General features: G+C 38.3%; 2 protein-coding genes and 1 long non-coding RNA gene across 4 annotated transcripts; 1 reads left to right on the top strand and 2 right to left on the bottom strand.

The window, feature by feature from the left end:
- Positions 1–9,912: 9,912 nt before the first annotated feature.
- On the top strand, positions 9,913–23,316 carry LOC135712507 (transmembrane protein 208). The gene is made up of 2 exons (XM_065235454.1): positions 9,913–10,074; positions 22,911–23,316. Exons 1-2 carry the CDS (start codon positions 9,941–9,943, stop codon positions 23,122–23,124), a joined length of 348 nt encoding a protein of 115 aa, XP_065091526.1. The 5' UTR covers positions 9,913–9,940; the 3' UTR covers positions 23,125–23,316.
- Positions 23,317–63,650: 40,334 nt separating this feature from the next.
- Positions 63,651–204,410, bottom strand: LOC135712506 (muscle M-line assembly protein unc-89-like). Of its 2 annotated transcripts, XM_065235452.1 has the most exons (8): positions 204,387–204,410; positions 202,956–204,310; positions 181,475–182,257; positions 140,523–141,449; positions 139,788–139,944; positions 115,890–116,674; positions 85,070–87,670; positions 63,651–65,426 (listed from the first exon to the last, which is right to left on the bottom strand). In XM_065235452.1, the coding sequence occupies exons 2-8, from the start codon at positions 204,214–204,216 to the stop codon at positions 64,954–64,956; spliced, it is 6,987 nt and encodes a 2,328-aa protein (XP_065091524.1). In that variant the 5' UTR covers positions 204,217–204,310; positions 204,387–204,410; the 3' UTR covers positions 63,651–64,953. The 2 variants fall into 2 exon arrangements, with proteins under 2 accessions (XP_065091524.1, XP_065091525.1); XM_065235453.1 differs by lacking the exons at positions 202,956–204,310; positions 204,387–204,410 and adding an exon at positions 183,316–183,573.
- A 10,221-nt stretch (positions 204,411–214,631) lies between these two features.
- LOC135712505 (uncharacterized) lies at positions 214,632–228,903 on the bottom strand. Its single transcript, XR_010518645.1, has 3 exons — positions 228,830–228,903; positions 215,156–215,362; positions 214,632–215,091 (listed from the first exon to the last, which is right to left on the bottom strand). It is a non-coding gene; the product is annotated as an uncharacterized LOC135712505 (long non-coding RNA).
- Between the last annotated feature and the right edge of the window lie 10,138 nt (positions 228,904–239,041).

The raw sequence follows: 239,041 nt of genomic DNA, 5'->3' as shown, positions 1-239,041 counted from the left end.
AATTTAGAATAACTAAAATGTCGGAAATGCAACTGACGACATTTAAAAATATTGTGTAATAAATTCAGATTATTCTATTAGGCTATCAGAATATTTGTAGCGCATTGCTGGTTTGTGGAGTAGTATTAAGATTAAATAAGTCTTGTTCAGTCCTTATATCAGCTAGCTTACTGAGGTTGAATTATGGGGATACAATTTGCTTCATTGCTCTGTGTGATGGCAAATAGTGTAGTTCAATTTGTTGTGCAGTGAAAAAAATTATTTTTAATTACGTGTGAAATTGTGTTGTGTGCCGCGATTGATTAATTGCAACGCGTGCCCAATTGTATTTCATAACAGGATAAGTAGGAGAACAGGTTACAAAAGTAGCCGTTCTCGTAAAATTTTGCTTATTCTTCGATCCCCCCGGCGCACTGAAAGGAAGCAATTGCTTTCCTATAGTAGCTGCGGCGGTGAAATCGATATTTAATTGTCTCTTCTGTACCCTGTGTATTGTTGCATGCAGCGTCTGTTGACTGTGTTTAGGTAGAAATGGAATGTCCAAAATGCGAGTCGGGGGTAATGGCAAGCGATCTGCCGTTAACCTGTAGTGGTAAGTGTTCTCGTGTGTTCCACATGAGATGCACTACACTTACAAGGAGTACGGCAAAGGTTGTCATGGAGAATGTTAATCTCCTATACAAGTGTGACGATTGTCTGTCTAGTTGTGACGAGCCGAGTGATTCGATCTCGCATGTTAGAAATATTGAGGAAGAAGTGAAGAGAATATCTTCTATTTCGGCTTCGATCACAAACATGCGAGATTAGATTGCTGCTCAAATTGATAACGCGTTGAAGACCGGTATGGAAGCTATCCGTTTAAATGTAAATGGTACCCTGAAGGAAGCCGTTGGCGGACTTGAAATATTATTAAATGAAAAATTGGAAAATATGACTAGTTCATTTTCGAGAATTATTGCGGACAAAAATTTAGTTGCAATGAATAAAAGCAGTGGATCTGAGCCGATTCCCTCTGAAGCGGGTCAAATCCCCGATGGTAATAGTAATAGTCATGACGAAGAGAATTCTACTAATGATAAAGTTAAATGTAGTTTCGCGGATGCTTTGAAAAACGGACAAGGGGACGGTAAAAGTAAGAATATCAGTAAAAATAAAGTTGAAAATGATAAAAGTAAGTTTGAAAGTAAAAAACTGAACAACCGTAAGGCTCGCCCGGTCATTGTGATTAAACCTAAAGAGTCCAAACAAGATTGCGAGGAAACTCGCAAGTTTTTGAAAACAAACCTGGATCCAAAAACACACAAAATTAGTAACTTTAGAAACGGGAAAGATGGCTCCATTATTGTTGAGTGTGCAACAGGATACAATGTAAATGAGGTGAAAAAGGACATTGAAAGCAATTTGGGTGGAAACTACAACGCTGTTGTTCCCACATCGGTGCCAATGTTAAAAGTGGTGGGCATGAGCGATCAGTATTCCTCCGATGTCTTCATTGACTTCTTAAAAAGTCAAAATGAAGACATCGCAATTAATGATGTAAAAGTAGTTAACATGTTTGAAAATCCACGCTTCACTTACAACAAGTTTAGTGTTGTGATTGAAGTCGATATCGAGACGTATAAATGTTTGTTATGTGCGAAAAAAGTAAATGTAGGGTTTGATCGGTGCTCGATAGTTCCCGCGATTAATGTTTTGCGATGCTTCAGATGTGGAGAATTTGGGCACAAGAGCACGGATTGCAAAAATTGCGAACGATGCTCTAGATGCAGCAAACAACATAGCACCTCTAAGTGTACGTCAACTGTATTGAAATGCGTTAATTGTTTAAAAACTAATAAAGAGCGTAAATTAAATCTGGACGTCAACCACGCAGCATTTAGTTCTAATTGTTTTGTGTATAAAAAACTATATGATCAGAAAAAAAGCAGCTTACATTTCAATAAATAGCAACCAAGTTCCAGTAGTAATGTGAGTAAATTAGAGATTTTGTATTTGAATATTGCGGGGTTATCTACAAACTACGTAACATTACGTCAGATTGTAGAAGATAATCGTCCCCTTTTGGTTTTGTTAGCAGAAACACATATTGTAGAAATTGAATCTTTTGATCAGTATAGCATTCCGGGATATAAAGCTGCTGCTTGTTTGTCACATTCAAGGCACACTGGCGGTGTTGCTATTTATGTCAAAGAATCAGTTCAATTCAATCTTCGCCAAAACGAAGTTATTGATGGCAATTGGTTCTTAGGCATTACAGTTGAACGTGGCATGAAGATGGGTAATTATGGTGTTTTGTATCATTCTCCCAGTTCAAGTAATCAGCGTTTTATTGAAATTTTAGAGAACTGGTTCGAGACATTTTTAGATTCTAGTAAATTAAATATACTTGCGGGTGATTTTAACATTAATTGGCATGATACTAGCAATTCGAACCATTTGAAGCAATTAGCTGATTTCTTTAATTTAAAACAATTAGTAAGTGAATGTACGCGTATTTCCCGGCACAGTAGAACTTTGATTGACCATGTTTATTCTAATTTTGATTCTGTCAGTTCAGTTACTCAAGCTGATTTGAAAATAACCGATCATGAAACTTTAGTAATTAATGTTTTAGACAGTGTTAACGATAACGATAATTTTGTAAAATTGAAGTGCTGGAGGAAATATTCGAAGCAAGCTGTTTCGAATCTTGTTGAGAGAAGCGTGGATTTTCCATTAGTTACCGGAACTTTAGATGAAGATGCAGCTGTTCTTACTAACGTTTTGAAAACTTGTACCAATAAATTAGTTGAACAAAAGTTTGTTTCTTTGAAAAACTCGAACAGCTGGTACAATTTGGATCTTTTGCGTCTTAAACGTAAGAGGGACAAATGGTACAAAAAGTTTTGTAGATCTAATAGTGATAATCATTGGAATAGGTACACGGTCGCGCGTAATAAATATTCACAATCAATTAAGAAAACTCGATGTGAATATATTCAGAGGAAAATTGATCAGCATCAAAACAACAGCAAAGAGTTATGGAAAATTTTGAAATCTTTGATGAAGCCTAGTAATTGTAAATCGCGGACCATAACTTTTGATGGCATATTAGAACAGTCAGAACCAGTAATTGCTTCTAAGTTCAATGACTATTTCGTTGAGAGCGTTTCACTGATCAATCAATCTATTGAACTGATCAATGAACCGGACGAAATAAAACAGCCGATTAATAGTAATTGTAGATTTAATGGTTTTCACCCAATTACATTAGATGAACTTAAAAATATTTGCTTTTCATTAGGAAAAACGGCTGGAGTAGATAATGTTAATGCTAGAGTTATTCAAGATTGCTTTCATGTCATTCGACACACTCTGCGGGACCTTATTAATCAATCATTGCAATCTGGGCACGTGCCGCATATTTGGAAAGAATCTTTAGTTGTTCCTATACAAAAAGTTGCTGGGACGATTAAAGCCGAAGAGTTTCGTCCCATCAACATGTTGCACACATTAGAGAAAATTTTAGAACTTGTTGTAAAAGGCCAGCTGTTAGAATATTTAAATAGTAACTGTTTGTTGATACCGGAACAATCGGGATACCGGGAAGGCCATTCTTGTGAAACCGCGTTAAACTTAGTGTTAGCTAAATGGAAAGAAAATTTGGAGCATAAAGATACGATTGTTGCTGTGTTTTTGGATCTAAAACGCGCTTTTGAGACAATTTCTAGGCCCTTATTGTTGAGAACAATCAAGCGCTTTGGAATTTCGGGTTCTGCATACAAATGGTTTGAAAGCTATTTATCTGACAGAACACAAAGGACTGTTTTTAATGATTTTGTATCTTGTCCCGTTGACAATGACCTTGGAGTGCCTCAGGGAAGTGTATTAGGGCCCCTTTTATTTATTATGTATATTAATGACATGCGACGAGTTTTACGGTTTTGTGATATTAATCTTTTTGCTGACGATACTGTGTTATTCATTGCAGCTAAAGATTTAGAAGAAGCCGTTTCACGCTTGAATGAAGATTTGCGTTCTCTAAGTAGATGGTTGAAGTATAAACAATTGAAATTGAATATAAGTAAAACTAAATTCATGGTAATTTCGCGGAATCGTGTAGATGATGATGTCTCTGTTGTTATTGATGATGAGACACTTGATCGCGTTCAGGAAATTAAATATCTTGGCGTGATTATTGATGACAAACTCAAGTTCAATTCTCATATTGACAATGTCATCAAGAAAATTGCCAAGAAGTATGGAATCCTATGTCGCTTGAAAAACGATTTAACTATTGGTAGTAAAATACAGTTATACAAATCAATCATCTCCCCTCATCTAGACTTTTGCCCTTCCATTTTATTTTTGGCCAATGAAACACAAATATCGAGATTACAGCGCTTGCAGAATAAAGTAATGCGTTTGATTTTAAGATGTAATAGATTCACTTCCTCAACTTTTATGCTGGACGCTTTGCAATGGCTGTCAGTGAAGCAAAGAATTGTGTTTTTGACTATGGTGTTCATTTTTAAAGTAGTTAACGGTTTGCTGCCTCGATATTTGTGTGATCGGATTGAAAGAGGAAGTGATTTTCATAGATATAACACTAGAAACGCGGATGAAGTAAGAACACCACATCTTTTGAATAATGCTTCACAAAATTCATTATTTTTCAAAGGTATAAATGTTTTCAATTCGATGCCTAGACACATCAAGCGTGCAACTACACTTACAGAATTCAAGAGACGCTGCATTTCACATGTAAAAGCTGTTTATTGAGCAGTTAATTTTTTATGAATGGATAAATCATGTATCTTGACAAAGTTATCACTAACGGATTAGTTTGTATGGAGACTGTCATCAAGACATTTTAGTAATTTGTGTAGCATATACAAAAAACTACATTGTTTGCCTCGATGGTGATGATGGATTTTTAGTTTTTTTGATTTTGTAGTAGTAATAGTAAAAATAGCTTTGAGTAGTCTACAATGGTTTGAGCCTCGCGCGCGGAATACAGGTATAAATGACTAATACGTGGAAATTGTGGCAAAAGCCTTAAATTAGTAAAGGATTGGCTGGAAGTCGTTTCCTTGGATATAGTCCTGGCACTGCGGAAGCTTAAACGTGTAAATCCCAGGTCACGTGTAAATGGAAGTATTGTCGAGGACTATACTTGGACTTTTGATAACTAGCTACACCTTTGAATGTTTTTGGTTGATGCCTATAGCATATTTAACAGGACATTTATATCTGTAATTGTAACCAGCTCGATTTTGTTTGCAAACCTGGTTAAAATGTTTATATTTAATTATCTTAAAGATAACTCGTCCAGCTCAAACCTTTGTAGGGGTAAGAGGTGGGACCATCATCATCATCATCATCATCATCATTCATGCACTACTAATCAATTGTATATTCAGCTTGGTGTTAATCAGCTTCGTACACCTTAAATCAACCAATAATCAACTTCTGTTCTTACAATTCAGCTTGAATTGTTACTTGGGTATCTTCAACCGCTGCAGTTTCTCGCGCTGCACCCGGTACGATTGATGGTTCACCAATCAGTCAACCGTACAACTCATTCTATCGACTGAACGATCTCAGATATTCGATTGAATGTGGAGCCTGATGGAGTCAGTGGATCCCGTATTATCGGTTAGCAGTATCTCTACGCTCTTTTGTAACTGAGTGTTTGTTCCACCGACGGCAACGGCAACACTAAGAAAGATTCTGCTAATATAATTGTAATGATAACCACACCGGAAGAAACTGATCCAATCCGAATCGCGGTATTATTGAACTTGCAGCAGTTTCAGGGAGATTAATATGCGATAACATCAAGCAACAACAAGCAGGAGGTAGTCATCAAACGGCTGCAACCAGTATCGAGATCCTGGAACGACATTTGGATGCTGTTGGAAATTATTTGATGGAAGATGTGGATAAATGCATTAAAAGTAAGAAGTTGAGAACCAGGAAAAGAAGAAGATCAACATAATTTAATTTGTTACCGTAAATGACCAATCGCAGTGCTTTCCTGGGTTTCCTGTTTATTTATTGAGGTGTTCAAATGTTCTAAATTATGGACGAAGTTCCAATTTGAAGAGGAAAAGGCCTGTTAGACGAATTTAATAACCAACCACGACTGCTGACACTAGCAGGGCATGCATCCAACCGGGAAATCTGGGAAAAAACGGGAATTCGGATTTGCCGGGGGGAAAACCGAAAAATGCGGGAAATCCCAAATCGCACGGGGAACGATCAAATATACTCATCCCTAGTAAAATTAAGGCTATAATTTGTTCTTGAAGAATCATTTAAAAGTTTAAACTTGCAATATTACTTGCATAAATCATTATAATCATTACTCGCATTAATCATAATAATCATCTGTTTACAACTTTCATATATATATATATCTATATATATATGAAACTTGTAAACAGATGATTATAATGATTTATGCAAGTAATATTGCAAGTTTAAGTTGCCATATATATAGGGCTGAAAGTCTCCTTAATAAAGATGTAAAAAAAACTTTCATATTATGTCTTCCACTGTGGTAAAGTATCAAACATCCTCAACAATAACTCTTTTACTTTTCTTTCACTCGCAATCTGTTCGCGCACGGGGCAAACGGCGATTTTTCCGTTGTTCCTAGCACGAAAGCTTACAGAGTAAATTTTAAGAATTTATTTTGGTGTCATTGGAAGAAAAGTGTTTGTATTCTTTTGCCATTTTTTCCGAGTGAAGTAGTTCCAGTATAAAGCCTCAGCGAGACATATCCTGTTACGAAGCCACTTGAAGATAGAGAAGTATTTCGGTTCGACACCGGACACAATCAACGAACTAAACAAAAATCTGTAAAACATTACATAAAACATACAGTCTGTGCTTAGTTTGTAAAACATAAACATCTGAATCCTTACTTCTCACGCCAAAGTATTGAGTTCAAATCTCACTCGGATATGGTACGAATGATCCAAGAGTGTTGAAGTGACTATAATAAAAAAATCATCGGATCTCTATAAATTTTGGAAAACCTAATAAACCAAACCAATTATATTATGTGGATTCATGAAGGTTTAATCATTTTATCATCACGTCGAATCCTATACGCCTTGTTGAGTCTGCAGAACATGATTTGGATAGTCCAACAATGTTATTTTTAAACACAATTTATCATTTTAAATTATGTTATGATGTCCGTGATGCACAAAATGCTCAAAAATTCTGAGTGGACATCGTACAATATTTCGATTAGCCTGTAAAATACCTCCAGGAAAATTTAAAGAATGATACATATTTTGGCAACATATCTTTGACTTCCACAAAATGTTATATGGCTTATAGAACTTCAAAATCTAAACTCCAGTAAGATTTGAAGGTCTTTTGATACTGCGTTTCTCCTGCTCAGGTCTCTTGTATTGATATATGCTTTTTTTTCCGTCATACCAAAACAATATTTAGGCTCTTTTTTGAAGTGAGCTTTTTTGTTTTTATAATTCTTGATTCCATGAGCTTTTCGAGATCTAGATCACTCATTTCATATTTTGATATTACATTTCGATAGACATTACGAACCCGCTAAAATAAATATTTTTCTAATTTTTCTGTAATAAAACTTTTGAAAAATGTACAAATGATAATCGAGTACCACTTGGTTGCACATCGCTCTGAAAAGATATAAAACAGCACTACTGTCGCGCTTCTGCTCATTATCGCTTCGGACGGCGTGGCGTTTGGTCCTGCAGTAAGCAGGAGCAAGTCAGTGGTTAAAGGTGACTTGGGTCCCGTTCAACTAAGGGGCTGTTCATTAACTACGGAGGCGGGGAGAGGCAAGAAAGAATCTCAAAAAATTGTCTACGCAGTTAATGAACAACCCCTTATACGAAACGCGGAAATGTTATTTATGAAAAACAAACACCCCCCGCTCCCCTATAACGACAAACTGAAAAAAAAATGTACTTCCGGGAAATAATTGTTAAGCAAACTACAATGTAGTAAAAAAAAAAAGTTTAATTCCGTTAATTTTTTTTAACCCACCTACTGCCCAGAGAGCTTCGAATTTGAGAAAAATCGCTCACAATATTTTGATGCTATTCTGTGGGTGATTTACCACCAACTGACTGTAAAACATATCTGGTACCTCTATATATGCAATTAGATAAACATCTAAAGTCCATCCTTTTTTACATATTCTGCACAAAAGATACTTTCTGCCACGCCCCATTCATAAAAAAATCCTGTCAGGGGCGGGGCTTAGAAAGTATTTTTTGTGCAGAATATGTAAAGAAGGAGGGGCGTCGGATGTTAACTCAAATTCAAATACCGTGCATCTTAGAGAAAAAAAGCTCTATCTACTGTTTCCAATTAGGTTATTTAAGGGTATTAAGGTAAAGGCATATAAATCTACATTAAACATGGAACCGAAATCCGAAATTTGATCAAAATTGTAGCACTGGAACTATTTTAAATAAGTGTGATTACATTAGCAAATATCACCATCTTAGCGCCCCTCAGTGGGACTTTGTATGGGAGCGAGCTGTCAATTTGTTAGTTTAGTGTCAAACAGTGGAGTTAATATTTTGCTTTAAACTTTGATTAAAAAATCGAGATGAAAGTCTACGGTTTCGAAAAATATAAAGTTGTGCTCAAAAAACGAAGCTCTTTCAGATGATGTGTACAAATCAACACACTTTTTTTTTAAATTAAAGAACCCAGTTAGCGCAATTACTCAGGAATTCTTGTGTGATTACGAACCCGCGTTTCAATAAAATCCTGGAACATTGTTCATTTTTTAGTATTATTAGGTCCAACCAAAATCCATTACCCTATACCGGGGCAAGTAGAAACGCGTGGGGAAGTTGAAACGGTAGATGTAGCTCTTAGCGTAAGTGAATAATCAATGAGATTATTTCTAATATTGTTTGCGGTAGTACACAATGCCTCTCAAAAATAATTACAGTGAATATTCACTTCCACTAAGAGATACACGTACTGTTTCAACTTACACCGGTGTACCTTAACTATGATGTTTACTATCAAAACATTAAACAGGTGGAGAACCTGTATACGAGCTTTTGCTCTGACTTTGAAATTCAATAGCTGAATCCCCTTATTTTCAATTAATGTTGTACTAAGCACCTAGTTATTGGAAACCAAACGTTTAATTTGAGAAATATCACAGTATTCTATTTTGCAATCATTCTACGAACACACTGTGCAGTACATAATGATGATGTACGGTAATTTTATGTTAGGGTTTTCCTCCAAATTTTTAGAACAAAGAGGTGCTATCTCCGTATGATCTTTATACTCCTTCCTCCCCTACTTCGTTGACATGTGAACCAACATTTTGTTCAATATTTAAAGTACCGTCTTCTGCCTGTTGCGTTATCATAAAATGCAATCTTCATTTTCTTCTCTGCTTCAGGAACCTAATTTAAAACCAATGATTGTGCTACTGAAAAAATGGGGCTTAGTAGTGGGCCATCATCATCAACTAATACATGTAAGGGATGGTGCTTTTTGTGCTGATCAATTTTTTAAAGTCTAAATTATGAAAAAGAAAATAAAAAAAAAATATTTTGATATATTCAGCCAAGGTGTCCACCCCTGGCTATTTACCTAAATTAATGTTACAGATTCTGATTTGATTTTAGGAAGACAAAATTAACTGCGTGTAGGAATGCTGGAAAAGCAAACCATTAGTTGGGTTACATTGCGCCTTTTGATGTTAACAAACATAACGAGATGTACTAACCAAAGAGCTAAAAATCTCGCTAATAAAGTCTTTAAAAAATGTTAACTCACATAAAAATAAATAAATTAAGTAGATATCCCTGTTTTCCCGTAACCCATTTTGCCCCGCCTTACTCTATATATTTTCTTCAATACCATCCTCAACTTCTTCAAGCCTATATGTATTTGATATTCATATTTATTTTTACAGGTAATGCTAATTTCAACCGCAGCTATGCATTTCGGTAGCTATTATTTCATGGCAATGATGAGCAAACCTCAATACTCCGATACGGGAAGCCTTTTAGATTCTGGAAATGATTTGAACATAGAAGGAGGTATAGCAGAGTAAGTACATTTTACATACAATGAGTTTTATTGATGTTTGGTGAAAGTATATTGTTTGCATTTTTATGTTTACTGTATGCTTGATAAAGACACAGATAAGCAGAAATAAAACTCGCATGCCGTTCATAGAACACGCATTTAACGGTAAATTCAATTTTTTATTAGTTGGTAGTAATAGTTAATTTTCTTGCGTTTGACGTTTACACACTGGCGCCATCTGTTAAGCACATTGCCCATGACAGTGTAAACAAACGGATGGTGGTAGTGTTTTAGCGACGATGTTTAACTGTCAAAAATATTCAATGTGTTATGTCTGTTTGTTTTTTATGGTTTAAAGATAAAGTTTAGCTTTAAAACCTATTGTTATTTTTTACCGAACATGTTTTGCATTTAGAGATTATTTTAGCATTAGACAGGTTTGAGCCAACGGGTCTCAGTAATACGGATAATGTCCCTAATTGTCGACCTAAGTGTTCATACTATTGGGTCCATACATACATTATGAAGGACAGCATTTTTAGACATTGCTTCACTTGGCAATGGGGATGCGAATTTTACAGCTTCGACCACCTGTAGTATCCTGCTTTACATTATCGATCAGTTCGTGCCAAAAAAAACTCAGTCGTAAGCCTGCCAAACCCACTTGGTCGAACTCCGTACTCAAACGTTTGAAACGGCTAAAAAATGGCCGCTCTGAGTAAACATCACACGGATTTTACGAAAGCAAATTACGAACGTGCTAACAAAGACTACAAACGGTTCAATATAAGCTTATACAATACCCATCAGTCTCAATTGCAAAGTCGACTCAAAGCGAATCCTAAGGATTTCTGGCGCTTTGTGAACGAGCATTGGAAAGAAACGGAATTGCCTTCTAGTATAACCGACGGCGTTACGGATGCCAACTCTGTTGTCGATATCGCCAACTTGTTTCGTACGCAATTCAGCAGCGTTTTTTCAGACGAAATTCTTAATGCACAGGATACCCGAGCAAAGTCTGAGATCAAATTGAAATCTAAATTTGATGTTGTGATTTCGCTGATAATGATTGCTCAGGTTGCTGTTGTTTTGGTCGTTTTAACGGTTAAAATATCAAAATTGAGAGCAAAAAAATCTTCCTGTGACATCACATTGAAAACTATTTCTGCTATCAGTGAGAGCAAACTGAAAACTCAATTTGATATCAATTTTTCCTGTTGATAACAAAACAAGTAATCAATTTGATTTTATGCTACGGCAATGAAAACAAACCCGCAACAAAATATTTTTGAAGAGCAAATGTACAGCAAAATGAAAACGAAATTTATCAATTGCATAAACTGAAATCAAATTAGGATTTCAGTTTGATGTTGATATCAAAACTTGATTTCAATTTGCTGTCATGTTGATGCTGGCCTTTGCTCGGGAAACCATTCGACTCGACCCATTGGTCTAGACGAAAAAGAATCATTTTCTCCAACAATTTCCGTATACAGGACAGCATCGCGATGGGACGGTACGAGTTATAATCCGACGCGGGTTTACCGGGTTTTCGAATGACGATAACTCTTACTTGCCTCCAGTCATCCGGAACAATGTTGTGCTCCAGAAATTGATTGAATAAGTTCAACAAGCGTCTCTTCGCGACGTCTGGGAGATTTTTAAGCAAGTTGAACTTGATTCTATCCATTCCTGGAGCTGAGTTGTTTCATGAAAGGAGAGCAAGTGAGAATTCCACCATCGAAAAGGGGAGTCTATTTCGTTATTACTCGACGGACGATCACGAACGTTGGTTTGAACCGACACCGAATCCGGGCAAACTTTCAGCGCGAAACTGAATATCGAATAATATCGGTGATGACGCGTTTTGCATTCTTCTGCCGACATTCCAGAGTGTTCTCATGGAAGCCTCTCGCGACAAACCATCGACGAACCGACGCCAGTAACCGCGTTTTTTGGTTTTAGTCAAGTTTTCTCGAGGTCGGTGTACCGCTCGGAATCCTCGACCTTACCGTGTTTGCGGAAGCGTTCAAACGCGGCGGACTTCTCGCTGTTCGTGTCGGTGCATTCCTTATCCCACCACGGGGTGGGAGGTCGCTTGCGAACGGAAACATCCGGAACACGTTTCGTCTGTGCTCGCAGCGCACAATCGATGATGACACGCGCGAGAAAGGAGTACTCGTCCAGCGGAGGAAGTACGTCAACCGATTGATTGGCATCAAGAACCGCGGTCGCGAATTTTCGCCAGTCAATGTTTTTCGTAAGATCGTACGCGATGTCAACCGAGCGAGTAGAAGATGAACCATTGGTAATAGAAATTTTGATTGGCAAATGGTAACTACCGTAGGGATCTTGAATTACTTTTCACGAGCAATCCAATGATAGTGAACTCGAGCAAAGTGAGAGGTCTAATCTGCTTATTTTTGCTTGAGGTTTGGCTACTCGTGTTACTTCCCCGGTGTTTAGAATTGTCATTTTGAAGAAGTCGCACATGTCGTATATCAAGGTTGAGCGGTTGTCGTCGTACAGTTCCCCCCAGCCTCTACCGTGAGAGTTAATATCTCCCAAGACCAACCGTGGCTCCGGCATAGCCGTGCAGATATCTGAAACAAATTGAACGAGAAATCGCAGTTCTCGGTGGAAGATATACCGAGGCAATACTGAGGCATTTACCTCGAATGTTAACCTGACATGCAACAACTTCAATGCCTGTCACCGAAGGCAGATCGATTCTGTAGAAGGAATGGAGCTTGTTGATCCCCATAAGCACCCCTCCGAATCTGCGCGGTCAAGGCGAATAATGTTGAAATCGTGGAAAGCAAGATCGTTGTCTGAAGAGAGCCATGTTTTACAAAGGGCAAATGCATCAGAAAGTGAGTTGTTAACTAAAAATTTAAATGTGTCAAGTTTTGGCATAAGACTTCTACAGTTCCACTGAAGAACAGAGATCATATCCCCGACCTCATTCGGAGAATTATCCATCAACAGGATATGATCGATGCAAGGAAGGACCACCTAGAAGCTAGTTGCTTCAAAAGAATTTTCACCATTGGCAGCACTAAATTAATAATGCTCCTCGTTGAGTCTTCTTCTTCTTCTTCTTCTTCTTCGCATTTCAAGCTTATTGCTTATCGCATTTTAGCTTATTGCGTGCTCTCAACTTAGTGTTCTAGATGCACTTCCACAGTTATTAATTGAGAGCTTTCGATGCCTGTACCATTTTTGCATTAGTATAATTGTGTGGCAAGTACAATCATACTCTATGCCCAGGGAAGTCGAGAAATTTTTCAACCCGAAAAATTCCTAGACCGGACCGGGAATCGAACCCAGCCACCTCCAGCATGGTCTTACTTTGTAGCTGCGCCTTTACTGACTGAGGCGTTGAGTCAGAGATATTGAATATACTGAAAAAGCTATCCACAATACCAGAAAACGTGAACATGGGGGCATGTTCTTGCTGATTATTCAGCTGCTTTTCTGGCCGATAAACTGGGACATCTGGGGTTTTAGATGATCCTGGAAGTGACGGAAAGTTCTTGTCATAATTACAAGGTTTAAAACCCGGTGGAATGGGTTTCGGTGCATTTCCGTTACCTCTTGATTTTTCCAAGGTGGAAGGGTGGTCCGAACGAGTGGCCTTACGAGGCTTTTCGGTTGTCTGTTTTTTTGCTCGTTTTCTCGTATTGCCTTTAAAGACACCGACCTCTCAGTCAGAGTCTAGATCATCAACTGGCAAAATGAAGAACGTGTTACTGTTTTTTTGGTGTGGTCTGAGAAGATGAAGCGGTATTCTTCAAGAGTTCTGCTATTGGAGCGAGCTTGCAGAGACCGCTTAATTTTGTCTCCCTGCTGTTTATACCTCGGGCAGTCAGTCAGGGTATGCAGGCTCTCCTTGCAGTACACGCATTTTGGAGGAGCACCGCAAGGGCCCTCTTGATGCTGCTCGCCACACTGTTCGCAGCGTGGTTTGTTCGAGCAGTAGTCCGATGTGTGACCAAGTTGTTTACATTTCGAGCAGTTCATCACCCGAGGTAAAAACAGACGTACAGGCAGCCGAACCTTGCCAATAGCGACGTAGTGAGGTAACGCTGAACCCGAAAAGGTCACACGAAACTAGTTTGACAAGGAATAAGGTTTTTTGGAGCCTACTACGGATACTGACTGCATTTGAAGGCAGTCCAATATCTTCACCTTCGGCAGAGCACGGTTTTTAAAGATTCCGAAGGAATCGGGACCCAAGAAATCATCACTAGTCAAGCTCGCTTCGGTGACCACTCCTTCAATTTCTACCTCACTACTGGGTATGTAGACTCGGTATTCCAATGAAAAAAGCTCGCACGCAACAATTTGGTTAGCCTGCTTCCGGTCATCAACGGTAACGCGCAGTTTTATTTGTGTTACCTTGAAAATATCGGTAACGACCGAAAAATGTGTTGTTAGATCCTTAGATATCCTCGGAATGTTCAAAGGTTTTTGTTTGGGCCGGAAAAAACAACCCATGGGCCTTTCGAGGCTTCTGGGTAAGCCTTTAGGCGGGAGAGCGCAGAGGTTTTCGGGGGCAATGGGATATGCTCCAGTATTCTTGCTGGAGAGCGAGTCAACTGGAACGTCAAGGGTTTCCATTTCCACGACTTCCTCGAGACTTTCGTGTGAGGTGGAATTAAGAGTTTCGTCGTCTGAGATGGAAAGCGACCATCCCCTCCCCCTTTATCATTTTCATCCATTGCGGTTAAATATCGCCGCAATGGTATTTTTGATAAATATTTTACAAATAATTACAGTAATTTCAAATAGTATCAAAAATAAAAAATTAAAAAAATGCTAAAAAAAATAAAAACAAAAATAAATTGTATAGTTTTACGAAAAAAAACAAGAAAAAAAATATATATATATTAAAAAAAATGGATCACCCTAACTGCTCTACTTAAAAATAGTACGAGAAAAAAATCAAGAAAAAAAATTATAGATATATTCTTTTTACAAAATTTTGGATCACCCTAATTATGACCCAACCTAATCTAATATTGGATCATGCGGGGAGATGCGATACTGGTGAAAACAAAGCGACACGATATACCTATTGCACTGAGGCGGCAGAGACTGGTGAGATGCTATTGTTTGCCCCAACGGCTGTTGGGTCAATAACCTGATGGCTGGTATGCCTCGGTCGCTTCGATAGGCAATTTTACGTGGTTTCGTTGTTGCTATCATGTGATGGGATGATGTGATGATGCGATGATGATGATTAAAACTGGACCGTAATCAAAGCGCTCGGCGTATGGTTAACGGCTTCCTCACTCGCGCACTAGTTGTCTTAACACTATGCCAACTAACTTTGGAGAGAAAAAACCCTCGCGTGGGGAAAAACTCAAAAACTCAAATACTAGTGTCGTACAATGAGACCGATGCGACTTGACCGGCTCAGCGTGCGAGACGGAATGAAAAGAAAGGTGCAATCAAGTTAGAGATTTAGGTGTTATACTAGATTCAAAGTTAAGCTTTGTTCACACAAAATCACGGCCTCCCTGTTCGGTAATTTTTTACTGGGTTTTTGAACAGCTGAAAAAGTCAGTAAACTTAAAAAAATTGTAAAAAAATGTATAAAAGTGATTTTTTCTTGAAATTTATACAGACTGTGTTCTTATTACATTTATTTAATGATAAAAATAAAATATGTTAAAATTGTTCGTTGCATTACGTGTGACCGTTATTTTCAGTTTACTGACTTTTTCAGCTGTTTGAAAACCCAGTAAAAAATTACTGACCCCAGTAAAATAATCTCTGTGTGTTGAACATTATAATAACATTATCTGCAAGGCAAGCAACATGCTAGGGTTTATTAAAAGGTTTAGCTTTCATTTCAATGATCCATACACAATCAAAACATTATATGTTGCATATGTTAGGCCCCTCCTTGAGTACTGTCTGGGCTCCATATCAAGATACTCATATAAACCGCATTGAATCAGTTCAAAAACAGTTTCTATTATTTGCTTAAAAAAGTTAGGCTGGACGAGTTTACCCTTACCATCTTATGAGTTTCGATGTATGTTGATCAATTTGGATGCCCTTGAAAAGCGAAGGCAGTTTGCAATGATAGCTTTTATAAACGATGTTGTAGCACAAAGAGTCAATGCCACAGAGATTTTAGAAAATCTAAATTTTTATGCTCCCACTCGTTCCTTAAGAAACAAAAATATGTTTTATATAAACAACCAAAGAACAAACTATGCCAGGAACGCGCTTTTAAATAGAATGATGTCTTGTTATAATGAACATTATGAAACAATTGATTTGACAATGCACAAAAATGCTCTTAAAAAAACGTTTCTTTTCGAGGTAAGTCAGATATTGAAAATTAAAATATATGTTAAGTGTTTTGTAAATTAAACTGGTCTATATTTGATTGACGACGAATAAATGAATATACACAGTTGAAAACAAGGTTAATGTGCTTTTAAACAGCTAAATTAATCGGTGGATTTAGTTTGATGGGGACAAATTGATTTTCTATGCTAATTATAACTCGACCTCTTTTCTTTGATAAAAATAATAGTTTTAACTTTTAGAAATACAGTTTTTTTTAAAGGCGCTTATCGCCTTTTTCTTTACTATCCTTCAACATATTGAAGCGTGTAGTGGTAAGCTTGATTACTTCTCACCCCAGCAGGCCTGGGTTCAATCCCAGTCGGCACCACCGGGATGTTCTGAGGCATAACATCTCTGATCAGGGAAGTAAAGCTGTTGGTCCCCGGTTCATGAGTTGATGGGTCGATAGGTAGGGTCTAGGTATGGGAGCTGCCTTCCTGGCGTCGGTAGCATTGGTGCTCAGCACGGGAAACAAGATCGACGGAAAAGCAGTGAATATCATGTATTGCAAAAATTCTCTTAAGCATTATTTAGTTCTTTATATTCGCAACCTACATGATAACTTTGAAAAAATACCCTTAAACAGTGATTTAAGAAATTGATAAAATAATCTGGAAATGTCACTAATCGGGGCAAAATGCACCCATGTTAGGGTAAAATTCACTACAACCATAATGATGAGGCAAAATGCACCCCAACCATGGAGCAAAATGCACTACAATAATGGTGCGGACCATTTCTGAAGAAAGAATAGAACGTAAACAATGCTTTTTTACTAAAGGATCATTTTGCCCCGAACTTAGGAATGCATTTAGCCCCGAATGAATAAAGAAAATGTTTTGATCGGAAAATAAAAATACATATTAAATTTACAGGTATTTTATCAGAAAGATGTAGCGTTTAATAATGTTTGAATCGCATAAAAATCTTAACAATGCGGAATTGCGGAGGACAAAATTACGCTATATCCAATGCAAACGGGTTTTTGTTTTAATTTAAATTATCTGATAACACAGGGGTGTGTGTGTGCCCCGTAACGTGGGTAGATCAAATTTTCGTGGTACGTTATGGGATGTAAGATCTACCACCGATTCCTAGTCATGACTATTTCAAACTTAGGGAACAGGATTTTTCAGCAATCAAAGGAACACATCTTAGTCCTTGATACTTTTTATGCCTTGTTGATAGTGATAAGACTCGGCTTTATCCACCGAGGATGACCTTGAAACAAGGAAAAATTAGTTAGTTAGTCTTCATCTATGTGGTTCCTAATCTTCTATTCGTTGTTCTCTAGTTTTAAGTGGTTAAGACTAGGGTTAAGTTAAGTTAAGTTTTCTTTATTATGGAGGCCTGAAGCTTGTTCGCCTCCGGAGACTAGGGTTCTGATGCATGGTCATTAGAGTGATGCAAATTTTGAAATTTTCGCTCCACAATACTTAAACGATTCCAAATCGGATCCTGACTAACCTCTCAAAATTTGAACCCATTTGGTGAGAAACTGAGATGGCACAAACCATTTGAAATTTGTATGGGAATTACTATGGTAAAACCAAGATTTTTGTTCATGTCTACCTAATAATTCACCATATAAGTCTGCTTCAAAAATTTTCAACTGTGCTTGTAGGAAATTTTCCCAGCTACAACTTTGCTGAAGACCACATTTTGGTTAAATACAAGGATCGAAAGTTATCAATGGTTCAATGCGCTGATGTCTTATGATCATGCTCAATCAACTGCTCAGCAGGCAACATTGGTGTTTCTGGGGCGTTGAATAGGACACAAAAATCATGGCTACTATGTCACACTGCAAAATACAGTGTTGCCTACAGAGCAGCTGCTTGATCATGTCATAAGTTTACCAACCTCTTAAATAATTAATAACTTTTTCCTGTCTCGTTTTACATAGAAACGATCTCCAGCAAAGTTGTAGCTGAGAAAATTGTTCATAAGAATGGCTATCGAACTGTTTCGTAGCTCAATATGGAAAAAGACTAGAAGGCAATCAACAGAAAGTTGAGATTTCCCATAGTAATTTACATGTAAACTTCAAATGACTTGTGCGAAGTCTGTTTCTAACCAAATGAGTTGTAACTTTGGGAGGCAAATCAGGACCCGATTTGAAACCATTTAAGCACTGTGGAGCGAAAAAGTGAAATTTTGCATCAGTCTAATGGGGGTGTTTCAACACTCCGAATGGTATAAATAGCGGGACCTTTCAATTAGAGTCGGATCATTGCGATAAATGAAAAATTGACTACTGTAAAAAAAATCGTATTCTTCATCATTTCTCAATAGTGATGGAGTAATACGATATGCACTAAACTAAGGACACGGGATATACTACAATAGATCAAATTACTGGTCGCAGTGGTGTTAGGTCCCGAACAGAGGAAAAAAACACAGAGGTGCCCAATTGATACAGGGTCCAAAGCAAACATAGATTTAACTTTTAACTTGTAACTTCTTGTTGTAAAAATGTATTTTAGACTTTAAAAATAGGAAGTGCATGTTGCCCCAACGGTGCATGTTACCCCAGGTACCCCTACTGAAAATGGGAATGGAATATCCACCATTTCAACGGTTTGCCCCATAATGCGTAAAAATGTGAGGTGAGAGCTGCCTCCCGGCGTCGGTAGCATTGGTAAACAGTGCGGAAAACCAGATCGACGAAAAACAACTGAAGGGAAAAAACAAATTTAACAACAACAAACCGGTGAGTTTAGTTTCCGGTCTCAGCTTATAGTACGTTCAGACTACAGAGTTATAACATGTTATAGCGCTATCTTGATGGTGGTTTCTGTGTTGCAATTATTTGACAAGCGTTATAACATGTTATAACTCTCCAGTCTGTACAGCGTTTTACCATATTTGAGATTGAGGGTCTCTTGGTTTGAGAACTTTAATGGTAATGGTTATGGTAGTCAGTAAGGTCCATGTATGGTTTGAATTATCGGTCATATATCGGAATATATCTTGAATTGGGGGAGGTAGCTCATCGATTCTTCCGGTTCGCCTCCTAGCATCGTGCTATAAGGTACCAGGTGATAACCAGGGTAGTTGATCGATAGCTCGATGACGTCATTTCGTTGGCGTCTGCAATGGGAAATTCTCATAGCAGGCGTTGACGATGGGACGTTGTCGAGTTGTTGAATAGCAACTATCGTGGTAACTCACCTGTCGATCTGCCAAATTTGGAAAGACGTCTGCATTGAATTGTCTCATATAATAATATTCCGCCCCTATATCACAAGAAATTGCGAGTAGCTGAGTGGAATGGAGATAAGTTAAGCATTGGGTACAGGACCAAGTCTCCCCTGGGTGGTGCCAGAAGATGAGCGCAATAGAATCATCAAGTTGCCATAAGGCACGGAATGAGACTATTGCATGGCTGGGTAGTCAAAGTCTTCCATTCGTTAGTCATTTCAGGTGGATTAGAACAGGTTTAGGTTTAGGGTGGGCGTTGGCCAGATTTGGATTTTTCAGATATAATCCTAAATAGGACCTAGGTTATTTAATACACTAGTAACCTCAACCTCTGTCACAATGTTTCATTGTGATTAATCAACACAAATGGGTATCAAATTTGCGGTAAATTTGAAAAAAAGGTAACTTGGAGTGTAGAGCGGGCAGTGGACGATTCTGAAGCCTGGCCAAGTGAGTGGGTTACGGGTTTATTTGATTGTACGTCATTTCCAAGTTATATATAGATACATTCATACCATTGGCATTTTGTATTTGAGATAAGACAGAGATAGGATGCGGAGGGCCCGCTTAGGGGGAGCGTAACCCATGTTATGGCTTCCATTTATTAAATAGTTCAGATAGGCTGGAAATGATAGGTTCATGGTGAGAAAATGTACCATATGGTGCCTGTTCACTGATCAAAATTAGATTCAAATCGTCAGGCCCTGCCCTGGTATAAGGGGATTAAAAGTTTCATTTTGCATTTGCATATAATTGTAAGTTTAAGTTTGCTTTTGTAATTGTAAGATAGATAGTTTGCCTCAATTGAAACATTGATTTGTATAAACTTGACGAATCATACCTCTAAAATAGTAGTAGTTAAAGTGCCGCATGATCTAACAACCACTGCCTGCAACTAATGCTGAAGGGGCCGGCAGGGCTGATTACGGATCAAAACTAACATAACTCTAACACTGAAATGATCCCGAAATTAACGCTCATTCATTGCAGTTTGAGTCATAAAGTAGTTTTATTTATTTTCCTACTAATCTATCTACACACTTAGTTTTTTCTATCGAGCTCGGCTGTGCGGGTCTCGGCGGGGAGGGTTTCGCTGAGATCTCGGCGGGAGTGACATTTGATTGCTGAGTCTCGGATAATGCCTTTTCTAATAATCGTTTCTATTCTTTGTTATCTACTTTATCCCCTTTTTATTTTCTGCTCTTCTTTCCTCTTCTCTTCTTTTGTTTTGTTTGTTTACATATAACTAATACTAATACCTCCTTGTTTTCTCTCTAATTTGTCTACTATGTCCCACCATCACGATGATAGATGGGCTACCGTACATGGTACACGCTCATATACACTCCCAAAATAGTATGCCGCAAGTAAGTATATCACAGAGGCAACTAAAGATCCAGAAAAAAACCGATGGCGCTGAAGATAATGAGGTAACTACTACACTGTATTGTAATTTATACAATAATACTCACATTACTTATTATTAATTATATACTTTATTATATATATATTTATATTTAGCTGTGGTGATTTATATGACTATATAGTATTATTTATTTATACTAACCTAAACACAACGTGGGGTGACCCAAATCCAAACGATCACTAACCAAAATAAAAGACTTATCTTTTTCAGCAGGTGTAATTTCGTTTAGTTCTGTTTCTCTCTTTTCAGCAAAACAGCAACAAAAAAACCTCTATAACTCTTCTCCATTCTTTTAATCTCCTACTATCCCCTATAAATGTATCGGAAACTAGTGGGACTGTCTGTGCAAACAGAAACAGGCCTGCTAGTGGAAGAAGGTCGTTATGCTATACGGTCTAGCATAGGCCTACGGCCAGGTTTCACTAGGTACACACTCGCTTAACGGCAGATTGGTTTACAGTGGTCGACCAGGGTGTGTGCTGATAAATTAAAAATTACAATTACAATTATATCGGAATAGGGTAGAGAACTACTTCGGTCTAACCGCCCATTTTGGGCCTATCGAGCAGAAAACTACAAATAAATCCATGATTTAAGAGTTAGCAAGTCAATTATGCGTTTGGTACTATACTTTAGTTAATAAGCTACTGAACGAAGTCAATTAGAACGCGTGAAATGAAGGTTTGCACTCATAATTCACAAACACAAAAGAAGCGCTCCGACCGAATCAATTGTTATCGTCATCCGATAGGCCGAAGTGAATTCATTGGCGTTTCAATGGCGTTTCAATGCGTTAGGCTGAATTTAGAATCCGTAGGCCGAGTTTGGCGTCAAGAAGCAGTGTTAGACTTTTGACAATATCTCAACGATTGATTTCTCTTTATCAAATATTACGGTACGTACGGAAAGGTAAATAAATTTGGAAACCATCAGTAATAATAACATTCCGTTTGGTGCTAAACTGCGCTCGATTAAGAAAGACTAAGTGCGGGTTGTGCTTAATAGGCCGGAAATGGGGTAGTTAACCCTATATCGTGAATTGGTAATCTTTAATTTACAGGCAACCAATTCGCGATATATTCCACATAAAGTTGATCGATGTTACAAAACCATCCATGGACCTTACTGACTACCATAACCATTACCATTAAAGTTCTCAAACCATAAGTAAAAGGTTCTAATATAGTTCTCTTTCCGAAAATGTATGGAGAAAACAACTTTTTGAATGGTAATGGTTCTTATGGTCCACTTCCAAAAAACCATAATATATAAGGTTAAAACTTTATACACAAACGTTCATGTAAAGTTCCATAACCAGTTCAGTTTAAGTTTAGCAGGGATTATAAACAATTTTTAACCATTTTTGGTAAGGTCAAGTAGCGGTTCCCATTTATGCGGGCAGGCCGGTTTCAACGTATAAACAAATACACTGTTTGAACCCGAAGTGCTTGAAGAACCGTACTAGTAGGCTAATAAATTACTGTTCTGAAGTTCAATGTCTCGATGTAGGGATATGGAAAGTCTCTCAATATAGAGATATGGAAGTATTAGTACACTAGATTTGAAGAATAGAATTAAGTATTTTTAAACAGTCTGAGGGGCTGTTCTGCCAAAGATGGCGAACAAATAAATAAATAAATAATTCACATTTCGCTGCGCCAGATCGTTTATCATAGCATTCTAAATCGGAATTACGTAGTATTACGGAGATAATTTAAATTAAGGTCAGAACTCGTAGCAGGAAAAGGATATGGGGTGCAGTTTGATTATACTTCAATATAATGTGAATGTGATTTCAGTTCAGTACACTTTGTTCTACAAAATAATAATCATATGTTTTATGTTTATCTATTTTCAGACATGTTAAGGATGCCATAATTCTTACAACAGGAGCTCAGTTGCTATCGTTATTTTCAAACTATTTCTGGTTACTATTGCTTCTAGGGCCACTGCGCGCATTGTGGCTTTTATGGAATTCTGTCATCAAACCATGGTTACTTCAAAAGGGAGAGGAGGAAGCACAGGTTATCGATAAAAAGAGACCTGAACGAAAAGTAAAGCGTGTCAGATAAAAATAAGTTGCTTGTATTGATGATAATTTTTGCTGATTGATTTTACTGCAGCTATACGCATGGATACCTCTATGAGACGTTATTTCATTTCGGAAATTATTTATTATCATGAGCCAGGTATGCGTATAGAAGCAGTTAGGTGCATGGTTTGAAAATTATTTACATATTTTGTGACCAAAATAAACTATTGGAAATAGCAGACGTTTTAAAATTATGTCTTCTTTATTGTCGTAATCATCGAGATTTTCACAGGCCAGAAGTAGATTTATCTTCCGTTGAATGAGTTTTGAAATTATTTTCTTCTTCTTTTTTTCCTTTATTTTACGTCGGTCTTTATTCCGCAATCTAGTGACATCGATTGTCAACCATTGACGGCAATAGACTGTGCAAGGAAGGCAGCTTCCACACATGGGTAGGATATCGCACTCATTCAACACACATGGGCCGGGACCAACGGCTTTACATCCCATCCGAAGGAAGACGTGACCAGAGATTTTTATGATTCAGAAAAATCCCACCAACCTCGACTGGGATTGAAACCAGGCCTATTGGGGTGAGAAAGCAGAAACGCTTATCACTACACCACCGGTGCCGGCCAAAAGATATTTTCGGAGTGATTTGAGATTTGGGCGTAATTGCTTTTGTAAACAAACACGCCAATTACTGATTTCTCTTGAATAAAAGCTCAATCTCACAAACAAACTATATCAAATGATAGAAGAATCATTCCTCTACCTCATAGTGTTATTATTTTTCTAGATTGAGCTTTTATTCGCGAGAAATCGGTGATTGACGTGTTTTTTACAAATGCAATTACGCCTAAATGTCAAATCAAATCAAATCTCCGGATTTTCTGGTGGATAAGGATCTGAGAATTGCTTTGACTTTAAGGAGTAACCTGTTGGGTGAGTGAGTTTTATTGAGCGTGTCTAGTAAAAAGCTCAAGAACGACGATTTCAGGTCTCTGTACATTTGTGTGCCTGCCACGGTGTTTCGTGAAAACCCATTATTTAATGGGTAAAAAATACCCATTGTCAAACCATGTATGCAGCTGTCAAAAAATGGGGGAATTTCGAAATCATAAAATGGCTGAAAAAATACCCATTTAAAGAACGATTGCAAAATGGGTTTATTTTTCACCCACTAATGGGTGGAAAAACACTTCGAAATTTTATCGTCTCATTTCCGTCACCGACTCTTATGGCGGTAAGCTCCATCCGGTATTATCCTCGGATTAAATCCCGATCAAGAATGTCCGGCTGCTTTGATGTTGACACGACTGTAAGCAAACACTTTGCAGATCATCCAAACAGGGACGGTATTAAAAGTTAATCCGAGTTGGAGCTTACCACCATTAGGGACTGCAAACAGTTACTGTCCGCAGTTTTTTTTTTAGCGAAAATGGACGAGCTCCGGAGAAGGTTAGAATCCGAAACGTTGGAGAGACTCACGGATAAGTAAAAACAATTTTATCTAATATGGTATTATAATATTTCGTGTAATAAAATTTGATCGGAACACCTGCATTTATTTTCAATGTTGTATTAGAATTTTTTATATCAACGAAGACAAATAACCAAGCACCTGCATCCTCCATTTGAAAAAAAAATGTTTTTTTTTACCATTTACCGGTAAAGACAATTTAAGAAAATGGGTAAAATACACCCATTTATTGACAGACCTCCGATTTACCCATTAATGAGTAAACCATAGTTTACCCATTAAAGCCTGGTACACAGCTGAAAAGTAATGACGTTTTTACGTGCTACGGGACAGGACACGGAATGCTAAAGAAATTACTTTTCCTTAACATTTCTTGACCCAGTACGCAGTTCAAAAGAAATCGGTGAAGGAATGATCGATTGCATTAGTATCGTGATCAACATGAAGGTGACGTATTCTGAATGCAATTTCACTTTCCTTACGGAATATTGGTCTGATCAATTATTCCGTTAGATAAATTTAAAGCTTTTTGTAAAAATTATGTTTTGGATGCATTTAACAACATAAAAACTGATAATTGTTGAGATTAAAATTTAACGGCGCCGGTGGTGTAGTGGTAAGCGTGATTACCTCTCACCCCAGTAGGCCTGGGTTCAATCCCAGTCGGCGCCGCCGGGATGTTCTGAGGCATAACATCTCTGATCACGCCTTCCTTCGGATGGGAAGTAAAGCCGTTGGTCCCCGGTTCATGAGTTGATGGGTCGATAGGTAGGGTCCAGGTGTGGGAGCTGCCTTCCTGGCACGTCGGTAGCATTGGTGCTCAGCACGGAAAACAAGATCGACGGAAAAAACAAACAAAAGGAAAAAAAAAAGAGATTAAAATTAGACGACACCCCTGTATGATCTCAAAATTTAGCAAAAGACACCTCCCTATAGCTGTCAAATTTACTTTTGGGAATTTTCCTTAAACATTACTCTCTCCAGGCTTAAATGAGGAGGGGTACTTTTAGCGGAAATTGGGTTTTCGCGAAACACCGTATGGTGTGCTCTGGTGGGATTTGCGTTAGTGTTAGAGACTTTTGTCTCTTATGCCAGCATACTGGCGTGCTCGTGGGAAGAGGAAGAGGAGACAACTGGCTTCTTACCCTTTAAATCTCTATCTAATCCTATCTTACGCACTTCAAATCGGCCTATCACGAGCTGGTTCGCATTTGACCGAAAAGTGGTTTGTTTTCGCCCCCGTATTATCTCCTCTTAGGTGTGGACAGTATAGTTGGTATCTACTACCAATAACGTTTATATAAGTTCTAGGCCAAAAGGCAGCTTGCTGGTATTAGAAGCAAAAATATTGTAAACATTGCTCAGCACTCAAGTAACGACGTCACTCTAGCCAACATTACATACATCACTGCCATCGGCTGTTTCGTGTAAAAAAATAAGTATTGCAATGAAATATGAACACCACTAAACATTTGCACATTTCACTAACACCAATACAGTGTTCACTCGGCTGTCGACAAAAGCAGGCCACTCTCGATGTGTGCTACGCGATCGTCTGTTTTCTCGGCAGCAACCATTGTGTGGTCCTCCTCATTGTTCTTCATCAGCAGTTCTTTCGGGCGATGCGTCGTCGACTTTGGAAATCAACCGTTTCGTGATGAGTGTGTGAGTACTGACCACGTTTTGCGTCCATTGCTGCAATGGACGCGCTCTGACCCTCGTTGGCGTACAACAATTTGCCATACAATGAAACTACTAGAAGCGGCTCCAGTTCTGATCGAGGAGGCTTTTTGGATAGCGGAAGATAAAGTGTTTATTGTGTTGTACCTTTTGACCATAGTTTTAAGATGTATTGTATAGTGACCAAGAATCCTCGGCTCTGTAAAGTTAATTCGGTTGAGCCTTATCAAATAAATTAATAAACAAACAAAAAACTAACACCAATAAGTCCTTTGGCTCAAACCTTGTATACACTCCAACAATTGATCACATATCTAATGGATGAAATCCATGTTGATTTCACATAGCTTTCCTGTGATCACATAGCAGCAAATCCCACCTCGAATCCCACCACAAAATCACATGAATATTATGAGGCCGATGAAATTCATATGATTACATATGATACATATGATTCAAATAAAATTAATTGATTATTGTTTATTGTTTATTGAAAAATTCAACTGACAATTATTGTCTAAATGAATGAAACTTAAACTAAATCGTTACGGCCAACGGTACGGAAAAGGCCAAGTAGCCGATGACGAAACACGTCAGCTGATACATTGAAGTCGAACATAAAAAAAAGTTGTTGAATTGCCGGCTGATTGCTCAAATTGGCTCCAAATAATGGTTCCAAAAACAGAAAGTCGCGTTGACGAAGAGACCTCTCAGAGGCATACATATTTAACTGTGACAGCAGTGTTGGACAGTCAATGTCACCCGTAAGCAGCTTTCCAACGAACATAGCTTGAGCGACCGTCCGTCTCACCTCTAATGGCCCGATTCCCAGGCAACGCTCCTCGTACGGTGGCAAGTTCGTTGGGTCACGCCAGTTGAGGAAACGAAGAGCATATCTCACAAACTTGCGTTGACGGATTCAATTCTAGTGATCCAGCTAGTATGGAAAGGGCACCAAACAACTGAACTTGACTCCAATAAGGATCGCACAAGACCAATTCCACGCCAAATCGGTCAGTCACCAAACTTGACTATCTTCGATCTGGATGATACTTGGCACTTATTTTCAGTATGATAGACCAAGTATTTTCCGCAGGAGAGGAGACCCTTTTGACTTAAGAGTAATTTTTCAAAAGGGCCTATGTGTTTTTGCAGATGCTTCAAATGTGGAGAATTTGGGCACAAGAGCATGGATTGCAAAAATTGTGAGAAATGCTCTAGGTGCAGCCAACAACACAAAACGTCGGAGTGTGCGTCAACTGTATTGAAATGTCTTAATTGCTTGAAAACCAATAAAGAACGTAAAATAAACTTGGATGTCAATCATTCCGCATTTAGCTCTGAATGTTTGCTCTTTTTTGATCAGAAAAAAGCAGCTTGCGTTTCAATAAATAGCAGCCAAATTCCAGGAATGTGAATCAATTCGATTTTTTGTGTTTCAATATTGCGGGGTTGTCAACAAACTACGTAGTATTACCAACAATCAATACGAAACTAACGATTTTAAATTGGCTCACCACTTTAGTAGCCTATTGGTCCCAAGCAAACGATTAACGTACCCTATTCTAGTTGAAATTCTATTACTACACTATGTTTGTTTTGATTCGCTATGAAAGTTTGACAGATAACATCAGGGGTGTGTGGATTCATGCAGAACATGCAGGGGTGAGTGAAATAGCTTGGGACTGCTTGGCCCGCATAAACGCGAACCATAAATTGACCTTACCTAAAATGGTTAAAAATTGTTTATAATCCCTGCTAAACTTTAACTGAAATGGTTATGGAACTTTACATGAACGTTTAATGATAAAGTTTCAACCTTATGTATTATGGTTTTTTAGAACTGGACCTTACAAATAATGGGTTGTTAAGAACCATTACCGTTCCAAATTCTTGTTTTCTCCATACATTTTCGGAAAGAGAACTATATTAGAACCTTTTAACTTATGGTTTGAGAACTTTAATGGTAATGGTTATGGTAGTCAGTAAGGTCTACGAATGGTTTTGTAACATCGATCAACTTTATGTGGAATATATCGCGAATTGGTTGCCTGTAATTTACTGATTACCAATTCACGATATATTCCACGTAAAGTTGAGCGATAATACAAAACCATGAATGGACCTTACTGACTACCATAACCATTACCATTAATGTTCTCAAATCATAAGTAAAAACGTTCTTATATAGTTCTCTTTCTGAAAATGTATGGAGAAAACAAGAATTTGGAATGGTAATGGTTCTTAACAACCCATTATTTGTAAGGTCCAGTTCCAAAAAACCATAATACATAAGGTTGAAACTTTATCATTAAACGTTCATGTAAAGTTCCATAACTATTTCAGTTAAAGTTTAGCAGGGATTATAAACAATTTTTAACCATTTTAGGTAAGGTCAATTTATGGTTCGTGTTTATGCGGGGGGACCGTTGTTCTGGTACTGAGTGAGCCAAAAATAATAATGATTTTCTTCGGGACCCAGTGGTCTTAGAGTTACCTCTATGGTATTACGTCAGATTGTTGGGGAAAAACGTTCTCTTTTAGTTTTATTATCTGAAACTCATATTGTAGAAACTGAAGCTTTTGATCAGTATAGTATTCTGGGATGCATTGTTGTTGCTTGTTTATCACATTCTGGACACACTGGCGGTGTTGCTATTTATGTCAAAGAATCAGTAATTCAACCATTGTACCAACGAAGTTATTGATGGCAACTGGTTCTTGGGCATTACAGTTGTACGTGCTGCCGGAGATGAACCAGCCTGCGGCTGAAAATCTCCTAAATAGAGATAATAATAATAATAATAATAATAATAATAATAATAATAATACAGTTGTACGTTGCATGAAGATGGGTAATTATGGTGTTTTGAATCATTCTCCCAGTTCTAGTGACCAGCGTTTTGTTGAAGTTTTAGAGAACTGGCTCGAGACTTTCCTTGATTCTAGTTGATTAAGTACCACATGGCAACACTTCTACTGGATTGTACTAGCATTTTCAACAAATGTATTAGAATGTTTTGGTTCTATCTCTTTCACTCTACTCAAAACTGAAATGCATAAAAAAATGACAAAATGATACACTCTTTGCACTCTGTCAAAGTATCATTGTACACAAAATCAACTATGTTCAAATCAAAACAATAAAACTAACCCATCTGGTGGATGATGGCACAGCTTCCAAGAAAATTCTATTACAGTGAACCACATTATTTTAATGGATTTCTTCGCCAGTAAGTCGTCTGTCACTTTGTTTGTGGTCTTGCTTTATAGCTGCGCCTTTACCGACTGAGCTAAGGAAGGCCTTTACTCAACACTCACCATACTATAAAATGGTGCTCAATGGTTTATAAAGTAGTAGCAAAATGACAAACCATCTTTATTTTGAGTAATTGAGCAATTTACTTCTGTTTACATCACATGTACGATGCAGCATTGATGGAGCTGTGAAATTAAATTAATCTAGAAAGTACATCTGGAAAAGTCAAAAATGCACATCAGTCTGATCGTGAAAACATTTTCTTCTTCAATTCGAATGTTATATTGGAAGGATTTTACGCAGGCTTGATGAAAATTATGATTTAATGCTAAATTTCACGAATTTTATATGAAGTCTGTCAACATTATCATCATTATGCAGTGGCGACATCTGCGTCGAGCATTTACGGCAATCTCCCAATACAGAAGCAGCGTAGATGCACACTTCTCCATCGAAACAGCACCGCAGCTGAGCTGCGAGTGCTATGAAATAAAAGGGACATCGACTCAGAGATGCCAGATTTTTTTCTATGCAATTCCGCAGACTTATTCAAATCTAAGGATTTCTACGGATTTTTTTTAGTCGAGGGTGATATTTTTTTTTAGTTCTAAGGTGTTATTTTACGTTAAATGATAAATCGATGAAAGAACTTTTGAAAAACTACTAGGGACAGCCCTCTGGTGTTGTACGCAATGGTAACGTCGGACTATGTGGTCTTATATAATAAATGTTATTTGTTAACTCCAGCAGGACTTGTGTTATGTGTAGGAATAGGAATTTGAGCGGGGTTCTCTCTGTTTATACTCTTTAGTATGACTATGATTGCCCTGAAAAGAAGCTTTTGATATAAATTTTAGTTGGGACATGTTCAGAAATTTAACTCTTTTGGAAAATCTTGGTGGCCCTGAAAAGGGCCGATGGTAGTACAGACATGAATACCATGATACTGTTGCACCTGTAGTTTTTGGCATACTTTAACTGATTGCTTCCCGGGGATCCTTGTTAAGCCATAGCAAGATGTGCGCGTGAGGACTTCTACGGTGCTGAAATTCAATCATGTCAACCAGCTTGATGAAGTACACACAGCACGTGACTGGATCATCATTGACCTGAGTTGCAGTCAATTCCTGGATTGGATCTGTTAAGTCATTGCCATTGTGGCCTTCTGACAATCGATGTAGGAGATTCAACAAATGAAGCCACTTCATCTCATTTGCACTGAGTGTGAGAAACATCGTAGGCTCTCCCAATTAATTATATGATTTGAGTAGTAGCTATACTGAAGATCCGAGATATGTCGCCCCTTCAGTGATAGGAAAATCATTTTTGCAGTATGGAGAATATCAGAAAATCCACGATTTGTGACTAAATATGCTTTCACAGAAGGAAACAAATAAACGAGTGTTTGCCTTATCACCATAGTAATGTACTCGTGCAATTTTCATGCACCTAAAACTGCCCATAAAGACGATAATGAATAAAAACTGAAAATTTTCATGCATTTCAAAATGGTTTCCTACCATTCCCATACACGGAAACAAATCCGATTCCATTTTCATGAATAAAAAATCATGAAATGAAAAAACTTGTCATCCCATGAAATCGTAACAATGATTCATGATTTTGTCATGGAAATTCATGATTTCATAATGCAGTGGAATCAAGACCGCTACAAGCGTTACACGTACTTGGCAAACCGTGTTCATAAACCACACTACATAGGTATCTGTTACACACCTTTTGTCTTCCATTTTATACAAGTACTGATAGTCTAGTGGTCAAAGTATGGGTTTAATGATCTCAAGGTTCTTGGTTCGAATCCATTCTGACGCTTTATTTTATTCTTTTTACAATTTTTGGTTAAAAGTTAAACCCATGAATTAGCTCATGATTTCAACTCGGATGATTCATGATTTTGGGAATGTTTGCTGCGTTACGGAAAAGTTGCTCATGATATCATGAATATTATTCATGGTGTATTTTCATAACATAAAAATACGCTGTGTTCATGAAATCATGAGTCATTTGTCTCATTTCGGAGATCAGATTTTTTCCCGTGTACATTCGAAAGTGACTGGCCCTCTGAATGTGGATGATGTCAAAGACAACAAAACATGATTCCTTTGTTGCCAATACTGTACTGAATTCGATATTGATTTGAGGAAGGATAGATTTCGCTCAATGCACTGCTCCGTGAATAAGGCGGTCCTTAATGTTGACACGTGTGATGTTTACGGTCCCCGGGAACTTAAGAATGCATTGCAAGCCTTCGGAAACTCTAAGGAGAAGAACTTTCATTGCCATATACAGCATATGTTGTGGTTTGGCCACACGCCTGTCTTGACGACGAGTTTTACTGGATGCAATCATGAAATATGTCACGCCGTGCTCGTCATATATTATGACAGAGGAACCCTGTTTGCGCGGGAGCGATCTCCAGGCAATGAGGTAAAGACAAGGTGAGGAGCAACGCATATTGCCATTGTGTTAGTAGGGAAACAAATCAAAAACAAGTTGAGGCCAGGTTTGGTGACGTCACTATTTGAAACTGGAAATTCAGTTGTTGTGAAGGATATTGTGTTTGCTGGTAGTTATTCAATTCAATGTGGTTGAGTATCACTCAAAATGTTGCAATGGTTCGAGAGCAGCGATTATCAAATAAACCATTTGTGGGATAGTTCTACCATCGGGGTTGCCGCTCGTTTATGATACCTATTTGTTTATTAGGGTACGTGTTCACCCACGTGAAAGTGCTAAGAATCTGTCATAGAAACCTATTTTTAAAAAGTAATAAAAATGTCAGATCACACAATTGGTGAATAAATTCAGGTTTTTAAATGATTTCGAAGTGCTTACTACCTATGACGTTACCTAATTTGGATTTGAAGGACACATTTTTCCAAAAGGTTGTACATGTGATCCTTTTGCCCCATACTGATATTTTTACCACGTAAGTAAAAAAAAATATAATTTTGTTGTGAATTTACGTTTAATTTTTAAACGTATTATTATACTGCCTGTGGAAGTATAATTGTTCCATGTGTATATGGAATCACATAGCACATGGGACAATTATGCTTCCACCGGTAGTATAGTTCAAACCCTTAAAACTCAGTAGGATTATATAATTAGTTTTACGTCGATATTATGGAATTTTATTCGACTTACGTTAGGGTGGTCATCTTGCCCCCCTTTTCTATTTGCAACAGCGAATAATGTTGTATTTAATGTAAATTTCTTTTTTTTTCAATTCTGATTGTAATTATATTGATTTGTCATGGATATATGCAAAAGGTTTATTCAAATAAGCATCGTTTAGTCGTTTACATTTATGATAACAAATTATAAACTAGTTACAAAAATGCTCCGGCCTGTTTGAATTCTTACTCACTAATGCACTTCTTTGATCCACGTTTGTGGCACTATTTATTTGCATCATTTTAATTTACTTCACGGTTTCATTTTTGTGATTTGAGCCGTTTTTAGTTTGAGTACATCTTCTGGCAACTGCGGAAATTGATTTTTAAGTTTTCGCAAAGTCCTTTAACTAACATTTTTTTTTTCTTTTTAAAGCCAATTTCACTTCCTTCTGGTCCAGTGTTATGCATCCAGTTGAAACAAGAATCGAGTTGCTCTCCAACTTCAAACCATTCCTGAGATGACATCACCTACCGAAATATCCTGAACGTAGTTTTTCTTATTCATTCCTGAATCGTTTCCAACTTTTAGTTGGTACGTGAATGATCCTAAATTGGGATGATCCTTAGTTTGCGATTTGGCTGTGTTACCCATGGCATATTCAAAGCCGTCAGCTTCCTCGATATTCCGTAATTTGGACTCATGAACAAATGGATTTACTAGTATGTTTCGTGCCTTGCTTGCCCAGCAGGTAAAGCACTCGTTTGAAAAATGCTGCGAGCAAATATACAGGGTATTTCCCGGGTCACTGTTGAGTACACAAAATTTGATCCATTGGAACCGTGCTTTACCGTCCTTCGGAAACACATGGAAGCTCACGGTTCCTTCACTTATTTCAGCATCCATATAGAAGAAACCAAGCACACGTTCACTGCACACTTCGGCATTATTAACGCGAGATTCAACGGCTAAAACGATTTAAACATATAACTTCCACCGAGCGGCGATGGAAAAACTGGTAGTATCAAAACGTAAATACAAATGGTGACGTAGGCAACGCGAGAGGAAAAAATAAATAACACTAATCAGCTGTTCGGTCTGTGTGTATTAGTGAGGATTTCCTCACCTTTGTATAGAGCTCATTGATCTCCAGGCATTTGTCCTCATTCCAGAGGAGCGTTTCCTGTTGCCCAAGCAGCAATTCTGTCTCATTATCCACGGCAATGGTTTCCAGCTCAATTTGAGGATCCACTGCAGGGGTTTCAAGACCATTTTTGGCGATCTGATCAATTGTGATCCCGTAGCGGTGGTACAGTGGTATCGTAATCTAATAAGAAAGCCACGCTTTAACCGTAGTTTCCTTTTAAAGCCAGACAAGTACGACGACTTATGGATTACGTGCTTTTTGATGAACACGTTGAAGGCCTGATCATCATCGAGCTGACGGGGAAGAGAGCGTCGTCTCTCTTACATAACGCAAACGGTTGAACAACATTCGAGCAAAAAGAAAATTATCAAATAACTATCATATGACATATGTGATTTCGTTCTAATTCCTAAATTTGGTTTAAATTAAACCATTTCTGATCTGACCATAATAACTAGGACATCGTTGCTTGCTATTTTCAGAATTCACACGAGCAAAACATTAGCAGCTCTTATTATGAGAAAAACTAAAATACATACAGAGCCTGTCGTATGACATTTTAGTTTGGTACTGTAATTTGAAAGCTTGTTTTGCAAGTGTCGGAAGCAAAGGCAGTCAATTATCACAGAAAATGTGTCGACTACGGTGACCGCTTACAAGACTGGTCTCGACACGACTTTTATTTGCCTTCACACGGCACCGTCGAAAACATTTCTCTTCAAGCAAAGATTGACAGTATATTATAGGAACTTTCGGTGGAGTGAAGAGAGGCCATGTTTCACGCACAGTCTGACGGGATATTTCATAGGAGGGAAGAGCTACAGAGTCGCCGTCAACGCCAAATTATTCTATCAAAAAGCGGATAAGTGAGCAAGAAAACGGTTGACAAGTTGCAGGGGTATATTTTACTTTATGCTTTTTTCCCTTCAGAATCAGATTATACTCTAGATTGTAAAATTCGATTCTGAAGGGAGACGTACACTGAAGAAAAAAAATCCGTAGAAACTGTACCGAATTTCGTAGATTTTGCCTACGGATCCGTATTTCCGCAAAAATTTGTAAAATCCGTAGATCTACGGAGATTTCCGTATACGATCTATAGATCTGGCATCTCTGCACTCAAAAATATTAAAAAACGAATATAGATTAAATTTTATGCATTTTATGCTTTTTCAAAATTTATACATTGGTTCGATTAAAATTTTCGTCAAAATTATACTAAGACCGAATAACGGAGTGGAATTCGATCAGTGTTTACTAAAATGACAGGAAAAAGAACATCTGGATTCCCTTCGGAGCTTCGTGCTGGTGAAGAGCTTCCCTAATAAAATTTGTATGGTTATTTTGCTTAACGACGTGTTTAGGGTATCATCCCAACCATTTGTGGAATAGTTCAATAATTTGGGTTATGGTTCGGGTATGGTGTTTTTTTATTAGGGTTTGTCCCGGCGGATTTCTACTGCGCCTGTGATCTGCTGGGCAGCATCGAAATTGTAAGTATTTTTTTTAAATAATATTCATTAAAAATAAACTAATTAAAAAAGCTTCCTGAGACAATTTTTATTTCTATTTGAAAACAATAATATTTACCATAAATAAAATAAAGAAGCGAAAAATACATTCTCTCGAATAAACCGTACCTATGCATTGTAAGTATATTTCGATATTATACTATGGCACGCATAAACCATTTTTATACTAAGTTTGCATTCTCTCCCTTTATACCGACCTTTGCGTCGGTACGGAGAGTTGCGATTTAGCGTAACTTTTATACTATTTAGAGCAACCGTAACGGTACGCTGCTAAACTCATGTTAGCAGCCCTCATCATAGCGCAGCTACCGTATCGGGGGTTGCCATTCGAGTAACTAAAATAGCAGTCGGCTTCTCGGTGAGAAGCGCGCTACCAAATTTAGCAGCGCGGGAGAAAGGTTGCTATCGTCAAAATGCTCACTACCGGTACGGACAAAGGCGAGTAAATTGATAACCGCGATAGCAGCAACTCCCCGGCAAGGTGACAGATAATCTTAGTTTCACGTACCCACTTGCAAATAGTAGATGTCGCCACACAACGTAAACAAAGGGACTGCCCTTCACCGCCGCAATGGTATTTCTCTATGGGAAGGCAACTTTTTGTTTCACCATGTGTGGATGTCAAACAACAAGCAAGAATGCCATGTGAAAAGAGCGATTTATGATTTTCGTGGTGAAATGAAATAAATCCAAACAAATTGGAACAGATTGATGGAAGTTTTTCTTATATAATCAAATAGAAATAAAAACACATTGGTTGATTCTATTATATTTTGCTCTTGAATATTATCAGTCTTAAGAATAATGTTTCTGAGCATACTTGTGCGGTGAAGACTTGCAATAAAAAGCCGTATCATTAAAAACAGTTTACTTCCCCATCTTTCTATTGAGGGGTGTAAGAGATGAACTAGCCTCAGGCTAAAAATCTCTAAAATAAAGATTTAAAAAAAAAAAAAAAAAAAAAAATATTGAGGGGTGAAAAAAAATACAAAATTGATTCTTATTCGCGGTGAGTAGCAGGTTTGCTGTGTGAACACTAACATTTCGTATATTCATTCAAACATGAAGAAATAAATAAATTAAATTAAAATAAGCGTCTCTCAACAAAAGATATTCATAATGAGCTTCTAAAACGAATAAATTTCAGTGATTGTCTTTTGTTACACCCGTCCGTTTAATTAACATTGTTCCCCACCAACTTGAAGTTTCAAGAAACAGATGAGGCTATCTGTTTTTATGTTCAGTATTTTATTTACTTTATTTACATATCTGCATTCACCCTATTCAGATAACACTTCTGAAATTTGTGAGTTTGACAGAACCACCAGCACCAAATTTTCGGAGTACACTGGAAATGTACTGGACTTGTCAAGTTGCCCCCGGGTTGGATAGCAGCGACCGGTGTGGAGAAGAGTGACTAAACTAAAATGAGAGCGCTGTGCGCTGTTAAAATAGTCGCGCAAATGACAACGACCGCTACGGTTGCTCTTAGATTTCAATATTTTTTGAGTGTGCATCGACTTATTACACTCAAAAAATATTGAAATCTAAATAGTATAAAAGTTACGCTAAATCGCAACTCTCCGTACCGACGTAAAGCGCTCCGTCTGTCACTTCGTTTGTGGTTTATGCGTGTCATAGTATAAAATCGAAATATACTTACAATGCATAGATACGGTTTATTCAAGAGAATTTATTTTTCGCTTTTTTATTTGATTTATGGTAAATATTATTGCTTTCAAATAAAAATAAAAATTGTCTCAGGACGCTTTTTTAATTAGTTTATTTTTTATGAATTTTATTTAAAAAAAAGGTCCCGAAATAACTTGCTCAACTTTTTGGCTCAGCTCTGGTACTCTCTTCGGTCCCAAGCTAATCGATTCACCCCTTGAAACATAGGAAAAACCAATAACCCCTCATTTTATCTGTCAAACTTTCATAGCGAATCAAAACAAACATTGCGTAGTACTAGAATTTCGACTAGAATGGGGTACGTTAATCGTTTGCTTGGGACCAATAGGCTAGTCAAGTAGTGAGCCAATTTAAAATCGTTAGTTTAGTATTGATTGTTGGTAGAAATCCTCAGGGACAAAGCTCTTCACCAGCACGAAGCTCCGAAGGGAAGCCAGATGTTCTGTTTCCTATCATTTCAGTAAACACTGATCGAATTCCACTCCGTTATTCGGACTTAGTATAATCATAGAGGTAACTCAAAGACCACTGGGTCCCGAAGAAAATCATTGTTATTTTTGGCTCACTCAGTACCAGAACAACGGTCCCGAGCAGTCCCAAGCTATTTCACTCACCCCTGCATGTTCTGCATGAATCCACACACCCCTGATGTTATCTGTCAAACTTTCATAGCGAATCAAAACAAACATAGTGTAGTAATAGAATTGCAACTAGAATAGGGTACGTTAATCGTTTGCTTGGGACCAATAGGCTACTAAAGTGGTGAGCCAATTTAAAATCGTTAGTTTCGTATTGATTGTTGGTATAATTCTGACGAAAATTTTAATCGAACCAATGTATAAACTTTGAAAAACCATAAAATGCATAAAATTTAATCTATACTCGTTTTGTAATATTTTTGAGTGTACCACTACCTACCCCACATATCGTTGTGCTTTCTGCTGAGACTGAGCAATATTCGATACCGCGAAACATCTCCGCAGTTATGTTTTCTTTCGGCGCAGGAGATGTGCGGTAATCGAAAGTTAAGAATGTAGCTCAACATTTACAATAACATTCCACCAAACTTTCATGTGCGTAGTCCACTGCAACAGCCGAACGTACTAACGAATAGGGTGACCATAGCGCATTTTAAGAAAACGTCACAAGTTTTTATGGCTGTTTTAAATCAATAATATACTGGGGTGCAAATCAAAAAATATGTGTGGTGAAGGAGTGTTAGGTTTTGAACGCTTGTAACTTTTTCATTTATAGATGAAATTTAAATCCAAATACGCCAATCGATAGGATATTACATTACTAAATAAATATTTATCCAATTTTTCTGTAATTAAACTTTTGAAAATGTACAAATGGTAATTTTATCACTGTTTTCATGAAGTAAGTCTTTTTCCCAAACCCAGTCATCATAAACGAATACCACTTGGTTGCACATCATTCTGCCTGAACCTGAAAAGTTATAAATCAGCGCTGCTCTCCTGCCTGTGCTCATTACCGCTTCGGACGGCGTGGCACTAGGTCCTGCAGCAAGCAGGACCAAGTCAGCTGCCAAAGGTGGATCACGGCGTGTCCACAATGAGGAATGAGACTTGAAAAAACGTGCATGTAAAACCACCCTCCCCCCCCCCCCCCTTAACATAACCCGAAAAAGACATGGACTTTGACGATCATTTTTTCCGGGAAATAAATTCTAAGCAAACCACAATTATGTATAAACAATTAATTTTTTACATGCAGAGTCAACATTTTCAAAAACAAAATTGCTTAACAGGAGACATACACTCGATGAATTACCAACAACTGACTGTAAAACATATCTGGTACCTCGATATATGCAATCATACTAACATCCAAAGTCCATCCTTTTTTACATATTCTTCACAAAAGAAACTTTTTGCTCCGCCCCATTCATAAAAAACTGCGGGAAATCCTGTCAGGTGCGGTTGCACATCGTTCTGCTTGAACCTGAAAAGATATAAAAGAGCGCTGCTGTCGTGCTTTTGCTCATTGTCGCCTCGGATGGCGTGGCACATGGTCCTGCAGCAAGCAGGACCAAGTCAGTGGCAAAAGGTGGATCACGGCGTGACCACAATGAAGAATGCGACACAATGAGGAAAAGAAAAGATATAAATCAGCGCTGCTCTCCTGCCTCTGCTCATTACCGCTTCGGACGGCGTGGCACTAGGTCCTGCAGCAAACAGGACCAAGTCAGCTGCCAAAGGTGGATCACGGCGTGTCCACAATGAGGAATGAGACTTGAAAAAACGTGCATGTAAAACCCCCTCCCCCTCCCCCCTTAACATAACCCGAAAAAGACATGGACTTTGACGATCATTTTTTTCCGGGAAATAAATTTTAAGCAAACCACAATTATGTATAAACAATTAATTTTTTACATGCAGAGTCAACATTTTCAAAAACAAAATTGCTTAACAGGAGACATACACTCGATGAATTACCAACAACTGACTGTAAAACATATCTGGTACCTCGATATATGCAATTATACTAACATCCAAAGTCCATCCTTTTTTACATATTCTGCACAAAAGAAACTTTTTGCTCCGCCCCATTCATAAAAAAAACTGCGGGAAATCCTGTCAGGTGCGGTTGCACATCGTTCTGCTTGAACCTGAAAAGATATAAAAGAGCGCTGCTGTCGTGCTTTTGCTCATTGTCGCCTCGGACGGCGTGGCACTTGGTCCTGCAGCAAGCAGGACCAAGTCAGTGGCAAAAGGTGGATCACGGCGTGACCACAATGAAGAATGCGACACAATGAGGAAAAGGAATGTATGTAAACCCCCTCCCCCCTTCACAACCTCTCCCCCCCTCAACAATAACCCGAAAAAGACATGGACTTTGACGATCACTTTTTTCCGGGAAATAAATTTTAAACAAACCACAATTATTAGGGCCCATGCATTAATTATGTCACGCTAAATCAAGTAAAAAATTACACCCTCCTCCCCATATCGTGACGTTTTCCCTATACCTAATGCATTGCTTGTCACACAATCTTATAACCTCCCCACCTCCCCCCTTAGAGCGTGACATAATATATCAACCCTTAGTAAAAATAGAAGTTTTTCCTTTAATTTCTTCCTGCACCAAAACTTTCAAATTTGAGAAAACAAAATTGCTTGAAAGACATATTCGATTATATTATGTTGGTGAATTACACACAACTGACTGTAAAACATATCTGGTACCTACACATGAAATTATATTAACATCCAAAGTCCATCCTTTTTTCCATATTCTGCACAAAAGAAACGTTTTGCAACGCCCCCCCCCCCCCCATTCTTAATAAAATGGCGGGAAATCCTGTCAGTTGTGGAGCTTAGAAAGTATGTTTTGTGCAGAATATGTAAAAAAGGAGGGACTGGGATGTATTTTTTCTGCAAAATATGTAAAAAAGGAGGGACGTCGGATGCATAGCAATATTAAGAACTGCAGGAAATGTTGCAGTTGACGTATTCTACAATGTGCAGTTGACGTATTCTACAATGTGTTGCTTGAAATAATACTTGAAGAAGTGCCAACTAAAAGAAGAAGACGTCAGAGTCATGCAAAATATCCAGTTTGGTACAACAGGGAACTGAAAAATTTAAAAAATCGAAAGCAAAAAGCGCACAAATTTTATAAAAAATATAATAGTGAAGAAAATTTGGCATACTATTTAGACATTTGCGATCAGTTAAATTTGGCCGTGAATATGGCATTTGAGGAGTATAATTTAAAAACTGAACTTGAAATAAAATCTTGTCCTAGAAACTTCTTCAATTATGTGAAAACCAAATTAAAATCTGATAATTTTCCCTCAAAGATGCATTTGGACGATAGGATAGGTGAGAACTCGGATGATATATGCAATTTGTTTGCATATTTCTTCCAAGAAATATATACTACGTTTTCAGAAGAGGACCGTGATCGTGAATATTTTGAATCATATCCAGAATTTTCAAGTGACATCAGCGTAAGTCAAATCAAGGTTCATGATATCTTAAAGGGTTTAAACAATTTAGATGCATCTAAAGGTCCTGGCCCTGACGGTGTTCCGCCAGTTTTTATGAAAACTTTAGCAATTGAACTTACTGCTCCATTATTTTGGATTTTCAATATGTCACTGGAATCCGGAAACTTCCCTAAAATATGGAAAAACTCGTTTTTAGTGCCTATCTTTAAATTGGGTAAAAAATCCGACATCCGTAATTATCGTGGTATAGCTATTATCTCTTGCATTCCGAAACTTTTCGAGGCGATTGTAAATGAAAAACTCTTTCTTCAAATTAAAAACAGAATAACTACTATGCAGCATGGCTTCTTTAAAGGCCGTTCAACAACTACGAATTTGCTCGAATTAATTAATTATTCCTTGAATGCAATGGATAACGGAAACCATGTAGAAGTGTTGTATACAGATTTCAGCAAAGCGTTTGATCGAATTGACATACCCATGCTTCTTTTTAAACTTCAAAAAATGGGAATTCATTACGCACTCCTCAAGTGGCTTGAATCATATTTAACTGACCGTCATCAAATAGTAAAATACAAAGGAAAGATATCAAATCCCGTTGACGTCACTTCAGGAGTTCATCAAGGCTCCCATTTAGGACCACTTTTATTTATTCTCTTCGTCAATGACATATCTTTCATTATTGAGAAATTGAAAGTTTTAATATATGCTGACGACATTAAACTTTTTTTGGAAATAAAAGATGCCAAAGACATCATCACATTCAAAGAGGAAATTCAAATATTCCATACTTGGTGTCAAAAAGCCTGCTACAATTAAATATAAAAAAAATGTATCTCCATTACCATTAGTAGAAAACAAAAGCTACCCGATATAACAGTCACTTTAGGAAACCAGATCGTAGAAAAGTGTGATAGAGTCAGGGATCTAGGTGTTATTTTGGACTCAAAACTTACTTTCACCGATCATTATAACACAATTATTAACAGAGCTAACAACATGCTTGGTTTCATAAAACGTTTCTGCTATAACTTTCACGATCCGTATACGATTAAAACATTGTACATAGCTTATGTAAGATCGATATTAGAATATAGCAGCATAGTTTGGTCACCTTTTTCAATCACACACGAAGAAAGAATAGAGTCCGTTCAAAAGCAGTTTCTATTGTATGCACTCCGCAAGTTAGGTTGGACTGTATTTCCTCTGCCATCTTACACAGCTCGGTGTATGCTCATAAATATCCAAACATTAAAAAAGCGTCGTGAATTTGCTATGATTTCTTTCGTAAACGATATCGTATCACATCGAATTGATTCAATAGAACTATTGTCATCCTTAAATTTATATACACCATCTAGGCATTTACGAAATAGAAATATATTTGCTACAAATCGTCATCGTACGAATTATGCCAAATGTGGATCCTTGAACCAAATGATGGATACATATAATAAGCACTGCGATAACTTTGACTTTACAATGACAAAAACCAAATTAAAGCAATATATTAATTCGTCGCATAACGTCAACTAGAAGTAATGTTTTAACTTGTTCTTAAGACATATTATAAAAATATAAACAAAGACAAAATTGTAAAAATAGCACCTAAGACAACAATTGTAAAACGGTCTACACTGATTGACGACAAATAAATAAATAATAAAATAAGCATATATCATGCATCATATCACATAACATATGTGGAACTCGATCATAAAAAGTCGACCCCATTTCAGTGACTTCAAGTGGTATAGTAGGACATCGATCTGTCAAACTGATTATACCAGCTGTAAAATAAGAAAGGAAATCAAGGGGGTAGTCAATTCTAATAAAATATTTCTAACGTGGTTCTATGCCTTCTTACTGCTCTTGAACTCATGTCTTTGTATTGCCATAATAACTTACGTTCTTTATTTATAATCATATAGCTTTATTTTTAATTATAAATTATCGTTTGCATAAAAAGGAAACATTTTTCGAAGATGTTTTCAGCGATCACCTGCCACCTATAAAACGTAATTTTAAGCTGCCATGTGTTATCTGTTGACAATTCAATTTTGAATGCGTTACGTATTGCTTTTCTGTAATTGTGATCAAAAATTTGAGAAACTCCAAGCGAATACTTGTGTATTTCTTTAAATTTGCGTGGGTATTTTTATTTTCCATTTGCTTTCTCAATGATAAACTTAGATAACAAATGTATGCACCATTTTTTCCATATATTTTTTTGTGGGAACCAATTACATCAAACTTTGAATTCATTTCATAACGTAGGAAAAAAAAATACGACCGCGCAAATTAGGTGTTTGATGCATAGAATTTCAAGCAGCAACATTTTACAACAAGTGTCCTGGTTTATATAGGTATATACTAGGGGCAAGACAGCTGTACTCAGAGTAAATATATTTGCAGCGAGTAAATTTGAGCTACTCATATTTACTCAAAAATAATCAAAGTAATCTCGATTTTCTGAACAAAAAAAAAATATCGTCTGACAGCATATTTGGTTTTCTATATAAACACAGTTTTCAAGCATTAAAAGATAGAAGGCAGACCAGGGATTTATTGGTTAAAGCTGTAAATATTCAAAGAATCACGTGAATATATATGCAGCCATTGCGCATTACTGCTGGGAAATCACTCGACACAGAAATACCGCAAAATAGGACTTACCTTTCCTGGAAGTATTTGGCAATCCTGAAGATAAACCCTACGATTCTGGAGGCTTTTTTGAAGGCATACGAGATGTGAATGAAAGAGAATGAGTACGAGCTCTCGTACACTGAAACAAAGATAATAGTTAGGAATACTATTTTGCAGAAAACACTTATTTTCAGTATAACTACGCTTAATACCGTTAAATCTACCATGATTTCAGTATAGTTGACTATAAATATAATCAAATTTACTACCATTCTGTCAAAACTACTATGCTGACTCAAACGGCATAGTAGTTTTGAAAGAAAAAATAGTCAAATAAACGAATTTCGTTTCTGCACAAATCTATTGGTGGGAGTATTTAATTTAAACCATCAATATAGTATTTTTGCCAATGGATTTTGTTTCTGTGTAGCCACATCCAATGGGCCGTGATGCCAGTATTCAACATTAGTCGTACCAACATTATATGACAGTGACACAAACACTGTCATAAGTGAGGGAAAGAAATCTGTGAATATTAAGTCCCATATTTATGTACCTCACAAAACTGTTGTCGTTGAAGATGTTTGATGATGTGGTGGTGTTATTTCATGACTATACATGTTGATACTCAACTAGAGATTCAAGAAGTTTCAGCCCTGTGAACATAAATACACAGACAAACAGACATAACACATTGAATATTTCTCACTGTAAAACCATAGAGGTAACTCTAAGACCACTGGGTCCCGAAGAAAATCATTATTATTTTTGGCTCACTCAGTACCAGAACAACGGTCCCAAGCAGTCCCAAGCTATTTCACTCACCCCTGCATGTTCTGCATGAATCCACACACCCCTGATGTTATCTGTCAAACTTTCATAGCGAATCAAAACAATCATAGTGTAGTAATAGAATTTCAACTAGAATGGGATACGCCATAGAAGCAACAATCAATACGAAACTAACGATTTTAAATTGGCTCACCACTTTAGTAGCCTATTGGTCCCAAGCAAACGATTAACGTACCCTATTCTAGTTGAAATTCTATTACTACACTATGTTTGTTTTGATTCGCTATGAAAGTTTGACAGATAACATCAGGGGTGTGTGGATTCATGCAGAACATGCAGGGGCGAGTGAAATAGCTTGGGACTGCTTGGGACCGTTGTTCTGGTACTGAGTGAGCCAAAAATAATAATGATTTTCTTCGGGACCCAGTGGTCTTAGAGTTACCTCTATGATAGAAGTACTTGGGACCAATAGGCTACTCAAGCAGTGAATCAATTTAAAATCGTTAGTTTCCACCCCCTGGTAAAACATCGTCGCTAAAACATTACCGCCATCTATTGAGTACACTGTGGTGGGTAGTACGCTGAACAGATGGCGGTAGTGTGTAAACGTCAAACGCAAGGGAATTAACTATGCGTGCCACAGGTGGCGGTCCTACCAACTACGATACTTTTAAATTGACCGTTAAATGCTTGTTCGATGAACAACTTGCGAGTGTTATGTCTGTTTGTCTGTGATAAATAGATTATCTCGCACAGCCTGTAAAAGATCCCTCTCATCTTGTTGAACTAATTTGAGACATGGAGAAATCCAACATTAATATTAAGGTATATCGTGACAAGTACAACTAGAACCCAGGCAGTAGGCTCTGCCCGCGAACGGTTGGTTTTGTTTTCGCTGGCGCTGATTTCATCTGTTTTTCGCATATTTTTTAATTGTACCAAATCAAACAAATATTAGTTTTCGCGAGTGGATAAGTGTAAATAAAGACCTATCACGTCTTAAGAAGTTTTTTTAGTGATATTGTACACTGAACGAATTTGACATATTATATATATATAATATATGTGTCATAAATCAATCGAAGTAAAGTTTATGTGAAAATAACATGAAATTTACTTCTTCTTTTGACACATATATTTAATCGATTTCTAAAAATAAATTCGAAAAATAAACATCAGGCAGTGGGAGCTTTCACAGTTGTGCCTTCTTTTTTATTGTAGCTGATTTGGGATTCGATCAAGATCTGTTGAGGTGTGATGCTTTCGGTGTCTGTGCTCGATTCCACTGGGCCACGGCTGACTTCAAGATTGAGCTCGTTCAAATAGCATGAAGTAAGAACAGCTCTCCCGACATGGAATGTAGTGCAACTTTATGCTCGTTTTGCTAGAGTGAAGACAAATAGCACTGACAAATTTATGTTCCGTTTCGGTGGTGTGGTTTGTTCAAATCTTTCTTAATGCACCTGTGTGCAATAAATCAACGACTAAATTATATGATTTGATAGAACTGGCTCATGAAGTTCGAATACTACTTAGGGCTGGAATCTGAATTAGCCGTGTAGAAGGCTTACAATTAGAATCATAGCAAAGTAAATATTACAGTAGAATCATTTTTTTTTTCAATCTCAATACATTCTTTTCTGGAACCAATTATCATATGAAACAATAACAAACAAAGATTATTCAATACAGTATCATTGTTGTTAGTAGTATTTAGTTCAACTAATCATTTTAATGAGTGTACGTTAACATCGTTGACAATTGTTTCAATAATTTATAAAGAACAATCATGTAAGATGTATTTTATTGGGAGCGATATTCATCCCAGAAAAACATGCAAAAACAAATGCTTGCTGTTGGATTTCTTAAAAGGCATTTCTATATGACTATTTAATGATTGGGATAGATCTGTTTACAATCTTTAAACGTCAAAAATCAAAGCAAGCTATTACAATGAGATATACATGTTTTCCTATACTGCAAAGTTAAATGACAGTCCAATAGTTTCTACATGTCTATTTACACGCGACATATCAACAAACGTCAAAAATCAGTAAAAGCAACTCCAATAAAATATACATGATTATCTTATAAGATATATATTTTAGTGAGCAATATTCATCATGAAAACAGGTATATTTTACTGAATTTTCTCATAGTGCAAACTTATATGATTTTCCATTAGTTTCTAGATGTCTGTTCCCACCCATGACATATCAACAGTTTTTCACCATGAAATATATCAGACAATATTCATATACTTCTTACCTTCGCTAACCACGTTCGAAGCAAAGTATTATCAAGTACTAAGTATGTGAAATTACGATAGAAATCATTCCATATTGCAGTCATAGTTTTTAAGTGATAATCCAATGGAATCTATCAATTATCACATAGAATGAATAAATCTGCTGACATTGCTATGTTATAAGATGGATCCAATAAACGGTACATGTCGATTTGTTTCAGTGTAATTAACGTGAAAAATCTGGGACAAAAATTTGTTTCGAGTAGCTGTGTTGCTGTGGTGTCTCGTCGCTCGGTTTTTCATTTCGCTTGTTTATGGTGCTTTGCCTCCCTCCCAAGAAGAGTTTTACCGGGTATTTTTTTTCTTTTCTTGGTGCTGGCGTTCTGCCTTCTGGAGGAGGCAAGCAAATAAGGTGTCAAGGAAAAATTCGGTGCAAATGAAAAACTTCGAATGTGATTCAAAATGTCGTGTTGGGTTGTAAAAACAACGCGGAAGATTTTTTCGATAACCACGAGTGAACAAACCGGTCCTTTTTTGGAGGCAGAATTTGGTGAGATCCATCTGATTTATAATCAATCATAAATGCATATTTCCATACATTACTAAATACGCGCCAGATTTCGAAACATCACATTTCGAAATCTGGAAGTGTGTTTGCAGCAGGGATCGGGTGCTACTCAATTTTTTGCGAGTAAAACACACGCTGTTGCGAGACTGCACTTTCATTTCCAAAGAGACGTGAAAGAGCAGTTTAAATCGTGCAGCACATTTCATTCTTCTTGTGTTGGAGAGCTGCCGCTCCAACGGTGTTAAGTCTCTTTCTCTCTCTCTTTGTTTCTCCGACAGTGTACTTTCTCTATAACTGTAGCGTTATAGGATAGCTAGCATCAGTGCTGTTAATTTTCATATCATTTGATTGAAGATGAACCAATACAACTATTAAATCGATTCAGAGAAAAAAATCTCTCGTGCCCATCATTTGAAGAGCCCCTTTCTCATTCGAAGCTCATTGTCACTGTCAATTGAGTCCCCCACTATCATTTGATATACGACAGTGGAGTGTGGAAGAAACCCAGCAAAATGGTCCCGAACAGACAAGTCAGCCCGATGTCGGATCAATGTAAGGTTAATTTAGGGTCGATGTCGACCCAATGTCGTGTTGTTGTTTGATCAATTTGGGGTTTATGTCGGGTCAATGTCAGGTCAACATCGGGTTGGGGTTTGCTTGAAGTCAGGTTGGTGTCGGGTTGGCTTAGATTTTTCGCCGGAATGTCGACCCTTGTGAAGAAAATTACACGTCGATCTTAAAAACATCTCTTGAGGAAAAGCATAAAAATTTGCATTTTCCTACGCTTCTGAATACCATACAGTCACTGCAACATATATTATATGAGTGTAAAAATATTCTGCACCCAGCCTAAAATAAGCAGCCATTCTTGTAAATCTCTAAGCCACGTCTCTCCCGATTGAAAAGTGCTACTCCCGTCATAACACCGTGCACTACTCGATTGTGCTATACGCGAGTAGCACCCAACCCGGGGGCAACTTGACAATTCCAGTACTTTTCCAGTGTACCCCGAAAATTTGGTGCTGGTGGTTCTGTCAAACTTACAAATTTCAGAAGTGTTATCTGAATAGGGCGAATGCGGAAATGACATACAGTAAATTAAAAGTATTTTTAAAGATAATCTTATTGCATATACATAATCAGTTTATTAATCTTTTTTTGTGAAGCCGCGTATGTCTTTGAGCAGAACAAAACCAAAAGCTTAAACATATGATTTGTAAAACGAAAATAAGTGATTGCCATCGAATGAATCGAAACAAATGAGAATTGAGCGTGGATACTTTCGATGTTTTCGACGCTATTGCTATTGTCGTCGATGATGAACAAAGAAAGAATGGTTTTGCAGCGAGAAAGAGCGTACTAATTAAATGCATTTAGTACTGCATAATATACAATTTGAGGTAATAGCTTAAAAGAGTACAATGTTAGTACAATCAACCGTATGAAACTAACGATTTTAAATTGGCTCACTACTTGACTAGCCTATCGGTCCCAAGTACATCTAAAAACGTACCCCATTCTAGTCGAAGTTCAAGTACTACACTATGTTAGTGCATGGATATACGAAATGTTAGTTTTCACACAGCAAACCTGTTACTCACCGCGAATAAGAATCAATTTTGTATTTTTTTAACCCCGCAATATAAGTATGGGGAAGTAAATTCTTTTTATTGATACGGCTTTTATCTTCATCGCACAGCTATGCTCAGAAACATTATTCTCAAGGCTGATAATATTCAAGAGCAAAATATAATAGAAGTGACCAAAGTATATTTATTTCCATTTGATTATATAAGGAAGACCTCCTTCAATCTGGTTCGATTTGTTTGGATTTATTTCATTTCACCACGAAAATCATAAATTCGCTCTTTTCATATGTCATTGTTGCTTGTTGTTTGACATCCATACATGGTGAAACAAAAAGTTGGTTTCCCATAGAGAAATACCGTTGCGGCGGTGAAGGGCAGTCTCTTTGTTTACGTTGTGTGGCGACATCTACTATTTGCAAGTGGGTACGTGAAACTAAGGTTATCTGTCACGTTGCCGGGGACTTGGTAGCACCTGAGCTTTCCAACTGCTCTCTCCTAAATATGAAATCTCTCTCTCCTTAGTCTCTTTCTCCTTCCAAATATAAGGGACGTGCTCCCTTATTTTAGGCTGTGAACCATTTGCCGAGTTAAATTTAACTCGTGGTTAAAAGTGACATTTCGAAAGTTATTTTCTATGTTCGAAAATCCCCGTGCTGTCGATCGACCGGTTTTCGAGCCACGGTTGTCAAACTTTAACTTCTTGTCTGTCAGAAATAACCATGCTCGGATAGCAGGGTTAATCGATAACTTTTCATCTGTCAAATTTTAACCAAAAGTTAAAATAATCCACCAAATGGTTCAGAGCCTTAGAGAAGCACCAGTATTTTTTGCACCACTCTGAGTTTTTAGTCGATCCCTGTACACTGTAACTGGAAAGTACCCATTAATGGGTGAAAAAGTGCCCATTTCGCGGTAAAGTAGGTAAACTCATAAAATGGGTAAAACGTCTTTACTCACTAATGGGTAAAGAGCTTATACGTCAAATCATGGGGTACTTTTTACCCATTTCCAGAACGCATTGTTTTCCGTAACTGGGTAAAAAAGTGCCCATTTTTTAAAATGTATTTATGGGACTCAAATTTGTGGAATGAAACAAATATGCTTTTAACAACGTTATAAGCTAAGAAATCATTCAAATCATATAGTATTTCTTACCTTGAAGCTTTTTGAAGCTATCACCATTCTTTAAACTATTCATATATACAAGTATGTCAGCAACGTTATGGTGCAACAAAGATATTTTTCACCCAATAATGGGTAAATATGTACCCATTTTTGATCCCTGAACAGGTTTCGGAAATGGGTGAAAAAGTACCCACTATTTGAAATTTTCATTTACGCATTTTTTGACAGGTTCATACACTACCACAAAATGGGTACTTTTTCACCCATTAATGGGTACTCACCAGTTACAGTGTATAGGAGTAAAGAGTTAAAAAGCCACCGTCAGCACGCTAACTCGAAGGTACCCATTAAATGAGTATCTTGTACTCTTTTTTTGAAGTTATTCATACCTGTCAAAAAATGGGTATTTTCAAAAAACGAAAAGTGGGTACTTTTTCCCCATTTGAGAAAATGTCTTCTGCAATCAAAAATGGGTAAAAATATGCTTTCAATCAATGTCAACACATCTCTGACGAACTGAAGACCCAGAGTGTTAACTTTTTTTTAACAAGTGAGTGTTGTGATCATTCGAGAAACGAGTATTGTCTGTTTGATTGTAGACAAAACGAACCCATTGCAAAAATCTTTGCCATAGGAATTTGGAACCGGTCGATACGAGGTAAGAATTAGAAGTGCAATCATGAAGAAAATTAAGACTCGGTATTTTGAAAATGTGTTCAGTTTCAGGCTAGCGAAGAACTCCAAAAAGGGAAATGTGGTAGGATCTGGATCTGTGCGATAAGCACCATCTCTCACCAGCAGTGAACTGCACCGAGTTATGAATGATCAAAGATTTTTAACGAGATTTATAAACTCGAATAAATTATAATTATTGTGATTATATTCAATAAAGAGTATGAAGTGTTTTAATTATTTTCGCTTCTTTATAGAATTTAATTGGTATACTGCCAGGAAATCCCATGAAGAAAAACACAAATCAATCAAATGTGTACTTTTTACTCATCTACAGAACCAACAAGAAGGGTAATTTTTTTTGACGTATTCATCGAATACTCATTAATAAGTTAAGTCTGTTTTACTCATTTCATGAGTTAAGCAACTTTTCTTCAAAATGGGTCTTTTTTTTACTCTTTAATGGGTACTTTTATGTTACCGTGAACGTCAATAATTACACGTTATTTCAAAACTACTCAAATTTGGGTAGAATCCTCCCAGATCGATCACAACTGAACCTACTCAAAAATGGGTACACTATGTTGGGAGTGACAAGCTGACACATGAGCAACATTGGCATGGATCCGACCGATGTTGTTCAATTGTTAACCTGTCACTCCCAAAATAGTTGACCCAATTTTTGATCGATTCAGTTTTGACAATTTCAGTTTTTCTCGAATTGGGGTAGTTTTCAAACAGCGTGCACTGAACATGCAACCAAATGAATGTTTTTCTTTCGTAAGGGCCAATTTCAAAAACGTAAACACTGACATTTCACGAATTTCCTGAGAATGAAAACTCGCTCAAGTAAGCCACCACGATGCTTGTGTGTAGGGAAAGTCCCCATAGCTTATAGAAATGCTGGGTTACATGGATTGACTTTGAATCACAAACGAAATGACAGACGACTAACTGGCGAAGAAATCAATTAAAATAATGTGGTTCGCTGTAATAGAATTTTCTTAGAAGCTTGTGCCATCAGCCACCAGATGGGCTAGTATTTTTATTTTTATTTGAACATAGTTGATTTTGTGTGCAATATGATCTTTAACAGTGTGCAAAGAGTTTATCATTTTGTCATTTTTTTATGCATTTCAGTTTAGCGTAGAGTGAAAGAGATAGAATGGCAAATCAAAGTTGGCGCTCGTGGAGAATAGAAGAACTATAAAAGTGATGATGGTTTCAAAATTTTCCACGGGGAAGTATACGAGTGCAATCTTAAAATGCTTTTATTTTGCAAATGGAACATTTTATTTAAATCTGGTTGCTGCTACAGTGGTAGAAAAGCTCAAATCTATGTGTACACCTAAAAATCTGAAAAGAAATGAATTTTTCTATATTATTTGTCTATTGAGTAGTCCTTTAGTTTTCTACTAACATAGCACCAACCAGATTTAAATAAAATGCTCCATTTGCAAAATAAAAGCATTTTAAGATTGCACTCGTATACTTCCCCGTGGAAAATTTTGAAACCATCATCACTTTTATAGTTCTTCTATTCTCCACGAGTACCAACTTTGATTTGCCAATAGGTAGAGAGGCGAAGAGTGTGAAGCAAAAAAAACCTTATCGAACCGTCAAACTGGTATCCTATCGAACAAAACAAACAAAAGTTGATGTTCCCCAATTTGGTGAAGGCAAGTATTGTAATCGCTGCGAATATATTTGGAAGAAAACTTTTTAGGATGAGAAAAATACATGAACAAATAAAAAGTAATGCTTGAATTTAAAATGTAGTAATATTCAGGATATTTATTTCTATATTCTTTTAGTATAAAGATCAATTTTTTGTAAAATTTGCAAAAGCATACACACACACATACAAAGCATACACACACTGTAATGTACACCGACTGGTTTACACTGGTGGTGTCCTGTTAAAATATAGGTACGCGTTATATTTTTGTTTGTATCATACAAATCAAGCATAACTTTTCAAAAGGACGTAAGTCACAAAAATAAACAAATCGATATTTTGCATCTAACCGAATATAAAATACATGCTTTTCCTACGAGTTAATGAAAAACAAGGTTTGAAATTGTAATGCATTATGGAAAATATATTTAATGAACGCCGTATGTGACCTTCTTTCATTGTTTTTAAAATGGTGTTGATACACTCTTTTATTGTCAATATGACTTAACTGGTAAAATTTGATGATGACACAAAAACTGCAGATACGCTCCCAGTGAAGCGTCGTATGTGAAAAAAACAAAGCAACCACTATCAATCAGCAAATGCGTCAAGTTTGTATGTTTGTTTTTGTATTTCCGGGAGCAACATGTTTATTATTTCAAAAGTATTCTAATAAAATTGCACTTTAATCTTGACTTTAATATTGAACTTTACATACCAATCTGACAAGCGCTTTCTTAATACGAAAAACACAAAACGTATAACATCTGATAGCAGATAATGCGGTGACCCTCTCATCTCCGCTTTTAACATCGATTATTCACAACTCTGGGTAGTTATGTAAATAAACCAACCAACCGACAATTCCTCAATGCTTTTCGAGCTGCCGACGTATCTTCACTGCAAAACAAAACCTGGTGTATCTGATTTGACGTATGTGAAAACCCTTTTGTAAAATAGACGAATCATGCAGGGTGTATGTTACAATTAAGGTGTAATATCGACGAATCAATCAGGGTGTATGTGAGTAGTACACAAGTAAAAGGTGTATGATTTTGTTTTATCAAAAGTGTTGTCCGTGTTTGCAAAACTCGACATTTTTCACAATTCTCTTAAACGCTATCCCTTTATCCAACTAATAGCACAAACCGATTTAAAGAAATAGCATTAACTTTTAAATAGCATTAAATAATCTCATATAGACATTGCTATCCAGTGTTTCTTATTTCCTATCCAATGTTACATACGTCCTTTTGAAAAGTTATGCTTGAAATATTTGGTTATCAAACCGAATCACAGGTTCTGGAATTCGAACACAAATTCGCAACGTATTCGAATATCGGAACTAAGTTTGGAAGTCTCATTAGTCTGCCGTTTTCTGATATTCGATACAGATCATCGTAGTTGAAATGAAGCTGGAAATATTATTATTATTATTGCAAAATCAATCTCAAAACTAGAAAATGTCTTACGCTGCAGAGCCTGCTGTTATCAGTAATGATGTGATCGTCCGGCAGCCTACAGAACTGAATCCACTTCTGCCTGTTTTCCTCATTTTTCGGAAATCGAAAGAAAGTTATGTTTTTGTATCCACTCACATACTGGTTTTTACAAAAACTCGCAACGCACTTCATTATCAGCAATCATTAAATTTTAATAACGATAAAAAAAAAACAATTCTGACGCGAGTAAAAACAACACAAATACACGGTGTTTCGTGAAAACCCATTAATGGGTAAAAAAATACCCATTTTCAAACCATGTATGCAGCTGTCAAAAAATGGGGGAATTTTGAAATCCTAAAATGGGTGAAAAAATACCCATTTAAAGAATCAGTTCACGGTTGAATAATGAGTATATTTTTTACCCATTAATGGGTGAAAAAACACTTCGAAATTTTATCGTCTCATTTCCGTCACCGGCTCATTGGGAATGCAAACCTCGATGCAAACAGTTACTGTCCGCAGCAACGATCTCCGGAAAATGTTAGAATCCAAAACGTTGGAGAGGCTTACGGATAAGACAATACAATGGATAACTTGTATTATAATATTTCGTGAAAAATTTGAGCGGAACACCTGCATTTATTTTCAATGTTTTAAAAACATTTTTACATCAACGATCGCTTGCATCCTCCATTTGTAAAAATGGGTATTTTTTCACCCATTTTACGGTAAACACAATATAAGAAAATGGGTGAAAAAACACCCATTTATTGACAGACCACCCATTTACCCATTTATGAGTAAACCATAGTTTACCCATTAAATGAGGAGGGGCACTTTTAGCGGAAATGGGTATTTTTATACCCATTAATGGGTTTTCGCGAAACACCGTGTAGATGGTTGAAAAAAGTCACTTAAAGTGTGCCCTTCAGAAACAGTTGCCAGAACTTGTACACTCAAAGATAAATTAAATCAAAAAAGCTTAAAAAGTATGCAGATTCCCGCTTCACCTTATTGAGTCCGAGCCATGATTACTTTGGCAGTAGTCATGCATGATTAAATTCGAAATAATTTTTCCAGTACTAAATTTTATTCTTTTTCGATTCTAATATATAATAAAAAAATATTAAAATTCAATAAAAAATTATTAAAATAGAATAAAAAATGATTAAAATTTATTCAAAAAGAGATAATCTTCAATCTAATCAACCATGATTAAACTAAGATTAATGTCAGATGCCTATTTTTTAGAAAGACAGTATTAATTTTTAATCATTTGATATGATTAAACTGAGTTCAATGCCAAATTGATTAAATTTCAAGCAAAATGGGAATAGTTTAATTTATCAGTGTAGGATGGAATCATAATAAAAAGAGTGCTGCCGTTTCCACGGTTTTTCACTCTTCGCCTCTCTACCTATTCTCTCTGATAGAACCAAAACATTCTAGTACATTTAGTGTTGCCATGTGGTACAATCCATTAGTAGTGTTGCCTTGTGCATGGTTAGAAAAAAGTACCCAAAATTAAGTTCTTTGCACTCATCTCGGCACTATAGAGCAGGAACCCAAAAGCACAAACGAAGGAACCCAAAAGCGTAACTTTTATACTATTTAGATGTCAATATTTTTTGAGTGTATCATAACATTTCTAGGCCAACAATTGAAATAGGTGGAACAACCAAACGTAAACAATGGCTGTAAACACAAAATTCTCGAGAATCAAAATACTCCCACACAAACTAACAATGTCATTCGATAAAGGAGGTTTGCTCCGCCTTCTTTTACATTGATAATTTTTTTACGTGGTATGTAAAATTAAATGATCTTTCAATTAAAAATACTAAAATAAGAAGTTGTTGAAGATCCTCGAAGTTAAAACAAGATAAAGCATTTGTTACGTATTTTTTCCATACAAATATCTCTGAGTGTTTCATAATTTTCCTTAAAACTAAATTAAAATATCTTTCATTTGAAGGGTCAAACTTTTAGAAGTTATGATTTTTTGAAAAAAAAGGCTGATCGCGCACGGGCAGGACCTTTTCCTACGTTGTGTTATGAAAATAAAATACACGACCGATTATTTTGTCGTCCTGCCATCCCAAGTAACAATTTGGGTTTTATAAGGGTTCTGTAGCCCATGATTTAGATTTGTAGAATGCTTTTAAACCTCGATAAAACTTTCAATGTTACCTGGGATGGCGGAGGCATACGAACTATTGCTTTGACTGCTGATAATGAAAATGGATACAGCACACTCAGGGTGGCCAGATTATTTTTTTCATTATCGGTAGCTTCTCAAAACTTTTATCGGTAGTTATCGGTAGGCCGTCTTAAGCGAGGGGGCGACATATCTAAACCTCAAGTTTAGATGCTCAACAAATCTCATGCTAGTGAATCTATCTCTGAAAAATCTTCTTTCATTTGTCGCATCTAATTGCATCGCGCATCATATTTTTGCAGGAAATCTTCAGAATCGTCATCAATCTACTCAGCGTGCGCGCAGCTAGCCACAGCAAAACACAATCTTTTCTGCATCGTAGATAGAGTCGTCCCCCTCGGTCTTAAGAAGGCTTCCCGAAACTTATAACCTTTGTGAGCGGGAGAAGGATGAAAACAAATCACGCGCAATTTTGGACTTTCGAATCGAGCCATCAGTCCTTCAACCTAACACATTGGATAGTATAATCTAGAGTCGGTGTATAATGAGTCACGCCAAGAGTGAAACCAAGTCTACCTATTAAACTGTCAAACCGACTGCCAATAGTGCAAAGTAAACAAACATTACGATGCTATGAAAGGTCCACGAAAGGTATTGCAATAAAATATAAAATATAATCTAAGAAATGATCATAAACACGCAGTGAGCATTAATTTGCCATAAGTTACGTTTGGTAATGATCGGTAATAAGAATTTCTACTATTTTTCGTTAAGATAATTTGACAAAATCACTGATATAATGATTTACTACAGCCGCTATTTTGACGGAGGATTTCGGCAACATATTGGGGGTGCAAATTCCAAAAACCAAAATCGACCGCGTTACGAAAAGTAGTCAAGTTTTGACCACTTATAACTCTGTCAATAACAAATGGACATTAATTCTAAACAAGCTAATCGATTGGAATGTCATCTACAAATCTTACCAATCACACCTAGAAAAAAAAAACATGTAAATTTAGATGATCTGAGAGTGACATATACGAGTGTAAATTTGAGTCATAACAGACGCAACATGTAGCTCAATCAAACGTACTTTTCGTCGAGCAACGAGCTTTGCAGTCTCAGAGCACTTAATATTACATGACATGTTTGTTTACGTCTCATCTTTTATGTCAAAGACGGATTGTGTCACGTGTAAAATTAGTTATTTCTAAGTGTGTATGATATTTATTTATTTTTTGTAAAAAAAAAATGAATTCGTCCCCTAGTACAGGTTCCTCCGGGGGCACTCCGGTGGCTCCAGAAGTTGCAAATGTGGTCAATGATCCATTTAAAGTTTTTAGAAAACCTACTGAAGAAAAACCACGGAGAAAGAGGTGTCACACGGCATGTTTTGAAAATGGTTTTATTTTTGGCGCATGAACAAAACATACACACACTTAATTTTTTTCGCCGAGATTCCAACAGCCGAGTGATTCTGCAATTTATTTTGATTCAGTATAAAAATTGCTGAAACTCAGCTAAAAAATAACATTTTGCTGAGATATCAGCTAACAAACAGATATTTTGCATAGATATCAGGAAAAGTAAATGTTGAGGTAATCAGCTGTTGGAGATTTTACCGAGCTTGATTAAGTGTGCAGATTAGTAACGGACACTCTTGAGAAAAACTCATCACAAATTTAGCAATTTGGACTGCCCTCCGGAAACCCGGAAAATCTCCGGTATCCGGCAACCATGGTCACTTCCATTTCCACACCATGAAATTTGATTAGTTTTGCAGTCGAATGCTTTTAGAAGAATACAAATCGGACCATATTTGACGAAGTATCAACACTCCAGAGTTGACCAAAAATTTGCCTATCCCAGTTATTTTGAGTATCCCTTGTAAGTGTGAGTAGGACGAACGGAATATGGAACCAAAAAAGGGAGAAACAGAAAATAGCATCGCCGCTTAGATACAGACAGAGAAAGTCGATTAAAAGTAAAAAAAAGTAGATGGACCTGTGCCTAGGGGCACGAACGGAAGCTTGACGTAGGACCGCTAGTGGATGGAATAAATGTGAACATTTAGTTCTTTTAATTGATCAATCATCAATTATCTTAACTCTTTCCGTTTTTATTTGTAAGCGTATCAAGTTTGTAGTATTCATTTCAAAGAAAAAGCTGATGAAGAGAATCCAAGGGACTGTCAACTGTATTTTAGATTCATATATCCGACTTTAAAAGGTGTATTTTGATTTTTTTGTTATTTATGAATTTTTAAGTTTTGTGCATTTTGGTATTACAGAGTATTTAATTCACCCCTCCCGAATTATAAGGATGGGGCGGAACGGAAAGTATCAATTGTGCAGAATATGTAAAAAAGAAGGGACTTCGTGAGAGCTAATTTTCTCACAAATGCTGATGATAGTACAGCACGCAACAACCACCCTACTGCTTTCTCTCTGAGATGATCACGTTGGTCATGACGAGAGGAGCAACACAATAGTTGGGTAAAGAAGAACTGCATTATAACACACCATCGACTGGAAATGCTCTCGCAACGTGGGGCTTTAGGTAGTGATGAAAACGTCGCTAGAACTATTCCACAGCCGCAGTCAGTTTATGAGCAACAAGAGGGACGCACATTTTTGCCTGTGGACTTGGAGACATACTTCAAGTCTCCGCGTACATCGTACGGTTAAGCAAAAATGTGCGTCTATCTTTAAAAACTGTCGCATTAATGGCCCTTCGCTCATTTTCAACTTCTATTCAATTTTCATACTGCCGTACTCTAACGGAACTATCCACCTACCCTCTTCTAAAGATCATTCTCTAGCTAATAAATCATCACACTAAAGCTTCATGTTAGCATTTCCAACCAACTCTGAAAATCGTTAACTTCGCGTATGAAGTAACATAAAAACACTTTGAACTCTTAACAAATTTATGGTGGTCCTGAAAAGGACCGTTTTATAGTGATGGTTGAGTAATGCTGAGCTAAGCACGACGAGCTACCTAATTCCGATCCTAGCCTAGCGGTGGGACTTCTTCCTCCTTCTCTATGGTTGCTCATATGAGCTCTGCAGCTCACTGCTGGCAGGTAGGCTTTCGTTGTTATTGTTGTTGAAAGCACTCCTGCTGCGCTGCTGCTGCTACTACTGCTGCTGCTGGGCTGGACACCACCACTTACGGTGATTGAATGAGCACCGTTCAGTGGGACCGCATCGAATTCGATTTTTAAGTCTGTGTTAGGGAATGCGCTGTTTTCAGACATTCGGTGATAATTTTGATCACCATTGCAACAGTTGGACATTTGGTATTTTTCAATAGTGACCTATTGAAAATTAACTAAGTGTTCATTTTAGCAGATTGGTAGATACATTTCCAATCGTTTGGCTTATTTAGAATTAAAATCGATCTGCTATTGGTCGAAACCTGACCTCTTTTCGTAATGCTGTGCATTTTGGTTTTTTTGAAATTGCGTGGATTCTATAGATCCTGTGGAGATCTATCTAGCCCTGATGTATGTGTTGGTAGAAGGAAAAATGGAAACTTTGCGGGAGACGATGTCTTAACACTCGAAAGCAATTTTGTGAAATATGAAGTAAAACAAATCCTGGCTAGTTCTGCATGATGATTTTGTTTGATTTTATTTATTTGTAAAGTCGTCGGGAAATACCAGCTGGCGATTTGTTTTTTATGATAACTCCTTACTTGAAAACAGGCAAAAACTCACAAAGAGGCTGCTTTTTCATGGTATACAGTGTAATAATTCAATAGTCAATAAATTATCTCAACATTGTGTGGCAAACCATTCATAAATTTTGGTTTCATACAAAAAATTCTATAATCCACATTAAATTTCATATGTAAGCGCCGATTGAAACAATCTTTTCGACGTCACTACAAGGGTGATTGATTGAACGAAAGAAACGAATCGTGCGGAATGGAAGCCGAGGAAAAACTAATTGCACCAATATATTCAGGCCTACAATTCCACAGCTTCTATAGATAAGTTGAGCCTTGATAGCTAGCTGCTTGCGGGAACTGATGACCTTGACCAATGTCCAAATAATACTCTTTAACAAACTGAGCTGGGTGTTCAACACGGATGAGACTGTCGAGCTGTATGTCGTTTGGAGCGAGGGTGACACGCTTGGCATAGATGACCGACCCGCAGCGACTCACGAAGAGCTACTGATTCCAATCCATAGCATAGCGGTGCAGCTTCTTTCTCCTTTGATGGTTGCCTATGTGGGCTCTGCAGCTCGCTGCTTGTAGGCAGCCGTTCGTTGTTACTGGAGAACAATTTTCAACGCCACACGCCGAAAGCACTGCTACTCTGCTACTAATTTCGACGACCAAACACCACCACACAGCGTTGGGAGCGTGTGGTTCTGAGTATGGCGATGAGTGTGCAAAATATTTCGCAATTCCATCCTCCTTACTCGCACGCGCCCGAGGATCGGAGGCGAATGCCACTTCGACTTGTTTCGGCCAAGGTTGCAAATACTCATTTCAGCTAAAACAATGTTTTTCTAAATTATGAAATAATTAGATGCCATGATCATATTTTGAATTAGTAGGATACAAGAAGAGGTTGCAAAGAATGTGTTTGAAATATTAAACCTGTTTATTTCACTTCATGAGAGTCACAATCAGCGATTTTTCACAAACTCACTCTCTCACTCACTCAGCGATCAGAAAATCGCTGATTGTGGCTCATAGAAAGCAAAATTTACAGGTTTTATGTTTCAAACGCATACTTTGTAACCTCTTCTTGTAAGTTACAAGTAAAACATGCCACCATACCATCTTTTGGTTTTATTATTCCAAAAAACATTATTTTAGCTGAAATGAGTATTTGCAACCTTGGTTTCGGCTACTTACTACTCTCTGACGACTATGCTGGGGAAGCAGCATAAGCATGTAGGTAATTGATGGATTTGTTAGTTAATTCGACGCTTTTGGACAATGCTGGACGTTTACCAGTTTTTCAATAGTTTCATGTTGAAATCAGCATTGTTATTGATGCGTAGCCATATTTCTGATCGATTGGTAATAAAATTATTGAAATTGGACCAGGGGCAGCTGAGTTATTAACGTTCAAAATCTTTCTTAATTTGTTACATGTTCCATTTTCGGTTTTCACAAAGTGTACCCCCATATAGAAATCAAAGACGTAGTCCTACGTCAAAAAAACACATCCGTTTGGATTGAAGTTGCAAAACGAATCGCGTTCGTTCAAATTGACTGACTACATGGAAAACAAAACATAGGTATTGAACATTTTTCAAAATTACTTAAAATCTGTGATTCTCGGTAGGAAAAGTGAAAAATCGATAGTTTTGAACCTTTCGTCTGTGAATCGGTAGGCATCCCGAAAATCGGTAGGACTACCGATACATTTATTCCACTACCAGCGGCAACTCTTTGTGTAGTGTACATCAGTACGGCTGGTAGGGTAGGTACACACTTAGTGGCCAGTTGCACAAACATACTCCCCCCAAAAACAACGGTTTTTGAATTATCACATGACATTGATTACTAAAATTATTCGGTGTTGGTGAATGGATTGACGGTCGCAATAATCGAAACGTATCGTTGATGAATCAGCCACGAAGCGCTTGCAAGCGAGGTTTAAAACTTTTCTGCTGTGGTTCTGCTTCTGTAGTTTAGATACATTGTTCTTCCGTACACATTGTAGCGATCACGAAAACTGCTCGAGTATCTGATAAACGCACTCGCCGTTGAAGTAAGCATGTTTCTTGACTAAGACTCTTGCAGTCCACGGTGAGTCAAGAAACGAACATGCTCTGCTAGATGGCTACCTTGGTGGCCACACCATCGTAGCTAGGAGAGTCCCAGGATTCTCGGAGTTGCTGCTGATGCACTGTATGGAATTCCACCGGCGAAAATAATTATATGCGAATTTGTTTAAAACATTGCCCACGGGTAACGAACGATTGGTCACGGCACCATTATGATCGCGCACGGGCAGGACCTTTTCCTACGTTGTGTTATGAAAATAAAATACACGACCGATTATTTGGCCGGCATCTGTTTGTATAGTGTACATCAGTACGTACGTACGTACGTACGGTAGGTACACACAGTGGACAATTGCACAAACAAAGGCATTTTTGAAAAAAAAAAGATTTTTCGGACCACCATAGCACGGAAATGGTTACCCTAATGGCGGAATAAAAAAAAACGAGTCTAATATTTTTTGATATGGAAGAACTATTCAAATTTTCACGAAATTCTGAGACTCACTATAACTTTTTTCTATAGAATTGCTGTTTATACATATTATTCACAATTATACAAGTATTAGGTATGCAAGTCTCCAACGAGGAACTCGTAGCAGTGGCGAAAAGGAATATTAAGAAGGCTCCCAACTCGGATGGAATCTCCAACATGCCGTTGAAAGTAGTGATCCATGTGTTCCCGGACATGTTCAGGATGGTGCTGCAGAGATGCCTGGATGAAGATCACTTCCCAGATGGATGGAAGCTATAGAAGCTAGTGCTGTATTTCCTCGTAAATTTTTTGGAGAGGATAATCCTCATGATGAAAGGGTGGTCAACGGTGAATGCAATTCGGACAGTGGTCGAGAGAGCCAAGAAGTCATCCAAACAGAAGCGAAGAGGAGATGGATATTGTGCTGTGATAAAGATAGACGTCAATATCGCACACTACATTATGAACTAGCCTAAAAATCTCAAAAATAAAGCCTTAAAAAAAGTCAACATCGCATTGAATAGCACCAGTTGGGAGACCATCGCCGAATTGATACACATAATGAGGGTCCCTGAGTAACTGTGATGAATTCTGAGGAGTTATTTCCAGAACCTAATTAATCTACGAGACAGTCATGGGACAGAGCAGAGATCGATTAGGATCATGGCGGGAGTTCCACAAGGCTCCATTCTTGGTCCAACGCTCTGGAATGCTATCGACGTGCTGATGCTGAGGCTGCCGAAAGAATTCGAGATCGACGTCATGTTAACGAAGTAATGAAGTAATGAGTATTTAGTCATATTAACGTTAACAGACAAGACGAAGAGGAAGAGGTGTAATTGTTGGCGACTAAGGTGACCGATATGATTGGAGCATTGGAGGCTGCAGATAGCCCACCACAAAACGGAAGTGATATTGGTCAGTAACTGTAAAGCGGTGCAGCGGGCAGAAATTACCGCCGGGGAGCAAGCCATAGTCTCGAAGCGCGTGCTGAAATACCTGCAAGAGATGATCGACGACCGGTTAAACGTCAACAGCTATGTTGACTACCTGTGAAAGAAGGCAGCTAGAGCCATACTGAACAACTCTGGATTAAGCAGTTGCAAGAGGCGTCTACTGGCTAGTGTATCCTCGTCAATACTGAAGTAGGGAGGTCCAGCCTGGGGGGCAGCGCTGGAAACCAAACGGAATCTAGGGAAGCTGAACAGTACGTCAAGGCCATGCGAGTCTTGAGTGCGGACATAACCATCTCGTCAGCCAGAAACACGGACAGAAAATTGTTTGCATTGAACCAAAAAAAAAACTTTATTTGTATTTACACAAACAATTCCGGTTGAAATTATATTTCATTTTATTGTTTCGATAATATTTATTCAAATAAATTCAAAATAAGATTTTTTTGTTTTCATAAGCCACTCTTCAACTGCAACTATTGTAAAAATAACAATATTCTATTATCAAGCCAGCAATAGTTAATTTTAATTTAACATTTATTTGTTGTGTCAATTCCCCGGGCCATAAATGCAAAAATAACTACCAACCATTCCCTCGTGAAAACCCAGACAAAAATGTAAACAATAACAAAAAATTTCTCGTTTCATTCAGCTCTAGAGGTAAGTAAGTATGCTGCTGTTGCAAAATATAAACAGTTTTTCTATTTTTCCTTGATTTTTTCCGTCAATCTTATTTTCAGTACTGAGTACCAATGCTCCCAACGCCAGGAAGGCCGCTCCCACACCTGGACCCTACCTATCGACCCATCAACTCATGAACCGGAGAGATTTTATGCCTCAGAAAGTTTTTTTTAATTTCATTGTAATTCTGTTGGTAACAAATAGAAAACAAAATATAAAAATAATCGCAAATTATTAAAAATTGAATCAATAAACATATTTTTATTTCTACTGCGTATATTTTTAGGCTTAATAAAATAAATATGATTGAATCAACAAGAAATCTCTTTTAAAAACAAACATATTTTTTGTTGACCCAGCTGCCAAATTTGACAGCTTACGTCAAAACCATAAAAGCTCTTGTAAATTCGAAAAGATTTTCTTTTTGATTTAACAATCCATGGGTTTTTTAATCAAAGATACTGGATTGTTGAAATAATAATGATTTCATTTTGCAGCCAAAACAAAATGAAATTCTTATTAAATTTACGTCAAATATTATTAGGTTTAAATTATTTTTTTCTGCGTGAATATATGATACTTGGCCTTCGGGGCCTCGGATTAAAATATGTTTTTCAAGTGATATTATAGCCTTTTGATTCACCTCAGTGTACCAAACAGGCAAAAATATGTGGTTTAAGGCCACCGTCGATTAATTTTTTTTTATTGATTTATTTAATAGATTTGAGCATCTCAGAAGATAGCGCAAACTTCTAGATAAATTAAATATGTTGTTCTAGTTCGCTTAGTGGATTAATTGTGTCACTAGGGCGGTTCAAAGGTATGGTGGTCACAAACATTAGAGTATTTTTTGTATGGTTTGAGGTCCTCTGTCACGCTGTTTCAGACGAACCATGAGCCTGTCGCCCTGTATTTGTGATCAGTACATGGAGAACATTTTCTTCAATTGAATACATTTATGGCTTGAAAACAGTATAGCGTACTGGAATTGTTACAGAATATATTGTTTATTGTTTTATTGGTGTCACTATACACAAAATACAGTATTTTTTGTTGATGGTGCTATAAGAAGTATTTTTTTTGCAAATTATCTAAGAATTACGTCGATGCGACGTTTCATAGTTTGTTTACGTTATTACATGAATGACTAGCCGGGTTTTAAAAGAAATTATTATATTATTCATCTTCTTCTTCTTCGTCTTCCTCTTCTTCAGGCACTTCTTCGGCTTCTTGTTTTTCTTCTTCCTCTAAAACCGGTTCTGGTTCGGGTTCTGGTTCTGGTTCTGGAGTTGGCGGTTTTGGGTTAACTCTGGGAGCCTCGTTTTGAATCACTACATCGTCCATTCGCTTTTTCTTATGTGTTTCAGATCGTAAACCTATTTTCACTACACGTGTGACTACCACTTTTTCTACTTCGTTCTTTGCTACCAAGGTGTATTTACCGCTATCTTTCATTTGAGGGTTGTTGATTATAAGGGTAGCATTAGTAATTTTTGTGCCCAACTCGTAGTAGTGTTGGTTGAAGATTTCATATTTGTCTGTGCTATGAGGGATCATAATTGCATCGCAAAACCAAGTTAAAGTTGGAACAGGATTGCCTCGCACACGTGTTTCCAGGTGAAGATCATTGGTTGTCGGGTGGTATGATTCTATAATAATAAAAACAATTTTTTTTTAAATTTAATAAATGTTACACATGTTAAAGAATTATTATGTAGGAAATTGCAGAAACTACAGAATCATTGATCTTGTTCGCACTAGAGCTCCTGTAACATGTTACAGGAACAGAACAAAATTCCATCAAGACAACCTTGTAATATCCCTAATAAAAAATTACCATAAACGAACGATAACCCAAATAATAGAACTATTCCACAAATTGTTTGGATGATACCCCGAACACGTCGTTAAGCAAAATAACCATGAAAATTTTATTACGGATATTATAACTCACTAACCTGAACATACCAATATTCTTTTCACCCTACCATTCAAAAGGTTCATTACAACTATCTTCTTTATCAGAGGCTCAAGATTCACAGATAAGAAAAATACTACAACAAAAACAACAAAAAATACTCTGATTAAAAAAACGTCGAAAGTGAGTGCGTGGAATTTGAATAAATCGGCACTCTTCAGTGCTTTTGAACACGATGTAGATGAGACGATCGCCAATATGAAACTCCTGGAGCATCTACAGTTATGGGCTCCCTCGTTTAACATCAGACCCAGTGCGGTGAATGAGTTCTTAAAAATATTGAACAAGCGACTTTCCGATACACTTCAGAAAGACCACGAACCCTTCTTAAAACTACGCAGTCAGTTTCACTAAATCCGGTTAGAGATGGCCAGTATTGGCTTTAAACCTTGTATTGTAAAAGCTTTTAGTGGAGCCAATGAGCTTTTCTTACATCTTGATTTCAAGAGAAAAAAAGAGATTTTTTGAAATTTTGACTTTTTGACAGGTTGTCAAGGTTTTTGTTTTGTTTTGATTCATTGCAGCAAGCTAGCATATAACTTAACGCTGTCAAGTTGGACTAGAAAATGCTAAGATACAACCATTAGGTTTATGTTATTAGAATTCCAATCTAGGAGAATGTTTTTTTAGCAGCAGCAAATTATGACGAAAAAATGTCGTATACGCTTTAATTGATAGGGGATGAAGCACTAACATACATCTATGTATAATTAAATAATATGTGACTGGGTTTTGTTCAACAGTAATAACAGTTTTATACTAAATAGATAATCTTTTGATGATTCTTTAATATATGGTGCTAATGTAGACAAATTAAAAATATTCCTATATTTAATATTCGTATGGCGCACTGAATGTATGCTCCTATTAAGTATAATAATTACCGTAAATGCTCTGCTCTGAAGCATAAACAGATTGGTTCCAAATTGTAATAAAGTCGTCCTATTTTCAATACACAACAATATCAGCTACTATTACAAACTGACATTGATCATGATTTCACATCAAACATCGAAAGAATAAAAGCACAATAAAATATTTCTCAATATTAACTATCATCCTTATAAACCCAACTTCAAACCTTCAAGGTTGTCAAAATGTTTTGCGTATCATGTTTTATCAACTTTTTCAGGAGCGATTTATGCGGTTGTAATATAGTTTTACGGTAGTCATCAAAAGGTGGTTAAAACTTTCAGACCAGGAGGAAGTTTTATGCTTTCATTTTTAACTACCACGTGTAGAGTGTCATAAAACTGACATAAAACCTATGCTCCTAAGGTAGTTCACATACCAAGTTTTAATTATAGCATTAAAACTGGGCCAATTGGCCGTGACATGTCTGAATAGCGGTTTACAGGAGGTTGTTAAATCATTGTGGTCGCCAGTGAAGGTTTTATAATTTGGTTATATAAACTGATTTAAAACAACAATAAAACGAAAATTGTTGTTTGGGTTGCTGCGCACGGTTGTGCATTTACTTTCCGGATGGTCTTTGTTGCTACAAATGGTCAGTTCACGACTTAACTGATACAAACAATTAAGTGACCCCTGAATATTATTGAAGATTTGGAAAGAGCAATAAATTTCCTACAATAATAGTGCTCTTGTCAGCAGGTAGCAAACAACTCTCAAACTGGCACCGTCAGTCGTTTTGAGTATTCGAAAGCTGGTTATTGGCTTTTGGGACACCATAAATTGATCCATAGACGTTTATTAGTCTAAGAGTAATCTATCAGAGCAAGATTGCCAACCCCTCCCCCACTGCGGACGCTATATACCGAAAGTTTCGTATTACAATCGGGTATCCTTATTCTCGGATGTTTTTTTTCTGCAATGATACGTAGAGGTTACTTTGCATTTTATTCTGTTACAGTACAACTACTGAATAAAAAAACAAATACACGCACTTAGTTTTTTTTTCGATATGGGCACCACCAAGCAGGCATTTTATTTTGCTGGATCTCAGTGGACAACTTGCCGAGAGTAAGGTAAGGGGCTGTACATAAAATACGTAGACACGGGGGGGGGGGGGGTCCGAAAATTTCTACGCTTGTCTACGGGGGGAGGGGTGAAGGTTCTGTCTACGTGGTTTTATTAGAACGATTTTTTAATATTTTTAGCCGCTTACTATTGTGATGCTTCCATCTACAAGTTAATTTGTTTTTATAAATAGTCTGAACCCAGTTCCAAACTTTGTAAATGCCAGTAACCTCGATACGATTCAAATTTCAAAAGAAAACAATCAAACTAACGTTTATCAGAAAACAAAGAGACACAATTTTGATTTCCGAAACAGGCAGAATAAAACCAGAAAATATCACAATTGGAAATTATGAGGAAAACATAACCCACAGGAATAAACAGTAGAATTGCATAAAATTAGGTATGGGTAATTGTGCAGTGAAACGGTAAGTAAATCATCTAAGAAATCCATAAAAATATAAATCTTAAAAAAGTTTTCCACGAAAACCCCGCATGAAACATCCGGAAAACAATTGCCAGGGTGATACAATTATTCTTATAATTGTTGATGATTGAATAAGGTACACCGGGGAAAGTTAAAAAGGAAGGCGTAAATATCAGCGGAAGTGAGATATCACTGTGATTGAACAGAGTAGTTCCAAGTCAAATAAAAAAAAAAAAAAAAAAAAAAAATCAGACTGGACTTTCTCCGATTTGCATGAAACTGTATATAGTTGCTTGATCTGGTCAATCATCCACATTTCAGCTAAAATTAAGCCATTTTAAATCTTGCAAAAGTTTCAAAATTCCGTATTCAATACTTTTCAATAAATCCACAAAACGCCACAACAAACAGAAATGACATCTAAGACAATGTTGTAGGAAGAAATAAATGCTATTCAGAAAAAAAAATATGAAAGGTAAAAACATTTATCAAATTTTTGGTAAAAAATCTAAAAGTCTTAACAACTTTAATAATAGAAAATTACCATCTTTAATATTTTTGAAGTTCTCTTTTTTAAGAATTTCTTAAGTTGGACACTTAAAAATTGACAAAAATCATGGAATGCTTCGAAACTTTTTTTGTTTATACAGCTTTTTGTAAGTTTTTTTTCACAGAAAACAATTTATTAGGTTTAAACAATCAAATTGTGTGCAACAATATACCAAACAATCGTTCAAACAAAAAGTTAAACATTGGACTAAAAGTTGTTGCTCTATGATTTTTAACAATTTTTGTGTGAATACGCCACTTTGATGTTTTTTTTACAAGATTCAAAATGGTAAAATTTTAGCTCAAATGTGAATGATTGTCCATAACAAACAATTATGGAAAGTTTTAATCAAATCAGAGAAGGGCACGTCTGATCGATTCGTCATTTGGCGCGGAACTACTCACAGTATAATAAGCACCTATACCTACGCATTTTTTGACTGTCAAAACAAGTAGTTGCAAACAGTTAAACGTGCCCCTCAGTTTTGTTTATTTTAATGAGTCATGATTTTTTTTAGCAGTGCTTCAATCTTATCCAAAAAGTTGATTTTTAATTAATTTAATCCTCATTCCGTCTCGCACGCTGAGCCGGTCAAGTCACATCGTTCTCGTTGTATGACACTATTATTTGAGTTTTTGAGTTTTGTCCCACGCGAGGGTTTTTTCCTCGCCAAAGTTAGTTGGCATAGTGTGACAACTAGTGCGCGAGTGAGGAAGTCGTTAACGATATGCCGAGTGCTTTCATTACGGTCCAGCTTTGCTCAATATCATCGTAACATCAACATCAGCGACGACGAGAAGATCCACAGCCAACGGCGCCGGTGGTGTAGTGGTAAGCGTGATTACCTCTTACCCCAGCAGGCCTGGGTTCAATCCCAGTCGGCGCCGCCGGGATGTTCTGAGGCAAAACATCTCTGATCACGCCTTCCTTCGGATGGGAAGTAAAGCCGTTGGTCCCCGGTTCATGAGTTGATGGGTCGATAGGTAGGGTCCAGGTGTGGGAGCTGCCTTCCTGGCACGTCGGTAGCATTGGTGCTCAGCACGGAAAACAAGATCGACGGAAAAAACAAACCAAATGAAAAAAAAAAAAAAAAAACACCAGCAAAATCATCACCACTATCGGTACATCACCCTATCGATAGCAACAACGAAAGAGCGTCAAATTGCCTACCGAGTCGACCGATGCACACCAGTAACGAGGTTATTGACTCTGCAGCCGTTGGATCAAACAATTATTTCTCTCCAGTCTGCTACCGCCTCAGTGCAATAGGTATAAATCATGTCGCTTGTTTTGTTCTCGCCAGTATCGCATTTCCTTTGTTTCCCTGGTCCAATATTAAGCTGGTGTTTAATTAGGGTGATCCAAAATTTTGTAGATAGTGTACGTATATTTTTTTCTCTTGATTTTTTTCTTTTTTCTTTTTTTTGTATCCTTCCATCTCAGACGACGAAACTCTTAATCCTCCTCATACGAAAGTCTTGTAACCAGTGGTTCCAAATTATTACTTGTAGGCTCCTCCACAAACTTATTACCGTATAAAACGAATACGCCCTTCCGATTAAACTAGCACATTTACTGAATGATTGGTAACAGTGGCACACACTTGTTGGCTTGCGTGTGTGTGAGCCTGTTCTACGTCCACGAGTACCGATTCGAGTGCGATTCTATTATAACAGTTTGAGCGGGCAAAACATATCCCAGCCCTATTAGTACCTGAGCTCATCCACAGATGGCGCCTAAGGTTTTGAAAGCAAGGTGTTTCACAAAACACAACATAAATGTCATGTGGAATGTTCTAGATTAAGGACATTATTTTAAAATTGATATATATAGCTCAGCTTCTACCCGGAAAAGATCTTTTTCCAACTTATCCTAGCACGGAGTAGAAGTGCGCGCGTGTGTTGCAGTAAATCTGAGGTAGTGAATTAAATAATCTCATGGTGAAAACGTGTTAATTTCAGTGTTTGTCTTTTTTTTTGTTTAGTAGGCAGTGCAACCAACCGGTGAACACTCGTGTTTATTGCAGTTACCGTGGGGACGTAATTTGTGATTAGTCCCGGTCCCTTTCAAATTGTATCATTATTTATGTACGGTCCTTATATTTGAAATGACGTTTCACATTCATCTAGTGATGGCCGATTTTCATTCGAATGATCGAATAATCGATTAACGAACCGAAAAATAAAATATTTGTAATCGGTTATATCATGCCGATATAAGCATTAACTTCTCCAGAGGATCATCACAGATCGTTTCAAACATGTGCTGCACTCTCATTGGTGGAAAAATGACATCACAGCGAACAAAAAATAATCAATTAGTTGTTAATCGAATAATCAAAAAAATGGGACATCTCTGATTTTGGTGTGATTGTTTTGATAAAAAAGCGCGCAAAATTTCATCTGTACCGAGGGGGCAGCAAAACCACAAAATTACCTTTCATACTGGGGGTATTCATTGGATGAAAGGGACCGTGAAAGAGGACACTAAAATTAAAAGTTTTTTCTTCCGACAGTTTCATCTTAGTATTTATCTTTGGTGCAACTATTGTAAATAGTACGATAAAGGAGTGTAGTAAAACTAAAAACTTTTGTAAAAATCGCTCTCAGTTGAACCTACAGAAGAAAGAAACGGGAAGAAAAAGGTAATTTAGTTTGTAACATTGTGAAAACTATGCGGGTGTAGAATAGTGACGTCACAGGGTAACTAATGCTGGTTGTTAGATCCAAAGGGCCTTTTTCTTTTATTTTGTGGTCCAATCCAACAGGAAAGTGTCCGGTGAGTGGAACTCCGGTGGTGCTCCGTGTTCCGCGAAGAGGCAGGTTGTTTCCGACGTCTCGGAAGGCCGCCATTGCGATTATTGCCACATGGAGAGGCAGTGACTGGCCCCAAGCCACATCCACCATCATTAAAGCTACCCGTGCGTCACCGTAATCAAAGCCACCGCGTGGTCAACGCTAGTGTTAGCGGGTTGAATCTAGTGCCCGGCTTTCCTCATCGTCATCTTCGGCTAACCTCTGTCGCCCGTGCGGATAAATTATCCGGCTGCGGCCGTCCGCCACCACCACCTTCAGCTTGCCACCACCGCTACAAGTGTCATCCATCATGGTCAACCACCGTTATCATCGCCAGCACGACCAACCCTAATCAACATCGCCAACAGTACCATCACCAGCGTAAACCTGGACTAGGTCCGAAAATAAAGCATGCAAGTACCCTAAATTGTGACGTCACGAATATACAAATGTAGAATGAAAAAGTAGATTCAGTGGTAGTCTGTTATTTCAAAGAGCAGCCATGGTTAACATATGTTCACCCTTTTCGAAACTCCGTCTGAAACCGGGATCACAAGGGAACCGTCAGGCCTCGCCTTTCTAGTGATACGAGTTAAAATTTCTTCTTCGGGTGTGTTGAGCATTCATTCAGTGTTAGTTCTGTCGTTACCTTCTCTTTGCCAGGCAAACGACATCTGTGGGTTGAGTATTATCAACCGGTGAACACTCGTGTTTATTTCAGTTACCGTGTGGACGTAATTTGTGATGAGCCCCGGTCCCTTTCAAATTGTATCATTATTTATGTACGGTCCATATATTTGAAATGACGTTTCACATTCATCTAGTGATGGCCGATTTTCATTCGAATTATCGATTAATCGATTAACGAACCGAAAAGTAAAATATTTGCAATCGGTTATATCATGCCGATATAAGCATTAACTTCTCCAGAGGATCATCACCGATCGTTTCAAACATCTGCTGCACTCTCATTGGTGGAAAAATGGCAGCACAGCGAACAAAAAAAATCGATTAGTTGTTAATCGAGTAATTAAAAAATGGAACACCTCTGATTTTGGTGTGTTTGTTTTGATATAAATGAGCGCAAAATTTCATCTCTACCGAGGGGGCAGCAAAACCATAAAATTACCTTGAATACGAGGGGTATTCAATGGATGAAAGGGACCGTGAAAGAGGACACTAAAATAGAAAGTTTTTCTTCCGACAGTTTCATCTTAGTATTCATCTTTGGTATTATTATCTTTGTTGCTCCTGTTAATTTGGAATTCGCATGTTTGACGCAAAAGTGGAAGATACAAGCTACAGTAAATGACCCTGAAATCCCTTATCCTGAGTTAGAAGGTAACAGTCTCGAGGACGTTGTTGAAATGGATACACTTGACGTTCCAGTTGACTCGCTGTCCAGCAAAAATACTGGAGCATATCCCAAGAAAAGTTATCGCCCACAGCCCTCTTTCCAACCATCGCCTCCTCGCCAACAGCCCTCTCCCTCACCATCTTCTCCTCACCCATCTGCACCCCCACACCATTGCCTCCGAAAATCTCTGCGCTTCCCCGCCTAAAGGCTTACTCAGAAGCCTCGAAAGGCCCATGGGTTGTTTTTTCCGTTCCCAAACAAAAACCTTTGAACATTCCGAGGATATCTGAGGATTTAACACATTTTTCAGCCGTTACCAATATTTTTAAGTTAACACCAATAAAACTGCACGTTACCGTTGATGACCGGAAGCAGGGTAACCAAATTGTTGCGTGCGAGATTTTTTATTGGAATAGAGAGTCTACATACCCAGTAGTGAGGTAGACATTGAAGGAGTAGTTACCGAAGCAAGTTTGACTAATAAGGCCGCTTGTATGGACTGCCCTCCCCCTTAGAAAAATCAAGAGGTAACGGAAATGCACCGAAACCCATTCCAGCGGGTTTTAAACCTTGTAATTATGACAAGAACTTTCCGTCACTTCCAGGATCATCTAAAACCCCAGATGTCCCAGTTTTTCGGCCAGAAAATCAGCTGAATAATCAGCAAGAACATGCCCCCATGTTCACGTTTTCTGGTATTGTAGATAGCTTCTTCAGTATGTATATTCAATATCCCTGACTCAACGAGGAGCATTATTAATTTAGTGCTGCCAATGGTGAAAACTCTTTTGAAGCAACTAGTATCTAGGTGGTCCTTCGTTGCATCGATCATATCCTTTAATGGATAACTCTCCGAATGAAGTCGGGGATATGATCTCTGTTCTTCAGTGCAACTGTAGAAGTCTTATACCAAAACTTGACGTATTTAAATTTTTAGTTCACAACTCACTCTCTGATGCATTTGCCCTTTGTGAAACATGGCTCTCTTTAGACAACGATCTTGCTTTCCATGAGAGACTTCCATGAGAACACTCTGGAATATCGGCAGGAGAATGTCGTCACCGGTTAACGAAGATAAGAAGTACTCAGACAGTTGGATATTCATCTTCGCGGAAAGTTTGCCCGGAATCGGTGTCGGTTCAAACCAACGTTCGTGATCGTCCGTCGTGTAGTAACGAAATAGATTCCCCGTTTTCGATCGTGGAATTCTCACTTGCTCTTCTCTCATGTAATAACTTAGCTCCAGGAATGGATAGAATCAAGTTTAACTTGCTCAAAAATTTCCCAGACGTCACGAAGAGACGGTTGTTGAACTTATTCAATCAATTTATCGAGCACAACATTGAAACGGATGACTGGAGGCAAGTAAGAGCTATCGCCATTCAAAAACTCGGTAAACCCACGTCGGATAATAACTCGTACCGTCCCATCGCGATGCTGTCCTGTATACGGAAATTGTTGGAGAAAATTAATCTCTTTTGTCTAGACAAATGGGTCGAGTCGAATGCTTTACTTTCAGATATGCAATTTGGATTTTGGAGAGGCAAAGGAACGAGCGACTGTCTTGCGTAGCTTTCAACTGAAATTCAACTGGCCTATGCGCAAAAACAACAAATGGGTTCAGTTTTCTTGGACATTAAGGGGGCTTTTGATTCTGTTTGTATCGATGTCCTTTCGGATAATCTGCACGATAGTGGATAGTTTCACCAATTATGAACAACTATTTGAGCAACTAGTTGTCTGAGAAATATATGAGCTTTTCTCATGGAAACTCGACAACTTCACGAATTGCTTACATGGGTCTCCCCCAGGGCTCATGTTTAAGCCCCCTTCTTTATAATTTTTATGTAAAAGATATTGAAAATTGCTCGATCAGGCAGCTTGCAGATGATGGCGTTGTTTCCGTCACCGGGCCAAGTGCACCGGACCTGCAAGGACCATTGCAAGATACCTTAGACAATTTGCAAATATTATAAATTAGCAATATGGTTCACTCTTCTATTATCCCCAAAACTCGTAAAACTGTAAATTGAGCGTAACAAGGCTATCAAAAACAAATCACTGTTGAGTAAAATTTATCCACACGGTAAGATCAAAATTAAGTTTATATCTCAAGCGCCGCCGGGATTTTCTGAGGTACAAAATCTCTGATCACGAAGGGTGGGTGTGGAAGCTGCTTCTCGGGCGTCAGTAGCATTGGTATTCAGTACGCAAAACAAATCAAGGAAAAAAAGTTTATTTCACCCAACTAGGTACCGTTCCGATTCAAATTTCGGACGATTCAAATTTCGGACACTTTCATTTTTAATTAAATATTACATCCGTTAGAAACAAAGTAATAATGTTAGATGATCGTGGAGGGCACTAGTCAAAAAAAATTTAAAATTTACAAGACATGTGGATCATATTCGACCGAGATAATCAACTTTTAAAAGTGTCCGAAATTCGAGTTTAAGTGTCCGAAATTTGAATCGGCACGGTACTATGTGGGAAGCCAAAAGTAAGTAATGTCCATGTACTCAATTAATCATGTTTTGTTGTTTTTGACATCATCCACATCCAGAGGGCCAGTCACTTTCGAATATATGGGAATGGTAGGAAACCATTTGCATTTACATTAACATTTTCAGTTTTTATTTATTATCGTCTTTATGAGCAGTTTGGCAGTTGTCACAAATGACATCAAGATGCCTAACCGGAGTCAATTTTGTTCAATCCGACAAGTAGGCTTACTCAGATTGGGCTTTTCCGCTTTTCCGCCATGTTACACGCCTACCCTGACGTCATGACATTACACTACGTTGAGACCACAAACGAAGTGACAGACGGAGCGGCTTGAAAACTTTGGTGACTAACCTGCTATTGCATTTTTTCAGTGTACCACACGGCAACACCACTACTACTGGATTGTATCACATGGCAACACTACTACTGGATTGAACTAGCATTTTCACCAAATGTACTAGAATGTTTTGGTTCTATCTCTTTCACTCTACTCAAAACTGAAATTCATAAAAAAATGACAAAATGATACGCACTCTTTGCACACTGTCAAAGAATCATTGTACACAAAATCAACTTTGTGCAAAACCAAAACAAAAAACTATCCCATCTGGTGGATGATGGCAGAAGCTTCTAAGAAAATTCTACTACAGCGGACCACATTATTTTAATTGATTTCTTCGCCAGTTAGTCATCTGTCACTTCGTTTGTCCTATTGGTCCCAAGCAAACGATTAACGTACCCCATTCTAGTATAAATTCCAGTACTACACTATGTTTGTTTTGATTCGCTATGAAAGTTTGACAGATAAAATGAGGGGTTAGTGGATTTCCCTATGTTTCGAGGGGTGAATCGATTAGCTTGGGACCGAATATAGTATCAGAGCTGAGCCAAAAAGTTGAGCTCGCTTCTTCGGGACCTTCTGGTCTTAGAGTAGCATCTATGGTATTACCACAAACGAAGTGACAGACGGAGCGGCTCGAAAACTTTGGTGACTAACCTGCTATTACAATTTTTCAGTGTACCACATGGTAACACCACTACTACTGGATTGTATCACATGGCAACACTACTACTGGATTGTACTAGCATTTTCACCAAATGTATTAGAATGTTTTGGTTCTATCTCTTTCACTCTACTGAAATGCATAAAAAAAAATGACAAAATGATACACTCTTTGCACACTGTCAAAGAATCATTGTACACAAAATCAACTTTGTTCAAATCAAAACAAAAAAACTAACCCATCTGGTGGATGATGGCACAAGCTTCCAAGAAAATTCTATTACAGTGAACCACATTATTTAAATGGATTTCTTCGCCAGTAAGTCGTCTGTCACTTCGTTTGTGGTATTACTTATGCGTCTTTTCAGAAATATATGGGAATTCTGAAAGTGAACCATATTGTTAATTTATAATATTTGCTGAAGGTCACCACAGGGACATTGTGTTGAGACCTACTTTGGAACGGTATTATACCAAAGATGAATACTAAGATGAAACTGTCGGAAGAAAAACTTTCTATTTTAGTGTCCTCTTTCACGGTCCCTTTCATCCATTGAATACCCCTCGTATTCAAGGTAATTTTATGGTTTTGCTGCCCCCTCGGTAGAGATGAAATTTTGCGCTCATTTATATCAAAACAAACACACCAAAATCAGAGGTGTTCCATTTTTTAATTACTCGATTAACAACTAATCGATTTTTTTTGTTCGCTGTGCTGCCATTTTTCCACCAATGAGAGTGCAGCACATGTTTAAAACGATCGGTGATGATCCTCTGGAGAAGTTAATGCTTATATCGGCATGATATAACCGATTGCAAATATTTTACTTTTTGGTTCGTTAATCGATTAATCGATAATTCGAATGAAAATCGGCCATCACTAGATGAATGTGAAACGTCATTTCAAATATATGGACCGTACATAAATAATGATACAATTTGAAAGGGACCGGGGCTCATCACAAATTACGTCCACACGGTAACTGAAATAAACACGAGTGTTCACCGGTTGATTATACTTCCAAGAGCAGTTACCGTGGGACCACACACGCTCGGACCAGAGTAGTTAGTTCCATGGGTAGGTTGCATTCCTCGTTTAGACTCATCTTGATGAAGCAAACGGTACAGTTGTTGCTGAAGATCATGTATCTGCCGATGAAGCATATTCGTTTCGGTAGTAGTAGTCGTAGGGTGCGGTGTCTGCTGGTAAGCGGAGAAATATTCAGTGCTGCCGTCTTTGATACCGGAGTGCTTATTCCATGAATTGCATGTTGCTTGAACAGATCTGGATGAGATAGAATCGGATATTGCGTGACCTGCCCTTGCTGAGTTGTTTGCGGTTTATTAGCAAAGGTTGTCGTAAGAAACTGGAGAGGCAAACTAATTCCAGGAGTAAAGTTTGGTAAAGGCTGTCCCCTCAACGGAATTAATGGATTCCAAGGTACTGAAGTTACTGTGGTTGGCATTATTCCTTCAAGAACTTTGGTAACACTGGCTTGAAGAATGTTATACCAAAGATAAATACTAAGATGAAACTGTCGGAAGAAAAAACTTTTAATTTTAGTGTCCTCTTTCACGGTCCCTTTCATCCAATGAATACCCCCAGTATGAAAGGTAATTTTGTGGTTTTGCTGCCCCCTCGGTACAGATGAAATTTTGCGCGCTTTTTTATCAAAACAATCACACCAAAATCAGAGATGTCCCATTTTTTTGATTATTCGATTAACAACTAATTGATTATTTTTTGTTCGCTGTGATGTCATTTTTCCACCAATGAGAGTGCAGCACATGTTTGAAACGATCTGTGATGATCCTCTGGAGAAGTTAATGCTTATATCGGCATGATATAACCGATTACAAATCTCGATGAACATTTCAAATGGTCCTATCTGCTTTGATCGATTCTCTTCATCGACTTTCTCTTTTCATAACCACTGCTATGCAAACAGATTTCGCGCTAATTCTACCACATAGTTTGATAAAGGAGGTTCTTATCTAGCGTCCAAAACGTCAAATACAGCAGGGAAAGGTTTTGCAGCTGAGTTATTAACGAAAGAGAAAGTCGATGAAGAGAATCGATCAAAGCAGATAGGACCATTTGAAATGTTCATCGAGAAATATTTTATTTTTCGGTTCGTTAATCGATTATTCGATCATTCGAATGAAAATCGGCCATCACTAGATGAATGTGAAACGTCATTTCAAATATAAGGACCGTACATAAATAATGATACAATTTGAAAGGGACCGGGACTAATCACAAATTACGTCCCCACGGTAACTGCAATAAACACGAGTGTTCACCGGTTGCTTTCCTCTTCCGACAGCATGCGTACTACGCTGAGCCGATTATTTTTTCTCGATCCCGACATTCTTCTCGTTCCCAGTACACTAGTGCAAGAAAGAAACCCTCCGAATTGAGGTTAAACAATCTTAAAGAATGTTGCGGCACACGACAATCATAGACCTTCGGACGTCTTTTTAGCAAACCCAGTTTGTGGGAATATGCTTTAAGTTGTAAATTTTATTTTAATTAGTTTTAAGTGTAAAGTAGAATATAAAAAAATCTTACATTGTTCAGTCCGATTTTAATTTGTTTATCGTGTTGCAATTTCTTGTGTATATCCTCGGTTATTGTCTATTAATTCAACACAATATTTAGTTCCATGTATGTAATTCAATTTCGTTTACTTACAATTGTGTGTCGTTCAAATGCTAGTTTAATGTAATTTGTTTTATTAATCACTGACTACAAACTTTTCCAATAATATGCTTCTTTTTCATCTTTCTTTTAACTTAGCATGTACCAATGGCATTCCAACGCTGTCAACGTGACGTTCAAAAGCTTCCCCATGGAAACTGTAGTGAACGTTTGCAGACAGTTCAGACGGACAGCTTGCCAAGGTTGTTATGATTCGCGAGGTGTTCGCTCTCGCCGCCAACATGTGTTGAAAATGGCTCACACGGTGGAAAAGTTAGGCGTTCCTAGCCAAAGCTTATCATTTGGTCAGTTATCCAATCAGTTTCCATACCTACGTGGCCTCCCCTTTCAAGACTAAAGCAACGCAACTCCAGCCATCCTCATTAGCCTGAGGTTCCCGGAGCAGCATACACGACAGATCGATGTCAGTTCCACTCGCAAATTGAGGATCGAAATCCGGACGATGATGTGAAGTAGTTTTTCTCCATTGAAAAGGTTGGGGTTGCTGTGGTTCCTTTGCTGGAAAGTTATAACGAGCAGTGATCCAGGAAGATTCTTGAGGATACAACGATTCGTCTTCCATAGGACGCTTTGAAACAAGAGGTACGACCATGTTAATTTCCCGGACAGTAAACCTATGGCAGAGCAAAGGTTCAAATCATTGGAACGTCGGTTGGTGTGGAACCCTGAGCTTTATGAGAATGTTAAGAAGCAGCTAGTCTAATACGTGGACAAAGGATAAGCACACAAAATTACCCAGGATGAGCTACTGGGTTCAGATCCAAACAGAGTGTGGTACTTACCTCTGGGCGTCGTTGTGCACCAAAAGAAGCCTGACAAGGTCCGTTTTGGGATGCAGCTGCCACTGTACGAGGACAATCATTTAATTCTGCCCTACTGGCCGGGCCAGATCTTTTGACGTCCCTTACATCTGTTCTTTCTCGATACCGTCAACGCCAAGTATCAATCAGTGGCGATGTTAAAGAGATGTTTCACCAGTTCAAAATCCAACCAGAAGACAGGCAGACACTACGGATCCTGTTTCGAGACGATCCATCCATGATCCTGGACATATATGTGATGGAAGTTGCAACGTTTGGCGCGACTTGTTGCCTTCTGTTGCGCAGTTCATCAAAAAAAGAAATGCAAAGGACTTTGAAGACCAGTATCAACAAGCAGCTGCCGCCATCGTCGACAACCACTAAGTGGACGATTATCTAGACAGTCTGGATACAATCTAGGAAGCAGTAGAGCTAGCGCTGCAAGTTAGGACTGTTCACGCCAAGGCAGGATTTCACATTCGCAACTGGATGTCCAGCTCTAAAGATGTTCTTGCACAGGTTGGGGACTCGGCAGGAGAACCAGTGAAATGCTTCAAAGCTCACAATTCTTTGACATCCGAACGCGTGCTGGGAATGAGCTGGTTACCAGATACGAACGAATTTGTCTTTATTGGAATGTTTCGAGAAGAATTAGTACCAATTCTACAAGGAGATACCGTTCCAACAAAAAGGCAGCTGCTCCAGGCGGTAATGAGTATCTTTGATCCGCTTGGTCTTGTGTCACTATTTGTGGTCCACGGCAAGATACTAATTCAAAATGTATGACGGTCTAACATCAGATGGGATGGTGAAATCAACAACGAACTGTTCAGTGAATGGCTGCGATGGATTCGATTCCTGGGACATCTCGATACCATCCGAATTCCAAGGTGCTATTTCCCATTCTATAACCCTGAAAGCTACGATTCGTTAGAACTCCACATTTTTGTTGATGCCAGTGAAGAACCGTATGTAGCGGCTGCATATTTTCGCATCGTGGATAGAAGTCAAGTTCGTTGCGTTCTGATTTTGTCAAAAACAAAAGTTGCCCCACTAAAGCCACTCTCTGTCCCTCGATTAAAGCTGAAGGCTGCTCTTCTCGGTGCCAGATTAGCAAAGTAAGTTGAGGAGAACCATTCATTGCGTATCAAGCGGCGGATCTTTTGGAGCGATTCAAGCACCGTTCTGGCTCGTTGCAGTCGGATCAACGTAAATACCGACAATTCATAGCATTTCGTGGGGCAGAAATACTCGATACTACGACAACGAGTGAATGGCGACATGTCCCATCACGGTGGAATGATGCTGATGACGCCACTAAATGGAAGGTTTTTTTTATTCTTTATTTAAGAGATTTTTAGCCGAAGGCACTAAATGGAAGGATGGATTACGGCCCAACAACGGTCACCGTTGGTTCCACGTACCTGATTTCTTGCAGAATCCTCCAGATATGTGGCCCCAACAGCAACCTCTTTCCACAGAGACGACCGAGGAGCTGCGACCAGTGCACATTCATCGAGAGAACGTGGTCGAACAGTTCGTGAACTTCAGGCGATTCTCAAAGTGGGAACTATGCCAGTAGATCGCAGCTTACGTCCATCGTTTTATCGATCAGATACAACGAAAACGACGCAGAGAAGCTTCCAATGTTTTGGAGTTGCTAACACGAGGAGAACTTCAGCGAGCGGAAGCGAATATATGCAGAATGGCGTAGAACGAAGAATTTGCGGATGAGGTCATCTTGATGTAGAGAAACCAACAACCCAGCGGAGGGCTGGAACAGCATCGGCTGGAAAAATCCAGCAAGCTCTTCAAGCTATCTGCTTTCCTGGATGAACGAGGCGTAGTGAGAATGGAGGGCAGGATCGCTGGATTTTTGGACGGTCCCTACGACTTCAACTGCTCCGTCGTGCTACCTAAGAACCACTACGTAACACAACTTATCATCGACTGGGATCATCGGCAGTACAAGCATTACAATGGAGAGACAGCCGTGAACGAAATGCTCCAGAAATTTCACTTGTCGGGATAAGAGCGGCATTCCGGAAGGCTGGAAAGTTTTGTACGTGGTGCAAGGTGTACAAGGCGGCATCACGAACTCCTAGAATGGCACCGTTACCAGAGACAAGGATCATCCCGTTCGTGAGGCCGTTCAGTTTCGTTGGAGTTGACTACTTCGGTCGCACTCTTCACCTGCTTGACCATCCGGGCAATCCATCTTGAGCTGGTATCCAATCTGTCGATGGAGTGCTGTAAATGGCAATACGACGATTTATAGCACGGAAGGGGGCGCCATCGGAAATTTACAGCGATAGAGGGATGAACTTCGTTGGAGTCAGCCGCTAGTTATGAGAGCAAATACGCGGAATCAGCATGAACTTGGCAGCGACGTTCACAAACAATGTTACCCAATGGCGCTTCAATCAACCATCTGCACCACACATGGGGGGGTCTTTGGAACGCATGGTTCGGTCGGTGAAGTGTGCGTTAGCATCGCTGTTTAACGAACGTAAGCCTGACGAAGAAACTTTGGTCACTTCACTTGTCGATGCCGAATCACTGGTGAATTCAAGGCCATTGACATATATGCCACTCGAAAAGGCAAGCACGAAGCCCTAACTCCAAACTGCTTTTTGATGTTGAGCACTAGTGGGGTCAATCAACTTCCAAGACAACGCTTCACTGGTGTCATCATCGGCGGTAATGCCAGTGAGCCCAAATACTCGAACTCGTAAACCACCTCAATTTTATCGTCTTAAACCGAACTCGAAGTGGCTAACATTATCTTCTCTTGAACCTCTTCCTCTAATGTGTTTTGTCTTCGATGAAATAATAACAAGTTCAGTCCGATTGACTTCAGCCTTCAGACTGATGTACGTTTCCGATGTCAAAATTAGATTAAAAATGCAAATGATCAATTCTGGGGAAGTTGATCATGCAATTTTTTATGCAATGCAATATTCAGAAGTTCGCATTTATTCTTCATTTCGCTCAAGAAGAATCTGGTGTTAAAATTACAACAAAAATTGTGGTTTACGAAAAACTTCATATTTTATTCCAAAAACTCCTAAGTTTAGGCAATTAACATTAGTTTTCACATAAAATCACTATACAAAATCGGTAATTTTAACAAAATCTGATCTCAGTAAAACAAATCATTTCACCTAACACAGCACCAGATTAATTAGGAATAGTTAAAAGTGGCATATTTAATAACTTCCTCAAAATAGTATATTTAGAGTAGTTAGTTAGGGGAAACGTTCAAATGTATTATTTCAAACTACTTAATGATATGCTAAATAATTTATCTCATAACAATATAATGAAAAAGGATTGTTGAGAAACGAAAATTGAACGGTGTAGTGATCAATTTCATCCCGTTTTATGGTACTCGAGAGTGTTCCTAGGACAACGCACATCTTTGAATTATTCGTCACCGTGACAAATCACGTCAGTTTATCCGAAATTCATGCATAATCTGATTTAACTTCCCGAATGTAGGAAATCAGGCACCCATGAATCCGACCTGTTAATTGCTCCATGAACAATTTTGCTATCGGTGATTTACTGTGGCATAATATTTGAGAGGGAACCATGTAGGCGATGCTCAACACTGCATCGGATGTGGTATCCGACCAATACGAGGATGTGTAAATTCTGAGGATCAAGTGCGGTTTTTTTCCTCTGTTCGGGACATAAAACCACTGCGACCAGTAATTTGATATGTTGTAGTATATCCCGTATCCTTAGTTTAGTGCATGTCGTATTACTCCATCACTATTGAGAAATGATCAAGTGTTCTCTTTTGATACAGTTATCATATTTGCATTCGTCACAAGGAATTGATTTAAATTGAAAGGTTCCACTATTAACACCTTTCGAAGAATGACAGCACCCTCCAAAGGCGCACTTCTTTGTCAGTCAAAATTGGATTACTTAGCAACAAAATTAAGCAATGAAACCGATAACCATGCACCAGAATCCTAGTCTTAACCACTTCAAACTAGGGAACAACGAATAGAATATTATGAATCACAAAGACAATAGTAGATTAGGAATCAAAAAGGCTAACTAACTATTTTTTTCCTTGTTTCAAGATCATCTTCGATCCAGGCAAGCCGAGGATTTATCACTATTATAAAGGCATTAACAGTAACGAGATCTAAGATGTTTCCTTTGATTACTTATAAATCCTGTTCCCTTTGTTTTTAGTAGTCAAGACTAGGAATCAGTGGTAAATCTTACATCCCGTAACGTACCACGAAAAAGTGATCTACCCACGTTACAGGGCATGAAGTGTTGTTTCTTCAACTATTGCATCATAAACGTGCACTGTCCAAACGAACTAAGACCCGACGACGAGATGGAAGCATTTTCACGCACCTTTAGCCGCGTGAATCAATCACGCGCTGGCGCATCTTACCCAGCAGTACAAATCCAGTTCCCAGCTGGTGGTGCCACAAGTCAGGTAGAAAATAACTACTAGATGCTCGCTTTGCCATACCAACTATCCCGTACAGTAAAGTTCATAAAGCGCTACGACTTCGATGCTCCGGAATTGAAGCTCATCGTAGTTTAACCTAATAGTGACTTGCAGTTGCAAGTTACGAGTTTTCAATCGTAGTCCGTTTTTGATCGAGGAAGTCTTTGTCGATCATTTAGTCCTGTAATTACATCTGCATTTCTAAAGAGGCTGGTTGCTCGTGTACAGCTCTGTTTAGACTCCAACGCTGGTAGAAGAACAATAATAAGCAACCCTCAACATGGAGAACAGACGCTGTTTTGAGCCGTCCAACCATGGAAAACGAAACCGGGCACGACAGTTTATTTAAAAACTTGGAACTACGAAGTTCTATGACCATTAATGGGCTATGACATATGAAAATTAATTTAAAGAGAAATATCAAAGTTATTTATTTTATTTTTATTATTTTTATGGTTGATGACGGCAGATCCGTTCCGATTCTAATTTCGTTAGAAGTACAAACATAACATGGAATACAAGTGCGTCATCATAAGCTAATTAAACTAATGGCCGATTTCTTCACTTCCACTTAAATCTTAATCAGGGTTTACTCATATAGGTTTCAGCCTTAACCGCAGGTGAAGAAAACGGCCCTAAGTTTACAAAAGAAATTTCGTCTATTTGAAAAGTTTGTAATGATTTGTACTTACCCCTCAAAGGATGGATAAATGTTGGAGGCACTAATTCAACAACTTCCTTATCAGGTATTTCAAACACTATAATTTTGCAGGAGTCCTTTGCCTCACCATTTGCCGTTTTTACGTGGCACTCATAAATACCAGAATCCTCCACAGTTGTTCGGTATATCTCCAACGTGATGAACCCAAAGTGAACATCGCTTACGCATCGCTTATTCATCTCAAATTTTTCACCATCTTTGAACCAATTTACTTCCACTTTCTGATTATCTGAACAACAGCAGTTCAAACTTAAAGTTTTGCCTTTAAGTAAGGTTTGATTCCTCAGGCGGCTAATAAATTCCACTTCAATTGGTTTTCTTTTTGGTTTAGGTGGTGCCGGAGCTTCTTGAGGTTGACCACTGACAATTCGTTGACTAATTCTCATTTTTGGTTGACCTTCGGCAATTGGGCGTACTTCAGGTTGTGTTGTAATTTTAGGTTGAACAGCAGGCTGCAGGGCTGTTTCTATAGCTGACTTGCTGATCTTCTTCCTCATCTTTTTAATTTTTGGTCCTCGTTTTATAACTTCTGGCTTTTCTGGCTCTACGTACTCATCTTCGTCTTTTTCTGTTTCTTCATTTCCAGGTTCTTCTTTCATTGTTTGTATCTCTTCTTGGTCCAGTACCGGTATTGAATCTACGTTTAATTCTTGTGCTGCTTCTTTTTCATCTTCCTCTTCTTCTTCTTCTTCTTCTTCAGTCGCTACACTGTGCTCACCGTCAGAAACATATTCTTCATATTCGCTTTCAGCACTGGTATCCGTTTCATATTCCCAAAATTGTTCCGGAGTGTGACCTCGAACATAATATGTACCATCCTCCAAAAATACGACTTCACGATACTGCCTAGGCTCTTTAATAACCTCGTCATCGGCATATTGCCTTCTAGGATCAGCGTGAAATATTCCATATGAAGGCTTCCCTGTCTTACCTTCGAATCGCAAATGGTATTTTTGCTCTACCGTCCCAAAGTCGTTAGTAACTTTGATCATATAATTTCCGTTATCTCTAGCTTGTGGATTATGGATACACAATTTATATACACCCATTGGCTCCCTGATCTGTATATATTTATCATTGTTTTCAATCGCAATACCGTCCAAGAACCATTGAATCATGAGAAGTCCATCACCTTTAATATGTGTCTCTAATATTAAATCATCGACACGAAAATCATAATGCTGGTCAATATTAGTTATAAACCTTGGACCCATTCCTAGACGTACCTCAAGTTTTTGAACAATTGTCAGTGTAGCATGAGTGGTGATAACATTTTCCTTATTCTTCACCACAGCGGTGTAAATTCCTGCATCTAATGGAGATACTTTAGCAAAGGTTACGATTCCAGTGCCATCATGTGATTGATTTTTGATAGTTTTAGTAAACTCCATAACTTCTCCATCTTTAAGCCATTTGATTTCCGGTTTTGGACCAAGAACAGTACAAAATAATTTAGCTGGTTTTCCATCTGAAACTGTAATGTCCCGCAATTCTGTAATAAACTTTAGAGCATTTTTGCTCTCTTCTGGTTTTGATGGTACCGGTATAAATTCTGGGAATAAACGAAGGTATCGTTCTTTTCTAAGAGTATCTTTATCCTTTGCTAAATTAGCTTGTACTGGATCGGTTTCTGTTTGTTGTGCATTTGCTTCCTCTATAGGGACTTGTTCTTCTTTAGATATTGGTTCTATTGGTTGTGCGTCATGAGGAACGGTTTTTACTTCTTCCTTACTTTGAATAGTCTCTGATACTGGTGATTGTTCAGGAATTAAATGCTGCTGTTCTAAAAGTGTAGGCTCAATCGACTGTTTTTGTTTGTATACATTCTTCTTTCTCATCTTTTTGATCTTTGGTCCACGTTTAATTACAGGGGCAGGTTCTGGTTGTTCTGATAATTCTTCTTCATCTTCATCGTCAGCATCAGCCTTATCGTCAGTCTCAGCTTCCTCTATATCTGTCTCTTTTTTACTAGATTCTTTTGTTTTGTCTTCATCCTTTTCATCTTTGACTTCTTTTTCGATTCCTTCTTCTTCTTCTTCTTCTTCATCTTCTTCTTCATTTTTTTCGTTTTCCTGTTTCTCATCTTCAGTTGTTGGCTCATACGGTTCATATTCACTTTCTGCACTTGTGTCAGTTTCAAATTCCCAGAGATGCTCAGGTGTTTGACCACGCATATAATATGTTCCATCTTCTAAAAATATAACTTCTCTATGCTCCCGTTCAACCACTTCTTGTGGCTCTTCGTATACGCCGTGTTTCATTACTCTGGGATCATGATGTGAAATGCCGTACACATGGGTATAATCGTCTTTATTAAATTTCCTGAGTTCATGCTTGATAGAATCCTTTCCAGCTAAATTCACGGCTTCACACATGTAGCGACCTTGATCCTTTATTTGAGGGTCATGTATTGTAAGTTTGTGAATGCCTTGTGGTTCTCTAAGTTGGAAAAATTTCTCGCCTTCCGTATCGTCTAGTTCAATTCCATCTCTGAACCACTTAATGGTAGGAGGTGGATTTCCGCGGACTTGGACTTCAAGTATCAAATCATTAATCTGGATGTCGTAATATTCTGTTGAAGACAATGTAGAGAAAAAAAACGTTCAAGTTAAAATATCATACGGTGATTGCTTAAAAGTCTAATGTGGAATGCCAAAGGATATTTATTTATTTTGACGTAGAACTACGTCTTTGTCGACTATACTGGGGTACAAATAAAAAATATGTGTGGTGAAATAGTGTTAGGTTTTGGACGCTTGTAGCTTTGTCATTTATAGATGAAATTAAGATCCAAATACGCCAATCGATAGGATATTACTTAAAAAATCTGCTGAAATAAATACTTTTCCAATTTTTAATCAAAAAACTTTTAAAAAATGCGCAAATGATAATTTTATCACTGTTTTCATGAACTAAACGTTTTCCACAAACGAAATACTACTTGGTTGCATATCATTCTGCTTGAACCTAAAAAGATATAAAACAGCGCTGATTTCCTGACTCTGCTCATTACCGCTTCTGACGGCGTGGCACTAGGTCCTGCAGCAAGCAGAACCAAGTCAACGGCTGAAGGTGGATCACAATGAGGAATGAGACCCTCCTTAACAACAACCTCTCCCCCCCCCAACAACAACCTGAGAAAGACATCGACTTTGACGATCACTTTTTTTCGGGGAATAAATTTTAAGCAACCACAATTTAATTTGTAAAAAATTGGTTTTACTTATAATAGAAGTAAAAGCAATTTTTTACACGCAGAGCCAAAATTTTCAAAAAAAAAAAATGCTTAAGAGGAGACATACTCGATGAATTACCAACAATTGACTGTAAAACATATCTGGTATCTCTATATATGCAATTAGATTAACATCCAAAGTCCATCCTTTTCTACATATTCTGCACAAAAGAAACTTCCTGCCCCGCCCATTCATAATAATAAGTATAATAGTCAAAAATGCATGACAAACATCAATTTTGCGTGGTTCGTTGTCATACTGCGGTCGTGCACAACCCTCTAATTTTTTTATTTTTTTATTTCGTCAACCAACGTAGACTAGTACATATTAGAATACAGTTTTGTTTTCTTAAATTTATTTATTTATTTCGTCAACTTTGGACAAAAGGTTAAAAGTATAATTTTTTCTTTAATAAAAATCAAGCAGTGTCAGCTTTCCTATTTTTTATGAGTTATAATGCCTTATGGAGTAAAAATATTGTTTTAGTTTATGCCGAGACATTGTAAAGTCAATGGTTTCGCAGTATTGATTGTAAGAGGCCATCATGCGGTTTACCCGAGCAAAGTCGGTTAACAAAATGAAAGCAAATCAATATTAAAGTTTGCAGTTCCTATCATCATGAAAACTCATTTTGATTTCAATTGTCGCGACAGAAGTCTGATATCATATTGTGCTTTCATTATGCAGTCAAGACTTTTTAAAGCAAAGCAACTTAACTTGAAGTTCTGCTGTTAATTTCTTGTTTAAAATTTGATTGAAGTTCATCTGTCGTTGAACTAACGATTATTGTTTATTTGTTTTGTTTAACACATTTTAGGTCATTCGTGACTAGCCCGAGGTGACATTTGAGCTCAAATCTTTCAGCGTGAGAAGCATGGATGCTAACGATTTACGAAAGGCTCGTATTCAGTTAAACATTGTGAATGCAAAATCAGTAATCAAATTGATTTCATTGAAAGCAGAATAAGTTTTCCGTTTGATTCAACAGTGTAAAATTGTGCTCTCATTTTTGCTGTGTTAACCGTTAAGTCAACCAAAATGAGATCAAATGGAGTATTCAAAATAAGTTACATCATAACAGTAAATTTTTATTTCAATTTGATCTCTAACTTTACTCGGGTAATGGCCCATATTTTGCATAATTTGTGCGATGGTGTTTTATGGCAAATAAATTTCGATTTCGGAGTTGCCGAGTAGGTGCATGGAAATTTAATTTTGATAAAAGTTCTGTGGAGTCAATGCGCTGCGAGCGTGCTTCATATGATGGAAGAGGAAGTGATGTCCAACCTAATTTACGAAGAGCGTATAATAGAAATTGTTTTTGTACGGATTCTAATCTTTCTTCGTGCGTGATTGAAAAAGGAGACCATACAATGCTGCAATATTCCAGTATTGACCTCACATAGGCAATATATAGTGTTTTAATTGTGTATGGGTCCTGAAAGTTATAGCAAAAGCGCTTGATAAAGCCTAGCATGTTATTTGCCCTGTGAATAATTGTTTTGTAATGGTCTATGAAAGTTAGTTTAGAGTCTAAGATAATTCCTAAATCCCTAACTCTTTCACATTTTGATTTCCTAGTGCAATTGAAATATTTGAAGTTGTTCTTTTCCTGATATTAAGAAACATTTTTTTGTACATTCAATTCTAGTAGACTTTTTTTTGCACCATATGTAGAATATGTGTATTTCATTCCGGAATATATTGATGTCTTCTTCATTTCTTATTTCCAAAAAGAGCTTCATGTCGTCGGCATAAATAAGCAATTTAAGTTTTTTGAGAGTGAAAGAAATGTCGTTTACGTATAGAATAAAAAGAAGAGGTCTCAAATGAGAGCCTTGGGAGACGCCTGAAGTGACTTGAATTGGACTCGATTTCTTTCCGTTGAATTTAATTATTTGTTGGCGGTTAGTTAAATATGATTCAGCCCATTTTAGGAGCCCTGACTCAATTCCAATTTTTTGCAATTTAAAAAGTAGCATTGGTATGTCTATGCGGTCAAATGCCTTGCTAAAGTCTGTATAGAGAGCTTCTACGTGGTTTCCATTATCCATTGTGTTACCGCGAGACAATTAATCTACAGATCAAAGCCATAAGCAAATCCACATAGTTGCACAAGGTCCGTTGATGTCGATACCAGTTTCAAGAAAATGAAATGAAAAGTAGAGTAAAACAAAAACGATCGCTCGTTTACATAATATGCCTGCACTATTTATCTAGGAATGCTCATGCTTTCGAGTGAAGAATAACACGCCCACGTGCGTATACCATAAGGCATAATTTTCCCTCTCGGTTTATCCTTAAGGAAGGATATGATTTACTGTTTAAGCGCTACAAATGTTTCAAATTCTTATTTGTTAACCTTTTCAGACCTGAGTAAAATAAACCAATAAATTTAGAAAAATGACGACCAAATCCCGGTTCTGAAAAGGACATAGTACATAAGGACTCAATATATAAGTTGGCCCTTTGAAGGACAAGTGGCATTTTTTCAACTTAAAGTTAGGAAACTAGTGAAAGGCCCGGTATTTAAAGGGACATGGAAAATTCCGTAAGAACAGGAAAGATTTTTACATAATTATAAATCACTTATGCAATACGTAGACCTAAGATCACTTTGTACAGAAATTGAAAATAAAGTTAAGTTCGAAGCTTACTCCAGGTTCTTCATTGAATCCGAAAAACTCTCGATCCTTAGAAGTGAAAACTTCTCTCCTAACGGAGAAAAAAGTAACTTCAAGAAGCAGTTTTTTGGCATAGGTGTCACAAAAGCGAAAGACTCTCTAATCAGAGAAGAAAGTAGCTTTTGGCAGTGACACATTGCATTCAATGAATAGTCTATAAATTCAAGTAAATTTGTCGAGGTCGAGCGACCCTTGAAAAAGCCGTGTTGCATGTCAGTAATTCTATTTTTGATTTGGAGAAATAATTTTTCGTTGACAATTGCCTCGAAAAGTTTATGAATGCAAGAGATAATGGCTATACCACGATAATTACGTACGTCAGATTTTCAGCCAGATTTAAAGATAGGCACTAGGAATGAGCTTTTCCAAGTTTTTGGGAAGGTTCCAGATTCCAGGGACATATTACATATCCAGAACAATGGAGCAGTGAGTTCCATTTAATAAATACTGGAGGAATTCCATCAGGTCCAGGACCTTTTAAGGCGCCTAATTTTTTTAAAGCCTGCAAAATATCCTGCACTTGAAGTTGATTGAGGCCAATGTCCCTTGAAAATTCTGGAAAAAATGCAAAATAATCGCAGTCGCGATCTTCTTCAGAAAATGTCGTATAGATTTCTTGAAAAAAAAAATGCAAATAGATTGCAGTTTTTTTTCCGAGCTATCACCGACATTTTCGTCGAGTTGCATTATTGAAGGAAAATTGTCAGATTTTAATTTGGTTTTTACGTAATTAAAGAAGTTCTTTGGACAGGACTTTATTACATGTTCTGTTTTTGCATTATACACAGTTCGAAAAAGTAGTGTAAATTTCTGTTCAATATTATGCACATAAATTGAGCGTCACATATCATATACGTTTACATTATATATCGTGTAAAGTTCTGACACATTTCATGCAATGTAGCAAATATTGTATACAAAAGCCCATATTTGTAAACAACATTGTTTGCAACTTGCTCGGTTGCGTGAAATGAAATACAAGTCTACGTGAATGAATGTTTACATCACAAATAAAATTCAGAATTTTTATCTGTGTGTTCTTCAAATGCAGTACTGATAGCTAAATTCAGTTGGTCGCATATATCTAAATAAATTAATAAATTATTTCTACTATTGCGTTTTTTATAAATTTTTGATATGATAGGGCCTATATAAAATGAGCATAAATATATTCAAAAGGGTGAAAAACATACGAATAATCTTTTTTTTTTCCTTGATTTGTTTTCCGTCGATCTTGTTTTCCGTACTGAGCACCAATGCTACCGACACCAGGGAGGCAGCTCCCACACCTGGACCCTACCTATCGACCCATCAATTCATGAAACGGGGATCAACGGTTTTGCTTCCCTTCCAAAGGAAGGCGTGATCAGAGATGTTATGCCTCAGAACATCCCGGCGACGCCGACTGGTATTGAATCCAGGCCTGCTGGGGTGAGAGGAAATCACGCTTATCACTACACCACCGGCGCCGCTTACTAATAATCTTGCATTAAATTATTTGCACATTAATTGTTTTTACGATATTAGGTAATTAAAAACTACGAATTTGATCTGTAAAATGAAAAGTATACTGTTTGGCAAAAGACAGTTTGATCAGGCATATTTTCAAAAAATACAAGAAAGGCAATAATCCTGAACAAAACTTTGGAATTTGACCATTTTCTAAAAAAATCGAACGTTTAAGGAATCATCAGTTTCCTCCGTAAGTATTTAGTGTCCATACTGCAGATACTGCTCAAGCAATCAATTTAGAGCCCCATGTAAGCATATTGATCGAATAAATGCTGAAAAACAGAGTACCTACATTGCTGAATAAAACGGGTTTTCGAATTATTTTCTGAAAAAAGCTCGTTGTGGTTGTTAGCCTTTATACGACTATTTGATGTGATATGAGTAATTTACTTTTTGAAAGTGTAATGAACGTTGACTATCTTGATGATTTATTAGTAGTAGTGATAAAAAAAAGCAGAAGGGTCTGTGCCTAGGGGCACGAACGGAAGTTTGACGTAGGACCGCTAGTGGACGGAACAAATGTGAACATTTAGTTCTTTTAATTGATCAATCATCAATTATCTTAACTCCCTCCGTTTTTTATTTGTAAGCGTATCAAATTTGTAGTATTTATTTTAAAGAGAAAGTTGATTAAGAGAATCCAAGGGACTGTCAACTTGAGTATTTTCGATTCATCTACTCGACTTTAAAAGATGGCTTTTGATTTTTTGTTATTTATGAATGTTTAAGTTTTGTGCATTTTGGTATTAAAGTGTATTCAATTCACTCCTCACAGGATTTCCTTGCGATTTATATGAATGGGGCGGGGCGGAAAGTATCGTTTGTGCAGAATATGTAAAAAAGGAGGGACTTCGAGAGATTGAACTTGTGAGAGCTAATTTTCTCACAAATTTGATTTTATTGGCTTTCTGGGAACTGAATATACACCCAAAGCGAATTATTCCCAGTTCTCTCAAATTATCTATGGATTTTTAACACTTCCTACTAGTGTGTTCTGGAAAATGGTCGGACGATGATTAATCTCACTAATACATTCGAGCCTACAATTCCACACCTTCTATAGATACCAGGTTGAGCCTTGATAGCTAGCTGCTTGCGGGAACTGATGACCTTGACAAATGTCCAAATAATACTCTTAACAAATTTATGGTGGTCCTGAAAAGGAATCGAATTGGATTTTTAAGTCTGTGTTAGGGAATGCACTGTTTTCACACATTCGGTGATAATTTTGATCACCATTGCAACAGTTGGACATTTGGTATTTTTCAATAATGAGCTATTGAAAATTAACTAAATGTTCATTTTAACAGATTGGTAGATAAATTTCCAATCGTTTGGCTTGTTATGAATTAAAATCTATCTGCTATTGGTCGAAACCTGACCTCTTTTCGTAATGCTGTGCATTTTGGTTTTTTGAAATTACGTGGATTCTATAGATCCTGTAGAGATCTATCTAGTCCTGATGTATGTGTTGGTAGAGGGAAAAATGTAAACTTTGCGGGAGACGATGTCTTAACACTCGGGAGCAATTTTGTTAAATATGAAGTAAAACAAATCCTAGCTAGTTCTGCATGATGATTTTGTTTGGCGATTTGTTTTTATGATAACTCCTTACTTGAAAACAGGCAAAAACTCACAAACAGGCTGCTTTTTCATGGTATACAGTGTGATAATTCAATAATCAATCAATTATCTCAACATTTAGTGGCAAACTATTCATAAATTTTGGTTTCATACAAAAAATTCTATAATCCACATTAAATTTCATATGTAAGCGCTGATTGAAACAATCTTTTCGACGTCACAACAAGGGTGATTGATTAAACGAAAGAAACGAATCGTGCGGAATGAAAGCCGAGGAAAAACTAATTGCACCAATATATTCAGGCCTACAATTCCACACCTTCTATAGACAGGTTGAGCCTTGATAGCTAGCTGCTTGCGGGAACTGATGACCTTGACCAATGTCCAAATAATACTCTTCAACAAATTTTTGGTGGCCCTGAAAAGGACCGTTTTGTAGTGATGGTTGAGTAATTCTGAGCTGCGTGTTCAACACGGATGAGGCTGTCAAGCTGTATTTCGTTTGGAGCGAGGGTGACACGCTTGGCATAGATGACCGACCTGCAGCGACTCACGAAGAGCTACTGATTCCGATCCATAGCATAGCGCTGCAGCTTCTTCCTCCTTTGATGGTTGCTTATGTGGGCTCTGCAGCTTGCTGCTTGCAGGCAGCCTTTCGTTGTTACTGGAGAACAATTTTCAACGCCACACGCCGAAAGCACTGCTACTCTGCTACTAATTTCGACGACCGAACACCACCACACAGTGGTGTGGTCGTTAGGAGCGTGTGGTTCTGAGTATGGCGATGAGTGTGCAAAATATTTCGCAATTCCATCCTCCCTATTCGCACGCGCCCGAGGATCGGAGGCGAATGCCACTTCGACTTGTTTCGTCTACTTACTAATCTCTGACGACTGTGCTGGGGAAGCAGCATATACATGTAGGTAATTGGTGGATTTGTTAGTTAATTCAACGTTTTTGGACAATTCTGGACATTTACCAGTTTTTCAAAAGTGTCTTGTTGAAAATCAACATTCGTAAGCATTGTTATCGATGCGTAGCCATATTTCTGATCGATTGGTGATAAAATTATTGAAATTGGACCAGAGGCAGCTGAGTTATTAACGTTCAAAATCTTTCTTAATTTGTTACATGTTCCATTTTCGGTTTTCACAAAGTGTACCCCCAAATAGAAATCAAAGACGTAGTCCTACGTCAAAAGTTATTTGAAGTAGTCTACAAAGATATTTGAGAAAAGTTGTTTTAGCAACCACGAAAAATAAATGAGCTTACTGGTATCCGTGAAAAAAGTTCATTTTATCATAGAGCTCTTCGTTGTGCAATTTTGTTTTATTTTGTTTCGTGCGCAAAACTTCAAAATGAAGTGCAAGCAAATCTTTGCAACAATCAGTCGAGAAATGGTTCGCTTTATATTTCCTTCTTCTGTTGTCCGTGAAATACATCGGAATGTAAAGTGTGGAAAGCGTTTTGTGCTCATAATATTACAATACTTCTCCCACAAACAACACTATGATGACTTCATGCTCGTTTGGCTACACTAACTGACAATTCGTTTAGCAATTGAAAAGTGTTGAGGAAATTTATATCTGTAAGAAGTTCGTTTTTGATTGCTAATCTGCAAAATGCTAAATGTTATAAGAATAATATAAAAATAACAATAAGAACAATTAAAAATCCATCATATAAAGCAATAAATTTTTTAACCGGAAATCTCATCGGTGATTATTGCGTTGTTGAATTTTGCATACCAAAACTTAAAGCTTTTTTAAACTACATTAAAGAGATAAAAAAAAACTCCTTGATGAAATTTGCATGAAATTTTACTTTTTGATTTTTTTTCAAAACTGGCTGTTTGATCTACTAATAAACTAAATATGTGTTGCTGTTTGCAATGGAATGGACACATCCTTATAAGATGTCTAATCAAAGTTTTTTTCTACCTACATTATTTGATTGCATTGTATTGCTTAGCAATGTGCTGAAAAAATTCAAAGGTCCTACCACTACCCGAGCAGGAGAAAATACCTCATGAATACCTAATTCTGATCTGATACCATAATTTGGTGTTGATCAGCATGCCATAAGACGTAAAATACCTAAGAGTATTACCAAAAAATTTCATGTAAAATATTTTGTAAATATCAAAAATGGATATTTGGAAAAAAAAAATACGTGTGTGGTTAAGCTGTGTGGCGTTTGCAAAATTTGGTATTATAATGGTATTGTGGGAACCTTTTTGACGTAAGACTATGGCTTTGTTTTCTATATGGGGGTGCGAGTACGAAAAATGAACATGTAGCGAAAAGTGGACAGATTTTGAACCCTTATTTCCCAAAGCATTAATGTGAAATATGTCATGCAATATACCATTCGACGGGGGTTTCTTTCAGCAATGTTGGGGCATATATTACAAATAATGAAAGTAGTTAAACAGCTAAGTAATTTAACTTAAATTGGAAGCTTCTAAATTGCCCATACATATGCTTAGACCACAAGGTGTCCTTGCTAACACAGCCATCACATAGTTGGTACCACCCAAACGAAACAAGCCGAAGCCGCATTTCCTTTGAAACTTCGAACGTGTTCATATCGATCGCTCAACATACGACTTGCGGACCGTTGGACAGGCTCCCCGCAAGCAACAACCATCAGTTTTTAATAGTAGCTGATATTGTTGTGCATTGAAAATAGGACGACTTTATTACAATTTGGAACCAATCTGTGTATGCTTCAGAGCAGAGCATTTACGGTAATTATTATACTTAAGGGGTTACGCCTACCTACAAGACCGAAAAAAGCGAAAGTTTGGATTTTTTTTTCTCGAAAACGACGCAACATATTGAAAATCGGTTTTCTGCCGTTTATTGAACACACTTTAAATGGTACATTTATCAGTCGATGCTGTAAAAACGAGGTCCTGGTGCCCCGCACGGCTGCTCCCCGTGGACGATGTTCTAAAAAACGCTTTTTGCGGTGCCAACTGCGGTTTGTGATGTAATCATCTGAAAAAAAAACCATGCCAAATCGTTAAGCATGTATTAAACTAGTTCTTGATCGTTCGGTTTTTTTTTAAATTTTTTTTGACAAAATGGCGGCCTTTCAAAGTTGAAGTGCCGGTTTTTGATCCTTAAAATTTGTCTTTGATCGGCTGTAAAAAATCGAAATTAAATGATAGACCCGAACGATCGTGGACTGCACAGAGTAGTACTGAACATAAATCAAAACGAATCGGACGAATCGAATGTATACATTTCGAGAAATTTTTGGCACCGGCTTTGAAAATATGATTCCGAGATAATCGCGTTTAAAGTTTCAAGTTGGGTTTAGTCCACTATAAGTGAATATTTTTGTACGTCGCATAACTTTCACAATTTTCATCGGATCAACTTGATCTTTTGAGGAAATATTCTTGACTTTATATACTTTCGATTAGGACAATAATAAAATCGATTTTTTGAAAGTTTGCAGGTTAGCGTAACCCCTTAATAGGAGCATACATTCAGTGCGCCATACGAATATTAAAATATAGAAATATTTTGAATTTGTCTACATTAGCACCATATATTAAAGAATCATTTAAATATTATCTATTTAGTATAAAACTGTTTTTACTGTTGAACAATACTCAATCACATATTATTTAATTATACATAGATGTATGTAAGTGTTCTATCGTCTATCAATTAAAGCGTAATTATTTATATTGTGTGAAATTTTCTCATACGGTGACATTTTGTTTTCGTTATAACTTGCTGCTTCTAAAAAAACATATTCTCCTAGATTGGAATTCTAAAGCATAACATAAACCTAATGAATCGTTTACTCAGTCGAGTATTAGTATTATCTTTCTCTCTCTCTCTTTATAAACCTAATGTATATGTTAGCTCTATAGATAGCTCACTGGTTTTATTAGGTGCAGTCAAAAAGTCAACATTTCAAAAAATCTCTTATTTTCTCTTGTAATCTAGATGTAAGAAATGCTGATATTTTTAAATTAACCGCTAAATACCGTGCGGGACCGAAATCCGTACACCTAAGCACTAGAGAATCATTAACTGTCAATACTAAATAATGCTATCACATTATGCTCTTTATCACATCTTTTCCCCATACATTTATCTTTATTTTACCATTATTTGCAAACACCAGGTGTTAAAATTACCTTTAATTATAAGAAAAAAGTATTTAAATTGCACATCTCTTGAATCAAAATCCGTACAGCGTTCTACGATTGAATCAAAATCCGTACAATTTTGAATCGAAATCCGTACACTGTGTTGAGGATGAATCAAAATCCGTACAGTCATGAATCAAAATCCGTACATGCATGTAAATCGATCTAAATCAATGAAAAAAAAAAACATGTTGCTGTCTTGAATAAAGTATTTATTTAGAAGTTGCTTGCCTAGGAGTCCAAAACAGATATACTCGTTTAAATACACTAGTTTACAGCATATTTGAACGTTGTACGCTGATGGTCATTTCCCATGTAAAATCGTGCGCTGAATCCAAAAATGTTGTGCAAAAAAATCTCAGTAGGATAGTTTTTGAGATATAGCCAAAAAATGAAATATCACTTTAAAAAAAACGTGTTTACTAAAACCACAAATACCTCCGGCTGTAATGAAGTAATATTAATTATTTTAACGCCGAATTAAACGTCATAATTTCTTTTTTCGTGAGAGTAATGGTAGAACCACAATAAACATTTTTATTTGCATTGCTTAAAAAATTAGCAGAAATTCAATTTTTCTAAGGAAAACTTAAAAAAAAACTATTAAATAATAACAATACCACTAATCTCACTGACAATTGATGTTCAATTGATCGAACGAAAAATTTCTTACCTCTAATTTAGCGTTAAAATAATTGATATTTATTTTGTTGGATTCAGCGTACGATTTTACATAAGAATCATTCGTCAAAGGTTCCAGTTCATTTTTTTAGTTTTATTTTTTTAGCTTGTAATATCAGCGTTAGATTAATTGATGCTCCAATCAAATCAAAGGAAAGGTAACTGATTTCTTTTTATTTAAGAAGGTGACTGCTCTGGATTTTTATGCTAACTAATATCATGTTTAAGGATTCATTTCCTCCAAATTTTATTCTATACCAGTGCTTTGGGTTAAATATTATTACTAGAGTTTACCTCCCATCACAACTTCGAGGTCTTTGAAATTTGACATGTGGTAACGTGCAAGATGCGCAATACTTTGGAACTTAGGGCACTCCAGCTCAACGCTACAAAACATTATTAACCGGGACTAAACTGGGCGGTGTAGCTTGGACAATGTTGTCGAATCAATAATAGTAAACTGAAGAGAAGACTGCCGAAACATCTTTAATACACCGATAATGGAAACGCTCCACCAACTCACTGGCATCAAGCGATAGAATAAGCGGTTCCTAAGATGGTAGCCCTTAATGGCGTGAAAGTGAAAAAAAAAATTACAACCATCTTAGAAACCAACAAAAAAAGACAATTAGCTGACATCAAAGATTAATTTTTCGTTTTGTGCATGAAAAATAAAATAAACGTTAGTTAACGACTAAAACTTAATTTAATTTAAAACGTCAAAAGAGTAATAATTATAAAAATGCAGATCTTTCATGGCTTCTTTTCCGCAGCTTTCTTCTGCTTCGTCTCCATTGTTGCCATTGCTTTTTCAAGTTATAATGCTTTCTTGCTTCCAGCTTTCTTTCTTCTTCTTCATCTTCTTCCTCCTCTTCCTCTCTCGCTCAACCTTTTTCTTTTGTCGTTCCTCAATCCTTTGTTTCGTTGCGTTCTCTTTATTAATTTTCTCCCGTTCACTTTCATGTATATTTCCGTCCATTCCTCGCTGGTGGCTGCTGTTGGGAATGCTCTCTTGCCCATTTCTGTCTGCTCTCTGTAATTTGTATATGCGTGTTGGTGTAGAGGAGCTGCGCTGTTTTCCTTTTTGGCTGGTTCTTGACGCTCTTCATTAAAAGATATTAATAATATAACATTTACAATACGAATAAAATAAGAGAGTAGCGATTCAATACGGCATCTCTTATGGTGGTAAATGGAACGGCAAAATCCCTGGATGCTTCTCGATCAGATTTCCCCGCACGCATCATTGCCATAGTCTTCTCCAAATCCTCCGGCGTGTATTTAGCTTCCATGATCTGCTGAAAAACATTGGATAAAGTGAAGTCGTCATTGTGAATGCACAAGTGTACGGATTTAGAATCAGCTGTTATATATGGATCGAAATCCGTACAGTACTAATTTTGATAAATAAATACCATATGAATGATCCATTGCTTAGCATTGAGATATAAAACGATAAACACTTACCTTTCCGATCGACCTTCAGGAAACTACTTGCAAAAATCACTTAAATACGCTTAACAACTGGAAGTAAATCCGAGAGATTTTCTTAGAAAATCGTTAAGAACGCAACCGATTGATAGAAATGCCCGACACGTGATAAGGTTTTTATTTTTCTTATTTTAATTGCATGACATACTGCTTAATTGTTGACATAAACATCAAGCTAATGCATGAATGAACATGAATATGTATTAATGTATAATATTTACATTGTTATGATGCATATAAATAAACAAATTCAACAGGGTGTACGGATTTCGGTGCTGTACGGATTTCGGTCCCGCACGGTACTTGTTCGATGAACAACTTATGAGTGATATGTCTGTTTGTCTGTGGTATAAGAGTGCTTCAAGTTTTATATCAGTCATGAAAAATATGTAAAACATAATTGCATGTTTTGTTCTGGTTTTATTCTTTAGTTATAAGTAGTGACACATAACCACCTTACAGCTACCGTTAAAACTATGAACCTCGAGTTTTAATTTAGTAGTCATAAAACAGTTTTATAGACGACTTGACGGCCTGATTTTATGACAACCACACAAAAGCATAATACAACCACAGGCTGCAAGGGATGCTATGATAAAACAATGATAAAATAAGAATAAATCTTCCAAGCATTTAGATTGTTACTTGGGTACCTATACCTTTTGCGGGCCATAAAACATCAAAACGGCTCTTTTCAAATGTACCAAACATGATAAGTTTTTTTTGTGGTTTTTACAGTATTGAGACCAAAGACACCCCCCTTCTTATATTTTTATTGGAAAGCTTATACTTTTTTACATGATGTACCAGCATATTAAAAACATTATTTTTCGTTTTTGAGACATTTTTTTAACATCATGTCGCATCGGTGTCTCATGTTTATGCATTTAAAGTACAATGCGTCTCCATTACGTCAAAGTAATTGAATAATCATGTGCAGGGCTCTACATTTCCGAAGCTCTAAAATGAGCTCGAGTTTTATTTCTCTCATACACACATGTTCAACGCTTCATTTCTATAACGCCTAGCTAGACTATAAGCAAGAAATGGTAATGAAAAAGAAGCACGTTTAGAAGGAAACGCTGGCTGTGGATCTTTTTTTTTTTCCTTTGGTTTGTTTTTTCCGTCGATTTTGTTTTCCGTGCTGAGCACCAATGCTACCGACGTGCCAGAAAGGCAGCTCCCACACCTGGACCCTACCTATCGACCCATCAACTCATGAACCGGGGACCAACGGCTTTACTTCCCATCCGAAGGAAGGCGTGATCAGAGATGTTATGCCTCAGAACATCCCGGCGGCGCCGACTGGGATCGAACCCAGGCCTGCTGGGGTGAGAGGTAATCACGCTTACCACTACACCACCGGCGCCGTTGGCTGTGGATCTTCTCGTCGTTGCTTTGCTCATCGCTTTCAGTATAAGTCATGTCGATTTTCTAGTTAAACGAAACCTCATTATGGCTTTCCCCTTTCACGAACACTCTATCACCGCTCTTTCAATTTGTTTAAAATGCGTTATGTCCCGTTCTCGTTAATTTTTTAGATAAATATGTGGATGGAAGATAAATTAAACATATTACGTGTAATCTTCAAGTGTTTTCACGTGAGAAATGCTTTAAATGTGTAATTTAATTTTCCGTCATATACGTCATGATGTGTTTCATGAAAGAGAAAACTATCAAAGTCGAGCGCTCTTTCGCTCATCCGTTTCACCGAAGCTTGAAAGGAAGACCAATGGAGCGACGGGAGAAAGAGAGACAAGCGATTGAACATTTGTTTGTGCACGCCGACTGAGGTTCTAGAATGCTGCGAAGCTGTTCGACTTTAACATAAAAAGAAAGCCAGCAGTCTCTTCGTCGCATCGATTTGGTCGATTGAAACTGATTTTGTGACGCCCTGATCATGTGTTTTTATTAATACAATAGCTATTTTCAATATGAAAGTAGTACCCATATCTTTCAGTTATGTTAGTAAAGTCATGATGTGTATTCCTGCCGCGAATCGAAAAACTTATTCTACCTATGAGTTATAAAGGTGTACCTATGTACTCTACCTATGCAGTATAAAGAAGGTGTGTTTGTCAAAGAGCTCATCAGTTGAATCAGTTGAAATATTTTTTTCATATCAAACATCAAACATTTAAATGTGCCTTGTGTGCTAAGTGTATTGTTTACTAAAATAAACTCGTCCCGAACCTACATTCACAAGCCTAAAACACAATCGGGTAGAAGAGACCTGTTCATTTTGTTGGTTTGCGTTGGCGGACTTTGGTTCGCGACAAAATGGCCTTACACGGTTTGTTTACAAAATTGAGTTTTGGTCTTTCCAACTATTGGTCTTGATTTGTTCATTTAACATTTTCTCCATTCGATCTTTTTTTCCCTTTGAATTTCATTCGACTTTTTTGTTCAATCGACTTTTTGACCGTTTGAACTTTTGTTCCCTCAACATTCATTCATTGTCGTACACCTGCAAGCTTGAACATAAGTCATTATTCAAAATAATAGGTATTATTATTTTGAATAATGACTTATGTTCAAGCTTTGCTGACACAAGTCTGTGAATTTAATCAACCACTGGCTTCGGTGTCTTAAATGAATACTCAACCACCTTTCGAAAACTTCAGAATCCTTGTTCCGAACAGTTGACGTAGGACTACTCTCACATATGTTAACTATTTTGATCGAACGTGATTTAAAATTTCCGATATTATTAATACATCCGTTGATTTCTTCCGAAGTGTAATAATTGATCACTTTTCCGTTTATTACTTCCATTACTCCAAATGTTTCTTCGAGTGCGTGGTTCAAAGGTCTGGATTTAAGTCGGGAATTCATTCGCGTGATGTTAAGATTTATGTCCAACCACTACTCGCTAGACGCGCATCTCTACAGAATAAACCTCGTTGAAAATATGTAGGTGCAGAACCGGTTATGATGACATCGATCACGCAGTTTGACGCCTCCAGAGCATGATTATTGGATACCCTAGTGGCCCAAGGTAGACAACCCTTCCGTGAAGTAAGAGATGTATTGGGAACCCGTGATCTTCCCTACATGCAGGCGATCTACGAATTCGTTTGTTTGTCTGATGTTAGATTTTGATGTGACCCTTCCCTCCTTTCCACACATTTTCCAGCCATTTCCAGTCTTATTATCCACCTTTTTCTGTGCTACTTGCCCCTGTCCAACCAGCATTTGGTCAACCGTTCGAGAGAATTATCTGAAGGAGGTTTCAGAAACCTTTTTCCTACCTACCATCACGAGTAATTGGTACTCAATACTAACCTAGATTTACTGCTGTTTAAAATGTTAATTAAAAAACTACGGATTTTTAGCTCCGCAAAGTGTCATACACGACTGAGCCTAGTAAATAAACGAACTACTTAAAAAAAAGAACATAGAAACGCTTTTATTCGACTATACTGGACTGGAATTGAAATCGTGACGGTAACTACTAAGCTACCGATTTTTACTAGATAGTCTTTGAATTATGATTACATCCATCGTTTAAAAGCATTTTGTTTATAAAAGCATGCTATTGAATCGTGGGCTTATACCCGAGCAGGAAAGAATATCTCGATACCTTAAATTGGTATGGATGAGCCTGACATAAGAGGTAAAATACCAAAAAAAAAAAACTACAAGGGTAAGCCCAACGGGTTGTACGAACAGTTGACGTAGGACTACGCTCACATATGTTAACTATTTTGATCGAACGTGATTTAAAATTTCCGATATTATTAAGACATCCGTTGATTTCTTCCGAAGTGTAATAATTGGTCAGTGTCCCTTTTCCGTTTAGGGTAGAGAACTACTTCGGCCTAATCGTCCATTTTGGGCCTATCGAGCAGAAAAGTTCAAATAAATCCATGCTTTCAGAGTTAACAAGTCAATTATGCGTTTGGTATGATACTTTAGTTAATAAGCTACCGAACGATGTCAATGAGAACGCGTGATATGAAGGTTTGCACCCATTATTCCCAAAAACAAAAAAGGCGCTCCGACCGAATCATGTATTATCTTCATCCGATAGGCCGAAGTGAATTCATTGGTGTTTCAATGGCGTTTCAATGCGTTAGGCCGAGTTTGAAATCCTTAGGCCGAGTTTGGCGTCAAGAAGCAGTGTTAGACTTTTGAAAATATCTCAAAGATTGGTTTCTCTTTATCAAATCTTGCGGTACGTACGGAAAGGTAAATAAATTTGAAAGCCATCAGTAATAATAACATTCTGTTTGGTGCTAAGCTGCGCTAGATTAAAAAAAAGACTAAGTCCGGGTTGTGCTTAATAGGCTGGAAATGGGTTAGTTAACCCTATTACTAATAAGATTCTTTTTCAATTCATGTTAATTATTTTTGTGTTAGAAAATATTCCAAACTAACTCTTTCTTTGAAAATTGATTGACCATCCTATCTATCCTATCAAAATCAATCAAAATCAAAATATATAGGGGAAAAGTTGGCTTCGGCAATACCTTAACCTATTATCGTCAAGGGGGTAAACAAAGTCCTGGAGCACTCAAATTTGGCCAATAGTTGCTCTGAAACACAATGTATCCACATGACAAAATTGAGCTCTCAAGGACGTTGTTTACCCCCCTGACGATAATAGGTTAAGGTATTGCCGAAGCTAACTTTTCCCCTATGTATAAATAAATTTCTGTTTGTCTGTCTGTCTGACCCTTATAGACTCGGAAACTATTGAACCGATCTTCAAGAAAATTTGTATGCAGGGGTTTTTGGCGCCGAGAAAGGTTCTTATGATGGTTCGAGACCCCTCTTTCTCTATAAAGGGGGAGGGGGGCTCCCATACAAACGAAATAGAAATTTCTGCATTGCTCGAGAACTAATCAAGCAAATAGAACCAAATTTGGCATGTGGAGGTAATTGGGTATCCCCTTAAATAGATAAGAGAGGGGAAAGGGGCTACGTACAATATAGCATGCTTTTTTTAATCGGCGCATTCATAAGCTCAAGCTAACATTGAATCTAGAGCAAGGCTGGGCACACTCAGCTAGTACTGAATAAAGATCGAAAATTGGCCTAGTAGTTAAAAATTTATGAGTTTTTAAAGTTGGATGTATAGTCGAAAATGACAATTTTTGACCAACCCTAACTCACTAAGGTGCACCCTTATGGTGAAATACAAAAACAATAGGGGTTTAATATTTTTAATAAGGAACAAATGCACAACGTTTGAGTGAAAGCAGAGCATTTTTTCCGATAGGGTTGGGTGTTTGGTTCCGGGTTTTATATATTTTAAGGATAGATAGGGAAAGTTGTGAAAAATCCCCATGAAACATAGGGTCGGAAATGACTGCTAAGTAAGTTATTCAACATTCTGTTTTTTTTTTGTTTGTTTTTTTTTTTTTAATTATCGAGATTTTCAGCCGCAGGCTGATTTATCTCCAGTCATTTCATAGAAGAGGGCGTTAGAGGCCCCCCTGAGTAATAGTTACGATATTTGGGTTTTTTTTTACGTTGTTTCTGTCGGAAAGCCGGGTCGTTGCCATGTTGAGTATTGTTGTTCGTCTCCAGATCATGTCCGTTGTTGAAAGCAGGGTGTTCATCGTGTGTGGGAGTTGTAGCATTGGTTTGTGGCAGTTTTTGCGGGGCCGTATGGTGTGCTGTCCTTACTTAGATTTTTCGGGATCATATTTGGTTGTATAATTGAGTGTCTTTTAGGAAACAGATAAGAGCCGATGTGGAGAATTTGTCATTTTGTAAGGCGTTCCTAATGCTATTGGGGATACCATGGAGCTCCCGATGGGACTGGTATGCCGGGCATTCGATGATGGCGTGTTCAACGGAAAGTCGCTTTTGGCAAGTCTCACACAGTGTTCTGAAGTTTCTACTGTCCCCCATGTTGTGTGAGAAACGCGCATGGCCAGTGCGGAGTCTTGAAACTTTTATTTGGTCTTTTAGAATGGGAAGGTCCTCCCATTTATGCGTATCACCTTTGATTTTCCGTATGAAAGGATGTCTAAGACTGTTCCACTCGGCCACCCAGGCTGCGCGAACCGTACTTGAAACCCATCGTTTGATGTCCTGTCCGGGGACTTCACGTGTTAGAAAAGGACCGTATCTTCCAGACGCGGCTAGTTGGTCTGCCGTTTCGTTACCTATGATTCCACAGTGTCCCGGAATCCAAACGAGTACGATGTTGTTATTGATTCTGTTCTGTATCTCTTTAATCCAGGGATGCCTTGCGGTCGGGCTGCATATGGCTGATAGAACGCTGGCGGAGTCGGAAAAAATTACTACTGGACCGGTGGATGGACTAGACGTTGCTAGGGTAATAGCTGCGGCCTCAGCGGAAAAAGCCGAGCAAATATCCGGAAGACGGTAGTGCTGGAATGAGGTTCCTTCAGTCATGCTTGTGCCTACTCGCCCTTGTGCCTTAGAGCCATCGGTGAAATGGATCGTATGGTTAGCGTATTTTATGGTTTGTAGTTTAACAACGGTGTTTCTAAGAGCTGACGAGTCGTCTCCTGCCCGAAATCTGTTTTTAATGGTTTTGTCGTAGCGCACTTGTGGAGCGGCCCAATTTCTAGTCCCGTTCCACTGCAGTAAAGCAACCGGGGGTAGCTCCTGGTTTGATATTTGACGCAGGAGTCGATTAGCCTCGTCAAGGAGAAAGACATTTCTGGGGCAGGGAGCGGTTCTCTCTAGAAAGCAAACGGCTCTTTTGCATAGGGCGGTGGTTAGACAGAAGGCGAAAGGAAATTCCCCGACCTCAATGCAGGTGGAGATGGCGGGTGTGGATAGCAGAAGTCCAGAGATAATTCGAAGCGAGCTGTTGTATACTGGACCGAGGATTGCAGTTAGATGATTGGAAGCGTTACAGGTAAGCTCAATTCCGTAGAAGAGCCTGCTGTGGATGATGGTTTTTGCGACTCGCAGTCTTATATCTCGATTGTTGCTGCGATGCTCTTTGGAGAGCGTCTTTAGTAAATTAATCCACGTTTTACAGTTCTCTTTGACCTCCAGGAAATGGTTTTTGAAGGTAAGGTGTCTGTCAATGCGTACGCCGAGAATCTTGATTGTCTTCCGGAAAGGAACTGTTTTACCGTTGATAGTGATCGTGCTGGGGATGATACGGTGATTAGAACTGCAGATGTGCGTTACGGCGCTTTTTTCCACGGAGAGTTGAAATCTGGTTGAGCTGGCCTATCTTACTACAGCATTGACCGCCGCTTTAAGCTTCCGTCTCAAGGCCTTCGGTGTTCTGCCCACGGTGAGGAGGACAATATCGTCAGCGTATACGAAAGTGTATATATCCTTCGGCAGGTTACGGAAAACCCCGTTCATTGCTACCAAAAAAAGAGTGACGGCGATGACTGGGCCTTGAGGAACCCCCGTTTCTTCTCGGCAAATTTTTGACTTGTGAGCTCCAATACATACTTCGAAGGTCCGGTTGTCGAGGAAATTGTGGACGAATGCCAATATATGTCCCGATACCGAATCCTGTAACTGTTTGATGATGTTCGGTGTCCAGGTACGATTGTAGGCCTTCGACAGGTCGAATGTTGCGATTTCTGTGTGTTCCCCTCGCTCTTTGGCGTCATTTAGTAGCTGTCCCAATGTGGCGAAGTAGGTTCCTGTTCCATAACTGGGACGGAAGGCGTGCTGCCGATGGTCAAGGTGGCCGTGGTCCTCTAAGAATTGAATCAGTCTCCGATTTACCATTCTTTCCATGATTTTACTGCTGCAACATGTTAAGGAAATTGGTCTGTAGCTGCTGGGGTCGACTGGATTGCAACCGCTTTTGGGAATTGGCACCACTAGGCTGTGGTTCCATTCTTTAGGTAAGGATTCGTTGAGCCAGATCTTGTTAAGAAGGTGCAGAAAGTTTTGCTTCGCTGCTGGGGGCAAGTGTTTTAGACTAGGGTAGCCGAGGCCGGCGGGGCCCGCAGATTTCCCATTTCCCTTCGATAGCGCATAGTTGAGTTCAACTGGGGAAAAGGGGCGATTGATTTGAAGGCCACTACGGTCGCTAGGGATCTGCAGTCGCGCTAAGGATTCGTTGGAGACTCCGTGCCGCCTGATAAAATGCTGGTCATATATGCCAAGCGAGGAGAGATTGGCAAAATAGTCAGCAAGCGTGTCTGCTACGACGCTCTGCTCACGAGTGATTGTTCCGTTTGCTCGGATGGCAATACCTGTGGTTCTTCTTTTTCCGCTTAAGGCATTAACATGTCTCCAAAGTTTGCTGATGTTTGGTGTGCGTTGATGCTCTCTAGGAAGTTCTCCCAACTGTTTCGCTTCGCTTCTCGGATCGTTTGTCAGCAACCGTTACGGCTTTTCCTGTAGGAGGCCATCGCTTCTTCCTTACCGGGGTGTCCTTCGGGCAGTCGCTTGGCAGCTCGTAAAGCCTTCCTTCTGGCTTTGACCGCAGTCTTTGTATCAGTGGTCCACCAGTGGAGGGCTCTACGTCCGGGGTGAGAACTTGTTCGTGGTATTGATGATTTGGATACGCGATTAATCATGGATACAAAGTCGGAGATTGTCTCCGGCATCGCCTCTTCAAGCCGTGCATCTATCGCTGACTGGAAAGTTTCCCAATTCGCCAGCTCGTAGATCCATCTTGGGCGTCTCGATGTTTCAGGTGGACGGTCGTTCAGAAAGATGTCAATTGGTCGGTGGTCGCTGCCCATGGGATCTTCGTGAATTTGCCAGAGCAGTTGACTCACAATGTCTAAACTTACCATTGATATGTCTATGGCGGACTCCCTTTGACCACTGATGTACATGTTTGATCCATCGTTGAGGATGATAAGCTCAAGAGATTCAGCGATATCGGCCAGAAGTTTACCTCGGGAGTCACACTTTGAACTGCCCCAAGCCGGATGATGTCCGTTGACATCGCCGAGGATAATTCTAGGTTCATCAATTTGCTTGAGCGTCTCGAACAGTTTGTTTTGTAGGTCCGGGATTTGTCCGCAGGGTAAATAGATGCTGATGATAGATACTGCGAGAGGGGCTTCCAGTCGAACCGCCACGATCGGAAGATCGGTCTGAATCTGGATCGGGAAGAAAGTTGACGATGTGTGGATGCCAATTGCAACGGAGTGGTATATATTAGGGCTACTTTTGTATACCCAGTGATATGATCCCCGTAGGGTACGATTAAGATTTTCGGTGCTGGTCCTATGGATCTCTTGAATAGCGAGAACCAAAGGAGGGTTTTCGTGTACCAGGAGCTCAACGTCTGGGAGATTGTTCATGTAACCATTTATATTCCACTGCAGCGCAAGCCTGGTTCTATCATCGGTTGCAACTTTAGGGATTTCTAGACGATGCGGAGTCCTAGCGAGTGTAGTCTCGCCAGAGGAAGGTGCCGGTGAGGAGTCCAGCACTGGCAGGTTTGTCGTTGATTCGAGAGGTCCGATGATAGGTGAGGCTTCACCAGAACGAGGCAGATGAAGAGAGTCTATCGCTGGCAGGGTTGCCGCAAGTCCGGGAGTTCTTTCTGGATTATTTGTTTTCCTCACTTTGTGTGGGGGATGATTGTTTGTGGCTGGTTTATTGTTGTTGTGGGAGGAAGACGGTTGGTTGAGTAGCGATGATCCAAATCTTTGATGAGAGAGCAGGTCATATAGGGCTGCATCTGTTTTTGCTGCGGGTGGAAGCGGGCTGAGGTTAAAACCTGTGTGGCCTGAAACTGTCAGATGAGTTGTATTGGTATGAAATTGGAGTCCTTTTTTCCTAAGTGTTGTGCGGGGAGTGAGTTGCTTCACGTAGTCTTCGTAGCTTTCCATGGTCCTTCCAGGGGTATAGGTATTTCTACCCTTGTCCGTCCCTCCTCCGTCAGTCCAAGGGGAACGAAGGTTGTCCGCTCGTACCGGTGGGGGTATGGCTTCCGCACCAACGGGGCCTCGTTTGTCCCAAGGTCTAGACGGGAAACAGTTCGGGGAACGGGTGATACCACCCTTGTGCGTCCGGTAACGGGGAGAGCGTTTGGGTGCCGGAGGTTGTCCGACAGTTCCGGTGGGGGTGTAGCGTCCGCACTAACGGGGTCGCGGCTACCCGAGGCTTCCACCGTTTTCTTCATCCAGCTGGTGTTGGTTGGTGTGATGATGTCGTTTGTATCGGCTACATGACTGGGTGACTCCGCATTTTGAAGAACCGTATTATCTTGGGTGGGTGGTATTGTGGGGTGCATTGTAGGTTGTTAGGGGGGAAAGGTGCAGTGAGAATTGTATTAGTTCATAGGGTCGTCGGAGTGCTCTGATGAGGGCGAATGCGAGTCAGGGTCAATGCCGGGTTTGAGTTTCGGTTTGTTCTTTTCCGTTGGTTGGTTGCTATTACTGGTGTTGTTGTTGTTGTTGCTCCTTTTGTCTTTCTTGATTGGAGAGCGGGACCGTTTTGGGGATCCAGTTACCTTTTTGGGGTTGTTGCTGCGGCTTCGGCTTCGGAGTCGAGCCTCCCGCAGGTCTGAGTTTAGGGGTTTGGGTGGTTGAAGTTCGCTGGATGGCGGATCATTTTTAGATGTTCCCTCTTGGCAGAGTTTCCTGGATTTGTGGGAGTTTTGCGGTGTTGAGGTGGTGTTTTCCTTCGGAATTTTGGCTACAATTGCTCGCAGTGTGGCGATCTCTTTATCTTTGAGGGCGACGGTGCTATTGAGTGAAGACACTTGGGCATAGGTGTTCAATCGTATCGTCCCCGCTGATGGTCCTGGATCGTTGGACTAGGACCTGTTCCAGGGCGAGTATACGATCGTCCTTCTTCTTAATTTCTTCCACGAGGGAATCGATTTTTGCCATAAGTTCATGGATCAGGTTGCTGTTGGTGATGTTGCCATTGTTGCCAGCTTCGAGTGCTTGGATCCGCTTGTCCTTTTCCTCCATTTCAAGACGGATGATTGCAAGATTGTCGGACAGTTCGGAGATAATTTGGTCCTTGCCAGCAGAGGCAACTCCAGCGTAGCTGGTTGTACCATGCGTCTGTTGGTAGAGCCTCTTGGCTGCTCTAATCTTTTGAATCTCGTTTTCGGTAACGTACACGGGGAATTTGCGGCTTGAGAGGCTGTGTTCGGCTATATTGCACCTGGTGCAAAAACAAGTAGTATGGCAGTGTTGTCCTTCAGCGGTCTCATGCTGTTGGGCACAGTTTCCACATGTAGCATTGGTTTGCTGGCAACGAGCCCTGGTGTGTCCAAAATTCCAGCACTTATAGCACAACATCGGTGCCGGATAGTACCGTCTTGTCCTGCATCGAAGCCAGCCAAAGTCTATGAATTCCGGAAGAGTAGTCCCTTCGATCGTTAGGATGATAGTGGGAGTATTTTCCCGTCGTTCCCCAACCCTTTGAGTGATCCGGCGAAGATCCGCAACCTTTTGAGAAGCTAGGGCAGCCTTGAGATCATCGTCGTTGAAATTCACAGTGTCTAGACAGCTTACAACGCATCGGGTGAAGTTGAGGTTAGGATGTTTGCTTATTTTGACTTCTGTATCGTCGAGTAGCTTCGACATCGCCAGCAGACGTTTTATTTGTTCAGGGCTATGGACCTTGAGAGCGTAGGAGATTCCTTTGCCCTCTGGAAAAGCTCCTTCTATTTTTGAGCCGATCCATTTTTCCACGGAGGTTCTTAGGAGAAAGGGGTGCTTCGGAAGTGAGCCGTGGACGCCTTCCATCCTCAGAATTGTCAGCTCGCCGCTGGTGTTCTTGGGGTCCATGTACTCTGGAAGGGTTCTTCCAGCGTAGCTTCCATTGATTAGGTTTTGTGTAGATTTGTTCGATAGACCTCCACCTGGGTCCCCAGTAAGGGGTAAGGGGTCCACTGCCGACGCCATGGTCAGTGGACCGCGGGAAAAATTACCCCCAACGATGCACTTTGATTATTTATTTTTTCACACGGGGGAAATGGAAACCAGATAGATAGAGTGAAGTTATCCGGAGAACGTAACACCCGCGAAAACACTACGGCTCACTGTTATATACCGGATAAGAGACCGCTCTCTTGAGAGTGAGTTCTTTGAGTTAAACTGCTTTCACTGTATCATACTGGGGTTTTCACTCGACGGATGATATATTGCACCACGAAAACTGACTTGGGGTGTCGCCGACCTATACCGAAGACTATTCCGGCTGTGAAGAACGGCTTTTAACTGCGCCTACTTTACCCGGTGAGGGATGTAAACAAATAGTGACTCACTACTAATTCACTGTGAGTGCGAGATTGTTCTGACCACTCTCTTCTCTAACCGACAAAAGCTCGTGCTTTTGTTCCAATAGCTGCTATCCCCAGCCGGTGACTTTGGTTTATGGAAAAACAAGAAATATGTTTCTAGGATTTAATGGCTATTAAAAGCCAGCACTACTCCGATGACTCGCGTTGGGGAGCTTTATGGCCAGCCACGAGTGATTTCCAGACGATTAGGAAAAAAGTAGACTCGCTACGAAGTGAAAAAAGGAGAAAAATAAACAGCTCGAAAGTACCGAAAAAACGACCAATCGTGACGAGAACAAGCTGTCAACTGAGCATTCTATGTTTTTTTTCTCATAGCCATCTTTGGTTAGCTATATTTTTTCAACCCTAATGTGTTTTTTTCTGATTGAAATATACCAAATGAAAGATTGAAGTCTTATCTACCAAAGCTTCTTTGTGAAGAACTCGATTAAATTTAATTATTATACAACAAAATTGAAAAGTATGTTGAGAGTACCAAAAACAACTTTAAAATTTCATACATTTTAGTGATTTTAAGTTAAACATCTTCATAACTGTTAATTTATTTGTTCCACAAAAAATTCTCCATTCAGTTCCCTAGAGCTGTACCTTTGATAGTAATCTTGTAAATTTTATGGTTTCTTCGTAATGATTGATTTAAAACACCCATTAAAACTTGTGATGTTTTCTTAAAATGTGCTATGGGCAACCTATTCTTTCATAAGTTCGGCTGTTGCAGTCCAATACGTGTATGAAAATTGGCTAGAATATTATTGTAAATTTTGTGATACATTCTTAACTTTCGATTACCGCACATCATCTGCGCCGAAAGAAAATATCACTGCGTAGATGTTTTGCGGTATTGAATATTGCTCAGTTTTAGAAGAACACACAACAAGAGACAGCGAATCGTCGAATCCTGAGAGCGGAAAGAAGAGATGTAGGTAGTGGTCGACATCCCTTTTATTTCATTGCGCTCACGAAATTCTGAGACTCTTTTTTTTTCCTTGATTTGTTTTCCGTCGATCTTGTTTTCCGTGCTGAGCACCAATGCTACCGACGCCAGGGAGGCAGCTCCCACACCTGGACCCTACCTATCGACCCATCAACTCATGAACCGGGACCAACGGCTTTGCTCTATGGAATTGCTATTACATACATACATATATCCAGTATTGAATGCTATTAGCCCTAAACATTCAAGGGGGTGATTTTGTGCGATTAAATAGATATTATTTTTGAAAGTTCTGTCAAATTTACTGCCTATAATCGCATATAAGTCCCATATGAATTTTCGTCAATTTTGTGATAACAACGCTATCCACTATCAATTGGAATTAACTTTCATATTATGTGATAATACTACGGACTTTGATCATGAAAAATGTGAAAACAACGTCATCAATTTTTCCCATCATGCATGTCAGTTCCAACCTGAAATACAATAGTTCATAGTTCAAGTTAATGTTCTGCTTTTTGAATTGCTATATTTTTCGCTGATATAACAAAACATGCGAGCTTCATTGAAGCTGATTTTGACTCAAAAAAATTAATAAATTACCTATGATTTTTCAAATATTTACATGGGAATTGCACTTCGTAACTTCGACTGCCATTTTCTCAATGCCTACTTTTTCCATATGGGACTGATCTGCGATTATTGGTAGTCTAATGGTGGTCTTTGTTTAATATCGTTGAAACGATGCCTCAAAACAGGGTAGTATCTTCGGCAAAGTTTCAAGTTGTTTTCGAAATTTCATAATTTTAGTGCTATTAATTACATTTAGTGCGTAATATTTATTTTATTTACCTGCAGTCCTACTTCATAATGCATTAATTACTTTAAGTACCGTAAATCGGGGGTAAATTGATCACAGGTGTTAAATTGATCGAACAAACTGCTGAAAATAAATTCGTTTTTTTAAGATTCAATATTGATAGGTAATTCAAAGGCACGTTTAATCAACATTTCTCATTAAGTTTGTTTGAAAATCACAGATAATTCTACATTAATCTTAGCTTATTTTCTGTTCTCACATATATAGTTGATAATAAACATATTTTTCAAATATATAAATGATATATATGAGCTGTAATCACATCAACTTACATTCTGCAGACCTACTGTAAGCCAAATTAATAATAAAATAACTGCAACAACTTTTGGAACAACAAGTTGCAACAATCAACAAACTCTTGATCAATTTCACTTCAAAGCAGTATTTTCAAATTTTCGAACAAAAAAAAAAAAATATTTTCGGAATTTTGGAATCATTAGATGTTTTAATGATATTTTGTACTAGTTGAAGAGGTTGAAAGGCAAGTGTGTGACTCATAAAACTTGTCAAATTTGCTTTCAGATAGTCACAATCAGTGATTTTACGACTCGCGAGCGCTCACTGTAAGTATAATTTACAACCTCTTCTTTTAACTTACAGGTACAAAATATCATCTAAAGATTTTATAATTCCGAAAAATATGTTTTAATAGCAAGTGTGTGGAAGCAACCCTATAAACAAACCCTATAAACAAACCAATCCCCAGTACTGGTTTAAACAATAAATTAATTGAAAATAAACTACACGCAAAGAAAACATTCACATACTTATTACTTGATCAATTTACTGGTTTACTGTACTTCGAATGCTCCTTAATTCTGACTTTGGTTCTTTGTTGTGGTCGTGCGGTTAGTGGCGGCGTCCGTCATTGTGTGTTGTCCGTTGTCTATAGTCTATAGTGTTAGGTGTGTGTAGTCAGTGCATGTCAATAGTCTTTTTATTGTATTACGTTCCCTCGAGATATTTCTCAATGTCGAAGTTTTGTGTTCTTTTTACAAACATGAGGATTTTTTACAGATAAATGCTCTTAAACACTCAAAATAAAGTTGCATGAAAATTCATTTTCCCTCTTGTAGTTCATTCCTTATTTTAAACATGAGTTGTTTGGAAGAATAAAGCTATTGATCACATCAACTGAACATGTTAACTTCTTCTCTAATCCCTGCTAGATATGCTAGTTCAATGCTTACTTGATTTTGCCAACATGATATCCTACGAGATAAGAAAGGTAGTTTCCAATGGACCTGCTGTATTATGTTTTGAAACGATTTTTTTCCACGATAATTTTTTGTTGTAAAAAATTTTTATAAGCAAACTTACATACAAATACTACTGGATGATTAAAACAGTTGAACTAATGCACTGAAAATTTCGTGGATTCTTTATGAAACCCTTTTTTGTGTGTATGACAAGTTCACTTACCTCTAACATTTTTAACAAATGTTGGTGCTTCATATTGTTTTCCGAGTACGGGATATATGGACAACAGGCAGGATGTCTCTACTTCTCCAAAATTATTGCTAGCAACACATTTGTATGTGCCTGAATCGCTAACAGTAGTAGTTGTGAAGTGAATAGCACCAACGCCAAGTTTTGAGTTATTCTTCAAGGTTTTCGAATATGATACCGGTATGTTATTTTTAAACCATTTGATCGTAGGGGATGGTCCAACACATGAGCATACCAATTTGACAGAACTTCCTTCAGCTATAGTCATGTTCTTCAATTGAGCTTCAAAGTACAGCTTTTGCTTCAAGTCGAGTGGCTTGGGTTTCGTAAGTTCCTCGGGTATTGGCCTTGATTCGGTACTGTACAGGGTGGACAACTTTTTACGCCATTCTCTTTTCTGTGTGTTTTTTTTAGCTTTCTCAGCTTGAACTTCCGCATTTTCTTCTATAGCTTCAATAATTTCTTCAGTAAATGCTGCATTCAAAGCTTCTTCAGTGATGGGTATAGAAGGCTCTCTTGGTTGAGATTTGATCGATAAAACTGAAGCAGCACGTGACGCTGACCTAGATCTTCCCGGCAATAAGTATTCGTCATTTTCATCGCGTATTAATTTAGGGTCAGCATGATAAATACCAGCAACATGCTGAAAATGTTCTTTTCCTTTGAATATCACTTGGTGTTTAACTTTTTCTTCACCAGCTTCGTTTTTGGCTGTAATTACCCAATGGCCGCCATCAAGTTTAACGGGATCATGAATACTAAAATAGAAAGGAAAAGCGTAATTAAAAAAAACTACGAAATAGAAGATTTCCAATAGTGTCGAATGCGCAACTCAATATTGCGGATCTTAAGAAAAATATTCGTTCGGCTGCTACTGTATGCAGTAAGAGTTCTAAGAGTTCTACCGCCAGTATAAAAATTAGATGAATACTGAAAACAAAACAAAGTGTGCATTATTTAACAGCTGCGGAAGAACTTCTTCTGATTGGAATTGATAAATAATATAATAATATATAATATATAATAATAAAGCAATATTTTTGCCAATACATATAGCCATTAATTTTTTTTTCAAGATTTGATAATATTTATTTATTTATTTATATTAATTTGCTACGTCTTTAAACAGACCACGTATAGACTTATTACTAACTCACTTAAATACACTTACATAAACACTGATGTGCTCTTAATCCAAGATTTTTTTTATTGAAGCAAAGAAACTGAACGCGTCACAAACATTGTTGAAAACACGAATACAAGCACACAGGGGGCTAAATAGCCATAGTTTGTCCAATGTAAGGGAAGAGATAACAAATGTCATCTTCGAAATTGGAATTGACGAGCGTTGATCCTTATACCCCGTACAGACTATGGCTTATAGTACGTTCAGACTAAAGAGTTATAACATGCTATCTTGATGGTGGTTTCTGCGTTGTAATTATTTGACAAACGTTATAACATGTTATAACTCTACAGTCTGTACAGCGTTTTATAGTACGTTCAGACTACAGTAACATGTTATAGCGCTATCTTGATGGTGGTTTCTGTGTTGGAATTATTTGACAACCGTTATAACATGTTATAACTCTCCAGTCTGGACAGCGTTTTAAACGCTGTCCAGACTGGAGAGTTATATCATGTTATAACGGTTGTCAAGTAATTTCAACACAGAAACTGTGTGACATATATTAGCGCTAGTGTAAGCAGGTCTTAACTTGACGCTTAACAAGTCAGCAAGCCATGTGCTGTGAGCGCAAACCGGTAAACGAAGGTCTTCATGGCAACGCTCCATAAACACACACGGGCAACTCTCCACTCACTTTCGGACCAGCTCTTCACAAGGTAAGTCGTACATTGGAGATCCTGCCAGATTTAATTAGGCCATACGGAATCTTCTATCTTAAAGAAGCCAATCGGATTAGAATAACCGTAGCCCTCACGCACAAAAAAAAAAAAATACAAGAAAAAAGAACGCCAAATCTGCCTTATTCGTCTCAAGACGACGCCATTGCGGAAAAAAACTACCAAGCCTGATTTAATCGTTTCACAACGACGCAAAACCTGCCAAATCGTTTCAAAACGATGCCGTCACTGCCAAAAAAATAATGCTAAATCTGCCTCAATCGTTTCAAAACGATGCCATATAATGAAAAAAAGCCTTAATCGTTTCAAAACGACGCAAAACCTGCCAAATCGTTTCAAAACGATGCCTCCACTGCAAAAAAAAAATGCTAAATCTGCCTGTTTCAAAACGATGCCATATAATGATAAAAGCCTTAATCGTTTCAAAACGACGCTTTTGCAAAAAAAAAATCAATCAGCCTCAATACTTGAAAATGACGCCACTGCAGAACCTTCAAAATCAGCCGAAATCGTTTCTAAGCGATCCCTATTACAAAAATAAATAAATAATGCATAGATTTTACCAGCACAAGCATATAATTTTCACAAATCATTGACTTTATTTTTTTATTATGAGCAATTGTAGGCAATATTTCGAAATCTGTATCAGTAACCCTATAAACAACAAACAAAGTTTCAGCAATGCAAAACAACGGCAAGTACGTTCGGCCGAAAGAAGACCGTGAGGGTTATCCGAGCGATCGTGAACTGGAGCGAAAAGCAAACCCAAACATCGTCGATGGTGGCACGAGCCTCATTGATGACTGTAGCGAACATTCAGCTTACTTAAGCAACAGCAGTGACCGTGAAGAAAGTGAGGACGCAGACACCGATCGTAGCAGCACCTACAGCACAACAAGCATTAGCCCCACCAGTGACGGTGGAGAACCGGTCATACCATCAAAGGGAGGTAACACCGCTAAGCAGACAAACCCGGAAGAACACAGCACAAGTGAACAAATGACACAAATTGAAAAAGTGCTCGTGGACCTATCAAAGGCTATTACTATAGGGGCAACTCTAAGACCAGAAGGTCCCGAAGAAGCGAGCTCAACTTTTTGGCTCAGCTCTGGTACTATATTCGGTCCCAAGCTAATCGATTCACCCCTCGAAACATAGGAAAATCCACTAACCCCTCATTTTATCTGTCAAACTTTCATAGCGAATCAAAACAAACATAGTGTAGTACTGAAATTTATACTAGAATGGGGTACGTTAATCGTTTGCTTGGGTCCAATAGGCTAGTCAAGTAGTGAGCCAATTTAAAATCGTTAGTTTCGTATTGATTGTTGCTATTACTCTACTCCAGCCTGGTGCCCCGCAGTCAGTATGTCACAAAGCCGACCAAAGCTGGAATTTCAGCCACGAACCGTCTAAGCCACATGGTTCGTATACGTCCGTGAGCCCAGAGCACATCAAGCCTTTTCCCGGCGGTGTCCGTCCGAATAAATGTGGGCTGAATGGCACGACTTCATCGAGAACTTCGAGGTTTGCAAACGAGCCGGTTTACAAGGTCAAGCTTCTCTACCTATCCCTCGGGCAGGAGCCATTAACCTACGTCCCAGCCTGGCTGATCCACGCTGTTATAAAGTATTTGTAAAGTATTGAGAAACATTTACGCTCAATGACAGACACAGCTGCAGAGCACCGAGCCTTCTTGAAGATGAAGCAAGGAAAAGATGAATCAATAGTCGCATTTCACGCGTGGCTAATTAGAAGCGTTAGGCTGTGTGGTTACAGCTCCAGTGACCAAAACCGATTAGTGCGAGCACAGTTAAAAATTGGTAAAAGCATGGTTACGACACCAATTTTATCGTACAGGCATCCACACGCCATGAAGCATACGAGGCAGAAACAACCGAACAACCGCTGGATACCAATATATTGAAGGTTGGCCGGGACTATGGAACGAGTAACAAGAGGACCGATTCTCAGCAAGAGTCTAGCTACCCATTCGCTAAGCATCGTCGTACAAACTCAGATTTCGTGCAAGCATCAGAGCGCCGGTTGGACCCGTCGAGATGGACAGGTAGGTCCAACCTTCAAGCGAGAGATAATCAGCCCAGCCTACGAACACAAGGGCGTCAGATGCGTTGTCCTAGGTGCAACAACGTTTCTCATCGAAACCCGCAATGCCCCGCGTTATCCAGAACGTGCGATAAATGTGGAAAACGAGGACATTTCACAGTTGCATGCCGGACAGGACGGCGCGTGCAGCAAATTGTGAAGCACTCTGATGTTGAATCCTACGGTGACAAAAATCCCACTAACGAAGAACAGGTAAAGTAAGGTTGATCATTCGTACATGAGAAAAGGCTTTTAAATATACGATTTTAACAAGCATTTTACGTTTTATCACTTTACCAACAATCCCTCAAAATTCTCATTTTTAGAACATAAACACACTTTGGAGGACGCAGTAGTTGACTGCAGTATCGGATCCGCTAACCCCATAAGTTTTCTGATCGATTCCGGAGCCGATGTTAACGTAATTGGAGGCAGTGATTGGGTGCACATCAAACGAAATTATCACGAGGGTGTCGCAAAACTCCAATTCATTCAACAGCCCCATCAAAGCTTTCGCGCCTATGCTTCTGCTAAACCAATGCCGGTTCAGTGTACTTTCAGAGCATCAGTAGAAGTACCAGGAACATCCAAACCGCTAGTAACCGCTACATTCCATGTTGTCCCTGATGGGGCGAGATCGCTACTAGGCCGGTCTACCGCACACGACTTGAAGCTTCTTCAAGTAGAAAAAACCGTTGACAGCATGGAAAGTATTGAGAACGGTATATTTCCTAAAATGCCGGGAGTGCAAGTCAAATTTAGTGTAGATGGAACGATCCCTCCAACCAAGAATGCGTATTATAACGTCCCGGCAGCATTCAGGGAGGCTGCCCGGATAAGACTGGACGAAATGAAGGTGAAAAAAGCGCCCAACTGGATAAGTGGCATGCCTGCCGTGGCAAAAGGCAAGTCAAATTTCCGGCTCGTGGTTAACATGAGGGCGCCGAATAAAGTCATAAATAAAGAATATTTTCGGCTGCCCTTGACATACGAAATGAGGGTCAAACTCCGTGGTGCAAAATACTTCACAAAAATGGACCTGAGCAATGCATTTTATCACCTGTAGCTAAGCGAACTCACAACTTTCCTTGCCGAAAACGGTATGTACCGTTTTACACGGCTGATGTTCGGGGTCAATTGCGCCTCCGAAGTATTTCAGCGTGAAATAACCCGTCTACTTACTGGTATAAGGAACGTGATAGTCTATATAGATGATATTCTTATTTCTGCGAATACGACATTGTCGGTGAAGTGCTTGGACGAATTACGACAGATTGTCGGTGAAGTGCTCAAGTACTAAGGGAAAATAAGCAAAATGCGGATTCGATAAGAGCAGCATTAAGTTCCTTGTTCACCAATTGGATGGCGACGGTTTCCATGTTGATGATGAAAAAAAATCAAAAGCGTGCGCAACTTCCGGGATCCTACTACTATTTCAGAGCTGCGGAGTTTCTTGGGTCTTGCGTCCTTCATCAGCTCATATGTGAGAAATTTAGCGCAGATATCGCGCCCGTTGTGGGAAATCGTGTCAAAAGAGGCATGGACCTGGGACGCGGACCAGAAGAGGGCTTTCGAGCAAATTAAACAGCGAATACAGCATTGCACAACCGCCCTTGGATATTTTTCTGACACAGATAAAACTATCTTGTACACCGACGCCTCCCCTAACGCACTAGGTGCCGTACTAGTACAAGAAAGCAAAACTCGCAAGCCAAGAATAATTAGCTTTGCTTCTAAAGCCCTCACGAAAACTGAGCGAGGTTATGCCCAGAACCAACGCGAGGCACTCAGTGCGGTTTGGGGAGTTGAACACTTCTCCTACTTCCTCCTTGGTAGACACTTTACCCTCCGCACGGATGCTCAAGGAGTAGCGTTTATCCTCAACCGATCGCGGGAGGAATCAAAGCGAGCTTTAACTCGGGCTGATGGGTGGGCGCTCAGATTGAGCCCCTACAACTACAATGTGGAGTACGTGCGTGGAACGGACAACATTGCCGACCCGTCATCCAGACTCTGGGTTGATGCATATATTATGTCACGCTCTAAGGGAGGAGGGGGGGGGTCTAATATTTTGTGACAAGCAATGCATTAGGTATAGGAAAAACGTCGTACGGGTATTTTTTTGCTCGATTTAGTTTCTTTTTTTTTTTCCTTTGGTTTGTTTTTTCCGTCGATCTTGTTTTCCGTGCTGAGCACCAATGCTACCGACGTGCCAGGAAGGCAGCTCCCACACCTGGACCCTACCTATCGACCCATCAACTCATGAACCGGGGACCAACGGCTTTACTTCCCATCCGAAGGAAGGCGTGATCAGAGATGTTATGCCTCAGAACATCCCGGCGGCGCCGACTGTCAAAAATTAATATGTTTATTTTAAACATGCTTTTCATGTTTAAAATAAACTAACATATTTTGAAATTATTTTAGCATTTGAATGCTGAATAAATCAAAATAAAATGGATAGCAAATAAATGGAAATTCCTGCGATTATGGAAAGTCTGTGGATGTTTGGATCCGGGGGGCCGTCAGGGTGGGTGTACGATCCGATCCAGTTCAGTAAAACCGGTGAAACTTTGTGATATTAGCGTCATTTTGTTGTTTCTGACGCTGGTCCTCATACCGGCCTCTTTCTAAGTTTAGTGTTCGGGGATGATCTGTTTTTCTTTCGACGGTGGGGGTGAGTATGATATGGGGATCGGCATCAGAAACGACGGATTGATGTTAATATTGTGATGTTCCACCGGTTTTGTCGAGCTTGGAACACTTGCTTTCGTGGGTTTCCGGACCCTCTACTTCGGTTTCGCCGCTTGCAGGCCGTTTGCGGTTAAGTTTGCCGAATTTAAACAAGAAGGAAAAAAGGACACGCTAAAAATTGATTACCCAGATTATGTATTGTTGAACATGCTTTTGAATTTAATTTAAACATACATATTTTTGTTGAAAACATGTTTTTAATTTACTTTGAACTATTCATATTTTTATTTAATAAACATATATATTTTTAACTTGAATGAACAAAATTTGGTTCCGTGATTAATGCATGGGCCCTCTACGATGGTGATGAAGAGCCCTTTAATGAAGATGATAGCCCATGGGAAATCGGAATGTTGGAAGCAAATTCAGTAGAAATTCTCACCGAAGAAGAGATCGCCCATGCTACGTCGAAAGACGTGTCGCTTCAACTTGTCATGACGGCATTGGAAACCGGATGTTGGTCAAACGTAGATAGCAGCTATCGTAGCGTACGAGATGACCTGATCGCTCGCGACGGCATAATTGTGAAAACCGGTTGCGCGGTTCTACCATAGAGGTAACTCTAAGACAAGAAGGTCCCGAAATAACGTGCTCAACTTTTTGGCTCAGCTCTGGTACTCTCTTCGGTCCCAAGCTAATCGATTCATCCCTCGAAACATAGGAAAATCCACTAACCTCTCATTTTATCTGTCAAACTTTCATAGCGAATCAAAACAAACATTGTGTAGTAGTAGACTTTGGACTAGAATGGGGTACGTTAATCGTTTGCTTGGGACCAATAGGCTATTCAAGTAGTGAGCCAATTAAAATCGTTAGTTTCGTAATAAAACCAATGATACCGCACCAAACAACGCAACAGAAACGCTACACTACAACCGTAAAAGCGATCGTGAAAAGAAGCCCCCAGCGTATCTAGACCAGTTCGTCAGGCGCACGGAACAATAAGCGACAATGTAACCAACCAAGAAGGAAGAAATTTTATGCTAGTCTGAGCATCATTCGACCGTGTTTGTTGTTGTTCCGTTCCCTTTTGTTCCCCTTTCTGTCGCGGTGATTGGCAGTAATCCACACTTGTGGTCTTAGCATATAACACCACCCTGAATTACACCATGCCCTTAATCAATCCACTACGAAAATGCGTTCCGTTGTAATATCTGCCATAAAAATATTCGTATAGTTTTTTTTTCCTCTATAATCCATTGCTCCAAATGACAATTCATGTAGCAATAAAATAAAATAATGAGGATGCACTGAAACGTTACTTAAAGGAATAAAAAGGAAAACCGAGTAAAATTCATTTTTTGTGAAGAGAGAGGGTCATGTGTGACATATATTAGCGCTGGTGTAAGCAGGTCTTAACTTGACGCTTAACAAGTCAGCAAGCCATGTGCTGTAAGCGCAAACCGGTAAACGGAGGTCTTCATAGCAACGCTTCATAAACACACACGGGCAACTCTCCACTCACTTTCGGACCAGCTCTTCACAAGGTAGGTCGCACAGAAACTATAGCGCTATAACTTGTTATAACTCTGTAGTCTGAACAAGGCATTATATCATATTATAGAGGCTATCTTGCAATGAGCACTCATACTTCTAGTTTTCACTGGAAATCCTCTGTATGAGGGCTCATTGCAAGATAGCCTATATTACATGATATCAGCTATAGTCTGAACGTACACGGATAGAAATCTCTTTATACCTTTTGGCAAATGTCTATTGCTGATTATTCATAAAATGTATAATAGTACGTTCAGACTACAGAGTAATAACATGTTATAGCGCTATCTTGATGGTGGTTTCTGTATTGTAATTATTTGACAATCGTTATCACATGTTATAACTCTCCAGTCTGGACAGCGTTTAAGTCAACTAATAAGCAGACGCCTTGCAAAAAGTTAATGAAGATCATGTGTCAAATGAAATGTATAACCGGCCACACATACCTTTTATGCATTCATATAGGACCTATGTGGTTTGTCTTATGGAAAGTATAAGCAACAAAGGCTGATGTTTTGGCAAAAATGTATAAGTGAATCACATGAATAAAATAATTGATTTTCGTTTCGTGTACTATTAGCTCTACCAGCAACATAGCACACCCTATTTCGCCTGTCAATAGATCATGGATGCAGAGGCTCCTTATAATGATCTGTCTCTTGTTTGTAACACTTCCTTCAGAAAATAAATTAAAGGCTTGTGTCCTATACACGACCGCAGTATGACGTAGTCTTCCCTCGAAGAGCACGGAGAGAGGTGGGGGTGGTATGCGGCTGCTCTGGTTCGGCGGTTTCTTGCCGGTCGTTCTGTTTTTGTATGCGATTAGTGCTGATCCCTGAACTAATCGCAAGCAGGGAGTCGGGCAGTCGGGCCGGTTGGGGGGTGGCCGAGTTGAGACGATTGTGCCCACTTTGTTTGCTCGAACCGTGTTCTTCGGGGGAGTACAGCAAGTACAGTTAGCTGTGCGTTGAAATTATGACGCTACTGATGCTGATTGTAACTGCAAATTTCAAAATCTGCTGGGTGCATTTGCCAGTGCCAACATTTTGTGTAATCTTATTGAACGTAGTATTATGCCCTTTTACAAGTAAGCAGGCTCGCGGCATAATCAAAGAATGGATGCGGTGTCCTCATCTGTTTATCCCAGAGGGCAGAAGAGGATCGCAGAACCTTGGGGAATTTCTTTTCCTTTCAGCGGTGTCCAAACCTGTGTATCCCAAGTTGGGCAGGAGAGGATCGCAATCCAAAGTGATTCTTTGATCGAAAGTATCTGTCTTTATTAATCAACTGCTGGGGTTTATATACGGAGTTATTGTCATAATACATTTTATAATTTGTTGCATTGGCATGGTGTGATTTATATTTAATTACTGTAGGCAAAGTGAGATGCCTATAACGGTGTGACAATTCTATGTTTGTTTCATTGGTGTCAATGTGCTTGCTAGGCTATTAGCGTATTGAAAGATGTAACATGATCCGCGCATTCGGGTTCGCTGTTCTTGGTGTAGGAAAGGTAAATGAATAATTCTGTTTGTCAAGGCTATGGTAGAAGTGAACGCTACTGACGTGAGTGCAGTTGCATGATATGCATTTTTCTGTCTTATCGGCAAATTTAGTAAGTTCAATTCTTACAGTGGTGTAAATGATTTAAGCTACATATGACAGTAGCAACCCGAAAAAAAAATAATTATAATAAAACAACGAATTTACCAGGAAAATTACAATAATTTTTACTGTGGAATTTCGAGTACATTAAAATTTATTGTTAAATTATTGTACAGGAGAAAAAATAAATTTCGATTTTCAACGATACAATGCTCAAACAACGAAAATTAGTGTGATCAGCTCAAATTTGTTCGAGAAAAATTACTTTTTTTTTTAATTGTTAAGATGCTTAACAACCCCCCTTTTTTACTGTAAATTTATCAAATACCATGATTTTTATTGTTCTGAACCATGAATTTCGTTTTGATTTTATGGTAATGGACAAAAATGTCCAATGCTTTGACAGTAAATATTATGGTTAAATGACATTGAAAATCATTGTATTTTTATTGGATTTTTTTTCGGGAAGCTATCCATTGATAGTTGTTATGGCAACTACCGTTAAGAAGGGTATGGATACATTAAAGGTACCAGTGTTGCCAGTTTATTTGGTTTCTTCCAAACGTAGAGGATACGGATTAAAATTAAATAAATCAACTTACCATCTCGATCACAGCATAAAAATGTTATTTTAATACGTATTCATCAATTTCCAAAGTCTAAGTTAACAAACTTCATTTGGGTTACTTTCCAGTTGAAATTATTTCAATTGGCAGAAGTCTAGTATACCGTTAGAAATTGATGAGTGAAGTAACTGTAGAAATGTTGGAAAATTCTGAATGGAAGAATGGAAGTAAAAGAATGAAGTCCAAGAATGGAAGTGAAAAAATAATGAAAATAATAATGATTCATAAAAAAATAATAGGACCATAAATAGCTGCACAATTAAGGAAGGTATTATGTTGGATAAGGTGATGACATTGATATTACAAATAATTGCAGTGTAGAAGGTGTTGGATGAAACAGGAGAAAAATAGAAAAAGAAAGAGGAACTATGTATGAGTATTGTGGAAGTCTAAAGTGGTGGAGTGTTTAAGTAAAAGAATGAGACTTGGTGTTGGACGTGTACAAGATGGAGGATAAATTCGAAGAGTACGGATAAAGCAAACCCCACACGCATCAATATGTCATATATATAGGTTTTTACCTTAAGAAATGATATGAATCATATTTTTGTTTCAGCGAGTTTCAGAGGTATACCATTTAATGTATTTTTCCGTTTATTTTTCCCCATTGTGCATTGTACCAACGAAGTAATTGATGGCAACTGGTTCTTGGGCATTACAGTTGTAACCAAAGATTTAAGTAAACTAAAGGAGAAAAATCTGTGCAACTCTAAGAAAAACCCCAAAGGCTTGGTAGCCATCATAATGAAGTAATGAAATTGGGTTGTTAGCGGAATGCTTAAATAAAACAGCAATAAAAGGTTATCTTTCATTTAATTTCACTTAATTAATTTGGGTATCAATGACAGTTTGTAGTTTCATTTTTATACCTGTGATCTTGATTTTTTTTACCTATGGGATGAGTACTTAAGGGGGTTAGATTTTGATAAGTTCTTTAGGGGCTGTTCATAAACTACGTAGACAGTTTGGGGGGGGGGGGCTGACAATTATCCACGTCCCATACAAATTTTAAACCTTTTGTATGGAAAATTGTCTACGGGGAGGGGGGGGGTCACGAATCCCAAAAAAACTGTCTACGTAGTTTATGAACAGCCCCTTAGTGGGAATGACACTGATGATGACTGCACATTGTAGTCGAAATACGTATCTGTCATTGATACCAAAATTAATTTAGTGGAATTAAATGGAAGATAACCTTTTTTGCTGTTTTATTTAAGCATTCCGCTAACAACCCAATTTCATTACTTCAGTTATTCTGTTAACCTGCAATATGGATTCTTCGAAGAACGTTCAACAAATACAAATTTACTCGAATTCTTGAATTATTCACTGATTGCAATGGATAATGGAAACCATGTTGAAGCTCTCTATACAGACTTCAACAAGGCATTTGATCACAATGAAATATACCCACCCTAGTTACAAATCTAGAGCTGCTTGGTTTTATATGAACTTAATAATGGTTTTATTGCAACAACAATCATTTCCTTTAGTTTTTTTTATAATTGTATCCTTAAAGCTGACTCTAAAACCCTGATAAATCATATTATGCTGGTTTGATTTATGAAAGATTTTATGATTGCTTTGAAGTGTCCGAAAAAACAGTTTGAATTGCTTTTATAAAACCCAATAACCAAAACCAATGTTGTTTATTAAGCAGCCACAATACAACTAGTTAGCCATAAAAACATCTTTTTTAAAACAGTGATAAGTACTCAGTTTCAACTTGTCAAAATTTGAAATAACCAGCGTCAATAAAAATTTGATTCAACGTGGATTTATGGAAAAGAATCAAGGCTTCCAGCGAGACTGTATAAAAAGTGTTTCAGCCGGAACGTTCCGCAAGTAGCCCAGTCAAGAAACAAGTTCCCCAATCTTTTGAACCATCTTCACTTCTTATGGAGGAGCAGAAGCTGTAAATGCCTGATGATGAGAAAAAACAACCTGAACCGGAGTTGGAAGATGAAACAAACACCAATGCGCCTCTTAACAGATCTCTTCGACAATCTGCATTCTTCGTTTTCATCTTCTTCTTTGGTGTCAGCTGGACAGCTCAAAAGGCCTGTTACTAAGACTATATGCCCGGCAATCTACATTGAAGGAGCCCATCAAATTTAAACACCTTCCTATCGATCGTCTTACCACGCGATCCGAGAACATTATTGTTCTTCTTAACTCTGTTGAGAGTCGTTTGACAGTTCTGTTGATAACTAGTCAGTCTGACTAAAATGCCTGAAGAAAATTATTGACAACCACGAACATTATTGAAACTTTAGTTTTATAGTGGATTTGAAACGGTAATATCAGGACAAGTAGATTCATTGTTGGCATGATGAAAAGAAGTTAGTTTTATTGTCTAAAACATTTTTTCCTTTCGTAATTACTGTCACTATTTCAGTCGCAATATTTGTATATTGAAAGGAATTTCGATAAAGTAATACATAAGTTGAAGATCTGAAGCTAATTTTGGTGTGCTTCCATTGAAACCTGCCTCGATGACCGAATTCATTCACCTCAACCATTTGGGGATCTTTTCGCGGTATTTCGCAATGATTGTAATTGCCTGAATAGTAAGGCTGTGTTCCATTCGTTGAATTCTAACTTAAATTTGGACACTTCGATAATAAATTATGTTGTTCGAAAATCCTTCTGTTGTTGATCGTCGGATTTTCGAGAAGATGTTTGTCAAAATTGATTCCTAGTCGGTCTGAAATAAGTCTGATATAACAGCAGGTTTATTTTAAAATTTTCCATCCGTCAAATTTAAATGAAAATTCACCAAATTGGACACAGTCTACATCACGTGGTGGTGGTGTTTTGATTTCAGTATCTAAAAGTAGTTGCCTTGATCCTACTCCGGTTAGCACTTCTCTTGAACAGTTGTTGGTTAAGATTACGGCACCACACAAAGCTATAAGTATCGGTGCAAAGTAAAATAACAACCTGATATCAGTTTGGAAACCAGATATCATTTTGTTTTGAGTTGTTATCGCTTAACTAATTTAGCTACCAACCTCGGTTAGTTTTGGTATCAGTTGGTAATATGAAAGAATATGAAATGATGCAAGTTTAGTTCAAAACTTGAAATATTATCCACATGATGAGAAAAAAACACGGCGAATCATATTTCAGTTATAAGCGTAAGGCTTTAAGACCAAAGCGATAAAATAATTTCGAATTATGTTGAAAAAATTGGCATTGATCACAGGATTTGTTTTCAAGATGTTTTCAATGATAATTAAATCAGTTATTTTTGTGATATCCCAGAAGTATTCTTATGCTTTAATTTTGGTTATGTTGGCTGTTTATTCAACCACAAAGAAAACATGTTCAGTTATCAAATCTTAATAATCGAGTATCAGCACTTGTTATCAATTTGGTATAATCCTTTGCTCGGGTACTTACCTCCGAACCGGAAATCTGATTTAAGCTGCGTTGAGTTTCATATCAGTTCGTTGGGTGCTGTGCTTCCCGATTAGAACACAACGACCTTGCTTTAATGTTTGGTGACTAAAACAGGTTTTTGTTGTTCTGGAATATTTCCACGAATGATCATCCGACAATTGATGTTCTTTGATCGCACATGCCATCCACTTGGGCACATGCTGGATTCAAGCAAATCAATTTAATATTGAACCGAAACTCTCGGCCGGTTGATCTTGTCCTGATAAGTAAAGCTGCCATATCGGAATGCACTGTTGTCGAAGCCTCCGAGCCTTTGATCACCCTCGATGCCGATCACCCTGCGTTGGAAGCTACTATCAATCTATCAGTACCCGATCTCTATGGTAACACCGTTGAACCACAAAGCATGGAATTTCGTAGAGCTGATTTTGCAGCTTTGAGTCACTCACTGGCCTACGTCAATTGGCAGTTCCTTGAGTGGTGCTCCTCCATTGATGAAGCCGTGAACTTCATTGACGAGGTTGTGAGTCGAACAGTAAACGATGTTGTTCCTCTAAGAAGACCTGCTCCTAAAATTACATGGTCCAATGCTCGTATACGGTACTTGAAGCATTTGAGATCGCAAGCCTAAGTACTGTAAAACCCGTAATCAATTCACCAGGCACATATTTTCTGCAGCAATTATTCAATATCGAATGTACAACCGTACGTATGACGTATCCAAACCAATCTTCAGCGCAACCCAAAGCTATTCAGGTCATTTGTGATGACATAAAGGAATGAGGATGGGCTATCTTGGGTCCGTTTCTATTCACGATTTCCATTAACGAGATTTGATTGATCCTTCCAACTGGCAGCTGATCGTTTTACGCAGACGATGTTAAGATTTACATGCTTGTGCGAAGCTTTACGGATTGCCTGCGGCTGCAGCACCCGATCGACAGTTTGAAAGGTGGCTTTCTCCAAAAGTGCAATGTCAAAGCTTTTCATCGGAAGCTAAAACCAATTATATTCGAGGATGGAAACCGTCAATAGAAAATTTGTTCGTTATGCTCTTCGCCACCTTCCTTGTAACGAACCTGTGAACCTTCCACCGTACGAGGATCGTTGTAAATTCTTAAGTCTTGAAACAGTCGACCGTAGGCGGCAGTATTTTCAGCGAATAATCGATAAAAATAAAACAAAAAATAAATAAACATTCAAAATTCGTTTTACATCACATGTAAACCGTATATTTCAAACGTTTGCATTACTTCTTAGCCTTCACTTTAGGCTTATACTTCTTTGAAGCCGTGATTTTTGACACTACAGGAGTTACAAATGTTGACTTTATTTTGTGTATCACTCGGGTTATCAACAATACATTTCGCGCATAAGTTTTTTCATCCTTTCAAGGAAGAACAATGGTAATAATGTAGATCAATAGGATCAAAGCAACTGATCTTTTGGTTTTGATAAATTCCGGGTAAACCATCAAGTTGAATACCACAAACGTAATACTTCTTATAGAAAAAAAAAAGTTCTGTTTTCGATAGTTCCTCCTTATTAAAATACAACAAGGCAGAACAGGGAATCCACATTGATATGAAAATACCAACTTTGTGAATTTAAACCCAGTTTTCTCAACAATTGTGCGTGCTTCAAAAAATCTAACTAGACGTATGGATTTAGGAAGGCCTATTAAACAAAATCCAAGCATAATATTCAAAGGAAGGAGCCAAAATCTATCATGGCTGAACAGAAAAACCAAATTTGAACAAAAATAGGTACTTCTGTCAATTTAAACCTGGCTTTGCGTGTGCTTAAAAAAATCATCACGTATGAATTCTGCAAGGTTCATTCTATAAAATCCATGCATAACTTTCAAAGGACGGTATCAAAATTCAACTTAGCAGAAAAAGAAACCCAAATTGCAAACCTGGTCAAACCTTCACGTATTCAACAAGATCCATTCTATAAAATACAACCCTATTTTTTTTAAAGCCTAAATTCAGTTCTGCAGAACTGAATCAAATTTCTATGAAAATACGTACTTTTGTGAATATTAACCCGGTTCGTACTTCACGTATGGATTCAGCAAGGTCCATTCAATAAAATATTATTTTTCAAAGATATGAGCTGAAATGCAATTTGGTAGAACCGAAAAACAAAAAAAAAAATAAAATCCGTATGGATTCAGCAATTCTATAAAATCCACGCCTATTTTTCAAAAGCAGGAGCCAAAATTTCCGCTACCGCCAGGCGTCCCTACTGTCCGGTTTCTACACGAGATCCACTTCTCTTCTTTGATTGGTACTCAGTACGGAAAATAAGATCGACGGAAAACAAACCAAGGAAAAAAAACATAAAACAGTCTGGCCCAATGTTATTGTTTTTCTAGAACAGAACAACAACACGCTTATATATCGTGGTTGCTGTCAAGCAACGAAACATCAAAATGTATTTATTGCTGATTTTCTGCAGACCGCAATAAAGCTGGTTGAAATTCAATATTTTCTTTATAGAGGTTATGAGAACCTTTTGCTTTACTTGTATTCTCAAACATGCTTTAAAAACCTTGTTAAGAATGTGTGGTAGATAGAGTTGATGTGGAATAATAATGATAAATGAATGATAACCTAGTTGAAGGCACAACAATTTGAGAATTTAAACATGCAATAAAACATTCAATATGGGTAGAATCTAGTTAGCGTGAAACATGGCAGAGGTGATAGGTTATAGTAGAGAAGAGAGCATGAGAACATAATCTCATTATTTCGTAAGGGGAAATCCAGACACAGCTAGCAGCGCTGGGTAAAGAAGGGGAAATTATGAAGGGTATAAATACGGGCTACGTTGAAGTATGACATTATCTGCTTGACCCTTAAGCAGTTTAGTTTGGTTTTAGCTCGCTCTCTCGAGTTATCCGGAAAGTTTTTTGCGACAGTGTTCGCGTTCTCTTTTTCGCGGTGTTTGTGTATGTGTGTGTGTGTGTCCTGAAATGGGGAAGCATCGCTCGCGAAGCCCGGTAAAGAACAACGATCCCGGTGAAGGAAGCTCGGGTGTATCAACATCGAACAGGTTTGCTATTCTTCCCATCGATGGTAATATCTAGTCAGCTGTGGCAGAAAAGCGCAGCAAAATTGGCAATTTCGGAAATGCTGCCGACATCAGCACGGCAAAAGTGAAGCTACCTCCGTTGGTAGTGAAAAATGTTAAGGCCGAATTCAAGTTGGACAGAGTCGGCACCAAGTTGGTGCTCCGTACGAAAGCGGAGTATGACTTGGTCGGTGCCAAGGTGGAATTCCTCACCCACGACATTCCCGGTGAGAAATCGTTCAAGGTCGTCATCAGGGGCCTACCAAACTTCGACCCAAAATTTATCGAAGCTGAAATCAGAGACCAGTACAAGCTAGCCCCAAGTGTCGTCTATCGGATGACAAAGCGGGACCATAATGTGAAGGCGTACCCAGACTGCCTTTTGCTGGTACACTTCCAGAAGGGAATGGTGACACTCAACGCGCTGGAAGCCATCCGCTCAATCAATTCCATCATCGCCAGCTGGGAACCATACCGTGGCGGCCATCGCGATGTGACTCAGTGCCAACGGTGTCTAAACTTCGGACACGGCACCTGCAACTGCAACATTAAGCCACGCTGCGGCAATTGAGCTCAAGACCATGCCACCCCGAATGTGCTGCGGATGAAGCTGTGGCGACCAAATGCGCCAACTGTGGTAGTGCTCACCAAGGATCCGACAAGCAGAGCTCCAAACGCGAGGATTTCAAGCGCATTCGAAAATAGGCGTCCACCAACAATCAACCAGGACGGAGGAAGGATAAGGCCTCAGCTTTCAGGGTGGAGGAGTGCGCAAGAGACATTTGGATCTTCTGCTGGACAAAGCTGTCCATCCCACCTGGATTCTGGAGACAACCAGCAATGCGAAACAACAACCCCGATCTGTTCTCAGCAGATGAAATGATGGAAAATTTTGTCAACATGACCAGTGCTCTTCGCAATGTGGGATATACCTTGATGTGTATTACATTGTTCCCCCTAGATTCCACCCCTTGCTAAACGAATAGTTGAGGGAACACACTCACACAACCACATACCCTCCACCGAACCAACGGCACGAGAGACTGTAGCATCGTGTCTCTTCCTCTTTGTTCCCCATGCCACCGTGAGAGTAAGTCGTGCGTGAGTCTGTCTCCTGAGCTGGGTGATTCCTTCCGGCTGCAATATAGAATTACACATAGGCGATTCTGAAATCATTATTCTTAATTGGCCTTAAAGATCGATAGAACCTACATTTTTAACCACACGGGAATCGCCCATCATAGGAAAATAGACAGAAAAGTCCAAAGTTGTGAGTGCTGAGGAAAAAAAAAATGTGTCGGATAGTGCAACTGGAAGTTTTTGTTTTCATATTCTCATCTCTGCAATCCAGTGAGGTAAGCCATTTTTTCCCCTTTTTTCATCGCCGCTTGCTCCATGCGAAAAGTTATTCAATGGAGGTATTCGGGACGAGTACCTTCTTCACCAATAGGCCATCCATCATCCGCGTAGCAGGACGCACGCTGCGGAACGGAACGAACGCAAAGAAAAAATGTTTTTAAGAAAAACCAGCATTTGGTCGTAGCGTGTTTGTTAAAGTTGACCAAGAGGTTTGACCGATTTTGAAGATTCTTACGCATTGATATTTATCATAAATCGGTGTTTCGGGATGAACACGATATTGGAAATTAAGCGAGGCACGCGTAAATTCTTTTGAATAACGATAAAGGGCCATTTAAAAAGCAACGAGGCATCAGGTTTTTCGTGTCGAGGCAACAATTACTCTCTTACTATCTAAAAGTTCTTCAGGACGAATGCATGTTTGAGAAGAAGAGGAGGATCCGGAACGGATCCAGATCTTACGATGTGACCAATGATTGATCATTCATGGTGCAGTGGGATGCACACCACAATACAAGTATGAACGCATGCAATGAATCTGTTTAAATAAAGTTACCATGCAATTAAACTGATTTCCATTTACTATTGATTTGCTCCTTAAAGTGAAAGTGGATCGGATTAAAATGACTTACTTCATTGATTTTTTTTACAAAATAAAGCAGCGCTCAATCGAAAAAAAACTCTTCCGTGCAAAATTAAAGAACTAAAATTGCTGTCTCCAGCAGTTTTTACAAGATTGTTTTATTGTTTAAATTTTCTGAAAACCATTTTCTTAGTTCAATTTTAGGACCAAAATCAAAGTGGTCGCTAACTTTGCTCATCAATTACTCAATTATTTCGTATAAAAGATCATATTTCACTCCCGTATATCGTTTAAAAATATTGTTAAGAACATTTCCTCCGAAGACAACATACCTGTAAAATGCATTATTTCAATGAAAACCATATTTTGTAACGCAGTGCTAATGCTTGGAGCATTAGATTTCGTTTTCCTAAGCTACCAACTGGCTTTTGCGTGTATCTGTGCGTAAACATGCGCCAGGTTGAAGAAAAATATGATTTGGAACGCTCGCACAAAATAGAGTAAGCGAAAAAAGCCACACGACGGGGCGATCCATGAATGAATTAGCAAGAAAAACCATCAGCACCGTCAGCAGGAACAAGCTCGCGCGTGGCGTTTTTCATTCGCAATAATTGATGCATATTGTGAGATATATTTTGGTATTTCAATTCGAAATATTTTGCGAAAATGATCGATAATTGAAAACGGATGCTATTCGGCAATGTCAATGTCGCAAGAACTCCATTATGAAAGTGCTTGAAAATAAATAATAAAAATATTTTTAAATTGAGAGTATTTCTAAGTCATGTTGGAAACGCGTGTATTTGTGAAATAATAAAAACAATTCAAGTGTGTGTATGAGTAAGTTAATTTAAGGATACTCTGTGAAAGTTTCAGCCTATTTGATGGAGGTTTTCTGATATATCTGGATATTTTTAAGGATAAATGGAACTATTTTAGAAACCACCCACCTTTGCCATTGCTAAATGAAATATTTTTCAAATCAAAAGGTTCCTCAATTTTGACATGTTGTTTCACAAGTATTTGAGGATATTGTGCGAAAATTTCAGCCTATTTGATTGACTATTTCAGTTATATCTTGATATTTTTAAAGATAATTAGATAAATTGAACTATATATTCAAATATTGTAGAAATCATCCACCTTTGCCATTGATCAATAAAATATTTTTTAAACCAATTTGATCTTCAAATTTAACAAGTTGTTTCATAAGTATTTGAGTATATTTTGTAAAAATTTCAGCCTTTTTGATGAAGGTATTCTGATATATCCGGATATTTTTAAAGATAATTCGATAAATTATACTATTTATGAAATCACCCACCTTTGCCATTGCTAAATAAAATATTGTTTAAATCAAATTGATCCTGAGTGGCACCGGTTGTGTAGTGGTAAGCGTGATCATCTTTCACCCCAGCAGGCCTGGGTACAATCCCAGTTGACGCCACCGGGATGTTCTGATATGTCTTGGTATTTTTAAAGATAATTACATAATTCCATGAACTTCGGCAGAACTTCCCTGAACTTCAGCAGAACTTTCCTGAACTTCAGCAGAACTTCTCTGAACTTAGGCAGGACTTCGCTGAACTTAGGCAGGACTTCGCTGAACTTCAGCAGAAGTTCCCTGAGGTTCGACAGGCCTTCCCTGAACTTCGGCATGAGTTCCCTGAACTTCATCAAGACTTCCCTGATTTCCATGAATTGAAATGAAAGGACTTCCCTGAACTTCAGCAGCCCTTCCCTGAACTTCTCTGATCTCCAGCAGGACTTCCCTGAACTTCGGCAAGACTTCCCTAAATTGGTAAGGTCACTAAACTGGTAAGGTAAGGCAAAATAGTATCGAATAGAATATTGATCTAGACCATTTTTTTTCTTCTGCTTCGTAAAATCAAATATTTCCACAATTTTGTTTTGTTTTGTTGCGCTTGACAAAAATAGAACTAGGGTTTTTGAGGGCGGGTTGCCCTTTACCTCTCTTTTCTGAACGATTTTAAACAAAAAATGGAATCATTCTGTCAAAGATGACTTCTAATTTTTTTAACCTTTCCATGTACCGTTGAATTTGATAAAGAGTCACAAATTGTTGAGATATTGTTAGTCTAATATTGCTTCTTGATTCTAAATTCGTTCTTAATTCCGTCCTAACGCATTGAAACGCCATTAGATTTTCTTCGTCCTACGGATAAACGTAGACAAGGGGATTCGCTAGGAGTGCTTCTTTTGTTTTGAGAACAATGAGCGTAAATATTCATACAATGCGCTCTAACATGATTTATGTTGTAGTTAATGAACTAACGCATCGGAAAAAAAAACCCATTATTTATTTGTACATAGTGAAATAATTGATATTATTGATCTTCTCTGGTCGATAGAACGGAAACGGGCGTTTACGACGAAGTAGTGCTCTACCTTTTAAAGACAAAAAGCTTATCATTATAGTGCATAAAAATCAGTGACTAGCATGAAAGAATTTAAAAATCCTGTTTGTCCATTTTCTTTTCATAGGAAGAATGGAAGCAGAACCCGGAAAATATGTGCGTATCACTCCAACGAATGAGGAGGACGACATCGACGAGATCGAAGGAACTCAAAGTGACACAAATACTAGCCAGGAGCACATCAAAGAAATAGAAGATCTTGAATCTCCTGCCAAAACATATTATGCCTGTACAGATAGAGCTACAGTCCTCGAGAAAGCGGTCGTAGATCTAGCCCAATTGCTAATGGAAAAGCCTTGGGAGCAATCAAAAGCCACACAAGTATCCAAGGATGTGACAAATGCTTCGTGGGGTGGACTTAATGGTCAAACAATGTCAACGGAAACACAGTCTGCGATCCGGTTTATTCCCTCCTTTCCTAAGGACATCCCCACGAGTGGAATGCGGGAAGCGTTTGATCATTTCTACGTCCGAGCCTTGACGCACCAAACTGGATTCACGCACGCTCTCTCGTCAGGTGTTCGGCGACGATTAAGAAGATTTCCGTTGCGGTACGAATGCTGCTAATAGCTGGAAAGCTAAAGCTGGAGGTGTTTTAGTGGTTGTAAATTCAAGGTTTAAAGTGAGGTTACTTGGATATGCTTAGAGCAGGTGTCGACGTCGATCAAACTGGGCGATCGTACCTTGTTTCCGGTGTAATTTCCTCCCGACCGTATACGTGAGCGTGACCTCATCGAAACTCATTGCCAATCGGTTTTCTCTGTTTTTGTTTTGAACACGTGGGATGTCGATGTGTGCAAATTCATGGCAGTGTAAGCAGGACTGCTGCTGCCCTTGTATCCCACCGCAGTTTCTTCGCCCTGTATTGTCACGAGTGAAGAAATGTTCTTCGTTACTACCATTCGAGCAACACAAACACGGGTATTAACACCACCAAAATCACTGTATCGTTCACCCACATTAGATCACGAACACTAATAACTAAAAACTACTAACGTAGTCGGTGAGGAAAACTGAGATCTGGTCGTTGGTGATGCTTTCGGGTAGTTCAAGCCGTCGTAATCCGTAGCTCGTAGGACTTGCCATCAAACACGAACTCGTGCTTGCCCAAGTAACAATTTTGGTTTTATGAAGGTTCTGTAGACCATGATTTAGACTTGTAGAATGCTATAAAACCTCTATAAAACTGGAAATGTTACTTGGGTGCTATCGCGTTGCCCCGCGATCTTCTCGGCAAGTTCAAGGTTGTTGACCTTCACGAAGGTACATCCAAGCCGTCTGCTTGGTTGGAGTAGAAGCACGTTTTCGCGCGTAAGACCGAGTTCTTTCCCGATGAACTTATGGATCTCGTCATGAGAGAGGATCTTCGGAAACTGCGAATAGTCAACGCGAAACGTATTTTCGCGGCGCGGCATCGCGGAATATGACGTCGTGGCGAACGCGAACGCGATATTTGAAGCGACGGTAGAAAATAACCGATAAAGAAACATACAATAGTCCGTGAACGACTTCCGAAACTTGCTTGTCCAAACACATTTACTGATCGGCTCGGAATTTGAGCGCTAACTTCTAAATTCAAAACTAACATTCATTTTCTATTATAATACAATCATCAACAGAGCAAATAACATGCGTTATAGTCACAGTTTTCAGGACCCGTATGCAATACAAACATTATGCATTGCTTATGCAAGGTCTGCGTAGTTTGGTTATCTTTTTCAGTCACGCACGAAGAACGAAAAGAATCATTACAAAAGCAATTTTTATTGTTTGCTCTTCGTAAAATAGGTCGGACAAGATATTCTTTTCCATCATATGAAGCCCGCTGCATGCTCTTCAGGATCCAAACATTAAAAATACGCCCCAAATTTTGTAATGGTTTAATTTGTAAATGATATCGTTTTGCATCGCATTGATTCAAAAAAACTTTTATCAAAATTTAATATTAACATACCCTCCCGGCAACTACGGAATCGAATTAGTTTTATTACAAGCCAACATCGTACAAACTATGCCAAATTTGCAATTTTGAGTGATACGAATTGCAAAACTATTGACTTTACAATGACAAAAGCCAAAATGAAGCAATACTTCAATTCTATTCGTTAATTATGAACACGCAAAAGTAGTACAATGTAAACATAATACTGTTGTTTGTTTTTTGGATATAACGTTGTTTAGAAGTAAGGCATTAAATGTAATCATCATTGTTTCAAAACGGTCTACTCTTGATTGAAGACAAATAAATAAATAAATAAATAAAGCCTTTCGGTACACATCGGAAAAGCAAACAACATCGGATTTGATAGTTGTGGAAGTGCTCAAGTTAAGAGCAGTCATAAAGTTCAAGTTGGGCTGAATGAGCCAAAGATGAAATACAAGAATTCAATTAATATGATACAGCTAAACGATTGTTTTTTACAATTATTATTAAAGGCTACGTAGACTCTATGAGGAGGGGGATTGGTTTCCGAAAATACAACTAAGTTTTGTGAATGAGGGATCTTTGAACGTTGTTTTTCTAAAACGTAAACCTTTACTTGTTAGTAGTTACCTTAATTTGTAGACTCCATCTTTCTCGCGAGATATTATTACTTTATCAATTCCATTCTTGAACTCTCTTCCGTCTCTTTCCCATAACAAAGTAGGAGTGGGAGTTCCTCGAACGTGGACTTCTAGTATAAGATCGTTCACTCGAATGTCATAGTAGTCTATGCAATGAAAATACAATAAAATATTAGAGGGCGGTAAAAATTAATAAATCATTGATGATTAATGGTTAATCATTAGCATTTAGCATAACTCTTAAGACATTTATCATCAATGATTAAGATTAATGATTAAATTAATTGTTAACCAATTGAAGACAAGATCGACGGAAAACAAATCAAGGAAAAAATAAGCAAAGTATAACATTGGCATCCATAGACACATTCTCGAGCTGTATACATATATGTATAGCACTTTAATAAACTTAATGATCAAAGCCATGCTTAATGCGTATGTAGATACAGTACAGGCAGAATGAAAAAAAATCAATTGCACAGACGACCACTTAACACTAGACAACACACAAAACACAACACCCAGTCTAGACAAAAATCGAACCATCACTTCGTGGCACTCACAATACGCCTTAACGACGGATGACGCCGCTAACCGCATGATCATCACGAAGCTCACATGCAAATAAAATACATGCAGGATGATTCCATCACAGGCTAATTAAATGTATGCGCGTTTTATCATTATTTACTACCAATCTTCCGACAAAAGCATTAAAACTCACCTGTTATTCTTGTAAATGTAGGTTTAGTTTGTACTTCTTTGGTGCTTGAAAATACAGTAACTTTACAAGAACACTCTATTTCACTGTCTGCGTTCTTAGCTTGCGCCGTGTATTCTCCTGCGTCTGATAAAGTCACATGGTTGATTTTGATGCAACCAAACTCGGCTTTAGTTGCATTTACTAAATCCTTACTCCATACTAATGGTTTTCCATTTTTCATCCACTTGTATTGAGGTTGCGGCCCAGCAACAATGCATACAAGTTTAAGGGTTCCGCCTTCTTGTGCAGGAAGGTTTTTAAGTTTAGTTTCCCATGTAAGCTTCTTTTTAGAATCCCTTATGATGAATGGTTCTGATGGACCATCATCAAACCTTCGCCTGGGCATTATTTTAGGTTTGTAGACCGGTTTTGATTTTGGAGGTTCAGGTTCCTTTACAACTTCTTTATCAGTAGATTGGGCATCTATGGTATCACCCTTTTCTTGTTCTATATCCTTTGCAGTAGAATCTTGATTCTCTTCGTTTGTCACACTGTAGACACTGTCGTCTTCATTGACCGGTGGTGATGTTTCCTGTGATATATTTAGGGGTAAACTAAATGCTAGTTCCTCTTCGTGTTGCCTTTTAAATCGTTCGGCGTGTTCAACACGATGTGCATGAACGAATTGCTCATTTGAGTTGAAGTTTACTTCGTGTTTAACTTTACTTTGGCCATCACTATTATTAGCGCGACATTCATATAAACCACAATCCTCCAAATGAGGTTTATGTATGCGCAACTGGTACTTCCCGTTTGGTTCACGGTTCAGCATCAATTTGTCATCATAAGTAATTTTTTCCTCATTCTTGTACCATTGAATTTCTGGATTAGGTACACCGTGAACTTGTGTTTCCAGAACAAGATCATTAGCTCTTGAGTCGTAGAATTCTGTAAATAATAATAAGATTTATTTCACAAGGCATTCGTAACATATATACTTATTGTTTTGCAGTATGCGCTCAACTCCGATTTTACGCGTTTTTTTGTTGACGTAGACTACGTCTTACGGGAAGGTACTGGGGGTAAATCGTAAACCTAAAATCGCGACCGTCATGAAAAGGTGTAAGGTTTTGAACGCTTATAACTTTGTCATTTATAGATGAAATTAAAATCCAAATACGCCAATCGATAGGAAATAACTCTCGTAAGCTTTTTCAATTTTTCATAAAAAAAAACTGTTAACTGTTAAAAATGTACAAATAAAAAGTGAAAATTTTATCACTGTTTTCATGAAATAAACGTTCTTCCCAAACCCAGTCGTGATAATCTGAAAAGTTATAAAGCAGCGCTGCTAAAGTGCTTCAACTCATTTCGCTTCGAATGGCAGGTAAGTAGCAGCAGTAGCAGTAGCAGTAGGAAGGCGGTTCCTGTCAAGCGCGCAGCGTTCGAGTTTTTCACCTCGAACTTTGCGCGTCGTTGCCGTCGAGATCACTGGCTGACTGGTAGCGGCGTCGCCTCGATGACGCAAGCGCTCCTTGCCTGAATGATAACTACAAATCTCAATTACTTTTTCGAAAGGACATATCAGCTTTTGTAAACAACGCATTTTATCGTCGGTTTGGCATAACTGATAGCTTGCCCACATTCTAACACCACTATAACAGGTAGGGGAAAATTTCTTCCATCTGATGGTAGTGTTAGCATGCGTGGGTGAGCTACCAGTTACGCCAAATCGACGATTAAATGCGTTATTTACAAAAGCGTACCTTCGAAAAAATAATCGAGCCCATGTGTACCAATTGCCGAGTTAAATTTAACTCGTGGTTAAACGTGACATTTCGAAAGTTATTTTCAATGTTCGAAAATGCCGAAAATTGATCAGTTTTCAAACAAAACTCAGCCACGGTTACCAAAATTTAACTTCTAGTCGGTCCGAAATAACCACGCTCGTATAGTAGGGTTATTCGATAACTCATCTGTAACTTTTAACCACGAGTTAAATTTAACTCGCCCATTACGACACCGCCTTGGAAGTAAAATTAGGGCCATGCATAAATTACTTATATTTCTTTGACCAATTAAACCACCTAATACATGGCCGGTCCCAACTTCTGAAACCCCTCTCCTCCCTCAACTACTACGTTATTTATCAAAGTTCCCTAATCATTGGGTAACAGTGGAAATCAGCAGCACACACCACACAAAACGGGTTGGAAATTTAGGCGAAATTTCGGTATTGATCGTCAATATCTCGCGATCGGAACATTTTAGCTTGAAATCCCTCAATTCAATTCTCGGTACATCTTTAATCTAGTGATTAAACAAAAATACTAAATATGGTTTTAAAAAAAAAAATCTGTGGTGAAAAAAAAAAGAGGATTTCCCTACACACATTACAGACTCCTGTACCAAGCACTGAAATTATCAGACGATACCTCTATTTATGCTTTTAGATTAGCTATGAAAGTCCATCCTGTAGTAGATAGAGTTAGTGTTGAATAAATAATGAGTAGTGATAGTCCGTATGTAAACGGAATCTCATTGGTTAGATAATTTTGATAGGTTAGCAGGTATAAATATGAAGTATCGTAAAACGGGGTATCTTTGATAATGCGGGTAACTTTGATAGTATATTATAAAGATTAAATTAACTCGCTGCGCTTTTTCTAAATTAGAAATATTGGCTCCGAATTGCAGCTTAGTGTATTTCCGTTGATATCGTATATAGTTTTTATATTGTATGAGTTAAATATTTTACAAAAATATAAAAAAAAACCATTTGCGTATTTTTCGCCTGTTTGAAAAAGCACTCAAACCATCATTTATGAAATGTATTTCCGATATGGCCATCACAAATTCAATGATGTATTCTTATTGACTATGTTGTTTTCTGATTATATACTCATTCAAAGTTTCATATTTACAGAACTGAAAAGTTTGAGTTTCACGATTTTTTTTTCTATATTCATCGAGCATTATCAAAGTAACCCCAAATCAAAATACTGATGTTCGGTAACACAACCTTAAAAATATGGCAAATGCTTTAATTTCCGTTAAACAAATAATTATCGAATTTACTCCTCGATCCTCAGTACTTGTTTTAAAAATATAAAATTTAAAAAATATTCATTGCAACAAAAAATTATTAGAATAAACTTTAAAAAATTATCAATGTTACCCCGTTTTACGGTAGGGTTTTTGATCTAATTTCCGTCCTACTAAGCGCATCCCGCACTTTACCTCTCTTTTTTGAAAGGGTTTGAACAAAACATTGAATGTTTTCATCAAAGATAACTTCTAAATTTATACACCTTTCCATACGTACCGTTGGATTGGATAAAGAGTCATTCAATGTTGAGATATTATATATTAAAAATCTAACACTGCTTCTTGATTCTAAATTCGTCCTACGAGTTTCAATTCCGTCCTAACGCATTGAAACGCCATTAGATTTTCTTCTTCTTACAGATAAACGTAGAAAAAGTGGATTCGCTAGTGGAGCGCTTCTTTTGTTTTGAGAACAATGAGTGTAAATATTCATACAATGCGCTGTAATAGGCTTTATTTTGTGGCCTATGAACTAACGGATCGGAACAAACGTATTATTGTTTTGCGCATGGTGAAATCATTGATATCATTGATGATTTCTGCTCGATAGAACGGAAATGGACGTAGCGCTCTTCCCTACCTAAGCTCGTTGAAGTCATTCTTGTAACGTATTGTAGAGGTGACGGACCACCAGCAGCAGCAGAAACAGCAGCAACAGAAACAGCAGCAGCAGAAACAGCAGCAGCAGCAAATACAGCAGCAGCAATAGAAGCAGCCGCACCCGTGGGAGCTGCATCGCTAATTCGTGTAACCGTGGCCGAGGCTGGAAACCTCGGTCCGTTCACGACACATCCAACTTGGAAAATTATGCCATAGAACAGTTCGACAGTGAGCATTCATAAGGGCGTAAACGCGACGATCGATTCTCTTCGTCGATTTTCTCTTTTGTTAATAACTCGCTCGAATTAACGTTTCTCGGTGCGTTTGCTGTCGCTTTTGATAGCCAATACAACCTGTTACAACTCTGCATTGAACAAATTCTTGAAAATTGTTTCGCTTATCTGTAGCAATGCAAAGAGGAAATCGATGAAGAGAATCGATCATCGCTTATACGCCCTTATGCATGCTCACGGTCGAGTTTATAAAATCCCAGATTTTTTGCTGATGGGGGCGAGGCATAGCAAGCCGTTTGATTGCATAATTTTCCATGTAGGAGGGACTTACAATGCTTATCTCTTAGCAGTACCGTCGAGTTTTTTCAGTGATAGGTACTGAAATTCGGCAGTGAGCGTTCAATATGGCCTACTTGTAATGGTCGATCCTCTTCATCGATTTTCTCTTTACATTGCTACAGCTAAGCGAAACAATTCAAGCTGAATATTGCATTAGATCCTAAGTAACATTGACAAGATTCTCTTCGTCGACTTTCTCCTTGAATCCACTTGGCCCAGGTATTTTCAGCACACATATCGATAAAAGAAGTTTTTATCTAGCATCTAATACGACAAATACAAGCTACGGTTATGTGCTCAAGTTATTAACGGAAGAGAAAGTCGACGAAGAGAATCGATCAATGTTAGGACCTAATGCAATGTTCAGCTTGAATATTATCTGAATTTTTTTCATTGTAGTGCACCCTCCCCTTGGCTAGTTTTTGCACCTTGCTGTTGGTGGGCGGGCTTAATTTCATGCTTTATAGTGGAGTGTTGGAGACGGTAGGTGGTCGGCGCTGCTGGCTCATGACGCGATAGAATGGCGTCATGGGCAGGCAATGGGATTACTAAGCTTCCCCTCTCTGATAAACCACTGCATGAGAGAACCAAAGATCTAGTCTAGCAGTGATAGTATCACACTTGTTACTCCTTTAATTGAGAGCCGCGTCGTAATACGCTTACGTATAGGCACTGACGTTGGGTGTGATACTGGCGGGTTTTGCCGCAAATCACTCTTATTTTATTTATTTTTACGCAGATAGATTTGTTTGGGTTTACAAGGGAATTATACTATTGAAATATTTCAGAAAGTGCCTGACGGTGCTCTTTCTATTTGCGTGACAAACTTTCATTGTTGTTTTCATTGAAGTATTACTCAGGAAACAATGTTAAACATCATTTATTGTAACTAATCTTATATGTGCTCCATTTTGATTTGGGATAAATGTTTGAACTATGGCTCGGGATTTCCACTGTGGCGTGCTACTATTGTGACATACCCATACGTATTTTTGTGGTGCGACATAGTGGAAGCGTGTGAGCATAGTTGGAACATATACCCTATATAATTTAAAAATCAGCTAGGAGACTAACTTCAAAATGAAGCATTTTAGTCACATGTTACCTGGGTCGAACTAAGATATAATAAATAGGTATAGGCATAAATCAAAAGTATTTTTTTTTTCTTAATTACTTTATTTGTACAGGCTCAATCGAATAAACTTTACAGAGCCAAGTTATCATTTTCTTTATACATTATGAATGTCTTAAATCTAAAATTAAAGGATTGGAACCGATTACTCGCGGTCTTCTCGAGGTTATTGGATGACAATTGTTTGGATCGGGAGAGGGAAAAGGAGATTTGGAATATGATTCTAAAATTTCACTATTTCTAAAACATATACTTAATCTTATCGACGTTATATCAACTCTGTAATTATACAATTATTACAGAAACAAATTTACAAAAAAAAAATACACACACACATACAAAACACAAACTAAACACAAGGTTAATCAAACTTACAATCTATGGTTAATATTCTTCAAGAAAACATATATGAGTTGCATAAACTCCAGATCGCGTCTAGCCAAAATATCCCGAACTGGAACATTAGGTTGTCTACCTCGAGCCCGAAGGGAATCGTACAACTCGGATCTGACTCCACGGTGCTCAGCACATGACCAAATAATGTGATCTGCGTCCTGGTACCCTTGTCCACATTCACAGAGATTACTGTCCCCCAGCTCAACACGGAACAAGTGAGCGTTTAACGAGTAGTGATTGGACATGAGGCGAGACATCATACGAATGAAGTCTCGACCCACATCCAACCCCTTGAACCAAGGACACTTCGACACCTTAGGGATGATTGAATATAACCATCGTCCCAAACTCCCTTCACTCCATTTATTTTGCCAGCTGGCGAGTGACTGTTGACGATAAATGAAGAAAAATTCGTCGTAGGCGATTTGTCGATTGTAAATATCGCCTTCCATAGCACCCACCTTTGCAAGCGAGTCCGCCTTCTCATTGCCCGGAATCGAGCAATGAGATGGGACCCATGCAAAGGTGATGACAAAAGATCTTAAAGATAAAGCACTTAGAAGCTCTCGTATTTTCATGAGAAAATACGAGGAGTGCTTTACCGGCCTCATGGAGCGAATAGCCTCGACAGAACTGAGACTATCCGTAAAAATAAAATAATGATCTGGTGCAAGTGAGGCGATCGTTTCTAGCGTATAATGTATTGCCGCCAGTTCAGCAACATATACGGAACAAGGAGCATGAAGCATTCGAGAGGCGCTATGAAATTCGTTATAAATACCAAAACCAGCGGACGCCTCTATTAGTGATCCATCTGTGAAGAACGATCTTGCGGAATCAACTTGGCCAAACTTTGCAGCGAAAATTGACGGAGCAATCATGGAACGATGATGCTCTGGGATTCCGCGAATCTCTTGCGTCATCGATAAATCAAAATGAACAGAATTGTCGAAGTCGGAGAAGCAAACACGATAGGGATTATGCTGCGAAGGGCTGACATCCTGTGTTATGTACACGTAGTACAATGACATAAAACGAGTTTGAGGGTTTAGCTCAAGAAGCTTCTCAAAGTTTGCAATCACCAGTGGGTTCATAATTTCACAACGGGTGAGGAGCCTGAGGGATAATTCCGAAAACCGATCAGAGAGTGGCAACATGCCCGCTAACACTTCGAGACTCATCGTATGAGTCGAGTGCATGCATCCTAATGCAATACGAAGACAGCGATACTGGATCCGTTCCAGTTTGATGATGTGCGTTTTAGCCGCCGACTGGAAGCAAAAACTACCGTACTCTAAAACCGATAAAATCGTTGTACGGTACAACGTTAGAAGATCTTGCGGATGAGCTCCCCACCACGTTCCGGTAATTGTTCGGAGAAAATTGATCCTTTGTTGGCATTTCCGCTTCAGATACTCAATGTGGGATCTCCAGGTGCATTTTGAATCGAACCAGACCCCAAGATATTTGAAAGACATGGAATGAGTGATCGGCTTACCCAAAAGTTGAAGCTTCGGTTGTGCTGGGCTATGCTTCCTAGAAAAAACGACCAACTCAGTTTTCTCCGTGGAGAATTCGATACCTAGCTGGATAGCCCAAGTAGACAAATTGTCTAAGGTATCCTGTAAGGGTCCTTGCAGGTCGGCCTCTCTGGGTCCTGTCATAGACACTACTCCGTCATCTGCAAGTTGTCTCAACGTGCAGTTGTCCCTTAGACAATTGTCAATTTCTCTGACGTAGAAATTATACAGAAGGGGGCTTAAACATGAGCCCTGGGGGAGACCCATGTAGCTAAATCGTGAAGCTGTAGAGTTTCCATGAGAAAAGCTCATATGTTTCTCTGACAGCAAATTGTACAAAAAGTTATTAATTAATGGAGAAAGGCCACAAGCGTGGAGTTTGTCTGAAAGGACTTCAACGGATACTGAATCAAAAGCCCCCTTAATATCCAAGAAGACAGAAGCCATTTGCTCTTTTTTAGCAAAAGCCAACTGAATTTCTGTGGAAAGCAACGCGAGACAGTCGTTCGTTCCCTTGCCCCTACGGAAACCAAATTGAGTATCTGAGAGTAGGTGGTTCAACTCAACCCATTTGTCCAGGCGAAAAAGGATCATTTTCTCCAACAATTTTCGAATACACGATAACATCGCAATGGGACGATACGAGTTGTGATCTGACGCGGGTTTTCCAGGCTTTTTAATGGCTATAACTCTCACCCGCCTCCAATCATCCGGAACAATATTTAGCTCCAGAAACTGACCAAACAAGTTCAACATGCGCCTCTTAGCGACGTCTGGGAGGTTCTTCAACAAGTTGAACTTGATTCTATCAGCCCCCGGAGCCGAATTGCCAAACGAAAGGAGCGCGAGTGAGAGCTCCAGCATTGAAAAAGGCTGGCTGATCTCGTCTACCGAATTCGTCGTTTCGCGAGGAATCATCTGTGCCGGCACAGAATCAGGACATACTTTTCGCGCGAACTTGAGAATCCAACTATCCGAGTACTCCTCGCTCTCGTTGTTTGAAGACCGGTTACGCATCCTTCGCGCCGTGTTCCAAAGCGCATTCATCGACGTTTCGCGCGATAAACCGTCCACGAATTGCCGCCAGTATCCGCGTTTCTTGGCTTTGATGAGGCTCTTGAGTTCGCGTTCAAGAGCCGAGTACGCTTCGAAATGTACGGGTGTTCCACGTTTCCGGAAAAGCTTAAACGCGTCGGACTTTTTACGATAAACCTCAGTGCATTGCTGGTCCCACCAAGGGGAAGGAGGTTTCCTACGGAAAGACGTTCCTGGAACCGGCCGAGTTTGAGATCAGATTGGAGAGGAAGTTATATTCCTTCAACGGTGGAAGCCCTTCTACCGACGTTAGGGCATCTTCTATCACATTTTTGAACTTTGTCCAATCGATATCACGGGTAAGATCGTACGCGACGTTAACGGGTTCCGACGGATTGAACCCACTGGCAACTGAAACTTTGATCGGCAAGTGATCACTACCGTGGGGATCTTGGATCACATTCCAACGATAATGAGTTAGAGCAAAGTGTGAGGTCTAATCTGCTTCCATTCGAGGATGGGCCAGCCAAACGTGTTACTTCTCCATTGTTAAGAATAGTCATATTAAAGCTGTCGCAGAGGTCATATATCAAAGTAGAACGGTTGTCATCATACAGTTCCCCCCAGCCTGTACCGTGGGAATTAAAATCTCCCATAATCAACCGTGGAGCAGGAAGTACCGAACAGATATCTGAAAGTTGTTTTCGATTAACAACGGCTCTAGGAGGAATATAAACAGAAGCAATACAAAGGCTCTTACCTTTAATAATAGCCTGACATGCGACAACTTCAATACCTGGAAATTGTGGAAGATTCACTCTATAGAAAGAATGGCACTTTTTGATCCCCAAAAGTACCCCTCCTCCACGCGAATCCTCACGATCCAGTCGAATAATGTTAAAATCATAAAAAGGAAGATCGATATCTGAAGAGAGCCAAGTTTCACAAAGAGTAAATTCATCACAATCATTATTGTGAACTAAAAACTTAAAAGAGTCTAATTTAGGAATAAGACTTCGACAATTCCACTGTAGAATAGTGATCAAATCCCCGACCTCGTTTGGAAAATTATCCATCGAAGGAAATGATTGCTGCAATGAGGGGCCACTTCAATGTCAATTGCTTCAAGAGGGTCTTCACAGAAGGAAGCATTGCCAGAACAATGCTTTTGAGAGGATCAGAAATATTGAGGTACTTGAAAATATCGTCCACAATGTTATCAAATGAGAACAACCCGGATGAAGAAGGGGCTTCTGTTCTTAAAAATGGGCCATCAGGGGTTTTTGATGTCCCCGGGAGAGATGGAAAATTCTGGTTATAGTCAGTTCTGCGGAAACCAGGAGGAGTTGAAACTTCCTTTTTTCCATCACTCCTTGATTTGGGCAAGCTGATTTGGGGTTCCTTATCTGCAACTTTCCGCGAACGGATGCGTTTTCGTTTCCGTGCAGAACCTTCCGGAAAACTGAAAGAAACTCCCTCCTCAGCCAAGTCAGAGTCAGACTCGTCATCAGACAAAACAGCAAAGGGATTTTTGTCGTTGGTTGATGGTGTGGCTGTTTTTAGCATGGCTGCAAAAGACTGCCTGGAACGCTCCTTAAGAGAGCGTTCTAGTTTCTCCCCGCGTTGTTTGTACGCCGGGCACGACGAGAGACCATGAGGAGTTCCCTTACAGTACACGCATTTTGATGCAGTGACTGTGCAGGCGCCATCCTCGTGCTTCTCCCCGCATTTGGAACAGCGTGCCTTGCTGCCACAGTGAGAGGCCGTGTGTCCCAACTGTTTGCAGTTTTGGCAGTTCATGACCCGAGGAACAAACAAACGCACAGGTAGCCGAAGTTTTCCCAACTCGATGTAGTGAGGAAGGGCTGAACCAGAAAAGGTCACCCGAAACGAGTCTGTGGGGGTAAAGCTCTTTTTACCCTCGCTGAAAGATACTGAGTTCAGCTTCTGGACTTCCAGTATCTCAACCGTGGGAAGCAAGGGGTTCTTGAAACGGCCAACCGCTTGCTTCGCCAAGATCTCGGGGGTCAGACTCGCTTCGGTGACCACACCTTCGATCTCCACATTACGAGCTGGGATGTACACTCTATACTCGAGTGTAAAGAGCTGGAAGGCAGCAATCTCGTTAGCTTGTTTCAGGTTAGAGACGACAACGCGAAGTTTATTGTACCTCACCTTCGAGATTTCGGTCACGGCCGAGAACCGCTTCGTCAGATAATTAGTAATTTGCATTACATTCAAAGGTTTCTTTTTGGGCTGAAAGTAAACAACCCATGGGCCAGTCGAGTCTTCTGGGTAGGCTCGCGATCGGGGGCTTATCTGTCCCTGTCCATTACCAGACTGAGATGACGAAGCAGGGATGGCATCATCTGATTTCTTGGATGACAGACGTTTTCGACCCTTCTTGCTATCGCGTGGCAAAGTGGTGTCATCTTCCGACAAAACGTCCATTTCGTCTTCCGACAAAATGTCCATTTTGCCGTACTAGTGGGAGCGAAAAACGCTCTACCACTGCAACGATAATCAAAATTACTCGGACACAATACACGAAGAAAAAAAAATACTAACACAGAAACACAAACTTAAAATTTAACAGATGGGAGAAAGAAAGAAACAAGAAACAAAAACTTATCTGATAATCCTATACTACTATCACCGAGCGTTTACACAGCAGCAGCGGAGCGATGCGCAGCTTGGATGATCTTCGATCCGCGTATGCGGGCGGTCTTCGTTGGTGTGTGCTTGTATGAAGCTCGGCACTCAGCTGAACACACGATGATGGATGAGCGGCTTGAATGTGGAGGCAGATGCTGACACTCGTTGACGATGATCCGTGTGCACAGGTATGCGTGACCACGCACCGATGGTGCGCAAAATGATTGGCGAATTGCCAATCGCAAAACCAATTATCGATGATGCCGAAAACACACTTTCTTCTCAGAAAAAAACTCACTTTTTGATAAATTTATCGGGAATTATGCCAGGAATCACTAAGCGAGAAAAACTGATTATTTACGTCAGATAATAGCGAGAAAACTTCCAAATTAACGGAGCGCGAAACAAGCCGACCGTACTTCTTGCTAGGACGCAGTGGTGTGTCAATGAAGCATTTTAGTCACATGTTACCTGGGTCGAACTAAGATATAATAAATAGGTATAGGCATAAATCAAAAGTATTTGAAACACGTTTAATTTTAGATTACAAGCACAAGTGCAGGTACTTAATAAAACATGGGTTAGATTGATTAGGTGCATTAGAGCCTTTAATAATTTATTAAATTACACTAATGAGATATCATAATTATCAAATGAACTTAAATAAGAAACTTCAGAAAGTCTAATGGCATTAAGTAGATGAACAAAAGAATTAGGATGCGGGGGGTCCGCTTAGGGAGGCAACCAACCTTTAAAGTTGGAGAATAAATCTTCTTATTTAGTCTTGAACTTTAAAAAGAAAACGCAGGCAGACCAATAGCATTAAGCAGATTAACAAGGGGAGGAATAGTTTAGGAAATAAGTAAAAGTAGAGGTATGTGACAATTAATAACTTTTAAACTTTTGGAGGATTTGTGTTCCCCTGAGTTTGCTGTACTCGATTACTATATTATTCTCTCAATACGCGAAATCTCTTATTTATGCGGTTAAAGCATTTGAGTTAACTTATTTCTTAGTGTTCAAGTACTAACATTTTTAAACAGCAGTCAATGTTAATCTATGAACTAAACCATACGTAAAATCGATCTTTCCTTATGTGGTATTGATGCATGTTTAACTTTTCGCGGCTGTCGGAATCAACGTGCCTACGTCTACGGAGCTTACTCAGAAGTGATTCGCAATTCGGTAGAGCTCACCAAAAGTTTTTTGAGCTTCTGTAGTATAGAATTTGTTCGGTACGGTCGCGAAATCTTGAAATGATTGATACGTGCGGTAAAATAACTAAATTGAAACAAAGCTCAACAGTAAAATAAGTAGAATATTTAGGGAGGAAACCCATCACTCCACTGCGTCCTAGCAAGAAGTACGGTCGACTTAGTGCGCGCTCCGCTGTTTTGGAAGTTTTCTCGCTATTCACTTGATTTAAATTATCAGTTTTTTCTCGCTTAGAGTTCCCAGCTAAATAATTAACTAAAAGTGAGTTTTTTCCGAGAAGAAAGTGTGTTTTCGGCATCATCGGAAGGAAAATTGTTTTTGCGATTGCCAATTTGCCAACCATTTTGCGCACCATCGGTGCGTGGTAACGCATACCTGCACACGGATCATCGTCATCGAGTGTCAGCATCTGCCTCCGCATTTACACCGCTCATCTATCATCGTGTGTTCAGCTGTGTGCCGACCCTCACATAAGCACACACCAACGAAGACCGCTCGCACACGCTGATCGAAGATCATCCACGCTGCGCGTCGTTCCGCTGCTGCTGTTTAAACGCTCGGTGGTAGTAGTATAGGATAATTAGATAAGTTTTTGTTCTTGTTTCTTTCTTTCACCCATCAGTTAAATTTTAAGTTTGTGTTCTGTGTTTGTACTTTTTTTTTCATGTGTTGTGTCCGAGTGATTATCGTTTCAGTGGTAGAGCGTTTTGCGCTCCCACTAGTACGGCAAAATGGACATTTTGTCGGAAGACGAAATGGACGTTTTGTCGGAAGATGACACTTCTTTGCCAAGCGATGGCAAGAAGGGTCGAAAACGTACGTCTTCTCAGAAGACAGATGATGCCTTCCCTGGTTCGTCGTCTCAGTCTGGCAAAGGTCAGGCTCAGAAAAACCCCCGATCGCGAGCCTATCCAGATGACTCGACTGGCCCATGGGTTGTCTACTTTCAGCCCAAAAACAAACCTTTGAACGTTGTGCAAATCTCAAATGATTTGACGAAGCGATTCTCGGCCGTGACCGAAATCACGAAGGTTAGGCACAATAAACTTCGTGTGTCCGTCTCTAACCTGAAACAGGCTAATGAGATTGCTGTCTTTTTTTTTGATGATGGTCCCACCTCTTACCCCTACAAAGGTTTGAGCTGGACGATTTATCTTTAAGATAATTAAATATGACATTTTAACCAGGTTGGCAAACAAAATCGAACTGGTTTCAGTTACAGATATAAATTCCCTCTAGAGTTTACAGTTGCTTCACAGCGATATAAATGTTGAAAAGCTCAGGCGTCCACCTCTTAGTTCGCCTTTTTGTCCACCTAAAATATTCATAAGTATTACAAGCAATCAAGAGTTAATGAACAATCAACAAAGCATCCTATTACACTAGTAACCCCGCAATCTGATGCTATCATAATTTTCAGCAATGTCAGGAATGCTCACGAACCCCCAACATTTGCCAGAAAACTTACTACTAACTCAAGGTATCTTCCAAATAAGCTTCAAAATTGCATTTTTTTTTTATCAAATGTTAAATTCAGTCCTCTATATCCGTAATACGCGCGCGAGGCTCAAACCTTTGTAGACTACTATTTTTTTTTTACTACTACTATTAAATCATATATCAAAAATCCATCATCACCATCGTGGCGAACAAAATAGTTTTTGCAGTGCTACAATAATTATTAAAAAGTTGTTATAACAGCTATCCATACAAAGTAATCCGTTAAAAATAACTTCGTCAAGATACATAATTTGTCAATTCATAAAAAAAAAAAATCACTGGATAACCGTTCAAAAGACAGTTTTAACGTGTGAAATGCAATGTCTCTTAAATTCTGCTAATGTTGTTGAACGTTTAATGTGTCTAGGCATCGAATTGAAAACATTTATTCCTTTAAAAAATAATGAATTCTGTGAAGCACAAGTCAAGAAATGTGGTGTTCTTATTTCATCCGCGTTTCTAGTATTATATCTATGAAAGTCACTTCCTCTTTCAATTCGATCACACAAATATCGAGGCAGCAAACCGTTAACTACTTTAAAAATGAACACCATAGTCAAATATACAATTCTTTGCTTCACCGACAACCATTGTAAGGCGTCTAGCATCAAAGTTGAGGAAGTGAATCTATTACATCTCAAAATCAAACGCATTATTTTATTCTGCAAGCGCTGTAATCTCGATATTTGTGTTGCATTAGACAGAAATAAAATGGATGGGCAAAAGTCTAGATGAGGAGAGATGATTGATTTGTATAGCTGTATTTTACTGGCAATAGTTAAATCGTTTTTCAATCGACATAGAATTCCATACTTCTTGGCAATTTTCTTGATGACATTGTCAATGTGAGAGTTGAACTTAAGTTTGTCATCAATAATCACGCCAAGATATTTAATCTCCTGAACGCGATCAATAGTCTCATCATCAATTACAACAGAGACGTTCTCATTTAATCGATTCCGCGAAATTACCATAAATTTAGTTTTACTTGTATTCAATTTTAACTGCTTACACTTCAACCATCTACTTAGATACTGCAAATCTTCATTCAAGTGTGAGACGGCAACTTCTAAATCTTTAGCTGCAATGAATAACACAGTATCATCTGCAAAAAGGTTAATGTCGCAAAACCGTAAAACACGTCGCAAGTCATTAATATACATAATAAATAAAAGGGGCCCTAATACACTTCCCTGGGGCACTCCAAGGTTGTTCCCCACGGGACTGGAAACAGAATCATTAAAAACAGTCCGTTGAGTTCTGTCAGACAAATAGCTTTCAAACCATTTATATGCAGTACTCGTAATTCCAAAGCGCTTGATTGTACTTAACAGTAAGGGCCTAGAAATTGTTTCAAAAGCGCGTTTCAGATCCAAAAAAACAGCAACAATCGTATCTTTACGCTCCAAGTTGTCTTTCCACTTTGCTAACACCAAATTCAATGCAGTTTCACAAGAATGACCTTCCCGATATCCCGATTGTTCTGGTATCAACAAAGAGTTGCTATTCAAATACTCCAACAGCTGGCCTTTAACAACAAGTTCTAAGATTTTCTCTAATGTGTGCAACATGTTGATGGGACGAAACTCTTCGGCTTTAATCGTTCCAGCAACTTTTTGAATAGGAATCACTAAGGATTCCTTCCAAATTTGTGGCACATGTCCATTCTGCAATGATTCATTAATAAGGTCCAGAAAGATGTGGCCAATGACATGAAAGCAATCTTGAATAACTCTAGCATTAACATTATCTACTCCAGCTGATTTTCCTAATGAAAAACAAATAACTCTAAGTTCATCTAATGTAATTGGGTGAAAAACTTCAAATCTGCAACTACTATTAACTGGCTGTTTTATTTCGTCAGGTTCATCGACCAATTCAATAGATTGATTAATCAATGAAACACTGTCTACGAAATAATCATTAAACTTAGATGCAATTACTTGTTCTGACTGTTCTAATGTGCCATTAAAAGTTATGGACCGCGGTTTGCAATTACTAGGTTTTAATAAAGATTTCAACATTTTCCATAACTCTTTGCTGTTGTTTTGATGCTGATCAATCTTCCTTTGAACATATTCACAATGAGTTTTCTTTATCGATTGTGAATACTTATTACGCGCGATTGTGTACCTAGTCCAATGATTGTCATTATTAGATCTACAAAACTTTTTGTACCATTTGTCCCTTTTCCGTTTAAGACGCAAAAGATCCAAATTGTACCAGCTGTTCGAGTTTTTCAAAGAAACAAACTTTTGCTCAACTAGTTGATTGGTACACGTTTTCAAAGCGTTATTAAGAACAGCTGTAGATTCATCTAAGTTACCGGCCGCGAATGGAAAATCCAGGCTTCTCTCAACAAGATTTGAAACAGCTTGCTTCGAATATTTCCTCCAGCACTTCAATTTTACAAAATTATCGTTATCGTTAACATGGTCTAAGACATTAATCACTAAAGTCTCATGATCGGTTATTTTCAAATCAGTATCCGTAACTGAACAAATGGAATCAAAATTGGAATAAACGTGGTCAATTAAAGTTCTACTGTGCCTGGAAATACGCGTATATTCATTTACCGTTTGCTTTAAATTAAAAAAACTCAGCTAAACGCTTCAAATGATTCGAATTATGGTTATCACGCCAATTAATATTAAAATCACCAGCCAATATATTTAATTTACTAGAATCAAGGAATGTCTCGAGCCAGTTCTCTAAAACTTCAACAAAACGCTGGTCACTAGAACTGGGAGAATGATACAAAACACCATAATTACCCATCTTCATGCCACGTACAACTGTAATGCCCAAGAACCAGTTGCCATCAATAACTTCGTTGGTACGAAGGTTGAATTGAACTGATTCTTTGACATAAATAGCAACACCGCCAGTGTGTCTAGAATGTGATAAACAAGCAGCAACAATATATCCCGGAATACTATACTGATCAAAAGCTTCAGTTTCTACAATATGAGTTTCAGATTATAAAACTAAAAGAGGACGTTTTTCCTCAACAATCTGACGTAATGCTACGTAGTTTGTTGACAACCCCGCAATATTCAAATATAAAAAATCGAATTGATTCACATTCCTGGAACTTGGCTGCTATTTATTGAAACGCAAGCTGCTTTTCTTCTGATCAAAAAGTCTTTTATAGAGCAAACATTCCGGGCTAAATGCGGCATGGTTGACGTCCAAGTTCATTTTTCGTTCTTTATTCATTTTCAAACAATTAATACATTTCAATACAGTTGACGTACACTCCGACGTTTTGTGTTGTTGGCTGCACCTAGAGCATCTATCACAATTTTTGCAATCCATGCTCTTGTGCCCAAATTCTCCACATTTGAAGCATCTCAACACATTAATCGCGGGAACTATCGAGCACCGATCAAACCCTACATTTACTTTTTTCGCACATAACAAACATTTATAAGTATCGACATCGACTTCAATTACAACACTAAACTTGTTATAAGTGAAGCGTGGATTTTCAAACATGTTCACTACTTTTACATCATTAATTGCGATGTCTTCATTTTGACTTTTTAAGTAGTCAATAAAGACATCGGAGGAAAACTGATCGCTCATGCCCACTATTTTCAATCTTGGCACCGAAGTGGGAACAACAGCACTATATTTTTCACCCAGATTGCTTTCAATACCATTTTTCACATCACTTACGTTTGCTCCTGTTGCACACTCAACAATAATGGAGCCATCTTTACCATTCCTAAAATTACTGATTTTGTGTGTTTTTGGATCCAACTGAGTTTTCAAAAACTTACGAGTATCTTCGCAAGGTTGTTTGGACTCTTTCGGTTTAATCACAATGACCGGACGAGTCTTACGATTTTCTGGTTTGTTACTTTTACTATTACTGTTACTATTAGTTTTACTTTGACTAATACGACTATGTCTTTTTACAACATCCGCAAAACTCGCATTTTCTTGAAAAACAACATCATCATCATGATCACTATTACTAATTACTAATTTACGTTTTTTGCGTCTGGTATTTTTGTCCGATTCCGACTGAATCGTCCTAGATGAACTGCACGGATCATTCTTTACAGCTAATTGGTTTTCCGCATCAATTTTAAAAAATGAACTTTTCATATTATCCAATTTCTCACAAATCAAATTTTCAAGACCATTTACATTTATTCTAATATCTTCCATCCCGCTTTTAACCGCGATGTCCACCTGAGCAGCAATGTGATCTCGCATGCCAGTGATCGAGTCCGAGAGTTGAAAAACCTTCTTCATCTCTTCCTCTATCCTTTTGACGCGCGAGATCAGATCATTCTGCTCGTCACAACTCTGATCTGATAGACAACTATCACACTTGAACAGAATATTTGCATTATCTGCTATAAGCCTGGCCGCAGTCTTAGTGAGTGCCGCACAAGCGAAATGGAACGTTCCATTGCACGGACCTACACACGTAACTGGGAGCCCACTCATAGCAATAGACTGCTCGCATACATTACACACATCCATTCTACCAAATTAAACGCTAACACTGTTAGCAGCAGACATATACAGGGGAGGAGAACACAAAATAAAATTTTACCGCCACAGCTCACTATACAAATCAATAGAGCGCCGGGGGGAAAATACAAAATTAAACAAAAACTAGTTGCTAGGCAACCTTTCCTCTACTTATCCTGTTAGAAAAACACCACGGGCACGCGTTGGAATAATCCTTTCGCGGCACACGCCACTATTTCACACGAAATTATTAATTTATTTTCACAGCACAACTCAACAAAAACACTACTTTGTACGCCATACTATATCTATCCCAGCTCTTTACGCTCGAGTATAGAGTTTACATCCCAGCTCGTGATGTGGAGATCGAAGGTGTGGTCACCGAAGCGAGTCTGACCCCCGAGATCTTGGAGAAGCAGGCGGTTGGCCGTTTCAAGAACCGTTTGCTTCCCCCGGTGAAGATACTGGATGTCCAAAAACTGGGCTCAGTATCTGTCAGCGAGGGTAAAAAAAGTTTTACCTCCACAGACTCGTTCCGTGTGACCTTTTCTGATTCAGCCCTTCCTCACTACATCGAGCTGGGAAAACTTCGACTACCTGTGCGCTTGTTCGTTCTCCGGGTCATGAACTGCCAAAACTGTAAGCAGTTGGGACATACGGCGTCCCACTGTGGCAGCAAGGCACGCTGTTCCAAATGCGGGGAGAAGCACGAGGATGGCGCCTGCACAGTCACTGCACCAAAATGCGTGTACTGTAAGGGAACTCCTCATGGTCTCTCGTCATGCCCGGTTTGTCAGATGACGAGACTGACTCTGACTTGGCTGAGGAGGGAACTTCTTTCCGTTTTTCTGCACGGAAACGAAAACGCATCCGTTCGCGGAAAGTTGACAATGAAGAACCCCAAATCAGCTTGCCCAAATCAAGGAGTGGTGGAAAAAAAAGAGACTTCTACTCCTCCTGGGTTCCGCAGAACTGACTATACCCCGGATTTTCCACCTCTCCCGGGGACATCCAAAACCCCTGATGACCCATTTTTAAGAACAGAAGCGCCTTCTTCATCTGGGTTGTTCTCATTTGATAAAATTGTGGACGATATCCTCAATTACCTCAATATTTCTGATCCTCTCAAAAGCATTGTTCTGGCAATGCTTCCTTCTGTGAAGACCCTCTTGAAGCAATTGACATTGAAGTGGCCCCTCCTTGCAGCAATCATTTCCTTCGATGGATAATTTTCCAAACGAGGTCGGGGATTTGATCACTGTTCTACAGTGGAATTGCCGAAGCGTTATTCCAAAATTAGACTCTTTTAAGTTTTTAGTTCACAATAATGATTGTGATGCATTTGCTCTTTGTGAAACTTGGCTCTCTTCAGATATAGATCTTCCTTTTTATGATTTTAAAATTATTCGACTGGATCGTGAGGATTCGCGTGGAGGAGGGGTACTTTTGGGGATCAAAAAGTGTCATTCCTTCTATAGAGTGAATCTTCCACAATTTACAGGTATTGAAGCTGTCGCATGTCAGGCTATTATTAAAGGTAAGAGCCTTTGTATTGCTTCTGTTTATATTCCTCCTAGAGCCGTTGTTAATCGAAAACAACTTTCAGATATATGTTCAGTACTTCCTGCTCCACGGTTGATTATGGGAGATTTTAATTCCCACGGTACAGGCTGGGGGGAACTGTATGATGACAACCGTTCTACTATGATATATGACCGCTGTGACAACTTCAATATGACAATTCTTAACAATGGAGAAGTAACACTGGTGCTGCTAACAATCGACAAGAGGCTTTTGAGGTAGTTTCCAAGCGGACGTCTTTTTGATCGCTCTTCCTATTTTTTCAAGATTGGACAGATTTTCAACATGTTTGCTAGCAAGGCGAAACACGGTCGCGATGCTCGGAAGACCCGGTCCAGTCGGAATGTTAGACCGGTGTCTTTGCCAGATTTTATGAGAACCGACCCTGATGGCATACTTACGGCAATTTACCAGCGCATAAAGGCGGCTTCTTCAAAGCCGAAGTTGCCAAAAGCGCAGGATCGTTGGGAGGTTCTCAGAAAATTGCCGGTGACCGATGAATACGATGATGTAAGGTCGCCGGTCGAAGAGTACATCCGACGGCCGTTTAAGGCTTCTACTAGCAAACAGTTGATTGGTGTGGGAATTGGAAGCGACGTTCCAGATTATCGTCTTGGAACTACTCCGGATGCCTCAAAGGCGGATTGTGGTAAGGATAATTTTGATTATAATTCTGAGGGTTTAGAATTAGATATTAATATGAATTTAGCAGATAGGGAGGGTTTTCAAGGTCATTCCCAAAATTTATGTTAGGCATTTAGGTATAACAGAGCCGATGTAGATTCGGTTCTGATAGAAGGTATATCCAAGGTACAGGAATGCGAGACAACATTAGCAGTATTCGAAACATACGCCAAGATACACCATGATATTTTGGAACGACTGACGTATGTTCCGACCACTGCTGATGTATCTACGCAAACTACTGTCCCAAAATTACAGCGAACACAGCTGAACTTTATATATGCTGGATTTTGGGAGAGGTGTACCTTGAGAGAAAATCAAGGTATGCAAACCGAAGATCAAAATTTGACGGCTCCGAAGCAGCCTACTGTGGTGCTTCAGAAAAATGCTAGTGGCCCAAATTCTGGTTGGTCCATCTTCAAATGGAAGTAAATTAGACCTCACATTTTGCTCTAACTCATTATCGTTGGATTGCACGTGGAATGTGATCCAAGATCCCCACGGTAGTGATCACTTGCCGATCAAAATTTCGATTGCCAGTGGGTTCAATCCGTCGGAATCCGTTAACGTCGCGTACGACCTCACCCGTAATATCGACTGGACAACGTTCAAGACCGCGATAGAGGAAGCCTGGAACGTTTTTCTGTAGGAAACCTCCTTCCCCTTGGTGGGACCAGCAATGCACTGAGGTTTATCGCAAAAAGTCCGACGCGTTTAAGCTTTTCCGGAAACGTGGAACACCCGTGAATTTCGAAGCGTACTCTTCTCTTGAACGCGAACTCAAGAGCCTCATCAAAGTCAAGAAACGCGGATATTGGCGGCAATTCGTGGACGGATTATCGCGCGAAACGTCGATGAATAAGCTTTGGAACGCGGTGCGAAGGATGCGTAATCGGTCTTCGAACAACGAGAGCGAGGAGTACTCGGATCGTTGGATTCTCAAGTTCGCGCGAAAAGTATGTCCTGATTCCGTGCCGGCACAGATGATTCCTCGCGAAACGACGAATTCGGTAGACGAGACCAGCCAGCCTTTTTCAATGCTGGAACTCTCACACGCGCTCCTTTCGTGTGGTAATTCGGCTCCGGGGGCTGATAGAATCAAGTTCAACTTGTTGAAGAACCTCCCAGACGTCGCTAAGAGGCGCATGTTGAACTTGTTTTGTCAGTTTCTGGAGCTCAATATTGTTCCTGATTATTGGAGGCAAGTGAGGGTTATAGCCATTAAAAAGCCTGGAAAACCCGCTTCAGATCATAACTCGTCCCATCGCGATGTTATCGTGCATTCGAAAATTGTTGGAGAAAATGATCCTTTTTCGCTTGGGTTGAGACGATCCACCTACTCAGATACTCAATTTGGATTCCGTAGGGGCAAGGGAACGAACGACTGTCTCGCGTTGGTTTCCACAGAAATTCAGTTGGCTTTCGCTAAAAAAGAGCAAATGGCTTCTGTATTCTTGGATATCAAGGGGGCTTTTGATTCAGTTGAAGTCCTTTCAGACAAACTCCACGCTTGTGGCCTTTATCCATTAATAAATAACTTTTTGTACAATTTGCTGCCAGAGAAACATATGAGCTTTTCTCATGGAAACTCTACAACTTCTCGATTTAGTTACATGGGTCTCCCTCAGGGCTCATGTTTAAGCCCCCTTTTGTATAATTTCTACGTCAGAGAAATTGACAATTGTCTAAGTGACAACTGCACGTTGAGACAACTTGCAGATGACGGCGTAGTGTCTATGACAGGACCCAAAGGGGTCAACCTGCAAGGACCCTTACAGGATACCTTAGACAATTTGTTCAGCTATTCAGCTAGGTATCGAATTCTCCACGGAGAAAACTGAGTTGGTCGTTTTTTCTAGGAAGCATAGCCCAGCACAACCAAAGCTTCAACTTTTGGGTAAACCGATCACTCATTCTATGTCCTTCAAATATCTTGGGGTCTGGTTCGATTCAAAATGTACCAGGAGATCCTAAATTGAGTATCTGAAGCGGAAATGCCAACAAAGGATCAATTTTCTCCGAACAATTACCGGAACGTGGTGGGGAGCCCATCCGCAAGATTTTCTAACGTTGTACCGGACAACGATTTTATCGGTTTTAGAATACGGTAGTTTTTGCTTCCAGTCGGCGACTAAAACGCACATCATCAAACTGGAACGGATCCAGTATCGCTGTCTTCGTATCGCGTTAGGATGCATGCACTCGACTCATACGATGAGTCTCGAAGTGTTAGCGGGCATGTTGCCACTCTCTGATCGGTTTTCGGAATTATCCCTCAGGCTCCTCACCCGTTGTGAAATTATGAACCCACTGGTGATTGCAAACTTTGAGAAGCTTCTTGAGCTAAACCCTCAAACTCGTTTTATGTCATTGTACTACGTGTACATAACACAGGATGTCAGCCCTTCGCAGCATAATCCCTATCGTGTTTGCTTCTCCGACTTCGACAATTCTGTTCATTTTGATTTATCTATGACGCGGGAGATTCGTGGGATCCCAGAACATCATCGTTCCATGATTGTTCCGTCAATTTATGCTGCAAAGTTTGGCCAAGTTGATTCCGCAAGATCGTTGTTCACAGATGGATCATTAATAGAGGCGTCCGCTGGTTTTGGTATTTATAACGAATTTCATAGCGTCTCTCGAATGCTTCAAGCTTCCTGTTCCGTATATATTGCTGAGCTGGCGGCTATATACTATACGCTAGAAACGATCGCCTCACTTCCACCAGATCACTTTTTTATTTTTACGGATAGTCTCAGTTCTGTCGAAGCTATTCGCTCTATGAGGCCGGTAAAGCACTCCTCGTATTTTCTCATGAAAATACGAGAGCTTCTAAGTGCTATATCTTTAAGATCTTTTATCATCACCTTTGCATGGGTCACATCTCATTGCTCGATTCCGGGCAATGAGATGGCGGACTCACTTGCTAAGGTGGGCGCTATGGAAGGCAATATTTACGATCGACAAATCGCCTATTTATAAGTGTCATTTATCGTCAACAGTCACTCGTCAGCTGGCAGAATAAATGGAGCGAAGGAAGTTTGGGACGATGGCTATATTCGATCATCCCTAAGGTGTCGAAGAGTCCTTGGTTCAAGGGGTTGGATGTGGGTCGAGACTTCATTCGTATGATGTCTCGCCTCATGTCCAATCACTACTCGTTAAACGCTCACTTGTTCCGTGTTGGGCTGGGGGACAGCAATCTCTGTGAATGTGGACAAGGTTACCAGGACGCAGATCACATTATTTGGTCTTGTGCTGAGCATCGCGGAGTCAGATCTGAACTGTACGATTCCCTTCGGGCTCGAGGTAGACAACCTAATGTTCCAGTTCGAGATATTTTGGGTAGACACGATCTGGAGTTTATGAAACTTATATATGTTTTCTTTAAGAATATTGACCTTAGATTGTATGTTTGACTAACCTTGTGTTTAGTTTTTGTTTTGTTCGTGTGGGTTTTTTTAATGTTTGTTTCTGTAGTAATTGTATGATTACACTGTGGATACCAAATTGAATAGGAATAAGTTCATGTTTTAGGAATAATGAAATATTTGTATCGTAAATCATAACTCAAACCTCCTCCTCCCTCTCCCCATCCATAAAACTGTATATCTCTACTAACCTCGAGATAACCGCGAGTAATCGGCCCAGTTCCTTTAAATCTAGATTTAAGACATCAATTATGTATAACGCAAAGTTTATTCGATTGAGCCTGTACAAATAAATAAATTAATAAATAAATAAATTTACGGAGGAAACCAAAATTAATCAACTTGCCAACATAGGCTATCACATTTATTTTGGTGGCACTCTTTAAGTGATAATAAGCTGTTTTTTCTGTACGGTTATTTCGCGTGGCGTTCACAATTTGCGTGATTTTCGTATCTTACGTAATTTAGATGTTTAGCTCTAAACGGTTTTACTGACTCGAGGTCGTTCCTTAAGCGGTGTTGGTTAAGCCTTTGCCGACTGTCGGATTCAACGCGCCTACGTCTACGGAGCTTACGCAGAAGTGATACGCAATTCGGTTGAGCTTGTCAAACGCTTTTGAGATTATGTAGTATAGAATTTGTTCGGTGCTGTCGCGAAATCTTGAAATGATTGATACGTTCTTTAAATTAACTAATTTGATACAAAGCTCAGTAGTAAATAAGTAGAATATCTAGGAAGGAAACCAAAATTAATCAACTTGCCAACATAGGCTATCACATTTATTTTGGTGGCATTCTTTAAATGATAATAAGCCTTTTTTCTCGCTTCGGTTGTCTGTGCTTTCTTGTGGCTTTCGGAATTCGCGCGGTTTTCGTAACTTACATAATTTAGATATTTCGTAAGAAACGGATTTACTTATTCAATCGGTTTACTACGCGGATGTATCTACGCGCACACGTCACCGCATTGCCTCTATAACTATCTTGAAACAATACATACGGAATCCAGTGTTCAAGCGGCCAACATAGGCTAGTCCTACTGCTGTATTGTCAAAGATAGAAGCAAAATTTATTCAAATGGGTCAAGTCTTGAAAACTAAGCTGTCACGCAGCTCCAGCTTGATACTCATTAAAAAAATTGTTCATTGTAGTGCTGTTACAGGTTGTATTGGTTATCAAAAGCAACAGCAAACGCACCGAGAAATGTTAATCCAAGCAAGTTATTAACAAAAGAGAAAATCGATCACGGTTACGTCCTTATGTATGCTCACTGTTGAATTTGTAATCTGTGATAGATATGGAAGTCACTTTTTTCCCACCACAGAAACGCCCCGTGTTCTTATGACAAACTATACAGACGCACAAACGCGAACGAAATCTTTGAAAAACAGCAATATTTAGTGATTTTGTTTTGCTCAATCGGTATACAAAAGATGTACCGAGAACTTATTTCAGGGATTTATGCCTAATCGAGATCATCCCGATCAACTCCGGAGTTATTTGAGATATGGGCGTAATTGCTTTTGTAAACAAACACTTCAATCACAGATTTGTCGCGAATAAAAACTCAGCCTAGAAAACTAACAACACAATCATGTAGAGGAATGATTCCTCTGTCATTTGGAATAGTTTGTTCGCGAGATTGAGCGAAGAAATCAGCGATTGACTTATTTGCTTACAATACAAATCTCCAAGTTCTGCGGAACTACGAAATGTTGCATAAAATTGGTGCAAAATTATGCACTCCGTTTTTGTGTGTGCATTCTTTTGTAGCGTTTTGAAGTTGAATCGCTGAGGAAAACTTATTTCTGATCAATCTCAGTACCACATAAAAATATCAGCTCACACTCCACGCGTCCTAGCAAGAAGTACGGTCGACTTAGTACGCGCTCCGCTATTTTGGAAGTTTTCTTGCTATTCGCTTCATTTTAATTATCAGTTTTTTCTCGCTTAGTGTTAACTGACATAGTTCCCAGCTAAATAAATAACTAATCATCGAAAGGAAAATTGTTTTTGGGATTGGTAATTCGCCAACAATTTTGCCTGCACAATACCTGCACACGGATCATCGTCAGCATCTGCCTCTGTGTGTCAGCATCTGCCTCTGCATTTACACCGCTCATCTATCATCGTGTGTTCAGCTGAGTGCCGACCCTCACATAAGCACACACCAACGAAGATCATCCACGCTGCACGTCGCTTGGCTGCTGCTGTGTAAACGCTCGGTAGTAGTAGTATAGGATCATCAGATAAGTTTTTGTTCTTGTTTCTTTCTTTCGCCCATCAGTTAAATTTTAATTATGTGTTTCTGTGTTTGTAGTTTTTTTTTTCGTGTATTGTGTCCGAGTAATTTTGATTATCGTTTCAGTGGTAGAGCGTTTTTCGCTCCCACTAGTACGGCAAAATGGACATTTTTTCGGAAGACGAAATGAACGTTTTGTCGGAAAATGACACTACTTTGCCACGCGATGGCAAGAAGGGTCGAAAACGTACGTCATCTCAGAAGACAGATGATGCCACCCATGTTTCATCGTCTCAGTCTGGCAAAGGACAGGCGCAGAACCCCCGATCGCGAGCCTTTCCAGATGACTCGACTGGCCCATGGGTTGTCGTCTTTCAGCCCAAAAACAAACCTTTGAATGTAATGCAAATTACTAATGATTTGACGAAGCGATACTCGGCCGTGACCGAAATCACGATGGTTAGGCACAATAAAATTCGTGTCTCCGTCTCTAACCTGAAGCAGGCTAACGAGATTGCTGCCTCCCAGCTCTTCACGCTCGAGTATATTTGAGTTTATTTGACAAAAGCGAAGAGATTGGACTTTATCAAGTCAATCATGTCAGAAATCATAACAATTGTTACTCAGATTTATTATTTACGAATATGACCGATGATTTCTGCGTGATTGAGGCTCCTGCACCTCTATGGAAAAATGAAATATTTCATACTGCAATCGAATTCTCCGTATTTATACACGATAACACCACAATGTTGGATGGCGATTTGTTGGAAACCTATTTTGACTTTGGACATGCAAACTATGAGCTTATCAAGATCAATTTAAATTCTATTGACTGGCAAAGTTTTATTAGAAATTCGAGCCCAGAGCAGGCTGTAGATATGTTCTATGAAATTGTACACGATATATTAGAGACGACAGTACCGAAAAAGCTAAGGAAAAAATCAAAGAAATCTAAAACTCCAGCATGGTACAATAGGCAAAAAATTAATCTCAAAAATAGAAAACAAAAGGCTCATAAAGCCTATAAAAGAGAACAAAATAATAGTAACCTCGTAATTTATTTGAACATATGCGATCATTTGAGCTGTGGAATAAAAAAACACATACGAACGGTATAACACTCAGGTTGAAGACAACAATAAATCAGACCCAAAATCATTTTTTAACTTTGTTAGAGACAAACAGAAGTCAAATAATTATCCTTCGAAAATTTACCTAGACAACAAAACAGGAAAAACGACTAGCGAGATCAGTAACTTATTTGCTGAGTTTTTTCAGGATATTTACACAAGTCATGATGACCAAGACCGGGATTACCAGTATTTCTCATACCTTCCTGAGCCAATGTGAGATATTGTAGTTAATAATGTTACCCTCAACGAAATCTTACATTCTCTAAATACATTGGATGCATCAAAGGGTGCAGGCCCAGATGGATTGCCACGAGTATTTTTGAAAGCAGTATCGCAGGAGATAGTAAAGCCATTGTTCTGGCTGTTCAACTCTTCTCTCGAATCCGGTTTTCTACCGTCTTTGATTCCAATTTTCAAAAGTGGAAAAAAATCAGACGCAAAAAATTACCGCGGAGTTGCTATATTGTCCTGCATTCTCTAAACTCTTTGAATCTATAATAAATCAAAGTGTTTTTGCACAAGTTAAATATTTAATTACAGGCAAACAGCATGGTTTTGTTAAAGGACTTTCAACGACTACTAATCTGTTGAATTTTGTAACATTTTCTATTAACGCAATGGATAAGGGACATTATGTTGAGGCACTATATACTTACTTCAATAAAGCGTTTGATAGAGTTGATATCCCTCTTTTTCTATTCAAATTATATAAGTTAGGTTTTAGTCAACATTTATTAAAGTGGATTCAGTCATACTTGACCGGTAGGACACAAAGAGTTAGATTTGAAGGAGATTTGTAGTCAGTAGTCAATGTAACATGGGGCCTCCCTTAGCTCAGTTGGTAAAGGCGCAGCTACAAAGCAAGACCATGGTGGAGGTGGCTGGGTTCAATTCCCGGTCCGGTCTAGGAATTTTTCGGGTTGGAAAATTTCTCGACTTCCCTGGGCATAGAAGTATGATTGGACTTGCCACACAATTATACCAATGCAAAAATGGTACAGGCATCGAAAGCTCTCAATTAATAACTGTGGAAGTGCAGCTAGAACACTAAGTTGAGAGCACGCACTAAGCTAATATGCGATATGTAATAAGCTTGAAATGCGAAGAAGAAGAAGAAGAAGAAGAAGAAGTCAATGTAACATCTGGTGTGCCACAAGGTTCCCATCTTGGACCATTACTGTTTATTCTATTCGTTAATAATGTAGAGCACATATTGAATATTCAGATTGTATCAATATGCAGACGACATGAAAATTTTCCTGGAAATTCGTCAAACGTCTGATATTGTAGTATTTCAACAAGAAATTGATAACTTTTACACTTGGTGCTCAAAAAGTTTATTAAAGCTTAATGTGAAGAAATGTAATTCCATTTCATTTACAAGAAAGAAAATTATTAGACAAGAACATGTAACAATAGGACAAAACAGAGTTGAAAGGTGCAATCAAGTTAGAGATTTAGGTGTTATACTAGATTCAAAATTAAGCTTTGTTGAACATTATAATAACATTATCTACAAGGCAAGCAACATGCTAGGGTTTATTAAAAGGTTTAGCTTTCATTTCAATGATCCATACACAATCAAAACATTATATGTTGCATATGTTAGGCCCCTCCTTGAGTACTGTAGTATAGTCTGGGCTCCATATCAAGATACTTATATAAACCGCATTGAATCAGTTCAAAAACAGTTTCTATTATTTGCTCTAAGAAAGTTAGGCTGGAAGAGTATACCCTTACCATCTTATGAGTCTCGATGTATGTTGATCAATTTGGATGCCCTTGAAAAGCGAAGGCAGTTTGCAATGATAGCTTTTATAGACAATGTGTAGCACAATGAGTGAATGCCACAGAGATTTTAGTAAATCTAAACCAAAGAACAAACTATGCCAGGAACGCGCCTTTAAATAGAATGATGTCTTGTTATAATGAACATTATGAAACAATTGATTTGGCAATGAACAAAAATGTTCTTAAAAAATGTTTCTTTTCGAGGTTAGTCAGAGATTGAAAATTAAAATAGATGTTAAGTGTTTTTGTAAATTAAACTGGTACATTTGATTGACGACGAATAAATAAATAAATAAATAAATAAAGAGTTTTCATCCCAGCTCGTGATGTGGAGCTCAAAGGTGTGGTCACCGAAGCGAGTTTGACCCCCGAGTTCTTGGAGAAGCAGGCGGTTGGCCGTATTAAGAACCCTCCGCTTCCCCCGGTGAAGATACTGGATGTTCAAAAACTGGGCTCAGTATCTGTCAACGAGGGTAAAAAGAGTTTTATCCGTGTGACCTTTTCTGGATCAGGCCTTCCTCACTACACCGAGCTGGGAAAACTTCGACTACCTGTGCGTTTGTTCGTTCCCCGGGTCATGAACTGCCAAAACTGTAAGCAATTGGGATATACGGCATCCCACTGTGGCAGCAAGGCACGCTGTTCCAAATGCGGGAGAAGCATGGGGATGACACCTGCGCAGCTACCGCACCAAAATGCGTGTTCTGTAAGGGAACTCCTCATGGTCTCTCGTCGTGCCCGGTGTACAAACAACGCGGGGAAAAACTACAACACTCACTTAAGGAACGTTCCAGGCAGTCTTCTGCAGAAATGCTTAAGACGGCCACGCCATCGACCAACGACAAAAATCCCTTTTCTCTTTTGTCAGATAACGAGACTGACTCTGACTCGTGAACTTCTGAGGAGTGAACTTCTTTCCGTTTTTCTGCACGGAAACGAAAACGCATCCGTTCGAGGAAAGTTGACAATGAAGAACCCCAAATGGAAAAAAAGGAGACTTCTACTCCTCCTGGATTCCGAAGAACTGACTATACCCAGGATTTTCCACCTTTCCCGGGGACATCCAAAACCCCTGATGTCCCATTCATAAGAACAGAAGCCCCTTCTTCATCTGGGTTGTTCTCATTTGATAACATTGTGGACAATTTCCTCAAGTACCTTGATATTTTCTGATCCTCTCAAAAGCATTGTTCTGGCAATGCTTCCTTCTATGAAGACCTTCTTGAAGCAATTGACATTGAAGTGGCCCCTCCTTGCAGCAATCATTTCCTTCGATGGGTAATTTTCCAAACGAGGTCGGGGATTTGATCACTGTTCTACAGTGGAATTGTCGAAGTCTTATTCCTAAATTAGACTCGTTTAAGTTTTTAGTTCACAATAATGATTGTGATACATTTGCTCTTTGTGAAACTTGGCTCTCTTCAGATATCGATTTTCCTTTTTATGATTTTAACATTATTCGACTGGATCGTGAGGATACGCGTGGAGGGGGGGTACTTTTGGGGATCAAAAAGTGCCATTCTTTCTATAGAGTGAATCTTCCACAATTTCCAGGTATTGAAGTTGTCGCATTTATTAAAGGTAAGAACTTTTGTATTGCTTCTGTTTATATTCCTCCTAGAGCCGTTGTTAATCGAAAACAACTTTCAGATATATGTTCAGTACTTCCTGCTCCATGGTTGATTATGAGAGATTTTAATTCCCACGGTACAGGCTGGGGGGAACTGTATGATGACAACCGTTCTACTATGATATATAACCTCTGTGACAACTTCAATATGACAATTCTTAACAATGGAGAAGTAACACGTTTGGCTGGCCCAACCTCAAATGGAAGTAGATTAGACCTCACACTATGCTCTAATTCATTATCGTTGGATTGCACGTGGAATGTGATCAAGGATCAAAATTTCGATTGCCAGTGGGTTCAATCCGTCGGAATCCGTAATATCGATTGGACAACGTTCAAGACCGCGATAGAGGAAGCCATGTCGTCGGTAAAAGGGCTTCCAACGTTGGAGTAATATAACTTCCTCTCCAATCTGATCTTGGACAGCGCACTTCGAGCTCAAACTCGGCCGGTTCCTTGAACGTCTTTCCGTTGGAAACCTCCTTCCCCTTAGTGGGACCAGCAATGCACTAAGGTTTTTCTTAAAAAATCCGACGGGTTTAAGCTTTTCCGGAAACGTGGACCACCCGTACATTTCGAAGCGTACTTGTCTCTTGAACGCGAACTCAAGAGCCCCATAAAAGCTAACAAACGCGGATACTGGCGGTAATTCGTGGACGGATTATCGCGCGAAACGTTGATGAATACGCTTTGGAACGTGGCACGAAGGATGCGTAATCGGTCTTCGAACAACGAGAGTGAGGAGTACTCAGATCGTTGGATTACTAAGTTCGCGCGAAAAGTATGGGTGAATAAAATCGCGAAAAGTATGGGTGAATAAAATCGTGGGTATAATTATCACAATAAATGAATTACTTCAAATGACCGGTTATGAATCCACCACAGTATGCTTTTGGCGCTTATGTATATGGACGATCTTATGTAATACCTTGTCAGATAACAGCCTCATAATGTGTAATAACAATTATCGACAAAACTAATTAAACTTATGTAAATTTTGAATTTCGAATCGAAGCTGGCAGCACCCTCTCAGATTTCAATAAAATTTTCTGGATGTGTAGACTTTGACTAAATAAGCATGCAATATAAGTATGCAATCAGTTTTTCCAAAATTTATCTAACATTTGAGAAGGGCCAAACTTTTTCTGCCGATTTTTTTTAAATATTATGGAAAAATGAAAAGTCCATCAAAAATATGTTGTATGGATGACTTTTAGGAAATTGACCAAATTGTCGAAAAAAAAATACTGAAAAAAATTTCATTTGAGACCTACACTGAAAAAAATCGATTTTTAAAATTTAAAAACGACATAAAAAAATGGCTATGTTTGCTTTGGATGAAACTTTGCCTCAAGGTAGGTAATTATGTTTACTACCATCCGTTCATACATCGCGAGATGGGCACTTTTAAGGAAAAAAAGTTTTTCTTACAAAAATTTTTTCATGTCTGAACTGATTTTTTTTTTGATTTGCCATTTTCACACAAAACTAAACCAGTGAAGCTCAAAATCATCTCAGAACCCAATGAAGCTCCATTTAAGATTCAATTTTGTCTAATCAGCAACTTACTACATCGCAGAATCCAATGAAGCTCAATTAGCGATTCAATTTTGTCTAATCAGCACTTAAGTTCACTTTGATTAATCGAGAATTTCATATGAAAAACATGATGCATTTCTCGCCAAATCGTATTTGGAATTGGCAGCACCCTCTCAGAGTTCAAAAAAACTATTTGGACATGTAGACCTTGTCAAAAAAATATGATTCCCTTATTCTGTTGTCTACTACTGATGCAAAATTTGATAATATGTGAGAGAAAAAACACAAGATTTTTCGTATATCATGTATATATTTTCAATGTTTTAAACCTATTTTCATACATGCTATTTTTTCCTTTTTCCAATCAAGTTAAATATGTTTGGTTCATCTTCTGAATTAGAATACCTTTTTACCGCTACTTTGTCACCAGTTATAGGCACAAAACTGTGGAATTTCTGTGTGCCAGATATTGTCTTTGTGCTGTTATATAGTTCTTCGAGTTCTTCTGACATTTCGATGTACTGTTCAGTGGATATGTACTCGAAACGTAGTTTTGTGATATTTTATCTGTTTGTTCAACTGCCCAGTTATATAATTTTCGTGGAGTTGTTATGGTGTTTCCATAATCTCGAGCAAGACAAGCTCTCTTTGCCATTCGCTTGAGGGTACCACCAATGGCATCACAGGGACCTTTTCCATGAGACGTTGCAAAAAATGCCATTCTGCTTCTAATCCATGCTTAAACTGAAATCTACACAGACTAGCTAAGTTTTTTTTTTGTATTGTGATGCTGCCCCATCTGAAATAAAAGTAATTTTAGAAAAATCTATCGATTTTTTAATAAAATCTATCATTTTTGAGATAAACAACTGAACTGCAACTGTATCGTGAGTCATTACTTCTGATATGATAATGAAGCTAACATTTTCAAGTTTACTGTCTTTCTTATAATAAACTTCAAAAGAATGTATTGTTGCTTGAGAATTATTCCAGTGATATCCTTGAGCAGCGTTTTGGATAATAAATGAATAATTTTCAGAAAAATCACAAATTGCTAGAATTTCGCCTTATTTTAATGATTTTTTTTTTATTTCTTAGAAAAGATGACTGTTGTTTGTAAATAAAGTTATGAGTTATAAGTTTGTTAATTTTATCAATGAGATACGGAACAAATTCATCAACAGGCTTGATAATCGTTTCCAAATTACAACGATCAGTATTCAGCCACTTTTGAAACACAACATCTTGTTTGTCATTTGATTCTAATAGCATAGTAAGTTCCTCTTCAATATGTTCATTGGAAGCACACTTTTCGCAAGCACGGAAAAAGCAATCAGTTGTTCTAGTGGAAATATTACAAAGCATTTTTTTCTATTACTGCATCTGGTGACAAAATTCTTAAACTGTTGATCATTAATTTTATATTTTCATGAATTGTACAAATACATACATTATGTATACCAGTAGAATCAAGCAAAATGTAATGTTTTGGTCGCAATTGTGTAAATACAGTGAAACCAATATTAATATCTTTATATTTATCAACAAAAATCATGTACGCTTCTTTGAGGGACATAATTAACAGGCGTTTTTGAACGTGTTCTTTTCGTTCATTTCTAAACTCGGAAACAAAATCATTTGTTCCGGGCATAGGTCTACTAATATCATTGTCATCAAAAAAAATCCCTAACTAGTTTTTTGTATCATCGTTGATCCCATGCCCACTTATTTTGTTGGGTGTGCTTAGAATACCCTGCTCATTAACAAGGCTCTTCACCTGCCTCACCATGTACGTTGGTGCGTTGAATTCTGCTACAACTTTATTCACGGACCAAGACTTTGGCAATACTGATAATACTGTTATCTGATTTTCTGTCAGCTGTAGGGGAATTGATCTTCTCCTTAAGCTGCACAATCATTTCTTCGTATGCCTCTACTTTGCTAATGTCTGCTGTATCTAGGCCAAATATATTTCTTCGCACTGCTTGTGTAATTTCTAGAGATTTTATTGAACGATAATCCATGCTCCTCATGTTCCTCGATGAAATTGGAGATAAATTCAACGTTTCCACAAAGCCATTAAACTTCTCAACATTGTATGGGCGTTGCATATCATCTGCTGATAGAACTGACTCCAATGATGGAACCGTATCTGAAGGAAAGAAGAAGAAAAAATAATTAATAAGTGCAATTAGAAAGTTGCAGTTAAAATTTGATAGAATCATCAGGATGACTGTTCTTACCTAGCTCATCTACGGATTGATGGCCACTCATTGATGGACCTGAATCATCACTATGCTGCTGCCCACTAGTTGACGGTTGGATATTTACTTCATTTTCAACCGATCGGCGTTTTTTCATAACTGGACTTCTATTATGAGATATCACGCTACGGCATGACTCACAAATACTCATCGTTTCATCAATTTCGTGGTTATATCCCATAGAATGTATTTTTTCTACCATCGTTGACGATATGGCCCGTAACTTATTTCGGTTGCATCTCGGATTATTTATATTTGCACAACATTTCAATCCTTTGAGCCTTAATTTACTACTTTGGTCCATGATAATAATTTTACTACAACTTGTCTTCACAACTTTCGTTATCAGATTGACTGCTGTTTGTATGAAATCAACCTTAGTTTTATAGTGCTCATAGGTATAATGAAGTGGTAGGTATTTAATGTTAATGGTTTAGGTATAAATAACAGAAGGGCATATAGAATTATGATGCGATACGTTGACTTCCCAAATCGTTGTTGATTCGAAAGAAGATCTCAATTTAAATTTTATTCATACCTAACTCTTTATGGATAATTTGAGCAAAGAATTCTAAGATGCTATAGGATTATCGGATTTTGCCTCAGTAGTAGACAATATAATCAATTATATTATTTTCTAATTATATAAGCCCTTTTCATATAGAGTTCTCGATTAATCCAAGTGATTTTCATATGAAATTCTCGATTAATCAAAGTGAACTTAAGTGCTGATTAGACAAAATTGAATCGCTAATTGAGCTTCATTGGATTCTGCGATGATTTTGAGCTTCACTGGTTTAGGTTTGTGTGAAAACGGCAAATCAAAAAAAAAATCAGTTCAGACATGAAAAAGTTTTTGTAAGAAAAACTTTTTTTTCCTTAAAAGTGCCCATCTCGCGATGTATGAACGGATGGTAGTAAACATAAGTTTCATCCAAATCAAACATGGCCATTTTTTTATTAAATCGACTTTAAAATTTAAAAATCGTTTTTTTTCAGTGTAGGTCTCACATGAAATTTTTTCCAGTATTTTTTTTCGATAACTTGGACAATATTCTAAAAGTCATCGATACAACACAATTTTGTAGGAGTTGTCATTGGAAAAACTAAGTATGCAAAGTGGCATATTTAGTCAAGGTCCACACATCCAGAAAGTTTCATTGAATCTGAGAGGGTGCTGCCAGCTCCGAATACGATTTGGCGCAAAATACGTTTTTTTTTTTATTTTAGGTTCATCTGGTTGGAAACTGACAATGCACAAATCATTTGTTATATTGCAGTTACTATGAGAAAATTATACTTTTTTTTTGTTTTGCATTAAAAGTATAGTACCTTCGAGAAAAATGTGTATATTGATTTTACAAACAACTTTGTAGAACATAGTAACAAACTAGATAATGGAACAAAAGGCATTTTGAGAAGAAAAAAAAAATGTTTTCAGGGGCAAATCGAAAAAAAATGCTCCCTAACTCCAATACAATGCAATACATACACACTTAGAAAAATCCATGTAAATTTAGATGCTCTGAGAGTGACATATACAAGCGTCAATTTTGACATAGATTTGAGTCATAACAGACGTGAAATATAGCTAAATCAAACGTACTTTTCGTCGAGAAACGAACTTTTCAGCCTCGGAGCACTTAAAATTACATGACATGTTTGTTTACGTCTCATTTTTTATGTCAATGATGGATTCCGTCACGTATAAAATTAGTTATTTCTAAGTGTGTATCAAGCTGTAACACTGACAGATTCTTTTTGTCGACTTTCTCTATGCATTATCACGGCCATGTTAAGGCATTCCCAACTATTTTCACCATACATATCTATGAAAGAAGCTATTCACCCATATTCTCGTTTTCGTTCAAACCGTATTTTCCATACAAAAAAAAAGTTTTTTTGTATGGAAAATACGGTTTGAACGAAAACAAGAATATGGGTGATTATCTAGCTTCCAATACGACAAACACGGTAAGAAACGGTTCTGTACCCAAGTTATTAACGAAAGAAAGTCGATGAAGAGAATCGATCAATGTTACTTAGGACCTAATGCAATGTTCAGCTTGATATGTATACAATACAAAGCAGCTTGAAATATTTTTTCTACAACTTTGCCAGACACATCAACCTTCTATCTCGACATTATGAAATATAATTTTACATGTAGTTTTTAGGGGATTAATCACAAAACTCATTTTTTTCAAAAGATGAAGCATACCATGTCCATCAGCTTTGTAAGAGACGTCATCACTCAAAATCCACTTTTTCATGGTGCTCTTAATTAAGAGCGTGAAAATAAACTTTTAAAACACTGTGCAGCGGTGGCAGTGCGGGATGTGACGGAAGATACATGGTGAAGCTGTTCCATGCCGTCATCACTGATGAATCGATTTTATTTTTCCCTCTCCGAGTTCCGTGAATCTTCGCCTAATTCAATGCCAAGCGTAATAAACCAAGCTTGTGCAGGGATTCGGTCATTTTGACTCTCGCCAACTTTTTCAAAATGGCGTGTTCGATATGTTTCAATAAATCATAGCACGAAAACGGCTCATCTGATTGAAATGACGTCTTAAATAAACAAGGTAACTTATTGTAAATTGTAATTTTTTTGTCGCAATTTGTATGTGATTTGTGTATTGAAATATATTTTCTGGAACAACAAATATGTTTTCTGCATGAAAAACAATAAAAAGTATATGTTCAAAATTTATAGTAGTAAAAGTTGATACTCTACGATTTTTGCCAATTAGACAATTGAAAGCTTATCTAATTGGCAAAAATCGTAGAGCATCAACTTTTAACTACTATAAATTTTGAACATTATATCCACTAATACGTTTTATTGCTTTTCATGCAGAAAACATATATGTTGGTCCAGAAAATAAACATAATTTATGATATATGAAAAATGTATGCTTTTCAATATTGAAATCTTCACAGTTTTTTTTTCATTGACGATGAGAATATGTGTTTGTTTCATTGTGTTTTCTACAACCTTCTCAAACGTCATTTCGATTAGATAAGCCGTTTTCGAGCTATCCTTTATTGAAAAATATCGAATACGACATTTTTAAAAATCAGGCGGGAGTCGAAATGGGGGAATTCCAGCACAAACACGGTTCATTGCCTCTAGCGAACAATTATGCGTACTTTCATGACATTTTAAGAGGTAAATTTAAAATTTGTTTATTTTTTGATAATTGACCTGGAAATGCTCGGTGGCGATTCTCGATCTGGTTGAGGAGACTGCAGGGAAAATGATCGTTATAACTCCCGAGACCGAGAAAAACTGGGAAGAGAATGTAAGCGATGTACAGAAACAGAATCCACCTGTATTCAAGGAACAGGTATACTACTCATAATCGCATATCAGACCCATATGGATAGGAAATCAAGCAAAGATGGAACTGATAAGCGATTATGGGCAGTATATTTCTACGAGTTTTGTGGACGGAGAGTAGAAAGAAGCAACGGTTGAATGAATTGAAGAACTTGGTAGAACAGCAGTACGTATGTACGTAAGACACATAGGAGAAGTCAACCTGACACTGCTTCGAAATAGTGTTTTTTTGACGTAGGATTACGTCTTTCGGCAACATATTGGGGGTGCAATTTAAAAAAAAACCAAAATTAACCGCGGGACGAAAATAGGTCAGGTTTTGACCACATATACCACTGTCAATAGCAGATGAATTTTAATTCTAAATAAGCCAAAGAATTGGGAATTTATCTACCAATCTGCTAAATTGAACACTTTATTAATTTTCAATAGGTCACTATTGAAAAATACACAAATGTCCAAGTTTGCAATGGTGATCAAAATTATAACCGATTACCTGCAAACAGCGCATTCCCTAACACAGATTTAAAAATCGAATTCGATCCTGTCTCACTGAACGGTGCTCATTCAATCACCGTGTGTGGTGGTGTCCGGTCGTCAACGTCAGCAGCAGCAGCAGTGATTAGCGTGTGGCGTACCCCACGAAAGGCAGCCTGCAAGCAGTGAGCTGCAGAGCCCACATGAGCACCCATAGAAGGAGGAAGAAGCCGCTGGATCGAAATCAGTTTCCTCGTGAGTAGCTGTGGGTCATTTATGCCAAGCGTGTCAACCTTGCTCCAAACAATTAACAGCTCGCCAACCACACCCCAATAGCTCAGCATTACTGAACCATCACGACTAAACGGTCCTTTTCAGGACCACCACAAATTTGTTAAAGAGTATGTTTTGGATATTGTAAAGGTTATCAATCGGATGTCAGCTCCCGCAAGCAGCTAACTATCAAAACTCAATCTGGTCTATAGAAGGTGTGGAATTGTAGGCCTGAATGTATTGGTGCAATTCGTTTTTCACTAGGTTTTCATTTCGATTCGCACGATTCGTTTACTCAGTCATCCTTGTAGTGGCGTCATAATGTTTGTTTCGATCAGCATAGGAAATTAATATGAATTATAGAATTTGTGCATGTTACCAAAATTTTTGAATGATCTGCCACTAAATGTTGAGATAATTAATTGATTATTGAATATCACACTGTGTATACCATGAAAAAGCAGCCTGTTTGTGAGTTCCATATAACATACAGTTCGCCAGCCTTATCCGTGTTGAACACCCTAATAGATCAGCATTACTCAACCATCACGAGAAAACGGTCGTTTTCTGGACCATCATAAATTTGGTAAAGATTATTTTTTTTTACGTAGGATTACGTCTTTCGGCAACATATTGGGGGTCCAATTTCAGAAAATCAAATCCGACCGCATTACGAAAAGAGGTCAGGTGTTGATTACATACATATAACTCTGTCAATAGCAGATGGATTTTAATTCTAAACAAGCCAAACGATTGGAAATTTAGCTGGCAAATTGCTACAATGAACACTTTATTAATTTTCAATAAGTCACTATTCAAAAATACACAATGTCCACCTGTTGCAATGGTGATAAAAGTTATCACCGATTACCTGCAAACAGCGCATTCCCTAACACAGATTTAAAAATCGAATTCGATCCTGCCTCACTAAACGGTGCTCATTTAATCACCGTGTGTGGTGGTTGTAGTAAATAATGCAGACCGTTGAAAAATAAAATGTTTAAGACTAGAAATGTAAGCAAAACAAAAAAGGAGAATAATTGACATTTATCGTCCCAGTGCCAAAATGATGGATATTATCGATCTCATGAAAACATATGAATACTAGTGTGAAGCCGGGGGGAGCTTTATACTATAAAGCTAGCTATAAAGTTATTATATCCCGGACTAGTGTAGTTTGTGGATTAGAGGTCTGAGATGGATCTCACCGTGTGTGTGCGTGTGTGTGTTCGATAATATTCGGAGATAATAAAGGATGGTATGCTTCTGTGTGTGAGTGTTCATAGTTGATAATTAAACGAGATGATGTGAAATGGGAATATTGGTGAGTGGTTTCGCTTATGAGAGAGTGAGATGACCATATTTGATAGGAGGTTTGGGAAACACAAAAAAGGCTCGAACAAGTTATTCAGAAAACTAATTTTGATGCGGAAGGAAGTTTTTATTCAAGCGCTCCTAAAAAAAATGGACACTGAAAGCAACGTCGGTCACCACAATGGCGCAGCGATTGCTCCCAAATTGTAAGTATACGGAAATTTAATTGGAAAGAACATTTTGCAGTGAATTCTAACTTGTTATGCTGAAAATTAGTGAAAACTAGAAATGGATGTTGAGTGTGCAGATTTTATTTTATCGGTAGTTATATAAAAAAAAAAAAAAAAAGATAGAGCGAGTATTCCTTTGATGGTCGGCCATCTTGAAATTAAAAAAAAATGTATTTTCAATAAAAATTAATACGTACAAATTCAGTAGGCTCCCCATGACCTGATGGGTGGTGAGTAATCTGAAAAGAGTTGCAACTGATTTAAAATTATAATATATGCTTCAGCAGGCTCATCATGACCAAATGGGTGTTGAGTAGGCTGACAACGTTTGAAATATCAGTATGCTTACCATGACCTGTTGGATGGCAAGTAGGCTAAATAAGAAATGATGAATTAAGCAATACAGCAAATAAAACAAAATTAAAAAAAAATTCAGTAGGCTCACTATGACATGATTGGTGGTGAGTAGGCTGAAAAGACTCGTTTAGTCAATATAAAATAAAAGAATTCTTTCGACTGAAATTGTTAGAGCAGCTGGCAGCAAAAGATTGTAAACAAACCAATACTGCATATGTGTGTGTTCCTTAGAGAAAAGGGCTATAGAAAGAAGGTCGCTGCTTAGGTTGTCGAGAATACGTAAATTCCCCTACTAAATAAATGAAGTGAAATTTATTTTAGGTATTCAACACGAGAGCATTCTGGGACGAGAAAGGTTTGTGTATACACTTTGCGGGTAAAGCGCTGTCCAGACTGAGAAGTTATAACATGTCTGAACGTTCAACGTACTATAAGATATCTATTTTATACTCACCTTTGATAGCTTTGGTGAATGTTGGTGGTGATGTTTCCGCTGTTACTAACTGAATCACCTTCAAAACGCACGTAGTTTGAATTTCATTGTAGTTGTTTTTAGCTGAGCAGACGTATTCACCGGCATCTTTATTTGTCACGTTATTGATTACGATCTGTCCTATTACACCGCTGTTAAGTAGTTTTACGCGATCGTTGTAATCAATAGCTTTTTTATTTTTCTGCCATTTAATTATTGCTTGGTTGCCGTTGACAGAACAAATCATTTTAACTGTTTGGCCTTTCTGAGCTGTTATATTATGTAGTTGGCCGGCCCATGTTAATTTATTTTTTGAATCTCTGATAACATACGATTCCTCCTTGTAAGGCTCAGCAGGAGGTTCAGCCCGTGATGTACCACGGGCAGTTGCATGCTCTTGAGCTAGTTTCGCTTCCTGTTCCTGCTTTTCTAAGAGCTCTTCCTCTGTTAGAATCTTTTTATCGGCATGGTGCATACCAGGAAGATGAATGTAGTGCACCTTAGCAGTAAAATCGACTTCATGTGAAATCACTCGTTCTCCTGATGAGTTCTGTGCTATACACGTGTACAGTCCACTATCGTCTGCTGTTGGATTGTATATATTTAATTGAAATATTTCGTTACCCTCATATGAAGCACGAACTCTATTATCTAAAGTAACGGGATCTTCTCCCTTTAACCAAGTCACTTCAGGTATACACCAGCTTGGTTTGGACATAATTTGGCACTCAATTATTAGATCATTCAAGGCATGGTGGTAGTAATCTGTTAGAAAAAAAAAAATCGATAAAGGTATAATTAATATCACTTTGTGCGAATGCATCAATAAGATAGAAACATAATAAGAGTTGGTGTAAATTTTGGATTTGTCAATACATATTTTTAATGCCATGAACCATTTTATTTATTTCTACGTGATATTTCTGATATCTTTCACCTGAGCTTGATGCCATTAAGATTGAATAATTATACTTGTGTCCATGCTTGCAATTGCTCATTACAACTAAAATGCTGTTATTCGGAATTATGAAATTACTAGATATTATAACTATATGTTTTATTTGTGAGATGCAGAGAAGGAGGTAAAGTTCGTGTATGACACATTAAACCTGTCAATTCAACTTTCAGAGGGTTCCAATTAGCAATTTTATGATGCTGATTGTTCACTCATTCCGATTGCTCATTACAATTAAAATCGTTTACTGTGACTGTTTGAAAGCAAAATAGATAGGTTTTATGTATCACTAATTTTACATCCTCTACTTGCATCTTACATAAAACAATCATTATCATTGTATCTCAAAGTTTCATAATTCTAACAACAAACCTTTTAGCTGTAATGAACATTTGGAATCTTGCTTTTGTCACACCACATTCGAATCTGGCCAGGGGGGGCTGTTAATAAAAATATATTTAAATTAAAACAAAACTTGCAATATGGAATTAAACCAAAAGGTAATAGTATTGCCGCGGATACACTTGTATGACAAACTATGAACATGAGCATTATTTGTATAATAAATTATTAGCACATCCAAAAACTATACAACTGTAACCATGGATTTGCACATAATTTAATTAATAAATAATGCTCCTGCTCATTGTTTGTCATTCAAGTGTATCCGTGGCATAAATTTCAACCATGATAAATTATTTCTTAGTCACATACTTCGCGTCCGCTTTTTTTTAATGCAAGTAACAAATTAAATTTTTCGAATTTTAAAATACGTTGATAGCTTCAATTGAATAAATGAAAATGGTAATTACTTTCTGATATTAAAAAAAATGTGGTGAAAATGGTAATTACGTTCAAATTGCATGACCTTTTTTTAGTACATCATCATTTTTGTAGTTACGGATCGTAAAACTAGGTGCCGCATTACCATTTTTAGCTTTGCTTTGATTCGTCGATGGTCTCCCGCATTATATCCGCTTGCGTAGCGTTAACTTAAACTTCACTGTAAAACAATAGATTTAGCTGTCACCTTGCTGCAACGCTTCAGATCCGGATCTAATGTGAGTGACTCTTTAGAGTTAGAAATTTTTTGAAACTATTAAACTGGAATATCTCTTCAACCTATCCACATGATAATAGACACCTCCAGAGTTGCAGAACCATTTAAATTAATGCCACCAACTGAAAGCTTTCGAGCTGATTGGTTCATTAGATTGAAATGTGAGAATTGAGGTATTATTGTACTACGGAAAACTAAAAATCATAAAGATTTTAGGATTTTAGATTTTTTTTTCAATACTGAAACGTAGACATTTAAGTATTCTGATTGTGCTTATAATTCCAGTTGTATTTTAAGGAATAGTCACTGTCTTATATAAATTTATAAGGAATTCGAAAAATAGCGAAAAAATAATCAGATTTCAGATATTCGCTCTAGAAATTCAATGAAACTCGTTAGTTTGTGCTGTAAATCATAACACGAATACGACTCATCTAATCGAAATGAGTTTTAGAAAGTCTTAGAAAACAGGATGGACTTTTCAGAAAAAAATGCACACCAAAAAATAAAAAATAAATAGTCTAAAAAACTTATGATTCAAAGCTAATTAAAGCTTATCAAAGCTTATTGAAGCTTATCAAAGCTTATCAAATATACTATTTTTTTTCTGATATGCACACTTTTAAATTGATCAAAATAGTAGTAAATCTAGACCTGTGTGCCGGTCATTTAATTTAAAGCCGCCTCGACGGCGGCGGCGTAAATTAATCATAGCCCGGAGCCACTAAAGTGTACTTTTTGAATCGGTAGGCGCGACCACTTGGCAATGAAATACAATTGTAAGATAATCTAAATGATAATGGTAATGATAATGTTTGTTTTATGCACTCCAGGCGTCTCTCAGATATAGGAATTAGGGTAAAGTTGTGTGACATAATTATATTGTTGCATTGAGGATGCGACATAAAAACTAGTATTTAACTGAGTGTTTGATTACATGAGCATTTTGTGTGATCGTTGGTTCTGAATATGGACAAACAGGCAGATGAATTCTATTCCTACTCTTTACTGTAATATGCTTGGTGGCCCTGAAAAGAGTTGCCAAAGTTGGTGATGATTTAACCTCCGAAACCAAACAGAGTGCGTCTCTGTCACCAGCCATGGCCGCTTACGCTTGGCGTGTTTAGTGTAGGTGACAGCATCACGGATCTCATTTTTCAGGAACACCTTCAGCACACCTCGTAAATCAGACCGGAGATACGTCAGATACCGCCACAGCGAGCCAGACGACGGATGGTGGTTATCTCGAAGAATTTGCGTTTGGCGATGAGTGTGCAAAATATTACGCAATTCCATCCTCCCTATTCGCACGCGCCCGAGTATCGGAGGCGAATGCCACTTCGACTTGTTTCGTCTACTTACTACTCTCTGACGACTGTTCTGGGGAAGCAGCATATGCATGTAGGTAATTGGTGGATTTGTTAGTTAATTCGACGCTTTTGGAAAATGCTGGACATTTACCAGTTTTTCAATAGTTTCATGTTGAAAATCAACATTCGGAAGCATTGTTATCGATGCGTAGCCATATTTCTGATCGATTGGTGATAAAATTATTGAAGTTGGACCAGGGGCAACTTCAACGTTCAAAATCTATCTTAATTTGTTACATGTTCCATTTTCGGTTTTCACAAAGTGTACCCCCATATAGAAATCAAAGACGTAGTCCTACGTCAAAAACTCCAAGCTTGGGGCCTTTCTATACATATAAGCTTTTCTCATGGAAACTCTACAGCTTCTCGATTTAGTTACATGGGTCTTCCCTAGAGCTCATGTTTAAGCCCCTTTTTTATAATTTCTACGTCAGAGAAATTGACAATTGTCTAAGTGACAACTGCACGTTGAGACAACTTGCAGATGACGGCGTAGTGTCTATGACAGGACCCAAAGGGGTCAACCTGCAAGGACCCTTACAGGATACCTTAGACAATTTGTTCAGCTATTCAGCTAGGTATCGAATTCTCCACGGAGAAAACTGAGTTGGTTGTTTTTTCTAGGAAGCATAGCCCAACAAAACCAAAGCTTCAACTTTTGGGTAAACCGATCACTCATTCTATGTCTTTCAATTATCTTGGGGTCTGGCTCGATTCTAAATGCACCTGGAGATCCCACATTGAGTGTCTGAGACGAAAATGCCAACAAAGAATCAATTTTCTCCGAACAATTACCGGAACGTGGTGGGGAGCCCATCCGCAAGATCTTCTAACGTTGTACCGGACAACGATTTTATCGGTTTTAGAGTACGTTAGTTTCTGCTTCCAGTCCACTATGGGGATTCAGGTGGTTATTAAGAAGAAGACCGACTTCTCTCGATTCGGATTCTGTAATCTGCTATCGAAAGAAGATTATTTGATACATAAAATCCCACAAAAAGAGTTCTGAAAACCGACTCTATTACTGCGATACAGGTAATAGAGTTGGTTACTCGCCTGTTTTTGAGAAAAGCAGTCATATATTTGAAACTTAATTTCTCTAAATAGAAACAACCTAGTGCTTAGAAATAAGACGGAGCTGAAAACTTAAATCTTAAGCTTTCAAATGGTAGGTATATAATTTTTTTTTAAACAATCAGAAAAAGCATGCAATATAGACCAATAACAATTTTTTTTTTTTTTTTGCTTAAGTGTTCAATAAAACAAAGTTTGCCATTGTTTACAATCGGGACAACATCCACGATTATCTTAAGAGTACCTGCAAAAAAAAAAAATTAAAGTTGAGTATATTTGACTTAACAATTATAATTAGTGATAAATCAAATATTCGGCAGCTTGAACTCGGCTAAACATAAGGTCTGTTCCTGTACCTTTTTTTCTGCTGTTGCTATAAGATACTGTAAAATAGACTGGGAAAACCAAGATTAATAAGTCCAAAATGTTCAAAATGCGTGTTTTTAACTTACTTTATTAGGTTTTACCAGATTCTTATTTTACTGCAACATACAGCGGAAGCGTTAAAAGCATGTGCGGGAACAAAACTATTATTTACTGAAATTGTACCACACCATGTTGTACCACAGTTGAAAAGATCAGATATAATAGAGCGCTTTCCCGGCGCATGTTAGTAATTTAGCTTCCTGTACCAAAATCAACATTATTCTTTCAACTCGATATTGAGATAGGTAGAATCTGTATTATTACACTACAAAAAAATATTAGTATTTTGAGAGCCCCAGGGCAGCAAACTCAATGAATTGAAAAGGCATTTGAGTACATCTGCGGAAACTTCCGAGTGAATAAAAAAATCAATAAACCTTGACTTGTCAAAAGATAAACAATTATAACGGAATTTAAAGGAAATAAACCAACCCACTCAAAGCTCTTCATAAAGGGATTCCGTTAAGAGGTTCGACAAATTTAAAGGATTAAAATTCCGACATCTATGGGAAAAGGCTAACAGACAAAATTAGCGTTTTGAGTTTGTTAATAAAGATTTTATTGACGCGTAGTTTAACATGGAAATATTCGTGGAAATCGAACCAGAACCTTCAACTTCATCGGGACGTGGACGGCCATCAAAACAATTCGATGTATCAAGCGAGCGTAGTAAACGGCGGAAAATAAACGCGCTTTTGGTAGCAAGAAGAACTGCGTACAATCGTCGTGAAACCAGTCTTGTTAAAGTGATTGGTCACATTTTGAAGAACAGAAGAACATTTCAACAGAAACAACTTCACAGAGAATAGCATTAGAAGAATTATTGAGTGGCGTTGATGAAATTGACGATGGTTTTGTTGAAGATGCAAGTGTAGAAAATGCGTGAATAAATATAACAGCTAACAATAAATTAAAACATTTTTATTTTGCACAGTTACCGAAACACTTTACTAAGAAAAAAAAGCTTTGTGAAAGAGATGAATGCTTCCGTCAAATTTCAGAACTATATCAAAGATTTAATTGTGATTGATTAACAGTAAAAAAATGACTTTAATCAATTAAAAAATATTGGGGATCATTTTTAAAGATACTCAAGATATTTTCCCCAATTCAACGTATCGCATCGTCTCTCTTTCACTTACGAGACAATAAAAGTCACTTTGTGAGGTGACTCTCGATGCAAAGCAAATATAGAGTCTTCTCACAAGGCGTGACTTTCATTGCCTCGCAAATGACAGAAGGTCAACCTGATGTACAGAATAGGGGCGATTGCTTAAGGCCTTGATCTTGACTTGTAAAGTTCCATCATCTTTTTGGTACAGAATAGTTAGGAGGGCACCGAATACCATTCTGTGATTTACATATAACCAGAACTTCTTGAACTCATAAAGATTTTCGGGACATTGTCTACGACATAATTTAACCTTACTCAATGACCATAACTCCAGAATACTTTGGAAGCAATTAATATTTGATCACTGATACTCTACGGGGATGTCCAGAAACCACGTGGTCCATTTTTTTTATGATTTTGAACCTCTCTCCACAACGTGGTCAAACGTCCATACAAATTTCTGAAAATTTGTATGGATCGTGGTCTTTCGTCCCCCCCCACTAAATTGACTACGTGATTTCTGCATGGCCTCTAAGATGCATATTGCGTTAAACATCATTAGTAGGGACCTGATGGCATGTCAAATACGTCGAAAATTTACGAGTCAAACCACATTAATTCAAGAGGACATCTAGACCTCAACTTGACAACATTTTGTAGACCTTAAGATATCACATGACTTCAAAAACATCTTGAAGCTAACAATTCATACCCATACTATCATAAATCCAGACAAAAATGCATAAAAAGCACGCAACTATTTTTGACCACCTTCTTGACTGTGCAGTCGGCGGCTAAAACGCACATCATCAAACTGGAACGGATCCAGTATCGCTGTCTTCGTATCGTGTTAGGATGCATGCACTCGACTCATACGATGAGTCTTGAAGTGTCGGCGGGCATGTTGCCACTCTCTGATCGGTTTTAAGAATTGTCCCTCAGGCTACTAACCCGTTGTGAAATTATGAATTATGAATCACCAGTGATTGCAAACTTTGAGCAGCTTCTTGAGCTAAACCCTCAAACTCGCTTTATGTCATTGTACGACGTGTACATAACACAGGATGTCAGCCCTTTGCAGCATAATCCCTATCGTGTTTGCTTCTCCGACTTCGGAAATTCTGTTCATTTTGATTTATCCATGACACCAAAGGGATTCGCGAAATCCCAGAGCATCATCCCATGATTGCTCCGTCAATTTTCGCTGCAAAGTTTGGCCAAGTTGATTCCGCAAGATCGTTCTTCACAGATGGATCACTAATAGAGGCGTCCACTGGTTTTGGTATTTATAACGAATTTCATAGCGCCTCTCGAATGCTTCATGCTCCTTGTTCCGTATATGTTGCTGAACTGGCGGAAATACATTTGACGCTATCGCCTCACTTGCACCAGATCATTATTTAATACGAGAGCTTCTAAGTGCTCAATCTTTAAGATCTTTTGTCAATATATTTGCATGGGTCCCATCTCATTGCTCGATTCCGGGCAATGAGAAAGCGGACTCATTGCAAAGGTGGGCGCTATGGAAGGCGATATCTACGATCGACAGATCACCATCAACGAATTTTTCTTCATTTATCGTCAACAGTCGCACGCCAGCTGGTTAAATAAATGGAGTGAAGGGTGTTTGGGACGATGGCTATATTCGATCATCCCTAAGGTGTTGAAGATTCCTTGGTTCAAAGGGTTGGATGCGGGTCGAGACTCATTCGTGTTATGTTTCGCCTCATGTCCAATCACTACTCGTTAAACGCTCACTTGTTCCGTGTTGGGCTGGAAGACAGCAATCTCTGTGAATGTGGACAAGGTTACCAGGACGCAGATCACATTATTTGGTCTTGTGCTGAGCATCGTGGAGTCAGATCTGAGCTATATGATTCTCTTCGGACTCGAGGTAGACAACCTAATGTTCCAGTTCGGCATGTTTTGGCTGGACGCAATCTGGAGTTTATGAAGCTCATTTTTGTTTTCTTGAAGAATATTAACCTTAGATTGTATGTTTGACTAACCTTGTGTTTAGTTTGTATTTTGGTTGTGTGTGTTTTGTAATAATAGTGTAATTACAGTGCTGATATGAAATATTTGTATCGTAAATCATATTTCAAATTCCTTCTCCCACTCCCCATCCATGAAACTGTAAATCTCCACTAATCTCGAGATGACCGCGAGTACTCGGTTCAATTCCTTTAACTTAAGATTTTAACTTTAAATGTAAGATATTAATAATGTGTGAAACAAATGATAAATTGGCTCTGTAAAGTTTATTAATTTACTTTATTTTAGTTTATTATTTTTATTTTGCTTGGCCTGTACAAATAAATTAATTTACAAAAAATAAAAAAAATAAATGTACAAAATTTGTTTCGAAAATAAGAAATTAATTTACGGTTTACAACTTCACAGCAGTTGTGGTAATAGTTTTTCATTGCTATTGTGCATTATTGCTATATGAATTAGTTATTTGCTTGATAGGTCGTGAGGGGCTAGGACTACATTATATCCCGTAGCCCAAAATCTCCAAGCAGCTAAATTTCATCGTATCCAGGAATATGCTGCGGTTGTCAAATTCAATGTATAGCGATTGATTTTGTTACTTTGCATTTTGGTATCCATAAATCTGGTAAAAGGCCAAAGGGCTCAATGAACTAGTTTTAGAATCAAGTTCGCATCGTGCTCTCTTGCCATGTGGATCTATTTGCTGTTTGCTGAAGAAAGTGTTACTGCTACCTACTGCTACAACAAATTTAAACAGCACTTTTCAGAGCTCAATAGACCTGTACATTTTCTACCTTTTTCGACTCTTATTCCTCTTCGATCCTTGTTTGGACGCTACCGGAGGTAATCCTGCTTGGATATCGATTGGAAAAATTCCTCTTCAATCCTTCACATTCTTATAGTAATCTGCTTGGAAGTCGGTTTGAATACAAGTTGTACTGCCCCCATGGCGCCTAAGCACAAAAGAAAAGGGCAATCTCTTGATCCCCTTCTGATGAAATTAACTTGAGCAATCAATGTGATTTCCTCACTGATGATGAGAATGATCCAGGAAAAATTCTAGTAAACTTTAACGGCTTACTGCCAAGAAGGAAGAGACTCCCCCTGTTGTGATACCCACTTCCGATTTGCCAAGAAGAAAAAGATTTCCCCTATTGTGATAACCACTTCCGATTTGCATGCTCTTCGCACGGAAATTTTGAACCAAAACCTCACCCAGTGCCGTAAGTGCCAGGGATGGAGTTACGGAACAAAACATTGCGACATGCCAGCTTAACGCATGAATTGTGGTGATTCCTCGCACGCAAAGGACGATTGTCCTGTGAAAGAAGATCCTAGCAAATTTAAATGTTCAAATTGTGGTGAAAACTGCAAATACATTTTTTGGGAATGTAAGACTCGCAAAGCGATCCTGATCGCAAAGTGACAGGTAAGAAACCCTCCACTTCCCGACCAGGTACAAATTCCTCTGACGTTAACAACCGTCAGCGAGGAGCAAATTCTACATTCGTATTTGCAGGTAGAAATATCACCCCTGCTTCAAATTCTTCATCTATAGGGTGTGTGAGCCAGTAGTGGGGGTACTAAGCCAATTTATCAATTTAAAAAATAAATATACGATTTACACACAATTATTACACGTCAATCTATAGCTTTCAACCACTATTTGATAGAAAAATATTACATTGTAATAAAATTGCATAAAATTTTAGAAAGATCGTCCTCCATTAATAGGAACACTGTTGCAGTAGTTGTGGTAGTTGCTAACTCTGGTTCCTATAATAGTGGAATGCGTTGGTTTCTTATAGATTCCACTATTATAGGAACACTACCGCAACTATAGATGCAAAGGAGTGAAAATCTTAAAGAAAATTGATTATTTTCCGTCACTTTTGGGCATATTTTAAGTTTGAAATATGCAAATATGCTGTATTTTAGGATAGCTACCGATAAAAAATAATCTTATGCGGATCCTCCTCATTATTCCGGCACAACACCCATACTACAACTATAGGTACACCACTATTACTGGAACACCTAACCTACCTAATCCGCTCGCTGCTAACAATGTTCAGCGAGGAAATGGAGCTACCTATGCTGCTATTGCATCGGGGAAAAATCAAAATACTTGCTCCTAAAATGGAATTTTCACAGGAATCATTAATTGACATGATTACTGATGTGCTAAAAACTGACTACATGTTTGATGCTATTCAAACGGGAGTAAAATTTGTGAACAATATCGTCATGACTTTGAAATTCAGTAATGGATTTTAGATCATTAAATATTTTGAATTGGAATTCTCGTGCATATTGACGTTATAACTGAAACGTTCCTTAAACCTGACCACACAGCTAAAAAAGTAGTGTAAATTTCCGTTACTATGATGCACATAAATGGAGCGTCATATATCATACAAGTTTAGATTATGGATCGTGTAAATTTATGAGACATGTCATGCAATATTCCATATAGGGTAAATGTTGGCTTCGGCACCCACTGACTGTTTTCGGCAACCAAAATTTAAACGTTAATTTCACTATGTTTTCCCATCAACGCACTTCCCTGAATGTGTCCAAACGATTGTTTAGCCTTTCAGCTTCAATCTGATTATATTTGAACGATCGAGCAATCCAGTAATGCTACATTTTTCTTCAAATAAAGCATACGCACTACAAAATGGGATTGATTTCGAGTTGCCGATAATAGAACAGCTGGTTAACACGCAGTTCTAATGGGAAGGTTGTCGAAGAAAAAGAGGCTGCCGACAATAGTCACACTCACCTGAGAAGTTTGGAGCGTTGTAAAAACGCTTTCAAAACGTTTTGAAAAATTCTGTCGATTGGAATGGATAGAGAAGCAAGCAGCAGATGAATGTAAACAAACAGACACATCATATATGTGCGTGACGCTGAGAAAATGCTAGTAGAAGTGCAGACGCTGCTTAGATTGACGAGAATACGTAAATTCCCCTATTGTATGTAACTGCCCACTTTTGTTTGCAACATTTCTTGCAAGCTGCTAGTTTACGTGAAAAGGAAGTTTACATGTATGAATGTTTGCATGCATGGATGTTTACATTGCCAGTAAAATTCAGAATTTTTTGGTGTGCATAAGGTTAAAAGGGACGCAAATTATTTCATTTATCGAAATGATCGTTTCGTTGCCATCATTGTTTTGAAACCAAAGTTTATGAAACATTGGGAGTTTCTGTTGAAACAAAATTTGAACAACTTACGTTTTTAGCTGCCTATTTGCCATTCGAATGCGTAGAAAAAGAAAAGAACAAATAATTTTTTTCAAGGGTGACCTTCAGAAACTTAACCAAGTATCAATTACAACGATTCATTCCCTTTATAGGGTAGAAAAATACTCTGGCATAATCGCCCATTTTGGGCCTATCGAGCAGCAATCTTCAAATAAATCCATGATTTCAGAGTTAACAATTCAATTATGCGTTTGGTACGATACTTTAGTTAATAATCTACGGAACGAAGACAATGAGAACGCGTGATATGAAGGCTTGCACCCATTATTCCCAAAAACAAAAGAAGCGCTCCGACCGAATCAATTTTTATCTTCATCCGATAGGCCGAAGTGAATTCATTGGCGTTTCAATGGCATTTCAATACGTTAGGCCGAGTTTAGAATCCGTAAGCCGAGTTTGGCGTCAAGAAGCAGTGTTAGACTTTTGACAATATCTCAACGATTGGTTTCTCTTTATCAAATCTAACGGTGCATACGGTAAATAAATTTGGAAGCTATCAGTAATAATAACATTCCGTTTGGTGCTAAACTGCGCTAGATTATTGTTGCCATACATCAACAGGCTGGCTTAAGAAAGACTAAGTGCGGTTAGTGCTTAATAGGCCGGAAATGGGGTAGTTAACCCTACTTAGCTAATATTAAGCTTTAGTTTTTATTTTGACGATGTCAATTGTTATACTGACATGCAGGTTTAAAAAACCGATTTAAAATAGTTGAAGATGATAACTTCAAATAACAGACTAAAGTGGTAATTTTTATACGATATACGAGGAGATGAAAGTCAAGCGTGAAGTAAGTTCAAAAATGTGAAAGTTTTATAGATTCTGTTCCCGTCTTACGTAAGGACCAAATCGAAACAACGAAGTAAAAGTAGAATTTGATGAAGGCATAAACGCTTTTTCGTAGCTTTTTTGTCTCCATGATTAAAAGATCTTCGGTAGTAGAGGCTTTTTCTCGTGTAAAGGGCACCACCGTGGAGTTTGAGTTTGAATAAATCCCAGGTCCTATTATTTTAATATTATATATTGCGCATTTTGTACCAAATTAGACTCCTGTGCAAAAAATAATTGCACAGTAATATTTCCGCACGTGCCCGAAAATTTAAAAATCGACTTATTTGAAAGCAGTAACAGCTTTAGAACATTACTAGCAAGCTAAACTGTTGAATTAAAGCTCTGGAAAGCATTAAGAAGCTCCATATGTAACTTTTATGATCAGTGCGAAAATATTACTGTGTACCTATTTTTAGCGCAGGAGTCTTAATCAGGTGTGAAATCCGCAATATTCAATGATAAATATTGAGAACAGGATCAAAACACACCTTGAAGAAGGAACGTAACATCATTTGATTTTCTCTAATGTATGTTTAACGTTTATATGACATGCACATTAACCATTTTATTTTTCCTTTGCAGCACATAAAATGTCATTACCTGTTGATATATTTATTTGTATACTTGTAAATACGTAATTAATCAGATTCGGAATTTGAGTGATGAGGGAGTTTATTTTGTTCGCTAGTCCTCCGTTTGGGCTGGATTTATTAAGTTTATTTTCAGCTCTTCGATGATAGAACATTTATAGATTAATATTATAATAATTCACGTTTTTCCGCCTTCGTTCAGGAAAATACAAAAACATTGTAATGCATGATTATAATTGCTAAGCTGTTAAATGTTATAAAAAACCTCGATTTTTCTGACTATTGATTCATTATTAAAGTAAACCAATATTTTTAAATGCATTCCATATTGCGTTAAGCCATTCCATGGTACATAATAAAATGATTGTTTCAATTCCAATAAACTATTAACAGTTGAGGTTAACTTAAATCTAGCTTTTTTGTTTTTTGTAATACTTGTTTATTTTACATTCTTTATATATTATATATTGCATGACTAGGGCTTTTATTTCACATGGTTAAAATATCATTATATCATTATAACTATAATTTTCATTTATAGAAAATAGTTGTTCTGCAGATCCTGAAGGACCAGAAGGTGTATCAAATAGCATATCATACCTTTGCTATATCAAGAATTATTCATGGATATATGCTTGTATGCTCAAATAAATACCATGCAATTAAAATATTCATATAGGAGAAGTGGATGTAATGTTGGCCTAAATGCCCCTAATTTACCTAATACCTAAGTTCAGCAATCGACTAAATTTTAAATAGCGACTAAAAATATCCATTAGTACCGTCCCAATGACGCGTGCATCTAGATAAAATTGATAAACAGCAGATTTTTAGCAATGGGCCCAATCTTAGATCCCATAGGCCAACATCAAAGCCATTTCCCCAATAGCTTGAGATTAAGAAATTGTAGTTTGAGATCACCAGTTTTTACACATTGAGGATGATTGCTAGTCCCAAGCATAGTCTATTGGTAGTAATTACAGCTGATCTGGCAATAACAGAGTAGCAACCGTGGGCCGTCAATCATGCTCATGCTCATGATATTTAGCTGAGGAGATGAAAGTATAGAGTTGATATTTCCGTTAGAGTACGGCAGTGTGAAAATTGTATATGGAGAGTAGCAAGCGAGCAAGGACAAATTTGAGAAAGGTACAAATCGGGTTTATTATCTCTCTTTACCAAACTCCCCCGTCGGAGAGGGATAGTCAGGGGTGTACCCCCGGAACCACTGGCAAAAATAGATTATCACCAACTTGCTAATGTACCGACGATGTGTTTGAAACAGTTATCTCGATTTTTACCACACTCAAGTTGTTATCTGAAAGAAGGCATCCAGTCGTAGGAAATTGCATTTTTGCAAATTGGAAATTGCAGCTAATGTTACCTCTACCACGGTATGTGCATTGTGCATATATATGTGCATACTGTACATTTCATGTATACATGTATATATATGTGTACATGTATATATGTATATATATATGTGCATACTGTACATTTCAACCAATGACAGTAATTGATGGTAAGCTCCCATCTAGAGTTATGTACTTTGACTATTTGTTTGTATTTATTCTGCGTGAAGTTAACGATTTACATAATTGAAGATGCTAATTTCAAATAACAGACTAAAGTGGTTATTTTTATACGATAGATGAGGAGATGAAAGTAGAGAATATAAATTTTATGGGAGGAAGTAGGCTGTGCATTCGTACGGACGTGACGTTTGTTTTCTCTGTTGCGTTTGAAAATTTATAATTTATGTGTGATAGTTTGTTTGGTAATTGGAGCACATTCTTCGCGATTCGAAGTTCCAGTGATGACCTGTGATTCTGTTTAAATGAAATGGTGTTGTTCGATGTTTTATTTATGCTTGGGTGCTGATCCGGTCAACAACTACCATACCTGGATGCGATTGCTCGGTTCTGGATCTCCACCAAAACCGAACTTCAAGGTGTTATTTTTCACGAGCAGCTCAATTCTTGGCGCAAATGGCCAATCAACAGCAACTGAAGACCATCCATTTGAATCTTAGCGAGTGCACGTACATCTAGGGTGTGCAGAACCTAAAACCCATACGTCTCTGCAATATCCCACAGCTCGTTCTTGAAGTCACCGAACCCTCATCGTCCCATCGTTTTTCGCGATAATTTTTATTTTTCTTGATTTGTTTTCCGTCGATCTTGTTTTCTATGTTAAGCTCCAAAGCTACCGACGCCAGGAAGGCAGCACCCACACTTGGACCCTACCTATCGACCCATCAATCAACTAATGAACCGGGGACCAACCATTTCCCTTCCGATGGAAAGCGTAATCAGAGATGTTATGTCTCAGAACATCCCGGCCGCGCCGACTGGGATTGAACCCAGGCCTGCTGGGGTGAGAGGTAATCAAGCTTACCACTACACCACTGACTTGGTGCGATTATGTTGCGAGGAAGGACTTCATTCAAGTTTTTCAAGTGCCAGAAACTGTTAGCTGACAAACGTCAAATGGAAATCGGGAATTCGGTTGGAGGCATCCCTCACCATCCCTCTCCAACGGGGGAGTTTGGTAAAGAGAGATGATCAGCCCGAATTGTATCTTCCTCAAAGTTGTCCTTGCTCGCTTTCTACTCTCTATATACAGTTTTCACACTGTCGTACTCAAACGGAACTATCAACTCTATTCTTTCATCTCCTCATATATAGTATAAAAATTTAAAGTGGTAATCTGTTATTTGAAATTAGTATCTTCATCTAGGTAAATCGTAAACTTCATGCAGAAGTAATACAAACAAATAGTTAAAGTACTGTTTAAAAAACTGAATTTTCAATGCAGGAACAATGTAAAAACACTTAGAAACTATATATATCATCACAATTAACACTGGTAAGTTATTGTAGTAGCTGGAGCACCTGGTTAAAATGAAATGTAATTTATTTTGAATTTGGAACAAATAAAGAAAAAAAAAATAGTTTTAGAATTTCGATATAAAAATCAATGTTTCATTTCATTTCATGCATTTCTTTCATTCTCCTTTCACAAACGGAGCGCTCGATGGACCAGTGACTTTGGACGTGAGCCTCGTCCCAGATCACCATGGCAATTCAATAACATATGGTGGACATCAAACCGACCAAAAAAGGCGGAATCATATTAGAACTAACCAACCAAGGACGGTCTACGGAAGGAAATTGCCGGTGAAGCACGGAATGAAATACGAAGCGTTAGAGAAAAAGTCCAAGGGATTCCAAAAGAAGCAAATAACGACGGCGGAAGAGCAGAATATGGTGAGAGCTTTCCATTTATTTAAAAAATAAATAAATATCAAAATTACACTAAATACATGCCAGGGTTGAAAAGAATATTTTCGAACCTGGAAGTGTGTATGTATCACCAGTATCCATTTGATAACGGTGATGCATACATGCGGGGCTTATTGTGAGTTAAAGTAACCTCGGAATGGGCGTGACTCTCCAGACATTCTGAAATGGGTTGCTGGATCTGCAATAGAGCTATCACCTTCTAACTCCCGGACTAAAGCTGTCTACAATCCATAAATGCGACGTTGTAAAGAGAGTTCTTCCATAATGACACTGCCGGCCAGTGGGGGTTAGAGGGAATACACACACATACATACACACACAGACACTCTCTCTCTCTCACACACACACACACACACACACACACACACACACACACACACACACACACACACACACACACACACACACGCACACACACACACACACACACACACACACACACACACACTCACACACACACACACACACACACACACACACACACACACACACACACACACACACACACACACACACACACACACACACTCACACACACACGCGCACACACACACACACACACACACACACACACACACACACACACACACACACACACACACACACACACACACACACACACACACACACACACACACACACACACACACACACACACAGGTAATATGTAGTGAAAAGTTTTTGATCGTCTTCAAGTATCTTAAAAAACAAAACACTACCGTATATTTCCTGACGATCTTACAAAATAATACAATCAAGCGCAATCATCATGCTAACATCTGGGATTTGTATTATTTCATATTTCACAAAGTTGCTGTCGATTGTTATGGCGTCATCACCATCGTCTGTTGCAATGTTTACATGTTTTCCTCTACCAGCATATAGACCTTTTTGACGTTTAATCGTCTTTCTCTATCTAGCACACATGTCACTAATCTGTTTCCCTCTTGCTCGCACTCGTTCGATTTAAATGGTGCAGTAGTGTGTGCCGATTAAACGTCAAAAAGCTCTATACGTGAGGGCAAGATCTCCAAGCATTGTATAGACCAGGTTGCTTCCCAATCGTAGACAAACTTTTCATGCTAGATTTACGCGCTGGGTTTAAGAACTTTGTTTTTAAATCTGGAAGTGTGTATGCCGGTGGTACATGCGAAGCTCTTGTATGTGAAAGTAACCTTGGAATGGGTGTAAATTATTAGACGTTCTAAAATAGGTTACTGGATCCGACCCCTTTCGAATCAGCCTGGCTGAAAGTAACCTAACCTACCCTTACTGGATCTGCAATAGAGCTAACACATTCTAACTCCTGCTTTTAATAATTTCCAACTTTGATATTGCAAACAGATTTCTTCCAAAATACTAAAGTCTGTGTATAACAAGTCACGCCAAAAGTGAAGCCAAGTCTACTTATTGAATTATCAAAAAGGCTACCTATCGTGCAAAATAAACAAACATTACGATACTGTGAAAGCTCCACGAAAAGTATTACAATAAAATATAAAATATAATCGAAAAAATGATCATAAACACACAATGAGCTTTAAATTGTCATAGGAAATGCTTGGTAATAATCAGTAATGAGAATTTGTAATGTTTGTTGTTATGATAATTTGACAAAATCACTGATATAATGATTTACTACAGCCCCACAAATTTGTTAAATTGGGATTTAGTACGGGAAAAGGATTTATCTGCTTGACAGGCCGTGATTAGCGGCTAGGTCTAGTTTACATCCCGGAACCCCATCATCACGAAATGATGAACAAATTATTAAAAATATTGGTGCTATACAAAACGAACACTTTACGTTAATATTTTTTACTCGTACGTACAAAAGACATAGGCAACTGCAAAGAATGTGCATCGAAAATTCGCGAAGTGCACATCCTCAATTTATTTGACAATTGACTTTCGTCCGTTTCAAATTTAGAAGTAGATAGGGTAGAGAGCTACTTCGTCGTAATCGCCCATTTGCGTTCTATCGATCAGAAAAGATCAATAATATCAATGATTTCATCGTGCACAAAGCAATATTAGGTTTGTTCCGATGCGTTAGTTCAATAGCTACAACATAAATCCTGTTAGATCGCATTATATGAATATTTACGCTCATTGTTCCCAAAACAAAAGAAGTGCGGTAGGACGGAATTGAAATTCGTAGCACGAATTTAGAATCAAGATTAGATTTTAAACAATATCTCAACAATTTGTGACTCTATCAAATCCAACCTAACGTATGAAAAGATGAATAAATTTAGAAGTCATCTTTGATAGAAATATTCCATTTTTTGTTCAGAAAAAAGGTAAAGCGCGGAAATTGGATCAAAAACCCTATGGTTTTGCGTTCACGGCATACGTAACGAAAAATTTTTTCTCTTAGAATATAGCTCTTATCCGTCATGATAAGAGGGGGCTGAATCTGACAGTATTTGTGAGAGTTTTTATTTTTATTTTCATCTTATCATTGTATGATATAATGTTTCAAGTTTGAAAAGCTTTAAAGTTCGATACAAATTGATCAATTTAAATAGTCAAGTTTTGAACGCACCCTAGCATGTTTTTGGTACTACTGTATATGGACGATCAAATGTAAAATACTGTGGTAGCCACAGCATAGTTCTGTCAAAACTTCAGCATTTTCATTGATACATTCAATACTAGTCAACGATTAATTTCTTGATGCATATTATTGAGGAGGATATTGAATTGATTAATGTCTCTAAGCCGGGGTCCTCTCCAAATTGGGGCCCTGCTTTAGCCCACCATCGCCTTACTGTTAATACAGAATCTTGGGTTTAAAAACTCTGAAAAATCTGTAGAAATACAGATTTATCTGTAGTTTTGGTAACCATGGCTACCAGCAGTCATGAAAATTTCGGTTCGTGTTCGGGTTTACAGCAAACATCTTAAAGCTCAAACTCACCACAGTTTGGTGAGAATTTTAGCTGCTGAGTTTTGTTTGCATTATATCAGAGCAACCGTATCACAGCTTGTAATATCATACGCTATACTTCAATGCACTACTGCGTCCATAGAGCTTGAAAAGGAACTATTTTGTTTATTATACTTTGACGAGTACTTTGTGAAAATTTCATCACAATTGATCAAGGTGTTTCACTTATAGACCATGGAACATGAAATAAGACTATTTTTTTTTAAATCCAGGCTTTCAACCCGGTTTTCAGCAATCACGCAGAGATTGTCAGTTTCTTATGGAATTTTTCGGTAGAGTGAAAATGGGTGATTACACATATAAATACTTAAACCAATTTCTGAACGATTGTAAGTTGTTTTATAAAAATCCGTTGAGAACACTAAAACAACATCAGGCACATAGGTAAGCAACAGTGCTACCTAAGCGGCAGAATACTTAACTAAAATAATGTCACCAAACCAAGGCTGAGTACTTAAGAATTAACTTTGCAAAAGACAATACGCGTCTATAATGGAACGGCGCGAATTAATTAATTTTTTGTTTCGAAATGGTATTTCTTTGACCGCTGTTACCTAGGGATGTTTAGCAAGTACAACACTTATCATTCATATACATGAAATGAAAAAATATAAAATAAACTTTTGATGTTATATTCAACTGAAACAAAATTTATATGTTACGCCGTTTTCAAAATTTACACCATTAAAATGACCGCCATAGTGGAACCAGGAACCGACACCAGCTACACTTCACATGTATTGAAGCGGCAAAAATGTTACGGGGCTGGTATCTCCATAACTCGACATTTCTACAAGTATATACCTCCTTTGGTTAGAGGGACCCCCTTCTGGGGCCCCATCCTCCTTCCCGGGACCTCCCTCGGAGATCCACAGAGACGAGCCAGCCAATGCACAATGGGGAAAAATGGGCGGAAAAATACATTTAATTGTGTGTCACTGAAATTCACTGGATCAAAATTTTAGTTCGTATCATTTCTGTAGATAAACAACTTGCGGAATTGAATGGAAATGGTTTTATCCTGGGGAGAATGAGTTTTTTTTGTATTTTCATCCTAAAAGAAATCCTTTGAGAATAAAACAGCAAAAAACTCAAACTTCCTGTTTCCTCTCCAGGATGAATCCATTTCCATTCGATTTCGCAAGTTGTTTACATACATAAATGGTATGAACCATATTTTTAAATTAGCGAGTTTCGGAAATGCAACAAAATAAAAAGTAGTTTTTCGTCCATTTTCCACATTGTGTAATGGCTGAAAGTCTCTTTAATAAAGTAACCTAAACTAACCATCCTTTGGTCGATGTTCTATAGTACTATTGCTATTTTGATTCTATAGGGTAAGTGTATCCGATTAGGCAAAAGTGCACCAAATTTTGGCCTTAGGGCCTAAACAAAATTTGAAATAAATTTACATGGTTTTATTTGCGTAGGCTTAAGGCAAAACATATCTGCCGTTATACGCATAACTGCCCCATGTTCTATGCAATATTTATACACCGTGGGACTCTTATGCGTATAACGGCAGATATGTTCTATGTGAAATTTATGATAGGGCCAATTAGAGCACCGCTAGGGCCAAAAACTGTACCACTTACCCTAGCTTGATATGTAAAAGGTAGAGCTTATGAATTCTTTGATTCTGATGTTACAGTCAAATAAAGTTTTAAAATTTAAATGAAAGGCAGTCATATTGAGTATCCAGGCCACATCCAATCATCTCCTCGGAGAAATTGCCCATACGAGAACCTATCATGAGACAAATCAAATCAGTTGCTCAGGGCGATAGTGATCAGCCAGCTCTATTTTATCAAGCATAAGAGATACAGATTTTAGTTATTAACAAAAGTTGTAGTTTATATCAAAAGCTACAAAAGTTTCATATATCATTTGATGGTATTCTGTTGATGAAAAAGTTAGAGGCAAATGAATGTAAATGAATGCACGAAATGAATGTAAATGATTTTCCATCCCTGCCACTCGAACTTTGCCGTGGAAGCATTTTTCACTATATATTTTTTTCTAGAACCTCGAGAATATATTACTTTATTTACTCTAGGGTAGAAAACTCTGGAATATCTTGCATCATTTTCTTAAAATCGGTAAGTTAGCAATTATCCAAGTTTTATTGTCAACGGGTTCAGGGGCATTCTGAGCTGAGTCTGCTTTAAATCATTTAACCTTAAAACGGTATCAAACTGTGAACAATCCTTTTCTCTTAACCTCATATGTCTCAACTTCGTCTGCCCTCAACTTAAATTAATTTGAATTAAGGTGCACACCATTTTCGCATTCGACAAACCAAAATGATCCCAAACTGATCCCCTCTCATCCTATGCGTATGGTATTTATATTGAAATGTGTTTGTACTGATTAGGCTAGGGAAGGTTAAAGATTAATAGTAAATTTAAGTACTTCCAACATTCAGTACGTTAAAAAAAAGTACTTATTGCAATTTCCTTGAGTTTTGGTAAAATGAGAATAGATTGGGTTTTTTTTGATCAATGATTAGATTTGAAATACCTCTTATTTTGATGATTGTAGGAAGTTCCACTCGATCTCTAGGATCTTCGTATAATTTTACCCTAGCAGAGGAGCTGACTTCACCACCTCTATTTTTCGCAATGATGGTGTAGACTCCTTCATCTGATTTTTGTACATCTTTTAATATTAGTGTATATAATCCATCAACTACCGTTGTTTGTAGTTTCGATGTTCTCTCAACTAACTGATCATTTTTTAACCATTTGCATGTGGTTTCCAGGCCTTCTACTGAACACTGCAGTTTGATTTCTGACCCGTAAGGACCTGCTCGGTCGGTTAGGTTAGTTAGAAAAATAGGAATTCGTTTTGCTAGTCGAGCTCTTCTGAATTCCTCATCTTTCTCTTTTTCCGTGAGCTCTGGAGTTATCTCTTCAGGTGGCTTGTAAAACCATGCGGTAGGATCGTCACCATCTGGATTATAAGCACGCCATAGCGAAGGGTCAACTAATTCTTCATACGATTCATCTGATGAAGATTCTGTCTCTTCTTCTTCTTCTTCTTCTTCTTCTTCGTCTTCCTCTTCGTCTTCTTCTTCTTCTTCATCTTCTTCTGAAGTTTTATCAATGGGCACATCTTCTAATAGGGAATTTTCGTTTATGGTATGTTTTTGATCAATTACTTCAATTACACTTTCGACTTTGCTTTCTTCTATTACAGCTTCATTGGTATTTTGTGTTTCAGTACTTTCTGTTGAATGCTGATCTTCGGTAGCGCTTATCAAATATATTTTGTTCTCCTCTTCTTTCGCCACTTCTGGTTGCTGTGCTTCCTCTAGAACCTCATCTAAAATTAATGGCGTGATCACAACTTCAGGTTTTTCATCTTCTTCTTCAACCACAACTATTTCAATAGTCTGCTGAGTAGAAATATCTTCACAAACAGCTGCATCTATTACACATCCTGGTGAGAAAAATAATGACACATACTCGTCAACCTTTGTTATTCCTCCAGATACATCCATAATGAGGGCTTTATCAATAATAGCTTTAGATGATGCCAATTGAACGTCACGGTTTTCTCCAATTTCAAATGGTGACTTTTCTCGAACAAACATCATTTCTTTTCTCAAGGGATCCCCTGCTTTTAAACGTGAAATTGATACCGATCGAGAGCTGCGTTCACGCGATGGTTCCCTAGATATAATCTCATGTTCTCCAACGTTGGAATCTGGTTGTTCGGTAATTACTACTTCAGGCACAACTGACGGTGTCCGATCGTTTCTTTTACTATTTTGCACCATGTTGCTGACGAAAATGTTAGTGATACGGTTTAGATGCAAGTTACGACTGGCATTGGCCGTGAAGAAACCCGCGATTTATAATGTGTGGTAGACTCTGCCAATGAATGAATAGCTGGCTATTTATAAGCAATTTCAAAATAGATTCGGATGAGATCGGTCGGTATATTTACATATAGAACAAAACAAATGGATAATGCCATTGTCATGTTGTGTTACTTCCAGTGATAACCATTGATATTAATTCCATGATTTGTAACAAAAACAAATTGCAACGGCTCACTCAATACCCTGTAAACTTCGAAAAAATCATATAAATTTAGGTGCAGGTGACATAAACGAGCGACATTTGACATCAAATTGAGTCATAACAGACATGCAATTCAGCTCAATCAATGGTACTCTTCGTGGAGTAACGAACATTTCAGTTTCGGAGTAATAAAATTTACCTGACATGTTTATTTTCGTCTCATTCCATATGTCAAAGATGGATTCTATCACGTGTAAAGCTAGTTATTTCTAAGTGTGTAAATGACTGTTGCAAGTAAACTTCAGTTAGATTTGAATCCAAAAAATAAAGCCGTTTACATGTGACTGTAAAATAAACCAGCTTCCTACAATTGGAAGACTGTTTAAAAAACTATTTCTGACAGAAACAAGTGGGACTACTTAACAGATAGTTCAATTTGTTTCAATTATGTTCGTTGGTTAATTTGATTACATCAGCATTAAATTTACAAAAACAAAATCAAATGTCCGTAATTCTTCGAACAACGAGAGCGAGGAGTACTCAGATCGTTGGATTCTCAAGTTCGCGCGAAAAGTATGTCCTGATTCCGTGCTGGCACGGATGATTCCTCGTGAAACGACGAATTCGGTAGACGAGATCAGTCAGCCTTTTTCAATGCTGGAGCTCTCACTCGCGCTCCTTTCATGTGGCAATTCGGCTCCGGGGGCTGATAGAATCAAGTTCAATTTGTTGAAGAACCTCCCAGACGTCGCTAAGAGGTGCATGTTGAACTTGTTTTGTCAGTTCCTAGAGCTCAATATTGTTCCGGATGATTGGAGGCAAGTGAGGGTGATAGCCATTAAAAAGCCTGGAAAACCCGCGTCAGATCATAACTCGTATCGTCCCATCGCGATGTTATCGTGCATTCGAAAATTGTTGTAGAAAATGATCCTTGTTCGCTTGGACAAATGGGTTGAGACGAACCACATACTCTCAGATACTCAATTTGGTTTCTGTAGGGGCAAGGGAACGAACGACTGTCTCGCGTTGCTTTCCACAGAAATTCAGTTGGCTTTTGCTAAAAAAGAGCAAATGGCTTCTGTGTTCTTGGATATTAAGGGGGCTTTTGATTCAGTATCGGTTGAAGTCCTTTCAGACAAACTCCACGCATGTGGCCTTTCTCCACTAATTAATAACTTTTTGTACAATTTGCTGTCACAGAAACATATGAGCTTTTCTCATGGAAACTCTACAGCTTCTCGATTTAGTTACATGGGTCTCCCCCAGGGCTCATGTTTAAGCCCCCTTTTGTATAATTTCTACGTCAGAGAAATTGACAATTGTCTAAGTGACAACTGCACGCTGAGACAACTTGCAGATGACGGAGTAGTGTCTATGACAGGGCCCAGAGAGGCCGACCTGCAAGAACCCTTACAGGATACCTTAGACAATTTGTCTACTTGGGCTATTCAGCTAGGTATCGAATTCTCCACGGAGAAAACTGAGTTGGTCGTTTTTTCTAGGAAGCATAGCCCAGCACAACCGAAGCTTCAACTTTTGGGTAGGCCGATCACTCATTCCATGTCTTTCAAATATCTTGGGGTCTGGTTCGATTACAAATGCACCTGGAGATCCCACATTGAGTATCTGAGACGAAAATGCCAACAAAGGATCAATTTTCTTCGAACAATTACCGGAACGTGGTGGGGAGCCCATCCGCAAGATCTTCTAACGTTGTACAGGACAACGATTTTATCGGTTTTAGAGTACGGTAGTTTTTGCTTCCAGTCGGCGGCTAAAACGCACATCATGAAACTGGAACGGATCCAGTATCGCTGTCTTCGTATCGCGTTAGGATGCATGCACTCGACTCATACGATGAGTCTCGAAGTGTTAGCGGGCATGTTGCCACTCTCTGATCGGTTTTCGGAATTATCCCTCAGGCTCCTCACCCGTTGTGAAATTATGAACCCACTGGTGATTGCAAACTTTGAGAAGCTTCTTGAGCTAAACCCTCAAACTCGTTTTATGTCATTATACTACGTGTACATAACACAGGATGTCAGCCCTTCACAGCATAATCCTCATCGTGTATGCTTCTCCGACTTCGGCAATTCAGTTAGTTTTGATTTATCTATGACGCGGGAGATTCGTGGGATCCCAGAACATCATCGTTCCATGATTGTTCCGTCAATTTACGCTGCAAAGTCGTATATGTTGCTGAGCTGGCGGCAATACATTATACGCTTGAAACGATCGCCTCACTTGCACCAGATCATTGTTTTATTTTTACGGATAGTCTCAGTTCTGTCGAGGCTATTCGCTCTATGAGGCCGGTAAAGCTCTTCTCGTATTTTCTCATGAAAATACGAGAGCTTTTAAGTGCTTTATCTTTAAGATCTTTTGTCATCACCTTTGAATGGGTCCCATCTTATTGCTCGATTCCGGGCAATGAGATGGCTGACTCACTTGCTAAGGTGGGCGCTATGGAAGGCGATATTTACGATCGACAAATCGCCTACGATGAATGTTTCTTCATTTATCGTCAACAGTCACTCGTCAGCTGGCAGAATAAGTGGAGGGAAGGGAGTTTGGGACGATGGCTATATTCGATCATCCCTAAGGTGTCGAAGAGTTCTTGGTTCAAGGGGTTGGATGTGGGTCGAGACTTCATTCGTATGATGTCTCGCCTCATGTCCAATCACTACTCGTTAAACGCTCACTTGTTCCGTGTTGGGCTGGGGGACAGCAATCTCTGTGAATGTGGACAAGGTTACCAGGACGCAGATCACATTATTTGGTCTTGTGCTGAGCATCGCGGAGTGAGATCTGAACTGTACGACTCCCTTCGGGCTCGAGGTAGACAACCTAATGTTCCAGTTCGGGATATTTTGGCTAGACGCGATCTGGAGTTTATGAAACTCATATATGTTTACTTTAAGAATATTAACATTAGATTGTAAGTTTTATTAACCTTGTGTTTAGTTTGTATTTTGTACGTGTGGGTTTTTTTTATGTTTGTTTTCAAGATGAATAGAAATTAGTTCATGTTTAAGGATTAATTAAATATTTGTATCGTAAACCACATTTCAAACCTCCCTCTCCCTTTTCCCATAAAAAAAAATGTAAATCTCCACTAACTGCGAGTATCCGGTCCAGCTCCTTTAACTTTAAATATAAGACATCAATAATGTATAACGAAAATGATAACTCGGCTCTGTAAAGTTTATTCGATTGAGCCTGTACAAATAAAGTAATTAATAAATAATAAAAAATGTCCGTAATCAATGTAAAATTCGTCTAAGTTCTTTCCTACACGCAAAAAAATTTCTATTACATCCTTTGTTGGATTTATTACATCCTTTGCATATGTTTCATTCAACAAATGGCAGTTCTTGTAATGGACTACAACATACAAGCATATTTTTGAACAAAACCTTCAAGAGATCGTTTTCTAGACACAATTCATTTGTGGAAACTAACTTTGTTTGAAAAACAAGCTATCATAAAAAATACAAAATTAATTTTAAAAACTTCCATCGACCACATTACAGAATCTGTTCCTGTCGTGAAACATTGCAAATTCTGCATACTGTTCAAATCTGTAATAGAAGCTTAAATTTCCCAATTGGGTGTATCTTCAAAATATCAGAGGCTACTTTACAAAAGAATACCAACAAGCGAAAACATCCTACAAACATAGTTAGGATTTGTTTAACTTCATATTTCACAAAGTTGCTTTTAAGTGTTATGACGTCGTCACCATCGTCTCTTGCAATTTTTACATTTTTCTTGGTAAAGGGCTAGATCTCCACAACTTGTATATGCCAGTCCACCGAGACGGATGATTCCTTTTTCATCGAGGAAGGGACGCAGCATTCTCAGAGATGATTTCCTGGATACAGATCGATTTCGAGCTAACTCTTTGTACTCCTCAGCGAACATTTTCTGCTGCGCAATCTTCGTGATGACTTCCTTAGCATGTTCCAGCTCTGTTACTGAAGCGAACCGGTGCGGATGATTATTGGGATTTCCTCGGCAACGATTTTTGAAACGAAGAAGTAAAGCTGCAATCCGTAGTAGCCGCCAAAAAGATGAATATCGATGGAACAAGAAATGATGGTTCAACGTTTTCTGTCCTACAAGAACTGTTTTCCGGCGTTCCAGCAAATCCTCAGATGGAGTATCGTTAAGATGTTTAGGCCAGCTTTCTTCTCCTAATAACAGCCATGGGGATCCACACCGCCAAATGATGTTGGTGACGAATTCTTTGTGAAGCATTCCTCGTGAGACGTGGTCCGCCGGATTGTTGATTCCGTTTACGTGATTCCAGCTGTGGACGTGAGTTAACAACTGGATCTCCGATGTACGATTTCCAATGTAGGTCTGCCATGTATTGGGTGGGGCTTGTATCCAGTGCAGAGTTACCGTAGAGTCGGACCAGAAACTGCTAGGAATCCCTTCCATCCCCAGCGCTGCTGACACCCGGGCATACAGCTTCGCCCCCAAAAGTGTAGCACAAAGCTCTAACCGTGGAAGACTAATCCGCTTGAGTGGTGCAACCCGTGATTTTGCCGCGATGAGTTCGACGTTGATATGCCCTTCCTTACTAGTGGATCGTGCGTAGATGCATGCACCATATCCAGCTTCTGAAGCATCAGTAAAGATGTGGAATTGCACTGTCGATGAAACTGGTAAGAAAGGGTACCGGGAAACCTTGTAACCACCGAGAAGTAGTAGCTGCTCTGGAAATTCCTTCCATTTGACCATGATGTCTTCAGATACTTGATCGTCCCATCCTGCATTCACTATCCAAAGTTACTGCATCCGAATCTTGGCCCATGCTACGACCGGAGACATCAATCCAAGTGGGTCATAGAGCTTTGCAATCGCCGAAAAGATCTTCCGCTTTGTCCAACAACCGTCGTTGATAGGTGGCTGAACTTTGATGCAAAACTGGTCTGGTTCTATCTCCCATCCCACTCCGAGTGTTTTGATTTTTTGCGGTTCGTCGAAATGCAGCTTTGATTCCATTCCCCGCAAATCGGTTGGCATGTTGTGTAGTACTTCCACTCGGTTTGAGCACCATTTTCGAAGTTCAAGACCTCCTTCTTCTATCATAGCTTGTACATCCCTTTGTAGTTTGATGGCTTCTTCCACAGACTCGGCTCCAGAGAGAAAATCGTCCATATAGAAATCTTCTTGCACAAGCGCTGGCAGCAAGCTTGTATTTGTTTTCTAAGTCTTGAGCCAACTGCTTCAACACCCACGAAGCGAGGAACGACGATGGAGCTAAACCGTAGGTGACAGTCTGCAGCTCATACACTTGAAGTGGTTCCGAAGCATTGAATCTCCATAATATCCGCTGAAGTGGAGTGTCGTCCTCATGAACCCGAATCTGGCGGTACATTTTTGCGACATCAGCGACTAGAGCAACAGGGAATTTCTAACAGTTCATCCTGAATATTGGGCCCAGATAGCAGAGCATCGTTGAGCAAAAACTTCGTGGATATTTTCGCCGACCCATCGAAGACAACCCGTACCTTTGTGGTCGAGCTAGATTCCTTAAAACAGATGATGCGGAAGATAACAGACTGTTTTGTCTTCATCCAACCGATCGTCATTGGCCATACCGATGCATTTCATGTGCCCTAGGTCCAAATACTCTTGCATAAAATCCACGTTCCACCTTCGCTACATGGCAAGTGATGTTCGTCGCTTCATCCATGGATTTCGCTTCGCCTGTAGCTACCCATCTGAACATCGTACTGGCAAATACTGGAAGCGTACTGTCGAAATTGCGAACTTGAAGCCGGAAACTTCATAAGCTGTGTGACTACGTGATCGTCCTTTACCAGAAATTTCCACTTTCCTGTCCCGCCTTGGTAACCGGAGATTTTCAGTTTTTTTTTCTTTTTTTTTTTTTTTAATTCTTTATTTAAGAGATTTTTAGCCTTAGGCTAGTTCATCTCTAAGAAGATTTTCAGTCATTATGAAGAGCTTTGAGTGGGTTGGTTCATTTTCTTGAAATTCCGTTATAATTGCTTATCTTTTGACAGATACGCGTATTTCGTCTACTACTTGCAGACTTCATCAGTGCCAAAACCATTGATTTCAAAGTTTAGAAGTTTTGGCCTAGATTTAGTATTCAGCAGCAGGACAAATCAGCTGAAGTCACTGTTAAGATCAACAAAAGATTCAATGAATGTCTTAGGGAAAGCCGGAGTCTACAAAATCTCTTGTCCAGATTGCAATAAAATCTACATTGGTCAGACGAAAAGGACTTTGGAAACAAGGTTTAAGGAACACATCGCAGAGGTAAAAAAGGCTAACAAAGATATGGATAAAGGACTTCATTATGAATTTAAATCCAAGGTTGCAGAACATATCGTTACAAAGGGGCACAATTTGACTAAGGATAACATAAATATCCTGCGGACTGTATCTTCGCCTTGGAAACTAGACGTAGCTGAAAGTTTAGAAATAATAACATAATCCATCAACATTGCTTAATAGAGATCAAGGAAACGGATACTCGAGACTCTTTAGCATGCTACCTAAAACAACACATCGTAGCATTACCTGTTGGAGACTGAATTTAGGTACCTGGTTAGGTCAATTTTGACATGGCAGTGGATACCTGCTGATTTTTAGTACCTATTCATTAGTATATAACTCGTAGATAAAAGATGGATTCTTCAGTGGTGCTGAGTACTTGGCACTGATGAAGTCTGCAAGTAGTAGACGAAATACGCGTATCTGTCAAAAGATAAGCAATTATAACGGAATTTAAAGGAAATAAACCAACCCACTCAAAGCTCTTCATAAAGGGATTGCGTTAAGAGGTTCGACAAATTTAAAGGATTCAGACATTAGGTTAGCTTGCGATCCAGAAGTGCCCTTGTGAGATTAATCCTTCCCCAAATATCCTTGACGTTCAGCAGAACCGTTTGCAGAAACACGTGCGATTTTGGCTGTCCCATCGCCAGGTTAATTGTAATTGATGCCACCGAACTAGTAACCTAACCACCAGAGTTCGAAGCACCACCCGATGTTGATGGAACAGGTGAATCCTCATTGTCATTCACTCCTGGAGTAGGAGCAGAACCAGGAAAACCAGGGTGGAGCAGTGAATGATGTTTTTTGAAATTTGGAAGGACAATCTCGAGCCAAATGATTTCTTCCTAGACAGTTACTACAGAGCCGTTTGGAGTTGGTAAGCTGCAGCCTCCTGTCAATCGGAAGTTTAGCGAAAGTTGGCACCCGTTGATCCAGTGTTTATCGCTACATGCGAAGCAATCCGATAGAACCCTTTCGGACGCCGAGTTGACCGAAACCTTCGATAGACGAGATTTGAAATTATTGTTGGTCGATGAACCAATAGGAGCGCAGATATGTTCATCCACAGAAACTGCATCCAAAACACGAGTTTGCTTCTTAAGAAACAAGACCAGCGGCGAAAATGATGGTTCCTCTTCAGACGTTACATTCTCCTCCCACCTTCTGAGTCACCTCGTTGAGCCTCGAGACCATTAAGTGAACTAGCATCGCTCCCCAACCGTTCGACTTCTCTCCTAGTTGGTCCAGAATTTTAGTGTTCCTTTCGAAACAATCGATGAGATCGTGCAATGTTGCCGCTGATTCCTTCTTCATTCTTAGACACTCAAACAACGTATTCAAATGCCGCTTCTTGAGAAGGTAGTTGTTGGAGAACCGTGAGACCAAACCATCCCAAGCAACCATATAGTTAGCCTCGCTCATCGAATAGGAATCAATCAGCTTCAAAGCATCACCCTTGAGTGAAGCGCGAAAGTAGTGGAACTTCTGTATGTTGTTCAACTATGTAGAGGAATCGATCAAGGCAACAAACGTATCGTGGAATGGCAGCCAATTTTGGAAATTACCATCGAACTCAGGTAGATTGATTTGAGGAAGTCGCACGGAAGCTTGCACATGAGAGGTGTTAATAGGAACTGTGTTTTGTGTTGCATGCTGTTGTGGTAATTTACTCGCAAATCCTGCTCTTACCTCAAAGTACTTGTCCTCGAATTCTGCCCTCAGCTGCTGGTGCTCCTTCATGTTCTCCTCGTTTTCATCCATGCCCTCAATATCAAGTTCCTCGAATTCAGTCCACTTCGCTTCAAGTTTCTCCAGACGTATCTTGACTTGTTGCTCGTCGAACTCCTCGGTGTTGTTCAGGAAGTTTTCCGAGCGGATCACAAAGTCTGCAGTGCTGCGTAACAGGGTCTTGAGTTTCTTCGACATGTCGTGGACGAAGAAGGATATCCAGGAGCCGCTAAACTTGAATCGATGACGTCACGATGGAGAAATCCAAATATAGGCACGTTCTATAAAGTCGACAAGAGCAGCACCTTCCAACCAAGAATACAATTTTTTGGACAGGAACTCACCTGGTGAGCCTGTCAATTAGGCCTTTAGTTTAATTATAACCGCTCCAATATGCTTGACTCGTTGATCAGTTCCGAACCTTTCACGATAGTATCCAATGTCCAATAATTTGCTCCCAAATGCACATGAACAATTCGTGCGTAGTTTTGATCGTAATAGCCACCGGAAACTGCGCCGAAATAGTAAGAGACCAGGAACGATAAATGACCAGGTAGATACGAAATTTGAAAATATTAAGTTGGACAGGTCCTTACCTTGTAGGCCTATCTAATAAGCCTTGTATTTTCACTTTATCTCTCCTGCATCCAATCTCCACAAAAACGGTGAGGGCGTGAAATCCATACGTGTACGCGTAAATCGTGATGGCAGCGCCCAATGATTTAGCGTGGTCGCGACTTCGATGGCGGTTGGTCCTTTTGTACGATGGTCCTTTTGTACGATACCACAATGGTGTCTTAGCGTCGGTACGTCCCTTAGAACACTATCCTGGTCACGGCACCAATTTATAATCATAAAACACGGCGAGCAAGTAACGCCGTATTTTATGATTATAAATTGTGTAAAGGGTGTTACGGTCAAAATTAGGTCGACTTAATCTTGACGTAAATGTCGGGAAGGTGCATACAAAATAAAAAGAAGCGTACCTAGGTGCGAGCTCTGGGGAACCGTTATATAAATTGACTTAGATGTTTTCTCGTTGACATAAACCAGGTGAGAGCAGCATCAGATGATGCCCCTAATATGAGCCCATACATATATTCAGCAATCGACTAAATTTTCAATAGCAACCAAAAATATCCATTGGTACCGTCCTAATGACGCGTTCATCTAGATTGATTAATTTAAATATATTTTAAATTTGATAAATAGCAGATTTTTAGGGATGGTCCCAATCTTGGATTCATAGGCCAACATTAGAGCCATTTCCCTTATATCATCAGAATTATTACCTTCCTTTTTAATCAATTTTGATGGAAAGCTGCACATTTACAGTTATAATCTGAGAGCTTTCTATGCCAACCTGGTGTCTGTAATACCGTGCCTCAACTGACTAGTAAAAATTGATCAATTTTACAACCTCCACTGCTCTTTTGCTTGTATTGAGGTCCCTAATTGCGATTTGGATTGACGAGAGCATTTTACAGTTGAATGGTTTTTGGTAGAAAGCAGAGCGTTAAAAAATAATGATTAATGATTAATGGTTAATCATTAGCATTTAGCAAAAATGTAAAGACACTTAAGATCAATAATTAACAATTAATATTTTAAATGTTCATAACTATAAATGTTGGAAAAATGAGTAATCATTAAACATTCAACGCTCTGGTGGAAAGTACTCATTTGATTGTGAATAATTCACGTATTCCTTAATATTATTTAAATAGCCCCAACCCATTCTCACGCATTTGGCGTATACCTAATAATGTGCATGTATCGCGTTGCCAGACTACCCCCACAGTTGTTACAATAATTACACGACGTTCACACTATAGATTCATGAGTGCATGGGGGAAAAGCCTGAAAGACCAAGCTGCAAACATATGCCGACCTCAAGCAGGTGCAAAAACCTCATATAATTTCACAAAATATGGTTATAAAACAAAGCATACATATATCAAACATAATTCACAACATGAAAAGTAAAATTCGTAGTAGCATAAAAAAAAGTAATCTTCCTTGGGTCAGATCAATTTATCGGCTTATTTTCGGATAAATATCATTAAAAAAAACATGTTGAGATCAATATTAGATTTATTTAATTTTATTTTGATCCGTTAAATATAGCAATAAACTATTTAATATCTGATAAAAAATATTTACTCTAGTTCGTGTCGTGTGTCTTAACTAATTATGTTTTTAAGACCAACTTCTGGAAATATTGATAGATTCGCATATAGCAGTGCTTTGAGGGCACCTAATATTAAAAGTTATCTATGCAATATAAACAATTGCGCCATAACTGATTTTAACACTCTTATCTAATGTTTATTTCCAGAAGCAGCTTTCACATATGAGTTTTCATACACTCCAAATGGCTGTTTAAAACACATTATTTGTTTCGTTTTCGTTTCGTTGGGATATTTATCGGTGAGTTTCAGCATGTAGGTTGCATTCTATGGTATATTCAAAAATAAAGTGAATTCATCCCTTTTATTTTTAAACAAATTGTCTCCTAAGCCAAACATCATAAAAATACAACTTAGGCAAACTGATATTAAAGGTGAACAAATGTAGGTAACCTGAAAGATAAAACAGTTATTTGTAACATTGTTCCATGTACATTATAATTCTGTGTAATATTACATTGCAGCTAGTCCCACACTTCTGTCTCAGTTATTTAGTAGCTTAAGATAATTGCTAGACTTCTTCTTTTTCGGATATTCCCATCCATGATCATCCTCATCATCGTGATGCTTCACTGGTTTAACAGGAATTCCAACATGGACCGTCTTCACTACAGTTTTAGTATGCAGATGCGTGTGATGCTTTACTGGAACGTGAATGCGAATTCTACAAAAAGAAACATGGACAAAATGTTTAGTAAGTTGACGATCTGACGCTTTGTTTGTTTGCTGCGTTGTTGTTTCGGGCTAGTGGTAATAATTCGTGCACAGAAAAATGTAGAGTGGTATTTCGGCTACAAACACCCTTGGTTTCCTTTTTCCGGACAATGCTGCGCTTTGTAAAAGAACTTGCGGGTAACCAGTTAACGATGGATACAGCCTACAAAAATGCAGCGGAGAGGATGGTTTATATAAAATACAACTCTGGGGAGGGCATGAGAGAAGCCCTTGCGCTCAATGAAAAGAAGCTGCCGTTCCATTATTCTAATGGAAAAAAGTGGATGTTTACATGTCGGTATCCGGTAGTAACATTCAATATGTACGAGTGTTTGATCTACCGCCGGAGGTATCCGATCCGATCTGTTGCTTGTGCTTATCAAGGACGGAAAAATCAAACGCTGTGTTCGAGAGAAGTATCCCCCAGAATATCAGCTTGATTTATTTACTGGTGTCCGTGGAATCTACATGGATGTAGAAAATGAAATCCTATCGGTGTTGTACTTCTTCCAAACAGAAGAAGGTGCTGGGCAAAAATCAACACATTTGCTGCCGTTCTCGCAGGAACGACTACTTCGGACAAGCAGACAGTAGAACTCGAAATAGAGATGCTAGAAGAAGAAGAAGAAGAAGAAAAAGAAGCAGAAGAAGAAAATGATGCAGTTGTAGCTCCGACCCTGGACTGGATAACGGAGGGCAGCAGAATAATCAGCAGAAACAGATGGTTCTAGAATATCAGCAACGACACAAGGAAACAGTTGGAAATTGGACAGAGCTCGTGAAAATACACAATACACTGATCAAAGAACAACAAAAACTACAGAAGCACGCCAGAGAAAATTAACCACCGAGAAAAACTTTACGCCCCAACTCTCCACGGTCCGGCCTTGAATCCGAATAACTTTTAATTCTAATGAATTGTAAACTTATTCGCTACACTATTGGCTCCGTAGAGTTGATTTCGACAGTTGAGCCTTACAAATAAATAAAATTAATAAAAAAAAAGTTTAGTAAATCTGAAATAATATGGTAAGGAAATTCAAATTTCAAAGTCTCCATGGGGCTACTGGTATTATTTTTTCAAACTATAGCCGTTTCTCATTAATCTTATCAATATCAATTATTATGTTGATTATTTCGTTCATGAATAAGCAACCGTTGTAATTGGACAGAATCTTTTCATAAAACTTCATGTTTTAGCGTTCATTGATCGCTGACCTGGGTTTCTATTGTAGAATCATAGCTATTGATATCTAAGGTTGGCTAATGTTGGCCTATGAATGTTAAGATTAGGTCTATAGATAAAAATCTCGTGTTCTTCCATTTTTTTAAAACAATGCTTCATCTGGGTAATGCAATAGGACATTTTTGTATGCAATTGAAAACAATTAAAAAATGTATTCCTTCGAAATTTATGTATGCGCCCAATACAAGGAACACTTAGGCTGACATTAGGGACATTAACCCTGCCTGTACATTAAGCCCATCAATCAGCATGATTTTAAAATGTTGGCAATTGAACAATTTTTATCCAATACATATCATCTTTCGTTGAGAATTTATGGCGGACGACCTAGACACTAAATTCAGATCAATGAAGTCGGTTAAATTTAACCGGGTTTTCGAACAGCTGATTAAGTCGGTTAAATTTAACCGGGTTTTCGAACAGCTGATTAAGTCGGTAAAATTTCAAATTACGGTTACACATAAGAAATCAATAAAATCGACAAATTTTATTTTTTATCAATAAATGGAGTTAACTCAAGAAAGCCTACTGTGTTTTTTTTTTATTAAGTTCATTTATTTGTAAGGCTAAATCGGCATAGCTTTACGGAGCCGATGATTCAATGTTCTTTGTTTCTAACAAAATTCACTTAATTCTATGCCTAGTAGGAGTTGGGCCGAATACTCGCGGCTTACTCGAGGTTATAGGGGTACATTGTCAAAGGATAGGAAAAGGGGAGGAGCTTGGGAGCAGGGTTTTGTTGTCTCATCAGAGCGTTGTCGCCAGTATAAGTACCCCAAATACATCGTTTAGTTCGTCTAATTTTACATTGCAAATACTATGCAAAATTAGACGAGTAGTAATACATTGTATTCGGGGTACTCGTATACAACGTATATTCGTTATAAGTCAGGTAAGACAGTAGTTGGAGATTCTAAGAGTGGTCATTTTATATTAAAGATGAGGAGATGAAAGTATAGAGTTGATATTTCCATTAGAGTACGGTAGTGTGAAAATTGTATAAAGGGTGTTTTCGTTAAAAATGACTCACACTCACCAAAATTATATCGATTATCGGATTTTCTTGAAATTTTCAGGGAATGAAAGACTTCTAATGAGTTATGATTAACAAAATTTTTTTTTATTAAATTTCGTCTCCCATTCCGAATCACAGCTTCTTTTTCACTCCACCCATAAAATTTTGTACAACCGATTTTGTTGTTGTTTTTACCCAATTTTTTTTTCAACTCCAGCTCTCTTTTAATAGTTTTGTGATGTTTGTAAAGTTTTGTCTTCATAATAGCCCAGAATTTTTCAATTGGACGAAGTTCAGGTGAATTGGGTGGGTTCATATCTTTTGGCACAAAATTGACGCCGTTGGCTCGGTACCACTGCAACACGTTTCGAGCATAGTGGCAGGCTAAAAGAGAGTTGATCCTTTGTGCTTCCTTATGAATGTCAAGAGACGCTTCTTAAGGCACTTTTCCGTGTAAATTGCACTGTTGATTGTTCCGGAAGTGATGAAGAGAGTGCTTATTTCACCACATCCGCAAATCGCCTGCCAGATCACGAACTTCTTTGCAAATATCGATAATTTCTTCTTTCGAACACCCTCAAGAACATCAAACATAGACTTGTGAACAAAATATTCTTGCCCAGAAAGTTGACGGAAGTCGGCCTTGACGTAAGTTTCGTCATCTATCACGATGCAACATGATTTGATGAGCAACTTCGTGTAAAGCTTCCGGGCGCGGGTTTTCGCAGTGATGTTTTGCTTTTCATTCCGGTTTGGGGCTTTTTGCACCTTGTACACATGTAACTCAGCACGCTTCATGGTTTTCTGCACAAAACCGACTGACACCTTATTGGACTATTTAGCGACATCTCGAATTGACATGTTTGGACGGTTCTTGAACTGTTGCACCACTTTCCTGGCCATTTTACTGTCCGTTGGACTACTTTTACGATCACTCCCTTCCTTCCTTCGGGCACTCAGATGCTCCTTGAAGGTTGTTTTAACTCGAGGCACAGTTGTATTTGCAATTCCAAACTTTTTAGCGATCCATCGGTGGGACGCTTCTGGATTTTGATTGTAATTGTACAACATTTTTTCACGGACAATTTCTTGTTTCGACGGCATGACTGGAACTACTTTATGAATAACTATGAACTTGACAGATGTAAACAATACACTGTGAATAAGATTTACTCATATTTTCAGGTTTTTTTACTGATACGTTTCAAAAGTTACAGAAGATTTTCGGTGTGCCATTTTTATCAAATACACCCTTTAAAGAGAGTAAGAAGCGAGCAAATGACACTTTTAAGGAAAGTACGACTCGGGTTGATCATCTCCTTTACCAAGCCTGTACAAGTTCGATATACATTTTATAATTTTTGAATTGTTCACTGATTTCTAAACTTTGCCAAACAGTTCCGTAGATCAAAATTAACGAACATTGAAGGGCTTAATTAGTGTGTACACTTTTGTGATTGGGTTGTGACTATAACAGTTATTTCACTTTTTACTAGCAAAATTCTTAAGTACGATTTGTAAAAATAGCATTAGAACCCATTTAAGGTTGATTTAACATGTTTAAATTCTTAACAGCCAAACGATTGGAAATGTATCTACCAATGAACACTTTATTAATTATCAATAAGTCACTATTGAAAATTACACAAATGTCCAACTGTTGCATGGCTGATCAAAATTATCACCGATTTCCTGCAAAATCTCTTTCCCTAACACACATTTTAAAATTGAATTCCATCCAGTCTCACTGAACGGTGCTTATTCAATCACCATGTGTGGAGGTGTCCGGTCGGTCGTCAAAAGCAGCAGCAGCAGCAGTGCCTTCAACACGTGGCGTTGAACATTGTACACAACGAAAGGCTGCCCGCAAGCAGCGAGCTGCAGCCCACATTAGTGTCCATTCACCGAAGAAAAAGGAAAAGTCTAACCGCTACTGATCGGTATCCATCTTCATGAGTCGCTGTGGGCCATCTATGCCAAGCGCGTCATTCTCGTTCCAAGCAACATACAGCTCACCAGCCTCATCCGTGTTCAACACCTTCTTATTACTCAACCTTCTTGACTAAACGGGTGATGAATAAAAAATGAGAATGATTTCAGTGCCGTCCAGCGCTCTTGTGAGAGCACCGCGACTAAGTTGCGTTGTACGGCTGACCAGGGCCCCTTCTCCAATATTCATTGACGTTTTTTTGAAAATACTGAATTCGTTGAAAAAAAATGTTTTTTTTACTAGCTACACACAAAATCACGGCCTCCCTGTTCGGTAATTTTTACTGGGTTTTTGAACAGCTGAAAAAGTCAGTAAACTTAAAAAAATTGTAAAAAATTGTATAAAAGTGATTTTTTCCTGAAATTTATACAGACTGTGTTCTTTTTACATTTATTTGATGATTAAAATAAAATATGTTAAAATTGTTCGTTGCATTACGTGTGACCGTTATTTTCAGTTTACTGACTTTTTCAGCTGTTTGAAAACCCAGTAAAAAATTACTGACCCCAGTAAAATAATCTCTGTGTGTATATGACTGGAAAAATTATCATTTTTTATTGAACACCCGTTACCATATCATGAAGAGTATTTTTTTGACATTTGTCTGATATGCTTCTATTGTTGCACGCCGACACCAAATGACATATTGCTCTCCATCTTATCAGCCTTTGGAGCTGGCATCATGCGGTTACCTCAGGGTTTCCAAATAGTGTTCTGAGGCGGAAAATAATTGTTGAAACATTATCTGGTTGAAGAAGTAGGCTTTTCACTGCAGAAAGCACTCGACTGTACAGACTCCTTTCCAATCTATCTAGAAGTTCATCGTTCCCGAAGGCGCACATTCTAGTAGTTCGCTTATAGGCTTTTCTTTTTTATTTCTTTATTTTTTTTCTATAGTGTGGTGTCTTTGTCTTCTGCTTCACTCGCGCTCGCCTTCAGTATCGCTTGTTCCAGTTCTAACTGCTCTACCAACTGCTTCCGTTCTAATAGCTGCTTGGCCTCCAATGCTTTCAACTGGTGTTCTCGTAGCTTCGCCGACCGCTTTGAATACTTTGACGACTGATTTTTGTTGTCCACATTTGATTTAACCTCAGTTGTCTGTGGCACCTTCACAGGTTTCTTCACAGTACCGGTATATCCAGGTGCTTTGGAGTGCACCGGCTTCACTGGTTGTTGCGAGAATTGATGATCAGTTTGTTGATGCATTTGCTGTACCTGATGTTTATGTTGACTTCTTTCGGCTGTTAGAATCCGTTGCATCGTATTGAACTGCTCTACGAGATCACAGTTCATCTTGAAAACATCATCATGGGTTGGTGACTTTACGGGTGTGGAGTGAATAACCTGCTGACGATGTTGATTATCTTGTGGTTGCTGCAATTGTCGCTGTTGCTGCTGCTGCAATTATTCACTTATAAAATAAATCACATAACCAGTGGAAAATATCCATGTGAATTTCACATAACTTTCATGTGATCCCATAATTGGAAATTGCACCACTAAATCACATGAGCGTTATGTGTCAAATGAAATCTATATGATTTCTCATATAGAATTTCTAATGCTATGTGATATTCAGGTAAAAATCATCGTTTTTGTTTTTGGAAAAATACTATGTGCGTTCCTAATAGAAACTAAGTGAAAACTTTTTTCAGTGTTGCTGCTGCTGTTGCAATACTGGCTGCTCCACTTGTTCCTGTGAGTCGTCACGATTTTCACCACCACAGTTCTTACAACTCCAATCCACCTGTTCGATACCATAAGTTACGTTCACGCACTCGTAGTGGTACCACACGTCACTGTCACACTGTATCATACGAGTGTTTTCCAACTTGTGACATTATCCATAGCCAGTATCCGCCCACAGTTGGTTATCATCATTCGAACCTTTTTGTCCTCCGACTGCTCCCCGACTCGATGACATTGTTCCGGACACCTTAAACGGAAATTATAATTTGTTACCGTTACTGGTAACAAGTCAGTCAGTTTTTCTTGATATTCAACAGTCCATGAAGTGATTTGGTCGAAAGAGTCATGATTTCCCTAAAGAGTAACATCAAAAAATTTTTTTCATAATCATCCGCTTAGTTATTGTAGGTTAGCTTACGTTAAGTGTTTACTTCAAATCCGTTAGAGCTATCCGGTATTTGTCGAATCGTAACAATTTCTGTTTAATTAGTTTTTTTTTTAATTTAGTGGTTACATTATTTCAATTGTGTATTACCTGTAGCAAGGTTGCACATACTCATTTCAGCTAAAACAATTTTTTTTTAATTATGAAATAATTAGATGCTATGATCATATTTTGAATAGGCAAGATACCAGAAGAGGTTGCAAAGAATGTGTTTGACATATTAAACCTGTTTATTTCCATAGAGTGGTCCTATGAAAACCACTTTTTGCCAATAACTTTTTTATTTCAAATTTATCATGAAAGTCATCTTCTAGAGACTTTTTAAGCTCTTTAAGATGCACGTTTCATATTAATAATTGTGGTCTGTATCTCTTCTAATAAAAAATATATACCCAATTATAGTAAAAAATATGAATAAATTGAAATTGAGTTTATACGAGTTTAAAAAATAACATACCTCCAATTTTTTCATAACATTGAGAATAAGAATAACATAAAATTGAGAATAACATAAGCCCCAACCAGAGATATTAACATTTGAAAAGGGCATATTTTAGGTAGAAAAACATCAATAACTCTTGATCGGCAAAAGATATTGACAAGTTTTATGCGGCAATTTGCGCCTTCTAAGGATCTAAAAGTTATTTTAAGACACCTTTGCTGAGAAATTTGAAACAAGAAAACTAGAGCAAAACAACTGATTTTTTAGAGACACCATACCTCAATTCAAGAAAATAGCTCTAAATCGGTCAATTGAAGAGGTAAAAAAAAGTTTTTTAACCAATTTGCTTGAAATTAGCTCAGCTAAAACTTTGCCCAAGCATGTATACCTTAATTTATTCAAGCAAAAAAGTTAGATTTTTGATTTTAATGATCATAAGAACCACCCTGGAATTCATTGTCATAAAAATAAGGGCCTAACTATAAGGAAAAACTTTGTAGAAGAAACTTTTAGTCTAAAGTTTCAATTTCAGGCTCAAAACATATCCTTCCACCTAAATCTGCATTCTGGACCACTGTGAAATGTGAGGTACTCGCCAAAATTAAAATTGTTCAGGTGAAGTTTTTTTTTTAATTCATATAACATTAGAGGGTTCTGTTTTTCGGTTTTTAAAAATCCCGGGATTCGATATTTTATTTATTGAATTCCCGGGATACCGATATCCCGAGAAAAATTTCAGGAGGCTTAAAACTTACTAATTTGCCGAAAAATAATGCCTTTATGCAATATCGAAGCCTGAGAAAAAGTATTCTGACAAAAACATTGTACATATTTCAGTCTTAGTAGTCAGTTTTCTTAAAATGAGATTTTTAAAAGCAAAATTAAATTTTTCGTTTATCGGAGAGAGATTATATAAATTTTCAAGGAATCCGATAAAATAAACAATCTTACTATCCGTTAACGTTGGTTTCATACCAGTTTACACGATTTTCAAAACGAGTGTCAAGCCTCCAATCATCTAACAGAGAGAAGGCTCTGTTTTAATGATCCATCTTTCGTTTACATCACACTTAATCACGTTTGGTATATCTGTTTGGTAAACCGTAAATCACAAAAACTACCGAACATTCAGCTATTCTCAATACAACTACTGATGTTCAGTAGCAATGATTCAATTGATTCAATGATGATAGTTTTTGTTGTTATTGTGAACTGTTCCATCGTTCCAGCCAATCAATCCATTGTAAAATATCAGGTAACTTGCCCGGCTCATGATGAGTTTGGGAGAAGTACTCGTATCCAACAACAATGCTCTATCCTACTCATCAATCATGATTGAATGCTGTTTTATTAAACAGATAAGGCCCAGAAAATGTCAAAAGGTAAATTATTTACACTTAGGACCGTATGGTTAAACCTGGGTTATATTTAAAAGTTTAGTGAAGAAAACAGTCTTTGGGTTTCAAGATTCAAAACCCTGCTCATTTTTGAGTCATGCACTATTTCATATCTTTCCTCGAAATGTTAATGATTGATTGTTCACACTAACGAATTCTGATTGCAATCAAATCTTACATGAGAATACGATTTCCTCCACGATCACTGAAACCAAAATTCGAAAATGAAGGTGCACAAAGTACTATTTGGAAACTGTGCAGTTTCAGCTGTCGAGAACTGCAGGATTTGTGGTGAATAAATTAATTTGAATTGTGAAAAAACTAAATTCTTGTAATCTGGAAGCAGTTTTGCAAAGTATTGGCTGATGATTACTGGCAAAAACAAGTCCGAACAAGCAGCGGGAGACTGCCTAGGAACATCCTTTGTGGGATTGGAAAGTTGGTCCTGTCGAATTCGTATAAAAAAACACAGAATCCGAAAGCAGCTCCGTCGAAGCAAGTTAATGTTGCTTTAAGCAATTTACGCTAACACCCGCAGGAGTGCCAACCGGTACATTAGGATCAACACTTGTAAGATCCTAATTACAGCATACTGGTCAAGGCATGGCATAATGGACACGACACTGTAAGATGTGCTATTCTACTTCCTTAGTTAAGAAGGGTGACACCTTATTGAAATGGTGAGTGGGCTAATGGTGCAGCTGCCCCCGTCCTTGTAAAACCTCTGCAGGCCTCCGTAGGCTCAGATGTAAAATTTATGACTTACGCTGATCTGGATCTGAACACGGTCCCCATGAAGGATGTATCCCTGTTTGCATAGATGACCATGGGATCACAATAGGCAACAACCTACAATAAGTTGAGATGACGGCCCGGAGTGGTGACCCAACAGGATTGAGAGCAACGGAGATAAAAACAATACGAAAAAAATACACATTAACGACGGTGGCAAATCGCCAAACAGTGTAAACGAAACGTGTTCGCAAAAAGTGGAAAGTTGCAATCATCAGTGTCGAATCAGGTGGCCTTAGTGAGTTGCAGTATTAGCAAGCCCCAAGGTTAAGAAGAACAGCAAGGACTCCAAGGAGAACTATACCAGATGTTCACACCGAAATACAGCATTAGCTCACTCGAAGAAGAACTGCAGCTTGGGAAGACCAACATTACAGAGGTCAGGAAGAGGATCAACTAACTTTATGACTTCGTCATCCGTAAACTGAATACGCTGAGAACGAAAGCCGAAAATGCTGAAAAAGCACTGATGGAGGCTAAGAAGAAAGCAGTGCTGATAGAAGCACAGGTGACGCCAAAGGGACCCCGAAATCCACGCTCAGTGAAGAGAAGAAGAAAAATGCCAGGAGAAGAGCTTAATGAAAGTGAATAGTGATTTAGTGAAAGTGAAAGTGATACAATAGTAGTAGAGTTAAAAGAAACAAAAAACAACGTAATAAGGTACTCATCCAACGGTTTCGGTTATAAATTTAACCTTTCTCAAGGATTAGAGGCAAGTTTTATTGTATTTGTGATGTAGTGCCCTACATGTTGTTCTTCAACTAATCATGGCGCCCACTTCAGTGCAAACTGTATCGATTTCTGGGTGCGCCCTGTATATTCGATCCGAGACTTTTACCTTTGTAATAAAGCTCTGTTTTGTCGTTTTATAGGAAAAAATTGATCGATTAGTTTGAGCGCGGGCGACACCTGTTACATTTACAATTAAACTTGCCTCTAATCTTTGAGAAAGGTTAAATATATAACTGAAACCTGTAGAAACAAAACCATTTTAGCTGATATTTAGACAGCCAGAGCCGAAACACTGTTGTAGAGCTTAGATATAATTTTGGGCCTACTAAGCACAACCCACCATGTGCATCTATTTTTCACGTTGAATTTTTTTTTAAATGGAATGTTTTCACTGCAGATGCCTTCTTAATTTATTTGTCTTTCGGTACGAATCGTAATATTTGATAAAGAACAACAAATTGTTGAAATATACTTAAAATATAACACTGCTTCTTCTTCTCGGCCTTACACTTTGAAACGTCGTTGAAACGCCATTCGAATGAAGATAAAATTTGATTCTGTCGGAACATTTCTTTTGTTATTGAGAATAATGGGTGCAAACCAGCTGCTATCCATCTCTCGAACCGATCAGTCGCTTTATCACCAGACACTATATTCGAGATTCTTTTGTGCGGCGTGCGAGCGTGTGCTTTTCATTTTTCTATGAAAATGTTACGAGAAAACTGTGTCGTATTAGACACATCGATCCTTCCCAAGCGACCGTGTATTTCGGTTATAAAAACAATCTTGGACAATGAGCTGCAGCTCGATATGTCGCTTGTGACAAGTATCCAGCCTCACAACGTAAAGAACGTTGTGTACCTGGGTATGCGAGACAAGGACGCGGCCGACAACATTGCTTCAGCCCATCATTTGAAGCATTGTATTGAAAGTGAGGGAAATGGATGCTTTGTACCTAGCGCAGCAAAATGAACGAGACAAAAATATTTGAATTGTTTTTTTATGATACTTGGCTCCGTTGAGTCTTTTTAGACATATGAGCCTTACAAATAAACAGATTGAAAAAAAAAAATGGGTGCAAACATTCACATCACGTGTTCCATTAACCTTGGTCTGTAGCTTTTGAACTAAAGTATTGTACCAAACGCATAATTGACTTTCTTCTTTCCTTTATTTATCGTCGGTCTCTGTTCCGCAATCTAGTGCCAACCACCGACGGACATCGTTTGCCATCCATGACGGCAATCGAATGTGCAGGAAGGCAGCTTCCACACCTGCGTAGGATATCGCACCCATTCATGAACACACATGGACCAGGACCAACGACTTTACTTACCTTCCGAAGGAAGACGTGACCAGAAATTTTTATGCCTCAGAAAAATCCCACTGACCTCGGCCGGGATTGAACCCAGACCCATTGGGATGAGAAAGCAGTCACGCTTACCACTACACCACCGGCGCCGACTTTATAATTTACTTGTTAACACCGAAATCATGGATTTATTTGATTTTTCTGCTCGATAGGTCTAAAATGGGCGTAGGAGAAAGCAGTATCTCGATGAACATTTCAAATGGTCCTATCTGCTTTGATCGATTCTCTTCATCGACTTTCTCTTTCATCAATAACTCAGCTGCAAAACCTTTCCCTGTTGTATTTGACGTTTTGGACGCTAGATAAGAACCTCCTTTATCAAACTATGTGGTAGAATTAACGCGAAATCTGTTTGCATAGCAGTGGTTATGAAAAGAGAAAGTCGATTAAGAGAATCGATCAAAGCAGATAGGACCATTTGAAATGTTCATCGAGAGTTCTTTTTCCTACTCATATACATTCTGGAAAAACTTGCTTGCACGCTGCAGTTCATTGCAAGAACTGCCATTACATTTTTGTATGAAACATATGCAGAGGTTGTCATGAATCCAAGCTTACATTGGATGCAAGATAAATTTGTTTTGCGTGTATATGTATGGAGACTTGAAGATAGAATGAGTAAGCAACGGATGAATGAGTAGAAATTCTGTTGGTGTTTGAATGCAGATGGACGAGGGGCGATAGTTTTGGGTTCGCTCGCTAGAATGGGCGTGACACGGGCTGCGGGCGGTGTTTACTAGTAATGTACACCAAATGTTCATTAATATTGTTTGTTCATGATTGGTAAACGTTGCCCGCATGATTGGTAAATGAGCCTCTTTTTTACGAGTGAGTGAACTCGGATCCATCGTCTTATTTTCTTATTTTCTTATTTTATTATCCATCGTATTTGGGTTTGAGCAGGCTTGGCGTGCAAGAGGCGGGATTAGTGTTGGTGATAGAGAGACAGCAATTATTGTTTTCTCTTTCATTCTAATGTAATAACTGCACACCCGCCTATCATTTTTTTTTATCCTGACGAGTTGGTAAGTGAAGTTATATTAAGTAAACAACTAATGATGGAAACGTGAAACACTTGTATAAAATGTGATAGAAGATGAAACAAAAGTTTTTGTACCATTATTCCTGGCTATATTGAACGGTGATAAAACTCTCCGTGCTTAAACCATGGCAGCAGTAAAGAGACTGAATTGGGTGAAGAGGCGACACCTTATCCATTTGACAGGTCTTCTGCTCAATTGGAACAAACTTTCCCTATGACTTTGACAGATAATCGATTGTTCCAATTTTGATGTGTCGTCTCTTTATAAATGCAGGCTCTTTAGGCAGCAGCAGAGTATTTGAACCTTATTTTCAGTGCTACCAGTTCTGTTATTTCTCCCGAGCTTTAGATTATTAATTAATTGGACAACTGCTTTTATGATACAAGGTGTTCATTTGAAATCATCAGTAGGAGAGATGAACGGAGACAATGTTTTGAGCCAAATGAACTGTCAAAATCTGAGTCAAACAAGAATTCCCTTTAGAAATTTTCAGATGATTTTTTAATTCTTACTAGATCAAACGTGAGTATTGTAATCGAATAAAAGTACAAGCACCAAGAATAGGTCAAAATATAGCAATACACTAAATTATTATATTGCACAAACATCCAATGGAAATGAAAAGTATTATGAAACGCTACCTTCTGGCAAGTGTTGCAAGATAATTGACATACGAATCCTGCATCCAATTGTATTTTTTGTTCGACCTCTGAGTATTTATAGTTTTTATTATATGCACTGATTGAATTTCCTACTAAGTGGTGTAGTGGTAAGCGTGATCACCTCTCATCCCAGCAGGCCTGGGTTCAATCCCAGTCGACGCCGCCTGGATGTTCTGAGGCATAACATCTCTGATAACACCTTCCTTCGGATGTAAAGCCGTTGGTCCCCGGTTCATGAGTTGATGGGTCGATAGGTAGGGTTCAGGTGTGGGATGCGCAGTAAAGCCGAAGATGAAACACGTGTGTGCATGGGATTTTTGTTGTTATGCTTTCCTCGGTTCCGTGTATCAAAGCAGGCAAGCAAAATAACATTATCCTTCTACAACTCCGATCGAGCTGTGTTGCAGAGAGAGTTTGTCGTGAAATCGCCATGTAAACTAATTGTTGATTGGTTTAGAAGCCACTGACATTTTGACATGATTTACAGAATGCTTCCTGGGCAACACTGCATGGTGCATTACACATATATTACGACATAGTTTGCATTTAAATTTATTCGCGCTATGTTTACCGACCCTTGCATTATACTTACTTTGCGGAGTCGGGCATTGCAACAGGTTTACTGAAGGTAGTTACCAATAACATTTCCAGCATAATCAGCGTCAAGAACATCTGTAAATATTTAAAAAAAAAAATCAATAAATAAATAAATAAAAAAATCCATACTAAGGGAAAAAATTGTAGAAAAAAATGTATCGAAATAAATAGCCATCGCACCACCAGCACACGTACAGTATCGGACATAAAAATGCACCAAAGCCGTTTCCACATACAAACTAGTTAACTTCGCGTTGCTGTATCATTTTCGTTTTCAACTGATTAAGTTAAAACTTTATGTGAAAAGCATATAATAATGTAAATTTTTACATGTGGCTGAAATACATGGAGTGAAATCGTACCTCAAGATCCAACAAAGGGTGACTAAATTTGTATTATTCTTCTTTTTGAAATATATACATAATTCCCATACATTCACAGATTATTAATACGAAAATTTAAAACATGAATTTCATGATTTTAGAACGAATATTTCCAGGGTAAAACTCATTCACTGTATTAACTTACTTGTGTTCTTCGAAGCATAGCACAATTACACGCAATCGAATAGACGAAACTTAAAACCAACTTAAAACTCAGTAGAATGCATCATGGAGACCTCTTCGCAGTCCTGATTCTTGCTGTTATCGCTCATCGGAGTCGTTCTTGTCCTGTTGTCGTATCTGCTGAAGAGGTTCTCCAACCTACTCTCCCAGACAAGTACCAGCAATTTAGTGAACTTATTCTTCCTGATCGATCCTCCGCTTCTAGTCAACATTGCTCTATAAGCGTCTCCAGTAGACAGCCACCAACGATCATCGTTTCAACTGGCCCAGGATGCACGTTACAAAGCAGTATGGAAGTCTTGGACCCACCTAGCACAGCTGCACCCACTGGTTCCAGTCAGTTCGCTAGTTCCCGCCATCTTAGTCATCCCGGCCCTGAGTCTAGTGCTGCGGACAGGGCTTTTCAAGCTGCCATCCATGGCAAGTATCCTTCATCCTTTGACGTTGCTCGGCCTGATGCCGCCTCCATTTCCAGATCGCCGTCTGCTGTTCCACGTGACCTGTATCTCAAGTCCTACTGTACTACCAGAACGTTGGTGGTATTAATAATTCCCTCGCTGAGTACCAACTAGCATGAAGTGCTACGACATTTATGCTTTCATGGAAACATGACTTTGTCAAAGCAGTTGTTCGACGACTCATATTCTGTTTACCGGCATGACCTATCAACCTTCAACAGCAATAAGAGCTCCCGTGGTGGGGTTCTTTTGGCTGTTCGCTCTAGCTTCATATCTCGGTTGCTAAAACCGCCTGAAAATTCAACGGTTGAGCATCTAATCTCTCTAATAAAGTTACAAAAAAAAAAAAAAAAAAAAAAATGAGCATCTGTGGGAGTCGATTTCTACTCAGAATGGCACACTCTTTATCTGCGTGATATATGTTCCTCCCAATCGCGTTAACGACTGCAGCCTTATCGAGAAGCACGCACTTTCTCTGGATTGGATTGTCTCTCAGATAGGAGTCAGATACAGCATCGTCATCCTAGGCGATTTCAATCTCAGTACCATATTGTGGCTAAGCGACTCTTATGGTTTTCGCTGTCCCATTCGTTCAGATCAGCATCTCTCTCGTTGCTAGACGCGTATTCTACGCAGAGCTTGGGCAAGTAAATGGCTTTCCGAATGCAAAAAAACCGTTTGCTCGATCTGTGCTTTGTCAACGAAGAATTGGGACAAAGTTGTTCTGTCATTCATGCTCCGGCACCGCTCGCCAAAACTGCAGACATCATTCTCCTCTACTGTTGACACTTGGGATCAAACCTGAGAATCGCTTTCTGGATTGCGCCGAAAATGTCTACAACGACTTTTTCAAAGCAGACTTTGAGTCCTAAAACGCTACTTAAAAACATCAAGCGACGCCGTTAACCACGGTCTTCAACCTGTCATTGACCTCTGGTGTTTTTCCTGAGTGCTGGAAGGATTTTTTGTTTTCCCTAAAAGGAGGTGCAAACGGAAAGTTGATAATTACCGCGGTATAGCTGCACTAAGGAAGATGGGAAGAGCGCGTAGGCCCGTCACCCCCTCACTTTTACTAGATATCAGTTTTAGTGTAACTAAATAAACACAGGTCATCTTCCTATTAATTTGTTTGAACATCTCAAGACACATTCTAACTCGGAAAACGCCTAAATGTATGTATCACCTAATTAATCATCGCTGATCAACCAATGATTTTTTGTAATTTTCGATAACTTCTAGCGATTGGATCTGCTTAAAACGTTTCAGAAATTAAGTTTAATTATTACTTTAACTAACTCTTTGGTTATTTTGGTGCTACAAGAATTGTTGACATGCTTAGTAATGTTTCGAAAATGACCAATTTCCCATACATTTTTGTATGGCGTCCTTATATTTATTTCCGAAGGAGAAAATCACATTTCCATTTATTTCCCCTGCGTACATGATGCAATTGGTTATTTCTATGGGTGATATTGTAGCATGATAATGTGGCTTCCAAAAATACATGGTTTCATGGTTTAGAATTCCTCTGATTCTTATATTTGGTAGGCGCCATGCTTTTTTATGTGTCTTTATATTTATTTCCGGGAGTGTACACATAATCCAACTCTGTAATTTGTTAATATAATCCCAAAATACACACAATTGTTAATGCTTTATCAAAGAAAACAGCCAGGGGCGACCCCGGCGTAGTTGTTAACATCCATACCGCTCACGCTAAATTCACGAGTTCAAATCTCACCCCGGACAAGTCACAAATGACCCAAGAGTGTTAAAGTGACTATAATAAAAAAAAAAGAAAACAGCCAATTGATTTGTTATGTTAAAAAAAATGGGAGTACATATGAGAATTTTCTGAGAATAATGATCAATAGAAATCACCGAAAATAACCAAATTAAATTTTATCGAAAGGTCATGTATCCGATGCAAACATTTCATCGAATTTCAATTATGTTTTTTATATAACGGAAAATATAAAAAAAAAAAAACAACATAGGTGATTTAGAGGCAATAGGCAATTGTGTTTATGTTTTGACAAGTAGAAGATATGATATATGATCGATTTTGTAAATCATATATCATATATTCGACTTTTCAAAACATAAACAAAATATTGAAAACATACAAAAACATCTACAGATGGAATGACGGATACAACTATGCTGCTGCAGAACAGATCGCATCGGGGGGATTTGTTGCTGCCGCTATAAATTTTCAAATGTGGCAGAGCCCGACGCCGATGGTGTGATCGAACACCACCAATGCATTGCAATGTCCACAAAAAAGAGACAGCTTATAACACTATAGAAATTTTTATTTTGTTTTTACATGCTCATTTGCGTTAAAAATGGCATCAAAAGAAGAAGCACTTCGTGAGCGCATTGTACAGTTCTTCAAAACACAAGAAAATCGTGGGAAAAGATTACTGTGCATCATTTCAAATCAGAGAATGTATCAATTTCTACTGTTTATTGTATTCTGGTAACAGTTTGGAAGAGAGGTAGTGGAAAACCAGCCAAAATAATGAACAAAAAAGGACTTCGATCGCTACACAATACGTTCTACAACAAAGATTCGATATGCCATCGGGACGCCGCAAAAAAGTTCAAGTGCACGCAACCTCACATCTGTAAAACGTTGAAAAGGATAGGAATAGTTTGTCGACAGAAATCAAAAACTACAGAATACACCGATCAACAATTTTCGAACGTGAAAACCCAATGCCATTCATTCTGTCTCGCACACTGAGTCGGTCAAGTCGCATCGGTCTCGTTGTACGAAATTCGAGTTTTTCCCCACGCGAGGGTTTTTCTCACCAAAGTTAGTTGGCATAGTGTTAAGACAACTAGTGCGCGAGTGAGGGAGCCGTTAATGATATGCCAAGTGCTTTCATTACGGTCCAGCTTTAACCCAGCATCATCGCAACATCATCAGCAAAATTATCACCACTATCGGTACATCACCCCATCGATAGGAACAACGAAAGAGTGTCATATTGCCTACCGAGTCGACCGAGGCACACCAGCATCGAGGTTATTGACTCTGCAGCTGTTGGATAAAACAATTATATCTCTCCAGTCTTCTGCCGTCTCAGTGCAATAGGTATAAAACGTGTCACTTGTTTTGTTCTCGACAGTATCGCATCTCCCTTGTTTCCCTGGTCCAATATTAGGCTGGTGTTTAATTAGGGTGATCAAAAAAATCAAATTTTTTTCCCCTTGATTTTTTTTTCTTTTTTTTTGTGTCACTTAGGGTGATCAAAAATTTTTTTAATAGTATATAATCATTTTTTGTATTCATTTTTTCTTTCCCATGTATTACTCTTTAGTAGAGTATATATATCGGTCATAATTTCGAAGACCCATATACTATTAAGCTATTATAAACCACATATGTAAGGCCAATTCTGGAATACTGCCACCTAGTATGGAATCCATACATTTCCATACACGAAGAACGCATAGAATCTGTCCAAAAACAATTCCTTTTATATGCTTTACGTAAATTGAATTGGACTGCATTTCCATTACCATCTTATGAAGCGCGCTGCATGCTCATCAATATACAAACACTTAAGGAGCGCCGCCAATTTGCAATGCTTTTCTTCATCAACGACATTATTTCAATGCGCATAGATTCGGCAGAAATTCTCGCACAATTAAACTTTTACACACCTTGTCGATATCTTAGAACACGGAATTTATTTTCAGAAAAATCGTACAGAACAAACTATGCAAAAAATAGCCCAATCAATCGAATGATGCGCCTATATAATTTGCATTGCGGAACTATTGACATCACTATGTCCAAGCAGCAAATAAAAACTAAGCTAAAACAGAATAGAATAAATGCATAGTATGTAAGTAAACATTGTATTAATCATTGTATGTAGTCTACACTGGCTTGACGAAATGGAAATAAATATATATATATAAATATATAATTGTGGGTTCGAATCCCACCGGTGCCCTTAGATTTTTTCGCAAATTTTCTCACATATACGTCTCTTACCGATGATATGTGCTTACCTCTCAGTATGTTCAAACTTTCCTATAAATATATATATATATATCTATGGGTAGTGCTGATTAATATTTTAACAAAATCAACCCATAACCTGGTTCTAAACACTGAGCGTCCACCGGAAGGCCTTCCGATTACCCGGATCAACCTTAATCTGGATTATTATGTATTTTTTTTTATCAAAGTAGGCCTTGATTATTCTCTGAAACTAAATGAAATGTAGTAAATTAATGATTTTAGATATATAAGCGTTTCAATGGCTCCAATTGGTCACCAGATGATCCGCCGGAAGATCCGAAACATCCGTAAAATTTAGTGCTACATAAATTCGATCAAAGTAGGCCTTGATTTTTCTCTGCAACGATGAGAAATGTTGTAAAATGTTGATTTTTTATATGTTAGCTGTTCAATGGCTCCGAGTTATCACCAGATGGTCCACTGGTAGATACGGAACATCCGTAAAATTGATTGCTGTGTAAATTTGATCAAAGTAGGCCTTGATTTTCCTCCGCAATTATATGGAATACAGTAAAATGGTGATTTCTGAAATATTAGCCGGTCATTGGCTCCAAATGGTCACCAGATGACCCACCGAAAGATCTGGAACATCCTTAAAATTGGTTGCTACGTAAATTTCATCAAAGTATGCCTTGATTTTTCATTGCTACTGTATATAATGAAGTAAAATTATGATTTTTTATATATTCGCTGGTCACTGACTCAAAGTGGCTCGCCGAAAGATCCGGAACATCCGTAAAATGTATTGCTGCGTAAATTTGATTGAGGTAGGCCTTGATTTTGCTCTGCAACTACGTGATATGTAGTAAAATGGTGATTTTTGTTATATTAGCTGTTCAATTGCTCCGAGTGGTCACGACATAACCCGTAGGAAGATCCGGAAAATCTGATAAATTTATTGCAGCGTAAATTTGATCAAAGTAGGCCTTGATTTTACTCTGCAACTATGTGGAGTGTAGTAAAATTGTGATTTTAGATACATTAGCTGTTCAATGGCTCTGAGTAGTCACCAGATGGTCCGTGAGAAGATCCGGAACATCCGTAAAATTGATTTATGTGTAAATTTTATCAAAGTTGGCCTTGCTTGTTCCCTGCTACTATATGGAATGTAGTAAAATGGTGATTTTTTTATATATTCGCTGGTCATTGGCTTCGAGTTTTCACCAGGTGGTCCAGAAAATACGGAAAATCCGTAAAATTTATTGCTGCGTAAATTTGATCAAAGTAGGCCTTGTAAAATGTAGTAAAACGATGCTATTGATGTTGAATCTTACAGTCGTTAGTTAACTGCCTCCTGTCAAAGTTCATTCATCAGTAAATATTCATCTTAGCTTTCTACTAATTGAATTCAACATTTCAAAACAGCGAAAAAAATTGTGGTAAGTATAGGGTTTAACATATCATCATACACCAATCGATCTCTTTGTCTCGTATCAACTAAAAATACACAGCTACCACATTGCTTTACACTGGAATGCATGCAATGCGATTGTATCTTCAAATAGTATTACTGCCGCACGGCCGTAGAATTCAAATCAAATTTGCATTCCGCTCACTCAAATTCGCTAAAACACAGGATATTCATAGACTGAGTAAAATTTTTCTCGGTTTTCCTCAAATGAGGATTTTTCTCGATTTTGAGGAAAATCGAGGGAACTTTTGCTCAATCTAGGAGTATACCTGAAGACTGTTTTCATTGTTATTATAATTATTACTCAGTCTATAAGTAACCTGCTTTCTAGAGAATATGAGTAAATGGAACTCAAATTTGAATTCTACAGCCGTGTGTATCTCACTTGTGAGTATATCAATAAAGCAGTACACCATAGTTTTACAAGCACCTATTTAAAATATCCTTCTGATACGGATATGAACTTAGTTTAACAGAATAATTAGTATTCCTTAAATATAATCGCTTATTGCTTTACAATGCATATTATATGGGAGTATTCGCCATTAAGCAGTGGTAGTGGTTAAGTAGCATTGTCATCACGGGCAGCATCCTTCCCGCAGCCAGAGTAATAATCCGCAGCAGTAGCGTCGAAATACACTGCTCGGGCAGAAACACCATGAAGCTCAAGTAGTGGTAAAAAAACGGTGGACGGAAAACGGCGAAAGTAAACAATAAGTTCACTATGCTTTCAAGTACTGTGGTCGTAAGAACACGAAGGTTCGAAGCAGCAGCATCAACACAATGCGAGGTACCTGCTAAACTGGTGTAGTGTGTAACCAGTATCCTGTCCAAGCAACACGGCTTGTCATAAAGAAGTTGAAAATACATTTTAATGACTTACGTAAAGAATTAATAATACTGTAATATACGTCATTAAATAAATTTATATAACCTAAAAAGCGCAAGTCGCGGAGCTTATACAACTAAATACTGGTCTTATAACATGTTTTGGAAACATCATAAAAACCGGCGGCAAAAAAAAACATCAAAAAAGAACTTGAGCATGGGATTCGATCACTGGTCCTTGGCGTGGTAGACTTACTACTTCCTAACTAGACCAACTCCGCTTGATGAGAGGTTTGTTATAAGTATCTATCATGTTCTTGCCAATGGCATGAAAATTATATTCTCGTTCAACACGCTTTCAATCCGTCATAAAGATGTTTTGTTAGCAACAAAGCGTACATCTAATTGCCAGAGTGTTATTTTAAAGTATTTTCAACTCCTTATAAGACAACCTGCACATTTTCAGTTATATTAATTTATGAGATGTAATAAACAAGTGTTTTCAACTTTCTTTATAACAAACCTTCGAATACCTCATAAGAAACTGTCAATCACTGCGTGAAGAGACAGTCCGGCTCAATGGCGCCGTCAATCTTTACGTCAATCTGGAAAGTTCAGAATCTCTTCAAGAACTTTATAAATTCAACTAAGATTGATTTTGTATACGACAAGTTTTATAGTGGTATTAAAACAGTAAGATGCACGTTTAAATAACATTTAAAGATAAAAACAAAAGAAAACTATTTTGGAAAATGTTGAATCTAGGAAGTATGAAAAAAAACATCTATAAACCTCATATATAACGTGGGATGTTTTCTGCATCACTTATAATACATTTATATAACAAGCCGTTCTAAATATTTTTCAAAAAGATGTTTTATGTGTTACTTGGGCGATTCACTGGTTCAGAAGTTATTAGTTAGTAAGTTTTTGATGTTAAGGCTCAGTTAGGTCCAGGGGGATTGCCACCGTTTATTGGAACCCTAACCGATGAGTTTAGTTTCCGTCGGCGGGCACTCTCTAAAACTCATCGAGCCGGTACTCCATACACGGAACCCTTGGAGTCTTCATTCCTTGAAGGACGACACCCAACAAACCCTCCGCGACCCTATGTAGGATAAGCCAAAGAAGCTAAGTCACACACAATAACCGTGAGCCCAGTACCCACGATTCAGGCTACGAAATATCCATCATCTTAGGTATACGTTTGATCATTTATTCCCTCCTCTTCGTATGTACTAGCGAGGCTTTTACCCTCATTTATGTATTTACCAGAATAAACGTAACCCTAGCAGCACACTTGTCGCAAACGGCAACTCCTATGTGATTTATTCCGGTTACAATCAAGTTGCCTCAACCTTTAGAGACGGAAGTCTATTGCTCGGCGCCGACTGGGATTGAACCCAGGCCTGCTGGGGTGAGAGGCAATCACGCTTACCACTACACCACCGGCGCCGCTGATGCAAATATCTTGAATATACAGAAAATGATGTCTAGTATATGTTTCTTGAGCTTCTGGAGTAAAGTGTAGATCACATTAACTAGTTGTTTTATTTGTGCTGTAAAGTAAAGTGTCATAAATAGTAGTAGATTTTTTTAAATGTCCACAGGCAAACAAATGTTTGAACACACTTTTATGAAAATAGACGAAGGCTACAAGCGATCTTCAACCAAACATACGAAGTACATTGTGATCATAGCCAAGTGTACTCCTAATAGCTACGATAAATTTACATATTTTAAGATATGTTAAGACATTTTAATTAAATTTATGTGTTGGCCCAATGTCAGCCGCCATAAGGTTTTACATTGGTCTATTTTTTAATTAATTTTAGTAGAATGAGCTTTCAATTTCAATCAACCATTTCCACGACAGTCGTAAATATATCATTGATGAATATATTCACATGCTTAAAATTGTTTTCCTTGCTAAAATGTGAACGTTGTTAGGTAGGGAACGATTTTTTTGATTTTTTGGCCCAATGTCACCTCGACTTACGGTATCACTGAAACACTTACCAAACAAAATCTTAGACTATCCCATTTAGTTTAAGGGTAGTGTCAAAATGTTCCCCAGAAATTACATTTGAATACTACCCTGAAATGAAAGGTGATAACTTAAGGCTTCGTTGGATGTGTGGCTCAGAGATACTGATTTTTTTTTTATTATCCTGAAATATTTTATTTGATGATGAAAATGTGTTTCAACCTGTTTGCCAATCGATTTAAATACATGCGATGTTTGTGTGACTTACACACCTACACACTTGCTAACGACTACGCCGGAGCTGTCCTCATACGAAGCAATTAATTTTACTGATGTTACAATGAACAGCTAATATATAAAAAATCACAATTTTACCACATTCCATATAGTTGCAGAGAAAAAGCAAGGCCTACTTTGTTCAAATTTACACAGAAATCAATTTTACGAATGTTCCAGATCTTATGACGGACCATCTGGTGACTACTCAGAGCCATTGAACAGCTAGTGTATCTATAATTACAATTTTACTTAATTTCACATAGTTGCAGAGCAAAATCAAGGCCTGCTTTGATCAAATTTACGCAGCAATAAATTTTACGGATGTGCCGGATCTTTCGGCGAGCCACTTGGAGCCAGTGACCAGCGAAAATATAAAAAAATCATAATTTTACTTCATTATATACAGTTGCAATGAAAAATTAAGGCATACTTTGATGAAATTTACGTAGCAACCAATTTTACGGATGTTCCAGATCTTTCGGTGGGTCATCTGGTGATAACTCGGAGCCATTGAACAGCTAACATATAAAAAATCAGCATTCTACTACATTTCACATTGTTGCAGAGCAAAATCAAGGCCTACTTTGATCAAATTTGCGCAGCATAAAATTTTACGGATGTTCCGGATCTTCCAGT

The sequence above is a fragment of the Ochlerotatus camptorhynchus genome, unplaced genomic scaffold, assembly GCF_037179485.1.
Source record: "Ochlerotatus camptorhynchus isolate MF236.1 unplaced genomic scaffold, CSIRO-AGI_Acam_v1.1 ptg000488l, whole genome shotgun sequence".
Classification (NCBI taxonomy): domain Eukaryota; kingdom Metazoa; phylum Arthropoda; class Insecta; order Diptera; family Culicidae; genus Ochlerotatus; species Ochlerotatus camptorhynchus.
The sequence above is the reverse complement of the archived record's forward strand: the minus strand, read 5'-3'. Positions and strand labels throughout refer to the sequence as shown.

Coding starts and splice junctions, on each gene's coding strand:
- LOC135712507 (XM_065235454.1), top strand. CDS start 9,941: ATGCTAATTTCAACCGCAGCTATGCATTTCGGTAGCTATTATTTCATG. Junction 10,075..22,910: donor ATAGAAGGAGGTATAGCAGA/GTAAGTACATTT, acceptor ATCTATTTTCAG/ACATGTTAAGGATGCCATAA.
- LOC135712506 (XM_065235452.1), bottom strand. CDS start 204,216: ATGGTGCAAAATAGTAAAAGAAACGATCGGACACCGTCAGTTGTGCCT. Junction 141,450..181,474: donor ATTCACCAAAGCTATCAAAG/GTGAGTATAAAA, acceptor TATTATTTACAG/AATTCTACGACTCAAGAGCT. Junction 65,427..85,069: donor ATTTATCCATCCTTTGAGGG/GTAAGTACAAAT, acceptor TTATTATTATAG/AATCATACCACCCGACAACC.